The sequence below is a fragment of the Aythya ferina genome (assembly GCF_964211825.1).
Source record: "Aythya ferina genome assembly, chromosome: 2".
In the NCBI taxonomy this organism is placed as follows: Eukaryota; Metazoa; Chordata; class Aves; order Anseriformes; family Anatidae; genus Aythya; species Aythya ferina.
The window spans coordinates 115,641,875-115,867,630 of NC_140297.1; the positions used below are offsets into that span (position 1 = coordinate 115,641,875).

General features: G+C 36.5%; 2 protein-coding genes and 1 long non-coding RNA gene across 8 annotated transcripts in view; 1 reads left to right on the forward strand and 2 right to left on the reverse strand.

The window, feature by feature from the left end:
- Nucleotides 1–4,747: 4,747 nt before the first annotated feature.
- ASXL3 (ASXL transcriptional regulator 3) lies at nt 4,748–135,424 on the reverse strand. Of its 5 annotated transcripts, none has more exons than XM_084510706.1 (12): nt 134,907–135,424; nt 111,452–111,538; nt 79,638–79,745; nt 78,161–78,272; nt 67,709–67,830; nt 54,957–55,074; nt 53,904–54,023; nt 49,621–49,784; nt 24,763–24,859; nt 24,201–24,306; nt 16,519–18,472; nt 4,748–13,845 (listed from the first exon to the last, which is right to left on the reverse strand). In XM_084510706.1, exons 1-12 carry the CDS (start codon nt 134,958–134,960, stop codon nt 10,150–10,152), a joined length of 6,738 nt encoding a protein of 2,245 aa, XP_084366832.1. In that variant the 5' UTR covers nt 134,961–135,424; the 3' UTR covers nt 4,748–10,149. The 5 variants fall into 5 exon arrangements, with proteins under 5 accessions (XP_084366832.1, XP_084366830.1, XP_084366828.1 ...); XM_084510704.1 differs by lacking the exons at nt 79,638–79,745; nt 111,452–111,538; nt 134,907–135,424 and adding exons at nt 62,519–62,896; nt 63,980–64,725; nt 65,636–65,702 and having other exon boundaries at nt 78,161–78,176; XM_084510702.1 differs by lacking the exons at nt 111,452–111,538; nt 134,907–135,424 and having other exon boundaries at nt 79,638–79,756.
- LOC311432360 lies at nt 97,415–101,266 on the reverse strand. Of its 2 annotated transcripts, XR_014690008.1 has the most exons (3): nt 101,213–101,256; nt 101,004–101,096; nt 97,415–100,834 (listed from the first exon to the last, which is right to left on the reverse strand). It is a non-coding gene; the product is annotated as an uncharacterized lncRNA (long non-coding RNA). The 2 variants fall into 2 exon arrangements; XR_014690007.1 differs by having other exon boundaries at nt 97,415–101,096; nt 101,213–101,266.
- A 28,106-nt stretch (nt 135,425–163,530) lies between the features above and the next one.
- The window catches only part of CCDC178 (coiled-coil domain containing 178), a gene marked incomplete at its 5' end in the record, with an annotated part of 178,331 nt that continues 116,105 nt past the window's right edge, over nt 163,531–225,756 (forward strand). The window contains 16 exons of the mRNA XM_084510917.1: nt 163,531–163,648; nt 169,916–170,043; nt 172,050–172,084; nt 173,808–173,890; nt 175,269–175,469; nt 181,641–181,861; nt 183,691–183,833; nt 189,207–189,360; nt 195,646–195,741; nt 195,877–196,013; nt 200,111–200,294; nt 205,293–205,355; nt 209,362–209,523; nt 212,127–212,240; nt 216,147–216,292; nt 218,923–219,082. Of these exons, the coding sequence (XP_084367043.1) occupies nt 163,531–163,648; nt 169,916–170,043; nt 172,050–172,084; nt 173,808–173,890; nt 175,269–175,469; nt 181,641–181,861; nt 183,691–183,833; nt 189,207–189,360; nt 195,646–195,741; nt 195,877–196,013; nt 200,111–200,294; nt 205,293–205,355; nt 209,362–209,523; nt 212,127–212,240; nt 216,147–216,292; nt 218,923–219,082 (2,145 nt within the window). The remainder of the gene's footprint in view (nt 163,649–169,915; nt 170,044–172,049; nt 172,085–173,807; nt 173,891–175,268; nt 175,470–181,640; nt 181,862–183,690; nt 183,834–189,206; nt 189,361–195,645; nt 195,742–195,876; nt 196,014–200,110; nt 200,295–205,292; nt 205,356–209,361; nt 209,524–212,126; nt 212,241–216,146; nt 216,293–218,922; nt 219,083–225,756) is intronic.

Consider the following 225,756-nt stretch of genomic DNA (forward strand, 5'->3'; position numbering starts at 1 on the left):
CAATGGTCCTATTTTTCTGAATTTCCAGCTGATGCCTCCCTGGGATAAGGTTGGTGGATAAGATTGGAATGTGAGATGATCTTGACAAGTTCAAACTATTATTTAAAACCTTAGAACAGTATTGAGCGGTGATAAACAGAATGTTCTTCACAGAAATAATTAGTTTTCAAATGCAGGATGGGGAAGAAGTAGCTAGAAGCAACTTTATTAGGAAGGATGCAGAGGTTACCAGGGCCAACCTGAACCTGAGTCAAACAGGCACGGACAATGAAACACCCTGTTCTGGGACACAAAGCACAATTTTAGCCTATAAAGCATACAAAACACCCCTGCTACTCTGCTCAGCCTCAGCTGCGATAAGGTATTCACTCCTGGGAACTGAATGGCAAAGAGGATTTGAACTAACTGGAGAGACTCTGGAGAAGATCAATGAGAACGATAAGAAGTTGGAAAACATGACCTATAAAGAAAGGCTGAGTATTAGGCTTGTTTAGCTTAAACAATGGAAAACCAAGAGAGACAAATTAACAGCCTAACTATCTAATAGGCAGCTGGAAAGAGGAAAGGAAAAAGTTATTTTCAATGTCTGTGAAGCATAGATAAGACTGAATGGGTTTAAACTGCAGCAAGGAAGATTTGGGTTAAATATTAGGATAAGCTTTCTAATAGTAAGAAAGTGAAGAGCTGAAACAAATTGTCTCAGTGACTTGAGGCCCTTAAGAGTGAATTGAGGACACCACTGTCAGCAACCATTTCAGCTTACTGTAGGACAGAAGGGCATGCTGGCCTACAGATTTCTGACAATATCATTTTTGTGGTTCCGTAATACATGAATAAAATCAGCCTTCTTTTTAAGCACCAGAAATACCCTAATATTTGGTCTTGATTTAAACATTTTTACGGCCTCCTTTGGTAGTTTTTAAATGTGATTAGTTTTTTCATCATGTCACTTCAGCAACAATCATCAGATGCCAGAGAGAACAACCCCTTGTGACTGACACCTCACACATCTCTCTCTCTATTCCTCCAACAGGTTATTTCATTTTCTTCCTAAGTCTCTATAAATCCTTTTTTTATTAAATATTCAAGTACCATTGGCATCAGTGTACATATCATTCTTCTTTACTGTCACATTCATGCTTCGTAAAGATCTTTATATTATTTCTCTGAATATTTAGAAGATGCAAAATGGAGAAGGTTGGTATCTCAAGCTCAGTAATACTTGATAAAGTCCCTTGAATCACATGGCTATTTTCACTGCCCTTTCATTTAATTTTAAAGGAACATAAAAGACAATTATATATTTTCCCCACCCAGTTTAATTGTTCTAGGTAAAAGGACATACTTAACAGGAATATGTGACAGTGAATGTATTTCTAGATTACTTTTTAAACTGTCTTACAAAGGGTAGAACAAAAATCAGACTTGTCCAGCAATGCAAGCAAAGATCTTTGGAAACAGGAAACTAAAGCAAGGCTCTGAAATTCCTAGTTTAGGAAACCAAAACAAAGATTCTTACTTTGAAAAATACTGAGCATACAGTAATGTTTAAATTTTCTAACCAAAAATACTGTAAAATACCATCAAACAGATGTTTTTAAGAACTCAGACATCAAGTTTTATAATGTTATGCTATCAGCTAGATGTGGGTCTGTTTTTCCTTAAATATTTAAATTTCTCTCTCAACTTGGAGCTACAAAAGGTGGTATTAATATTCACAATCCTGCACAGATGTTGAAATTTTAAAACGACTGGCAGGATCCCTTGTTCCAAAAACATAACTAAAGTTCTTTTTTCAATAGTCATATTGACTGCCTCCTTATCCATGCTTATTCTCAGTGACAGACTATCTTGGTTGGCTGTGTTTTCCTGGTACCCTGAGGACATTTATTTGGACTTCCTGAACTGTAAATACTCACTTCTGGATGAAACCCAGGACAAATGGTCTATTCTAGTTGCTATGGACCAGCTGCTGCTCACAATCATTACAAAATCTGAGGCTTGGACTTTTCCTGTCAATAACCTAAAGGAAAGCAAGGAGCATACCTTAGGATTATTACATCTTCACAGCTAATTTTACCTTTATTCTTTTCCCCAAGGGCTCCATACCATGCTGCACAATTCATAAGCAAACAAGTGGAGGGTGAGGTGCTGTACACAAATCTCTCCACCATGCTCTTTGAAAAGGCAGAAGTGTACCCATTAGTTGCAAAGATTCTGCACCATGGATGGTGGGCTCAGCTCACAATGAAGGGTCATGAGAAGTGATTTGCAGAGTGAATCTGAACAGTTGGGAAAGAATAAGAAGCAAATAACTGTTTACAGCAAGACCCAATATTTGCTACATAAAATATGTCTATATTAATATAAATGGGCATTTATTTACTCAACATAGCAAGATTTCCTATTAATTGAAGTCAATTATCCAATATATTCAGCTTATTTTTGGATGTGTTTTTTCTATGTGGGATCCTAAGCTGTCCTCTACCCCAAAGAATGCAGGAGGATGTTCAGAGATATTGGAAGAAAACAGCTTTTTGTTGGAGAGACACAGTGATAAAGACTATGAAGGCTGACCTAAGCTCTAAGAAGAGACCAGGACTAAGGACACAAAACAGAAGGGCTTTAAAAAGGTGACCTGTACACACAAAAAAATAACATTTATCCAAGGTGTCATTAGCTTCTAAAAAGTCCCATCCAGGCATTTTTCCCCTCATGGACATGTGAATCAACTCCAGAAATCATCAGTGCTGGTGAATCAACAGACACCTCCCAGGCTGGGCACATGAACTTTCAATATCTAAAATTAAATGGCTGTCATTTAACTGAGATATAAGAAACGTCTCTCATCGGTGCCCACTATATATTTGGAGAGTACCAGGTGTCTGAAATATTTCAACAAACGTTGCTTTATTTCTATATCTGGCTCAGTTTCCTTAAAAAACAGATATCCTGATAACATACTCTGACACCACAAGCAGGTGCTAGTGGTTACCAATGCCCATGACTCCATCTACCTCCTTTATTGTGTAAAGCAGTCTCCACGGTGGTGGTGCACAAAGGCATTGGTATTTGTTGGTCTGCCAGCTGCGAGCTGTGCGATCTGAAAAGGGCCAGGTCTGATCACCACACACCCTCTGTACACCCAGCAGCGATAATACCTTCCTGTTTAGTTGTGAAGTGCCTCGATACACAGAGCTGCGTTGCTGTCTCTCCTCATCCATGGGTGGCAAAGCAAAGAGCAGAAATAAAAGCCCCGGCTCTGGCCCCAGGAAGAATTATTTACAGTTTACCAATACTTCACTTCCATAGACTGCAGGACTTAGACAGAGATTGCAAAGGTAGGTGCCAAAGTTGCCATGTGCAGGAAAAGCTGATGCGAGCTTCAGGGCATCGCTCCTATTGAGAGCCAAGTTCCAGCACCAGGGTGGGACTGGGAAGGAGGATTTGTTTTCACTGCGACTACAGCTCCACATGCAGGAAAGAAAAACCCAGAAAATCTGTGTATTCATGGCTACTTTCCTACATGCTATACGCTTTTCCTGAAGAAAATTGGAGAATTAGACATTTTTATTTCTTTTTTCTTTTTTCCTTTTTTAATTTTTTTTTTCTTTTTTTTTTTTTTTTTTTCTTTTTCCCTCTAAGACCATATCAGGGAGCTTTCTCCTGATGCCATCTGCTGGTTGAACTGATATGGTCTCTCTGGGCTGACCTAAGGAGAGCACACACCACACACACAGGAAAGAAATCACATGGCTTAATTTGCTATTACTTATAAGGTCCTTAGGAAACAGCACGGAAAAGACAAATACATGTGTTTTAGTATGAAATAAATGTGCAGAAACATTTTACAGATTTTAAAAAGTAAACAGAAGAAACATAAACAAAAGGTAAATATTTAGCTGTAGCAGATCTAAGAAATTGATTTGAATTCAGTTTGCTAAAATGAAAAACTGTAAAAAAAAAAAAATAGATTGAAAAGCTACTAGTTGTCAGATGCAGACTGGTCCCTGATTTTGCACAGCTCCATGCAAATATCTAAGCAGAATTAAATAAGTTAAATAAGAGGAATGACAGTACCAGGTGAAGAGTGTGCCGCATGGGCATCAGATATGAAAAAAAAAAGAAAAAAAAAGGGTGTGGGGGGGGGGTCACCAGATTCTGAACTACAGACGGTGGTACTGTCTTATTTCTGGGTTATATAAATTTTGGCTGCTAATCCCCATGAACAAGACCATCATTTGCTACCACAGTTCAAATATTGATAAGAGGCTGGATAAAAGATGATGTTTAAGAGGTCCTGAGCATTTCTATGCAGGCCTATGAAAAAAAGCTATTTGTTGCCACAGTCCACCATTTTCACCCTAAAACCACTACTACTCAAAGCTCTCTTTGCAGAGTAAAATGTTGAAAACTCTTTTTTAAAAACAAAACAAAACAAAACAAAACAAAACAAAAAACACAAACAAACAAACAAAAAAAACCACACCACACACACACAAAATAACACACCATAACAGCTACTCAATTCCACTTCATTCAGGAAGGCCTTCCAGACTTCAAGGATAAATTACCTGAGATATACAATTTGTACAGGTCACCCTGCATGCATAACTGCACTGTGGGCATTTAATTTGTTCTGTCATGGGGATGAGAGATGACAGAGGTGCACACCTGGATGCAGACTTGTTACATGCATTCTGGAGAGGGTTGAAGATGGAGGCAAAACACTAAGGTACACCAGACATTAACCATCTGAGGCAATATAATTATTTTCATCCACAAACTATTCTACTTACAACAACTTAATACACAACACCTAGTTTATTTTACTAGTATAAGACGATAATACTTGAGTTACATCAGACGTCATTCAGACTATGTCGTACATCATTGTCATTTAAAAATCCTTTACAAAGGACTGCTTTTTCTCTCACATTTCTGTTTCACTGACCTGTACATACAATGGATGTGCACAAGCAGGATCTCCTGCCTAAGGCACTGAACTCAAAATAAATAAACAAATGGCAAATATTATTTTATCTCTTTATTTTTTTTCCAGAATATTTTAATATTGAAGCCCAAGTTGTTATTGTCAAGGGACAGAAAAGGGGAAAAGGAAAGGGAGAAGAGAGAAGTTATGAAGACAAATTATTTTATTTAATTTATGATTTTGTGAATGGTCACTTCTGTAGGCAACAAAATGTTTTCTTAAAAAAAAACAAAACAAAACAAAAACAAAAAACCAGCACCATTAAAGAAAGCATGATCCCTGAATTCTAAACGAAACACTGCCTCAAAACAAAAAAATTGCCAAAATGCTTGTTTCACCCAGTCACATCCAGTCGGGTAACAAAGCGAAGCATAACAGCATTAAACTGTAGCTATCCTGCTGAAATCAACTACACCCCCTTCGGAAGATTCAGAGAACCATTTTCTGAGCTTGTCCTGTGGGAATAATATTTTCTTTGGTAGAGGACTGAAGGAGGGTATTTACTTCACTGAATGTGGATAGAAAAAATACCTATGCACGTTAGGGATCTCCCCCAAAATTCTGTATTTATCATGCATGTTTAGTATGAGTGGATTTCACATTGCTGTTATACTGCAGGAGTAATACTGCCCTATAAAGGCATAGAATGGCTAATGTTGAACAGATGTAAACATTCAGAATACTGACAAAAAAATAAAAATAAAAAAATACATACACACAAAAAACCCTGTACTGAAAATGTGAATTGTGTTAAATTTCCATAAAGCAGAAAAAATATTTTACAGCAGTACAAGAGAATTATGGCAACAAAGTAAAGCACTTTTCTTGTAACATTCATGAACAGTACAAATACAACAAAGTTATTCTATGGACTAAATTATTCTTTAACTATCAAATATAGTACAAAGCGAAATATTATGTGCTATAAAAGAAGCAGCTCCTTAAATTAGACTAAAAAAATGCTTTTGTTGTTGGTGGTGGTTTTACAGTGACAAAGCATGATGACCGAAGACAACAGGATTTCATAGATTCAGAAACATTTAGCTACACAGGTCCATGATAAAGCCACTGAATATTTTGTTGGTCTCCCCCCTCTTGTGTCCTGCAGAGCCCCAGAAGACGACCAGCTGTGCTGCTGCCAGGAGGCTGTAGGAGTCATTCAGTGTTTGGAGCAGGGCCCTTCCTGTGTATCAGCTAAAATGATCCTTTTCGGTGACATTTCTCAGCTTGTCTGGAGTGTTTATCCTGGTACTTCACCACACCTTGGAGAAACTGCTCAACCAGAGGCTACAATAACTATTCTGAAATTGTGCGTGTGTTTATAAGGGGAAGGGGGTGCAGCATAAGGTAATTTTACTTCAGAAATTGCATTATAAAGCACCATATGCACCAGCTGAAAAACTGGGCAAGGAATTGCAGGGCCCTGAAAAACCATCTGCACGTTCTGTAGCTTACCCTGACAACATGCACCACCCTCAAGAAGAAAAGTCTATAGTACAGAGAATATACCTTCTGCTTTATGGCTCAACCTTGATTTTTATCTTTTAAACATTATTTCGTGTACTAGACCTCAGCAGGTAAATAAAATGCAAACAGGGAGCATCCAGTTCACCATCTCTCTTTTTTTTTCTTCTTCTTTTTTTTTTTTTTTTTTCCTTTTTTTCTTTTTTACATTATTTCAAAGGGAATTTCTGCTTGGAAAATTAGTTCAGAACAGGAACACACAAACACACACACTGCAAATGCCCTAATGTTATCTGCATATCTCACAGGTATGCAATTAAAAAAAAAAAAAAAAAGAGGGAGGAAAGAAAAAAAGGAGCGTTTCTCCCTCTCACCCAAAAGTGCTGTTCCAGGGGTAGGAGTGGGGGAACAATTTTGGAGGTTTTTTAAAAAAAAAAAAAAAGTAATTTATACATGCTGCACATCGGGACACATATGTACGCACACATAAACACAGAGTGTTGTGTTCTTAAGCAATTCTTTCACCACTTTTCAGTGCATAAACTGTTAACACCTATTGGTGCGAACTGCATGGTCATTAGAAAACAGAATGATATTGGGCCTGAAGCCTGGACAATTAAAAAAAAAAAAAAAAAAAAAAGGAGTCGTTCAAAATTTACTTTGAAAGGTGACTGTGTTCTTCTTCAAGATCATGGGTCACTTTTCCCCAAGCATTTGTGTGACCTGAGAATCCAGGTAAGATTTTCAGTCCTACTAGGATTTAGTCAGGCTCCTATATCACCGCAGTTGCTTTTAAATATTTCAATAACCTAAAACTATTATCTGTAACAATACTTCATGACTGTAGCTAACTAATTGGTCAAATTTATTCCTGGTGCAACTCCAGTGACTGACGAATGAAATGAGTGGAACTGCATTATGGAAGAGTTTGGTCAGTGGTGTAATATAACATAGCACCATTCAGTCTAATGCCACTTTAAATAACATTTTATCATGACCTCACACATGCAAGTTGCAATCCTGATACAAAAATGACAGTATGACATGAATGAATTACCTACCACATTAGTCACACTCTTATCGTTTGAACAAAGTAATTTTTTTTTTTTCCTGTGGCCGGAATTTATTTCTGTATTATGTCAGTCAATACAAGAAATAGTATGAGATGCAAGTACAAAAAAATACTGACTTATGTGCTGTGGACATGAAAACCTGAGCTAGAAATAAGGATTCCCAGCAGGCTTATATAAACACAGGTTATTAGAAGTCTAAGACTGGTTGCTCTCTTCATTTTAAATAGAAGTATTCTACCTATATCAAGTATAAATACAATGCAATACAATTCCGATACAAAGGCTCCTCAAATACGAATTTGATATGCATTAACTGGCTATACTCATGCTTATTCATGAGTATTTTCCAGTCACTTTTCTTTTTTTTTTTTTTTCTTTTTTTTTTTTCACAGGAGCTGGCATAGCAGTGAATGTTAATTTTCATATGGTTGCTTTTGGGCTTTTTCTTGGCTGGCATATCTTCCTACCAGAAGACCTGAAAGTGCTGAGAAGCCATTTTTTAAAATCACATTTCACATTAAGGAGCACTTTTGTATAGAAAAAATATATTATTGTATCAGCAACAAATTTGTTAGTGTAATTATAAATGGCCTTTGTATCACACAGTGTCAAAAATAATATTGATATGTTGCTAATTACAATAAAAGAGAACATCAAGGTGCACCATAGAGCTTCCTATGACAGGAATGTATGTTGTAGATATTCCAGCTCACTTTTAAGACAATAAATGGCATTTATCATTTTTGTGAAAATGGTCACACAAGAAAATAAATGTGGTTCCTCTATTCAGTAGAACCTCACTAATACCAGTGTCAAGGAGACCAGTTACAGCTGTAAGTAGAGACCAGTAACTACACAAACCAAGATCATGTAAAAAAAAAAAACAAGTATGGTGTAAAATGTGGTATACTGGTTTCCTAAACTCATTAACTTTCTAAATTCATTCACTATAATATTTCGGAATGCCACAGTAAATGCAGTATTACATACTTAAAGCTGAAATCCAAACATTATTACAGCTGATACATTTGCTATTTGAGAATAATGGAAAGAAAACCAGTTTTCTTGAGCAGACTGAAAGATGTTTAGGTTAGTGAGGTTCTACTGTAATGGTAAAAATAACATTTCTCTCTGATGCTCACATTTGGGCAGACCCAACCACAACTTGCACTTGGTAGATGGACAACTTGCACTCCACATTTTGTTTTCTTGAAGTGGGAATAAAAACAAACAACAAGGTATTTTCATCTCCCCAGCAACTGCATGTGCTTTATCCCTTTAAATATTTTCCTTATAGGTGAATAGGGCCCCATTTTTATTTTTATTTTTCTCTGCTGTTACAGTGGCTAACAAATCTGGAATGCAGCTATAGTCCTAAATGTAAATACAGTACTGGATAAATATTGAAAATCACTTTAAAGATGCAGTATCCCTTTAAAAAAAAAAAAAAAAAAAAGCCTTTTTTGCTTCAGATTTCTAAAAGGTAGAGTAAGGGGTCTGAATTCCTTTCAGGAAAAAATAAAATAAAATAATAGTGCTGTAAGTAATTTTAAGAATGACTTTAAATGACAAAACTCTGAGAGATGTTATTTCAACTAACTCATATAACAGGAAAAATGACTGGTAATCTAGTATTCAATCAGTACACAACTAGAATCTTTCCTTATTCATTTATCATAAGAACGCACCAATTTTAGGCCACAGAGAGGCTAAAACATCCAGAATCTATTACGTATGTCTGACCCTATATATATATTTGGGACTGACAAACCAAGTGGACAGATTAGCGAGACAACTATAATTAAAGAATATTTGAGTAGGAAACAGGAAAGAGGTTTCTAAGCCCCAGCAGAGGTTACTTTTTCCAGACTCTACTGAAGGCAATGTGATTCCAGTGCTGGTCCCACTAACCCATCACAGATACAAATCTTTCTCAAGGAATCAATGAGAAGAGATGATAAGCAAGATTTCAGTTCCATAAACCCTGGCAAGACAAGTGAGGAAACTCCTCTAGTGATCCAAATTCCTCCTTTATCGCTACGTGAAGGGACTGTATTTTAGCCCTAATAGTGGAAGTCTGTTGAAGAAAATAATTGTATCAGCATAAAAACTGCAAAGCAACTAGGAAGCTACCATGGCTGATGGCCCACACCTTTCCACCTCGCTGCTCAAGACAGGCGGTCAGTGTTCGGCGTGCTATTCATTCTGCATAGCTACTCCACTGCCTGTAGAGTTATTCTTCCACTGATCTTTAACCAGCAGGTACTATCAACCATCGAAAAGTGGGGAAAAATGTGCTGCACTTTGTGCAAATAAATACAAGCTAGGGATGACATGCATTAATGCCTTTTTGTCTCTTTTTCTTTCTCACAACATGAGAACTCACAGAAGCTTCAGTGACAATGCTGTCAGTTTTTTTAAACTAATCCTAGAGGTTTCCTCTTCTTTCCTGGGAATGGCACTCATGCCACAATAGCTAAATTCTGAAAGCACCATGAGGGGAAAAAAATAAAAATAAAAACCCAATCGACTAATTGCAAACTGTCATTGGCCTACACCGTTCCAATCCCTCCACCTGCTCTCCCAGGCTGACAAGGGATACTGCATCTTTGACAGTCTCTACCGTACAACCAAGCAAGCTACACACAGTTTGGAAGGCCCTATGCAGTCATCATGACAGAAGGCTCCGCAGCCTTTGCACACGATCATGGCTTTCAGCCTGCAGGAGCATTTCAGTTCCAGTTCATCGGCATTGCTACTGTCAGCAAATTTTTGAACCGGCATCTGCGCGCTCTGGTTAGACAGGCCCGCGGCAGCGTTCGAGCCACTTCCTAAAATCCCAATCGATTTCTCAATTGCAGATGCTGCCCTTTTGAAGCTTGTGCTACCGAAGTGTATTGTTGGGTAACTTCCACAGAGCTGCTGCTGCTGCGGCTGCTGCGGCTGCTGCGGCTGCTGCTGTGGGTGCTGCGTCTGTATTTTCTGAGCAGCAAGTTGGGTAAAAGGCTTCTGTGGCTCAGAGAGTAAATAGGAAGAGAAATCTGCATTTTTCAATGCAAATGCTTTTAACTGTTCTTTCACTTCATTCTGATCATAGGAAGCTTGCTTCATGCCCAGTTCGCAGCTGCTGCTTAAACCTTCCTCAAAAGAAATGGGTTCGGATTTTATATTGCTACAGATGCTTGCTGGCTGAGGCCAACTAAGTCTTTTAGTGGTTTCCATAGTAACTGTCGGTTGTTTTTGATCAGAGGGGACGTCTGCATTTGGGTGAGGAGGAGGAGGAGGAGGGGGCAGGGGTGGGGGTGGAGGGAGGGGGTGCACTAACGTTTTACTCTGGAGAGTCTGAGAGGCACTGGCAATGTCATCACCTTCCTTAATTTGAATACTGGGGGAAAACACACTTCCTAGCCTCAGCTGGTGAGCCGCTGTAGAAATATTCACGTCTCCCAAGCCCTTCTGTTCCAGGTGTCTGCTAAAAGCAAACGCATTGCAGCCAGGTGGGCCTTTTGAAGTAGTTTGCAACAAAGCTGCCGTAGGAATTGGGCCTCTTGCAGCCATGGACATTTGGTAAAAATGCTGTCTGTGTGAGGTACTAGCTTCTGCGTGAAAGCTGCCGTTTTTATCAATGTGAAACAAGCTCTGTTGGAAACTGCACGAAGGCAACGGCCTCTTCTGCTGCTTGATCTCTGGGCTGTGAGCGATGCGGCTCTGAATGGCGTGTTTGTTCAGCCACTCTTGTTTAAATGGCTGACCATGCCCTAGCTGGTTCATGCTGGAACTAATTACACAAGGAGCCACTTTAACATCTGTGTCCATTGACACCTTCCCAGGCTCACATTTAATTTGAGCGTGTTCCCCTACAGTCCTGGCCATCCTCTTTTTCGGATGGTTTTCACGCTTTCTGATTTGTAGCGGGGCTATGCTGCCTGCTGCAAATCCTTTACCATCTGGGTTAGGAGAGTTGGAAGGATGCTCACCAATATTTCTCTCGGACACTGCTGTTTTACATACTGAGGTAGTTTGCAAAGGCAAGGGAAGCCTGTTAATTTCTAGTTTGGCTCCTGATCTGGGCTGCGGCAGCACTTTCTCTAAAGGCAGATTGCCTTGCAGTAACTGTGTCACTAAAGGATTGTTGGCCTCCACCGATGAGAGGCGACAGCTTGAGCCCCCAGCACTCGTGACTCTTTTTAGGGTCTCTGTGGTCAGAGACAGGGAGTCTTCCATGGAATCTGCCATGGGGGCCTTGGCGGTCTGCGTCGGCTGTGCACTCGGGGCGATTTCTGCAGGCTGGGCCGCCATTTCAGGGCCTGTGAAGTCCTCCGTGTCCATCCTGAAACACTTGTCAGATTCGGTGGTTTCTGATTTAACAGGAACAGCTAGGCTCGTCAAAAGACTCCTGGATTGCAGTTCTGACATCTGTGTGTAACTGGAAGGTTCGGTTTTGACACTTTTTAAGCAGTTTTGCTCTGCGTATTCCTTATGCTTACTGGTGTTAAGATGGCTGACCACTGGCTGGTCTGTGCTCATTGCCTCTTCATCATGCCAACAAATTCTATTGTTAGTGTTATACTGACTGGCACAGGCAGCATCTGCTTCATTTTTAAATGCCGAAGGACCTCTTAACTGCTCAGCAAAACCTTGGCTGGGAGTAACCACCTCAATTAATTTATCCTGGGGAGCAAGAGGCACTTCTCGAAGACTTGAACAACCTGCCTGCAAGTTCTTGCTGTCTTGCTTTGTAATGGTGATAAAGCTGGAACTGTGCTCAAGGCTTTCATTAGAAACTACTTCGGGCCTGCTTATTACAGACACCTGAGGACAGGTTATACTTTGTAAGGCAGCTTCTGTCCGTACAGGTCTGCTCTGCAGGTCAGTGCTGTTGTCTGCATTTTCAATAGAAGAAGAAAGTGACAGACTGGAATTCAGATTTGTAGTGTGGTCAACAATGACTTTGCAAGGTATAGACCTATTCATGGCAGTTTGCGTATAGCTCACTGGCTGAGATTTACCCGAGAGATCCACGCGGCTTCGTGCTCCGGAGCTTTTGTCTAAGAGATCAGCGTTTAATTTAGTAGCATTATCATAGGAGCTTATTGTCACCATGTTACCAGTAAACATTGAAATGGGTGGCCTTGCAACAGAATCTGCTACTGCAACAGCCTCACTGCAACTTAAAGCTGACCTAGCAGTAGTGTGGATGGAGACAGTGCTTTGCTCGTTACACCCAGTTATGGCTATCTTATCAGAAGAAAATCTGTTGGTAGTCCCCACTGGTGGAATCAGTACAGAACTACCAGGGAGATGATTTGGCAAGTTATTTGCAATAGATGAAGCTGGCACAGTGGCATAATGACTGGAGACTGCATTGTTCGCATTGCTACTTGATATTGGCAACCTTTTGTCATCGATGGAGTTTGATAAGACCGTACTGTCTATGGAAACTGGTACGTTACTGTTATCAATACATTTTGGTCCAACGGCTATGCATGGAGTATCAGCCCCCTGGATGGATTTCAGCATATTTATATTACAAGCTGAAACTGCTGTGTTTGCACTGTCAACAGACATTAAAACAGAGGATTTATCAACAGAACTTGCAAAAGAAAGTTCTTTAATTGCTCCAGACATAGCAGTGCTGCAAACAGACACAGAGACTGAATTTTTATTATAAAGCACTGGCACACTGTTACTTTCAGTAGAGGTAGATGAAATAATTTTCTCACACAACTGTGGCATAGGTATATTCTCATCAGAACTGTGAACGGGTATCTCAGTAGCAGTTTCTGGTAATGTAGCTGTGTTAAGCGACTGCTGCAATAAAGCGGTAGTCTCACGGTGATGAGCAGACTTGTTGCTAGGGGACCTGCAGTTAGGATTAACTATAATGACACCGGTAGAACCTTCAATCTTTGTATCAGTAGAAGCTGGTATCTCTAGAGATGAGGTACTTTCCTTTGAGTTGAACTGTGACTTTGATTCTTTATTAGTCTGGAGTAAATGAGCTCTGGCTTGATGCTTTGCAAATAGCTTGGCCTTTGTTTGCTCCTTGATGTGCGCCAGTGTTCTTGTCTTCCCACCTTCGCATGGGGTCCCCATTGCTCCAGAGACTATGCTTGCAGCTGCTGCCACGGCTGCTGCAGCTGCAGCTTCTCTTTGGGCTCTTGCTTGCTGAGCTCTTGCTTTGATATCCGCAAGAGTTCTAGCCCCAGTGTTTCTTCCACTGCTGACTGATGTACTTGGGGAAACTCGAGGTTCTGGTTTCGAAACAGGTTGGCTCTTGATAATAAAAGGCGGTCCAATTTTTGAAAGCTGAATCTAAAGGAAGAAACAAAACAATAATTCGAATGAGATCATAACTCACTACAGTCACCATCTGTCTCTTAAAAGGGTCAGAGCAATGTAATGAAGGAAGTTACCACTCAGTGCAGCTGGACAGAAAAATGCTAAAAAGTAATGATATTTACACTGCAGTATTTTATCATCTTCCAGAATGAATATCTGACACCTGTATTGGCCTACTCACACTGATCCTTTTGACAGGAAGAAAAATTGAACTGGATGACAACATGATGCTTATCTGACACAATTTGTCAGACCTGTTTTATCTGCAGTGTATCTAACTGAGAAGATCAACAAGCCTGATGCACTGATACTGGGGAAAATGCCCACTACTGAGCATTTGCAGAAAATGTGTGAAAAAGTAATAGTCATGTAGTGCTTTTGCTCCTTGGTCTCCAATGACTAAGCTGTTAGGAACTGCCAGTCTTTCCTTATATATCAGGTGACAAATCTTGCCTTTGGATAGGATGTAGCTGTATCGCCAATGAGCCTGTTTTTCATGTTACACCACAGAGCAGTTTAAAGTAGCGGTATAAGACAAGTGAATCGTCAAGGATACACCGTTCCCTTCCTCACTCCCAGTTTCAAGAGACCTGCTTTAGTATATCCCTGAGATACCTCTTACAATAAGTGTGGGACTTAGTGGTTAGTGCTATCACATCTCTTCTGAAAAGATCTGAGAAGAAAGGTAGGTAGTTTTTGTAGCTACAGTAGTCATAAGGTATGACAGGAAGTGAGAGCCTTACAGCACAATGATTAGGGGGAACTGGGGTTCTTTTTTCGCTTTTAATAACAAAGCATTGGGGGTTATTGGAGAGATAACCCAAAAGCTAAATATTTGTTACATTAAAAAAATAATCACAGAAATGATTGTCCAAAATTATTTTTGGAAATGCCTGACATGTTTCAGTATCCTCATTCGCTGGCTGGAGGCTTAGGGGAGATTTGTTTGATATGACTGTGCAAGACTGACAGTATCTGATTTTCCTTAAAAGACCAGTGAAAATCGATATAAAGATGGTATTGTAACATATAGCCATTTTTATGGCACAGACCAGGGCAGTGTCTCTTCACACGGCCCAACTGGTGGGCTCATGTGGAGGGCTGGAATACTTCACTCTTCCTAGCGGTTAAATTTCTGGCTAATGAATAAACACTAATGCCTAACACTGTGAGGCTTTGTGAAAGCCTCTTCCAAGGAAACTGGAATGAGATTCACTTCATTTTATTCATGCCACTAAGCACCCATCAGAAGGCCAATTCTGAATTTGGTTATCACTTTTTTTTCAGATGTCACATTACATAAGTCATTATTTTTAACTAATGTTTTTCATCATCATATTTCCTCTTCCGCTGTTTAGCAGTTCAATTAAAAATTGTGTTAACGTATTTGCTCACAATTACTTAAAAGCATTCTGCTTGTTGTTTCAGTAGCATTTTTTTCGTTTTCTGCTTTGTATCACCAGAATTGCTAAAAACTTTAAGTGTTTGACTGTTTTTCTTATTATAGTTACAACTTTTTCTCTTCCCTAGTGATCTACTTTCCTTTGTGTTTAGAAAATGGTTAGAATTCATTAGGCTAGATGGAGACTGTCCAAATATGAAAGAATATCACTAAGTTAGAAGAGACAATCTCAATTGCATCACTGATCATAAAAATAAATTAGTTGAAATAAGCTGCTGCAGTAGTGATTAAAACAGTTAGCCTATTTGCCCTCCTGGCCACATTAACAATTTTCAGTGATTGCAGCAGTTAAAAATAAATGCAGAAAAGAACATTTCTGAATAATCAGGAACTAGTATTGCAAAGTCAGTGGCTTAAATTCAGCAAATTGGATCTAAAACTTGGCTGATGTCATCATGTAGAAAATTAAAAGGGTCAAAACACTGAGGCTATATATGACTAAATCTACAGATCTCCCAGTTGTTTTTTTTTTGTTGTTTGTTTGTTTGTTTGTTTTTTAAAAAAAGCTTTTCAACTGGAATATATTTTCTCACACAAAAGAATGATACATATAAACATTTGCTTAGATGCTGTATCTCTTTTATCTTTTGCTTTGCCATCAATAGCTATTTATACATATATCAGATACTTCCTCCTGATGGCCAGGTCTCTGCTTCTAATTAATTCTGGAGTGAAATCTTACAATTCAGCCTATCCCAAGCCCTGGGTTTGCAAAGGGATCTCCAAGTATTCTGACTCTAGGTTCTCTGGATGGATGAAGGTACTTTCCCCACCCCGCCTCCCCCCCCAGGGCTATGGGTATAGTATGGGTATGGTAACATTTGTTATTCATGCTTGCTGAAGAAGTCATCTGTGGGAGAACAAGCAGACAATACAATTGGACAATTAGAAAGAAAGACAAGTAGTACTGTGTAAACAATGGAAGCTCTTGAATTAGATTAAGCCATAGATCTCAGAAAACTTTCCCTCACACAAAAGCTGTTTTATAGCTACAACCTTGGCTGAACAACTACAGGTATTTACATAAGAAGTAATTTGGCACGGTAGGAATAGTAAACTAAAAAGGTCACTACTAAGGCCCCTCACATCTACACAAAAACCCAACATGCATTTTGTCTGCATGCAGTCAGCAGGAAGGAGATAAACTTTTAGTTTCCGAGTCAGCTGTTTTTTCATTACTTTACCTTAAGGGGTGGAACTCGGGGTTCTTCTCTGAGTGGCTGATCTTTCTCAGAAGGACTTGTTGATGAAGCATTACGATTAGGCTGATCATCATCTATTCTAGCTCTCTTCTCTTTGCAGATTCCAAAACCGTGCTGTTCTGCTGTTTTCCTCTTTGGGATCTCTGGGTCTCTGCTTTCATTCCTCACTTCAGGTGATTTTGTGGGTTCTAATGACTTGGAAGAATGTGAACTCTCCAGTCGGCTTTGGCTGCTGCCTGTTAACTTGTGAGATTTACTTCTGCACACTTCAGAGAATGAAGATTTTTCTAGAGATGAGGTATATAGTTTTTCATGTGGCTTTGATGGAAGCAGCTCAATACTTTTGCCCACTGATCCTTCTGGTAAGACAGCTACCTCCGATGGCAAGAGCGTACCTTTCTTGTCACCTCGTTGCTGAATACTGTGATTTTTAATCGTGATCACCTCTGGAGAGGAGTGGTCTGGGATGGAAGCAATGTAGGATTTCTCCATTTCGGAATGTGACTTACATGGTTGATGACTGAGGTTTTTGCTTTGGGGCTCTTCCAATGCTGAAGTATCAGGCATAATTGTTAGTGGACCAACTTTCAAATTTTCAGGTGCACTCTGAAGTTGCTTTGGCTGAACAACAAAATTCTCTTCTTGAACCACCTTAGGAATGGTAGAGCTTTCTTCTTTCAAAGTGGGGAGGGAGTCTTCCAACAGACTTGGTGATTTCCGTTGTTGCAAAATAAGTCTTTCATTGGTTGGGGAATTAGAAACTGGAGATGTTTCTGATGGAAGAGGCAAACTATTTGCAACAGATGTTTCTGAAGTCAGAAGAACAGAAGATACTGAAGACGTTTCAGATGTTAAAGGTAAATCAGACATTGGAGATGTTTCTGATGTTAAAGGTAAATTTGAAGCTGGTGATGCCTCTGACGTTAAAGGTAAATTAGACATCAGAGATGCTTCTGAGGTTACAGGAGAGGTGGACATTGGAGAGATTTCTGACATTAAAGGTGTATGCAAGTTTTCATCAGTGGCCTTTTGCTGAATATCACCTTCAATGTTTTCAGTACTGGACACTTCAGATGAACAAGCTGTTTCAAGAGATGCTGGAGTACAGGGTTCCTCTGAAGTTGATTGAGTGTCTCCTCCAGGAGACGCAATACAAACACATGGTCCTTCTGGACTTCCAGAGGAAAAAGAAGTCTCAGAAATACAAGCATTCTCAGATGATTGTTCCTCGGGGTCACTTTGAAGCTCCATATCCACTGCAATGCCCCCACCAGTGAACAAGGAGCCTTCCAGAGCAGCATTTTGCATTTCTGGAGCAATTAGCTCTTTTGTAGACTCAGAATCCTTCTCTGCTGTATCACTGACAGAGTTTGTGGATGAAGCTGATCGTGCTGGTGATACACAATCCTCCAGCTGATCTATCACAACTGACATGTCCTCCTGAGGGCATTCTGACTTCAACTCCACTTTAATTTCAACATGAGATACAGTATCAGTTACATCATTCATCATGACACAGGACTCAGTGCTATCTGCAAGCTGCACTGCCTCTGTTTCTTCATTTGTGCCAGCTGGACTAACTGACTCCTCAGAAAACTCTTGCTCTGTTTTATGGTTCTCCTCCTGGCATTCACAAATACTTGTCTCAACCTCTTCTGCAATCTCCTCCTGAATAATTGATTCTTCAGGTATCAGTATATCCTCTGAGTCTGCCATTAGATCCTTGACAGGAACCTGTTCCATATTACAAAGAGGTGGACAACACTCTTTCTCTGGCAATGGTGAAATTTTAGTGCCTTTCTGCTCATGGTCTTCAATGGTTGCTTGCTTAGAAGGACCAGGTGTGCCAGAAGATCCACACAAAGAATTGCTTTCATCTTCATCATTGTTCTGCACTGCCGTCAGTTTCATAGATTCCCCTCTTGACATTCCCAATCTAAATAGAAAGACGTAAATTAAAAAGGCTTTTTCATCACAGACATGCTAAAGGAATAGGATCACCTTTGTCATCCACATTTTCCATTTACAAAAAGGACATATTGTCCAGTTTAAAATAGTGGTTTGTTTAAGTGGTGGCTGGCTGATTTATATAGTTGTATATATGGCTTTATATATTTTGGAAAACATACTACCCTACTTACTTTAACAGTGCTAAGAAACTTCAATATTTTAAATAAACAATCTATTCCTCATTATTTAACTATTCAACACTTCAATGAAGCAAAAAAGCAAGTTATACAGATTCACAGCTACTCATGCTTAAATTTTGGCATTTATTTTTTAATATCAGCAATTATGACATCGCTGATATTAATATATCTGCAATGCTAACACTGCCACCATTGCAGAGTATATGGACAATTGTATCTTCTTAAGTCAGTAAAGGTTCTAAAGGAAATTCATTTTTATCATCTACATCTAGGGTCAACACAGTCAGCACTATGGCTTAAATGCTACACTTATGTGAAAAAGCTGCAACTGAAACCAATAAAGCAGAAGAGGCATTTCAGTTTTTTAATTCAATAGTCATTTCATATTTATCATGAAAATCAAAATCACTCTGCTTCAGCCTCATTTTACCAGTCAAGAGTTAGTTATTAAGATCTCAATTGACAGATTGTGTGTTTTCACTCCATTTGTCAGCAAACTAAATACTTCATTTAGGATAAAAACTATTTCTAAATAAACATATCTATGTATTCATTTGTATGTATTCATATTATTCATTTGGTTTCACTATAATCAAAAAGAAGTTTAACATTCTTAAGGAGATAAAAGGAGACATTCACAATCTATACATTCATTTTCAGGGATGAGTGCAAAGAAATGATTCCAATATACCTGCCTTCTGAATACTTTCTTGCATTTGGTCCTGAAAATATTAGTTCCTATACATTTTCATTATTTCAAATAAATAAATAATAATAATAATAAAAAAGCCAATGGCTGAAAAAAAGTGGTTATTTTTAAAAATGTTTGCTGACATCCTCATTTCCCTCTTTGGACATTTCAACAGATCTTCAGCACCTTCAGTAAGATCTTCCAAGCAGACTTTGTGTCTTAGCAATTCCACGATAGCACAAAATACGAAAAAGCTTGGTTGGAGGCCTTAAAAAAAAGTCACTGTCTTAACGATCTTCTAACCTAATCAACAGGAGTTTGATCTCTGTTCTCATTTTGATTAGAAAACAAAGTAATTGAAGAATAATATGGCAATAAGTGAGCACGAAAGATATTTAGAAATTATGGAAGCAGGATAACATGCCAATGTGCAGCCAGAGGGTTCAGAGATCACAAAGGCCTGTGTATATGAAAGTACAGAATTAATATGTAGAAAGATGAAATCTGTGATTGTGCATTTTAAAAATAGATGCATTAGATGTGTTATTCACACTGATAGGTATAAAAAAATAAAAAAATGTGCAGCCTTGAATTGGTACCCAAAAAAAGCACTCTCAGGGTACTTATTAATATTGCCTACTGCTAGTCACTTAATATGCACAAAGTCTACCTATGCCATCGACACGTTGAGGGAGGATCCTCCAGAGAGCAATTCAGAACAGCTCATTTGCATCCCCACCTTGAATGCATTTCTGAAGATGTGTGTCTCTTCTATATAGACTTTAGGTTCTTTATATAGTCTAAGTTTAGACTTTAAGTTTAGATGAGTAAATTAGTAAGTTTAGGTAAGTAAAAGTCAGTTTACCTACATTTAGGTGAGTAAAGTCCTTCCTCTAAAGTTTCATGTGCAAATGAACAAAAGTTATCTCAGGAAAACAAGGGGGAATGCACTGCATTACCGAAAAATTAAACCAGTGGTCTATTTTCTCTAGCTGTCTTACATCATGAGAGATATTGCCTGCTAGTTCTCTTTTTGGAATGAAAAAAAATAAAGGAATGAAGGACAGGATAAAGGTCAATGCAAATGTCACATGGACACTACGCAAATGCACACATTCCAGTAATGTATCAAAAAGGAAGAAATATAAGAAAAAATAAGATAATTCAGGATTAAGGCCAGAAGAATATGAAGAATCTTAATCAGTTTTATGCAGTACTGGAAATAACTACTATCTTAAGAAGACGCTGCAGTGAAGAAGAAAATACTTTCAAGAGAAGAAGGCTCAAGATCAGCATGTTTAAGGCAATCCCAGATTGCCAGATAAACAGCTGATCTGTCTTCCTCCTTAGAGAAACAGACATCCAAAGTTTGCAAAACAGCAAAAAATATGAGAACAGCAGTAAACAGCCATTAGTGAAAGTGCTCATAAGGACATGATTCAACTGATAAAGTAAGGGCAGTCAGTTATTAAATAATAATAATAATAAAAAAAGTAACTCAAACAGCTACTCAAGGATATATGGATGCTGATACTTTAGTGCTGTGGTAAAAAGGACTGGGGAAAATTAAAAGAAAATTAATGAAGGATTAAATCAGCAATAAAATTCAGAGGAGGTCTACCCAAACTTAAACTTTTGATTTAGTGAGCTGGCAGGGCCATCCTGACACATAACTCTCTGAAGGGTGGGAAAAGAAAATGTTGAGACAATAGCATGTAGCCTTTATAATCCTAGAGGCAACAGCTGGAAAAATGTGAACTTCTGGCAACATGCATCAGCTGATCCTGGATAAATGACTGCAGAATGAAGTTTCTGCTTTTTAAAGTAAGCTAAAGAGAGGTAAAATGAACAATGATGAAAAAGCAGAAAGAGAACATAAACAGATGGAAGTAAACTACGACTGACAGTCCTATGATAAACAGCCTGAGCAGAGAGATGAACACACACAAAAAACATAACGCACACAGCCTACACGAAAGAAGCACTCTAACGCCATTGAATGCCATCAACTACAGAGCATGTAAAAATATATAACAAAGAATATATGTCTATTAATGATCATTCTCCAGGTACAAGGTGAAAGTTGAACTTAGTTATGGGATACTTAAAAACAAATGAGCTGAAGTCAGAGTAAGATTCCAGATCAACTGGCAAGTGAGTAAGTTAGACTGCACGAGATCCATTTTGCAGATAGTGCATCTGAGAAATAGCTCAGGAGGCTTTCAAAATCCGCTACTTCCGTTGAATCAACATAACTGAAAGTAGATGAAGCACAATCATATGCATACCAAGTTTAAAAAATGGTGTAAAAAAAATGGTAAGAAAACTTATACAAGGTGGAAACTATAGCAAAAGCTACCAGAGAGACAGTAAATAATTGGAAATATACTTCAGGACAAGCCAACTTGACCCAGAAAGCCAACTGTATGTTGGGCTGCATAAAAAGAAATATGGCCAACAGTTCAAGAGAGATGATTCTCCCTCTCTGCTCTGCTCTCATGAGACCCCACTTCGATCACTGTGTTCAGCTCTGGGGTCCCAGCATAAGAAGGACATGGACCTGTCAGAGCAAGTCCAGAGGGCCACATGGATCATCAAATGGCTGGAGTACCTTTCATATGAAGACAGACTGAAAGAGCTGGCTTTGTTCAGCCTAGAAAAGAGAAGGCCCTGGGGAGACCTTATAGCAGCCTTCCAGTTCCCAAAGGGGGTCTACGGGAAAGCTTTGTCAGGGAGTATAGTGATAGCACAAGGGGTAATGGCTTTAAACTAAAAGAGGGGAGATTTAGATCAGAGGAAATCTTTCTCTCAGAGGGTGATGAGGCCCTGGCACAGGCTGCCCAGAGAAGCTGTGGATGCCCCATCCCTGGAGGTGTTCAAGGCCAGGCTGGATGGGGATTTAGGCAACCTGGTCTGGTGGGAGGTGTCCCTGCAGGGGCTTGGAAGTAGGGGATCTTTAGGGTCCCTTCCGACCCAAAGCATTCTGTGATTATAAGCAGCAAAGAAGTAGAAGCTGCCTATATTTTAGCCAGGAAGAAGAATGCAAGTCAAATGACATAAGCTGGGGAAAAGGCAAGAGGGACCAGATTCAACACTGTAGTCAGAAATGGAAATTATGTGCAATATGACATTTTGCGTAACAATGTTGATGTCAGGAACTTATCATCCCAAATGACATGTATCACTGCAGACTGAGTAATTATCTGCCAACCATTAGTGTCCAGCGATCAGCTAGCATGGCAGGACTGCTGGCTCTGTAAAATTATGAGTATCATTCTCTCTGCATATGACAGTCATTTGTGACTTCACAACAGGCTTCAGCTAGAAGCTAAGCTCTTGCTAAGCTCTTACTAAGCTTCTGCATGTTGTGGAAGGTCCTGACTTTTTTTTTTTTTTTTGAAGGTAACTGACTTTTATCTTGATATGTATAATGAGAAGCCCTTTTGTTCCTTACCTAAAAACCTAATACTAACTTTTTGATACTAAAGGGATCAATGGCTGGACTAAATTGAGGTCTCAAAGCTTTTAAGTAAGAAATGAAGCACTTCATAATAAGAAAGTCTGCAATAGCAAGACCCTAGAATTTCCATTATATTTGACGATAAAGTGATGTAGAAGTAGTATTCACACTGGAAGAAAACACCTAACAAGGATTGGAAAAAAATAAAATATTAAAATGTATCTGTACATTTCCTGCTTTGTTTTCACCACATTTCCCAATGGCCCAAGGCAGTGGATTGTGGGAAGTAGCATTTTTACTGCAGAAACACTTTAGTTAATGCCTTAATCTTTACATGCAGATTTTCCAGTGTCCCAGATTTCATAAGTAAAAAGCATCTAACAACAAAACTAAAACTCATGTGATGATGCTTCCCCTGGCATATTTTTGTCTACTGTGTTATTCATAAATTCCATTCAAAGATACCTGAAAATGAAAAACTAATAAGTTTTAAAGAATTAGTTTATACTTCATAATGATTAATATTAGAGATTATTAGTATTTTTAATAATATTTTTAAAAATGGAGATGCAATTTAAAGTATTGATAGATTAAAAAACAATTTTTAAAAGGAAGAGTTCAGAATTTTAAAAATATGTGAATCTCTTTTTCAAATTTTGATTTTTATAAAGAGAAAATTTAAGGACTAAATTCAGCTTTTGCTGAATGTCATCTATGTGTAAGGATCAATCAAATCACAGTGACTCTTCCCTGTTTTGTACTTGGAGTGACATCATCTAATTCATTTTAGCCTGTTATGGATATTTATTTATTCTTTACATCTCACTTCTAAAGTTAGACTAGTCATATTCATATGACTCTAGCCAGTATTTCTCCTGTTGTGTATTATAATCCCATAAAAAGCCATATCAGTCAAACAAAAAAGAACTATGTGCTAAAAAAAAATAATCCTGATTAGGAAAAAATAAAATAAATATAAACAATCTGCAAAAACATTTCTACTGGTTTTCTGGTCTGTAGAAGCTGCCTTTATATTTTGCAAGAGGGAAGAATTGCCATAATGCCATCTTTTAAAAGATAATTAGAAAAATACTCACATGCTTAGGCCTTGTGTCTTAAGCCTTCCTTGGAATGAATTTTTATGGATGAGTTACGAACCTTTAAAAATGCAATTGTAATGCAAGTGCAGACATGCTGCTATAATTCTACTCACAACTTCTTATATCAGGGAATGACTGCCTTTGATAACCACTTTATTAAGTTTTACAGCATATGACTGTGCTATGTGAAGCAGAGAATTATATTTTCATTTGCTCCTAAAAGAAAATGAAAAAAAAAAGCTTGTATTTGCTTCAATACTTACTTTTCACCATAAAACCTTTCAAAGAATTTTTCTTTCCAAGGTTCCGTTTTCTTTTCCTTTTCAATCTCTTGTCTGATGCGCAACTGCATTTCTGGAGTAAATTCTCCTGAAAAACAAATACTAACATATTGAACAAAAGTTGTCAAGGATTAGTTCAATGGATAATTATAAACTACAGATACACAGATGATGTACAGTGATTTCTTTTACAGTCATCCAACAATCCCCTATAAATATATTTAAAAAACAAAAGTCAGTGTGACATTTACCATATAACATTGCTATCTCAAAGATATTGGTGGGATTTAGTCACATGCATTTATGCTTCCACAGCTGGCAACGATGAAAACATTTTTTTTTCTTTTTAACTGTCAAAATAAACTGTCACAGCAAGTTGTAAAACTGTATACTAAATTCAAAATGGAAGTAGCAATTTTTCTTTTTCTGTATTATTGCTGTATTACACTTTCCATTTTAAAAGTATTTCTCAAATGTAGAAACAGAGGCCTTCTTCATAAAAATAATTAATCTTTGGTAAATCTGAGAACAAGTAAAGAGTTACCTTCTGCCAATCGTTGTTTCCACCCTTGTGCTGCATATGCGAAGAATTCATTATTTAGAGCAGAACTACTGAGGCGCAAAACTCCATCACTTCCCATCTAGAAAACAAGCCGATGGTAGCAGAAGATACTGTCAGAAACAGTGTTAACCAGGATTACATAAAAATGGAGTTCCAATTAAGGGAAATGGGAAGGGATAGAAAGTGGAAATAACAAAGGAAATCACCTCCTATTACTAAAACAAAATTTTCATTATGGTCATTACTGTAAACGCATATGAGTTAATCCAGCATCACTGTGCTCTCTTCAGCAGTAATGTCATCACTATTACTGGTGTCAACTCAGTTTACAACTGATGTGTTTTAATCACAGCTCTCAATCTTGAGCCTAGTATGTCCAGAGCTATGGTGCACAAGCAAAAATCAAGATCGTTATTGTACTTGTGCATCTGCCTGGAATACGGTACAAAACAAATTAATTAAATATAATGAGGGGAGTAACTTTGCTGTATTTCTCAATGGTAAACACACTTAACAGTCATGCTAGCTAATGTGCTGTACTGGCAGAAGAGTGGATGATGAGTAACCTTAACAAAATAACTAGTGTAAATGCAACACTAAAAGCAAAAACAGCCATATGCATAATTTTATAGGCATCAAAAGTGTGAAAGAACATTATAATTATTTTACTTTCTACATCTGTCAACCATTCAATGATACAACACCATTAAAAGTCTAAATTGCAATATTTTCTATAATAGTTTTGAAAAGCAATCCAAGTATTAAGCTTTCTTCTACCATAAAACTTGATGCTAATTTTCAGTTTGGAAGGATATATTTGACTGTTGAAGGAATTCTAATAACTAATTGAAGGAATTTTAATAACTGGAAAAAAAAACAAAACAAAACAAAAAAAAACAAAAACAAGGAAGTGGTGATATCACCTCTAGCATAATAAGCAGACAATAAAAATAAAGTAGTAAATAAAGAATGGAAACAGCAGAAGAGTTAACATCAGTAGAACAGTCACTCTCACTACAGGTCATTCTACGTCTTCTGAAGTTAATAACAAATAAATCCTTGAAAATGCCATTGGTAATTTAGTAGTAAAAAAAAGATACCATATTTCCAGCATATTAACATGTGTTTTAGTTATGTCATATCCCTTAACTCTCAGTACTTGTTTCATACCAGAGGCAGAAAGCAGCAGATGCGTCAGAACATTTAATGATATTTAGCCATGTCTCCCTCACCGAGGTCTACGTTTCACAGATAACATCATCTTTGCTTTCAGAAAGCCTTTGCTAATTTACTCATTTCCTAGGTGACATCCTGTCCCGTAATAATCTCATAGGAGTAAAACAGGAAGATGTGAAGTAGTAAAAAGAGAAACAGATGCATGGCCTCTGAAAAACAGGCAATGCAAAAGGCATTTGATTCCAGCCAGAAACCTGTATGTGCATGGTACCAGGGTCCTTCAGTGGGATACACACCTACAGTATTGCTGCCTGTGATCTCCTGCTAGATGGCATTGTTTTGCCAACAAGTCAGAGGACTTGTATTCATTAGGGTGGATAAATAATGCCTCCATGCTTCTCATGATGTGGGTTGCAGAACACCTTAATTATAGATTGCCTATGACTAAAGAAACTGGAGAAAAAAATGGAAAGAAACAATGAAACATGCAGCAAAAGCAGCAAGAAAATAAAATCCATGAAAGACCAGAAACATGTATTTATTGTATAAAGTAAACTGGTTATTTTTTCTCTGCACAGCTGAACTTTTTTGGGGATATAGTTAAATTCCCAAATTACTATATTAAAGTGAGATTTCAGATACTGCTGTCTCTTGCATCTGAATAAACAAATCAGCAGTTGGTCAAAACCAGAATTTGCTCAACTTCCTAAAAAAGTAAGATGAGAAGTTATAAAGAAAATAATCACAAGTAACTAAATAAACAATTTTTGTTCCCCAAAGAAGGATTCTGAAGCTACCTTCAATTTCAACATAAAAGAAGATGAAATAGTGACACCCGCTCCTGTCAACATAGGTTCTACTACAATCTTCTACTACAAACTAATAAAATCAAATTTCCATCCCAAATTCTGACATTGTTTTGCAGGGAAGAGTAATACAAAAATGAAATTGTTGTCATTTAACCTTGCTTAAATGTAGTCTACCTCATAAATACAAGGTCCTCCTGAAACCCCATTGCTTAGCTGGTGGCAAACAGTGAAGTCACATTATTAGCCAGATCAACAAATCTCATAGGAAAGTAATAATTTACAGAGATGAATTCTCTGTTAAATCAGCAAGATGAAACAACTTATCCTAAACCCATATGATCATTAGACTTCATGGAAAGATGGAATGGACTGCAAGAGGTGGAAAGAGCAGCAATCCACCTGTAGATTGCATTAAATATAATATGAAACTGTAGCCAACTGTGATTGAGCTATTTCACTGGGCTGCATAAATCAAGAGCATTATGAAGACTGCCAAGTTAAATTACCATGTGAATACAGTAAGAACAGTATTAGCTTTGTTGTAACTGTGTTATCATAAGGACTTGAGAAAAGAAAGGTTTGTAGGAAGAGGTACTGCATCTTTTATTATATTGGCTACTGTAGTTGAAAAAGTGCTAAGCTTTTGGTAGCAAAATTTCTTACAAGGTATTAAAAAGGAAATGCAAACCCCAAGCTAAATGAGCTAAATGAGTTAACCTAACAGAGGTTAACTAGACCACATAACAGAAATGGATGGGGCAGAACTGCAGAACAGAAATAAAATGTTAGCACGGTCATAGGTAAAGGGCTACTAGCTTCTATGGACCAGGAAGAGAAACAAGGAGGAAGTACTTGTGGAAGGAAAAAAAAAAAAAGAAACTTAGGGGAAAAAATAAGGGGGGATAAGAGGAAGACAGCAGTGGTTTGCCTAAGAAGAAATACTGGTATAGGTCAACCAGCAGCAATGGAAAAACAGGTCATTTGTGGACCAATTTAGATTAGTTGTTACAGAATCACAGAATTGTAGGGGTTGGAAGGTACCTCAAGAGATCATCGGGTCCAACCCCCCTGCCAAAGCAGGTTTCCTAAAGCAGGTTGCCCAAGTAGGTGTCCAGATAGGCCTTAAATATCTCCAGAGAAGGAGCTCTACAGCTCTAAAGTATTAGGAAAATATATTTCCAAGATCAAAAACATCATGTCAAGGCTGCTTACATTAAAAAAATAAAAACAAACTTAAGGAAAAATGACTGCTGACTACATCATTGTCATTGCCTTGATGAACTGTCAACTGGGAAAAGCTTTACTGAGATTTGTGTTCAGGTAGCCACAGAAATCATGGGAGATTTAAATAGCTGGAACAACCAAAAACTAGACAGGAAATCATATAATGATACAGAAGGTGGAAAGACAATAATAATTAGAGGAGAAGCTTCCAGTGGTCTATTTTAGCACAATATGGAAGAATTCAGACTAAAACACAATGGAGGGATGTTGAAAGCAGGCACCATTTTGTAAACATGGTACACATAATTTAAGTTAAGAGAGAAAAATAAGATTAAAATGGAGAATTCTATTTGAATGTAACAAGACTAAACTTTTAAATCAAATAGGATTTGGAACCCTCTTAAATCACAGAATCACAGAATCAGAATTTTCTAGGTTGGAAGAGACCTCAAGATCATCGAGTCCAACCTCTGACCTAACTCTAACAGTCCCCACTAAACCATTTCCCTAAGCTCTCAGCACATAACTTAGCTAAATTAATGCATAGCAGTCAAAATTTCTTCTTCAAAAATGCAGGAAAATATAGAGTTGGCTGACCTCAGTGACTTCGCTGAACATGCTCAGAAACATGAGATCAAAGAACACCTGTGCTAAGAATGGAACAGGAAGAATGCATTCACTCAGTTAAAGCTCAAAGAGAAAAGGATGACAACAAAAAAAGCTAAAGGAGCTCAATGGCTTAAGAAATGAGGTAAATGAGAGAATTTTTCAAAATGTAATAGGGGAACAAAATAATACTGAGCAGAAAACAGATCCACTACCAAATGAAGGAAAACAAAAGCTAAAACAACTACCAAGAAGTACAATCTTTTAGCTATTTTTGATTCACTTAAAGATTTCTACACAGGAAAAAAAAAAATAGGACAAGTTTGAACAGTCATAAAACTAGTAATTGTACATCTAGTTATTTGAAACAAACAAACAAAAACAACAGGGAACACTTGTCTACCAGAAACAATGATACTAACAAAGATGTTCTACTCTTTTTCTCAACACACTAGTCAGGTGACGTTAGGCTGACATTTTTTTTTCTGCTGTTAAACTTGGAAAGACCAAGTGGTCTTCTTCCTACAATATTAGCTAACATATCCTCTACTGAAATCTTATCTCACACATAAAATACACATTCACCTAATCCAAAAAATTTAAGCGGAAACTGAAATTTTTGAAGCCAAAGGGTGTATTTACTTCTCCATCCTCTGACAACGGAGACAGCATAATTAACCACTACTTCTAAATGAGAATTTGTAGAAACATGCCAATAAAGCAGTTCTTAAATACACTATTAAGTTTTATGGCATTTAAAAAATGCTGTCCAGCAGAGACAGTGTGTTAATGAGCTGGAACAACAAACATTTCTTGAGAAGTTTATGTTGTATTCTATTGAGCTTTAAATTCTGATTGAGCACAGTGATAGAATTATGTCTCAGAATGAATACCTCTAAGCAGAACTCACAGTGGCTTTTAGAAGTTCCTCATTTTTATTTAAAGCTAACAAAAAACACCCAAAACTCAAAAACGTATTTGCTAAAAAAACAACATCTGTTTGCATTACAAAGCATTAAAAAGTCAAATGCTGTTCTCAAAGAACTGGGTAATTTTTCCACCAACAGCTACTTCCATTATATTCCTCCAAGTTCTACTGAAAAATCTCTTGTGACAATAAGGCTAGGGTTAATTTTGCGGTTCTACTTGAAGAAGCATACTTGTTTTAGCGAGGATACAGCAAGCGCTGCATGAGAGTATACGAGTAGGTTACCTTATCTTGGTTAGAACATCAGAACACAAGAAATTAGCAAATCTACTATTTCTGTCTTCCTTACAAATGATTCAAAACTCTCCCTGTCTATTTATAAAAATAGTAACGATCCACTACATCTAGTTGCTACGAAGTATCACATATTTCTTACATGAGAGCTTACATGTGAATACCACATCATTTGATCATACCTCACTACACAAAAGCAAACAAACAAAAGCAATCAGTGAGACAAGTAAAAATTCATCCAAACTAAGTGTTCCGCATCACTTATGTAATTATAAGCTTTTTACAAACTGCTACTAAACCTCTTTTGTGCTTTTATATTTTGTCCTGAGGGATGAACTGTCCTATAATTCACAGAATTTCCCAAAGGTGTTTAAAAGGAATCATGTGCAAAAGACGGAAGTTATGAGAAAATACATTTTGACACCTTTGCATTACAGATTCCAAAATATTAAAAATGAAAAACTTAGCAGCATTTTTATTACACACAGGAAAAAATGTATTTTATTTCTGTATATGGAGACACACCACTGCTATTTTGTATCATGGAACAAAAGCACTTCTCTGGTACTGGGCACCAGCATCAAATTGACCTGTGACAGATGTATATAGTGCAAGTTCCAGACTCTGAAGATGCGACAACCTTAGTGACCGACTTTCTTAACATGTTATGATCTCCCTTGTTTCATCTATAGAATAGAGACACAGACTCAGATAAAGCTAGCCCTATAGCAGAAAATCACATATAAGGCACTCATAGCAGCTCATTTTCTCACAATAAAATTTCAGTTAAGGGCAGGAGGCAGGAATCGAGTTAGCACACCCATTATGCTGAAATCTAACAAAAAACTAAACCAGCCACATTTGGGATGTAATGTTACAGAGACAATCACTTTGGAAAGATGGCTAGATGGATGACATGACAGGTTTGGCTCATTTTACTCTTGACAATCAAAAAGCAAAAGTCCACATGCAGCGGGGAAGACTTGTATCTGTATTTTCCACCAAAGATCTCTAAAACTAACGGGAACTCGTTCCAAGAAAAAGGATTATTTGAATATAAGCACACAGAAATAAACACCTATTTAGATGTTCTTATTCATCAGCCTGAAAGAGCTCCTCAGTCTTCACCAACAGTAAAGGAAGCCTAAAGATGATCAGATTCCTAATCAGGGCTTCTACACTTGCAACCTAAACTAGCCAGCATGAAACAGTGCTCCTCCTACCCCCTCCATCTACATTCAAACACGACATCAGTAGAAATATTTGTGGTGTACCAGATACTTTGTTGCTCCACACAATCACAAAAGAATTAAAAATTTCTACCAAATCTGCTGAAAAGTGATGGGAAGCTTTAGAACAGATTGCAACTACACAGCTCAATATGCACAAACTTCTACCAAATGGACATCCTCTGAATGCAGACTACTGTAAACTGGGTGAGTAATTTGTAACACATTTTGATGACTGATTTTTGTGCTTTTCTTACACATCCATTATATTGGGTAGGCCAAACGTGCACAAATTCATATTTGTTGATCTCACACATTTCCACAACCTCCTACTGGTCATCATGAAGTCTGATGCATGAATTGTCCAGCATGGGTTTTTGTCAGAAAAAAAAAAAAAAAGAAAAAAAGAAAAAAACAACAAAACGAAACAGATTTCACAGTCATTACCATCAAGCTAGGTGGTTCATGTTGTAACTGGAGTGAACTGCCTTCTCTTTTAAAATCTCTACTCTCAAAACAACAGGCTATCTACTAAGATTATTTTAGCCACCCAAGTACAGGTGCACATGACAATTTCTAGCTATCAACTGACCTTAGGCCTGAGCCTATTTCAAGACTTGTGAAGCAGTACGTGGAATGGAAGACAGAAAGTGCACAAATAATTCTGACCCAATGCACAAGCAAGAGCCAGGTGATACTACCAAATACCAGCATACACTGCCAAAACTGCACATTTGTCATCAGTGGCTGTATGCCACTACTGGAAGTGCTTTTGGGATTCTCTGAAGAGGTAAATAGAAAGGGAGAACCATTAATCACAACAAAAACAACATCAAAACTCATACTTTATAGATGATCATTCAATGAAAAAGATCTCACTAGCTCACTGGTACTGCTATTTATACCTACAGTAACAGTACCAAAGGCATGCAAGCCTAGACACTACAGCTTTATACAAATGCAACTTAAAAAGAGACAGATGGAGGGGTCCCTGGCTGGACTTCAGTTTGAGACTAAAACAACTAACGTAAACGTCTAGACATGGCCTACATTTCTTATCTCCCATTAATGTCAGTGGATGTCTAGCCAGTGCACTCAGTGGAGCCTAGAGGACTATTCTGATGACCAGTAAGCTGGCAACTGCTTTCTAGAGAGACAAACAGCTCTCTAGGCTCTGTTTTTCATGCATTGACTACATCTGCATTGTCTTTAAAGGGAGTTTATACACTTAGCACACCTGCACATCCAAATTTAGATGTCTTAATTTGCAGGTTATGCCACCCTCCCCTTGTCAAACAGCTCAGAAATTAGCAAGGAAGCTACAAAGAGGTAACACACTGCAACAAATGAAAACTGTAACAACAAAGGCACTGACCAAATTAATTTCTGTTAATTGCTCATAAAACAACATAAGAGACAAGGTAGTGCATTTCTTAAAGGCCACCTACCTTGTCATTAACTGCTGAAAACTTAAAAAAAAATACACACCATGACACACAGAGCAGAACTAGATATGTGCTCCACAGATACATTTGGATAAAATGTTCCCCATCTAACCAGTCACAAACAAGCTCCTTAGGATTGACCTGACGAAGTATAAACTCACATGGCTGTTGCACAAGGCAAAAAACATTACATTCCTATCCTTCTTGAAACAGCATATTTGCCAAAACAAGCAAAATTTAAGTAGTCAGTCTCAGGCAACATTAATTAGTTTACATGGGTAAATGTTTGGCAAGTCTAAAATTCAGATACCAAAGAACAATGGCACCCAAGCACATAAACAGAGAATAAAAAACTCTCTGTGTACTAATCCCTTCAAACCTTCATAAATCTTTATACACAGAGAATTGTAATGTCAAAATCAGAACCTGTTCTGGCAAAAGACAGGAACCAGTCCCAACAACAGAGAAAGAAAAGCAAGTGGTTGCAGCATCCAAGAGATTTATCACCTCAGAATGGATTCAGAGAGGGAAATGAAGTGGAATGAGGACAACAGAGACCCTCAATAACATCTTGGGATGTATGATGACTGTAAAATCTACCCATTTCACTGATTATTAAATTTGGATGTCCATCTACCTTTGATCTGAGAATGCAGCAAGAAATGACAGTGACTGGATCAGAAGTGCCAAGGAGGCTGTAAGACTCATCATGGAGCCTAGGGATCTGCTGATGTTTTTAACAGCACAGACTGACCATGAAGTTGTGGTTGAATAGTTGTTACAGTCAGACTGGCTTTGGCATCTTTACCTATGACAGGATGCCCAAGAATGTTTAGATATAGGGCAATAGGTAAGCAAAGATGGAGAATAGCCCTCACATAAGAAAGGAACATGCTGTGATGATTAGCTAAATCCTTCAAATCTTACTGCTGTATTTATATATGTGGCCCAATAATATGGGCAAATCATAAGGCAATAGTCAAGCCCCCTGGTAAAGTACACAACTAAATCAACAAAACCACACACGATGATTATTAGGTAATGCATGTCTGCCCAAACCAAGTTTATTTATAAAAGGAGGTATTAAAGAAGGAGCCAATATGATGACAGTGGAAACTTAGCCCAGTTTCTAATGGCTGAACACTAATGCAAGTACTACAAATGGTACGTAGGAGGTCTTGGAAGATGTAGTTGACAACCAATATTTTGATTTACTAGGCAAAATGGAGATATGGTAATTCATATAACTCATAGTAATATTAAAGACTAAAGCTTGTTTGTGAAAAAAAATACTAATGATAGCAGAATAAAAAAAAAAAAAAAAGTGTTTCAATTAAGCATACTTTCATAACAGCAGAATTAGTTGGGTGAATCCCCCAAGGACCCTATGCAAGCAAAAAAAGAAGTTAAAGAAACCTCACAGATCTCTAAATAAACAATACTGGCCATACCAAGTGCAAAGTATCCTACAAAGGATTAATTGGGATTGTACAATGAGACCAGATTGTGTTAGTGAAGACCCCACTGTTGATCTCACATCATGCAGGGAATGGAAATGAGGTCAACTTACTGAGCAAGAATACTACAGTAGAACTTAAAGGGCTAAAATGAGATGTGGTTGGCAATGGACATATCAATCTCTGAAAGAAATAATTTTGTAAGTATATTACGATCAAGAAGATGATGAAAAGAAAAAAAAAGGTCCACTGTGCAATACAGCAGAAAAACAAGAGGGATGCATAGACAAAGCTAATGCTCATAGTGCCTTTTTTGCCTCTATCTTGACCAGAAATATCTGAGGTGTTTAATAGAATAAATGACATCAACAAAAGGCTAAGATCTTACTCTTGAGTAAGCAAGAAGATGAATACTTATACATATTCAAATCAGCTCGGCTTGATGGACCAACCTCCCAAATGCCCAGTTGTGAATCTATTTCAGAACTACTAAAAGACAGATTTCGTGAACACACGGAGCAGCAAAGAGGGTCTGTGACAAATGCAAAAATATACAAATTTATATAATTTTATGTATACAGCATATATGTGTCACCTGTGTGCAAATAGGGGGAGATAAGCACAGCTAGACTTACAGACCATGCCAGCTTCGGGACACCTCTTTGGCCTACGCATAGTCTCTTTTGAGGTGACCTAGGGTATCCAAAGACATTCGTATGGGTTGATCCTTGGTGGACACAACCCAGAAGCTACAGGAGACCTACACCCTTTCGAAGAAGCAGTTGGGTACTAGACTACATACCACTTGTCTCGATTGGTACAAGAAGCCTATGGATACCATGGACAAGTATCTTGCTTGCTCCCTCTGTTTTCATGCTCTGGAGAATTTGTGCAATGATTAAAGCACAAGATATCACACTATAAACAACTGCTTGGAAGTTAACATAACAGCCAACATAGATTTGTCAAGAACAGATCATGTCAAATCAATTAATTTTCTTACTGACAGCATGAAAGGCCTTGTGATAGAAGAGAAAATGCACAAGTTTTATATCTTGATTTTAATAATAGTGTGTCACATGACATTCTCTTAAGCAATCTAGGATTTATAAATTGCAATTAAGTAGCTGCAGAACTAGTCAAAACTTTTATTAGTGAACTATTGTTTATTATTGTTTTGTTATTGTTAATTGTTTATTTATATTATTATTATATATTATTTTTGTTAGAAGTGCTGTGATTTCATAAGATAATAGCTTAGCTTTGCCAGCACACTATTTAAACCTTAGATTGTACTTAGCTCCTCACTATTGTAAGTGGATGTCATAGCATGGAGCATTGCACCTTCTCAGCACTATCTTCTCTCTCTGCTTGTCTTGCACACTCTTGGTATCTGGCCCCATCTTTCTCTAACATAAACCTTTCAAATTGGCCACCACATTCATGCTTTGTGACAGCTAGGAGGAGCCTTACTCAGTCCATAAACAACTCCTTTGCTAGCAGTTGACAGCTGATGCAACATATTAAAAAGCCAGGCAAGATACCTTCTATTCTTTAGTCTGAGTGTGACGTATCTGCAGAACAGACTTCTCATCAAATCTAAAAGCCAGAAATTATAATTTCGATATACATTATAGGTCTACAGAATAGCTGCAGAGAGTAGCATTATAAGGCCATACATTCTGTACATGCCAATATTGTTACCACTACAAATTGGAGAAAGCACAGACAAGGGAAGCAGAACTTACATGTGCTTGTCAGTCTCTAGACTATTTAATTTCTGGCTGACACATTCTTCCAAAACTCTAACAAGGTCTGCTTGCATTTATCTTAGTCTGAATTCTACATAATACAAAACAATGATCCTCTTGCTCAGTATTCTGGCTAATAATCCAGGAACCAATTATGTCAAGTTCTCCACAGCTAAAGCTTTCCCTGTCAAATAATAGTTGGCAACTATAAAACTTAACTCTAACACATTTAAAAATACTTTTAAATAAACCTACATGTATTTCAAGTATGAAAATTGTTAAGGAAGTTTCTCCAATTTCTACAGAATACTGCTGACTGTTCAAGTATGCCATTACCTATCTGAAAGTCATTTTTCCACTTATACAACTACCATTCAATGAGATTGTGATAAATGGAACCAAACTAAAAGGATGCTGTAACAGTTGGCGAGTCTGTAATAGAGAACGAGTGTGAAAGCGCTTGAGTAAGAGAAGGAAAAGCAGCTGTAGTTGTCACAAAAAATCTGTAAGTTCTGTTAAACACTGGCTGCATTTCTGATGACAGGATTTCTGCTATACAGCTCATTGTTAAGTGAAGATACTACATTTTTCAGCAGTCAGTAGTATGGGAATGGTACCATATGGTAACAGTATCAGATAAAATCAGAAGTTTGACTGACCCTTGATAATTGAAAGGAACAGACAATGTAGAGAAAACTTGCAAAAGACTCCATAATGGCCAATCATTAGGAAAGCTGTTAAAGGGAAGATTTCTATTTCAGTTTAGCTTAGGTGGCATATGACTGAAAAAGGGGATTTTTATTTCACATAAACATTTCAGCACATTAGATATAAGTGTGGCTACTATTCATATGTATGCATCAACCATCTTCTATTTATATCTGATATAGTGTGCCAACAATCAATGCTAACTTTAAGTATACAAAAGACTTCCATGAATTAGTTGCCTACTGGATAAAATACAGCACTTGACTATTATTAAATTTGCTTCTCTTCACATTTAATTTAGTTCTGGTAGATTAAAAAAGACTAAATCCAAGAATTTTGTTTTTTAACAAATGTTTATGGTTCATGTAAATTTTGGTGTACGGCCCTTTCTGTAGCTTTTCAACTTGATAGAACTTTGAACTTAATATTCAAGAAAACGACCTAATATTATTTATTTAAGTAAAGGGCATTTTCTTTCTTTCATGCAGCCTCCTTATTGCTGCTTAATAGTTGACCAAACAGATGTTTCTGCTGAGTTGTCCATAATTTTGACCATATCTTCTTTACAAATCTAATTTAGAAACTACCAGTGAAAAAACTCTCATCATTATTTCTAGTACAAAACAGTGTATGTTTTCCTACACTTAAGCCCCACTAACGCCATTAAGCTTCAATGTCCAGCTTTGAATGCTTCACTATGGAATGCCTCAGTATCGGATTACTGACATTTTTGGGTAAACCTTATATTGTAAGAGAAATGGCCGCAAATACACAGAGCTCAAGAGGCCACAGGAAGAAACTGTAGATATGATAGATAACCCATAGTTCCCCCAGATGTGGTAGGAAAGCAGAGTCCAGAGATCCAGAAAAAGGAACTGTATGGGGATAACATCAGTGGCATTACCAGGTCCTAAAAAAACAAACAAACAAACAAAAAAAAACAACCCTGTCTGAGGTGCCCCAACATGAGAGTTGAAGACAGAAAGAACCATCTTAACACAGCACACTTTAAATTGGTTTAGAAGTCAGAGGTCAGGCACAAAATGTAATATACTAACAAATGAAAACAACAACACTAAGAAATTAAAGGGCTAAGCTAGCTCACTAATTAACAACTAATATGCTCTCTTTACTCCTGGTTTTCCATATCCAAACATTGACACACACAGAGAAAATAGATTTCAAATCCTGTTTGTTTTTTTTTGTTTGTTTGTTTGTTTGTTTGTTTGTTTTTTAAAAAAGGAAATAATGCAACAAAGAACCCAGAAGATTATAAAGAAATGAGCCCTAACCAAGATGATTCTCTCAAGAAGAAATCATTTCTCTCAAGAAGAAATCATGACACATTAACCTAAGTAAAATTTTCTGACAGGACTAAGGAAAGAATGACCAGTAGAAAAAAGCTACAGAATCATACATAGGACCTCTAGAGGTCACCTAGTTTTCAGTCATTCCAATTCAAGCAGCTTGCTTAGGGCATTGTCCACATGAAGCTGGAGTATTTCCAAGAAGAGAACTTCCACAGCCCCTCTGGACACCCACTCAGCGTGAAAATATTATTCCTGATAATCAAATCAGATTTTCCCATGTTCCACCTTGCGTCCAGCACCTCTAATGCTATCATTACATGACACCAGGAAGAGTTCTGTCTTCTCTACACTCTACCATTAGCTAGCTGTGGAATGACATAATATCCTCCCACATCATCCTCTTCTGCATGAATGAATCCAGCTCACCTGTGCTCCAGTCCTTCAACCATCCTGGTAGAACTTCACTGGGCTTACTTCAATATGCCAATGTCTTTCTAGATAGAAAGGCTATCAGTAATCACTTCTCTTGATCTGTTGGCTGGGCTCCTGCTCATACAACTCAGGGTTCTGTCAGGCTTCTTTCCTGCCAGGATACACTGTTGGCTTAAGTACAGCTTGCTTGCCAACCAAGACACACAGGTTCCTTTGTCTTTTTATGAAGATGGGTGCAATGTTTCCATTTTCCAGTCACTGGGGACCTTCCTCCATGATGTTTCAAAGATTTAGACAGCAGCCTTGCAAAGACATTAGGAAGCTCTCTCAGCACCCTTGGATTGCAGGCCATTGCTTCTCATATATTTCTATGAGCCAAGTTCTCTCAAGTAATCTTGGCTTGGTCCTTATCTACTGATAGCAGTTCTCCTTGAATGCCTTCACTAAGCTCAGAGGCCAGGGAGACCTCGTTGGTGAAAACAGAGGCAAAGAAGGAATTATTACAGCCTTGTATGTGTCCACAGTCACTACATCACACACCCCATTCAACAGTGGTACCAAATTTTCCTTGTCCAGGCTATTACTACTACTGTTGCAGTAGCTGTTCAAGTTGATTTTGATATCCCTTTCACATTCCAGCTCCACCTGAGCTTTGGCTTTCTTTACACCACTCTTACACGCTAGGGTAGTTTCAAAATTCCTTCTTCAGCCTGTTCTCACTTCCACCTCCACCTGCATTTTTGTGTTGGATCATGGTCATGAGTTCCATTCTTAGCCAAGCTGTTTTCTTGATACATTTATTTGTTTTTATGAGTATTGGTATGAAAACTTCTAATTCTTGGAGAATGCTCACCTGCCAGCTTTCATGAGCTTGTCTGCCCTTCAGAAATGCCTCCCATGGGATCCCACTCACCAGCTTCCTTAACAAGCTGAAGTTTGTTCACCTGAAGGGTCTATACTCTGCTACTGTCCTTATTCACTCACCTCAGGATCCTGAACTCCACAGTCACTATCACTAAGGCTAGCAAGGCCATTTATTAATACACCCCCAACCTATTAAACCCCCAACAAATTATTCCATGCAGATCCATCTATGCATAAATCCCAGCAGCCTACTCCACTAACCACTGTCAAGAAATATCCTGGTACCCTCCAGAAAACTTGTTGTTTGCTTTCTATTTGTACTGGGTCTGGCTGGAATGTGTTGCCCTTCCAGCAACACGAGAGATGTTAATGTCCCCCATAAGTAAGGCCACACCTATAGTACTGTGTCTAGTTCTGGGCTCCTCAGTACAAGAGAGAAGTAGACATTCTGTGATTCTGAGATAAAAAACAAATCTGTGACACAGATTTCCTTTAGTTACTTAAAGAGGAGTCTATTGACTTTCTCACCCTATCAAAGAATGGTTGAGGTTGGAATGGACCACTGGAGGCCACGTGTTCCACTTAGAGCTGCTTGCCCAGGACCATATCCAGATGGCTTCTGAAGGCCTCCAAGGAGGGAGACTCCACAACAACTCTGGCCAACCTTTCCAGTGCTCTGTCACCCTCACAGTCAAGTTTTACCTCACGTTCATAAGAACTTCCCAATGGACTCCCATGTGTCCATTCCTTCTTGTCCTGTTACATCCTCCCATCAGGTATTCATACACACTCATACATCCTCCTGAGCCTTTTCTTCCCTAGGCTGAACAGTCTTAGCTCTCTCAGCATTTCCTTGGAGGATAGAGGCTACAGACCCTTCACTGTCTCAGTTGCCCCTCACTTGAACTCTCCAGCAGCTCCACATCTCTCTTGTACTTGGGAGCCCAGAACTGGATGCCATATACTAGGTGTAGCTTCACCAGTGCTGAGCTAGATCAGATGGTATAACAAACTCCTGTCAAAATGTCAGCTATGCCACTGGCCTCTTCTCTGATCCTGACCCACAAGTTCTCAACCAGACTGTAATCCACCCCACAGTAGAGCTCCATACGCATATTTTGTTCCTTTACATAGAGTGTAAACTAATCCCCTTGTCTTTCCCGCCTCTTTCCTGAAGGGAAGCAAATTTTCATCAATGGTAAAAAGGAAACTGAGACATGTGCAGAGAAAAGGCACAGTATAACATTGGAGATGAACAGAAAAAAAAAATAAAGTAAGGGGGGTGGGGAGTGGAAAATGAATAGTAAAAGAGTTGGTAATTACCAAGTTTAATACAAAATGTTGATTTTAGGTCTGGAGGACACAGATGGTAGGAATGTGAAAGAAGTAATGCAGTTGGAAGCTACAGAACATTTGAAAAAACACTCAGGACTTGCCAAAAACACAGACACAAAAGGATAGCAACTGTTTCTTTGCCTGAAGATAAGGAACATTTAGAGGCTCATCTCAAACACAAGAATGAATACACACATTTACTCACAGAACTATGACATTGAAGAAAAATCTGTCCTTCAATCTCCATGTATTTAAGGCCAACAACAATGGAAGAAATTCTGAGTTTAAAGTAGGGATATGGGAGTATAAGAAAATTGCTTCTGAGAAGATGCAACCTTTCACGACCCTTTTGCTGTTGTGGACACAGAATACTAAAGCTGAGAAGTACAAGAATAATAAGATAGATACATTCAACATAAAGGGTTATGGTAGACAGCAACACATGAATCTGACCTAAGAGCTGCTCCCAGAGCAACGAACTCAGCTAGTCTAACTTCATGTTTTAGGTAGATGACATGGAGAAATACTTGCTTATGCTATACCTCTCAACTCACAGCAATACTAATGTAATGCAACTTGAGCGCTAATGTTCACTCTGTGATTTCTCTTCCATAGGTCTCACATTTTAGCAGCAGAGTGACCCAGAATATGGCTAAATTTTATTTAGTCCTGATGATGAAGTTATCAGTCCTTATACATGTAAGTAAAACTCTGTCATTCCCATCTGACCACCAACATAGCACAGACAGTTTGTCCTTGAATGCAAAATGAAAAGACAGATTCTGAAGACAGATGGTGAAAGTAATTCTAAATATTACTTCAGTCCTTTAAAAAACAACCAGACTAAACTTAGAAGTAAAATATTAAAGACGAAAAAGAAACTATCTACTACCATAGGGATAATTGCTTCAGACAACAAGAGGAGAGGAGAAGAAAAGGAAGAGTCTTTTAAAGAAAGAAACAAAGACCTTTTCCATCTTCACTAAAGCAGGAAATATGCCGAGTAAGACTGAAGAATTGCAAACATATGTTTTCGAAATGAAATGTGACTTGTTAATTTAGACCTCGTCTAAATCAAGAAGACAAGTGGGATAGCTATATTCATTCCAATACACTGTAGTGTCAAGAACGACAATAGAATCCAATCTGGTTGGGCTCAGATGCAAGAAATTAAATGAAGAATTTAAGGAGAATAATGAACCCAGCAAAATGAAAAAGATAAAGCATGTTTTAAAATGAATCAAAAAGCAAGTAAAATGTAAGGAAAATCAGAATAAGCAGCCAAGAGTACCTTCTAACTGCATTCAAATTATGAAAATTTTGACTAAAATTTATTTTTCGATTATATCCATCATATGATTACCAATCCCAAGCATGTCAGAACATGTAACAAACAGCAAGTATTTACAAATGCGCAATACAAATACACAAAACTTATTTCAGAAAGTAGGCTTGGAGAAAGTAAAAAAAAAACTATTAAATTACCCAACAATAATGTTGGAGAAGGCACAGAAAAAGCAATATAAAAGCCAGAGTCTACTCTTCTAGCTTCTGATAAAAATAAAAGATTTATGCCTTTGGTCCAGAGAAACAGGAGGCTAGGGGATGTTATATGTAAACATCTAAAATTAGTATATTACTTTGATATGTCATAAATGAGAATCCTGCATCCTATCCCATTTCTGTAGCCATTAGAAAAATTTGCCTGCCTATGAAAAAAAAAAAAAAAGGCTGTATGTTCTTCTGACAGGAGAGAACAAGCTAAAGGAAATCTGAGTTGACGTAATTTACAGACAAAGAATAGTAATATTCTGAAATAATTGGGAAAAAACCCTCAACCTCTTTTTGCCTTCTTTAAACAAGGCACATATAGTGAATAGAGATGTTGAGTTACAAAGGGAGAGAGGCAGGCAGGGATGGAGGAAGAGACAGAGTTAAAAAGAGAGGGAGGGAGAGGGAGAAAGAAAGGGTAAAAAAAAAAAAAAAAAAAAGAGGGAGAGTGATTGTAGCAGAAGCACAGATGGATCATTTCTACATGCTCATCTTTTCACCGCACCTCCATCCACCACCCTGTTATAAGTCCTCCTCTATCTTCAGACTTGGGATTGCGAGGCATGCTCTGTTCTCCACATAACATCAGTGCAGCCCTACAGTGGCAACACTGGAGGCACTGCAGACCAACTTTATTAGCACTTTGCAAGGAAGGAACAGCTGAAACACTACACCTCGCAGCACTGCAATGCATCCTTAATAGACGTATAATTTGAAGCATGCCAGTCCCTTGTGTCCATATATGTTACCGCTTATGTCCACATTTTAGTTATACCCTCTTTAACACTCATAACACAGCTCGTAGTAAAATGCCTTTTAAAAAATCATTTATGTAAGTACTTCCCTACTGGAAGAGAGTTCAAGGGGAGTTGTTTTATCAATTGTTTTGCCTTTTAAAAGTACTAATAATTCTATCAAATGCAAACAGAACTGTTACGGCACATAAATGTCCTCTTTTTTTCTTCCTTTTTTTTTTCTTTTTTTTTTTTCTATTTTTTTCTTTTTCCTTTTAAGCACTTAAAGCTGTGCACTGTACTTTATAAAATTTGAAGAGAAGGAGAGGGAAACAAAGCTTCATTAGTTTGTATCTGGAAAGCAAACATGAGCCCAGGGCCCCTCACACACCAGTAAGAGTCGTGGAAAGAGATACGGCAGAGACAGCCATGGCTCTTGGATTTAGGCTTCCAGCTGGCACGGCACCATTGCTGTGGCCTAGTAGATGGTTTAAGTTGAGCCTTGCATCAGACAAATACAATTGCAATAGTTCTGCTAACTCCACTGCAATAGTTGTTTGTGAAGGAGAGACATGCTCTAAGTGTGAAAAGAGCTTGTAGCTAAGACTTCAGTAGAAAACACTAGTTCATACTTCTGAAATACAGTGACCAAGCTTACAAAAACAAAACAAAATACGACACAATAAAAAATGTAAAACTCTCTATTTACATATGTAGAAGCATTGATATTGAGGAGGACCTTGGAGGATTACTGCAAACAAGTGAGCAAGCATTCCATTGCTGCCTCCAACAGAGCAGCCAGATTGCAATGCAATTGCAGTGAGCCCCACTGGACTGCACTAGGGAGGCTAGAGGGGTATTTCTGTAGCTAAAGCCAAGAGGGATGTTGAATTAAAATCCTTCAGCCTTCAATTCACGTAAAGTGAAACTGATGTTTGTTGTTAATTCATGACTGTGAAATGTGCTGATGTATCCATACAGCTGTGTTTAGTAAAAAAAAAAAAAAAAAAAAAAAAAAGGTATTAACTCCAGCATAAGGACAGAGGGGCCAGCTGGGGGGAAGTAGGCTCTCTGAAGAGAGTGTGCTCTCTAGCAGAGCTCAGGAATCAGAGCCCCAGGACCTGAAAAGGCAGTTTACATGCTTTGGAATTTCTTCATCCATCCATCCATCCATCCATCCAATAAGATACCTACATTAAAACTACCCTAAAAGCTGTAAAAATAAAGCACATTACAACAATGCTACGCTATCCACATTAACCAATAAAACCAAAGAAAAAAATGTCAGTTAAAAGGAGACATTTGGCAGAAAATGACCTTCAATTACTACGCACATAGGGATGTCAATTTAACAGCTTTTTAATACACTTACATGCAGAAAACATGTTACATTTCACCTTCTTCCTCAAATGTTTTCCTCTGAACTGAGTGCTTTTGTCATATCCGTAAAACTATTTCAGTGTAAAACTCAAACGTACAGGAACATAATAATAAATATTTAAAAGCTACTGAGGTTTCTGCTGATAGAGAACTGAAAAGGACAGCTAAGAGGTTGCAGTATTAGCAGAAAAGTAAAATAAGGTAACCATTGAGCTACTACTAGACTATAATAGCACAGATAGAAATGTAAAAAAAAAAAAACTAGGAGTAAATAATACACACTAATTTCTGCACTGTTTGATTTCCTACAAAGAAAATGCTGGAAAGGTCCAATGGCAAATATCTTAATGCACTGATGAAGTTAAGAAAGTGAACAGGAAGATGGTTACACTGCTACAAGGAAAGAAATATGAAAATAAAGCTCCTCTTCTCTCTTTTAATATACATCTAATATACAGTAAAACATACACTGGACAGCATTTATTTAATTCCTTTGAACTCAATGACTGAAATAAATACCAATTGTCAGAATGGGAGATACCAGGCTTCCCTCCTTGTCTTCTATGAATGTATGACATTTTTTGTATTATTCATTACCCTCTCTTCCCTGCAGAACTCAAACTAATGTGTCTGGGAGTAGGAATATTTTGGGCATAACAAAAACAATGTTACTGTCGCTTAAATGATAGGAACAGGTATTAAGCTAAATTAAACTACATGAAAGCAAAGAGGTTTTGAAATGGAATTCTGTAGACAGCTTCCCCAAATTTACTTCTAACTGTTTTAAATAGAAAAAAGAAAATCACTGGCTGGCATCAACCTGTACGTTTTTTCACTTCAAGGTGAGAGGGAACCTTTCCAAGTTGATATAATCAACCTGAAGTGCCAGCATCAACTTAAATTGAGTGGGTGAAGACAGAAACCTTGAGCTGACCTTGAAATGACAATATGCTATAATGGTATCGTGTAACAACAATACTGGCACTGACCCATGAGACAGTAATTATTTAGAGATTCTCTGATTTAGAAACAAACAAAAAAAAAAAGAGATTAAGGTGAGTTTTGACCCATTTTAGAATCTTTTCATCTGTAAGTCATGCTTTTCTGTTTAGTAAATTGGCTTACTATAAACCTGAAATACAGTCAATTCTACAATATTACATGGCTTAAGTATTTCCCTGAGAATATTTAAGTTTACAGTTCTGCTTTTAAGTAACTACTTCGACTATCTATAAATTGCAGACTGATTCAGAAAAAGAGAATGCTCAGTTTCTTCCATAAAACAAGTAAAGCTCAGACAGTAAAATTTTTGCCAGGGTATCTTCTGTTGCTATAAAATGCTATTCATGAATAGGTTTGGTCAGGTAGAAGGACACTACAAAGTAACATACCGAAAATTCCTGAAATTCCCAACCTATGTGAAAGGGCAGGGCAGGTGCAAACTGTAAGAAGCTCGCAAGAACCCAGTGCTACCAGAAGAGGAAATACAGGAGTTAAAATTTCAAAGATCAGAATTATTTAAGCATTTGTAGACTCTGTGAAGACACATTTTTTTCAGAGCCATCAGAAAGGAAAGAACATTTTGTGTAGCTCTCTAAGGATAAGCAAAATCACTTAAGCTTTCTGCTACTGTTCAGATAGGGCAGTACTTCGTTTCTTGGCAGCTTACTAAATGTACCTACTTGCCTTCCCTTTGCCCATACCCCAGAGTTAAGAGGGGCAATTTGACTCCTCAGTAGCAGCAACATGGGAAGCCGGTGTAGAAAAGATATTGTCACTTGCCATTCCTTTTCAGCAATCTGCCACACAGACATGTTACCATCCTTGGATGATATTCATTGTTCAATTAATAGTTACAGATGCTGATGCAACAGAGCGTCTAGATACAGACAGAAACTTTCTGCTTTGAAGATAAATATTTGCTGAGAGGTGGTCAGGAAGGCTTCTGTTATACCGACATATCAGATTGATGTATTAATATTAGAAGTAGGTATTTCTCTGAAGAAAATTCCATTGTAGCTGCAGAGCATTCTAATTGGAGCTGATCAGAAAAAATTCTTTGCTGGGATTTCTGGTAAGTGAAATCTTTTTGCAGGAACATTGCTTTCCGCATAGATTCTACACCTACATGTTTTGTTACTGACAGCTCAGACATCTATTTCTCATGGGGGGATCCCACACGAGGCTTCTGCATCAGCTGAGCTTTAAGGTTGTTGAGCCCTTCAGACCATTTAGGCTGACAAAGAGCTCAAAATCAGGATGTCCAAACTGGAGACATGAAATTCTCTGTATCCAGTGATGTAAAATTTTGGAGTAGCCCACTAAACAGACAAGTCTGGTCATGGCTGCTTCTGTGAACAACATTCACATATTACTTCCCACCAAACCCAAATGAAAGCAAATGAAATCCTTGATGAAACATTACTACCATGACTGCCAACTTGATCCAATTTATTTTTCAGGCATTTTGAATACAGAGAATAACACACAGGCCTCATTGCTACTGAAATAAAATTTAAATTAATATACAAGCTGAAATCAATTTCTTGTATGAATAACTGATGATGTAATTTATCTTGTCCTATGGGAAAAAAAAAAAGATCCTGCACTTCCACTTTGTCAAAAATCTTGATGGAGCAGGAAAAATAATACTGCCAACATTAGCAGAGTTTTTATTAACTTCTTCCATTCTGAGACATCTTTCCTAAAGCTCTTTACTCCATGTAGCCATAACAGGCTCCCTGACAGCAACTGCAAAACTTGAAAGCCAGAGAAAAAACTGAAAACATTCCCCGTGAAGCTTCTGATTTGGACCTAAACTTTTTTTTGAACATGTTAGGTTAACCAGGGTAGAGAGGAAAGTTATTTATTTATAATTACCACTCATACATACAAAAAAAGAAAGAAAGCCTCAACTCCCTTAACTAATGGTTTCTAAAAATGCTTATTCAAACTGACATATGCGTGACAAGTTTCAGCTCAGTACGATTTAAGGAGGAGGAGTTATACCGCCCAGAAAAATGGTGTTTATGACAGAAATGACAAAGGATCATTCATCATAGGGCTTTTCTATGTGGAGCAGTAATAAAGCCTAAATGAGACTGCACTTCATTAGTAATTTATTTCACAGATCACTATATATATACAAATAGCATAACTCTATTACATTTTTATGGTGCCATTCATTACAGTACTTCACATACTACATCCACATGACAACACAGAAATGTAGCTCTCTCTGGGGAACACAGCAGCACTGACTGCAGGGCAGCACACGGAGAGGAAACACACCACAGCCAGAAGAGCAGAAGTAGCAATGCTCACATGAAGCAAGAAAACAACAACAGAAAACAATGAAACTGAATGCTCAGAGACGGGCGGCTAAAACGAGGAATAGTTTTACAGGATTTTTGCTTGACTGATGCCCCGTTTAATTTAGAGAGCAGAATTAAAAGAGGAAGACCAAAAGTCCCTGGTGTGTCTGGTAAGAACAACTAACATCAGACACCCTCACCAGAACTTCCTGGCTGGAATTTGCTCTTGTCCTCACTTGATCCTTGAGCACCACACTGGTGTTTCCCATTTAACTTACTTCCACAGGAAGGAAAAGTACATCAGTTCAATTGCTTTCATCAGTCCGTATCTAGGATGTTACTCTTTAGGCATAGCAAAGGACACAATCTCAGATATCAAAAAAAGGGATCAAATTCTCTATTACAGCCTTTGCAAAGTGAGAACACTGGGCAGATGATTGCTACTTTACTCCCTGCCAGGTAACAATCCTTCAGCTATCACACTTGGAGGCCATACATTTACATTAATCCACCAGAGGTGAAGGAAGACTTCTGCCTTCCAAATGTACCTTAAAATACAGTATTCTGTACAAACCTACAGAATACTGTGAGAAGAACAGAGATAGAAGGACACCCGCACGTGTCGCATGACAACTCTTTTTTGTGACTAGTTCTCCTGGGAAGTAATACTATCCAATTACATAATGTTGGACCTTTGAAATAACACTTGAAATGTGTGCGTTATGTAAACGTTTTCTGAAATACTAATTAAAAAGAAACGTATTGCCTTTTAGTGGTGACTTGTAATTAAATTAATTCTCTTGATTTTCTTGCCAAAATCTGTGCTGTAAGAAACTGATTAAGAAGGGGAATGGCCTGTCAGTTTTAGAGCCTCTGTGTTTTAATAAATTTTCAAGTAAGAAACTTTATAAATAAGGCCACAGTGCCTGCAATTGAATGTCTGAACACTGTAATTTATGATGCTTGGAGAGAAAACATGAATTTAACTAGAAGATATTCAGTAAAAGGTTTTCTGGGCACAAAGTTAAAATCTGTTTTTTGCAGGGGAAAATGTTTTCTTAAAATTCGTCAGTACTGGTTTTGACCACCATGTGGGAGCTTGAGAATAAATACATTTATATTGTTTCTCCTGAAGTTTTGTTTTTTAATGTTCTCTTACAAATATTCCATTATGAAAGTATGTTATTTTAGTCCATAACATACAGTGTGTAATTGGGTAAGAGGCTGAATAAATGCACATCAATACAATTTTTCATTCTCTTTTTATCATACAATGCTTTCCCTTGTGTTACTGTGGTAGAAGCTACCGAGTAACAGCTTAAGGAATGAATTCATGCCATTTTTCTACTGATTTAAGATCCGTGTTTTAATCACTCTTTTAAGAGACCTGCATCCTCTAGTTAATAAATACAAAGTGAGATACTGACTATCTGCAAAAAAATTCAATGCCCTAATTGGGTAGGTTGCCTAAGAATGTATCTGAAAAAGTACATGAGTAGCACCCACTGAGATCAGTAACCCTGATTACCCCTGGAAGTCAAGCAAATGTGTGACTGAAATTGATGCTGGCTCTCTGCACTATTTTAACTGCTAGACATGTGGCAAAGATTTCTTCTTGCTCTGGGAAGCCTGCAATCTAAATAACAAATGCACAAAGGACTAAACACTGTAGGAATCTACACAAAGTTATACTTTTATTTCAGTGCTTTTACTCCTCAAATGTTTCTCCTTGACATAACTGATTAACAACCAGTATGAGCCAAAAGCAGTGAGCCTAGAACAAGAAGTTCCTTGTAAAAAATATGAACGAATGAACTTAGTGCACTGGAACTGAGCAGACACATATATAGGCATGTGTAGAAGGGTAGGAGGAGAACAAGCCAACAGAACTAACACTGACCTAGGCTTTGCTGGTAGAGTTCCCAGGAAGGTCAAAGATGAAAATATGTAGTAGTCTTGAAGATGAGAAGTTTATTTACAATATTGTAGATTTAAAAGAAAGCTAATTAAGAGATTTGACAAGTTTGGAAGATCTGCTGGCCAGTTTCCATTCTGACAAATCAGGGAATAGCAATTTCCAGAAAGAAGGGAAGCAGAATCTGGTTGATGCTGAGGTAAAGTTTACACTCATTCTACCTCTAACAGTTTTACCTAATAAAGTATTTACCTAATGAAGAAATTTTCTTCTTTCTCTTTTCTAGAACAATTCTTAGTCAATCAAGACAGCCCAAGTAAGCACACTTTAAAATAGTCTTGGTAAGTACATAAAGAAATTTTGCATGCTTCTACTTACCTGCCTGTCTACTTCTGGAAGCAAAAGAAGGAGGTATTGTTGAAAGTGCTGAGGTAAAGAAGCAAAGGTGTGTTTGTTTATTAAAGCCCTCAGGTTGGTGTTCACTAGAATAGATCCTGGTGTTTCTATGTCAATATCCTCAGCTTTGGTCCATTTCAAATGTCCTGGAGTGAATAAACAAGAAATAACTTTAAACATAAATAAAGGATGAGAACAAGAACAATTCCAGTAGTTTAGCTTTAATTGTATAGTATAGCAAGGTCCACAGAAAGAGTACTCTGAGAGAGGTAACAGCCTTTTCTAGGTGTGTAACAACTTCTTTTATATTCCCTGTATTTGTTTCTTGAGCTCTTGGTATGTTCCAGTCAGCATCACAACAGACACATCCTTACTTCCAGCTCAACAGATCAACTCAACTCAGCAGAAGCAGCAAATTTTCTTGTAATGTCATCAACATAATTCTGTGCATCTACTTCCAAGCAAAAGACTGCTTTACAAGACTGATGTCAATCAATCATTACAGAGAGCTGCTCTTGGGCCTATGTTCTGCATCCACAGAGCACTATGGCCTGCCTAACTCATTCCACCTGCTAGAAACTACCTGTGTGAATAAACTGATCACAGAGATGAGAATATTTACAGGGTTAATTTAGTGTTTGAAAACATGCATTTCTTAGAATTTTTGCAAGAACTTGTGATCTAAAATGGTAAACGCAGAGAAGGCAACAGCAAGAATTACCAGAGGTCTACAAAACAGGGTCTGTGAGGAAAAATAAGACTAAGGTTACGCAGAGGGAAGGGGAAAATATATAGAAGTCTGATGTACAGGGGTAAAGATCAGTGTCTTTTTACTGACCACAGCAGATAGCAAAGGTAATGAGCTTAAACTCTTCCACAGTAAGAAACATTACTGGTAAGATATGGGGAAAATAAAGCTTTTAACCACATATGTCAAGAAGACACCAGATTAAATCCATGGGGAGGAATTGCAATTTCCATCAGTGGAAAACTTTTAAGAATTTGTAGAGAAATATCTGCCAGGAGTGACAGGTGTATAGCTGATCTTGCCCTGTGACTGACAAACAATTTAGATGACCACTGGATGTCCTGCCTGGCCTCATTTTGATTTATTTCTATGATAATATTACAAGATACCTTATAAAGTCCTTTGAAAAGCAACTAACTAGTGTTGCTTAGGATATATACATACTGCCATAACCCTTTTTGCCTTCCAGTCTTAACATACTGCAATACTCAACACAGAAATGGAAGAAGTGAGGAGCGCAGGTGGCCAGAACAACTTTGAGACTTCTAACACTTCCTAGGAAACTCCTCCAGGCTTTGGTTTGTTGTTCTTCCAAATATTTCAATGATGCTGCAAAAGGGGTCTTGACTAGGTCATACACAAACTCCTGCAGAATTGCTAAAAAAACAATTGTAGCGAATATTTCACTGCTATCAACACTGATGTTACTCAACTGATATGCTCCCCTTCAGTCACAGCCTCCCACAAACATTCTTGCAATTTCCTTTTACTTATTAGTAAACAACAGTAACTGAATTAGACAAGGATGGCTTTGCATTCAGCATAGGATAACCTTTTCTAACACATATTTTCAACATACTGTATTTCAGTACTGCAAAGACTCCATTACAAACAAATGAATGCCCTGTTAGAAACGACAATTGTGTAGAAGTGCTCATTTTCATGAATGCATCACAGTAAACTGTCCTCACCATCTGTTCCACCCACTAAATATAAATGCAAATAGAACACAATCCCCAAGTGTAACACAAGTAGTATGATGTATCCAAATTTAATGCCTGAACGTATACTCCTTTCTTTAATCAGTACAGAATACACTTCCACATTTTTTAAGTAACTCCAAACTGGAGTAACATTTTCCCCAGCTAATGCTTCATATTCTAAGGAAAACCATGCATATGTAGATGATCCAAACTAAACCAAAATGTATGATTGCAAAGTCAGTAATATCGTACATTGGTAGATATTTTAATGGCATGAAGAGACCAAGAGAGTAATAGAAACTCAGGCTTAATTCTGTGTGCCAGAGTTACACATTTTCTGATTTACTTGACTGGCTACTTATTTACTTACAGGCTACTAAGGCAGCTTACCAACTTGTTGAAGAAATACGTATACTGTTCCTAGCATAACAGGCCAGCAGATCACTGTACATAGCCAGCATTGCCATGCTCAACCAAACCAAACCAACCAACCAAACAAATACCAAAGGAAAGACAAACAAACAAACAAACAACAACAAAAATATACCACCAGAACAAATTCTCTCTCCTGCATCCTTCCTAGTTTTAGGACCTTTACTGTAGGTCTCGAGTTTGTAGTGAGATTTAGGGAAATGTTTGAGAGTAGCATGGAAAGTAGCCACTCTCTGGAATTTGACCATACGTCTCTACCACATAGCTACTTGTAACTATGAGGGAGACAACGTTACGACAGAGCATATGCCAGTGCTTTTCATACTGTTTTTCTACAAAGACAGACATTTTGAATCCTTATGTAGCTGCTACCGTAGTCTGGGGAACCACTGGCCAAATCAGAAACAGAATGTGGAATATGAGAGTATGAGAGAGAAACACAAGCTTACAGATTTGGAAAAGAGATTAATCTCCAATATAGAGAATTACCTATGAAAAGTGTGGGAGGACCATGTTTCTACATCAAAGTATGAAAATCAAAATTGGAAAAGGACAGAAATCACTGAACACCTTAAACTTCACACAATGTCCCCTACTTTCCAAAGATTGTGCCTAAAGACTGGAGAATTTATCCTGAAATCCAAGAAAAAATCTAATGTATTCACTCTGTATTTGGCACCAGGCGCCATTTTGATGAAATATCTGGGGTTGGGGAAGAACGGATACATTAAATTATGTATCTCAGTTTTACATCTAGAGAAAAGTTACAGGAAATAACCTAAAATTGAACATATCTTTGTGCAGCAAAGTTGTAATACTGAAAGAGTATTTTCAGTTTTGAGTAATGCCATTTGATCAACATAGACACTAGGTATCCATCTGAGATCAATAAATATTCTGCAGGAAGATAATATATAAAAGCAAAATACAATTTCATGGGAGGCCGTGATACAATAAGGTTGCATGAAACAGCTCACCAGGAACTGGCAATGGACTATTTAACAAGCAACCTATGATATTTAGGAAGTAAAATATCTTCAAGCTATTTTACAGAATTGTTATATATAAAAATAGAACTAGGTCAGGTCACTAATAAAGAAAAACTATCTTATCACCACAAAAACAGACATTAAATATTTTTTAGGATTATCCAGCTACTATGAAAAGCTTGTTTGCTAATTTCGCCAATATGGCCACATAGCAAAAATATTTCTCTAAATGATTCAGCAGTCTGCTGAATGCAAAGGTCCTTTGTAAAGATAAAGAAACAGTTATGTAATTATTCTACTTTACTTTAGCTGAGACAAGAGTCTTCTTAGTGAATACTACTGTTTCTGTTCCTTAGGGAACATTTCCAATTATGTTTCATGCAGAGCAGAAAAATCTGCCTATCACATGGAGCTATTGAGAATTTTCTCCTTGCATCTCTTCAGATAAAATTCTGCATTAATTACAGATCAACATCCATGGATCTTGCTAAAAACATGGAAAATAAGAACCAGACACTATATCTACCACCTCAAGAGATGTAGCTTCAAAAATAATTAAGGATCCAGCTGAAGAAACAAATCAACCAAAGAATCAGAATCAATCAAAAATGATGTACCAAATCTCTATACGACATGGAATAATGCAAGTGAGGAAAAGAGGGTTAACTTCTAATAGGACGGATATGTAAGAAAAGATGCTATTCTCTTTGGGATTAAGTGTATTTGTTTGGTATTAGACTGCAAGCAAATTTAACAGGAAGAAATAATATTTGCTAACCCACCCCTTGCCATCCACCCAAAAATCATAATGCAGCAATCAGAAGCCAACTGCTAGATGACCTCTCTGTCTGCGGTTGGTTAGGTCTGTCAAATTTAAAAAGCAACTACAGAAAAGCATTCTGGGAAAGAAAAAAAAAAAAAAAAAAAAAAAAAAGCCTATGGATTTTACAGGTAGCCAGAAAGAAAGATACCTTCTTGAGAAAGGGTCAACTTCTAAGTTTGAGAAAGGGACAGATATAAACCAGCAAAATACAACTTTTAAATAGAACACCGAGTTTACAAACATCTCAACATTAAGATAACAAATAAGATATTTATTCTACTCCTACTCACCTAAACCAGATTTTTTTAACCTCTTTAAGTGCTGGCTTGTTTGTTTCCCAGTTGGAGACTTTTGCCCATGTTTCATCTCTTTATCAGAACCATCTGCTTCACCATTTTTAGACTCAGATCCTTAGGAAAAAATAAAACACCCAAAACATGACACTGATGCACTTGCACCACCAGCCCCCCCTCCTCCCCCTTCCCCCTCCGTAAACAAAGCAAAAATAGGATTAAAAAAAATTGACATCTACTTGCTGAAAGGCAACACACCTTTCTGGTCACAATACAATTTCTCATCATCAGAGGAAATGGAAGAAAAAGATCAATAAATCAATTAAGTGCCAAAAACTAAAGTTTACTGAATACTACAGTCAATAAAAATGTTCACTGATCTAATAAAAATAATGTTTTCCTATAATGCACAAGAGATATCTTTAAAAATATTTTAACCCCAAGTTATAGGGCAGTAAAGCAATTTAAAGGTAAAAAAGGATCATTTTTCTGTGAAGCAACACTTACAGAAGAGAGATGCCTGGAAATACAATTGTCAATTTGTGTTAAACACAGACATAGAAATTGCTTAAAATGAAGAAACTTAACAACCAGAACTAAAGGTCAAGGTTATGCTGTGGTGATAAGAACAGCACCAGAACAAGAAAAGCTAAAAAAAGGATCCTAGTATTGCAACACAGAATTGAGAGACAAATTCACATTCATAAAGAAGCTTGCCTTTTTTTCCCCCTCTCCTTTTTATGGCATTGAATACCAGCATGTGGTCCTCCATTAGAGTTCCAGAGCCAAACAAAATGTTACTTTGCATTCCTTCAAAGCTGCTGCTATTATCAATTGCCATTTTACTGTGTGCCTTCAGTTCTTTATTAAAATTAAAGAAAAATCCCTGTCCTTGCATCACAGATTTTATAAGGAAATAAAGATGTTAAACAAAGCCTCCAAGTGGAAACATCATTTTCAGCAGTCCCTAGTTCTGCACGCTACACATCTGACTCAGAGGAAGGCTCTGTGACTAGCACTGATCTTGCAAATAGTCCTTTAGCTATTTACCTGAAGGTGAATCCGACTGCTCATCAGACACCTTTAATGGTGTCAAAACAACACGAGGAACAGTCTTGTTTACCATCATTGAGACTCCATTTCTTCTTTTCTGCTGTTGTCTTAAAGCCTACAAAAATGATAACAAAACATAAAAATGTAACAAAAAACACTGCTTGTAAGTGAATTACATGAGACATTTCTCTACCATTACACTGAATCTCTTAAAATAAGCATAATTTACATAGCTACTGACTTGCCAGACTTCACACTCGTCCCCTTTATGTCATTTTCCTTTAAAACATAAAATCAGGCTTTTGGTTATAAAGAGAAAGAAGATGCACCTTAGATCATTTTCCAATACAGTTTTGACAACAAAGAAGCACATAACTGTTTGCTCTACCTTAACAGCACAACATGATAACCCATGGAATGTGAAACTAAGACTTCCGAGTAAAAAAAACGTAAAATAAATGTTTCAAAACCAGAATAAAAATATATATGTCTGCACATCTCTCGCAGGTGCATCCTCTCCAGTATACTGCTCAGTCAATCAAGTTAACACAGAGTGTCATCAGTATGTACAGCATGTAAGGACTACAGTATTGATGCACTCACTCAGCCGTGAGTAGTGCTGCACAAAATCACTGAACATGGCAGGAATCATTTATTTTTGTGAAGGGAATCAGTCCTAATCTTGGAAACCTTGCAGCACTTGGCTTCTGCCTGCTTGACTTTGGGCATTAACCTTCAGAACACGAACATGATGGTGTTCTGGCAAATCTCGGGAAAAATGATACAAGAATAAATCTCTACAAATGGGAGTGCTTTGTGTTTCATAAATGGATCGACTACAGGGTTGATAATGTAATACCAAATATTTAAAGGTTAGAAATAACAAATACCTGCCAGATTGTTTTACGTGGAAAATGATACCTCATTCAAAAGATCTTAAAATATACAAATACGAATGCTTGTCTATTAATACACTTGCAAGCATTAAAATTCTGGAATTAATCAGAATGGGCTGGGCTTAATACCGATCTCTTCTATCCTCCCATTTTCCTCCAGTCTTACTCTGCACTCTCTTTTTATAACTGCGATTTGTGTTACGATCTTGGGGGGGGAGGGAGGGGATTTATTAAAGTAATACTGTATCAACAAGGAACATATCTGAAACAAATTATTCCTGCAGTTTTATGAGCATGAATGACTTATGACTTAGAAGGTTAAAATCTGTAACTTCAATTAATCTGCAATCTTTCCAAAATGTTCAGCTAAAAAATAATAATAATAATAAAAAAAAAAGATTCCTGAAAAAAGAAATCAATATCACTCTATTCTTCTAAATAACATACTATACAACATAAAATACACCAAACCACATAAAAGCTGTTTCATTGATTAACCCCTTTTATAGTACACTTCTTAAAAGACACATAAGCACTGTGCAATAAAAAGCAAATTACAACACTCGAAATCAAACAAAGAGAAGAAGCTGGTCAGATCTGCACTGAACCAAAGACGCAAGCAGAAAGCAATAAAGAACAGCCTATACTTCAAACACTTCTGAGACAGAAAATTCACACTGGTGTTGGGCAAGGACAGCCAGACTCATGGACACAAAATTCAAAAACATTAAAAATTCTCAAGCAGTAAATTCCCCCCCCCCAGATTCCAAAAACGTACCCCAGTGCACAGTCCTGCCAAGCTAGGTGTCAAACCAGGTGACCCTTGTTCAACAGCAATGCCACTTAGAGCGTAAAAAATAGTCTACTAAAAATTAAGTGAAAAGACAGCCAACTGCTCTGATAACAATATACTGGTATAACCACAGCCCAGTCATTGTATTGTTGCCCCATGGCCTGATTTACATGATGAAGAACAAAGAGAAAATCATCCATCCTCTGTGACATCCTCCCTAGACAAATGAGTAAGTGCCCACACAATGCCCCATGTTTTCCTCCAACCTCCTTCTGGTCTTTCAAGACAACTTCCACCTCTACCAAGGACCACAACCTCATTGCCAGCATCTTAGGGAAGCACCATTTTAATGATTTATACCACCACTGTGACAAAAGTAGATCCCTTGCAAAGCCTCGCAGCCACTTATCCGTGCTTTAGACCCAATTGCCATGAAGGAGGGGGAGCAGGACGTGGCATACCTCCATCGTGACAGGCAGGCCACATTTGTCTGCCCCAGGTGACGCACTCGCTGCCGGACCCAGTGTTTGCCAAGCAAATCTCTCACTTACCTTCTCTCTAGTTGTGGGAAGGCCATGTCTTGGCACTTCCAGGCAGCATGCTGTGCTCGCGTGGCTGTACAGAACCAAACTACCCATCCCACTATGTCTTGGGCAAGCCCCAAGAGCCACAAAGGCAAGAAACATGGTGGAGAGCAGGCAGATGCTGCTACCAGAACCATTCACATTGCGGCACAGCCCATTGCTGCGCTAGGGGCTAAGCACCTCAACATGAGAGACTGACGCACAAACCTTAAATACGATGTTTCCCTTTGATATATATTTGCTTTTTAGGGTTTCCTTTTTCCCCTAACATTCATTATTTTACTGCCTCCTCCATGTCCACAAAGCAGGGCCCATAGTTAAGTTCAGCTCTGTACAGGATGACCCAAGCTGGCAGAATAGGCACATACACATGGACAGACAAAAGTCATGTTGTATAATGGCAAAAAAAGTGAAAACTATGTGAACATGAAAATCTAAGTCAAAGTTTTATCACAAAATGCCAACAAATTATGCTGTGCCTAAAGAACATGATAATAATCATTCCTATGCCTCTCTATCTTTACATTTGTCAAAGGAAAGATATGAGGCAGAAGAGCAGAGTATTAAAGCATCAAGTAAATGATCTAACATTTGACACGTATGGTAAAGAGATGACTGAGATTTTGCCCAGTCATTCTGTTTAGTGGGAGAAATTATGAGAAATTATTCCTAGCTAATCACAACATTTTTTTTTTTGTATCTTTATTTTGGATGTAAAGCTGCAGGGTCCAAATTTGATGCTAGACAAGTCTTTTCATGAAAACAAAACACCAAGAGCAAGCCAGTATATGGAGAAGATGCAGACTGAAGTCTAGTTTCTAGTAAAGCCAAACACCAGAAGGAGTTAAGTATAAACCAAGGACATTGTGTGCAGTCTCTGCTGAGGACGAATATATAACTGCTCTACACTTCGCCTGAGGGATATTAATTTTAGGATACAAGACTACTGTAGGATAAGACAAGAATCTTGTATCCCAAGATTAATTCTACTTAGCTTGGAAGTCAATGGGATTACTCAGAGTGAAACACACACCAAATGCTTTGCTATATTGAGCCTTCAGTGTACCAAACTAATTTAGTGCTTTCCTTGTCTCCACAATCAGATAAATCTCTAGCTTTAGCTCTTCTGGTGAAGGGAATAAACACAAAGTAGATGAGTAAAATTTGTAACTACCACTGAGGAAAATGAGAAATTTTATGACTTATCCCAAAGAAAAATGGTTCCAGATCTCATTGTAGAAACAGAAACAGTAACTAACACAAACTACACCAGCATCTTTTACTGACAGAACATTTTGCAACTCATCTATATTTAGAGATAAATGACCTCTTAGCTGAACTGCCCATGGATCTGCAAGAAAGAGCCAATAACTACCAAATGATAAGGTGTCACTTTTACTATTGAAAGTAAGATAGAAACACATATAGCATGTATGATAGCTTACATAATAATTATTTGTCTTTAATGAGATGAAACTCTGTTTACTTTTCAAATTTATTCAACCACTTCGTGCTAAATGCTTCAGTTAAAAAAAAAAAAATAAAAATAAAAAAAAAGCTGTGAGATGTAAATTCCTAGAACAGATCACTGTTAAAGTAGTCTGTAGAACATTCCTGTCGTCCTATCAGTATGGCACATAAATAAAACAGGAGAAAAGGAAAATGAAAGGTCATGTGGTATACAAGTTAAACATTAAAATCACCGCCAAAATATAGTACTTACATCCAGCTTTTCACAAGCAGATTTGCAAAGGACATCTGTGAATCTCTTGTACATAATGAGTATGGAGAATTCCCAATATTCCCATTCATAAAACAGAACCTGTGACCATCTGTTGAATAACACTGCCACGGTCATTATACAGGGGTTGGCATAATTAATTTGTTTAATAAAATTATTTTATTGCCAAAAACCTATCAATCCACTTTCATTCAAAGAACTCAACATAACATGAAAAAAAAAAAAGTTTTAAGAAAACACAAACTTGAAAGATACATGCCAAAAGAAAAACGTCATGCAATTAACAGAGATATTCTAATTCCAAGATGGTTTTCATAAACAGGTTACAAGAGCAGGTCTCCTCATTTTTGGGAAGTTTATGCCCCCGCTGGAGTGTAGCAGTGTGTTGGAGGGCTCATGAATGCCATTATCTGTTCTTAAGAACAATCGTTTCATATATAGTTGATTTTGACATAGGAAAGACTTTTCCACCCATGTGACAAAATGGTAGACTCTCTTCAATAAAAAATAAATTAAAAAAAAAGTCTTTCCTGAACTAGAAATGAAAGGAAACAATATAGACTGAAAGGTAACTGAAGAGAGGGGAAAAATACACCCCCAAAAGAGCCCCAGAAGCAAAATGTCAGGCATTATGTTTTCATTTTACTGCTGCTTAGGATTTTTTTTTTAAACTTTTTTTTTCCCACATCTTCTCAAATCGTAATGAAAAAACGCAGCATACAGATAAACCATTAATGCAGAAAACTACTTTCATTTGAGCTTAAATGCATGACATGCTGAGAATGTTAAAAATTAAGTTATTAACAACAAAGATATGTAACACTTGGCTGCATTAAGCAACATAGTCCCAGATTTCTATTTGTTCCATAAATGTCAGGTCTACATTCTGAAACTCGTATCGTGAAACATAACCTTTGAAATTTCACACATTATGGATCAGAAACATAAAGCTATGGAAGTCTTGCATTCTGCCATGTAAAAAACACAAGCTATGATACACTGAGAAAAGTCTATTGCACAAAATAAATAACAACTCTACATTATGGTCATGGATCCTGAATTGGCAAGGATGAAACGAATTTATAGTTTATCACTGATTCACTTAACACCACCATAAAATTCACTCTTTGTCCCCTCTTTCACCCTCATTTTGTTAGTAAAATTAAGACAGACTTTAATTCCCACATCTCTCTTAAATTAAAATCTCAGTGGCAACCTGTTTCATGGGTACACAGAGCAGTTAAAATAAAACAGCAAGCACCACAAATCATGAAGAGTAAACACATTGATTCTATAACATTATTATTCTTGCGATGCCACCACTTCTTATAGTAAACATATATTAAAAGCAGTTATAAGCATGCAAATGTATGATTAAAACAATAATAAAGATCTCTCATGGAAGCTACTGCAAAATACAAAGTGTCATTCCTAAAGCACAGAATAGATTAGTATACTTCCAGCCAGACTCATATACCAAACCCAGCCAGACTCATACACCAAACATAACAGCACTGGTGCTAAGTGTACACAACTGATCAGTTGGAGATGAAAAGCAGTGGCAGAATAACTGGAAGTTTGGAGACCTAGGTTTTATTTTCAAATTCTTTTAATCACTTTTAGAATAAGTGTCTATGCTTGTCCAATACAATCCTCCTACCCCGTGACACTTCTTTTTTGGAATAGAAGTAATTTCTTGCCACATATTTGTTCTTTAGGTCCCAATAGTGGTCAGTCTTTACACACAGTTATAGTACACATTAACAACTGAATATTTTTCTGTGTATTAACCAACAGTGAAGTAAAGTGCTTGGCCATCTGTAGTGCAGAGAGAATACGTGCATTTCTGTGCATGTCCCTACACCTGCAAGCCAGTACCATCTTTTATAGGGGTACAACAACACATTCACAGCTACCACTGCTGCAGATCACAATCAACTGCAAAGTGTACTTTTTTTTTTTTTGTTTTGCTTTCCCAACCATAGTACCAAACGAGAAGGACAAAAGTGCACAATGTGTTTAATGCCTGTTCTGACTTGCATGTGAATGGGAATGACGATGGCACATGCATTGACTCAATGACACTTTTTTTCCGAAGAGAAGAGTATGCTTAAAAAATAAACAAAATCATGTATTAAACTAGTAACAACTATCAGCTGAAAGGTGACTTATGGGAAAGCCTGCTTCTTTGCACAACAAACACATATAGCGAAGAAAACAGTTTGCATAAAGCAGTTAAAAAAAAACAAAATAAAAACCGCGACATCCATAGAAAATTTTGAAACAATCATCAATGTTTTCTTTCAGGTCAAATTTACAAATATACTCTTGCAAAAAGTGCAAAATATAGTGAGGGGACTACAAGGCCATCCTACCATTCTCCTGACAAAAACATCCTCTCACACTACCTCTCAATGAGACGGGCACCAATTTACATTGAACCAACGTAAACAGTTAAACTGTAATGTCTTTATGCCAGACATTCCTACTCCAGCCTGCATTCTACATGCCCTATACTCTGAGGACACAGTCTGCTGAGGACCTACCCAAAAGTTCCTATAAAAGCACTGGTACATCACTGCTTGTCAGCATTTTCAGAGGCCTGAAGATTTGTGTGCCATTGCAACTCCTGTCTTTCCCTGAAAAGGCCAACCATTGCACTTCAAAAATTGAGGCCAGGTTCATTTCCTCCTGGGTCTATGTTATGTTATAGAACATTCAAATCAAAAGCTGTTCTTTACATACGGCCCAGCAGAAGATACTCACTTAGAGACTCATTGCCAGTGTACGGAAAAATCATGCAACATCATTAGAAAAGCTTGACTACTGTGCCCAGTACCCAACAAAATGCGAGTCTCATCTACAGTGATGGCAGTTGTCATTAGGACAGTAGTTATGACCAATCCATCTTAAATAGTACCCTAAGTTACTTAAAATAAACGTTATCAGAAAAGTGAACTGCTTATAACTTGAGCACTGCCATCAGCTTGGCTGACTGATACTTGGGACAAGAAACAGCAGCTACATACCAGAACTACGCATGAATTTTCAACATATATTTGGGAAGAAGATTCCACTATGTAGGGGTGGTAAATGTAACCAAAATTAATGTTCACGGGCATATTTTAGGTGAGGGGCTCTGTCCTACAGTGAAGCAGAGTGGGCAACAATGCTTCAACATGGTAGTGATATAAAGTTGCTTTAAAATTCTTAAATATTTCTCAGAGGAATGAATTCTGAAAACCACATTTATTAAAACAGAAAACATGCAGGACAGCTGCAAAAAGCATGCTATGCAAACAACCCCACAGGGAAAACAAGCAGAATGCCCCAGCAACTGGGAGTTAATTACTAAAAAGCGGTACAAAAAGAATACAGGGATCATGTGGATTCCTGCCCCTTCCTTTCCATCACAAGTAAGGGCTGAGGACCATGGAGATGACCAAGAAGAAAGTCCCATAAACACTGTGTTGTGTCTTACCAAAGCACTGTGTTGAGCAGCTGGTACATGCTGCCCATGCATAGGGACCTTTAGAGGGACATACCGTGCAGCCTGCCTTCGGGCAATGCATGTACTCCCTGAAGAGCTCCTGCTGGAACTCTTGCTCTTCCAGCTTCTTTTCCCCATTATGCAGTCTCCCTGCCATAGTTTCTCTGTCCTCTTCCCTAGACTTGTCTTGGCAATCAGAAAATCAGTTTAGTTTATCATCTTCAAAATTCCATTTTCCTGAACGCATTTTGTAAATTCCACTGTCCCTTCCCATGTCTCTCTAGTAGTCAAAAAGCAACATGTTTTTCTTGTTTTCCATTTGTTGACAGGAAAATTTGTCAAGAATCGTCACTTATGTTGCCAGACATCTGATCAAATGCTTCAGCTAGGGAGCCAGAATTCTCCAATTGTGTCCTTGGTAAATCTGTAGTATCTGAAATGAAACATAGGAAAATGGTTAACACAGACACTGAGACAGTGCAACAAACTCTCTACTACCAAGGAATTCAGTACAAGAAATCTCTCTCAGTTCACACTGGAGTTTCAAAGACTTTCAGGAAGACACCCGGTGCTCAAACTCTTTGTGATCAGGTCAAAATCATAATGATCTCCTCTGTCATCTTTATTTCTTCAGGGGAGGAGAAAGGAAAGGAGGGCAGGCAAATATATCAGGCTTGCATCACAACATATGAGCGAGTAGTTCTTCAGTGAGTCAAAGGACAGACACCACAGACAGACTCATACTGGATTACTTTCGAAGGACAGCAAAATGCTTCAGGATAACTTGTATTCAAGGCTGTATTCAAGGAGAGAAGTCCTAACAGAATGAGTGTGGAGGGAGCAAGACTTGTGAGTTTGCTCTTGTTCTTCTCCCAAAGCAAGATAAGCGGTGTGCCTGAGGTGAAGAAAGGAAAGCAAATCCACACCAGCACCAAGGGAGTTCAGGATTCTACCACCAGTGCCAACCTAGGCACTTGGACGCCTGTGTCCTTAAAAAAACAAACAAACAAACAAATGAACAAAAACCTGATAAACTAGTCCTGTGAATTTGGGCAAATCAGGGCTAAATTACACTGTTTGCCATTCTGCTCTGAAATTTAGTTTTCTGTTGCTTCAGAAGGACTGTAAATTTGTTTCTAATGATAATAATTATGGATGTGCTTGAAAATTCAGCCTGAAACGTTATTTGGAGCTTTACAGGTCTCATGTACTGTAATTCAGGAGCAATACATGAGCCAAACTGCAACTTCCCCCATAGCTCTCTTACTGCTTGGGGCCTGACAGCATCCAATGTTAAAAAAAAAAAAAAAAAAAGGAAAAAAAAAGAAAAAGGGCATACAGTTGCCACTTTTGCTGTAAGAACAAATTGTATGGATGGGTGCTTCCTTCTCCATGAAAAACTGCATCTACCCACTTTATGAATAAAATAGTGGCACATATTACGAACCCAGCCACCAAGCATGCAGACAAAGCCCAAAGTTAAGAAAAACAAAACAAAGCAGCAGCAGTAACATACCTTGTGTAGATTCCCTTATTTCCTGAGCTTCTCTCCTCCCAAACCCACTTGGCTGCTGTCTCTGGAGTTCTGTCTCTACAAAGAGATCTGGATGCCCAGCACAGTCTCAGACATGTCCTGGTCTGTATTCAGATTCTGAGTCTGAATGAAGTATCCTTCTCTTCTCCCAACAGAAAATTTATGGGTACCCTTCTTGGTGCTGATTCCAAAGTGCCAAAAGTGAGGCAGGATTTTCTTCCATGTCTGGGAGGTCTAATATCATCCCAGACATCGTTATATCGCATCTTCAAGTTCTTTATCCTCTCTTGGATACTGCCCCAGGAACCAACTGGTACACTGATGGACAAGGTGCTCTTATACTTGGCTATCAGAGTCCAACAGAAACTAACACCACCTCAATGTCCTGGATATTCACACATGCTCAGTGTTACCTACTTGAGGCCAGTTTGCAGGTATGATCGTTTCTTCTGAGAAATGTTCCAAGAACATCTTGATAGATACAGACAAATCTGTACATAGCGAAGACTTCCAAAAAAGTATCACCTCAAGTCAATGGAACAGAAACTGGACCAGAGAGGAGCATGGTAGACACTACGCCATGACTTGATGTCCATACTTGAGTTAGCCTTGTCCAGAGCAAGAATAATTCACACAGTAGTGTGATCATGTACCACTGTTAGCAGATGCAGATGTAGTTCAGTACTTTCCTGGTAAGAGGTCCTGACATGGGTCTGCATGCCAAAACTCTCAAGTGTGAAAATGAGGTAAGTCAGTGTGGAACTGATCAGTACTGATGGGAAATCAGTGCGTGACAGCGTGCCATAAACCCCTCTTTCAATGGTACTAGATAAGCAGCAGCTGGGCACGCATACCCAAGCACTTCCAACAGCAAAAGGGAAACAGAAATCTTTAAAATCTGCCACCAGAAAGACAAGCGTAAAAGGCAGCTCTACACCACAGACTCTTTTGTCTAAGCCCTCATGAGTGGGAACTATTTTGTTGGACTTTACACTCATACTATTCAGGAACAAAACTGAAACTTCCTCAAAAACCAAAAAAGTAACATGAAATACACTCAGTGGTGAAACATTCAATCTTTCTCCCAGAAAAATGACATGATGGAAGGTCGCGAAGCTAGAAAGTTGCCAGACTAGAATAGCAGCCCAAGCTTTCAAGGTGAGGAAATAGGGTCTGAACTGTGAAGCAGACCTTTTGAGAGTCCACTGGAACTGCAAACCTCCCTGGCCCTTACAAAGTACCCTGGCTCCCTGCTACCTGAGAGAAGTCAAGACCAATAGCCCGGGCTCAGAAAATGCCCTGTCATCCAAGCTACTAGAATAAGGTTAAGAAATGCAGTGTTGTGACTAATTTGATTCTTGAGAGCATCCTAAAATGTTACAAGGAAACGTGAGATTGCTCTTTGCAATCTAAACCCAGTAATATCTCTAGAATTCATTAAAAATCACATATGTAAATCCAACATAACACTTGAAAGAGAATGGCATATGACTAGAGTGGCTAATAAGTAGACAGAGAAAATCTGCTAATTCTAGTTCTGATCTTCAAGCAATACTTCACATTATCAGCTTGCCTCTCACTTTAATTTTAATGGACAACAAAACAAAAACACACAAAATCAAGCTAATCAAAACTTACTGTTTTTAAATAAGTTGAGTTGGAAAGTGGTTGAAAGACTACCTTGTCAGTTTTCTTTCTGTGAAGACTGTTAAGTAATAGAAAAAATACAATAGCTAGGGAAGACTGCTTTCTGACATTTATAAAGTATATATTTATATGTTTATACATTATAAACACTTCTTGCTGAGAGTATGTTGATGGCTCATCTTCTGTCACTTTAGCACAGAACTGGTAAGTTAGCAGCAGTTGGAGAAGCACTGAATCCAACTGTATGCAGTTTTTTGTGTATTCAAAAGGTAGTACAGGCACTTCTTTGTACAAATTTTATGTGTTATGTGCATTCATAAAAGCAATAGAAAGATTGCGAAGTGAAAGAAAATCACTGTTGAAGTTTTTTCTCCTCTGCTGCAATATCAAATTAAATCAAATCTGCAGCATGCATATGGCAGTAGCCAACACCTGAAGCTTTAGAGAAAAATTAAAACAAAGGAAAAACCCTCTGGCACTCTGCAATACAATTGTACATTTGTCTAATACTGTACATACAGAAAACACTTTACTGATAGGTGTAATAATCTCATACTCTGAAGTACAAGATCTAATTACCATTAACTTAATTAAAACTGATTTCTTTCTATTGATTACTTAACTTTCCAATTCTGCTCTAACCCTACTGCCTTAGGGAATGTTTTCAAAGATTTCCATCAATGTTATGACTTTTTATATTAATTAAGCTATTTTGATTAGTTTGCCCTTTTAAAAATTATTCTCAGAGCCATATATCTGCTAAGTGACAAATGACAGAGTTTAAACAGCTTACACATGTTCAAACACTCATAGCTTTGCTTTTTTTCCTCCTTTCCCTTCCCCTGCTCCCTCCACACCTCAGAAAGTTTATATATTATAAAAGATCTATACAGAAGTTTCCAAAAAGTTGAGTGCCTTTCTCTGAACTACCCAAACAGCTAGAGAGCTGCTTTGTGCACTGTCCAACCTTCCTGAGCAAGCAGTTGTGAGACCCCAACCTAAGAATCCTCCCCAGTCCTCAAACCCGCCTGTAAAAGATAACCTTATAGGTACGATAAAGGTCTATTAATTTTAGTGGATATACACTTAAACTGCATGAAAAACTAAGCACAAATACTGAAGTGTTTCGAGAAGGAGATGTGGACAGGCTTTGCTCAATTTAAGCCTAAATCAACAACTCTGCAATAAACTACCCCATGAAATACTATACTTCAGTTAAACATAACTAAGAGACCAGTTACCAGAAAAATGAAAGCAACATCATCTCGTTAAACTAACATTTTAGAAAAGTTGTATTTCGTTTTTTTTGCTGTATTTACATGACTAAAACAATTCCTACATATTCACAACTGAGAGGAAATACTGATATATATATTTTTTGAATTATTATTTTTTTAGTTTTTCATTTGCCCTGTTGTAAGCTGAACTAATTTGGCATTGTTGGAAAACAAATTTCACAGTTATGATTTCTGTTAACATCTGACTTTGAACACACAGTTACTTTTGCCAAACTTTACTACATATCTTCCAACCTAAATCATCCAAATCACAGGTTATTCAAGAAACAAAAACAACCTCACTCTTATACACTGTAATGTCAGATACAGTACGCAAACTATTACTAAACAGACCATAAAGAAAAACTAAAGAGCAAGTATACCCAGCTTCTTACCTATCTGCAGAACTTCTTTCAAAATGTTTGCTTTATTTTAAGTCTCACATAAAATTTCCAGTGTTAAGTGCTTACACACAAAAACCTGGGATGTGATTAATACAAACAATTCTGCTTAATTGCAAAGCACTTAAAACAAACAAACAAAAACAAACAAACAAACAAACAAAAACACATCAAAACCACAGTAAATGGCAGGACTGCACCATTGTTTTTTTTAAAAAAAAGGGGGGGGGGAAGAAAAAAAGAAGAAAAACCCAGCAATACATCACTAAACAAAGCCCTAAAAATCCCATTAGAAATGTCCTGAAATTCTGCTGAAATCATGTTCATATCAGACTGACACCCATGCTAGAGGAAAGCCAACTGATGACTAGGCAGTAGGTGCTTACCTGCTTAAGTGCTTTCTTTGTGTGCTGCTGGAAGGAAGATACTAGCTTGCTTTGCACTGGTGCATTTGTAAGGCTCGAATCACGATTGGAAGACATTTCTTCAGATGTCTGCTTTGGGCAAACTATATAAAAGAAAAAAAAAAAATACTGTTATGGGGTTTATCTTCTATGCATCTTGGAGAGCCCTAAGAAAAGCAGGGGGGGGAGGGAGAAGCAAGTGCCCGGAAAACAAAAAAGTTCACTTCACTAAATTCAACTAATCTTGAGGTCCAAATGAGCTGGGAATCCAGCTATATTTTAAATACATGAATTGCTTCACAAATATTTGTACCTCACCAGCCCCTTTCTGTGCAGCTCCGGAGACTGCAGATTTTGCCTGTCAGGTCCTGAAACGTAACTGAGGAAGCTGAATAACAGTTTTCACACAGAAGCCAGGCAAAAATTATCTTCTTCACCAAGTCATTTCTAACAGATTACTATGTGTCTAAACATGTATTTATACAGAAGACACTGATGACCCTGTATGCTGGATTTATGAGTATGCAACTGCATTCCAGATCGTAATGGCGTCATAGGAGCCAGACTAATCTATTTTGTAAGTACTTTTTGGTAAAAGTAAGAACACACACTTGCCTGTTTAACAGATAGACTGGAATATCCTGCAAAGAGGAACTCTGGTCTCTCAGGTAATACACACTGCTATTTGTCAGCCTTTTTAATAATACATGTTTTAATGAATAAATACTACTGCACTTGTTTTAATCAGCCTCTTGAATACATATTGTCTTAGACACAGAAAAAGTCTCCTGGTTAAAAACATGATTTTTTTTTTATTATTATTTTTTATTTTTTTAAATCCAGCTTTATTAAACAGATATGAATGCTGTGAAAATGCCTGGAGCATCCTGTTAATCTTGGTAGTCAACAAGCTTGGCCAAAAGGGCTGTGAAAACCTTTCCACTTCTAATGCCTGGCGTTACTATCACTCTTATCTGTGTCTTAAGGCAGCCCAGCTAAAACAGACTGAGCACAGATCCAGAAATGGAGCAGCTTTCTTCTTCCCTCCTCCTCTGACTGGGTTCAAGTCTGGGTTCCCGTGCGCTGCCCCAAGCCGGTTTGCATGCTGACACGCTTGCTTTAGAAAGTCCCCAAACTGCTTATGCTTTCCTCGAGATCTGCCATACGTGGTGAACCTATGACAGCAGTTTGAGGACACGCAGAGGTTGCACAGACATGGGCCTGAAAGAATTTTAGCCCAATATTTCTGTTCGCGTGTGGTTTCCTCCTCCCATCCTTCAATGGGGCAAGCAGATAAGTGAAGTAGCATTCCAACTCCCGTGCCTCTAGCAGTGCTTCATAAAATAAATATTTTAATGGCTTTTTCTTTGGGTTTGTAAGAAAAGAGTTAGAATTGAGACAATTTATCTATCAATAAGTAATTGCCAGTGTAAGATGCATGGGATATTAAACATTTCTTTCCACACTGAAAGAAAAAAATAATTAATACTTATTTGACAAGCAGAATATATTCTGTTTTATGGTTTTGGCATTATGTCAAGATAATTTTCACATTAGATTAAAAAATTTCATTAGCAGATAAGACAAATCCAATTTTGTCACAAGACTTCTAACTGATACTTTTCACTTTTTTCCCATGTACTCAAAGCATTTATCAAGAATACACAAAGATGCAATACAAAACAGATCCTAAGCTTACAGTGTCACCTGGTTAGATCAATGTTTTCCACATGATAAGCAATGCTTACTATCAAAAAAGGCAACTCAGAGGAGCAGTAAATTGTCAGCAGAAAACAAACAATAGCTATTTTATATAATCTAAATCACTATAATAGCTCCTGAGATACAGAACACCTACACCAAAATAAAAACCTGACATTTCAAATTACTCAACTTATGTTTTGATTCTTATTTTCAAGATTTATATATATATATATATATATATATTACTGTTTTCTGGCAAAGACTAAGAGTCAAAGAACTGAATTAAAAATAGAAATAATGTAAGCATACAAATCCCAAAGTTAAGGAGAACAGAATTGAACAAATTTAAAAATGGCAGAAGAAGGAAAACTATTACGTATATAAGTCCCCCTTCTAAGTGAGGATACAACATGAATTATAGTGAAGAATGTATTTCTGTTCTCCAGGATGACTAGAACTCCTAGTTCGTTTTTGACTAAGTGGGAAATTCTGGTTCTCATGACTTTGATTCAGGACATTATCCAACAGTATTTCCTATTTATTTTAGTGATAAAGTTCATCACAGAGAGGTTTGGCACCACTAACTGATGATGCTCAACACTACAGCTGTTAATGTCAAACTCGTGATACAGCATGGGAATAAATATAAACATGGCTCTAAATTAATTTTAGGCTTTAATTCATTTTTATTCTAAGAATAAACCCTTTAATTTGAATTAAAATGAAATCGTGACAAGGTCTGTTAGAGGCAATACTCTTGATTTCTATCATTACCTTAATTTCGCATAAAAACTAGTATCAATGTATTGTTTCCTCTTGCTTCTGTTTCCTTAAAACTTTGACAGTGAAAATAAACCAAGGAACAGGGCTTGTTCTACTTGGTGAAGCAACTGGAACTAAAACCTGCTGAAATAATAAACCAGCTTTCCATATCTGTGATCAGTTCTGCAGGTACCTCAATGTATGATGGTTCAGTTTAGTGCAAACCAAAACTACGTCCTTCAGATTTCTGAAAATAATTGGAGAACAAAGTATTTCTGTTTCCTGTCAACTATAGTTAAAGAAATAGATGTATGAGGCTAAAATCCACTGCTTAAATTTTTTTAATGGCATTGTGATTAGAGAAACTCAACTTCATTTATTAACAATAAATATTTCCTTCCTAAGATATATTTAGTACATTAAAAATAGTTTCCTTCACATATCCTGTAGCTTAAAATATTAAGAAGTTATTCTAAATATTGTTTTCCATGATCATTTAAATTTCTATTTCCATTTAAAAGCAGCTTGATACAAATCATGGGTAAAAACCTAACCATCCAGTTAATAAGACATGTCATTGCCTATTTTCCAAAAATAGAAGATATAAACACTAAAAATCTAAATACATTATGTTAATTTATATAATTGCTTAGTAGTTTATACAGTATATTCTCTTGATTAGTAAAAAAAAAATAATAATACCAAAGAAAATCAATATATTAATTGTTTACAAAATAATATAAATTAAAATTTTCTTTAGGAAATTAAATACAAATATGAGATTATCAATAAATTTATTCTTTAAAGCAAGTTGTGCTGCTTAGTGATTTAAATCAATCTATGCCAAAATCTCAGTATACTACAAAGGCTGCGACCACAGAAAATTGTATTTATTTGTTCATTCAAATGGATAAGGTCCAACTGCTTTTCTCTGCATGAGTCAGAAGTGAAAAAAGGGAAAAACGTGATAGAAAAATATGTCAGTGTTTGAAGTAAAAATTGATGGTCCTAGTGAAAAAAAAAAAAAACAAAGACTTAAGACTGCAGCTATGAAAACCAAAGAACACAGTAAAAGAAAAACAATTTCATGAAGAGTCAGTGGTCTTTGTACATATGTACAACTTTGGAAAGCTGGAACTACTTTGTCCATAAGCACTGAAGATGCATGAATATTATCAGATCCATGTTACCTTGAAAAACTCTATCAGAAAAGAATGTTAAAAATAAACTAGATGTTGGGGAGGAAGAAAAGATCCTTGAAAGAATGCAACAGACTAAGCAAAAATATTTGGGTAGCAAATAAAGAGGATTCACCATTATTGCTACAGCAGAAAAAGGGAACGAGAGCAGTTTTAAGCCTACAGGAGGCATTTCGCTTTAATGGAGAATAATTAAGCTCCATTCAGCTTCTTCAAGGGCCAGGACTGAGTGAAGAAATAAAGCAACTATTAAGCCATAAACTGTTAGGTTACGAGCTGGAAGAGCAGCTGGGTCTCTGAAGATAAGACCTCCTTAGTGAGTGTTCAGGGAGTGTTAACATGAATGATAGAATTAGAATTACTTAACGAAAAGAGGATGTTAAAAATGTTTTTGACAACCTCCAGTTAAAATAACCTCCTCTCTTCCATTTTTCCAAGACCAGTTTTGGTAATTACTGTGACAGGCTATGATTTGAAAAAATCAGCAATGTTACCTTTTAATTTCAAATTTCATAAGGTATCTCAGTATTTTTATGTTACTACAACATCCCTACCCCCAATAAATATGATACGTACTTAAACCATATTAGAAGATACATTTCTTCAAAGAAACAGTCTTTTGTAATAATACAACTTAAAATTATTCTGTCTCAATGTCACAGAAAGTTATTAGGAATAATTATAAACAGATTTATGTAACTGGGTGGACAGAAAAGTTCCTGGAGTGCTTTATGGGGCTTATTTTCCCCAAATAAATAGCACAATTAATTCTGATTTCAGACAGACCATACTGATTTAAAATCAAACCAGTAAAATCAACACCAGTTCACTTCCTTCTTTGTTACAGAAACCACAGCAGATGAGAAGGATTGTTTACTAATGGCCACATTACAAAATTCAAATTAATATTGCTACCATATGCTAAAGACTATAATCTACCTCAAGCATAAAATGTATATACACACTCTAGAGATACAAAACTTCACAGAGAACCCCCTTACACACAAAAACTCTCTCTGAAATATCCATAAAATTCAATATTTTCTTTGGGTGACACAGATCTATACTTGCATTGACATAAATGGTCACGCTTTGCCAACACAGACGTATCAAGTAATTCACCTCCATCACTCTTTGATCTCTACAGCTCAACTTGCAAAATCTGAACAATTCAGAATGCGACTCTTGCCATCAGCTTTTGAAAATGAAAACCAGTTTGGGAGTTGGTTAATTGCACAAGTTCACCAATGCAAGCAAAACCAGATGCATATATCAAGGGCCCTACTGTGACTGTAAGATTCTTTTCAAAAAGTAATACTTGCACTGTGAAATGATGAGTAACATTCAATCATGTTTTGGAAATAGACATCAAATACCCTGTCAGGATGGTAGCTTGCACTGAATCACATAATAATCTGAGGAGAATTTTGTGCCCAGACATTTAATAAATCTTTGAAAACTGTGAAGCCTCGTCCCAAAGGAAGTCAACATTTTCCACTAAAAATGTAGTCTGTCATCACTAAGTCACCAGTTTCTAAGGCCTCATAACTGCTAATGTACAGAAAACAAAACAAAACAAAACAAACAAACAAACAAACAAAAAAAGCAAAAAAACAGGAAAAGTCTCTTTCTGATGTGTCATCCCAACCTCAGTATGTTTGGGCTGCTATTCCTTTGCCACTCTACTGCTTAGAGAGAGCCTACCTAGCATCCAGATATTGCCACGTACAACAGACATGCTCAGTGGAAGCAGCGGCATCGTTCTCAAGAAACAATTTGCTAAGGATGACAGGTTTCCCTCAACTGCCAGAAATTCTGTTCTCAGAAAGAACCTGAATACATAAACGTGGACTCAGCTTTCAAACAATGGTGAATGCTCATTCCTCCCAATAGGATTTATCCTAGCAGCTTTCTAGTCCAAAAAGCATAAGGCATCCAAGATCACAGCAGCTACAAAGACAAAATTTCAGGATTCAGCAAGAATCTGATCCTCTATCATCCATTTACTACCTCTAAGAAAACTGCCTGAGAGATTAATTCTGCCAGTTCATTTTTATATTGAAGAACTTCCAGTTTTCGGAAGTGCTGCAAACCACGGCGTCTCAAGAGGAAATTATATTGCTCAGCTCTGGGCAAACTTCAGGCCCTCTGTTTGGGTTGGGCCTGGGGAGGGAAGGCATGCTACCGCAGGGATTGCTACCTCCTCCACAGTTAGATCATTGTGCATTCCACTGGCTTGCATGAAGACAACTTTTAATCAACTGCTCTCCGTGGCTGATGGATTACCCCTGGCTTCGGAAACCCTGGGGACCAGTGCTTTTTTGAGAACAGAACATCCTATTGATGGGCAAGAGGATATTATAGTCATCATTTTCCCAGGCAACAGTAATTGGGATTTTAATTCTTTTACTGACTGTGCCTTTACTTGCTGCCCTGGGTTTGAGTGAAATGGAATTTACAAAAAGATACGAGAGACTATTAGAGACCTTCTGTAGAAATCCCATTCCAAACAAAATCAACGGTAACATAAAGCGTTCATTTCACATGTGCCTTGGGAGAAGGTGGGGAAAGAGATTTCTCCGCAGCATCTGCAAAATCCTGAGGTGTGGCCTTTCTGGTTATCAGTTTAACAGTACTGATGTGGACTAAGAGCTTTTGCCACGTCATGCATTTATAACTGTGAGAAGTTTGTATTTTATTATGCTAATAGAATTGTTCAGTAGCTTGCATTATACTGTGACTGCTGTTTGAATGTCAGCTGGTACTTTTTAGTCAGAAAGCTGAAGACTGTCATCTAAAAGCCCACGAAAGGACAGGGGCAATTGCTGAAGTTCATGATAGGGTCTCATCCTCAGTTTCCAGCTAATTAACTTTAAAGAGGCACTTTTAGACCCTTACTAAACAACTCCTCTTGGCATCTGATCGTTCTGTTGGAACTGGGGCTTCTGGACTCTATCACACTGGAAACAAGAGCAAATTAAAAATGCAATCAGACAGTTAAGAATACAACATGAAAACAATATCTATTGTTTTATGTATCATACATATTAAGGCTGAAAGGAATTGCTGTATCTATTGACCTTTTCTAAAACATCAGTCAGAGCATTTCATAAAGCATTTCTTATACTGGAACTTTTTTTTTTTTTATGCCACAGAATACTTTTCTGTAATCCCAGTTTTAGTATGCATAGTTAAACTGATAGGCATCTGGTTAGGTTTGTTCTGCTACACCAAATATTTTCTATAGAAATAACTTTTTAAAAATATTTACAAAACGATCAAGTCATCTCCTCATCTCTGATAAACTAACTAGACTGGCTTTCTTAAATTTCCCAGAGAAATGGAGGTATTTGTTCACTCAGGAGTTCTAATATCTCTTTACTAAATCCTTTCCTATTTTCCCTAATTCTTTCTTACAGCTATATTGAATGCAGTACACCACTAATCATTTAACTACTGCTATACCCAAAGGAAAAATTGCACCTATACACTTTAATCAGTATTACCAGAATTATAGTCCAAAAACTGCATTGGACTAATTAGCAAAAGCATCTCATTTATGTTGAATTAATTTTCTACTGTGAAATCTGAAATGCTTTTCAGATTTACTGATTTTATTGGAAAAATATCTCCATTTCACAAACATAACCTTTTTAATTTACTTTAAATTCTAATAAAATTCATGTTGCTCTAATCATTTACAAGGCTATTAGAAGGCATCTCAACATTTTTATTTATTATCAATAAATTTAATCAGGAAGGATTTTACACTTTTCAAAAAGTAATGACAAATACCTTGAATGAAAAAGGATCAAATCACGTCCTCAAGAGAACAGCAAAAATACCTATTTTGGATGGTGATTCCTACTCCTCTGCAGATCTACTAACTTGCAATTTTCAATCCGCTTAGAATTGGCTGCATTTCTTGGTCACGGTGCTGTTTTTAAGCCAAGCATTACACACTGCAAACGTACACTTACAGAATTCTAAATATATATCAATAGATGCCTTTATCAACTAAACTTTCAGTCTGACGAAAAGCTATTATCAAACATGTTTAACAAAGCTAAGTCCCGTATCAGCTGGCTGATACAAGATATGCTGTCTTCAATTCCTTATTGATTACACCCAGCCTTGGTCTTTCTAAATACAATATAGACTCACTATTACCATCCCAGTTACTCTTTTTTTTTTTTTTTTTTAATTTACAAACTTCATAACACTAGAAAAATGAAAAAAGTCATGTTTTCAAAAATTTAAAAATATCACAATTTGTTAAAGAGGAAAATATGAGGGAAAGTTCTCAGCTTTAAATACAATCTAGGTGTAAATTACTGCTCTACCACAAATATTTAAAAATGTTTAATTTTAGCAGCTGCTCTTTTATGCCACCCTAAGTGCTAGAATGATTTTTATCACTGTAAACTGTGAAAATAGTATTCAGCCTCCTCCCAGTCCAAACCCAACAATTTTCTACTTCTGGCATTGTGGCACTGTTATTTACATCCTACCATCCTAAATAATTGCCAGGGTTTTGCCACTATTTTTGTTTGTTTTTAGGTAGCAACATAAACTTTACTGCTTTCCTGTCTATGACTTGAAATGCGACTATTTACACTGCTTTTCATTGCTAGATTCTTCCGGTGACTTAGGGAAGTGTCCATCAACTGAATATCAGACAGGAATTGTTGAAGAACTACAAATATGTATGTTCACTTTATACATGTACATGCAGTACAGACTACATAAGAATAAAAACACAGCGCTTGCAGTATTTAACTTTTAAACATAAAATATCACAAAGAAGATGTAAAGCCGTTTAATAATTTATGACTTTTGTTTTTCAATCAAGCTTCATAGCTTCACCAGCAGATTCCAAACAACCTAGGAACACAGAACCACAACACATCCTGAGTTGGAAGGGACCCACAAGGACCATTGAGTCCAACTCCCAACTCCACACCGGACCACCCCAAAATCAGACCACGTGTCTGAGAGCATTGTCCAAATGCTTCTTGAACTCCAGCAAGCTTGGCGCCGTGACCACTGCCCTGGGCAGCCTGTCCCAGTGCCCAACCACCCTCTGGGTGCAGACCCTTTCCCTAACCCCCAGCCTGACCCTCCCCTGTCCCAGCTCCATGCCATCCCCTCGGGTCCTGTCGCTGTCCCCAGAGAGCAGAGCTCAGCGCCTGCCCCTCCGCTCCCCTCGTGAGGGAGCTGCAGGCTGCCATGAGGCCTCCCCTCAGCCTGCTCTGCTCTGGGATGAACAAACCGAGGGACTTCAACCTGTTTTAGGCAATCCCATCACTCCTATCACAGAATATTTTGTAATTTTTCAATGCTGTAATGAGCAATACTTAAACAACAGTATCAGTCCTGTACAGCTCTAGCATAGAAGCCAAGTGAGTCACCAAAGATCAGAAAAGGCAATCTGTAGTAGAAAAAAAGGCATGAATCTTTTCATGTCCTAGTTACAAACAGGACACCCTCTCACCATACACAAAGTGACCCAGAACAGTCAGCTGCAGGCAAGCAGTGGGACAGGTTCTGAGCAGGTGGGCAGAACTGATGAAGGGAAGATTTATTTCAGAGATCCTCAAAAGTTTATTTTTTTTAATAAAACATTCTCTTTACAAACACTACATGAGTGTACCTCTAATAAGAACAATATTAATTTCTATTACTTGCAAGTTATGTTAGGTGACTGAGTAACTGTTTTTTGTTTATGAGCAATTATACCTTTCAGAAATAAAAATACTGATTTTCTAAAACTGTTTGAAGCCATTTTAAGTGCTTGCAATGTTTCAGTTTGTTGTTATTTGACAAAAGAAAAGAAAAGAAAAGAAAAGAAAAGAAAAGAAAAGAAAAGAAAAGAAAAGAAAAGAAAAGAAAAGAAAAGAAAAGAAAAGAAAAGAAAAGAAAAGAAAAGAAAAGAAAAGAAAAGAAAAGAAAAGAAAAGAAAAGAAAAGAAAAGAAAAGAAAAGAAAAGAAAAGAAAAGAAAAAAGAAAAGAAAAAAGAAAAGAAAAAAGAAAAGAAAAGAAAAGAAAAGAAAAGAAAAGAAAAGAAAAGAAAAGAAAAGAAAAGAAAAGAAAAGAAAAGAAAAGAAAAGAAAAGAAAAGAAAAGAAAAGAAAAGAAAAGAAAAGAAAAGAAAAGAAAAGAGAAGAAAAGAAAAGAAAAGAAAAGAAAAGAAAAGAAAAGAAAAACGAAAAGAAAGGAAAAGAAAAAGAAGGAAAAGAAAAAGAAGGAAAAGAAAAAGAAGAAGAAAGAAAATGCACAGGATCCAATACTTCAATATGTCTTTATGCCAAACCAACATGGCATCCAGGAGAACCTCTGCCTGAAATAAGTAAAAACCTCATCTTTATCCTGTGCCCAGAACACTACTGAGGGACCCCACAGGTCCATGCCTAAATGAGTGGGGTATATCAGTATCTGGCCACTGCAAGTTTGAAGCCTGGTAATGCAAATTACTCATTAGCTGTAAGGCCTAGAACAATGATAAACCATGAAATTATCTACTCAGCATACACCTAACAGCACTACTCATTGTCTTTTACAAAACAAAACATTGTCTTTTACAAATAAAAATAAAGGCACTTGGTGTTCCTGATTTAATTATAAAGGCAAAAGAGAGAAGCTACTAAAAAATAATTCTACTGCGCACAAAACATTACTCTTTAGAAATCACACCGTGAATCACACCTATGTAAACAGTACTTTATCTTTTCCCCAAATACGTCCTCTAACACTGAAATTAAAACACCTACCACCATTTTCTTCTCCATTATTATTGTTTGTCTCAGCCATTTCAGTGCCATCTAACTCAGATTCACATCCTAAATCCAATGTTCCATCAGTAGGGCATGTTGATTCTTCTTTCTATGGTTAAAATGAAAAAGAAAACTAAAATTAACAAGAAAAAATTATACATTATTCCTGCTGCATCTCCAGAAATAGATTGCTGCAGTATATTCGTATGCTTACATTTCAAAACACAGAATAAAATGAAATATGCTTGTGAGTTATTTCAGAAAAAGACATAAAAAGCGACCTTCATGAAACAACTTTCAAAGCAAAACCAAAAAAGCTACTCTGTGAAGTCATAACATTTTTATTTAAAAACTGTCAAATAAAATGCAAGTTTTTCCACTTTTTATTTTTTATTTTTTTTATCTTTTTAACAGAAACAGACTTGTTTGGCTGTTAAAAATCCTAGTCTTCCAGTTGAGTGTCCAGAATGCTGCAGCAAAACACAAATCCTTTAATGTTTCTTTTTAGCTTGTGCCTGTTTCCTGAATTCAAATAGCTAAAGCAACCTGGAGCTCACAAGCATGGGAGTGACTGTGAATACCTGGATTTGTGCCAAGAATATCTCCACATTTAAAGCAAAACAACAGCATTTGTTTTAGTAAATTAGGAAATGGAGCTTCTGAAATCTATTAATTCAATTTTGCATAAAGAATTTTTAGTTATCAGGAACAAGCAAATCTGTACGATTTTATGTTTTTAAAACCTTTATACATATTTTTTCTGCCATAAATTACAAAACATCCTTTCCCTCACCCCTCTAGCCCCAAATTTCAATTAACTACATTTAGACTGCCAAACATATAATCTCACTCTCTTGTTTCTCACCTCCACTTCACATTCCTGCACCGATTGTGAAACCACTCTAAATTTGATCATGTACAATAAAAGAAAAAAATCCATCCATAGAAATCATGAGAAACACACCAAAAAAAAAAAAAAAAAGACAAATAAAGAGGAACAGAGAAAGCATAAAGACAAAATTCCACCACTATAATTAAATTCCCTGTCAAAAGTAATGACACAACCTGTACATTTAAAGCTGATTTATATTAGACTTGCAAACAATTTTCCACTATGTAAAAATAAAACATTAATCTGATTACTTAACAAGAAAGTCTGTGATTCTCTTGAGCTCACTGCTCATAAAACAAAGGCCTTTCTCTGAACAACTCTGAAAAATCAGCATTTTAGCTAAGCTACATGTTTTTTATACCATATGCTAAATTCAAGAACATGTATATGCTTTCTAGGATAAAACATTCAATGTTTACTTTCATTATAAATCCTTTTAAAAGACATCTGAAAGCAGTTAGAAGGACTATCAGGTCATTTCCTCTCCAAAGGATCTAATCTGTTTACCTTTCTATCTATTGAGACATTCATAAAACGGATTAATAGCACTATGTACTTTCTATACACAAAATTTAAACTTACTTTGAGAGCATAGAGTCCCGACTTCCCAGGGATTTTGAAGAATGTTCCATCACCTACACGAGTGTTAGTATGAAGCATTGCATTCAGGCAAGCTAATGGAGAGGTTCCACTGAAAAATAAAATTGTGCAAAAATAAAGCAGTCCAAGATTGAGTGCCTCTTGTAAAACTATTCCCTCAGTCTATTTTTTTTTTTTTTAAACTCATGCTTGCCTGGCTTTTTTTTTTTTTTTTTTTTTTTTTTTAATTCTCTCAACCCTGAAAACATCTACATTACAATAACAGGCCAGTTTCAAACTTAATCATATGCATCTGTCCCCTAGGCTCGAGGCAAAAAGTCTGTGAATTATAATTATGCTTTTCTTCATACAGCAACCAGCTCCACATTTGAAGAGAACCAAAGTCCAAATATTTATGTGAAATTACTTCGTAAATAACACCATGAAGCCTCATTTTTAAAATGTTACAGACAACGTGGCTGCTGCACATGAATGATCAAAACAGTACCAAGTTCAAGGGCAGCTGCATCCTATAGGATGAAAGGCAACAAAAGAATAATAAAGAGCCCAGGAAGAACACATTAAAATTAAAAGTGATATATAGTTAAGCCTTCTCCTGGCTTAACATGGTCAACATGGATTACTATATATAAATATAAGTACATTTATACCTTATGTAAAGAACTATCTTTCCAAATTATAATTGTTTTAAAGATTAAGAAATCAACCTACTCAAGATAGTAATTAAATGCAATACCGTTGTGAAATTACCGTGCATGTTAAGAGACTATTTAAAAAGGAACACAACATGTTAAAAAAAAAAGAAAAAAAGAGTACTTGTACACAAACCTCCCTATAATAAATATGTTTTAATACAGCAGAAAAATAATGCAAATGTTTCTACCCTAGATAAACCTATACACTATTTATACACTATTGTGAAAAGCTGATCTCAGAAACCTGAGGATGTAAGTATTCATAAATTGTTTTACTTCATTTTATTTTTAAAATTAAATTTCTGTACAAGATTTAGAGAGGTACTATAACATCTCTGTCCCCATTTACTGACTACTGTACATGGCGTACTCAGGGACTGAATCGGAAACTGTGCTTCTTCCCTGGGGTCGTCAGCCGGCACACGCGCTTATCTTTAGCCACGTAAATATATTCCACTTGGTTAAGTGGAACAATGCCTGCGCATTAAATTAAGTGTGCTGCTGAGTATTTCAGGTTTAATTATATACTCAACTATAAAGCAGGATCAGGCCTTCAAAAGTCCATTAAAAACTACTGCTCTTTATTATGCAGTATTTTAAGAAAGCATCCAGTCCTTGTCGCAAATTGCACGACTGATCTTTTTTTAAAAATAAAACTGGACTGAAATTGTCATCTTTCATATGATGATGGTGCTTTCTGTTGAATTCCATGGCTCTGTAACAACAAAATTCTTCCTTACTATAAATATATTCATTTAATGGTAAGACAGATAATGTGGTAATTGCTCTTCCAGTAAAAATTGAACAATGATAAAGTGTCCTCAGGACTGGAAGTCCTGTCCAATATAATGTATTTACTGTTGGTCACATTACTACATCCAAAAAGTACAGGTAAAAATGCTGCTAAAAAAGCATCAGATATTTAATATATATATTTTAAGGATTTTAAAATGTCCACATGTCCAAACGTGACCATGCAACATGCAAATTTATCCATTTTGTTTTTTTTCTAAAAAAGAAGAAAAGAAACTAATCCCACATCTGTTTTAGATATAATACTGTAACATAATATAAAACTAAGTATTGCAGAAATATAATGATATTGCTAGCAGTAGCAAAGAAGATATTAACAGACTTCATTTTAGTTAAGTTTAACAATTACTTTAAAAAGTTTTGGAATAAGTAGTATACATCTCTTTACACATTTTCCTTATTGTATTAATGTTTGACAAGCAAAGACACAAGGCGTTTAATAGAGCAGTTCTAGTTGCATAATTTCTTCCATATGGTAGCATACATAACATGAAGCAATTTAGACCCTCACAGTCTTGGATCTTTTTAGTGAAACATTATCACAGATTAAGATTTCTCTGCAAGATAGAAAGAACTTGCTGACTCTGCAGTGGAAGACAAACTCAATACATCAACAAGAAACAAAACTGGGTATGCTTGCATGCAGTGATCTGCTTCATTCTCTTATCCCTCTATAGAAATTCTGGACCCCTCAGTTACTTTTAGGTATCATTAAGCAATTAAAATGATACATGATGAATGAACCCAAACTAGAGGATTTGGCAATATCTCATGACCACTACTGTGTTCACAGCAGATATCTTAATCTTCGAAGTCTAGCCAACTGGCAAGTGGACAATAGAAACTACTCTGACTTACAAAGAAATCCGTATCAGCTACTGAGCCAAGAGGTACTTTAACTACTGTTATGCTTGTTTCATAAAGATATGTGCAATTCCTATGTAATTTGGCTGTAACCAAATTACTTAACCAAATTACTGTAACCAAAGGGCTGTGTCCACCCTTCTTGAAAAGTGGACTTGCATATGTCTATAATGGTTTACAAAACAAAACACAAATCCTAAAGTTGCAAATGAAGTAGTAATCCGGATATTGTGGGGTAGGATTTATTTTGAGCTTGCAGCTCAAACTGAAATCCCGTGGTGTCACTGCTATTTTGACCCATATTAACCAGTCACTTGCCTATTTTTCTGTCAGTACAGGCAACTTTAAAATTCCCAGATATTACCCACAAGGGATGCTGGAAATGCCTGAAGTATACTGTATCACAACACAGGGAACTGCGGTTAGAAAACCTAGCAATCAGAGGTCCCATGGTGCAGGCTGATGTCTGAATCATAGGGTAGTTTCTAAAGGATCCATACTACTTATTGCATGCTTTCTAAATTCTCCTCAGCCTAAGGCCATATTCACTCTTCTCAGAACTGCTGGCATATATTAATACAGCAGCCAAGCACAGCCAAATACAAGGCTCTAAGTATCTTTGAATGTGAAAGGTTATACAATTTGACCTAAGTTCTTGAAGCACTCCACATCAGTTCAACTTTGATTCCATAAAATCAAATTGCTTACAATAACTTTTAACTTTGCAACTCAATATCTGTGAATTTTCACAGCCACAACATATTCAAAACCAATATGCTGAGTTTTGTTGCCACAGTCTACATATGAGGAATATGTTTAACATTTACAGTCTTCAGATGCAGAACTTCCATACTATTTATCATCTCTCAGGTGAGATCGCTTTAAACCACTGTGATATTCTTAAAGTCATATGTAGTCACCTTTTGCAGCAGAATGTCTTTAAGATTGACTGTTTTCTGCTGGTAAGTTATTTTATATATACATGCTTTTTTTTTTTTTTTTCCTGCTGGTATGTTATTTTATATATACATACCTACCTACATAAAAGCAGTATACTTATGTCTGCATGCTTTCAAAAAGATTTTTAAAAAGTTACTTACTTTCTGCAAAGTTGATATGGAGTCACAACAACCAGCGACATAGGAAAGAGAAAAAATGACTGATTAGCCTTCCAATATAAAAGTTCTTAATAAAATTTGATCATTTAAAAGACATCACACATTTCAAGTTTCAGATACGCTCTTCCCCAATGTCACTGTAAGTTGGCAGTAATCAAGCATCCTTCCAAATATCACAAAATTCCTGCACATTATAAAAGCAAGCTTTTCACCCCAACTCCTCCAGCCAAAACTATCTCCAATATTTTGTGATTCTGGGCTCCCTCTACTGGTCACGAAGCCGGTGATACCTAAATCCTAACACCAGCCTAGACAGCTTCTATACACAAAGCTGTGCAAACACATTTCAGGCAAGTACAAATTTCTGTTACTTTCTCTGCTGATACCTTCCCCCCAAAACCAACAAAACTCTGTGAAACAGAAGTATAAATACTATTTATTTTTATATTTAAAACTTCTCAAACACACAGTTTTATCAGAAAAAAAAAAGAAAAAAGAAAAAGAAAAAGAAAAAGAAAAAGAAAAAGAAAAAGAAAAAGAAAAAGAAAAAGAAAAAGAAAAAGAAAAAGAAAAAGAAAAAGAAAAAGAAAAAGAAAAAGAAAAAGAAAAAGAAAAAGAAAAAGAAAAACTTCTGTAGTTATACTTTTAATTCTAATGGTCTTCACTAGACTGCTTGCCAAGAGAAAAAGGATGATGTTGGCAAACAAGATGTTTTAAATATGGAAAATAAAATGCCTAAAGCCAACCTGTCCAGACAATATAGTATGGCAGACAGTGAAAGTGCCCTGCCGCTTGGCAGCAGGCAGCATTTCAGCCCTTCAGCCCCCGTGCCTGCAGTGCAGCCCCTTCCCAGAGCTTCCCAGGGTTCCCGCTGTGCTCCTAAATAGGACGATGAGTGCTGTAAGAGGAGCACTTAGCTGTCATAAATGTGATTATTATTTGTTTGAAATCATCTGCTCATCTCATACAGATCCATAAATAGTCACAAGGCAGCAACAACATTTTCTGCACTGTTGGAAACAAAGTGAAGGGTCCATAACTAATTTCTAGACCTGATATGAAGTCACATAGAGAAAATAGGCTTATTGTGTATGTGAGTTAAACCAGTTTGGGGGGAATTGCAAGCCCTCTGGAAGAAAGAGCGTAAATTTAGAGGTATCTTGATGAACAGGAGACAGAAATTAAAATCAACATGAAAGTCAGTCAACAAAATAGTAAGTCCTATGCAACAGAATATGAAATCAAATACTGAAAATACATATTTTCATGGCAAGTCAAAGGGACAGACACAAAAGCACAGTGAAATGGGTCAGAAAGTAATGAAAGCACCACCGACTGTATTAACAGAATGGGTCAACTCAATTGCCATCAACTTGATTCTGGGCCCGTTTACACAGAAATGTAGACAATAAGTAGAAACGCTAAAAAAGAACGAGTGTGATAACAAGTAAGAAAATACGGCTTATAGGGAAAAGCTGTAGAAAACCCATTTGCATGGTCTAGAAGAGTAAAAGAAGGCCTAATGGTAATTTTTCAGAAGAATTTAAAATGCTGTTGGAAGTCAGCAGAGACAAACATTCTTCACATTCTTAACTGGGGGAAGAAAAAGAAAGTTCACAGATTGTCTAAAAGTGTGAAAGTAGCTGTTATTGTTTTAATCAACACTATAACAGGACAAGGAAGTTTGTAAAATGACCTTCATCAGAGGATTAAATAAACACCTCTCCTGGCTGGTTCACATACTGGAACCTGTCCCAGTGATAACATTCATATTGAATCACCTCTTGAGAATATGTCCAGCACTGCATCCTAGGACGTCTTTATTAAATAAAATTTTAAGCCTGAGACTAACTGCATGCCCAGACCAATGAGTGGCTGCTGACCACTCCTGAGCTGCTCTCCCCCACAGCCGTGCTTGACTGAGCAATGACACAGCAGCCCTTGGCACTGGGGCTCTTCCAGCCCAGAAGAAAGAACCACGAGAGGTCTAGTGAACAGGAGACTGAAAAAAATAAAGACATTGTACTGTATGTAAGTGGTACAGCCACAGGATTATTCCCCTGGCTCACAGAGAAGTAGAGAGCATGAAGTGAGTGGCTGAAAATGATGCTGATCGGCACAAAGTTTCCTGTCAACCATCTACAAACTTTTCAGCAGCAAAAGCTTCAAGTTTGCATACATGTAAATAAATCAAATCACAGGATGCTGAAGTCTTGCCCTCATTCCACTATCTTCCCTGGTTATTTTGTAGATCTCTACACAGGAAGACTGAAAGTAGTATATTCCCTTTCTCAACCAATGTAAAATATAGACTGTGTTCCAGGTGTAATTGCATTCAGACTCATTGTCCTTCTTTCAACGGACAGCAAAATCATGGACTAAGCATGTTAACCCAAACTAAACCAATTTAAAGTATCAAACAGAAAACTTGATTTGAAAAATTAATTGAAATCTTGCTTTGTATTTTTTTTCCGTTCATTTTCCTTTGAGAGGTTAATTCTTTCATTGCTCAAAATTATTAAAATACCTCAATCAACAAATAGACATTTAATGTAATATTACTCTTTGATAATCAGGAGACTATATATACATTCAGCAATTATCTAACTTACCTTACAGAAACTAATCTAAATTATTGTATTTTCTTATGTTAAAATAGCAATAACATCTAATTTACTAAAAGCTTAAAAACGTACTTATTTGTGGTAAGCTGTTTTGGGAAAGAAACTGTCATTTGATTGGCTTTTAAATACTGAATGAAAATACACTACATATATGTTGGATAGAAAAAGGAAAAAAAAAAAAAGAGAGTTTTCAAAATATTACATATCCAACAATTTATTAAACAATACAAATATTATCATTTACTATGTAAGTAGTAGGTAGCTAGGGAACCATCTATTAGTTTTATGTGAAGACTAGTGAAACTGCAGAGCTGGCAGATCTCAGCTTCTCACGCAAACTTTTTATTCATAATTTGGAACAAGAAAAAAGCATTTTTCTTTTTGAAGTTCCGATTGGATTCTGAATTTTAAAAGGACTACTAATTTGCACTACAGAAAATTCTCTTGATACCTGCAGTAGGTATGACTGTCAAAACGAGTTATGTTCTAAAGTCTTAACCACTTAAATAATAAATATAGTCATAATAAATAAAATCTTAACCCTTAAACAGTTCGTTCATATGGTTTCATAGGAACTGAAGTACATATGAGTAGGATATATGTATATTTGAACTTTATATTTATACCATTTGAATAATAGTTACATGTAAATTTTAATCTCCCAATTGGGTACTTCCATATATTCTAAAAGAAAGTTTTGAAAAATCTTAAAAGAAATTGGTATTCATTTTTAAGCTTATTTTTTGATCTATTTTATCCATGTTACCCAAAATTAACATCAAATTTGTTCTCATTTGGGCAGTACCCTAAAGGAAATGTTTGCATCTCTGGTCCTATTCATGCTTCACACTTGGCACTTAACTTTCAGCCTCAAAATATTACAAATATAGCTACTATTTTTGAACTGAGTAAATAGCCAGAAAGCTTACAGCTATCAAGCAACAAAACAGACTGAGACAGCTGATTTGACCACAAAGTCTCATAGACTGCAAACAAATCCCAGAAGGTGATGGGGAAAGAGCCCATATATATAAATATATATATATTGCTGACATCACTTCATACCCAACCCTTACACAGATTTCTTGGTTTTCTAGACCAGATGAAGACAGAGGCAAGAGTATTATTAGTATGATGGGAAAAACACAGACCAGTACAGACATGCTAAAACATAACACATTCTTCACAGATACCCCGTGTCTGCCTCTAGCTAGCGGAGCATACCTCTCAGCTTTCACTGAAGTTAACCCAAGTAGTGACTCACAAATATCTAAAGCAGAAGAACCAGCGATGAACTCGAACCTTGTCCGTTGTAGCTTGTGAGGGAGTTACAAGCAGCTGGAATCATGGTTGACTGAAGTATCTGATATATCACCAAGAAAACAAATCTTTTCATTGTCCTTCAAATGTGAAATAACCTGCAGCAATACTGGAGAGAAATTCAGCGTCGATACTAAGTTCAAGCCAAGTATCACGCAAGGATATTTTTTGCATTCCTTAGCAGGATAATAGAAAAAGCTGCTTGAAATCTCATTAACAAACTCACCTAGTCTGGTTTTACTTTTTGAGCTCAGCAAAACCTGGAATCAGGCAAGGAGCCAGAACTGGAGCTGCTTCCACAGAACTAGCAGGTGTCCTCTGTCTGTTATCAAACCGTCTCTGAAGTGTAAAACAACTCTGTCTTTCCTGGGAGGAGTGGCAAGCAGCCACCCAAAGAGACAAAATATTATTTAAGTCTTCTGTGAAAGGATATATGTAATAAACAAAAACTGGAGATTAAGCCACTACCCTTAAGACCTGTTCCTACCACTTCTAGGAGCCTCCCACGTGAACCAATTTCCCTCCCTGCCTTTTGTATGTCTACTTAGAGCCATTGTGGGCAGTGACTACATGACACAAGCACACACAACACAGCACAAACCTAATGAAGCTCTAGCCATGTGTCATCCTATAAAAATCACGGTGGACAGACTAGTGGATGAAACTGCTGGAAAACAAGACCAAAAGACAGGGGATTCTGGTAAGAAAATGATGCTTTGTTTCTCTGTTTAGGAGTTTGGCAGATTGGTTGCCTTCACCCACAGACAGTAACAAGTGACCAACTGACCACACAATCCAAGATACTTAGGTTCCTGTGTAAAGCAAAGCTCTTATACATGACTACCCACACATTATTCTTCTACGACTCTGTAGCTAAGAGTTTGGATTACTCTTACAAATAGTGGCCTAGCTTTAGTTGTTTTTCTTTTTCTTTTATCACCTCTTAGTTGTATTGTGGCACTATAGTATATCTGATTTTTCTTTCTTTTCCTGAGGTAAAGACTACTGAAAACACATCAAATCTGCCCTCTGCTCTGTAAAACAGACTTTGATAGACATTTCAATCAAGTTCAGCATTTCTACCCCTACCTTTAGAGAACACTCCATGGTCTGAGGCCACGACATATGTGCTTTCTGGTACTCTACCACACTGATAATGAGTCTTTCTAATGTCTAGAGTAAAATGTGCTGTAGCTCCTTGTAGTGGCAGTCTGGAAAAACTTCTGATGGTATCAAACCTGAGGACAACACCCATAGCAATATTCCAGAAAAAATAAAATAAAAACTGTTCTGTGGTGAAACCAGAGCTTTGTCAGAACTCATCTAAAACAATGAAATGAAAAGCCCCAGGAACTAAAGTTCATCACAAATCTCAGTGCTCCTTGCATCAGCTAGGCTTCTTGCTTTTTAATAAATTGGTTTCTCCTACATAAAAGCCTTTATATATAGAAGTTCCAGAACCTGTCTAAAATTTAGAGTGTACAGGAACACAATTTTACACGGCATGTAAAAAGAAAGAGCTATTGCCATAGTTTTCTGAAAATATATTTTCTCAAAAAACAAACAAACTGCAAAACAAACAAAAAACCATAGAAAATACCTTTGGAGACATAGATTTCCTCAAGGTTTATATAATACATATATATTAAAACAAGATGAGAAGAAAAAATTAAAAGCACACAAACATATCCTACCAACACCAACTTAGAAACTGCAAACAGAAGGATACCTGAAATTTTCCTGAAATTTAGATATTCCTAGCTATTATTTTTGCTGATTACCCTTGCCCCTTTGTCAGCCATTCCTCTGAGTAGGTTTCCCTAAATATATCTCCCTTTTTTAATGTTCTAAAAAGTATGCTTGTAACACCATGACACCTCTTTAAATGATATTCACATGTGGCAACAAGCATTCCTCAACCACAAAGGAAATGAGACAACAAGTTTTACAGAGAATGTTTACACTTCTCTGTGTTCTGAAACACCTGGGAAAACCTCGGGTTTCTCTGCCTTGAGAAGAAAAATCTCAAAGAAAGTATACACAGTAAAGGCATTTCTGTACTTTGAATCATTCCCGTTTTGTTAGATGTACTACAGACAACACAAGAATAAAGCAATGCTAACCAAAGAGGGAAAGGAAAAAAAAAAAAAAAAAAAAAGGATTTAAATGTGTTTTTAAAAGACACAGGCAAAGATTAGAAGAATATCCTTTGAAATCATCCTAAAAGAAAATGTTTCAGAAAGAAAGTTATACCAAAAGAACAAGAAATCCACATGTATCAGAGATGGTCACAACAGCTAAAGTGTTCTCCAGACTGAGAACACCCTCCTCATTCAATTTAACTTGAAAGAAACTTTTTGATTTCTTTGTGTAGCAAATTCATATGCTGGTCAAATAATATAGTTCTCTCTGGCAGCTACTTCCTACACAAGAATAAGTTTTTTCTTTTCTCTTTTAATAAAACATTTCCTTTTAATAGTTTTAACTGATTTCATTAAAAAGCAGTAGTACATTTTTAATTTTCTACTCTAATACCTATGATCAGCACGAAGGACAAAATTATAAAGAAAGGAAAATATGAATTCCTGCCACATGAAAGGCACTCTGGAGTAGAGGTTAAAACACGGCTTTCTTAAAGAAACCATGGTTTTGATATATACGATGTCTTATTTTAGTATCAGATTTCACAAGCCCTTGTGGGTTTTAAATACATATGTTTAGAAAAATGAAGTAATGACTGTGCTACAATCAGAAATGTACTAAGCCCAAGAAAAACATTGCCACAAAATGTGCAATATATAAAATGAAAAATAAAAAAATAAAAAAAAAAAAAAAAAAAAGAAAGGAAAAACACTCTTCCAAATATTCTTGGCTTCATGTTGGGTGAAGCTTACTCTGAAAAAAAATAATAATAAAAAATAAAATGGTGGAAAGTGACTATGCTGAACAAGAAATAGTAATCACCAAATGCCTCTAAAATTTAATCATCCTACACAAGGGACCTCTATGAATTTATCCCAAGTTTTCTTGTTTAATTTGGCTTTTTAACTGGCCAGTCGCCACAATGACAACTTTCTTTTGGAGTATCTTGTGTGTGTTATTGAGATATAACTGGTTAGTCAAAGGCAAAATAAAATATATACACACACAGAGAGCTATTTTTAACAACATTAAGCTCCACCAAGGTTCACACTCTCATATCACTGTAGATATTTTATAGTGGAAGGAACTTCCAGAAGTCATCTAGTCCAACCTCCTGCTCAAAGCACAGCCACTTGGATCAGGGCCTTGTCCAGACAAGTTTTGTGCAGTCTCCAAGAATGAAGACTTCTCAACCTCTTTGGACAACCCCTTCCCGTGCTTAACTGCTCTCACTGGGAAAATATTTTCCTTAGTATCAAATCAGAATTTTCCATGTTCCAACGTGTGTCTGTTGTCTCTCATGCTGTCACTCTGCAACCTCCAAGGGAAGCCTGGCTCTGTTTTCTCTACACCCTCCCATTAGTTAGCTGCAAACTGCCATGAGATCCCCTTGAGCCTTCTCTTCTCTCGTGTGAACAAGCTCAGCTCTCTCAGCCTCTCCTCACACTTCACATGCTCTAGCTCCAACCATCTTGGTGGACTTGGCTGGACTCATTCCAGTATGTCAATGTCTTTCTTCTACTAGCAGGCCCAAAACTGGACATATCACTCCAGATGTGGTCTCACAAGTGCCAAGCAGAGGGGAAGGATCAGTTTTTCCAACCTGCTGGCTATGCACACTCGTTCTGACATGGCCCAGTGCGAACTTGGCCCTCTTTGCTGCAAGGCCACGCTGCTGGCTGACATCCATCTCCTTAACCACCAGATTCCCAGGTCATTTTCTGCCAAGCTGCTTCCTAGCGAGTTAGCTCCCAACCTGCACTGAACTGTGGGGAGCAGAACTGGACATTACTCCCGAGTGTGGCCTGACAAGCACTGAGTGTGATGATTACATCTCTAGCTCTGCTAGTAACGTCTCTGCAAATGCAGTGCAGGATCTGATTTACCTTTGTTGCTCCAGCAGCACGGTACTGACTTATGTTCAGGTTATTGTCCACCATGACCCAGGTTCCTTTCAGCAAGGCTGAAGGGCCTTGTTGATCCCAGCCTGTACTGAGCTTTTTGGTTACATTGTCCTAGGGCAGGAGAACCTGCCACATGAGGCAAGACTGAAAAGAGCATCTTTTCATGCCGTAGAAGAGAAGGCTCAGTGGGCCTCACCATACTTTTCTAGTTCTTAAAGAACAACTACAAAGAGGCTCTCTCTTCTCAAGAAGCCACATGGAGAGGACAAGAGGAAGTGGGTACAAGTGGCAGAGGTTTTGTCTTGGTATCAGGAAGAAATATTTTATAGAGAGAACAATCAATCACTGAAACACCTTCCTCAGGGACATGGTAGAGTCTTCATCACTGGCAGTTTTCAACATGACTGAACAGAATGCTAGATAATCACATCTAGCAGGTTCCCTTTTCCACAAAAGGTTGGACCTTTTGGTCCAAAGGATCATCAGTCCTTTGAGGTCCCTTCTAATCCCTGTTCTATGATTCTGTGCTGCTGCATGGGTTACTGTCTCCCAGACGAAGGATTTTGCTCTTTGTTGAATTTCTTGAGGTTCCTCTTTGCACATTTCTCCGTTGTCTCAGTCCCTCTGAACAGCAGTCCAGTCTTCCAGTGCACCAGACACTGCCCACTTGAGGATCATATCCAAACGTGCTGAATGTGCACTCTATGAGAGACTCTAGGTCTTTCATAGCGACATTCAACAATAAGTTTCAGTACCAATGCCTGAGCAACACCACTTAGTAAGTGGTCACCAAGTGGACGTTGCACCTTTGATTAATACACTCTGGGCATTACAGACCTGGCAAATTTCCATCCAACTTATTGTCGTTTTCCATCCACCTAAGTCTCTATCTCAACAATTTGACAGTGAGTATACTATGGGAGACTATGTCAAAGGCTTTGCTAAAGTCATGATGAGGCTGGTCAGTCATGATATGTTTTCGCTCACTCTTAGCAGCTTTCTGCCACATTTGTTTAACTTGACGAAAGGCAACTGAGACTGTCAGCAAAGATGCCACACAGATCCATCCCATGGATCCTGTCCCTGTTTAGTAGTCCTTACTCCTCAAAGAAGGTACCGCAGCCTATAACACCAGCCATGCAGTTACATGTTGACTTAAGGGATGTATCCTTGCGACCTCCACCTTTTCCTCTCCCCAACAGGACTGAGAACACTCCCTGGGCATTTGTGCCATGTACCCTGCAGTCATGATACACTCAGGTTCACCGCAGTAATATCATGGTGGCAACATGGATGAACAACAGATGAAGTTTGAGGGCTGGACAAGCTTCAGATGTATCCGTCTGCAACATCTGCTATTTGTATAAACATGTAAACATCCAGATACAGCAAGTATAGCACGTTGGCAGATGGGTGCCTCTGTCTCTGACAGGATAGGGTCTCCAATAACTATCATCCTCTTTCTCCTATTCATGTACATGTTTGGTGAAGCCTCAGCTGGGTCTCATGTCTCCACTGACAAACTTGTTCACCTCTTTCCAGGGCACTTATGCCTGTCTTTCTCTGCAGGCAGAGCATCTTCCTTCTATTGCCAGAAGTCACTCCTCGCTGCAGCCCAAGGCCCAGCGTTCTCGTTGGGTCATGGCCTCTGATGTGTCAGGAATAGTTGATGGTGACCACGTCCTATGGCACATCATTACCATCAAAGTCCAAAGTTAAGTCACACATTGTCCTGAGCTGATTTTCTGTGCCTCATTGTGCTGTTCTTGCACTAACTGCTGTGACAACTGCTAGGTCTGTCTTAGCAGCCTGTTTCCTGGGCTCTGGGAGCTGTACTCTCTGTACCAGTTCTACAGATGTTCCTCAAGCACTCAGGTTCTTGATACTGCTCCATCGAGCTAGCTGAAGACAAAATGCATAGGTAGTCCATAATCAAAAGGTAGCCAACAGAAGCTGTCTGTAAGAGCTGACGGAGGCAAACACCTCCTGGCTCTGACCTGCAGCAGCAACCCACCAGAAGTCCCCAGAAGCAGCAGCTCCCAGACGTTTACTGAAGCTTCCTGAAGAAGAAGCCTGGAAACTGCTGCATCTGCTAAGTCTCTCGTTAGCTGTCTCTGCTGCAGATCTGAAACAAAGTGGCAACTTGTACTGCAGAACAACAGCAGGACTTCAGAGCTGCTTCACCACCCACAGAGCAAGCCCATGAAGCATCTGAGAGCAGCTTCATTAACTTTGTTGCATAGTGAAAAAGGGGAAAGGAATCAGAAAACTTGCCAGAAAACCATTGTGGGCCAGGTCTAGTTCAGAAGGTTGAGCGGGACACCTACTTCAGCATGCTACAACAAGAAAAGAAACCCTGATGCAGCCACAGCTCCTAGCCGCTCTCCTCCACTGACCGATTAGAAGAGTCTCCTGCCTTTCCTAGCAGCCACAGCAGGGGGTTTTGTTACTGCAGTTGTGTCGGCAACAAGACACCACACTAGAGTTAAACCAGTGATAGTTCATCTGCGTACCTGTGTGGAATAGTTTTCATTTTCAGCAACAAGCACTGCATGATACTGGGCTCATGTCACTTCAGCCAGCTCTGCCACTCGAAGCAGCAGCCTCACTTCCCTCTAAGGCAGACCTCATGTTCCTGCCTCCATGCCTTCTCTCCCACCCCTTTTTCCCTTTAAACCTTGATTATCTCCCCAAACAGCCATGTGCATGTTTGTGCCAGCACCCAAGGAGGTGTGCAGCCCAGAACAGGAAGAGCAGCTTGGAGAGAGCAGCATCATTCTTTCAGCTGCAATATTGGTTTACAGTAACTGGAGAAGGATGGCCTCAGCCTGACACAACTGGTTCCCATTTCGGACTCCTCGGAGCAAGTCCTGTATTTCACCCTCTGTCAGCAAGACAACATGCTCCCTCCTTCAATCCTGAATTTATGTGCCAGCTGCAGCTGAGCTGAGCAACCCTTGGATTGCCATGTCTGGCCCATGAAGGCACAGAGGAGGGAAGAGGTGGAGGTACCAAGGCAGGATGACCAAGGAGCCCCAATACACACATTCCTCTGCTCAAGCCTGAGGTTGTATCCCTGCTCTTGCATGATTTCACTGCAGTTTTCCAGTGGCTGCCATTAAAACCAACTGCAAGCAAGTTTATAAAATTAGAATAGGTGCTCACGTACAGACATCTCCCACCTACACCTCAGGAAAAGAAAGAAAACACAAGAAACAAAACAAAACATGCTGTTAAGTGGTATTAGAAAGCAAGTTTAAAAGATAGGCATATTTCAGAGAAAGGGGTTAAGCTGCAGCAATACCTATCCGTTCCAATGAAATAACAACCCACCAGCGCTGCTGAGCAAAGTTCACTAACTACTCTACAGTTTTAAAAGACTGCTTATATTTTATTAGAATTATGCTTTTTTTTTTTTTTTCAGTTCAGAAATCTTTAAATCTTGTAGAAGTTACTCAATGTTGAGCAACTAGACTGTAACACAAGATTATTTTATTAAAAAAAATATCTCTCCCTGACAGGATAGCATTAAAACAAATTGCTATGCAGAACTTAAAAGTGATTTATTTTCTTTACTTTCAGTGGCAAGAATCTTATTAAGCTTGGATTATCCTAATTAAATAGTTTTATTAACTTTGGCCAGTCTTTAAAATTGACATGTGCCAACATGCCAGCCTGTTGGAGCTTGTTATATTACGCCAGTTTAGCCACACCATCCATCTGGCTAAGTAACCAATTTTCTAAATCATTAAGAAAGTTTTTAGCTATGACAATTCCTATGGAAGGTTTTACGTGGAAAGATTATTATCTATTCATTCAACAGCAATGCTGAAACCACCAAGGCTGAATTATTTTAATATAAGGATTTAACTGTTTTTACTTGCTAGGAAGCGATTTCCAGGGTCTTGCTTACCACAAGCTAGTACTGAATACAAGTTCTTCCAGTCAGTTCAAGTTTTTGATTTTGCTTCTAACACTATTAAGCTATAAATCCCTCAGCCACAGTGGAGTTTCTTGGATTTCTTTCCTTCTAATTATTTTCTTTTTTCTCCTTCCTTTTCCTTCTTTCTTCTTCCTCATTTATTTATTCCTTTTTTTCCTCACTCTTTTCTGCTTTCTCCTTTTCTCTTTCCTTTCTCCCATTTTCTCTCCCTTCCCTCCCTCTCCCCTTCCTCTAGCTCCCTTCTTTCTTGTTCTCTCTTTTCTTCCCTTCATTCCCCCCCCCTTTTTTTTTTAACTCTATTCCTTCTCTGTATATTCTCTTCTTTCTCCTTTCCTCTCTTTCTGTTCTTTTCTCTTGTCCTTTATCCTTTTATCCCTTTCATCTTTTTTCCCCCTCCTCCTTTCCTTTTCTTTCTTCGTTTCTTCTCTTTTCTCTTCCTCCCCCTCGCTCTCCTCTTGTGATCAGTTAGCCAAGTGCCCACCCAGCCACCCACCTAATACTCCTCCTCAACAGAAAACAGGGAGAAAATAGGATGAAAAGGGTCAAGACAAAGACAGGGAGATTGTTTACCAGTTACCACGAGATGCAAAACAGACTCGACTTGGAGAAAATTAATTTATTGCAAATTAAAATAGATTTGGGTAGTGAGAAACAAAGATAAACAAACAAAAAACCCACCAACAAAACCAAAATGCTTCCTCCCAGCCACTTTTCCAGGTTCAAATTTCCTCCTTCAATTGCAGTTCCCCTACCTCACCCCATACTGAGTGGTGCATGGGGATGGGGGATTATGGTCAGCCCGTAACAGTTCCTCTCTGCAGCTCTTTCTTCATCACGCTGTTTGCCCGCTCCAGCGTGCTTCCTCTCCATGGGCTGCCGTCCTTCAGGAGGAATCTGCTCCACTGGGGGCTCTCCATGGGCTACACTTCCTGCCAAGAACTTGCTCCGGTGTGGGCTCTCTGCAGGCCACAGCTCCTTCAGGAAATACCCCCATGCTACTGTTTCACATGCTCTGCTTTCCCCCCCTTCCTCTCTGTGTAGCTTTTTTGCCCTTTCTTAAATATGTTATCATATTGATGCCCTGTCACAGGGCAGCCCCAGCCTCTCCTCACAAAGGCCGCCCCTGCAGCAAACCCTTACCATGTAACACCTCTTCTTTCTTTTCTTTCCCTTTCATCTTTGTTGTTCCTCTCTCTCTCCTTCCTCTTCCCCTCCCCCTTTTCTTTCATCTTCTCTTATCTATTCTCCTTTTCCCTTCCCTTCCTTTCTCTCCTATTTCCTCACTCTTTTTTTCCTCTCTCACCTTCCTCTATCCCCCCACCCTATAATACACTGTATTTGTAAAAACTATACTTTTAAATCAGAACCATAGTAATAAATCTTTTTACGAAATAACAATAAATGAGAAACTAAATTAATAAAACTCTGTTCATGTCTACTCAAAACAAAGAAAGGGTAACACTTCATATTCCTTCTCACTAACAAAACTTCAAGGAAATCTCCACAGTTTCTTTCTGTTTCCTTTATTTACAATTAGGGCATGACTTCTAAGAGAGACAGAATTTTGAAACTAAGCATCAAATTATGGGATAATTATGCAGAGGTGTTGTATTTACTTTGAGCATCCAAAACATTGCTTTCAACCCAAAAGAAAAAGGAAGCTAGAAGTTATAAAAACAACTTACTTCTACGTCTTAAGTTCATACTCAATTGACCAAAAAACTACTTAAAACAATTTTATAAAATCTATTATGTCGCATAGAAGAACAAATAAAAAGAAACGTTCATTCCCTTTCAGAAGATTTTCCTCAATGTTCTTGTACTTAAAGAGTAATTCAGCATGTGAGTATGTTTTACTCAACCACCAGAGGCAGGAAAAAAAAAAAAAAAATCAAACAAACACTGATATAAAGAATGCAGACAGGGAGTAATCATAAAGATTTCATCCAAAAGCAAATTATTGTTTTCTAGTAATATTTATTGCTACAAAAATATTTCTGTAAGCAAGAAAATACTATCATACTTTACATCAAAATAAATGCCACTACTATAATTTTGCTGCCTAATAAGTGTCAGGTATGTCTTTAAAATATTTTTGTTAAGAGCTTGTATCTGTATTCAAAGCCTGGAAATAAATATAGAACTGGCAATCACAGGAATTTCTGTATCTTTAAAAAAAATATAGCAATGCAAGATTTATTTTATCGGTTCAAATTAAAATATTTTGGTGGATATAAAAAGTTTAAGTTATATATTTGTTGTGCATAACAGAGTTTAACTTGGCAAAACAGCATAGCAAAAGGTTGGTTCTTTCCCTCAAAGCACCAAGCACATACTTTTATTTTTGTTTTAACTTAATCCAGCTGTTGTTGCAACTCATGCTATTAGTAGATCTCCTTATTCTTTTTTGACTTAAAACAGTTCATTAAGACTGGAACTGACAGACAAATTTCTATTTATCGTATAACTAAAAATTAATCTTATTTTAAAATGTCACAGAAAACACTTTAAAATTATAAAAATAAAATTATAAAAATTCCATCAAATAATTTGTGGAAGTGAAGCATTAGTAACTAAAACAAATACATAAAAGTTTTAGATTAGCCATACTCAATAGGCACACTGCATTCCATCTGAAAGAAAGCTTGATTCTGCTGAAGTCATTAATAAACTCCCTTTAAAAGTAGGGGCTGAGATACACATACAAAGAAAGAGTCAGAAAAATGTAATATAACGTGGCATCACAATCAAATTTCAGTCTTAATGAGAAATCGTTGTCTTCTATCAGTCATTCTGATCACGGTCTCTAAATATTTTTTAATAAATAATTTAAAGCCTAATATAATATTAAAGCAATTGACAGCATCAATCGTGTCATCAGTTCAAACTCCTGCCTTTTTAGAGTTTGTACTCAGAGATTGCTTTTATTCATACTTCTTCAATAATGAATTTAATTTGTACACCCAATAGCTGTAAGTTCTAAGACTTTATTGGCTACGCTCCGTTTCACTCACTACGGTGTCAGAAGCATAGAAAAAATCTTCCAGCCACAGCCTATCAGAAGATTTATTTTCCCCTGTGTTGTATGAAGAGGCTACCATAAATGAGAGAGGATCACTACTAGTAATGTTTTACTTCCAAAAGGCAAGTTGGTGGCTTAAGGTGGCTTTTGCAAAATCTTTGCTCTGAAAATGTTGTATGTATGTGTTAGCCACCTATATAATTTTCCATTCTCAACTAAAAGCAGAGAAAGTTTGAAGGTTTGAAAGGTTGGGAGTGCTAGTTTTGGGTGAAGGGGAGCAGACAGGTAAGAGTGTGTGTATGTGTGTGTGTGTATCTATGCTGAAAGCCAGCAGTCTTTTTAAATCTTCCCCTTTGTCATGTATTTTTGAAGATTTCTTCTCAAGATGTTTCTTGCTGTCCTTTACTGGCTGTTTTTTTTTTTTTTTTTGTGATTCTGGAGGCCAGATACCTTTCTTGACACAAATGATTCCATATCTGATTTGGCCACCTGAAGTATTTAACAATTTATAAAACAAAACTCCCAGGTACATTGGTAACATGAGAAAAAAGAAAAGAAACAATATCAAGTAACAAGGGCCTTTTGCAAGAGAGAGTAATAACTGTTAACATCCCTCACCTGTTTTATTTGTGAATGAAATATAAAAGCAGGCAATTGAAACTCTTTTAGAAAAAAAGCTACAGAATCTTGATAGCAGATATTTTAAGCAATCTTATTGGAACATGTAAAAGGTACAGAAAAAGATAAACATATAAAGAGATAAACATGTAAAAGATACAGAAGTAGTTATGGATGCTTTACGATGCTAAATAGGATGACTATTGATAGCTATTTTTGCCCTCCTCCCCCCTTTTTTGTAGTAAATGTGTGTCATCAAAAGGGCTACTATCAACCATTTATTTTTTCTCATATTAAAAATATAAAAAATAAAATAATATTATAAAATATAAGAAAGCAATAAGAAAAAAATAAAAGAAATGGGGGAAAATACCTTTGTCCTCTCTTAGCTACTGAGAGCTAACAGCAAAACAGTTGTTAGGAATGTTTTGAGCTCTTTCCCATACAGTCTTTGCTACTGGAATAACTGAGCAGAAGATATATTTGAATAAAGTTCTGTGATTTACAATTTTATATGTATGTATAAATAAATGTGAATATATATCTGTAGGTGTATTTACACACTCAAGCACATAAACAGTTTTATACATACAGCATTTAAGTTCTTCTGTTTATACTTTGATTTGATATATATACATGTATGTTTTGCTTCTTAGATCTCTGTTGATACTGTAAATATTTGCCAGCCACACAACTGCTGGTTTTAGCAAGCAGCTACAATAAAGCAGCCTGTCTCACTGACAAATTATATGAATTACAAGCAGAATATGGGGGAGTTCCACACTCCTGAAAGAAAATCAGATATTTCTTAAAACATACTTTTCCTGCAGATTATACTAAGTAAATAAGCAAAAGAAGTTTGGGCACTTTTCATAATAATTCTGTTTTGAAATGAAAACCGTGTGCATCATATAATTCTACATTAATTAAGAGAACTATCTATGAGACTCAAAATAAAATAAAATGGAATTGCTGGAAAAGAAATCCACATCTGTAACAAATTTTCTGACTATTTATACCTGATCTTTGCTATAGTCCCTGGACATTGGAATTCTGAGGTTTGTTTTGGTCTTCACTCTACAAAAACATACTTCAAAATCTTAAATAAAATATGCCAATGCATGACTAAGAGAACTAGTAAATTTTCAGTTCTTACAATATGAAGAAAAAAAATAAGAGAAAATAATTATGTTCAGATATTTTTCCCTTCAGTTAAGAAATGGTTTAATTACAGGTAGACCAAACCACATACCCAAAACTTTTCAGAAACATAAAGACATCCATAGCAAACTGATCCAGAAAATAAATTACTACTAGAAAATGATGCTTTCATAGAAAGCCTGACAATGTTTTCTTCTTTCACATTCAAGTAAAATGCATTTAATTCAGTCTGCCAGAAATGGCTATGCTTCTGCTCTATGAAAAATATGCTAATGATGAAAATAAGTACTTGACAATTTACTGAATACTGAGCGGAAAATCTGTAATGAATTGCCTATGTTGTAGTATTCAGTTTAGGCTCTTTTTTTTTTTTTTTTTTTTTTCCCAGTTGCTGTGGAATACTAGAAATAGCATAAAAACAGATTATACCATTTTGTGGGATGTTGAGCATGTCCCTTAGGACAGAGTGCTTAGAAATAAAGACAATAAAAGTCAGCCGTGGAATAAATGAAATTCAAAGCAATAATAAACAATAGGTTTAAATACTAACTCTTCAATTCAAAAGAGAAATGCAGAAACCAAAACAGAAATGCAGAAGAAATTCAACCCCAACAAATAAATCTAAATCAGCAACTAGTAAATTGAAACCTAGAATAATTCATCTTACACCTGCAAAAGAGAACAGCTACTTAGGTTACTTGGATGTGGCAAGAAAAGCTCGTAAATCCATTAAGCCAGGCATGTGTTCAAGTTACCAGCCAGATTTGAATGTTCACTGTAGGCTTCAAGTCTTCAACAGATCAAATTCTTTTCTTAAGAATATTTTAAGAGACAGTTCATTCAAAAGATGACTCCTTCTAGCTAGGCTCCATATTATTCTCTGTTTTAAAGTTTCATATATATATGGCTGCCACTATCAGGCTTTTGTGTTGAGTCACTTTTGCCCAAATAGTTCCTAAAGGAAATACAGCAGATTATTCTTGCCTTTTCTAAGCACAAGAGAGCTGAACAAGCTTGCTAGCTGGTTAGTAACTCTTACTGCATTTTGCCTCTAACTAGCACAGACTGATATTAAGCTCTCTCGCAGGTCTTCTGTCTTTTACTCAAAAATGTTAGTTTATTACCTGTATGACAGATCTTCATTTCTGAGCCAGGATGGAAAAAGAACACATTCTGTCAAATCTCACCTTCACAACGATCTTTGAGAAAGCTTGGCTCTGCACAACAGTAGATGCATATTACTGGGAGCTCTGCTATGTCCTGGTTCCTCTTAAACCAAAAGATGCTGGCAACACAGGCCAATAGAGGTATTAAAACCAAAGAAAGTATCTACCTTCCACATAGTCATGGTTCCGTTTATACAGTCACAGGACAACTTTTAGAAAAAGGAACAGAAAAACACCATGTAGACTGTGGGAGATCTCATCTCTTCAGTACTTGAAAAAAAAAAAAAAAAAAAGAAATCAGGCTTAATAAAGCACTACATTACAGGAAACACACTATACTCAAACAGGAAAAACAAGAACCAAAGAACGAACAAACAAACAAAAACCTTGCACTGCTGAGGATGGATTACTGATCTATTTTCTTACTCATAGCTTCTGTATGTATCTGATAATTTTGAATGTGTTTATATCTCTTGGATATCCCTATTTAGTTTCCCTTTCCGAAAAAGAAAAGGAAAATTCAATGCAGAACTACTACCTGAAAAAGAGAAACATTAAAGAAAAATAGATAGTATACTTACACATTGCTAAAAGAAAAGTTGCACTTTCTAGGAAAAATGTGTGAAGCCAGTCTTGACACAATATATAATTTAGGATAATTTTATACATATGGCAAGACCAATTTATAATGCAGGAAGTTCCTCTTTTCATCAGCCTGAACTAGATTATCACTTTTCAGTTTCTTTCAACAGCAGTCTACACTAAGATGCATGAAATAGGAGAAAGAAAGCACAAGTTAAATTCTTACATTAAACATCAAAATATGCTGAGAAGGGAATTATTACAACAGTGCAAAAAGCCAGCGATGAACTTGTTGGGGAATTTACACACTTTAGTTTTCATAGCTGATGCCATTTACTTCAAAATAAAATGTCCACTAATAGGAAGTTTGTTTTTTATTGTATAAAAAAAATAGATCTTACAAGATCATCAACCTCTGTATTGCTATCCATTCTTTGTTACTGTTAAGCTGTTGGATTTACTCTTTTATTAAAAAGGAGTACCTTTAATATGGCTTTAATATATTACATGGATCTTAATTTCAGCAAATTAGAGTGTGATAAAGGAGAGTTGGGCATGCATTCAAAAGATAAAATATTTTTGCCATACAGACTGTTAAAAATTGAAACATGTTTATCACATCACAAAATTTAACCACCACCATTTTTTCTGTTACAGTAAAACAGATTAACTTTAAGATGTCAATGCTTCCACTGAATTATTAAACTTTAATGATCTTATGAGTCACTCTCCCTTACCAGTAAAGTGTCAAACAAATAAAAGAGCATTACATTAGTATAGTGCTCTTTGAAAAAGTACAGGTTAGGTTTGGGAGGAAGGTGCAGAAACCTAAGTAACTGCACAAGTAAAATGGAAATATTTTTAATAGTACTGGGGAGGCAGGTGTCTAACACAGATTGCGTTCGTATTTTCCCAAGCTTTGCAGACATTCTGAAGAGAGCTGCTAATAGATTTAAAACAAACAATTTTATTGCAGATCTTAAAAATAATAATAAAATAATAATAAAAAAAATAAAGAAGCAGTATTTCCCATCATTTCCATAAAAGGTGGAAACATTATGATAGATGTTTTAATGCCCAGACACATAGAACTATTGTACCAGTGCTCAGTAAATCAAAAAAACCGAAGTGTTGAACACTATATGCGTTAAAAAAAAAAAAGGAGAGAATCAACTGAGCATACAGGCACCGGCCTCAGCACTATGACAAATGAGGGACAAAGTACAAAAGGGGAAGCCATATGAACTTTTCTAAGCTGTTAAATAATATAGTGAAGATACCAGGCATGATAAGAATGATGGGACTGGGTTTTTATTTTCCTATAACTTCTCCTGGAACCAAACTAAAGAATAACACTAAGTTGGTCCTGAGCCAGAATATGAAGTAGATACTAAAATCTGAGATGTCGACATTGTAGTCCTTTAATAATTTCAGCCACACAGAAGGGTAGAATGAATGGAGTTTGAGTCCTCATACATGAGAAGGGATGACAGCAGATTGGGGTAATAGGAGACCATGGGATTGGTGACCTAGTTTGAGAAAGAGGGAGGGGAGGATTCATGTAGCAGCAACTCTTGGTACAAGAGACTGCACATTGATGCAAAGAGATGTTGCACCAAGATGCCAATTTAGTAGACAGGATATTGGGAGTGGAGGAGCAAAGGACCGGGATATATTCTTAGCTTTGCATTCACTTTGAAAGAAATTACTTAGCTTCTCTCTCCTCCCTCTTCTTACATATGCTCAATTAATATTCATAACAGTAAGAACAGTATCCTCCAAAGCATTCTGAGTAATACTCAAAAGATTCTTGTTATTTATACTGTGCCAATTATCATCTGAAGTATTTCCAAAATTAAATCCACACCTTAATAAAACTAACAAAGGCATCTGCATTTGACGTAAGTATGATGTTTAGCCTGCCTGTAACATCTGGGGCGCACATTACTACATGCACCATGTAAAAAACAAACTAACAAAATAACAAACAAAACAACAATGAATCAAGTAATCTTATCAAACATGCTGAACGCAGACTGATTTTACTGGACTGTTTTATTGAACAGACTCCATTGTCCTATGAAAGGAAGAGGAGCAACATTGAAACAAAAAACAGCCGCAAATCATTTCTAAAAATTGAAACATGGAGCAAAAATGAAGCTAATGGTGCTCAAACAAAAAAAATGCATTCAGCATAGTTAAGGATCTTATATTGAAATTTATAAGTATACACAATGGAAGAAAGATGATCACTAATAAATAAAAATGCTATCATCTGTGCAATTAGCTGATGGAATATACTTGAGATTTTGTAATTTTATATCTGTTTCATTAGCACAGAACGACAGTTTTCCAAAACAGTGCAAAGACAAGATTACCATTGTACAGACATAAGCAAGTTACCTTCATACTCACTGTAGGGTAATCATAATGCAGCAACAGGGAATTGGGAATTACCAGACCTACCCACAGGGCTACTTTTAAGCTTCAGTTACTACTGCAGTTATTTCAGGCCTACATCACTATCAAAAACTGAACTTGTTATCACGGATGGTATGACTATGGAAGTTACAGTCCCAGCTTTGGAACGCAGTATGGAGGAAACCCACCAGTTTTTACCAGGTTAAACTGTACTGTGGCATAAACCATGCTGGAAGCACCTAGGCAAGAAGGAGCAAGCCTGAGATTTTCAGCCGGTGTACTGTAGCTATCAAATTGGGTGTTTTTTTGTTACACCATGAAGAAAAGTGTTTCAAAGAGGTATCTGAAGTGAACTTAGGTAGAAAGACAGGTAGTATTGAAAGATTGTTTCTTTCACTGCTCTGCAGCCAAAAGCCATATCTGTAGTTACATAAGGGTCAACCCTTTAATGCTAGGCAAAAAGAATGTGAACAGCTGTCCCTCTCTTTTCCCATCAAGGCTTCCTTTCAGCCCATTGCAGGGAATAACTACCTTCAAGACAAAACAACATATTCCTTCAGCTGGAAAAGCTCCCAAATAAATTCTATCAGACATACACAACCACAGAGGCCTTTCAACTGTCTGTGCTCTTCCTTTAACAATCAGAGCCTTGAGACAAAAGCTGTGGTTCTTTCAGTGAAATTTTAAGAGCCTTTGGTTATTAAAGGGCACTTTATTTTATTTTATTTTTTTTAAGTGGAAGATAAAACCTGTAACTTTTGAATAATTACAGATCACAGTGACATCTTGGAATTATTTCACAAAGAAAGGAAAGAAAAAAATCTGTCTACGTGCATAGACAATAAAACAAGGAACTCAAGATAAACAACAGAAGAGAGCTGTCAGCTCATTTAGCCTATTTACAGAAACAGCAGCATTCAGAAAGGGTTTTATTTCTAAGTCAATAGCTCTAAGGATGAAGTATTCAAAGGCTTGAAGAGACACTGTCAAAGAGATCAAAGGATTCAAAGGTAAGGGTAAATTTTTCAGGAGTATGATCTCACTTCAGAGATAAAGACAAACCCTGTACAGATCATGTGTTTTATTCCATTGATGACTGTTCAACAACTCAATCTGGTTTTAATTCTAGCTAACCCACTATTTTAATATTTCTGAACAAAGACTGTAAACCTACTAAGAGTATCTTAAGATTTATTAGGGTCATACTTTGCTGCTTTCCTGGGCTCAGAAGACTTAATATGTTATGATATAATTCATGATAGATATTATCAACAATGTGAAAGAGAAACAGCACTATTGCCAGTGGCAAGCATCTCTTCTTAGTCTTCTGAAAGACTACTGTCACAATAATAAATCAATAAGTAGTTTAATCTTCCATAGGAAAATACAAAATATGCAGAGAAAAAAGGAGGAGAAGTTAGGACTGATGCCGTGATTTTCATAGTTGAAATAAAGATCAAACAAACACCAAGAAAAAGAAGTTTAAGATCCTACTACAAAATGGAAAATGGACCTGGAAGAGAGCATTTTTTAACCTCTTCTGGGACTGCAGCACTAAAGGACATGGCTTAGCGATGGGATTCGGTAGGTCAGGTTGATGGTTGGACTTGATGATCTTGAAGGCGTTTTCCAACCTAGATAATTCTATGAAAATTCCTTGACAAGACAGAGGTCAGTTGCTCCAGCTGAACAGCAAAAATGTTATGAAAAAGATCCCATACCAGGGTTCGTAATCTTGAGTTTAATGGAGGAAGAAAGTAAATAGCTAGCATAGCTGTGGGCTAAAGTTGCACTCCAAAAATTAAACATTTCTTCTCCCATTTTGAAAGTTTATTGGCTTTTAACTTGTACTGAAAAATCTTTGGCTTTAATCTTTTCCAGACATGAAGGCAGACAACGAGTCAATTTCCCAGCCTTACCAAGCAAGGGGAAAAGAAACTACAGAAAAGCCAACACATAATCTATGGCTATTAGCATCATACATCTATCAGAATTTGGCTTGATATTTTCCTCTGGGACTCAAGCAATATGTATGGCTCCAGTACTTCAAACTGATCTAAAAACATTCATAGAACAATATGAATCAAGGGATACACTATTTCATTCCCCTCATTCAAAGCATGATCAACCAAACCTACATAGCTTCTGACAGATTAGTTACTTGTGTAACTAAATTGTTCTTAGAGAGATGTACATGTCACGTCTTTCTCACAGCTTATGACAGAACTCAATTATAGCCATTAGAAAAAAATCTTCTTTAAGTCTAATCTCAGTCTTTCCTCACTACAATTTAAAGGCCTTATTTCTTGACCTGTCCATATCAGATGGACAGGGTAATTTATTCCCTTACTTTTTCCCCCATCTTTTACGTATCCAAGGATTCGTTATGTCAAAACCCAATCTTATCTTCCTTAATCCAAACACCTAATTCATACAAACTTCTGTCCTATTTTTATCTGCCTGACAATTTTAAACTGTATTCTGTCAGTCCTATCCTCCTTGAAGTGTACTACCCCAAACTGAAGAGAATAGAGAGATTATTTCCTGTGGTCCTATAGACAATTTCAAGAGGGGAGAAAAAACAAGAATAGTATTAGGATCTTTCTTTTTTACCAAGAAACCAGGAGAATTTGAGAGAAGGAAACATTTTTTTTTTTTTCCTGTGAGAATCAGCAGGTTTTTTTAAAGCACATGGCCTACTTAAATACTGCCATTATGACTGTGCAGGCATCCCTTGGGGGGAAGAAAAAAAAAGTCATGGGCAAAAAGAAACATCTGGCAACTTATGATTCTTCAATTTTAGGAAAATAAGGAAAAACACAGAATGAAGAAAATAGGCTTCAGGTAATTAAACTTCAGGCAACTCAGAGAACTGACAGGCAAAGTCTCCAGAGAAATCCCTCACCCAGCAGGCACAAACACATTTCTGTAAGTGCACCAAGAGACAGGAGACTGGCTTGCTCTTCAGTGAAGGGGGTGGCACCAAGCACTCACCCCCAAAACAGAAGAGTGCTACTACGTTTTCTTTGCTGGTACACAATTAGGAAAATATCTATGACACCTAGTAAAAGCAATATCAAGCACAGAAAAAAAAATGATTTGATAATTAAATAAGTTAGATATTCTTATATCAGCTAAGTCTATTTGAATTTACTCTCAGGTGTTTAGAGCTGACTGGATCAGTTTCAAAATTATTAAAGATATTTTTGAAAACTTGTAAGAGCACAGCAGCAATTCCAAAAGACTGGAAGACACGTAGGGACTAGATTTTAAAAAGATGGAAAAAGGAAGAGGCAGAGAATTAGACAGTAATTTAATTCCAATTCCCCTGAAATATGGAATAAAAATTTTGAAGGATTTATCAGATAAGAAATCGTGTAATACATAGATCTGTCAAAAATCAGTTACTTCAGATCTATGAAAAATAACCTTTCTGAAACAGTACCAGACCCTGTAGATAAAGAAGGAGAGTAGGTATCATATACCACAGCTTCAGTAAGTTTCTGGACCTTGTTTCTCACGCATCCTTCATAAGAAAAGGAGAGAAATATAATGCTGCAAAAGGAAACAACTTCCAATACACAGGCAAAGATAAACTTGGAAGGGATGCATTCATGTTGAAAGACAAAACTACTTAATAAAGCAACCTTAATAGATTTGAGAAACCACATGCAGAAAAGCTGAATATAATTCATAAAGACACGGGGAATTCTAAACCTTGAAAGGAATCAGTAACACCACACATACAAGATGGAGAATTACAAGGAAGGTTGCAGCACAGTGGAAGATGGAAGAGGAGCACAGAGGTTAGAGTTGCCCATACTCAGACCAGCAGTCTATATCACAATAGCAAAACAGCTAAAATCTCATGCTAGGGTGCATAAACAGCAGGCTGCAAGTCCAAAGAAACCTACAGTGGGACATGGAATTGTTCTCAAAAGAACAGGGACAGTGGAGGCTGGGAAGGGAAATCCAGAGTGCTGTGCACAGAAGTTAGCTGCTGTTTATCTCTGTAAAGAGATTTCAGTGTCCAGGACTGTTGGCTTGGCACTGCTCACTAACGCCACAGGCATGAATGTAAAATTAATGCTTCTCACCTGTCTCCACCTCACCCCAAAAACACCATGTATTTTCTACATCCCCGAAAGGTTTGCCTTAAAAGTTTTTAATACTTCTAGGTAGCAAAAGAACTACTTGCCTGCTGGCCATTTGGCAACCAACCATCATAGCAGGAAAGGTATTAAAAAAACAAAATTGAACCATACATCCCTCGAGATATATGGATCTGGGTAGGTATATAACCTCTCACAGTATGTTAGTAGCTTTTTATTTTAATTTCTAACTTGTATCTGCTTTGGAATTTTCCTCCTATTGTATTTGATTATTTCAGTAATAAAATATAAATGTGGAACTTGATGTCTTTATTGCAAACAAACAAAAGAAAAGGCTGAAGAGTCTGACAGTGTCTTTTAAAGATTACATGTAACAGCTACAATGAAATTGCTGAAAATCAGACATTATTCATTCAGATTTACTACCACAGCAAAAAGCTTTAGATTAATTATTGCTGCAATATATTTGAAAAATGACTAAGCCAATTAATCTCGTTCATCTATAAATGGAACAGCAGAGACAAGAATTTTTAAAGAACTTCATTTAGGATTGCCAAGGTTCTACTGACAATGATAATCAGTATAAAGGAATTAGTAAAGTATATTAATGTAGTAACATACTGCTGGCACAACTCCAGACTTGAAAAATACACAAATCATTACAGAATAAAATGTGCTAGTGACATTTGTGTGCTTATGACCAGGTGATTACATATAATAAAACATACACCCCTCACTCATCTTAGGTGGCTGCAGCACAGACCAAGAAAGATCATCTTTGGTAATGGCAAAGGGACCATGCTGGTAGAAAGGTACTAAAAGAAACTGCAGAGCTTGATGAAGTAAATGGGTGCATTAAGATTATGTGGCAATGGTTTGGTAGCAGAGTAGGGCTGCAGGGGTAGCCTCTGTGAGCAGAGCCCAGCAGCTGCCCCATGTTAGATCAGAGCCAGCTCCAGACGGCTCCAAAAGGGACCCGCTGCTGCACAGAGCCAAGCCACTGATCAAGGCTTGGTGGGCTCTGGGAGAGCAGATGTAAGAAAGGGGAAAACAAACAAACAAACAAACAAAAACCACTGCTATACAACAGCAGCTGGGAGAGTGAGGAGTGAAAACCAGCCCTTTGGCCCCCAAGGTCAGTGCAGCAGGAGGGCAGGAGGTGCATACCTTATCAGATCTTAAGAGTTACGCACTCAGATGACTTTGCAAGTTTGTGCCTAACCAGTATTAAAACGTGGCAGAAACACAACTTTTAAATAAAATCAGAAATTAAATGAGAAACCAAACACCTCCAAAATCAATAAACATCTTTGATTTATTATTATAATATTTTTTTACAATTGCAGCATCTAGAATTTCTAGACTAATCAATTCAGAATGACCTACCTTACAGCTTTATACAATTTTTCACGTAAGAAATAAAGAACGTTGAATGTTACCCTTTTTCACTTATCCAGACACTCATCGCCACATATGGGATCCTGCAACCAACTATACATTCACACATACCTGCACATACCATGAATAAACATCAGGCCAGAATGAATCTCAGTTTCCTTCCTGTTTGCCTGAAATCCTCAGTTTCTTAGTAACTGAAGTAATGAAAGAGAAGATCTGGTTTTGAACCTCATTAAAGGAAATTTTATCCTATTATTTATTCTGCAGCAATTAAAAAGGGTTTCTGCATTTTCTACATTTAAATCAAATAAAAATGCTGCCCTCACTACCTCCCATAGGTTTTACGCACACAATTTTATTTACATACTTTTTAGGGAAACAAGAATTTTTAAAATTACAAAGAAATGCTATTATCAGGCATGTAAGCTTCTCCCATGTGGTTGCCTCATATCACAAGATGTAAGAAGAAAGCAATCTATGCACTGCTGTGAGAAACAGTATCTTAATGAAAACAGATTTTCAAATGTGGTTGTTTGGTGTGTTTCTTTTTCTTTTTCTTTATGCAAATCCTTGCAGCATAACACACGTTTGGTCATTCGTTTTCAAAAGTTTTCATTCCCTTGTTTCTTTGGCCCTGCCAAATACACTTCAAGCAATTCCTTGGCAGGAACTAAAGCATTTCATATCTGTAAATGTGGCAAATTCAGCTTCATCTTGCACTCCATCTCTTTTGCACTCTTACCAAAATACAGATATTATAACCATGTTATATGGGTACCAACAAAGCAGTGCATGGCCACACACTGCAAATGATCACGCAGAGCATTTCTGTTCCTTAGGAACAACAGTGAACTCAGTAAAAATATATCCCGCAGTTACTTCTGGCTCAACAGAGTACATTCAGAAGTAATGGAAATAATGCGTTACTACTGCTCTACTCAGGCTTTTTGTTCCCCTTTTCTAGATTTTAGGTACCAAATAAAGGAATATAATTAAAAATAAAAACAAATATTTCCCTTTGAGACAGCAACACATATTAGAATTACTTATTATAATAGAAAATTTTTATTTTATAATTTGGAGAAGAGGAAACTGCATCTTGTAGGAGTCAACCACCAAGCAAACAGTTTTTCCTTATTTTATTTCCTGCCCAAATTTCCATCTGAGGGTCACTGGAAGACCTACCAAGCAGAAACTGGATGGAGCACGCTCATCTGAGTAAACCATACTTATCTGATCTCAAAATACTGGAGTCAACAAAAGACAACTATGATTTTCATGGGCTCTGGATAACCCACCAAACCTCTAACAGCTTCATGATTATAGCTGAAATCTGCATCCAATGTATACTGCTATTCAGCAACTCAGGATCCAGGCGCTGCAACCACGCAGACTAGCTCTCAGTGCTCAACCACTGCTCTCCATCCATTCCCGACCCTTTATCAGCTCAACCCCCACTGCTGCAGGCAACACCAGCATGTCATAACAGCAACTTAAGTGCCAGACCACAAACTTAAGTGAGAGAAAGAGTGCTTCCAACTCCACCTCACACATTCTTCACACACATGATGGTATAGGCAACACAGCCACCAAGCCTGGGGCTTTCAGCAAAAATGAGAAGCAGCTCTGAGCTTTCTGACTAGATCCCACTCTCTTTGTAAAGAAAGGCTACTGGACTGGAGCTAACCAACAGAGGCCTTTTGGAAGGTACACAGGTATGCCAGTCACTTTCCATCTTAAAAGCCTAGAACTAATGAACAAACAAAACCCATCAGCTGTATTTCCCACTGTGGCACCAGAAATTAATTCAGCCATTAACCAGCACACTGTGTTCTGTGAACCACTCCTCGATGGTTTTCAAAAAGACAGTCAAAATACAGAATATATGACCACTGACCTTGTTTCTTTTAACCCTTCTTTCTGAATGACTTCCAGTATTTGTTTTGCGGTCATTGGTGAGTTGGGGTACTTTTCCAATGCCTGAAAAGAAATAATAAATGGGTAAGTGTCAAGACATAGCTGTCCCATGAATCTGAAAGGTTGTGTCTTCATGCAGTCTTTATATAGTCATTTGTGAAAGGCAGGGAATGGCAGTGTTGAGACTGGAATCCTTTGGCTGTTGGAAGGCCAGATACAAATCAGGAAACTGCAGCAACAGTAAGGTTTACTTGCTGTATCTACTGTGCTGCCTGGGAAAAATTCTCAGCAGGTTCCAGATAAAGAGTTGAAATACACAACTAATTTTATGACACAGCAACAGAATTCCTTTCAAGCAGAAAGGAAAAAAAAAAAAAAAAAAAAAAAAAGCAAGAGACAGCTAATTGTGGTCTTCCTCCCACCCTCCTTTTCAAAATTATAGATAAATAGAACTATCTGAGGTCATTTGAATATTCGACACTTAGGTTTTACTGTGACCTCAGGAACAAAGCAAAAGCTAAGAGTTTCCATTCATAGAGTAGGAGTTTCTATGAAAATTGACACAGGTAGGTTTCAATTTTCAAATGTTCTTTGTTTCTAGAAACCATGAAAAATGAAGTAGTCAGAACAGTCACAGCACACGAGATGCTACATGACAGCGTGCAATATATTTTTCCAGTTCAGCTCAGTTTTCCACTCCTTTGCCTTTTCCAATCGAGCCCAAAGTAACCCATTCTTCTTTCCAGATACAACCATCTTGAACAGAATTTTCTGGTTTTCCACTTCCTTTTAGTCCCAATCAGTTTTGAGCTGTTAAACAAACAGCTGCTCTTGTTCATTTAAAGTGCCAGACTGACAGCCCTGAAAAAAATGAAACCTTTCACTCGGCAGTAAAAGGTGCAGCACAGGCAAGAGCAATGCAAGCTTCCCAGAGCATCTTGCCAACATCATCTGAGCCAGACCTTGCATTTCTACCATGAGTAAACAAGAAATCAGTTTGGTCTCCGTACTCATCTAATCCTGAGCTTCTCTCTAGTATTTACCAAACAGTGGCAATTGTGAAAGTAGCTACTACTATGTGGATATGTGCCCACTAGGAACTAGAGACACCACCAAATCATGTCATGCCAGTCACCAAACTGTAAAAGATGCTAACCAGGGCTGTAATTCAAACAGCTCACAAAGCCAAAGCCTCCCTGCTCACTACCAATTGACCAGCTCAACCTTCTCTTGCCATTTTATAATTCTGACTTGCTACCTGTTCTCCCCTTTCTCATCGAAAATGGTTTACCAAATCCTTTGGCTGTTTTGCTGCAGGTGAGCTTCTTATCCTTTATCTTTCAGTTCCACAAAAGGAAAATGCAGAAGTGAGGGCTGCGCTAGAAAGGTCTGGGAGCTGAACTGAGCTTATCTCATGTACATCGATAGGCAAGATTCAAAAGGGACCTGTCAGGAAAGGAAAACCGAAAGGTGATTTGAAAGGAGAAAGAAGAGTGGATAGGAGAGCATGACAAGGAGTAAGGACAGAAGGAACTGCACAGAGCTGGGAAAAGGGCCACTGCACAGCAACGCATGAGAAGTGATACGAGGCATTAATGACAGAACCACATAACACATTGGGAAAATGACAATGAATTTAAGGACTAAGACTCTAGGATGAGAAGAAGTTGATGTGTGGGAAGATACAGAAATGGAAAGTTTAACCTTTGAAAAGACAACGAAGAATAGGGACGAGGTCAAATGAGAATACACCGAAATGGAGGGAAAAGAAGGAAACGGAACAGAACTGGGAACATTCCAGAGGGCAAACTGGAAAGGACAGAAGAGGAAACTACACTGTACTGGACACGGCTATGAAGGAAACTGTGTGCACTTGAAAGTGGGGTTACTCACTGTGGAGGATTCCCTGTTTCTCTTCCTGAGTACAGGCCCCTCAGCACACCTGGGCAGCTCCTCCCTGCAAGTGAGAAAATTTGGGTAGCCCTGTCCCCTTCTCTGTGACATCACATCCTACTCTGCAGAGTCAGAAAACGTGCCAGGTATTACCACGTGGATTTGACAATAATGGGAAGGAAACAATAACACTACATAAACATCAGAAGTCCCCTTGTTCTGGACAATGGGAGAAGGGAGAGCAGTTTGTGCTGAGGAAGCTGCACTGAACTGGTTGTGGAAACAATGGCCAGACATACAGGATACGGAAGATCATCTTCACCAAACAACAATGAAACCAACAAGCAGGATGCATAGCACCACTACAGAAAGCTTAATCAAACCCACAAGGCAGATTTCAAATACCACAGTATGAAGTGAACACATTCAGGGTATAATGACAAACTGAAACACAGAGTATGTTAGACAGGCTGAATGTGCTGGAGCAAACAATTGCTCATTGTGTGGATTTATTTTACTGCTGGACATGTAGCGTGGGCTGCAGTTCATATACTCTATGAATTTAATTCTGTTCATCTAACCCTTTAAACAGAGGACTGTTATTTAAAGAACTGTTCATACCCAAACTGAAAAGCATAAATTCTCCAATTCAGACACTACTTAATTTGAAAACCATCTTACTGTGCACTTGATTAAGTTTTCTTTATCGTAATGAAGATTAATCTAGCGGAGAACCTTAGCAAGGATACCTTCTTCTGCCCTTCCTACCATCCTGTGCCCTCCCCCAACAACTTTAGCCTAACCATTTATCAGAGGGAAAAAATAAAAATAATTACTTGGAAAAACATTTTAATGACAATGCCATTATTTTCTTCCCCCAGTTATGGAAAATAGCATCTGAGTATTATTTAAGAGCCTGTGAGCTAATGAATACACTGAACTGATAATTGCACAAGCGACTTTTGCCTCTGTATCTCACCATTAGCATTGCTAAAAGCCCACAAGCCTTTCTGCATTTCTAGACTTTTAAAAATATTAGAAATTCAAATTGAATTACTAACTGTCCCTTAAGGCAAATAAAATACTAAAATGCAGTAGCATACTTAAGTCATAGACTCCTTGGTCAGACAAAGTAATCACATCCTTTATCTGTTTTGAATATCTTTCTCCTTCCTCCCACTCCATCCACCAACACTCATGTCATGTACGGGTAGTGACTAATAAAGCTGGAATTAAAATATGCCAAAGTACTGTCATGAAGACCACGATTGTTTCGATGTGTTTTGTTGCAAAGGACAATGGCAGAAGAATGGTTTGCACTGACTGCAACCTCTATCACAGAGGATCAAATATGCTCTATTTATTCCTGCCATTCAACCACAGCCTCAAAAAGGGACAGCCACTACATAACTAGGACAAACGATTTGATATCCATCAGGACAATCTGGAAGGGAACTGCAGCAGTCATTGCACTGAACACATTCTTGGTGTTCATTCAAACACTGGTTAATAGCTCAAAGAAAGGCAACTGACCAAGCACAAACAGTGGAAATCAAAACTCGCAGCAATGGTTGCAGCCAGACAAACTGTTAGAGGTCTGTTTCACCTACATATATCAACCCACAACTTAAGCAATATTTAAGCATAATAGCTGCACAAATGCAACAAACAGGGACATTCCCAGTTCCGTTTCAAAAGTCTCGTCAGTTACATATAACAAGAAGAAATCCCAATTCCTTTTCTCAGCAGGGTATCTATCTTGTATACATTTACACTGCTCAAAAAACATCAGGTGCTACGCCAGGGAAAAAAGCATTTTCCGGTGAGCTGTAACAGGAGAACTCTGGAGCAGAGTCAAAACTCTCAGCTCTGCATAAGAGGGAAATCCTGAGTGCTCAGCTCACCTACGAAATCAGAACAGAACCTCTAGATAGTGGACGGAATTATTAATCTGTACATAGAGCTGCAGGAAGCTGATCTGCTCAACCACTTGCACTTCGGCCACTAGAGGGAACACAAAGAGAGGAACAGCATGAAGAAAGGCAAACTAGAAAGTAAGCTTTATGGCCCCCCATAAAGGCTGCCCTGCAAAACTGGGAAGCTTTGCCAGAGAAGCAGCCACCAGTCCTGCAGCTAAGAGTTATCATGTTAGCAGAAAACAATTCTTCTCAAGGTGAACCAAGTGTGGATAGAAACAGCGCCATGGTTCAAAAGCGGCAAGCAGATCAGTCCAGTGGTCTTGGTGCTGCTGGTCCAGCCACGGTACAGTAAGGTTAAACTGAGCTGAGCCTTCTTTTTTTTTTTTTTTTTTTTTTTTTTTTTTTTTCTAAGCTCCCTGCAAGGATCTGAAGGTCAGATAGCTGACAAAAACCAGGATCATTTTATCCCATCTGCTTGGTCAAACTGTAGGCTGAGCCACAGCTCACAAAGCGGAGCAGTTCTCTGTAGAACGTTTTTAAATAATTCAGCAGGAGAAAAAGGAACAGTACGGCTATTGCCAGCGCTCCCACTCAGCAGCTAAAATACAAGTCTGGCTGAACTGCACAACAGGCAGACATTCTCTACTGCCCAAAGAGAGCAGGGTGAACAGAAGAACAGAAAAATATCTTTCCTTCTCCTAAGCAGTAAATATATGATCTTTCCTAGCCACCCATTACTAAGTTAATTGAAAGATGGAGTCCCAAGCAGGGTACAAGAACAGCGTCCTGGAATAAATCCAGCATTGTCTTTTCCAGCTGCTTGTGTGAGGTTAACAGGAGGACTGACTTCTATTGTGGGAAATGCCCCACTCAAATCTTTTGTATTCATTTTTGATTAACGGCTTCAGTCATTGGGGAATTATCGGCAGCCTGGTAAAAGTTCAAAGCCCTTTGTGTGAAGAAAGATGGGTAAATGGTTAGGAGAGGAGAGGGTTGGGTAGGGTAGGATACAGAGTGGGGGAAGAAAGGAATTGGATAGACATGGGTGAGAAAGAAAACAGCAAGGCTGAGCAGAGGGAGGGTACGTAATATTGAACAGCAAAGAAGGAAGAAAGTAACAAGGGAAGATGCACTACAAGCTATTTGAAGAGAAGTTCTCAAATAGAGGTTCGTGGAGATGGTGATTAAGAGAAAGGTAAAGACTAATTTCCAAGTACTAAAACATTAAAAGAATGAGATGGGAGTAATAACTCTTCTGGTAGGCCTTTTGTCTGTAAGCTAGTGGAGCTACTATAAGGAAGTTATAAAATTTGAGTGGAGGTAGATGTATTTCATCAACGATGTCTTTCACGATATGCTCTATATTATGAATTTGCCTTTGTAATTCATGCATCATTACAGATAAGAAAGAAGAGCAAAATCAAGCAAGGAAAGTAGCAAAGCTGTAATAAGAACAAGAAAGCAACATGCGAAGATGCCTAAACTTGCTGAAATACATGAAATGTCTGATCCTCATTTAGGGGATCTGTCGGTACAGATCCATGAACACTTCAATGACTGTAACAGGATGAACCCAGAGTAAGCAGAATTCTTTCAAATAGATGTGGAAGGTCAGGATCAAAGACACACATCCCAGCGAGCAGCATGTCAAACTTTCTACCCTGGTACGGGTACCACTATTAGCAGAATTACTATGAATATGAGAGTGACACTCATCTTTTGACGTATGCAATACCTGTAACCTCCTTATCTCCCACCTTTCCACATCCCTACTAAAACACCTTTCTTCCCCTCCCTTTACCACAATACATTCCTGCAGTACATTCCTACGTCCTCTACACCGTGATGCATTAACACATCCATACAGAGGCTGTTCATTGCTGTGGGTTCCCCAAAACCAACCACAGGCACCCATGCATTGCCTAGGTAGCCAAAACGTGTGTGTGCCAAGTAGCTAGCTAGCAGCATGCTAGCTCCGAGTTGCTGACAGGACAAACTGCATTGTGAACCTCCCATGGCTCGTAGAAGATATTCTCTGCCTATTTAGTTTACAAAATGAGTGTAGAAGTTTCAATCTCTGTATCAGTGCAGTCAGCTGAAAAACACGGGCCAAAGCTGTATACAGTTAGGAATCATTATTCCAGGGAAGAGACCAGGAGCAAAAAACAGCTCTGCCACCCAACAAAATTACTCCAATCTCCACTAGCTCTACGGGATCAAACAGGCCACGATCCTGAAATGCCTCTAATTCCAGCAGGGATCAAAATTCCCCTTTGGCTCTTACCCCTGTACAAAACGAAGAGAGGCCATGTTTAGGTGACTGGGACTAACGGAGCAGAATGGATGCGAGCGCCCTGCCAGCTGCCTTTGTGCTACTGATAAGAGAGGGAAGGACCACCACCAGTGTGGTGTGTCCAGCACTACTCAGGGAACAAGGCAGAAATACTAAGAACCACTGAACCCCAACCATATTCACTTCATATATGCTGTTTTCTCTATTGAAAGCTGATATAGATTTTTTTTTTTTTCTGGCACTGGTTATGCAGCAGTGTTTTTTCCAATGTTGCAGCATAGTAAAATCAAAAGAAACATGAAGAGTAAAACTCCCATAAAAATCAATAGAGAGAATGAGTATGTGCTTGTTTTAAAAGCTTTCGTCGCTTAACTTCCTCAGGCAAATGTAATGTGTAAGGGTTACTTTTAATGTGAGAAATAAAATTCCTACTGGCTACTCTCTGAACATACCAGATGTAACAAGAGGCGACAGTTATGCCGGTTTTGTTGCCATTGCTTTATTACCAGAGCTTATCTTGTTTGACAGTGTCCTAAAGATACAGAGCTAAGATTTCCAGAAGGTGGAAAAAAAAAAAAAAGAAAAAAAAAAAAAGAAAACCAAATCTAGAATCTTAGCAGAATGAAATATTTTAACTGTGTACTCTAGCTAAATATTCTTACATACCACTTTTGGCAATTTTAAAGTATTTTTTCCAGGTAAAAATCACCTACTAAATGGATAAGACAAGTGGCATTCTGCAACTGACATTGACTCCATTGATGCACCATGTATACACTTAACCAACCCAGAAGCACTCCTCTTCATGTTTGAAAATATGGCTAATGACAACATATAAATAACACTGTTAAAATTATGCTTCCATTTTAATTCTGTAAGAAAGGTGGCATGAGACTACCTCACAAAACCTGCAGCACATTTTGATGCTTAGGTGAAAAGCCAGTAGAAGTGCCAGTTGATCCTCTTAACCTCACAGGGCACATCCATAAACTTCACAACTCACTTGTTTGCTCTGTTCCTCACTCACAGGATGATACACAGCATTGCTCCCTTTGGATTAATAAGTAAGAAGAGAGCAGAAAATTACTAAGAATCTGTCTTAGCAATTTTATTCCAGAAAAAAAAAGACCAGAATGTGTCCAACACATAGACAACCTGGAAAGAAATTTCTGAGATGAGTGAAGCAAATGATAAAGCAAAAAACAAACAAACAAAAACAACAACAACAACAACAACAAAAAAAAACACTCTTGCAATTACAGAATTACAGCCACAACAAAAAACCCACTTTCAGTTTCCTGAGCCCACCTGTACTGGAAGCAAAATGGAACACAAAAACTTCCATGAAAGAAAAAATGATGAAAGCTCTGCTGGGTCTTTTTTGCTTTGTTTTTAATTGGAGTTATTTGTTCTTGTCAGAACTCGCAATTCAAACCAGTAGAGTCTTATCAGTCCTTGTGCATTATGTACTTTTTTCCCCCAAAGTTGCACAATGATTTCGCATGAGTTTTCATTAGTCTGCATCATGACATCATTGCGTGCGGAATTCAGTTCACTGGCACAATGCAGATCCACTGCTTATATTGCTCTGAGAGCAGATAGGGTAAGTCGCATTTTTGAACTAAAGAAATACAGCTTTCTTAGAGAACGTGTAAAGAGAGAATTCTTTTGTTAGCTGTCAGTGGGATTTTGCTATCTCTGTTAAATATATAATGGTTAGTGTCATAACAAAGATCAGCCATCATGTTATGGCATTTATCTTCATGAGTGAAGAGAGGAAGGGCTACTGTGATTTATTCCATCTCTCCTCATGAGACGATTAATGTCATAAGAGATCAGCCTTCAGTACTGACTTGTACACAGAATAAAACATAGGGCTGGAGTGGGATGCTAGGCAGTTTTAATTGCCACAAGTTTGGAAGCCCACATTACTTACAGATGGCACAGTTGACAATTACTCATCTAAGATTTTCAAAAATAGAAGAATATTTTGTGGTTCACTAACTCATATCCATTTTATGTTGCTTACTTGTTCAGCCCTCCTTACCAGTCCTTCTACAAAATCCCTTTCCCCATCTCATCACCCAGGTCCACCCACAGTTGTCCTGTTAAACACAGCATTCACTGCAGAATTGAAGTGCATATTGGCAGTCTACGGTGATATTTGTAGCATCTGTTTAAAGCCTTGAAAAATATACTATTTAACAACTATTACTGAGAAACATTTGTCACAATACAGACAGATTACAAAGAACATGTGATGGCTCCGTATCTGAGTTTGTATGTATATGTAAATATATATAAATAAAACTTTGGATAGAAGGAACACCTTTCCTCAAGTTTTGAGAAAAGTTACACAATCTCTTCTTCCCAAAGGTCTTGTAAAACAATCTGACCATTCCCAATTTACATTAATAATCTTTCAAAACCCTATCACTTCAGAAAAAGCATACACATATTACACTGTTTACATACTCCCAACTCCTTCTCGTAGAAAAAAAAAAGAAAGCCTCAGATTATATTGTGGTGTTGAAAAACATGATAAGCAAGAGCTCTGTTAAAGAGGAAATAATTATTTTTCCCCCCATATGGAGCGAAAATTAGTATCTGGATTTTCTCAAATTCTCCTTTTCTGGATATTGATAAATCATGCCACACTGAGTAAAATTTAATTCTTGATTTTTTTTTCCCTTTTAAAAACAGCGAATCTTTACCATTGGTTTGCATCAACTATAATAAGTTATTAAAGAGCTCTCACCACAAAGCATTATCCTTATCTGCGTTTATCAAGTATTGACTCAAACACTTTTATCAGGCTGTTAACTATGTCCACATATAATGTAATCAGCACCTGAGGCCAGCCACACCAGTGAGAGCAGCCAGGTAACAGCGTAACATCAGGGCAAGAGAGAAGTATTATGAAAGCTAAGGACGTTTTTTTTTTTCTTGATAGGAGGAGAGGTGGACAGGAGAGAAAGATCAATGGGACCTTATCGGTACAGCTGTCTTCCAACTGGATGCTGATTTCCCTTAGAGATTTGAACCAACAGAAGCAATTGTTTGGCATAGGTAAGCCGATTCAATCGTGTCTGCAGCCTATAAAGAAGAAAGATTAACTTTCTTCAGAACTGGACTTGGTAAGGAGACAAAATGCTGACTGTTAAACCAACTGTTTGCAATCAAATCTCAACCCAAAACAGAGAACGTGTCATCCTCCATGAGGGAAAATCCTGAAAATGTTCAGGATAATCTGTAGTTGTGGAGGCTGCCAACTCCTGACCCTTTTGGAAGGCGTTATTCCATGCTGCAAGGCCAGACTCCCAAAAGTCTATCTGGTGTATCACTGGCCAGGTTGCAGCGGGAAATGACCATCACACAGCTGCTAATGCCAAGCTCTGGAATCACAACAAAGTAATTGGTCAACAGAGATGAAGGGTTTGCTAAAGGAATGTAAATACAGAGACTTCTTATAAAACTAGGCTTCCTGTTCAAGGCAAATCTCTATCTTTAAGGGTCATTAACTTTACAGCATATTTCTTACCTAAGACACTTCACTATACACTCAACAGATTAAACTGTTAACTGTCGAGAGAATACCCAAGAAAAGCCATGCAAGGGCAAAACACGGCTGTTAGATAGTATATTCAGTCATTAATTTTATTTTTTTTCTATGAGCACCGATATAAATATATGTGAGTTTTCCCAAAGTTGCATCTCCTCTGGAAATGCAGAAGTAATAAATTGTCTGCTCCTAGGAAATGTTACTGGCAAATAACTTCAATGTCCATGGGGCTTAGACACAATGTCTTAGATGTAATGTTTTAAAAGATGATAATAATACATGTTTTTTGCTCCATCTTCTATTTCCTCTCTAAAATAGCAAGCAACAAAAAAGTGAAAATTGTTTCATGTGAAGTTACACTGACTCAGCTTGGGCTTCCAGTGTAACTACTGAATGCACACCGTGCCTTTGAACCAATGTGAGGCAGTAACGAGGTTCGACTCAAATCCTGGAACGCAATCTTCTTTAACTATGCCAGACAATCTCATCCAAAGACATAAAATTATACACAGAAGATTTAGGCACTATGTTCTCTGAGGTTAAAGAGAAAATAAGCCATGGTGTCCAGAATCACAATAAGAAAACTAGAACAGTCTCATCGTCAAGCATTGTGTCGGACAGACTTTAGGAGATTTTAGGAGATACGTATGTTTTGCTGCTCTAGAAATAACCTTGGCAAGATCATTTGAAACTAATTCTGAAAATTCTGGTAGGAGATCTTATTACCAAACAGATGAGAGAAAATTTCAGAAGATGAATTGGCCTTTTCCATTATTTCAGAGAGATTACTTATAATTTCAACAATACCATTTTGGCTGAGATAGCCCCCATATTGGAAATTGTTCTAAACAGAATGCAACATAATAAAAACACAGCATTTCATTTCCAAAACAAAGATTTTGTCTTTTACAGAAAAGACATTTTTTGGTGGTGGTGGTGGTGGTGTATTGTTCCCCCCCACACACACACCACTTTTTTTCCCCCCCTCTCCATTTCCACCCTTAAACTACCAAAGTTTGAGAAGAATCCAATCTCGAAAGATGAAGATTTGTTACCTAATTAAGAGAAATGGTGAGAGAATAAATAAACAAATGAAATGCAATTTCATCCTAGAATTCAGAATTATTCTTTTCTGTTTCTTTCACTTTCAGTCATAGATTGTCTCATCCATTACATTCACTATACTATTTCTCACTGGTAGAAAAATATCTCCTCTTCTTCACCATTTCCCAATGCAGCACTACCATCCTTCCCGCAGGATTACATCAGAATTACTCAGGCACGCTCTCTTTTTACCACATGACATGCCAGCAGACACAAACCCAGTTTCATTCTCTTCTACTAATCCCAGAAAACATATGCAAGTACTAAAAGTAACAAGCATCGTAACTATTATGTATGCTTGTAACATTAAAAAAAACCAAACACATTATTTTCAGAACATTAATTGTCAGAATGCCCTCCCCAGATCCTTTCCCTCCCCCACCACACCCATGTTTTTCTCTAAAATTAACTCCAACATTTAACAACACTTTAACTAACACATGAAACTTCTTCCCATAGCAGCTCCAAGAATGCTGATAACAGCAAACAGGTGCAGTGCTTTTTTATTATTATTTAAAAAAAATAAATAAATAAAAAAATAAAAAACTTTCAGTCTCTTTGCAGCTCTTCGAGAAGCATTTCCCAACCACCATGCATATATACCAGCCTCCGTGATCCAGGCAGCTTCTTTTACAGTTCTGGCTCAGAATGAGAATAGGAGCATTATTGTACTTTATTTTAACATTACTTTAAACTGTTTGAAACATTCTCCTACAGCTCAGACACAATATATTAAGTTTGCATATGGAAATTACAGTACGAAACCAAGTCTGTCCTCATTAAGGAAAGTCACACAGCTAGAGACTTTTTATTTTACTTTTTTAATTAATGGAATCGTTAAAGGTTTCAGCAATTATAGAAAGATAAGAATGTTTTGAGGATGTGTCAAACAATCTATCTCCAAGCAAGGCAGATAACCCCACAAATGAACGGAGACAGAATTGTTCTCTATTGGAACAGATCACTTCTTTCATTAGAAACTAATCTACAAAAAAAAAGTCTAATGTGTCCCTGAAGAAAATCCTACTTAAAGCCATCTAATTTGAAAGATCAAGATCTCTTAGATTTTTGGTTTGCCAGTTTTTCAAACAAGTTAAAAGACAGCAAGACAACACTCTTCTGGTCCACCTTCTAAAGCTACACAAAATAATCCTGGTCAACTGCCTTGATTCCATTCCTTCAGAATCTTAAACGTTTCCTAGTTTCTTCATCTTCTACTGCTGTAGGTTTCAAGCCCGTGGTTCGCAGACCAGTTGGAAGATTACCCTTCTGGAGTCCATGAGGCAATACAGCTCAAATGATTGCTCAGACACTGATTATCTTTAGCGTCTTTCAACATGCCCCCTCCTCTTATTGCTTATGTCTTGCACTGGATCCTGCACCCTTCATTCATTTCTCCCACACTTATTCTCTCTTTCACTGTACACCTCCCCAGGCAGCCCTAGGTGAGTTCTGCAGCCTCCTCCTCAAGTGTTGCTGCTTCTGCGGACCTGGAGGCTAAATTAACAACCCACAATGAACGTCAGACACTTAGTGCAAAGGACTGCTCATTGCACAGGCACAGAGAAGTTCCTGTGGAGGTACTTTGTAAATGCAAGAGTCATCAGTGATGGATGAGTAATGGACATATACAGCATGCAGTAACTTGCAGTCAGACTGATAAAAATCTCCAAATTTACCTTGGGAAGTCATAGCACTCCAGCTCTTAAGTACTTCTGCTACTCTAAAAAAGAGCATGTTTTAAGATCACAGCCTCTCAGAGGGGCTCACTGAGTCCTTGGAACACTGTGTCACAAAGAGCACAAAAGATCCCTCTTCATAGGATAACCACAGTGCTCAAGCAAGCTGAGAGCAGTAATTCCATTTTCTTTCAGCATCTACTCTTTGAGTGCTGATCCCATGCTCTGTAAACCATAACATTCACCAACAGACTTTTTTACTAAGGAAAAGGAGCACGACTCCACAGCAAAGACATAGGCTCGGTTATCACTGACAAGTTTCACTCAAATGGGTAACTCTCATTTCAAAAGTGACAGGGGAAATTGGCAGTGAGTCAACTGATCCCTGAGCACTGACTGACTGGAGGAAACAGTATTTTAGTGCAAAAAATTTAGTTTGCAAGATGAAAAAACAAACAACTGGACCAACTCAGGAGCTGAGAGCAGTGTCCATTTCTTGCTGGTGCTATCTGTTTCCCCAAAGGATGCTGGGGCTCATTACGAGCAGACTGAATGTCCCAGGCATGCAGACTTGTGTCTTTGATTCTCCCAGCCAGTCTCACAGAGCTGTAACCCAATACTTAACATCGCATATAAGATTTGGGCTGCTAAGTCAGGAATTCGAGGGACCACATCAAAACAGGAATCCTTACTCTATCCTCTCATCAAATATTACTTACAGGGATACCTGGCAAAAATCACTTCAGCTATTGCTCAGAAGGCTACTGTTTGACTACCACCCACATTCAAAGCCCCCAGCTGCACACATAGACTGGGTACAGTGAAGTAAACCAATGTTTTAAAAGATCAGTAGCCTTATAAACAACAAATTATTCTGTATACTGCAGCTTCCCCTTTCTTTCCTATGATCTGGCCCAACAGACCCAAGCACTTGCTGAATTGTCCAGCCATGCCACTGGTGTGTGCTTAACAGACAGCAAATGTTTAATAATGCAATGCAACTTGACAGCACAGCGTCCTGGAAGCAGGACAAAAGAAAGACAAACAACCTGTTTGACAGGCATTGCCAATGTAGCAGAATTGGCTACACAGACTTTTTTTTTCCCTCTTGGAAAAAAAAAGAAAAAAAAAGTTTAAAACAGAGAGCTCGGTACAAGATCAATCCACGCAAATACCAGGTAGTCCCTTGTACCTTCAGGCCACTACACCCTGCCACTGGTCACCTTGAAACCAGTGACAAAAAGGTATTAACATATCTCCAGAAACTTATTTGAAAATGTCTTCAACAGTGATTATGTCTTCAACAGAGCTTATTCCACAGCTACACAATGAGTCCTACAAAGTTGTCATACTTACATTTTAAAACAGAAGATGAGTGCTTGCAAAAATCTCCATTATGAATGAAATAGCTTATGAAACAGACTAGAATGCACTACTGACTGCTGCTGCTAAGTATGAACCTGCTGCAGCATTGCTACATCAAAACTGCTGAAAACATCCAGAGGCTTTAAGTACTAAAAACCCTCAAAAAAGACAGATGAAGTGACTGAGCACCATTAAATAAATGCAGAATTCTCAATCTGAACAATAAAACCAGTGCTTGCTGTCTAGTCACTGTCAGGAAAATAAAAAAATAAAAAATAAAAAAAAGAGGTAAAGATACATTTGAACTCTAAATGACCTCCATTGGGTCTCTTCAGGATCACTTTTTTCTCCTAGTTCTCCCATTTTTAAGTAGGACATGAAATTCCACAAAAAGAGCAGATGCTGGCAGAGTCCAGAGAAGTCCTAGCTCAAAAAATGGGTGAAGAAAGTTACCAATTGATTTCGTTGATTTCACAAACCTAAAGCTAATTTTGGGCATCTGATTTAGTTTTAAGTCTGACCAGACAATGTGACCTTGAGGCCCTCTCCAAACTCACTTTCTTTGATTATCAGTTCTATGATTATCAAACTAATAGTTTAATTATGATGAACACCGAACTCCACAGAGCTTCTGTTTGGTCTTACCTGCCTAGAATTTCGAAACAAGAGAAAAGCCCAATGAAATGAAAGAAGCTGATGTGATCAAAGAACACCATAATTTTGAGATAGCTGCTAGAATCTCGGTCCAAAAGAAAGACAGCCGGCTATGGCCAGTGACTATTTACTCCCATTTACTTTGCTAGGTAGTACTGGCAGACGTGGTGACATGCATTACCACGCAGTACTGTATTCCTGGTACAGCAGTGCCAACAGACACCCCAGCAGCTGGTAGATAACTGGGAATTTTGAGACATAAAAAGAATCAACATTTATCCAGGAATAGACATCAATAGATCTACTGAAGCAACTGGGTGTGGAATTTATCCAGTTACAACTGATGGGACTAAAAGAAAAATAATAGAAACAAAGTTATCACTTACTGAAGGACAATGTTACGTGCTTAGGGAATACAATGATTGTGGTAGAGCCTATCATAAAAAAGGTTTGAATCATAAACGCGAGAACAAATCCCATGGGACTTGAAGATTGCCTATGACTTACTAGATTCTGTAGACATTTCAAAAGGAAACTCACCAACCACTATAGGACTTAGGTGTGTTCTCCAGGAAAGGAAGACAAACTTTGACCCTCACATGGTTGTTGTGTACTTTGGTTAGGCCTCTTTTCCCTCTCTAGGCATCAGGTTATACAAGGAGCTGATCAGGATGACTGCTTTACCAAATTCATGGCTGTATCTATATTTGTCCAAGATCTCAAGAAACAAAGAAAATACCTTCAACAGTAAGTTCACCGAATCACTCACTAGCCCTAGACACGTCTGTCAAGGAACACTTCTGAAGTTGTAGATAGCAACATTATCAAAACATGCAAGTTAAGCCATCCTCTACAGAACGGGATTTTCACCCACAGGATAAGGTCCAGCAGGATGGGGCTCTGGGCAACCTGGTCTAATGAAAGATGTCCCTTCCTATGGCAGGGAAGTTGGAACCAGGTGATCTTTAGAGGTCCCTTCTTACCCAAACCATTCTGTGACTCTGTGATAATGATCTCTACGTAAAGCCTCTACAAACAGTGAGGAGATACTCATCACCACCGACTCAGCTAGATCAATCCATGCATGTAAGAGGGCCATTTTTAAAACACAGTATAGAATTTCTGCCTTTTAAATAAATCATTTTCTGCTGCTCTACATCATGAACAATCAATTGGAAAATGTTCTGAAATACCTTCTACAGAGAGCTATAGCCCAGTCCTCTCAATGACTCAGTGAATGTCCCTGGTGCTTTGAGAGCACTGACTGAACTGTGCTTGTTGATGACGGCAAAAGTTGTCGGACAGAAACTACGTTTAGTTGAACTACACAGAACAGGTCTGCCTCAGAGAGCTGAGGTGCAGGGTGCCACATCAGATTCAGAACCTGCAGGTTAACAGCCAGACCCCATATATTAAAAACCTTACCTAAAAGTTCCAACGATACTGAGGGAAGCTACATGTGAGGCACCACAGAGACTTCATCCTGCTGAACTCAAGCTGTTAAAGCGAGCTGAAACTCTTACCATTCACAGGATGTAAACAGAAAACACAGGACTGTCCCCGCTTCCTGTTCCAATGCCACAAACCAGAACTTGCTCAGGCCAGCCAGTGGTACTGCCCTAGATCCCTCCTACACTAACTGCAGTCCCCAACCCCTTTCAGTGCACTTACACTGAAGGCAACCTAGGGAGAAGGCATGCACTGCCAGATGGCTTACTATCTATCTCCTGATACTCTTGGTGTCTGTGTTAAAGTACGATAGCACTAAGTGGATATAACTGGAGACTGGGTGGCTTAAGGTATGGTACTTGGAGACACAGGTCATTCCTCTAAAGCTTAGCTTAGCTGCAGGTAAGAAGGGAGGCACCTCTCCACTATGTTTACATTCTCAGTTTGTACATCTCCTCCCAAGGAAGTCCAACAAGAGGGAACTACCTCGCAGGACTTCACAAGGAAGGAGCTGCCTGAGAGGACTGACCATCAATGGTTTGGGTTTCTTTGTGTAGGGTGACTGCCACTCAAAGTTGGTAAAAATTCAATGGGTCACCTATGGCCAATCTGTTGTCACTGAGCACCATGGTGATTTGCTACCTGAACTAACAGGATGAGCAAGTGGGCTGAACAAGGCTATGCTGCTTAGAGCAGGCTCTGCTCCAGGTTGTTCCTCTGACTTTGCAGGGGAAACTGACCATTCCAGAATGACAACTAAGGTGGTTGATTCAATCTGCAAGTCTGTAAATTCCTCAAAGGAGGCTTTGGTCAGTTTCAACTGGAACCCATGGAAACACAATGAAATATTTTGTGCTAATCACACCTCCTTCCAGGTCCCGATAAAACACATATTGGAAACAGAGGCTGTTATTTAGTTACTGCTAGTTACAAAGCATGCCAAGATTATCATCAGATAACCAGGAAAATAGAAATCGTTTTGAAACTTGCAACATTTCAAAAACACCTTCGGCTCCAAAGCCAACAGCTAAAGTTTAGCAAATGACTCTCCAAGTGACTATAACCCCTAGTCAGAGTATAAAGAACAAAGCAAACACCATGGCAGGATGCAGAATGAATTTGGCTTTTCGCCTTGAGGAGAGCGTGCTACTTGATCCAGGCTAGGTTGCTGCAGTGACACAATTTGATCCAGGGAAGTGGTAAATTGGACTGGCAGATCCCAAGCACCCTAGCTGTAAATAGTAGATACGGCCTCAGGTGTGGTTACTGGAAACCATTTCATTGTGATTCGAAAAGTTTCAGGTGAAACTGATCAAAGCATGCAGCATCACAGGAAAATATTGGTTCTTCTCTACAAAGAAATATAAGCCAGGAATCATTCACTGTATCAGTAAGCATTAAATCGTACCTTCAGGCACTGATAACACTATCTCATTGTTGAACAATGCTCATATTTAGATTTCTGTAAGAGTTTTCTCCTATTTTACCCTGATTTGTAGACATATTGTAACTTTTCTTGGAACAAGTTCCATTCTCAGTTTGGGTTACTGCTTCCCAAAAGGTCTGTGATGCCAAGCATGAAAGGGCCATCTCAAGAGTTAGAATCTCTGTTCCTCTCAATCTGCCCTAGAAGAATGCAAAGGATGAGCTGAAACAGGAAATTTATGTTTTTTTGACCAACTTTTTAAGTAAAAATAAAATAAAATAAAACGTACTAATTCCTGTAGTATTTTATACTAACCAAATGAAAAACGCAACCACAGAAGGTAAAAAAAGAAATGCAGGTTCAACCTTGTCTAACAAGTGCAAAAATTATTTTGAATAAAACAAATTGGAGGAAACCCTAGAGCAAACCAAAATAATACATAGTTCTTCAAAGCAGCATTGATTGTGGATCAAAGGGAAAGGCCATCAAAACTTCCCAAGCCACAATGTTTCTGCATGTCTGAAAAAGAATTAACTGAGAACAAATGTGGAAATAATAGTAGGTCTGTGCTAACCCAACAACAAAGAAATCCTTAATACTGAAAAACAAAGTCATGTCAAATCGCCTATTTTCAGAGATACATGAAGCTCCTTTCGCAATGCTTTAAAATTTATTTATAGTAACAAGAGTGAAGACTTCCGATAAAAGCCAAAGGCATTATTATCATCAATAGTCTAACTGCACAGAAGTTACTCTTCTATTTTTTTTGTTTGTTTGTTTCATTTGTGGTCTTCAAATATGAAGATGTAATGCAAAAATAGTTCCATACCACTGTATCTATTTCAACTACACTATCTTAGCAGAGCAGATGAAGCAACAATCAGCTTTTGGACAGCCAGCCCCAATAAACGGTAACATGCAAGCTAACAATTCCGGTGGGCTTTTGTTGCTTTTTCATGTTTTCTTTTTTTTTTTTTTTCCTTCAACATCTGTTTCCTTAATTAATTAGCATAATTGTCTTAAAGTTTACAGGAGCAACAGAACAACTTGTAATTAAGAGCTGGATCCTGTCAGGAGACTAGCGCAAGAAATACAAGAATTAAGGAATGAATATTAGTCACCCAACATTCACACATCAGAATCATGAGTGCTCTATGGCACCATAAAACACACACAGCCATCAGTAACATAAGAAAACCTTTCTCTTCTCTAAATTTAGTTTTGAAAGAGAGCAAAAATACTGGAGAGGAGATGGGGCAGCCAACACATGAGTAACACAACAAATGCTGCTTTTCTCATCCTCGCTACTCTTCTCATTTTCTTCTGCTTTATTGTCAACTAGGGGTAGTAACTTAACTCAAGTGTGTTTCAAAACACCACTTACAGGAAAGAGAAGAGGGCAATAATAAAGACGAGCTATCCATTAAAAAAAAAAAAAAAAAAAAAAAAAACTTTTAAAATGTTATCATAAAATGTTACTATCACCTTTCACAGACATTCTGTGCTTTATGCATATGCTGAGCACTGCATTCATGAGGTGAGCAGCCCGAACTCATTTTGTTCAGGCTTTTTCTGCCCTCTAGATCACAAAAACCAAAGGGTTTTGCCTGGCAGTCAAAATCAATGATACAAGTTGAATCGCTGCTGCCTGTTTAAGACTGCTAGCAGTTTCTATGTGGCACAGTATACTTGGACATATTTTCTTCTCAGTAATTTTCATTTTGATATTTCTTACGCAGTATCTTATGGCATGAAATTGAGGCAGAATTCAATATTTCAGGACTTTGAGAATCACTTGAGAGTCCTAGTGAGCCTAAGAACAGCTGAAACTCACCATATACAAGTTTTTTTTTCAAGTGAATGGGATCGTTATAAATTGAACTTCTTAAGTGCTTAGCCTTTCTGTTCAGTTTTTGCAAGAGCCACATATGACCAGAAAACAACAGCTTCATCACATTGGGATCAACAAGAAGACAGAGGAGAAACTTCCTCCTTCCTTTAAAAATTTTCTTTTGTTCTTGTTAAGTGTTGTATCTTACTCTATCTGACACAAAAAGCAAAACACTGGCATGGAGATAATGTCCAGGTTGTGCACAAACATTGCTGTAGTCTTCTGAAAGTACCTGAGAGCTGACATACCAGGTCTAGAAAGGTTTGCCCTTTGGCAGGTTGCAAAGACAGGTTGCAATTTTGTCCATAAAAATGTGTGTTGTACAAAATGGGTTCTGTAACATGAACTGTTAGAGGTATGCCACCATTCCACTGATCCTGCACATGCGTTCATTTCTCAGGAATGCTTGTAAGCTGGGTTATGCCTTGCCCTGAGATAAGCAGACTTGCGCGAGGAAAAAAAGCAGCATGTCGCACACAGAAAGATTCAACTCTCTGCAGGAGACTTCTTCCACGAAACGCAAGTCCCAGTACAGGACATTCCAACAACTCCTGTTTTACCGCCTATGTCACAAACATGGTATGTACAGCAAGAGCTGAATATAATGGGAGTCCTTTCCTGCTTCGGTTCTAAAAATTGAGGGAGTATCTTGAAAAAACACTGCATTGCAGGAACTTGAGTTTTCAAAGACCTTTTTAATCAAATACAAGAAATGGAAATGCAACACTGCCTGTCAGTGTGGAGCCGCGCCACTTAGGCTTACACATTACAACGTATTTTAAGACTGTCATGTAATATATTTTTCTAAAGCACTTCTCTTTCTTTCATTGTGAACGTGGGAAATGGAGAGCTGTGTAATGATTTCAGGCTTGAGTCCAGTTTTTGTACTCCTTTTTATCCATGACAACTATTACATGGTGCATTATGAGTTTCAATATAGATTGAATAGAGACATGACCATATCCATTTCTTTCATAATTACTGTGAGAGAAATAGTAAGAGAGTGAATGAGGCAAAAGTGTAGCCACAGAAGGAAGATGATTTTATGACTAAGAAACAGGACTACTACCGAGACACTGTTGGTACTATAACTGCCTCTCCCACAGATTTCCTGTACAGCTTTGAGTAAGGTACTTAATCTTTCCGTGCCTCAACTCTGCATGGGTAAAGCAGAGGTCAAAATACTTAACTTCATAGGCATGTTGTAGGTATAGAAACATTTGTGTTTGGGAAGCTACTGGGTGTTGCTAATAATAGCTACATATGTGACTGAAACATAGGAGAAAAATGTATCTTAGCACAGACTTTGAGAGGTCTACAGAAAATAAAGTACAGCACCTCACAGCAAACAAAGAAAATTAAAAAATAAGCAGGTCTAGTGAGCAGGCTAGAACTACTCAGAAAACTAGCATACAAGTACATCATTCAAAGTCCACATTGTAACAGATGCACATGCACAACAGAGTGAAAAAGCAACATTACCTATCTTCTTTTATACCTTTTGAGCAGTTCACTTTGAAAGCCCAATACTGATGTAACGTAAGGGCTTTTGTGGAAAATTTAACACAAAAATTTCCATATGTTTGCTGTGTGAATTAATTCAACCTCTTGTTTCTAAAAATAATTCAGTACTATACAATTTTACAGCATATTGATCTAGGTAACTCATGAGTCGTTTTTCATGAGTGCGTATCAATCACTTCATTGTTTACTTGTCGTTGGAAAGAAATTGATTTAATCAAACCTTGCAGTAATACATTATTGATGCATCCCAAGAAAACGAAGTCATAATGAACCATCAGGGTCCTAACATAAAACACTGTAAGGAGTGGCAATTTCGGCTTCGATCTTTCACTGTGATTTGCAAACATATGCCACTATGTTAATAAAGCTCTGTTCAAGACTGGCTGCTCTGCACCGTACTATGCGTCATTCACATAACAGACTTGGGACAAGTTCTCTGTAACACAGCAGACCCCAGGGAGACTAGACAAAACCACACTGTGGACCTTGTGCATCTCCACCACTTATACACAGCGATGTATCATTTTTACTGGATTTTTGCAAATCATGACCCTTCTGGGGGGAGCACTAGGTGGTATGACATCACGAAAATGAGAGACTTCGCCTTTCTCCTCGGCACTGGCTCAGCCTTTGTTCTCCAGGGGCTCTTAAACTTTCCACATATTGGACCACATGGGAATAGTAATTTTAATAAATACACATTAAAATTCTTTTATGTACATTCGTCAAACAAAAGACAGCTTACAGTGGCATCTGCTGCAGTCACTTGGAAGAGGGAAGCTAGGAAAGCAGTTGATGGATTTTATAGACTTTTGAATACATTCTGATAGTTTAAAGCTTTAAGAAACAAGCACTGTAGTAACACGCCCTGCCACCGTTATTTTGTCAAAGATGAGTGTTTTACTGCAGATAAACTTTTGTTACAATTACGAGAAATGGGAGAAGACAGTGGTGACGCTGTATCAGAACATCTTCACTAAAGCTGAGTTATTAGAAAATTCTGTAGGACATACAACGAACCGTATCAGAATCTAGCACTGCCCAAGCGTATGAGAATACCTAGGTACAGCTTACAGAGACATCTATAGGTAGTGCCTGTCTAATACCTCATAATTATTTACATGAGAGAGCAAGGCTGAACTTCTACGTAGGAATTCACATACAGCAAGGTGAGAAACATTTTTACAAGAAATGTCTAGTTGTGAAGTACAACAGTAATAAGATATCAAAACACATTACCAGGAACAGATGCACCATTATCACAGACACTTTACTTAAGCAATTAAGTCCGTATCCGAGACAGATAACATATAAAGTTCATGTGGATACAAAAAGCAAAAAAGCAATATAGCCAGTAGCATAAATCCCTAGCTTTCTGATCTTTCCGTGCACCCAGTTGAAGCTGAGCCAGACGCAAGTTTGCAGGAGACACACACAGAAACGTGCACAACCACACATGCTGTACTGTGCATAGACTATTTGTTGTAAAATTCCTAGAACGGAGCGAACTCACACACACTCTGAAACCGAAAAACAACATAAACAATGTGGGCTATTACACTGAGCAAACAATAATACGGAATCATGAAAACAGATACAGTAGGGAAAAGGAGACTGTTTCCTAATGAAGTGGGAATAGACTAGGTCTCCAGAGCCACAGAGCCTTCAGAGAAGCGGGTCTGATTGCCCTGAATATTTCCCTGCTCAGCCGGGAAAGTAGAGAGGGTGAAGAGAAATCCCAGTAAGAGTTCTCTCTAACGTCCTTGCCCCTCACCCCAGTCCTCCTGTCCGCGCTAACGGGACGAAAAGGCAATTCCCGGATATTTCACTTTTCTCTGCGCTTTAACGGAGGGGTTTTCTTGGGATATCTGATGCGTGAACTCACCAAGACAGAAACAATCCCTGGATATTTACCCACACACACGCGTGCGCGCGGCAAGAGGAGAAAAGAGCAGGCATTTCCTCACACACACACACCGGAGACGGGCCGCAGCTCTTTCTCCTCTCGGGCCGGGGACGGGAGGAGGCCAGCGGGCTGCCCGCGCCTCACGCGTGTCCGCGGCATGGGCGTCGCGGGCGGCGGCAGCCCCTCGACACCACGGCCCCACACGTGCAGTGCCTCCACCTCACGCTTCGTGCGGGGCTGCCCGGCCTCACACGTAACCCCACGCCCTCACACGTGCCCTCACACACCCAGATGTGCCCTCACACGTAACCCCACGCCCTCACACACCCACACGTGCCCTCACACCTAACTCCATGCCCTCACACACACCCACATGCCCTTACACACCCACATATGCCCTCACACACCCGACCTCACACTCACAGACACTCCCTCACACACGCGCGCGCTCCCCGTCCCGCCCTTGCACGCTCCCTCACACTCACGGACTCGCTCCCCGGCCCTCCTTGGCACACTCCCCTCACACACACACACTCCCCCTCACACACACACACACATACACTCACACACTCCTCCTCCCTCCCCCCTTTACACACTCGCGCCCTCTCGCGCTCCCTCTCCCCGACGGCCCCAACGGCCGGCAACAAAGCGGCGGGCAGCGCGCGGGGCGGGACGCGCACACGGGCACACGCAGGCTCACACTCACACTCACACACTCACACACTCACGTTCACACTCACACACACAACGCTGCCGCGGCACCTACCAGGCGGGCAGCCTCGGCCCAGGTGCGGTCCTTCTTCTTCCTCTTGTCTTTCATGTTTGCATCTCATTGAGGTGGTTCTGAGGGGAGGGGAGGGAGGGGGAGGGCGGGCCGGGGAGGGGTGTGTGTGTGAGTGTGAGTGTGTGTGTGTGTGTGTGTGTGTGTGAGTGTGTGCGTGTGCCGGGGGGGCCCGCAGGGGTTCCGCACGGACAATGATACGGTGACACCGAGCGCCGGAGCCCCCGGGGCGGTAGGGGCGGGGGCGGAGGAGGCGGGGGCGGAGGAGGGAGGGAGGGAGGGAGGGAGGGGGGGGGGGAGGTTGAGGAGAGGAGGGGAGGGAGGGAAGGGTGTGGGGGGGGGGAGCCGGGCGGGTTCGGCTCCGTTCGGCTCCGCTCGGGCGCGCTCGGCCCCGCTCGGCCCCGCCGGGCTCCCCGTGGCGGCGCTCAGCTGACAGCCCGCGGGGCGCCCCGCCACGCTCACAACAATGCGCTGTGACGTCACGGCGGGCAACGGCGCCCGCACCAAACATCCCCCCCCCTCCTCACTCCCCCTCCCCTCCATACACACACCCCCCCCCCCCTCCCCTCCCGCTCCCGAGCAGCGCGCCCGCCGCCAAGCCTCGCGAGAGCCCATGCCGAGGACTACAACTCCCGTGGTGCCCCGCGGCGGGCGGGGCGGGGCGGGGCGGGGCGGGGCGGCTCCCTGGGGACAGCAGGGGTCGGGGCGGCGCCCCCGGGTCCTACCGCCCGCCCGCGGTGCCCCCCGTCCCGCGGGCAGCCCCCTCCCCGGCACGAGGACCCCTCCCGCTGGCTCCTACCTGCCTGCCCGCGGCTGGAGGTGTCCCGCGGGAAGCGGGGCGGAGGCGCCGCGTCCCCCTGCGGACAAAGGCGGCCGCGGGGCTCGGTCCATGGGGCGGCCGGGGGACGCGTGTGTGTGTGTGCCCTCCGCCGGGCGGTGTGGGGCGGAGGTGCCCGCCGAGGGGGGAGGCTGCGGATTCAATCAGTGCCCCTTCCTGAGCCACAGGATGTGGCGGGGGGGGGCTTTCTCCACGATCTCTCCTCCCCTCCCCCGAATAGTGAAGTATTTTTGGAATACTACCGATTATTTATTTATTTATTTATTTATTTTTTCAGGCTGAAACGAGTTGAGAATGATTCGGGCTTTGTCCAGTGCCTCCTTCGTCCCTCCCCAGCCGTGTGCCCTCTTGGTTTCCGTAGCGTTAAAACTCGCACAGCTCACTGGAGAAATAAAAATAATAATAATAATAATTAAAAATATCAGTCCCAACTAGCACAATGTTCACAGAATCACAGAATTTCTAGGTTGGAAGAGACCTCAAGATCATCAAGTCCAACCTCTGACCTAACACTAACAGTCCCCACTAAACCATATCCCTAAGCTCTACATCTAAACATCTTTTTAAGGCTGTTTTATTTAGAAAAGGACAGGGGACAGCCCTAGGGGAAGCCAAAGCGGCTCCCTGATGGCACTCCCTCCAGGAACACTCAGGTGGTGTGCAGGGTTCCAGCTGTTGACACATCCCCCTCATCCCCCTCATCTTTATATTGGAAATGGTACGTGGAAGGTAATTCCTCGCTGTGACGCCTCTCCAGATTTCATATTTCATTTTCACACTCAAAACCATTAACAAAACAAACTCTATTAAAGCACTTTCTTCTGAATTTTGGGTTGACGCCACACTGTGTTGACTCCACAATTGACCAGGGTATTTGATATTGCCTCAGAAGTGTTCTTGGGAAAAATGGTGTTGGAACTGGGAATTTTCAGGTTCAACGGAGCTAGGTAATGTGTAACAGCTATTAAAATCATCCAGTTGTAGAAACAGCTACATATTCCTTAACTTTGATATTTACTGAATATTTCATGTCACCTTAGAAACAGCTAGAAAGGAAATGCTCGCTATTAGGATAACTTCATTGTCTATGCTTTGTTTCATTGACTTTGCTTTCTACCTTTTATGTCTCTGTCCTACTTTTCTTCTTCCTTTTATATTTCCTTCCCTTCAGTAACTTCCTACTCCTTTATGATGACAAAAAGGAATCATTCACATCTCACCCCCATTCTAAAGACTAAATCTTTAGTTATTAACAACTTCCTTACAGCTGCCTTTGAAATGCCCTGATTGTTTTCAGCATTGAAACTGCATTAAAACTAAAAAATGCATAAGGAAGTTTATCAGTCTTTCTCATCGTAAGAGGCTGTTTTCAGACTAAAATAAATGTTTGCATTAGATTTCTGTCCGTTCACAATTAGATGACAACCTGGTTGCTTTTCAAGTTGCGTCACATCCCTAACATGAACTGAATTTCCATTACTCTGTTGAGCTGGAGAGCTTTGGTCCTGACACATTGGTGTTGGACAGAGGAGGACACTCCTTAGGTAAAGAGAAATTCAGGGATCCTCTATTTTTTATATTTTTTTTTAATTTATGTGTTTGTGTGTTTAGTGGTGGTGGTTTGATTGGTTTGTACTATTTCCTGTTGCAGTCAGGATCACACTTTCATCTGGTATTTCTGCAGACATGTGGAATAGTCTTTACGGTATTGCATCCTTTATACTTTACATTCAGCTACTGAAGAAATTGGACCAGTTTTTGTACTGCAATTGAATTCATCTGCTTAATTCCTACAAAGTTTGGGTGCTCTTAAGTTCCTTCTGTTGTTCAAATACAAATAATTGAAAATCATATACTATGTGTCCCTGACCTTGCTGGAGAAAGAAAGCCATTTATGCTGTTTACTGTATCAGAGCAGAGAGCTGGTGTGCATTCTGCATGCTTTCTCTCATGATAAAAAATAAAATGAATTCATGCTGCTGCAATGTCTGCAATAAATGTAGCTGAATCCTGTAAACACTGCCAGCGTACCTAGAAACCAAGGGAATCAACAGCATGGTACACGGCTGCTTTAAGGGAGTTGAAAATCACATGTAAGTCTTGAAGCACAGGGGAAAAGGGTCAAATTTAGCTTATGGAAGAAAGCATTTCCTATTGATTATAGACAGCATTTACTGCATGAATTGGACCTGACACTACAGTAGATTGTAACCACTGCTACTCTAACTGAATTGACAATAGCAAAATTGAGAATGAGAAGTGGTGAACTATATTCAAACTGCAACTGCTGGAGCTACAGCTAAAAGCTCAGCATGTGTAACACACATCTCAGAGCCATGATCTCGGGGAAGTGTGTCCATGTATGTGCGTGTGTGTGAGATGCACACACAAATGCAACTCTATGCAAATACTGCAGAAAGACGTTATATTAAAATCCATCATGAAATTATAGCTAAGCAATATTTATGTGAAGTTACAGTGCTAGATGTTACTGTGTTGAGTGTGTGGATAGAAGCAGTTATTTATTATGGATGCATTTGTGTCCAGTTACCTTTTCTTCTCTCAGAATAATGTCCACAGGCTACTACAATAATGTTGGACACCAGCTTCTGAGTTTCAGTGCTCAGTGAATGCATTTCCCTGTAATGCTATAGAAGCTCGACACTTGACATATCTAGTGAAGCTACCTGAAGAACAACATTGTTCTTCTTGTTCCCTGCATAGAAAAATGACTTTTGATACATATCGCTGAATTCTTTATTGTGTACAGTAATATTCTTGCCAAGCAGAAATCTGTAAACTGCAGTAAATACGCAAATACATATTGGGTACAGTGCTTCAGTACAATCAAACATTGCTGCAATACAAATTCCAGTTTCAGTTGTTACAAAAGAAATAGTATCAACTATTACATGGAAATACCAGATGTGCAGAAGGGTTTATTCACAGCATGAAAATTCAATCTAATGTGCCACTATTACAATGGAAATTATATTCTCTACAATTGAATGAGAGATGCTGAGTCACAAGATAATTAAAAAAATAGCCTGGAATGATACTAATGAAGACACTGCATTTTCTGAATTAATTTCAGCACAGTGGTAACAAAAAGCAAACCGGAGTATTTAGTTTTGTGTGGACTCAAGGAAGCCAAAAAAAGAGTCATTGTGATTGACAGTTATCTATTTACAGATACTGACACAGTATTTACAGAGTATGTTTTCTACTCTTGATTTAAAGCATGCGTATTACCAAGCATTCAGAATGCATGAGTTTCACAGCATTTACTTAATGCACTTTTCTCTTTTATTCATATGCCGTACAGAATTGAATCAACATCCAGAGCTTTTCAAATATGTTCGTAATTCTTAATAACAAGCTTGGAATCTAGTATTATCTGGATAATGTTGCTGTATTTGGAAAGACTCCTGAAGCTCATGAAAGAAAGAAGAAAAAAAAACAAACCCTACAGGCTGTACTTCAACATGTCAATACAGGAGGGCTGAGGTTGAATTTTGCTAAATACTAAATTGGGTGCACAGAGTAGTCTTTTCTTGGGCACACCATCTCTCCATTGGGACTGAAAGAGGTCACAGAACACATAGGAGGGCTCACCTTTCTCTGGGGAAAAACAAAAAGAAAAAAAAGAAAAAAAAAAAAAAAAAAGAATTACAACCATATTTTTCAGGTCTAAAATCAAGATATACATTGTCTATTACTAACGACACAACGGTTGTAGAACCATTGTTGGTTGGAGAACTCCTCCTACTAAGAACGGTAAATTGTAAAACCTACAATTTAACTGGGACAAATTTTGTCAGAGCTAATTTTCTGCCAGTGAAAGCTTTGACTATATTCAGCCAGTAGTTAGACTGCTCACTTCAGTGTTCACCACAATTGTCATTACTTTTGTCTCAGGCCAGAAACAGCCAACTGCTATGAGGGGAGGGCAATCTCTTTTATCTCATAGCCCCCAAGAGTTCAGATAAAGGCTTAGGTTCGTTTCTGTGGCATTGGAGCTGATCTAATAAACCCAACTGTTGCTAACTGGAGGTTGGCTTTACCATCCCAGTAGGTGCCTGGTGGTACCCCAGTGTGGACAGCCCATCAAGCTGTCACCTTCAAATTGAACTGCCTTCCAAGTAGCACATCCCTGGGACACACTGGCCAACACTTTTTCACACTGTGAATATGAGATCGCTTTTACCCAGATGCATGGAAACAACTTCTATGAGAAGTCCGTTGTATGTGAACCAGGAACAATTTACAAGGTATCATAACAGTGATAGAAAGAAAACATTTATTTGTGCATCCACTACAAAAAGGAAGAGAACTTGCCTCTGAGGCATCACACTCAAAGTGCGTACAGATCACACCTCCCTGGCAGTTCTGCTAATGACAGAAAGACTCAGAGGAGCAGGAACCGTCTGCAGATGGCTAGCAAGATTGCTTTCATTTTTATATAGCCAAATCAAAAACACAGCAGATGATAGTTTATCTCATCTGCTCTTTTTCAGATGCTTATCTAGTTGATTATATAGAAGTTGTTGCATGGATTATAAATATGACTGCTGCAATTACAGGAGAAGAATTTAAAGCTGTTATCTTGAAGTGTATGATTTAACAGAAATTACATATCTTCCTGTCTAGGAGGTGATCCAGGAATCCTGAATGCATGGATGCTATTCTAATACCATGTTTTAGCCTACGGAATGAACTTCATGCACAGGACAGATAGGTAATAAAATGTCACATCAAGTTATTTGGAATTTTAAGGAATTATAAAGGTGTACCAGAAAAATTACAAGCAAAACTTATACATCATGCTCATGACAAGTCTCAGGGGATTGTCAGAACAAATCAAAAATGACAGGACAAATATTCATGGCCAGAATGATACGAAGGACTGCAGTGTCCTTAAAATTACTCACCAAAATGAAAGCAAGTGACTCATGCACTACCATACCATTACAACCTACTCTTTACTTTTTTTTTTCTCCTTGAACAAATAACATCAGAGTCCATTTGGGCAGTTACTCTGGCTATCTAGCAATCTGTCTGTGATAGACAACATCGTAAAGTGACCAAACACAGCATTTATATTGTGTGACATATGCTGCTATAATCACTTTCTTTTCTGTTTTCAGCCAAGAACAAAAGCTGTAAGAATTAGTACCATTTAGCTTCTTACAATGTGGAATTTTTCCAACAAGGAATATATAAAAGACTGACATTGAGTTACCTTAAAGCCAATGAAGAACTAGAACATTCAGTAAAAATTTGGAAGTCTTCATAGCTAACCTGGAAGGAAAAGCTTGGGATACCTTCTCAAAGAACTAATTACAAATTTAGAAGTAACATACTGTGTAATCACAGAAATTGCTTCCTAAACTAATGCCTGGAGAGCTACACATACTGAGTTAAACGTTGCTAGGTTGAAGATCCTAAACCCAACATAATAGCACAATCAGAGACAAAACAAGGAGTCCAACAGAAAGAAAAGTCGTAAAGTTTTCATTGTTGTACTATGGATCTGCAAGTCAGATTTGTCTTTGTAAGTGCAAAACCCTGGCAACCTATGAAAAGGGGAGTCAGTTTATGTCGTCTCAAGATGGCTGGGAGAAAAAGACTACATCTATAAGCTATCTTTTGGATAAGTACATACCTGCTTGTACCTGCTTGCCAAGGGCAACATAGAAATACTTTGAATTGTTTCCTTGTAAATGGTTTTTACCTTCTCTACATAACAAAGCAAATGACACCAGATAGTCTGGTCAGTCTTCTGCTAGTTGCAAATGAGTATCTGCACGCATCAGAAATTTTCAGATAACAATGAATAGCACAAATATAAAATGTTAGTTTATTAATGACATTAATTACTCAAAAAGGAGAAAAATATGGTAATGCAGTTTTGGTGATAAACAGCAGAGTGCATTTGTCAAATGCACCAATGTGAAAAAAAAAAAAAAAAAAGAAAAAAAAGTCTGGGGACATCTCTGTGTTTAGTCCAGATTCTTGCTGAATATATGGTGGGGTGGTTTTCTTCCCTTGTTGCTCCTTTATGGAAACACTTTGACTCTACCACATAATATATGATACATGTACTTTGACACAGGACAATATGCAGTTCTGATTTGGGTGTGTTATCATAGAATCATTAAGGTTGAAAAAGACCTCCAAGATCATCTAGTCCAATCATCCCCCCACCACCCATATCACCCATGTCCCCAAGCACAATGTCCAACCTTTCCTTAAACATCCCCAAGGATGGTGGTTTCACCACTTCCCTGAGCAATCTGTTCCAATGTCTGACTAATCTTTCTGAGAAGAAATGTCTCCAAATTTTCAACCTAAACCTCTCCTGGTGCAACTTGAGGCTATTCCTTCTAGTCCTGTTACTAGTCACCTGTGAGAAGAGACTGACCCCCAGCTCCCCACACCTTCCTTTCAGGTAGTTGTAGAAAGCAATTATATAGAGTATGCAGAGAATATATAATATTTTGCTATTTTAGCTGTACTGAGTGCAGGAACAGTGAACATTTTTTCTTTTGAATTTAGCAGATTATTCTACATTGATTGCAAGATCCCCTACTCAGGCAAATACTTGCAGAATTAGTGCTCTTTTACATAATCACTTCTATTAGCTATTTAAGTCTAAAAAAATTAAAAGCCAAGTGAAAGCTGAATAAAATAGTCCTTAAAATGACAACTTTTTATTAACAGTAAATCTATGTGTTGTTACTTGGGGCAGGGACTGATCTTTGGCAGTATGTTTGCAGTGCAGCTACCACATCAAACTGCGGGCTGTAGGCATCCCAACAATAACAACATGTACATTTAAGATAAAATTACACACATTTGTCTTATGTATATTGGACTTTAAAAACTGTTACAAATAATATGTTACAAAATTATATCACACGAGAAACCAGGAGCCTTAATTAAAAACAGGCTAGTCAGAACAATGAGGTTAAAAATCTTAATGTCAGAGTATTTGGTGTTGGATTTCTTCAGTCTTCCTTCTGTTTTGGGTTGTTTTGTTGCTGTTGCTGTTGTTTTGTTTTTGTTTTGCCTTTGTCCTCATCTACACTCTGATCTATCTCTCAGATAAACTTCTGCCCACACAAGGATATCCTAAATTCTATTACAGTGAGCCATCCATTTTCTACAGTCCAGCCCTCCCATGACAGATCACTTATACTCAGACCTTTAAGAAAATTAATATTTTAGATCACCTTTTACCTTCAGTAAGAATTTCCCATTATAGGTAAGAATTAAATCTTTCATTAATATTCTGTATATACAGTTCACAGTGCTTATTACAGGCTGCAAAAACAAATTAAAACATATTGTAATATTTAACATGGGACATGTCACAGTGCAGCTGGCATGTCCAACAATATTTCCAATGATATTTCAAAGTTTAAAGCAAGCTGAAGTATAAAACCCTTACTATTCCTAGACCTAAACATTCTTCAACTTAAAATGTGTTCATGAAGTTCATGAGACTAATCATGTTCAGGAAATGCTTAAACCATTAGTAGAACTAGGCTTCCAGCATGGCACAAGGTGGTACAGACATTGGAAAACATTTGGCTGGATTGCCAAGGGCACGTGGAGAAGATGCATGCCTGTGATGTCTGGATCTGCTTTTTCTTTATAAGCCATTAAAAAATGGAAAGAGAGTGTAGCACTTTTCTAGCATGCCTTGTAGATCTTGTAGTGAGATATGGGGATAATTAATAGAGATTTATTTTTGATTTTTTCAATCTCCATATATTTTTTAAAGCAGCCTTTAAAAAATGTAAATTTATAAAGTTAATCCTGGCTTAAGAAAGTTATTTTTAGATAAACATTTAAGAATTGGACACACCTTCGGATGATTTTATATGTTCCTCTAGAAGAATAGCCATATATGGATGTTCACTGTCAGAACTGCAACTTACCTACATAACTGCATTGGGTTTTATATGGCCATTGTGAAGTTTATGGATTGGAAACACCTCCACTAAATTATGACAATTTAGTGAAAGGCTAATTTGGAAAATTTAAGGATTTGCATGGCAGATGACTCCTCTTCTTAGAGCCTGAGGTTAGGGCAGGGACAGGAAGTAAAGGTTACAAGGCAGATTATAAGTGTGCAATTTGTAATAAAGGTTTGTGGACCGTGAGCTTTTTAGATCACTACATATAGATGGTTTTTAGGTTATATTCAACAATTATGAGGGGGGAATCCTGTCAGGAAGTTATTTTGGGAAATGAAAGAATCTAAAACACATTATTAACAGGAGAATATCACTTCTGATCAACTGCTTTTATAGCTGACCAGTTTGGTTCACTCAATTTCCATTTAAGTTATCTATATATTATCTATATATTAACATAGTTTTCTGCATTCATTCTGCTAGAATTTATGACATGGGAAAGAAAAATGTTATGCACAAATACTGAAAATGGTTGCAAAAAATAATATGCTGCATGCACAACATGCCTTTATCAAGGCTAACCATCTATGTACATATGGGAAAAGTAAAGGGAAATGAGACTTCTTACACAAAAAGGAGCAAATGCCTTTCTCGATTTGATTTAAAATATCTAAACTGGCTATTTATCAAAAATAAGGTAACTGGTACAAGGAGGGCATTATAAGCATTTTTTTTTCCTGAGCCTTAGACAATGTTCCATGTTAATAAGCACTAAGGAAAAAAAAAAAAAAAAAGTCATTTATACCAAACCATACATAAGGATATTTCAGATAGATAAATCTGTTACAGATCAGCAGCAAAAGGCACCCTGTAAAACTTCCTTAAACAAAACACTGCATATGCTGCCTAAAGTCTTAGACAGAAGTTTGCCATTGAACAAGGGACCGGCTCACAACCTATACATCATTTACATGGCATGCAGCAAAGCAGTATACGTTAGCTATTGTGCAATAGAATATGCTATAACAAAAATACAAAGATGTGCTTTTAATCTACCACCTGATGGAGATTACTGCTCTTGTGCGGATGATCCAGCACTCCCTGAGCAGTCCAAGCATATACACTGCAGCTGCATCCAGTCCCAGGTGCGTGCAGCCTGTGATTAAAAGTGTCCTTGTTATTTCAAAGAAAAACTGTTCATTTAAAGTTTTCCAAATGAGGAGCAGTCTAAGGTTACTAACAAGTATGCGATGCCGTCCCTTTAATTAAATAACTCTTTTTAAGACAAGTTCTGTAAACATTTGCATGGAGGATTCATTTTATGCATTCATGAGGTGATCACGAGAAAAATTTCTCATGCTTGCAGGCCAAAAAAGGCCAAGATGCCTGAATTAGACTCACGGAGAAAAATACATTTATCCAAGGACACAACCCCCAAAGCTGTTTAAGATTTTCCCTGTCTGGAAATGCTCGAAGTCCCTGGGAGCCTGCCCATTCTGCCGCCAGTTCCGTGTGTGCTTGCTACTACACAGCTTCTGTGCACACCTTCCTTGAGTGTTCTTGCAGGGTGCCTAAAACTACCTTAAGGATAATAAGCAGAGTACAATGGGACCCCAGGTTGTGTTCAGGATTTATATCTACATTAATACAGTGAAAGAAAATGGTCTACCTGTAATTGAATCCTTTAACAAATGCCTAGTACTCCATCTCTGCTTCTGAAAAAATAGGAAGGCATTGTTTTATTTACTTATGATGTAGTTATATTTTGAAAAGAGTCAGTAAGCTAGCTAGAATACACAGCTTTTCTTTGATTAGATCAAGTTTCACTTAAAATTACTCTAGCTTTACTCTTGTGGTTACCCATATGTTATTAAAGCATTTTTTCTTTTGGCATTTCCTTTGTGGGGAAGAGATTGGAACAAGAGTTTCAAGTTCCAGAGTAAATGGAGGATGGTTATTCTGGTCTAAACAAGAAAAACTGTGGTTGCTGTAGTCAGGATTGCAAACCAGCTTTGGTTTAAAAAATAAATAAATAAATAAAAATCACGTCAGATCCCACTAGGCACAGAAGGATAGCATTCATATTGAGATGCTGCACCATCACAGAAATCCAATGCTCAGATCCTGGCTCTGAGCCCTCTTTGAACCCCTGGCAGTCTTATATATATATATATATATATATTTTTTTTTTTTTTTCCACTAGCACAGTTCTCCAGACTACAGATATTAATATTTCATTTCTTCCTCCGTTTGTCTTCCTTGCTTATTCAAATTGAAAGCTTGTCAGAACAGGGACTGAAAATCTCTTGGTATGTATACATCATGAAATAAAGTGGAAACCTGATCTAGGTTTGGTCTCTCAGGCTATCACATGAAATAATTTATATATATATTTGTATATATATTAAAATAAATGGCAATTGTACGATATTTGAAAAATACAATTTTCCCAGTGTAAAATTATTACCTCATGCTTTTTTTTTTTTTTTTTTCCCCATACAGACATTTGGAGAAAACTGAATGTTGAAATGGGAATGGTCCACTGTGACACTGACTGAGGGGGAAAAATTGTCCTCTGGTGAATGAGTACAGCTTTCTGGATATTTTGCACAACTAGAAAATCACAAAGATGTGAACAAACAATAATATTATCACAAGGCAAAACTGACTGAATTTGGCAATTCTATACAAAGGGATTTTCAGCACAGATGCAAACATCAGAATAAATTACTGTCCTAATGGCAATATATCCTTTCTACTTAGAATTGTTTTGATTTTTAAATGAGAAATATGAGAAATATAAATTGCATGTCTTCTTTTTCTTTTTTTTTTTTCTTTTTCTTTTTCTTTTTGAATAATTCCATTTTCTGAGGAGTTCAAGGATCTGAAAACAGTGAGGCAAATCATCATGATTCTGTTCAATTTCACAGGCCCCCTTAACTCAGACCTCCCCTACTGTTACAATTTTGTGACTGAAAGCCACAAAACCGACACTGTTAAATATAGTCAAAAGGCATAAATTTAGATGACATTGGTCTTCAGTTTTAACCAAAGACAGTTATCCTTCAGAAAGGTATTATTGGCTAAAATATGAACTAGAGAAATTCAGACATAGATTTAGACCTACTTTCACTACTAGAAACTTTGAAGCTAACATGGGTTGCCTAACTTATATAGCCCTGTACTTCAGCTTGCCATTACTAAGACCTCACAAGTCTAGAGGTAATGAATAGGTCTACATTACTTTTCTGTGATTCCAGTGAGACATATACAACACTTCATGCTGCTTATTTTGTCCCCAAGTAAATATATATCATTTTCCAATACAAAGGATTTATTTTTCACCATCAGTGAGAGGGAAAAGGTAAAAAGACACTTCCCAGACTAAATATTTTTTTGTGATCAAAAAAGGGGAGGATAAAAATACAGATAAAATGTGATCTGGTGACTCTTAAGGCATTCTTCTTTTTTTTTTTTTTTTTTCTGTTTGTTTTGTTGTTGTTGTTGTTTTCAACATGTTATTCTTCTAAAATCCATGTTCTCAGTATTCTTTGAACACTGACACTAATGTTCTATATTCTACATTTATGGATTTCAGCTTTTGGAGTATTATTCCTTCTGGAATTTATAGGTTTCAACCTTTTATCCTAAACGCCCGATTTCAATAGCTTTCCAGCTTTCTATAATCCACGTGGTATATTTTTTCCATATTTTAACAGTCTCAGTGTGTTCTATAATTGGTTGGTTAAAAATGCAAAAAGTTTGAGATTCTGAACAGTTTGCATTTCATGCACCTATGATATTTATACTTCAAACAGTTCCCTGACATTTTATTTGGAAACTGATACATTCTTCTTCCAAATAAATAATTCAGATAACGTATTACATTTTTGTAACTCAGGAATGAAAGTCAATACTATTCATAGTGCTGTTGACATGTCGTCTAGTAATTTATGGAATAATTATGACCATATTTGGGATATGCCTATTCCTTACATTTCTGATCTGTCCTCCTCCAATACATCTTGACAACGTTGTAATTCATGTGTACTGTACAGAGTGAATATATTTGAAGACAGACAATTCAATCCAGACAAATACATTAAAAATATAACACAGTTGTTTGGAGTTGATATTCTCCATGATAATTTAACAGCAGACATTTTGTTAGCAATGAAGGAATTCTGCAATTCTACCCTTTATTCCTAATCCATGAGACCATGAATGCTCATTTTTACTGAATTGTTATCTAAATCTGCTTAAGCTTCCAAATAATTCAATTGATATATATATGAAATACTTTATTTTAGAAAATGAGTGGGGGTGGTAGGTAGCATTGTACATACTTGAAAATAATTACTCAACATCTTAATCCAATTTTATACAAACATCTGGCCTTATTTATAATTTTATCAGTTTAATTTTATCAGTTAAAAGAACTACACAAATAAGTGAATGTATTTCCTCCTTAGTATTTTTAATAATTCTCCTTAAGACTGTGTTTTACGTGTGTTTTCATCTTAAAAACAACAACAAAAACAAAAACAACACCACTACCACCACCACCACCAAAAAAAAAAAAAAAAACTTTTAACTGATATTAACACAAAATAAAGAATGGGGAATTTGACTGAAAAGAAGAAAATCATTGGGAATTTTGCCATTGACTTCATGAGGTCAGGATTTTTCAACCCCCCCTATATTACCTGAGAGTGCTGATTTTATGCATCTTGTTGAAATTCATGTTTCCATAGTACATGGCTATTATTCTATGATGCATAGAATTTGCTAGTGTAGCACTATTAACAGGTAAAAAGCACAACTAATGCTTTTCAACATATGTAACACGTGTCAACACATGTAACGTATCTTATAAACCTACACACATATTGTGATTCATTGTCATATAAAAACAGTTCCATCAGAAGTGACATGGCTATTCACTTTGTGAAAATAGTTCACTTAAAAATTTTATCTAGAAATTAACATATTTGTCATGTTCTCTGAAATAACTGAAAATATAATTGAAATATCATGACTGGGTTTACTGAGAGTAATAACTACCAGACTCCCTTTTGTTTAAATTTGCATTTTTCTTTAGGAGACCATTGATAATTTATTTAAAATAATTCCTTGAGAAAATTAAGTATTAATTATGAAATTACTATTTCATAATGGCACCATAGAAAAATGCAAATCAGGAAAAGATTGGCATGCTTAATTGTTTTTCTGTAGTACTCATTTTCTTTCATCATAAATGAACACGGGAATAATTTCATTAACAAAAAATATTTCAATAATATGAGAGCATTTAAAAACCTTGACTATTGATAAAATATATCTTGCCACAGTTACCTGATTATGCCCACGATTAAGAGAATAATCAGTCTCTGGCTGTTGATCAAAAATTAAGCCCAGAGAAAATATACATAAAACAATCAGATTGTAATTAGATATTTGGTAAGCAGAAGTGTTAGCAAATCTGGAGTGGCAGAATGGGGAATTTTGACTAATTTCATTGTAAATATTTAACGTAATATTTATGTTGTAGGAATTATTTATATTTATTTTTATCTCTGGTCAGATTTTGTTTCTTTAAGAAAGCCATAGAAGAAAATATCTGATCTGGAAGGATGGTCATTATTTAAATGTAACAGAACATAGAAAGTACAGAAATATCTCTGCGCTCCATGCATCGAATATATAAATATATAAACTTCCTGTACCAGTGAATATTTTAGATTACTTCCATATATATAACCATTCTAAAAATTACCAACGACAGTGTTATTATGGGAACACTTGCCTATTTTAGAAACGGACTGCAGAGCAAATGTTATTAATAAATTGTGAGCCCCCAAATGAAGATGTGATAGGTACTGTGTTTCTTTGCTGAATACTCTCATAACCAATAGAACATTATTCTGTGTAGGTTTTGGTTTTGCAGATTGTGAAGTCATTACAGAAGAGCTCTTCAGAGAAATGAAAAGTTAAATTTGAAATGGAATATTTTTATTTTCTGAAAATACCATTTTGGTGTTGAAGCAAAAGAGGTCTACATCATCAACAGGAAACTATTGCCTTTATTAAAGGAAAAGGTTTCAATTTGATACAATACATTTTTTAAATACCATTTAGAGGAAATACAAACAGTGCATTTGTAGATTCTGATTTAGAATGACATTCCCTTCCCCCATTTGCATTCTATTTGAGACAAAAAATAACAGTAGCTGAATCTACTTTCTTATTGTATTTCAGATAATTCTTTCATCAGCCAAGCACCTCTTCCCAAGACTCTGCTGTGCTCCCTGTAGATTGAATCCCTCTGAGATATAACTTACACTCCAACAAAGTAGGTAAAAAAACAAATGATAAAATAGTGAACTTAATTTGATTAAAATACCAAGTATAGCACTACAGAGCTTCTGGGAAATATTTCCACTGTCAAGGTCTAAGCAATGTTGGCACTTTCTGAAAATTCCAAGTAGTGTATCAGTTAGTTCTATTTTACTCAATTTATAACATCTTTTATTTAATCTCTTTCTGCTGCAGTATTTTTAAAATCAAAGGTCCTGGGAGGATCTTGCTATAGAGCCTTTTTATCCAGAAAAGGAATTCTGTTTGATATATGGGGATATTAGAAAATACAACAGTGTTATATCCAAATGTATGTGCAAACTACTAACTGCATTTTTAATTACTGGAAAGAAATGAAATGTCTCTTTTAAATGTAATAAGCTATTTCTTGACAAGTCCACATGGCTTCATTTTCTACTTTAAAATAAACATCTGCAGTTACTTAGGAATGTATTTAAGCAAGTATTAAAAGCAATGATAGAAAGGTAGTAGTTTACATGCTGGCACAGACCAATATGATTAGGGAATCCATTTTCTCCTTTCTCTTTCGCTTTTTTATTACATATACTCCTAGGCAATTTAGATAGCACGTAAAATCATTCATGAGCATAACAGACAAAATAAATCAAAGAAAATTCTGCTGCTATTTCTCTACAACGTAATGAAAACCTTAGAATGCTTTCTCAAAATCTGTTACATATATATTATTTAGTCTTGGGCTCTCACCAGATACCATACCATGAAAATATACTGCAAATAGAAAGACATAATTTTTTTGTTCAGTAATATCCATGATGATAATGATGCAAAATAAGAATGTCACTTTCTTCAACTAAAACAAACGTTATCAAACAATATGCATTTTCAACTTATATGAAATGTTAACTAGATTAAAAATTCATTAGGTCCATAACAGAGATCTCTGAAATTCAGAAGAAAAAAAAAAAACAAACATCTCTTTAGTGGATTTCTTCAGACTTGTCCAATGAGGACTACTTTAATAAGAGTTCAAACAATAAAGTATAATTAAGGGCTTAAGAGTATTGCTGCTGTGAGTACATGGGCTGTTGTAAGTATACAAGATTTAACCCTTTACGTTATATAAGAAGCATACTGATAGTTAGAAAACACACTTGCATTCTCACAAGGCAACAAAATATAAGCTGTTTAATCTGCTTTCTTTTTGAAAGCCAATCAAAACTATGCAATTTTAAGACCTTAGACCTTCCGTGACAAAAGTTTTGAATGACAGTTCAAACAGGGAAGATATGGTTTGAGGTATATTAATTGCAGTCTGAAAATAATTTAAAAAAAGCAAACACAAAAATAATGTTATGAGAATAATTATTCTTTTTATTCATCTTCAATTATTTAGTTGAAGTTTCATTTAAGCTATATACAAAATAGTCAAAAATATTGCTTTCCATACATGACATATAAGATAACATTACTGGCAAGACTTTGGTTTTAGGCAGCTTCCAAGTTGCTAAACACTTCTGGTTGCCAGCAGTACACGTTGGAAGAGATTTGCATTGGCTCTTTTTCTCATGTTCATCAGAAATTCCACAAAATAAATAAATAAATAAATAATAACAATAAAAAATAAAAAGCATCTCAAGTTGACACCACTGCTTTCTGCTGCTGTTAGTACTATATTGTGTATAAAATTAGCTTCCATCTAAGATACAGTCAGCAACCTCTTCTGGTTCAGTTTCATCTCATAGAAGTTCTCATGTAAGAAAGGGATCTCAGGAGAAAAAAAAAAATTAACTGCTGTTATGATAAACAGGAAATTATATGGTGAATATCAAAGAGGGTACAAAATATGCCCTTTGTCAAAATATTTTAAATTATTTTCATGAGAAATAATTTGAGGTAATATTATTTTTGAAATTGTCAGATTTTTCATCTTGAAATTTTTGAGATAATATTTTTTGTTAAAAAATAGGATTTTAAGCATTTTTACAGGAAATGACAATGGAACACATATAAAAATATTTCTCCAAACTGAAAAATCAAAACAATTAAAAAAATTGCTTTTCTGTTTTGGTGTATAAAAAATAACGAATGAAACATTGAATGAATGAATAATTTGATTATATATTCTTTCATTGAATGAATGAAAGAATAATTTAGGTTGGAGGGGATCTCTGGAGGTCACCTTATCCAACCCACTGGTCAAAGCAGGGCCAACTTCAAAGGTACACCAGGTTATACAGCCATATCTAGCTGAGTTTTGGACATTCCGTAGAATCATATGATGATTTGGGCTGGAAACCCAAGATGACCTTAAAGATCATCTAAGCCCAACCCCTCTGCCATGGGCAGGTAAACCTCCCACTAGACCAGGTTACCCAAAGCTCCATCCAACCTGGCCATTATTTGCATTGATAGAAATATTCATAGATATATGCTAAAGAAATGAATATTAAGAATGTCTTCTTTGAGGGAAATAAAAACATTAATTAGAACCAAAATCTTCACACAACTAATTCACGTGAAAAAAGCTGAAGTGGGTGGCACCAGCATTTGAAGACCAGTTAGGGAGAGTGTCTAATAAATAAGATACAGTAATGGTTGGCAAAGCCTGTAGATGGTAAAGCAGGTTGAGTATCACAGTGCACAACCAGGTATTGTTTTTCAGTTGTGAAACAAATAGGAAAGAATATGGATAATTTTCTGTATTAACTTGAACAAAGTCTCTTAGGTTAAAAAATGTTTGTGTTTTCTTTTGTTTGTTTGTTTGTCTGTCTATTTCTCTGTGTGGAGCTGTTTTTGAATGTGGGAGTGTACATTGATTAATTCACAAACTAGTAGCCTGTGGAAGGTTTTTCTATGCCTTCAGTGGTCTTTGGATGCCATTGTGCATAAAGATTCGTGATGCTATATTGCTGCAAAGTGAGAATTTTAAAAAGGGAAGTAATGACAATGAGTCAATGAAACAGCAACTGAAATCGGCTTTGCTAATGGGTAATTTCTAGTTAGGAGTGCTGACAATCATACTTTAATGTGCGTATTTCTGGATTATGTAGAAACACAGATCCATATTTTAGTATTTCTCATACACAGATGTATTTTTGGGGAAGAAACAAAGATCCAAGCCCTCAGCTGGTTTAAATCAATGTTTTGTTTTTGCTTATTTTGTTAAAATTGATTTTTATGTCATTTCTAGGTCTTAGATTCAGCATTTTCTAATCCATAACTTACCTTTAAACGAATATAAAGTCAACCATAGTTTTACAAACAGTATTATTTCCCTGCCATGTAGTGATGCATTTCCATATCTATTATTAATGCCTTGGTTGCTACTGTCTCTTTTAAATTACTGTGTGCATTAAGCCTCTAGCATGTGTTTGTGTGCATTATCTTCACATGCCTCATCTTGTTCTTGTGCTCCGATTTGAGTGGGGAACTCTTCTATTTAAATTCAAGACAGCAGCTTCTGAGTTATTAACAACTCTGTCACAAGAATTTGCATCTGCTGTCCCATCATGGTGGGAAGACAATGTCTGTCTCACTACACCATGTATTTTGATACTAGATATGATCTTTATCACTTGTTCAACACAAACTAACTAGGCTCAAGTGTGTAACTCTATTCCTTTACTGACAGTTTCTGTCAGACTTACAGGAATCAACAGCAACTGGCTAGATAGAAAGAGGTACCCTACAAAATTACTGTCATAGCTAGCTAATTCAACAGAGATGTCCCTTGTCTACATAGAGACACTAACCCTATAAAATGTTTTTGTTCACCACAGAACCTGTGTTTCAGCACAAAAAATAATAATTTTGCGAGAGCCATGATAACTTTCATGTGCAAGGGTATTAATTTAGGCAATTAAGACACCATTTCTAAGCATAATATTTGACTTTTCAGCATTGTCATAACTGCAGCTTGTTCTAGAGCATTGCATGAATAATTGAATATTTGCTTTCACAGACAAAGAGAAAAATATGTGTGGTGGGAATGAGACATAAAGAACCAAACTCTGGCTTTTCACACTAAAAATAAAGGAAGTTTTATGCTAAGTTAAACATCCTGCTTGTTCTGTAACAATATTTTTTATTTCCAGGCACTTAAAGAAAAGAAAAGCATATAGATACCCACATATACAAAACTGTTTCACTTCACTAAGCCAGTACTGGAGCAGCCAACCCAGATGCAAGACTGCCATATCTAGTGTTTTCTTCTACCTTGAGGAGCTCAAGCTCTCATTTTTAATCCCATGAGGATGCCTCAAAGAAACTGTGCCTCAGCAAATGTTACTCAAATATTTCATAATTTCACACAGAATCACAGAATGGTTGAGGTTGGAAGGAACTTCTGGAGGTCATCTGGTCCAATCCCCCTGCTCAAGCAGGGCCACGTAGAGAATATTTGAGACCATAATATGAACCATGGAAAATCTGAAAATTGCTGGAAAATGCTCTTCCTCCAATTTTCATATTAAGATTTTCTCCATTGCTACTATGTAATGATCTGAAGTGTCTTGTTCTGATTACATTTGACTAGTATTTTTCCCTTATTAATGTAAATTAAATAATTACAGCACACCATTCTAAAAATGACAAATACATTTGGTAGAACAACCTATAAGATTGCAATAAAAATTCTGCATAAAAATCTCTCTTTAGTGTTCTTCCACAATTTTATATAAAACACTGTTTCTGCTAAGTGCTCATTTTAATGATATGACTTGTTGCAATGCAATTGCCACAACCAGGGATTGGACAGTATAGTATATCCTGCAGTACACTTTGTTTTCTCCCACCCTACTTATTACATGATGAGCTATTAGAGTGTTATAAGGAGAGCGTAAACATCCCTCCAACACACTAGGAGTTCTTCAAAGTTGTAGAATGGCCAACAGGTAATGCTAAATACAATTAATTTTGCACTGCTTGATTTGTTGAAAACAGACAATATGAAATGAATCTGGGACACATTCCTTTTTCCCCACTTAAGACAATACTGTATTAATAAAATTTTGCACAAAGGCTGAAAATGTAAAACCACTTTAAAAGGCAACCTTAGGGTCTGGTTTTGTTCTGAAAATGTACTTAATGAAAACAGCCCACTGCTAAACAAGTACATTCTCTCCTCATATCCGCTAAAACATTTGTAATGCATATAATGAGTAATTGGGATGGAGGTTCAGCTTTATGCATCCCTATTAGCATGGCAGGGTGAGTTGGACTGTCTTGCTGTTTGCACATTGCCAAAATTAGTGTTAAGTTACAGACAGTTCAATTTTCCATATATGTAATTAAGGACAAAACTTGGACAGATAATAAAATTTATTAGTGATTAAGTATGAATAAGGAGGAAAAATAAAAAATAATAACAAAAAAGAAGGGAACTGAAGATTCTATGTTACCAACATTTTGGTTGAAAGCAGTTTCAGCCAGTCACATGAATCAGACTGGGCAAATCCTTTCCATTCATTCAGATGTAACACAGAAAGATAGCACAGAAGGGATTTTGTTCGGGGCAAACTCAGGTCATGAGGTTTTGAGACTGGGTGATTTTAGGTACCCCATTCTGGATGAAAGCATTGTGTTAAGTTCTTAGCTACCAGTTAGGTGCAAAAAAACTGTTGCAGATACTGGGTAGGTGCCTCTTCTGACATGGCCTAACATCTCCCCAATATTTGTTATTTCATCTTCTTCATTGCTGCAGAAAATACTTTAATTCTGTGTTTGTTTTTGTATTTTTTATTTTCATACATGTAAAATATTCTCAATTACATTGCAGAAAAGATGATTAAAGAAATAGACCCTGAATTTCAGTATTGCAACTCAGCATTCAGTGCTAAGACCAAGGCTTCTAACAAGGTTCAGTATGCCTTGCTGCAGTGTGTGCAGGCTGGAATAAATGGCAGAATTGGTCCCATGTTTTCAAATTTTCCTAGTAACTAAGAGTTCCTAGTTTCCTAGTTTTTCAAGTAACACACACAATGCAGACCATCTCCTTTCCTTTGCAGACTGATCTGGCATATGTTTTACTAACAATAACAAAATAAAAAATAGCAGTTGTAGACAGTGGAACAAGCCTATATGAGAGTGAAATGATCCTTATTTTAGAGTAAGGTGCCTTTTCCAATATTCTTTATTGTATCATTTCACATTCTGTGGACTATAAAATAAATATGTGAAAAATTCTCAAAGCAGTGATGGGTAGTACATGTTCAGGATTTTTCTTGTTCTGTTAAGACCCTGATCAATCTTTTATAAGGGTGAAACATTACAAGAGAGGTGCAAAGAGATGTTCACAGGAGATACTTACTGGTTGTCACACCAACGAGTAGTTAGTGATCTATATGTTTTGTTTTGTTTTGGTTTGGTTTGTTTGTTTGTTTGTTTGTTTGTTTTCCATGTTATATACACCTATAATTCCATAATTGTAAAACTTAAAAATGTTCCTTGAGATACCCATATGTGAGTAAACATTATGTGCTTAGTCCTGTTTCTTTTGAACACTGATCCTACTTTTCACAGCATACAGCTGCAAGAATAATCTTCATGCTATTCTAAAAGAAAAAAAAAACTTTCTGTTAAATTAATATTAATATATTAATATTAATGTGTATATTAATTAACTGTTGTATACACAACAGTGTATATTAATACACTGTTGAAGCTTTATTCCCAAGTATGAATAAATTATAGACCTAACTACAAAGACACTCAACTTTTGGGTAAATCTAGTTTTTACTAACACTGTCTACATTTTCCAAATGTATTAGATAGCCGGCAGCTATCTAAATTATCATTATTTTTAATTTCTGCAAGAAATTCTACAACTAAGGATGACCACAGAAGTCTTACAATAGTAATCAAAAGATAGACATGTTCTTTGTCTCAAAATAGCTACAAAAATCAGTAACTACTCTGCAAGATCAAACACAGTAACAGTGAAACTTGTATATTTGTGAAGCTCCCTTCATTGCTTCCAGAGTTGTTTCCTTTTTCCTTGCAAAAGCCTAGAAGAAGGCAGAAATTGTGTGTTGCCAAATGAGTAGTGATAAATCATAATATGAGAAATGTGCAACAGTCTGGGGTCTGAAGTCCTGGATTTTGCCTGAAAAAGTAAAAATGCACTCTTTCTCCTTTATGTATCTCCACTCTTCAGCCTTGGTAAAAATAATCATCTCAAGGTTAAAATTATGATTTCAAAACCTGCAGATAATCTAGGAACATAGTATTTCTTCTCCTGATAATTGTTGTCCCATAGTTTTCTTCAGTAATGAAGAGTATTTTTTTGTTCTTTGTAAAAAGGGTAGTTATTTTGAGATATCTATCTCAATGCAGTACTATTAGAGAGATAAGAGTACTTTTGAATTCCAGCATGCCAACATTATTAATCCATCTCATTGCATGAATCAGACAATTACATAATGGCTGAGGCTGGAAGGGATGCCTGCAGGTCGTCTGGTCCAACCCCCTGCTCAGGCAGGGCCACCCAGAGCAGGGTGCCCAGGCCCGTGTCCAGGCAGCTTCTGGAGATCTCCAAGGTGATCTTCAGCCTCACTGGGCAACCTGTGCCATTGCTCCATCACCCACACATAAAGCAGTGCTGCCTGGTGTTCAGAGGGAGCCTCCTGTGTGCCAGTTTGTGCCCATGGCCTCTTGTCCTGGCACTGGGCACCACTGAACAGAGCCTGTCTCTGTCCTCTTTACTCCATCCCTTCAGGTATTTACAGACATTTATGAGATCCCCCTTGAGCCTCCTCTCCTCCAGGCTGAGCAGTCTCTCAGCCTCCCCTCATAGGAGAGGTGTTCCTTTTTCATCTCTGTGGCCCTTTGCTGGACCCTCCCCAGTATGTCCAGGTCTTTCTTGTACTGGGAGGCCCAGAACTTGACCCAGCACAGCAGGTGTGGCCTCACCAGCACTGGGCTTAGGGGAAGAATCACTTCTCTCGACCTGCTGGCAACACTCCTCCCAGCACAGACCAGGATGCCATTAGTCTTCTTTATGGGGCACTTTGTTTTTCACCTGGTCCACTTTTGCTAAGGTAAAAAGCATTTACATCTTCCCTTCTCTAAAATTATACTGAGGAAGTAAGGTGAGGTAAGGCAAACACTTCACCCCCCACTGCCCTTTCTTTTTCTCTTCAAAAACAAAGGTGTTGAACATACTAAAATGCACAGAAAGCACAAGGAAGTGATGAGGACACACAGAGAAATGGATTTTTTGGTTGTGTCCTCAATTTTTCCAACTTTTTTGTTTGTTTGTTTGTTTTGATATGGTACAAGGTGTTAAAATAGAAAACAGTGGTTATTTTAGGAGAAAATAAAAGCCTGTATCAGTTCCAAGGCACCCTTTTCCTACTCCCCCATCTTAATTTTGTGCTCCTACTCTAAAATGAGGGAGAAGTACAGAAGGCTGAGAATATACTTCTCATGAGGGAAACCCAGATTTAATTAAGTCTTATAGGAGCCCTAGTCTCTAGTCAAATTTGAGTGAAATAGCTTCTCACATCATTATACCACTGTGCAAGAATTTGCAGGGGTCGATTTTAATGACCGGGACTGACAGACAGCAGCCGTGGGGGGACTGCTCGAGACCAGGCTGGCGAATGGGTAATTGACACGGGGATGAATTACACGGGTGAGGATCATCTTTATTCTCCCAGGCAGCGGTTCCCGAGGATTTCTGGATGGGAGCAGGCTGGGGGGCACCCCAGCGGGGGGTCCTGCTAAGCCAGCCTAGAGCTGAGGCCTAGAACTGAGGCTCCCCGCCGCCACTCCGTTACCGAGGAACCGGCCCCAACAGACACCACGGCCGGGGCGGCGGCAGGCGGCCGCTTCCTTCCCTCATGCCTGCCCGGAGCCGTGAGTATCCTTTTTTAATTCCAGACCATGCCCTCTTGTCCTATCATTAGCTACCCAAGTAAAGAGTCCCTCTCCATACTTTCTGTAAGACCCCTTTAAGTATTGAATGGCCACAATGAGGTCTCCCCAGAGTCTTCTCCAGGCTGAACACCCCAAGCTCTCTCAGCCTTTCGCCATAGGAGAGGTGCTCCAACCCTCTGAGCATCTTCATGCTCCTCCTCCGGACCCACTCTAACAGACCCACATCCTTCTTGTGCTGGGGGCCCCAGACCTGCATGCAGCACTCCAAGTGGGGCCTCACAAGGACAGAGCAGAGAATGGAGTCTCATTGTTTCACTCCTTAGTAACACAGGAATAGACTTTGAAAAAAAATAATAGTTGAAGTAGATTTTGAAAAAAATATTTCGAAAACCTTACAGAAAGTAGGGGTGGCTGTTACTACAATGATGCTAACTGGTCTCTAATTTCTGTTGGTCTTGCTATTTCTTTGGGAAATAGTTAATGAGGAATGGGGGATTTTGTGACAGGTTTAGTGGACTTGCCTTAGCTCACAATGTTGTGAAATTTTGGTCCCACTCCAGTGGTGGGAGCCTAAGTGAATATATTGAAGAAATATATATCAGAAATATTATAAAGTACTGTAGTCTTGGCTGTTGTGCTTCAGCACAATATACCCCAAGCAGCAATTGTTTCTTGTAAGCTTTTCCATATTGGTCATATTGAGATGTATTTTGGAAGTTGAGAAGCTGGTCATGATCCCAAATGAAAAGCCAGAATCTATTTGTTTCGGGTATAGGTCTAATCTTGTTCTTTCATGTTGTTTTGCTTGGAAAATTGAATACATTTGCTAACACAATGAAATGCATTTTGAATATGCTTCCAGGAATTTAGAGATCTGCTAAGGTTTGAAGGTGTTTGGTCTGCAGTCCTTTAAGATTGCTCCTTATGGAGGTGCAACCTGGTTATCTTGTTAGTGAGATAGTACCAGTATTAAATAAAGAAATCATTTGATTACAAAACTGATACATGTGTTTCGTAAGCTTTCCTCCCTACTGAGGGGCTTTAACTAATTTATTTATTTTTTTAATATTCTCATCTTTTCTCACATATTGCCTATGTGAGATAATAGACATTGGATTTTTATGCTGGTACAGTATCTGACTCTAAGATCTATGTTTATGATGTAGATGTGATGGTCTGCATTTTACCTAGCTGTTTTGTAAGGAGCTTTTGGGTGGAGTTCAGTAAAAAGAGGGCATGGTAGCAGTAATGACAACTAGACAACTGTCTCATGTTTCATAACTTACATAAAGGACAAGTAGGTCAGAAACTGTCAAGATGGAAGCCAGAATTAGGGAACATTTCTCCTATTGAGGGGTGATGTGAGATTGTTTATTTCAATTTGGACATGAAATTGAAAACTTTTCTATTCCTCTTTTGGTACTTGTTGCAGTTTTGGATGAAATTACCATTTGGAAGATTGTTATCCACACTAATTTCCAAAGTTAATACTGCAATAGCTGCCCACAGATACTTTGTATCATGTCTTCAGATCCCATAGAAATTATAGTGAAATCAATCTAAATGACAATGAAATTATTCCTAATATTTTCAAGATGCCTACTGAAGCACTACACTTGATGTTAAAAGAGAGACTGGAGTAAGAATAGAAATTGAATGGTTAAAATGTTCGTTATTTGTAAAATGATGAAAATCTCATAATAGAGAGAAGCTTGCCATTCCAGCTTTCTGTGGGATTCCTGATTTTGCATACTGTTTTGATCTTTATAGTAGTTGCAGCAGGAAGCTATTGAGATTAGGCAGTATGTAGGAAAAAAAAAAAAAATTATCTGCTTTTGAATTCTGTATCTCAAAGCTGGATATTAGACAATTTGCAGAGTAATTATAGTTTTCTGCATCCTTTTCCTTCACAGTATAAGCAAGAAACAACTTAATAATGAATACTGAGAAAATTTGGATCACTCAGACTCTTCTTATTTAACCTCCAAGGACTTGGCTATACCCAAAACCTATGCGGAGAACTTTAGTGAGGTATATATAGTGCATACTGTAATTTTCCTAGTACTGTGCTAGTTATGTACTTGAAAAAGGGCTTTGTACTGGCATAGTTCATTACTCCTATGAAGGAGAATAAAAGCAAGGATTATGCTAGTCTGTGCATGTTAATAAGAAATAAATCTCTCTGCCTAGCAAAAAGTGGGTGTTTACATGAAATTGCACATTTACATTACATGATCTGTGTATATTGTGTTAACTTTTATGTACTTGAGAACAATTCTGTGAGTGACAGAATGAATAAATCTAGCCCCAACCCCCCTCTCCTGCATTCTTGTTGTTCAAATATGTAATAAAGCCTCATTAAATGTTGCTTTTTTTTGTTTGTTTTGTTTTATTATTTGTATTCTTCATTATACTGGGTGATTTTAGCTTTGTCTGAAAATTAAGTTGAATTACTGAACAAAAACTGCTCGAAGCTAATAGTCACATTTCCTAAATTAAAAGATTTATGGTTCAGGATATCTCACTCTTGGAAGGTACACAGTAAGGAAGCATTGGCTTGAACAAGCAGCACTTCCAGTCAGCTTGGGGGTATTGATGATTTCTTAACTATCATCAAACTTTTATTTTTTTTACACAAAACTTTGACTTGGAGTTGTCAACTTCTAAGGGTGTATTTCAGGACAAGTACAAGAAATGTGGCTGCATTGCATTGCATAGGTTAGTCTTTAATGTTGAATGATTATAAAAAGATAGTCTGAAAATGTATAATTAAAATCTCTCTCTTAATTTTCTTTCTTAACAAGGTTTTCTATTACTTTTCCATTTTATTTATTTTTTTTTTTTAACAAGAGAACATCAAGAATTAATTAGCTGCTAACATCTCAGCAGTGCCACAAAATGCGTCTTGCACCAACTGAACAAAAGAATGTGTTTATAGTTACTCAGCTCTTGAATTGGAGTTTGGCAAGATCTTCTCTTCAAACTAGAAAACACACAGATGCAATTTCATATTATTTAGTAGTGTGTTGTGTTCCTTTTTTAAAATTTTAAATAGACTGTATGAACCTGCCAAATTTTCAACTCATTTTGTTTCTTTAATCTTTGTGACTAAACTATTTATATAATATACATAGTGGCTAAAATTACTACTTAACCAGGAGCTCCTCTGAAACATGAAATGATAAAGTGCATACAACCTAATGGGAAATCAAATAAAGATGGATCACTGTTTTAGAATGTTTATTTCTCCCCATTTATTTGTTTATTTATTTATTATTTGAAACAGCATGGTATTGTCATATGAGGCACAAGCCATGTCTAACTCATGTCCCTGAGGAAGAATGGAGGCACTCTGAGTAATAGGGACAGCAAGGGCTTGCCACATGATTCTTGCACAATGTGGACACAGTTCCTTCCTGGGAAGAGCTGCAAGTACTGGAGGACAGGATGATCTACAGTTTGAAATGATCTGGAGAAGTCAGAGAATAGGGTGTAAATAAATAAGAACAAATACTACAAAGTAGTATGCTAAGTAGAAATTAAGCGTACGAAGAGAAGAAAATGCTAAGTAAGGTAGTGAAAGATCCTTAACTTACAGTGCTAAACATGAAAAACAGCGTCATACTGTAGTGACTGAATCAAGGGTTGTATCAGGATACAAAACCAAAAGCATTGTGTAATGCATCCATTCTTCTCAGCACTGATGAGGTATCAGCTGGAAGGCTGTGTCCTCTTTAGGATGTGTCCGGGAAGACCTGGACCAGCTGCAGAGAATGTGGGAGAAGATAGTGGAAAAACAATAATAATCTTGGGGGCATGGAGAATTGGAAGAATTTGGTCTGTTTAATGTAGAGAAAGGAAGAGAGAGCAGCTCTCAAATATTTAAGAAATTGTTTACAAGATGAAGGTAATCCATTATTTTCTATGTTCATAGAGGTATGACAGATTACATTACACATTAGGAGAGCTGACTAACAGTTTGCCATGATGGCTGAGTTTGGTTTAAGTTTGCCTGCGTATTTGGTAGAAACTATCTCTAAAAGATTTTAAAGTGGGTTTGACAAGCATTTGTCAGAAATGGTTTGGATTCAGTTGAAACTGCTGTGGATCTTTGAGGGAATGTTGCACAAAATTCCAGGGGAAACCAGGCTTTATTATTGAGTCTAATGGTTATGGGAACTGCTGGCTTTTCTGAGCTGTAAAATGTTTTTTGTGGCTTTTTTTCTGTTCTTTGCAACATCAGAGAGCCCATTAGGTATTAAATAGTAACCATTTCTAAATACTAAAATGATCTTTCATTCATCTCTTATCCTTTTTTTTTTTTTTTTTTTTTTTTTTTGAGAACCTATTATATCCTTCCAAATTTGACTGGATCAGTTCCATCAGTCCCTTGACCCACTAATCTTTTAATGATCTTTTAAGATACCAGGGAGGTCTGAGGAGGCAAAGTAGACCAAAACTATATTGTTCATAGTTCAGGCTAGGAGCATGACAGCACATGCTAAAGAAATTCTTGGACTTTTTCTTTGGGTCCCTTTGTTGCAGCACTGATAACTACAGATTCTTGTGCAGGGTTTAACAGATTGAGAAAATGCTTTAAGTCACCAAGAATTAAAGTTTTTGACTAGAGATGATGTCTATGTTTGTTTTTAAGCAAGATCTATTTGCCTGTTTATCTGTTCGGTATTGCCAAACTCTTTCTGAAATTCCAGTGTTTGAAATGAAATGTATTCACGGCAATGAACTTGGTAAGTATAAGGCAGCTCTGAAACAGCCAGTGCAGAAGTTACTGAGCAAACAAAGCTAGGAATCGGAAAGAACAGAAGAGTTCTAGTGTTGAAATAAAAACATACAATTGTCCTGCTCATCTGACTGGCAAGGTTGTGGTGGTTTGATTTTTTTTTTTTTGTTTGTTTGTTTTTAGATGCTTATGATTCATTCATTCTGAGAGCTGATAAGGAAGTAAAGAGGAGTTTGTAGCTAATTCACCAGCTGGTTGAATTGAGTTAACTTGTTCCTGCTGAATGCATGTTTTTTAATATTGTTGAGACAATTAGTCTGTTGTAAGACTAAGTGTCAGCATGCCTGGAGCACTTTTTCCTTTTCTACTATTTCCTGAAACTAAAGAAACAAGCAAATTCATCCTTATTCAACGTGAACCTCATTGCAAGTGAAAAGAAATAAAATAAGTTTGTCACAGGCTGTTTCTTTTTGTTGCTTGTTTGTTTGTTTTTTTTTTCTTCTGAAATTTCTCTAGCCATTTCTGGATGTTTGACTATTTATGTATTATTATAAAATAGTATTTTGAATCTAATAGCAACAACAGAACTGGCTTAATTATAAGTAAGTAAAAAGATAAGCAGTACTTAATGGTTTGATAAAATGCAAGATCTGTAAATATTTGATCAATTTTTTTTTTTTGTTGCTCCTTCATTACTCTATTTTTAAAAAAAATGAAATTCAAAAATGTCTACATATCTAATGCTCAGAATAGGAGATGTGATTTGTATGAACATATGAGGCAATTATGCCAAAACTAAATTTCTTCAGTTCTGTGGTTACTATGGTAACCAATATTCACTGTATTTCATTTAGATGTATACAACAGAAGAAAATGCTAGGTTTAAGGTTTAATAATCTTTTCAAAAATATTGTGCTATAGTACGTGATATTTTAATTATGGATATGGGGATGGATCAAATAACTAACACGCTTAGTAACATGAACGTGGGTAGTAATCATCTTTAAAACATATTTGGATGATTTTTCTGGTAATGGAATTTCGGATGCTTATTTCTAACAATTGAATTGAATTAGTTTTTTGCTTGAGCAGAGAGATTGTTCCTACAACTGTCAGGTCTCTTTGACCTTCCAGGAATAAGGAAGAGATTAATAATTCTGTTGTTTCATTTCTGGCCTTAGAATGTGTGAGGAGGAACATTGAAATAACAAATTAGGTAGTGCCTTTAGTCAAAGGTAGTTGCATTTTGTGAGAATCCATGTCACAGAATGTGAGAAGCTCTTAAGGCATTTATTTTCTCAATGCTGCTTGATAGGAGAGTAATTCCTCTTTTCTGATTCATGTCACAGAGGTGGAACTCGAGAATATATAATGACAAAGTGCATCATTCAAGACTGTGGCACAAAGCACATGGATTTAATACCCTTACCTCTTAGAGATTTCCAGTTGTTTTTCAACTTGTTTAATTGTCTGGTTTTTATTTTAGAGTTCATATTTACACTAAGGCCTTTTATTCCAAAAGAATAGGAATTAAGTTCACTTCCATTGCAGACTATATAGTTGCAGTGAACCCTAAGAATAGTGGAATACTGGACAAAAATTCAAAATGATTTTGATACAGAACTATCAAAAGTATTTGGATATTTTTGGATAGTGGTAAGATCTCAGATACAGAATATATAGTTGTGGACACCAGTAGAAGTTTGTGAGAGTACTTTATTGATTTTATGTCCCTTCTTAAAGCATGTAGTGGCTAGTATGAGGGACACTTTCTTTTACAGAGATCTTGTTTCTGTGAATGAAATAATTCTGATTTTTGTTATTCCTTTTGTTAGTATTGTTGTATATGTTAGTATTGTTAGTATAGTTTATATTAGACTGCCTACAAGATTGTGCATGACGTCTTGTTTTCAAGAGTGAGACTTTGGTATCACTATAAAACATTTTAATGTTGCAAACTGCTATTTAAACAACACTGTGTACTATTTTGAAATACCACACTAAATGTAGCTTGAGGGAATAATCCTAGGGATATTAATCATTTTTTGCATATTCTGAAGTAAACCTGGGCTACATTTCAGTGATTAAAATGATTCACTGCATCGCTTGAGGACAAGCAGAAATTGTGCAAGAGGTCCTAGCACCCTAACACCAAATGATAAAATGCTGTATTTGCAGAAAGCAAGCACTTGGAGGTCAGGAAATGATAGGATAAAATGAAGATTGTTCACGGAGTGTTAGCTCCTTTAAACTATGTATTAGTTCATAATTTTTATTTATGCTAACTGCATTTGGGGGAAGGAGAAAAAATTCCGAGACCAATGGCATGGCCACAATGAAACAGGAATCAGCAAAAACACTTCTAACAAATTTCTCCTGTAATTTGGCCATACCTGTTAGTCTTATGAGATAGATAATTTCAATTTGCACATAGTTTGCTTAATGATGAATGAGAGTTTTGGTGAAGAGGTAAGTATCGGAGTTGATGAGAGAAAGGTTCATATGGAATAGGCTATTTATGGAGTATTTATGAATGTCCCCAGACTCTTCCTGGGGAATGGTTTTATGATGAGAAATAGTAGTAGTAATTTATGTTACATGGACAGTAATTTTAACGTGTGGAGTCTAATCTCTTTCATAGAAAAACATTTGTTAATAGTTTTACTTTTAACAGAGTTGTTAGTTCCTCATCTTTCTATTTGAGATGTTGTCATTAAACATTTGTTTTTAGCAGATGACCAATTATTTCTATTAAAGTACCTAGAAAATAATTTAAGAGTTGTATTTTTAATTTAGCTTTAGTCATATTTAATAATATATCTGATATATATTTTTAATAAGTTTATATACATACCTGACGAAACATTCACAATGCTTGTTTTTCTTACTCCTTTATGAAGTAGCATACAATGGCTTTTGAAAGGTATGCTCTAGCAGTGTGGCTTAACATAGTGGTTATCTTTGGCAGAGTGAGAAAGTCAGTTTGAATGCTGTAAAATTATTTGTGCAGAATAACACTTCCTAGAAGTTGGAGATACATATTACAGAATTAAAGTGCTAACTCACTAGATTTGGCTTACTGGTCTAGGTAGGATAGTATCAAAGAAATTTGTTCATCTGTATATTTATAACTACAGCTATGAACATAAATAGTATTTATATACATGTATATCAAAGCTAAGATTTTCAAAAGATAGAGTGAACTAAGTGCTGACTATTTTTTTTTTCCAAGCCTCAGACAGGTACAAGACTTTTGTCATCAAGTCTGGATTTGTCCAATATAGTTTGAGCAGGTTGTCATGCACAGTGAAATGAGTTTTTTGTGTTCTGTATAATGTGAATGATTCTGCATCAGGCAAATGATGTTCACACCTTGTTCCTAACAAGGTGTATATCAGATTGTATAGTAGGTATCTCTAACTTGTATATCAGATAATAGTCTGTTTTGTACCTCCTTCCTGATGCATTGCTGGATTTATAAGAAATGATGAACTGGAACTGTTTCTTAAGCTTTTTTTTTTTTTTTTTTTTTTTTTTTTTTCCTGGATTTCATACTTTTGTATATATGGTTTTTCTTCTCTTTTCTTCTTGCTCTAAAGCTATTCTGCCTGTAGATACTTATTTTCATTGACTTTCTGAGAGTTTAAGAATCTTTTGTATTCCTTGTTGGAGCTAGTGTGGCCCATCAGGTCTGACTGTTAGGATAAGCCAGTAGGAGGCTAAGGTATTGCTTTGCTGAGTCCAAGAAGCTGACATCCTATCACACGTTGAGTTAAAAGTTCTTGCTTGCCAAGTTGGCATATTTCTTTAAGTAACGTTGAGACCCACCAATAATTGATTCAGGCAATAATTGTTTCAGGAAATGGAAAAAGCTACCGTTTTGTATGCAAGAGAGATTGTTTTGTTCTGTGTTATCTATCCGTTGAGTGGGCAGTGGTTCAGTTGACAGGTTTATGGACTTCCACTGACAGTTTTGTAATGAAAATTCATCTCATAGGTTATCCACTCTACACATCTGTCCAGTTAGGGCTAATTTCTACTGTTGTGGGATTCAAAAAAAATCATGTAATTTAAAATGCTGGGCCACATAGGTTGAAATCTGCCTGTCTTGTTTTTATTTATTTATTTATTTATTTTATTACAATTTCATTACTTATGTAGGTTCCACTGGGCAATTTGTAATGCCAACTGGTTAATTGCTGTCTCTCTCTTAGTAGAAAAAGAGAAAGCAGATTTACTAACCTTTAAAAATACTACAGATATATGTCAGTGATAGGATGAATTTTGTGCTGATGAAAATAAATGTTTAAAAGGTGTATTTATCTATATATGTATTATTATTTTTCTAATTATTAGGCTGCAAAGCACTACCAGCAATAATGTTTGAAACACAGATGATTTCCTATTCTAAGGACAGTGGTGAGGCACCCCACGGTATGTCAGATGTCTTCTATAACAGTTTTCAAGTAATTTAAAGAAGGGCTTAGATTTAAGACATAATTAATTATTTTATATTTTGTATTTTAATAGTGTGCAATGCTAGTTCTCTTTCTAGGCTATCTGTCATGCTGCTCAAAATCCTTCATAACAATTATGCATTTGTATGTTCTGAGTGTCAGCCATTGATGTCACTCGTTCATACTTCAGTTTTTCTGTCTGGAAAAAGCAAAATTAGCTGTATTTCACATCATATAGATTTATTTTTTTTAGATTGTAAGAAAATGGTGAATGGTTCCACTTTCTTACTGAGTTGTATTTCTAATTTGTTTTTACAAATGGTTTAGAAGACTCGTAAAAATGTTTGCATTTACCAAGGAAAACCAAAGAAGTAAGAGAAAAAATCTCTTTTTATTATGTTGTTTTTAAGTTCCAGATTTTGTTTAAATTAAGTTATTGTTAGTTACATTAATGATGTATGAAAATAAATAATTTTTACAACAATATTAATGTTCATTTAGTAAAACGTGAAAACAATAGCAGTAGAAACAACTAAGTGAAACTGAAGTAATATTGATCTGGAAACATGAACTTGTATGTTGTGGATCAGAGTGTAAGAACGATCCAAAGTCTTTATATGCTTTGTTAGGACAGTAGGCATCCTGTGAAGGCTCTAGAAACAAGCAGAGTGAGATCCTGTGAGGTTGTTTTCAATACTAGTTTTAGTGGGCTCCTTTTCAAATAAAATTTTTCAAACCATCTTTTCCATTCCAGTAAAGCTCTTTACATAAAGGAGTAAGGTTAGAAGGATGTTATGTAACCTACAGACAAGATGCAGATCAAGATACTAAGAGTTTATTCTTAAAAAGTAAATAAATAAATAAATAAATAAACACAACCACCCACAAACTGTATATGAAGGTTGTCTGTAAATCTATCTACTTTACTGTGTAATCCCTATTATTAATAATGCTATTTTTGGTTAATCTCCAAGGCCCTTATAGCATTTTGTCCCCCTGAACATAATTAGGTTAATGTTCCATCTTTGTAGGACAGCTGCTTATATTTTTTTCATAGATTAGCTGCTAGCTTTCAGTGTCTTGTTCTGATTCCTGACACCTTTCATTAATGATCTCTGCAGTCAGATTACCATTCTGTGTATTAATTAGTTAACATTAATAGTGTGACACAGTATAATTTAATTATGTCATTATAAGGCTAGCAGAGTTTAAGAAAATGTAGTTGTTAAATCTGCATGTTTTCATAAGATACCATATAGCTTTAATTTCCCAACATGAGAACTACTGTTTTGGAAGTTCATCCCTTCAAAAAGTTGAAGCAAACACTGGCTGGAAGTAGCAGTCTAAGCTTGCCTCTTCAAACCTTTTTTTTTTTTTTTTTTTTTTTTTTTTAGTATCTGACAGCTTTGCCTTTTTGGTTTCTGGTATTTTTTCTGGTTGGACAAAATCTTCACTGAGGACTAGCCTAAAATTATCAAATTCAATTAATTTGGGATTAATTACATAAAATTAATTATAACAAACCGTATTCTGACCTTCATCCATTTTTCTCATCTTTTTGAAATTATTCCTTCATATTCTTCATTCATTTTTGAGTCTTCCTCTCCTCATTTTTGAGATTGTGTTGAAAAGGAACAATGTTTTTTGCATAAAGTGTGCAGCATAGCAATAGATGCAGCTGTTACATTTTCCTAGTCAATGTCAAGACCAAGGTTTATCGAATCCCAAAGTAAAGGAAAAAAATTATGTATCAGAAAATCTGATATCTGCCTGCATGTAACGTTTATCAACCTTCTGTATTTTCTTTCTTTCTCCAGGTAAGAACGAGTGGACCACCATAAGGCAACGTAGCTGTGCTTTTGTAAACACTCCATTACCATGTATTAATAAAGCTATTTATCACATTCAAGAGTTGGAAGTAAAGCTGTATAAATGCTTTCAACAGGTACATTTATGGTTGAAAATGTCCAAGTGCTTTTTTGTGTAACAAGTATTTTTAAAGTAAGATTACTATGGTGATTTCTATTTAAAAATGTTACTTCAGCTGGTATGTGTGGTCCAAAACAGTGCCCAGCATGTTTTTATTACTAGTTATGATGTGTTATCTGCTTAATGGTTTAGGCAAATCAAACTGTCTCACAGCATCTTAATATAATATATCATATATATATTAGTAAATTCATATATGACAATTCGGATGCACACAGAATCGTTGTTTCGATGATGTAGATAGTCTGCAAAATATTTCTTGATACTAGTCTTGACTAGATACTCAGACTGATCTCTGTGCCATCAAGTGACATTTTCTGTCACTTATAGTAAGCAATGTTCTTTCCTAAAAAGTACTTAAAAATTCCTTGATTAAATATTCTTTAATCTTATGTTCCGTGAACAGAGCTGTGAATTTGAAAATACTATGTTTCTGTTTCTAGCAATATATGATGTTTTCATAGCCTATACAGATTTTGTGTGACTAGAAACAAGAATAAGGGGGAACTACAAATGGGTAGGTAGATGAATAAAAGTGCAATATATTCTGTTTTAAAGTATAGTAAAATCTTCCCATTAACTTCTTTGAGAACATGATTAGTATTATTTAAATAATTCACTTTACTGGAGGAGTGTTTTCCAAATGTTAATAAATTCTGTATATATCTACACTGCAGTAAGAAGATCTGATTGCTACTTTTGCAGACAAGTTATATTTAAATAATTTAGCTCGAGTATCGACCATAGTGCCATCATAGCAGCACATCAGGAAGACTATCTTACATTAATCTTCCAAAAACATTGTTAAACATGCTTCAGGGAGATTTCTGCAACTGCAGCATAGGTAGTAGAGGAATCCAAGGTGTATGAACTACAGTAATATCTCAATTTACAGCATAGACTTAGGTAGAAAATTTTATATTGTCTCATTCACCTGTATTTAAAATGATGTGAGAACAGTGAAATGATTGTAGTATTATAATTTTGTCATTAATATACATGAATTAGATGGATAAACACTAGATATTCGTTCATATTAATATATATGCAGTCTTGTGCATGTTTTACACATCTCTTCTAACTTTGTGAGCATACTTAATACACAGAGCTTAAAAATAGTTTAAGGCCTTTAGACAGTGACATCGTTACAACTATGACTTAAGATGAAAAAAAGACAGGGTGGCTTCAGTATCTCTATTTCAGGAATGCTTCTAAAATTCAAAATTGGGAACATTTACAGGAATTAATATACTGCTACAAATATAGAGAGCCTTTGACTTTACTAGGATAAATATGAATTTATTTACATCTCTGATAGTAAATTAAATATCACCACTAATGTGTCCAGTTGAAATGGAAAACCTCATGTCCTTATTGTTAAATTCGTACCCTGCAAAACAGGATAAACTGTGTGCACACTGCTTTGGGGACTGGTTTCTCACTCTTTCCAGTTCCTGAACTGTGCTTGGAAACTGGGAATGATTTGCAAATATGGTAATTGTAGCAATAAGATTTTGTAACAATCTAATGATGTAGGTGATAAAATTGCTGGGCTCAAACAGCCTAGTAGTTTTTTACTGTTCTAAACATAACCCTAATGAGGAAAAAGTATACAAAGTTCAGACAGACACTCTCCAATATTTTTGAGATTAAAAACAAAGTATGGAGGTTACAAGAGCAGCAATGGTATTAACAATATAAAATGAGTTTTAAAAAATTACATTACAAAATTAAGTAATACATGACTGTTATCTGCAAATATTTTATTACCAGCCTTTTGAGATCACAGTTTTTAAAAATTCAAAAACTTTGTATTTATTTTAAGATGGTAAGAAACATACATCTGTATGTACACTGATTATATCTTCTTATGATAAAAAATGCGGTGGCCTTTTTATTAGGAAAGAGGAAATGTATGTATTATCTGAGATGTATGATGGAGTTTTTATTTTACTTTTGCAGTATGACCATGTGTTTAAGGAAGAAAAAATGCCACGGTAAGAATTGTATACAAATCATACAAAGAAACACACAGAATCATACAAAATTATGTATTTGTTTTAATAATTAAAACAGGTAATTAAATGATGAGAAGTTAGTCTGACTATAAAGTCTGCTTTGTGAACTATAGACTTTACTAAGTTCTTCTGTTGCATAAAACTTATCTAAAGTATTCTTAGTACCTGCAGGAGCTGGTTATTTCAGGAGCCCTAAAGTATTTATGGAATATTTCTTATATCGCTCCTATTCAGTGTTTAATTTTCAAAGTGATCTCATGTCTCAGGACCCACCTAAATGATGAATTTCTGTTGGTAAGAGTTGTTCAGTTTTTGGTACTTCTGTAATTGTGCCTAATCCTAGGTACTTAAATACAGCTCATTGCCGTTATTTTAAGCTCTCATTGCTTCAAGTTAGAAGATACCCAAAATAAAGCTGACTGTGTGACTTTAAATTGTATTATTCATGATGCAGGCTACTTTATAATGTAGTTCTCATAACAAAGGTTAAAAAGAAGAGTTTGAAGAGGAGAAAGTGTCTCATGCACACAGCTTGTTGTCCTGACTGTTTTGCTCAATGAACACTCCATTTCTCTGTATATTTCCACTCTGTCAGATATGCCTACTGAGTTACCTTGTGGTCAGTCTACTTAACCTGTTCATTGAACTCCTGCTTCTGCATCTGATTTGAAATCTCTTCTATCACCTAGTAGAAGTTTTCCTATCAAATATCTTTTTGTTGTTGTTGTTCTCTTCCCAGTACTTTACATGCATTTTCTGTTGATCTAGGGAGGCTTTAGTTCTATTTTTGACATCAGATTTTATTTTATTTTTTTTTCTTCATAGAAACCCCAAATTTCAGTGGAGTGCTTTCAACTCTGCACTTTCACTTTATGCATGTATGCGCAATGTACCATGAAAACAGATTTCATTTTTGTCTTAGGTGCATGTGACAGACCTGTATGTGCTCTTTAACCTGCACACGTGGGCATAAATGGGTGGTGGTTATCTTTCATTCTCTTTCTTCTAAACTCCAGCAGGCTAATGAGCCTCGTGAGGTCACATGAGAGCTGTGGTTCGCTTGTGTTCTAATTTGTCTGTTTCAGTTATTTCTTTCCCTCTGTCACTTGTGGGTTAAACTTGTCCTGATCTCATTTTAACAATGCCCTCCTCTTTTCTGCTTTTGAGTCTCCCAGGATTTCAAAAGCTTGTCTGTTGGAAACTGATGAAGAACTTTGTATCTCTAAAAAATCTTTAATACTTTTCATTGTGACCCTTCAGTGATGACTTACCTTAAACTGATAAAAGTGAAACTACATCTAACTTGCAGTGTAAAATATATCTGTGTCTCATAGTGACCCTCAATGCTTCTGCTGTTTAGAAGAGTTTGGAAAGTATATATTGCTCCACCAAGTTCAGGGCTTGGAAAGAGTAACAACTTTTCCAGAACAGTTTCTCACAACAGTTTCAGATGTTAAAGAAATCTCTTTCTTGTATTTCTGTAAAGAAATGTGAGAAAAGAGTTTATATGGGAATTGTACAATTAAGAATTCTTCTGTATGACTTGCAGTGTTTTTTTAGCAATTATTCCGTTCACCTAAACCAATGTTTAAATATATAAGACTGAAAAGATACACTTTTGACTTAGTGAAAATAATATTTATGTAACAGTGTTAATTTAAATTCAGTCTACAATTTTAGTGACAGTGGGTTTTATCCACAGGATAACAAAACAGGTCAGTGCTGATTCTAATGAAGATATCTGTTTGTCATTCGATTTTCAAGAAGCTAATGTATCTTGTGAAGGTAAAATGTTTTATAGTACTCAGTCTGAGTGGTTATAGTTACTTACCCTCATTTAATATATGCTTTGCATTTAATAATAGTTGTTAATTACTTGGTATATCTTATGTAAGTGGTGAGTGTGTCCTTTGAAATCTGTCTGTGTATTCTCTGTCAAGCTGAAAGACATATATTTAAAATGTTATATTAAGTACTATTAAATCATCCTATTTGCAAGACAGTAATTTACATTTCTGTATTTAGATTCATACTGCATTTTAACACATGTAGGAGTTGAACCAGTAAAACTAGTTACACTGGTTGCTGGAAAATCTAGATTTTTTTTTCCATTTAATTTCAGTAAAACAAATATCTGCACCAATGTTGCAGGGTTTTCATAATATACTCCTGAGACAGAGTTCTATTTTTTACAATTTGCTTCTTTATTCAGATTATACTTTTTAAAATTATTTTAAGTATTAGAGAGATTATGTGCACTTTTTAAGCCACACTACATTTTAATTACTGCTAGCCTGAGGCAATCCTGTCTGCAGTAAATTGTGTGATAACATTTTTGTTGATGCCAGCAAAGCCAAAAGTTCTTTCCAGTGAAAGTAGCTTAAGTAGTTATCTTTTTTTTTTTTTTTTTTTTTTTTTTCAATGCTCACAGTTTTAATCAAAATAATTTGGGAAATTAATGATTATTGACTGTGGGATCTAAATGTAAAGGTCTTGAATTCTGTAGCTTCTTTAGATCAGGATAATGGAAGACGGCCTCAAAAAATCTTGTATGGAAACAAATAACTCAGGCATTCTTGATAGCCACATTTCACAAAATAAGATGTTGATGACCCAACATTTGTTTGTTGTTTGCTTTTGAGATATTACACTGAATATGGTTAGAAATCTGAAGACTTTGATACTTCCTGGGGAAAATAAAATAAAATAAAATAAAATAAAATAAAATAAAATAAAATAAAATAAAATAAAATAAAATAAAGCAAAACAGGTATTCTTTAAAAATTGAGATAATTAGGAACTTGATTACTGACCCAAGCAACATGGCAAAAATGAAAATTTGGTACCATCTTTATTAATGTATTTTTGTTGTACTTTGCATTTGACTTAAGCTGGAGGAAAATGCTACTGAACTTGCAAGTTTTATTTGCAACTAATTGTGCTTGCCTTGACGCTAGCTTTCTATTGAGAATGAAGCTGGAATTGAATATATTTTTAAGCTTTCATAAGAAGTAATTATAATGTATTTTTTAAAAGCAATGTAACTAATCGTGCTTACCATGATACATGTGGATAGGCCAACTTTGTGTTGAGAATGAAGCTGGAATTAAAAGCATATGACTAAGCTTTCATTAAGAAAATAATTTTTAATGTATTTTTAAAGACAGCAAGACATTAACCTTGAAGCGCAAAACAGAGGCTTTGCTACTGGAAGTTACTGAGCTAATTAAGCGACTGGAGGCCGATCGTGAGGAGGCAGAAAAAGCTTTGGAGAGAGAGAGACAGAGAAGGAAAAAGCTTGGCATGGAAATAGATCGTATGTCACTCTGGAGGCTGCAGCAGCTCCCTGCAGCTGTGCAAAAAGGTATCAGTATTGAAACTAAGAATATTTGTTACCAAGTACGTTACCAAGAATAAGAATTATGACTATAGTTGTGTTTAGTGTAATAGAACTACAATATTTATACTTCTGAATTTGGTATGCTTGAATATGTATCCATGGGAAAAAAGAAAGAAACAAACCAAAAAAAAAAACAAAACAAAAAAAAAAAAAAAAAAAAAAAAACAAGACAACAACAACACATAATGTACATTAACAGAATAGTTAACATTGTTTGAGAAATAGCTTAAGAATAAACAAGACACTGAAGATTATGAGAGATACTTAGCTTGTGGCAGGGAATGAGAAGTTTAAGCAGAATTACAAAATCATGCAATGTGTTAAACTGTATATTAAACCATAAATTAAAAAGATAGGTTTGGTTTTTTTTTTAAAAATAAAATGTGATAAATTTGCATAACATATTTACATGAATGGTTTGATGTAACCATCAATAGGTCTCCTTGAAATCTCAGACTCTATGGACATTCTAAGGTATTCTGTGATTAACTGACATCTACACTATAGAATTAAAAAAGAAAAGGAAAAAAAAAAAAGCAGTTACTTTGCAGCTGTTGTTGTCTTCTGACTTACAAGGCATACTGGGAAACAGGTAGCATTTGAACCTAGACTTATAGCCTGTTGCTTGGGAGAAAACGTATATCTAGAGGAAAATTATAAACATGCATTAGCATTATCAGTGCTGTATCATGTCAAAAGCCATTCATATTCATTGACAGTCGTAGATGCTATGATTGGGGGTGGATTACTCTTTCCAAATTCTCACTTAACTATTACAGCTTTTGTGTGTATGTGTTCTTAATACTGAAAAATGATGACAGCAGTCTTAAAATCACTTCTTTTTAGTTGTGATCACTTGCTTTTTTTTAAGGTTACTATCTCTTTGCTCTTGAGACTTATTCCCTGATCTTTCTTTCTGAGTACTGTGATCTGTTCTCTATTCTTTGACCATGTTTATTACTGTTTTTTCTTGAAAAGGTATGTATGGTTCTGCAATAACATTTTTTTTTCTTTTTTTTATCAATGTTAATGTTAGTCTTTAGTGCAAATATGATCAAGGTACTTTAAAGAATCTCACACAGCTATTTATCAAATCACATTAGGTGTTTGTAGGAAAAAGGAAAATAATTTTGAGAGCTCTTACTGGCATTACAGTTCAGTTTCTGAATAATTTAAACTTTTTACCAATAATGAGGCACTTGCTGTACTAGACCATTGTTAGGAACTACCTATGCTTGTTCCAACTAGGAACTACCAAAGAACTACTTAGGAACTACCAAGGCTTGTTCTTCTCTTGTATGCCTTGTGAAACAGATATTCTGCCCAGTTTAAGATGTTAAGAGACTCAAATACCTTCCATCCCAGTGTTTAAAGAAACAAAACATGGCAACAAACAGCGTGTAAGTCACAGTGCAGTCTACCAGAGCCCTGATTTTTTTATCAAAGTCCAAGTTTTAATGAATCTTTTTGAGAGTGAGTATTAAGGAGAGCTTCAAATGACAGCTAGCTCCTGGCCTCTGAGACTGTAAAGAAACTTAACTGCACAATACTCCAGAATAGCCAAGCAAAAGAAGAAAAGAAAAAAAAAGTTTTGAAACAAAGCTTCTGTGAAAAATTGTTACTTGTCTGCCTTCTGTAGTTGACACTTTGGAGTTTCAGACCTGTATGGACACAAGCAACAGCCTCAGGTGCATGTCAGTCTTAATGGCTTAAAGAAAATGAACACTAGAGGACATGTTTAATGATTTCATATTCATGTTGTCAAACTGAAGGAGTTTGCTGGAGAAGAATGGAAGCTCTGAAGAAGCTTACAGAAGTCAGTTTAATGCAGGATCCAACATAATTAATTTTCTACTTCATTTAGAGGAGTCTTTTTCTAACAGAGATGTTGATGATAGGGCAGTCAACAGATGTAAAAAAAAAAAAAAAAAAAAAAAAAGAAAAAAAGATGACTGGCTGTCTTGGAGAACACATTCCATAGTGGTGGATTACTTTTCCTTTTAGAATTTGTTTTCCTGCGCTGAATTTAGAAAGTCCGTTAATTATGATGAAAAAACTGCTCAAGTGGTTGTTCTGGTAATACCATTTGTCTGTATATTTCAAGCTATTCAGTGCCAAGAGAGAATGGCAAATATTGGTGAGCAAAATTTTTGATGTAGTATACCTGAGTAGTGTCATATTAGGTTAACCACCAAATTCCACCAAATTCTTTATTTTTTCTTGGGAAGAAGGGTATGTATGTCATCATGGTAGTGAACCCATGGTTATGGACTCTAAAATCTCTAAACTTTTTTTCCTTTGTATTCCTCTTAGCCTTATTGGTTTGAGTTGCTTGGCTTTGTTTTGCAATGTCGTTATTGAATAAAATAGGCTGTTTACTTATAAGGAAGTCTTAATTATTCTTGTCTAATATTAGTAAAAATTCACAAAAAAAAATAAAAAAATGAAGGGAATGATATGTGTTTCATTAGTAAAAAGTAAAGTTTCACAATAGTGGAAATGGCAGGTGTGTGCCAAAGTACACCAAGAGATCATGTGGACAGGATGGTCCTCCCCTTTAATGCCCAAGGATAAGAATGCACAATATCTGTAAAATCAGTAAATCAAAATTGTGGCTGGAAACCCACATACCTATTTGACCATTTTGACTATTTATTTTAACACACACCCCCTTTTTTTTCTAAATAGTTCATATTTCTAACTTTCTATTCATATCTATATATTTACATATATAGATATATATGTATAGTTTATATTCCTATAGCCAGGGAATAAGCAAGAACAACATCAAACCATCAAACTTCTCAGCTTTTTCTACAATATATCACCATAATATTTCAAGATACCATGTTTGTTTATTATCGGTGAGTAGTGGGTATCTTGGAGGCTGCCAAATCTGCCTTGGAAGTATAGTATCTTTATTTCTGATTTTAGGGTCCTGTTCTTAGTTCCTTTACATTCGCAACACATCACATTATGTGAAGGTACTGCACAATTCTCTTAAGTCTTCCAGTTGATAGCTATAAATCTCCCAATTCCTTTTTACAGAAATGCCTCAGGTTATCCTGTAGGTGCTGTGGGGGTAGTTTATTATTTTTATATCCAGATGTCTAACAAAATATACCACAGCAGCAAACAATAGTAAGGACCTTAAAAATAGGAAATGAGACTTTAAACTTTCTATGTTAATGCCTATTTTTTGGCTGGCAAATTATCTTTTATTTTCATAATGAAAACTGTTGAGTTCTGACAAAATCTAGGTTCTTGGCGTTAGAGATGCAGTGGTCAATGTGTCTTCACTCAACTGATTTTCATGTGATTTGTAACCATTTTAGCTCTATAGAGCTTCATCTTATCCTTTCAGTCTACAGTGCTTTTCTTACACTGAGAACAGTAGAGCAATATTTATAACTATTCCAAGAAAAAGGCCTCAGAGAATGTAAGTCCAGTCTTCCCAGTTGTGTTTTTGACTACTTTTTACTGTCTTGTTTAAGTAAGTCGTAGAAGAGGAAAATACAGGCTCTGAACCATCATGGTATTCCATTACATCTGTTTGTTACTGTGCTGCTGCACTAAAATTAGAGGTGGTGGGACACCTGTTAATATTCCCAGACACTAATTTGAAAAGCATAGCAGTGGTTTCTCTACAATCTTCCCATCATTTTCAGAATGGTATCAGGTGCCACAAGAGATATGAAGATGGAGAGGAAAAGAAGTGGCATAATTTGTAATACTAGGTTCCTGGATGTGAAATCATAGTCAGTACTAAGGCACATACTCTGGTGCACATCCTCCTAAGATTTTGACAAATACCTCCCTCACAATCCAGGGTATGGTTATAGAGCAAGAGTCTTTCATAACTGTGTTTATTGATGGATAAACACTGCATGAAAATGAGTGCATAATGAATGCAAGCCAGTACTTGTTTAGTCCCAAACATATACTTTTTTTTTTTTTTTTTTTTTTTTCCCTAGAAAGACAAAACGTGAAATTGGACAGATAGATCCCTGAAAATATGTGAGAATAATTTTTTGTTTTATATTTATTTTCTTATTTATTTATTTATTTTAGCCAATAACTAACTCTAATTGGAAACAAGAAACATGTTAAGGTTTTACCAGTTTGCAGAGATTTTTTTTTTTTCTTTTTCTTTTTTAATCAGTTGCCTCTAAAGGGCGATTTATAACATCCTGAAAACAAAAGAAGAGATTGAATAAAGAACCAGAATTAAAATTCATTCATGGGGAGGTTAGAAACTGCTTGCAGGAGAAAATCCTGTGGCAATCGAAAGGTCAAAATTATAGAAGCAAAAAAAGCTTCAAGAAGATAAGGTCAATGATAGAGCTTCATTCTCTAGCACAGTATTTCAGGATTTGAACTGCAGAGATGTTACAAGTCAATTGCAGTGATGCAAAAAGCAGTATATATATATATACATATATATGTATATGTGTGTGATACTCTACAGATCTATTACTCTTACTTTGCTGTTTAACATTATCTGTAAATATAAAAAAAAAATCAAAAGTTTGGAATAGTAGAATATACTGAACACATTGTGTTCATTATGATAATATATATGTTCATTATGTTCATATATATAATGATACACCATATCTATTAAAACAAACAAAAAAGCACAAAACAGCATGAAGTTTGTGAAGATTAACCAACTCTCCCCCTTGATTTATGAGTAGACTATGGTAGTACGATGTTTTGTCCTTGGAGTAAATTTGTCATTTTCAGGATTCTAATATTTCACACTATTATCTATAAGACAAAAATTATGTTAAAACAGCATTGACGATAAAGGGAAAAGACCCTCAGGGATGTTATAATTATCCCTAATCTAAGTATTACAAACCCAGGAGATTCTTAATTAAGAGTTTGCATGACCCATTCAGAGTAGGCACAGAATCCTGTTATTTCTTCAGACTTCCTTTGATTTCCATTATTGCTAGCTCCTGCTGCCTTTTTGTACTGTAACACATTCAACTAATTGCAGTGACATAACCCATCTTCAGAACTGACCTTCTCTGAAATATAACAAAAATCCAGTGTAATACACATTTTATTCATCTTACTGTCAGGCATCACTTTGTATGACACAGAAAAAACACTTATTCATACAAAGTCCCTTTAACTTTTAGTGGCAATGAAATAATAAATTTCTAAATTTGTGATTTATGTCTTGTTAACACAGCAAATTTTATCCAATGTTAAGGGATTACACTGGATATTCCACAGCTACTTCTCAGAGCTTGCAAGCTGTTTTTCTCAGTGAAATGTATGCTCTCTCTCAGATTTGGAGCTGTTTACTCCTTCTGAGATATTTTCTGAATATATATATTTTTTCTTATCTGAATATCTTACTTTATTTTCCTTAGATTCATGCCAATACTTTTTCTCTGTGTAGAACATGAACTGCTGCAGGACTGTTATGACACAGTCTGTAATAAGCCTTTTTTTCTGAGCAAGATAAAATATATGCTGTCATTCAGCAACCAAGGATCTAGTTACAAATTTTCTTGTAAGGACCCTTAGGAAATTTATGCCGGAGTAGGAAAAGTAAATGCAATGAAGTGAATTAAGACTGACACAATTCTGTGTGGCAACATGAACATGATCTATCTGATGGCTTCAAATGTGTATCTTTAGTCTAGCTTTTCTGAAGCCACCTTAATTCAGGAAGTGTCCCTGAACTGAAAACAGTTGGCATATTAAGGTTATCTAGGATATATACTCGTCCTGTTCTTCTGCATCAATGTATGTCCATTGTTGGTGACAGAGAAGTTCTGTACAGCTGTTTTTGTGTGGTAATATCTCCCTCAGGATATAAGTTGATGCCAGGTGTTTTAGTTTCCTTCATAAACACAAAAACACCTCTCACTTTGACAATTTGCTTGAATGATGTAGTTAAATTATTAAGTATGAGTTTCTAAACAGTTCTACTGTTAACGCAGTATTTGGTGATGTCTTTTGTAAGCGATGTCCTCTGTTGGCCTTTAAAGTATTTTACAGCAAAATTTTGCAAGTCTTGTACTTGTTGTTATAACAACATATTTCCTAATCTCACTAAGTATTCATGGTTTCCCTCAGATACACATTTTGTTATGCTAATTATCTTTTTAACAGAATATGAAATGTGTGCTCAAGACACCTTGGAGCTACGATGGCATTTTGATTGTAAAAGCTGTCAGCTGCGACAGGTAGAAACCCAAATACTTAAGATAGAAACAGTCAACAGAAAGATTCAGGAGGATATAGACTTCATGAAGAAACACAGCCCTCTGCTGGAAGAAAAGCTAAATCTGGAAGGTGAAGCTGTGAAGGATGTATTACTAGCTTATGAAAAGGTGAATACAAATCATGCAAAGACATTTCTATTAGGACCTTTCCACTAGATAAGTGTATATCCTTTTAGAGAACAGCAGTATTTTGGCATTACTAGTCTGTTGTAAATTTTGTACACAAAGGCTGAGAATTGTGTGCCTGTACATACAGGCCATTACATACAGGTACTCAGTGCAAACAGAATCCAGGGAGGATAATGCTGTTGGCCTTTAAATGCTTCACAAGCATACGTGTAATGTAATTCTAACTTTGTAAGTTGATTCCATGTGGATTTTTTTTGAAAGAAAGATAAATGTCATATATCTGATGTCTGCATAAATTCTTTTCAGGTTTCTCACAGTCAGAGGTTAATTTTTTTTTTTTTTTCCAGAATGTATAGGTGTTAGAAGTTGTAAAACAAACTAAAATTTAATTCTTTTCAAGTGCTGTTGTCTTTTTTTTTTTTTTTCCCTAATTTATTTATTGGCAGTATTTATTGATAACAATATTGATAACCATATCTTATTTGTTGACAATAAATGCCAAATTAACTTAATTTCAGACTGAATAATCAAAGTTTAGCAATGTTGTAGGTAGTTTAAAATTGGTGTCTGAAAATGAGAGATACTGTGTTAACTCAAGTTTAGATTTTAATACTAATTACTTTTGATATATGTTTAATTGTTGCTTTATTTGCAAACCTAGAGATGAATCTATTTCAAGATTCTATATTTACATTAAAAATGTATTATGCTTGTGGGTGATTCTTAATAAAAATTCGTGATCTAAATTATTATTTCTTTAATTCACATTTTGAGGAGTCAAAAAGCATGTAAATATGCTTCTAAAATTAAAAAGAGTTAATTGCATATTACATCATATAAATAATATGATAATTGTTATAAAGTCCTTCTGATTCATTTCCTTTTTCTTTGTTAAATATCAGCAGGACATGATCATGAGACAGTGTGAGAATTACAGCTTGAAAATTCCTTATTTCTATATTTTGGAAAAAAAAATCTGTACACCAAAACTTACACATCATTCTGACATTTAAAATGGCTGGTAGTTCTGATATATTGATATATTTTCAAAATACTAGCTGATATATACTGATACATTTTCAAAATACTAATTGCTATTGCTTAATACTAAATATTAATACTAAATACTAATACAAAATACTAATTGCTTAATACTGAATTTTCACTGCAATTTAAAAAAAAAATTTACTTTTGAAGCTCTAGTTTTTAAAATCCAGATAACTAGTTTGAGCAGGTAAGTGCTAGATTGTAATAAAGATTTTATATCATGTCATTTTTTGACATTTGTAATATTTTCAAAAGCCGAGACAATAGGCTTGTGCATAGCTCAAAGTTGATAGGAGCACTGCTGTTTATACTAGTGAAAAAGTTGTTCATTGTCTGCATTGTCTCAAGCCCCTCTTTTACACAGGTGACTGCAGGGCTTGTACATCCTCTAGGATATACTTAACTAATGATTCTGGCAGTGAAACTTCTATAGCTTCTTTCAGCTTTCTTTCTTTCTTTCTGCTCCAGAGGTCACTATCTTCCCATGGAAGTAGCCACCTTTTCACAATAACTTGTAAATTTTGCTACAGAGCGAAAGGCCTCTTGATAACACTTCTTGATGTCATGAAGTTTTACAATACACATTCTGTTGTCTTTGCAGACCATGCAAAATTCATTGTTATGGCATCACAAAATACTGCTTCAAATTCAAACTTCAGTTTTAAGATTGCAAAGAATCAGACAAATCTAGATTTTTTTAAATATTATATAGGATTTTTATATAACATCTTTCGGAAAACTTACTTAATTTTGTTGCTTAGGCATCAAAAATATATAGCGATGTTCATTCTGAGCTCATGGAAATCCAAAAGACAATGAAGAGAATTGATGAAGAAGGGAAAAAGAAGATAAAATCTTTGTATGAGAAAATTAAATATTCTGGGATGCTACTAAGTCAATACAAGTAAGAGCTATTCAAATAGTCAAATCGTGTTACATGCTTGTGTTAGTTTTTAGTAGTAACAATGAAACTATAGAGAGTTTGCATGTAGAAAACATTTTAAATTTTTATTTTTGTAAAATTAAAGTTAATAGAATCAAACATAAAATATGTGTTTGCTTTGTCTTAGTTTATATTAGCAAAATAGGGAAGGGATGGTGTCCACAAATATACACAAATGTAAGGTTCCATGAAGCTCCTGAAGTATATATTTTTGCCTTATTTTAATTAATTATGAATTTTTATTCCCTTTCACAGGATTTTTTTGCTATAATTCTTATTGACTACACAAATTACTTGCATTGAACAGCATCGCTTACTGAAGTGTCATAGTACCATAGCTAATTTTGAATTTGCATGTTAAATAAAACAATTCTAGACAAGAAGTACTTTTTACCTTATCAAAATACATTATCTTTTTTTTTTTTTTTTTTTTTTTTTTTTAATCCCACAAACAAACAACGTTAATATAATTTAATTGGTTTGCAAGGTAGCTTCTGTAAAATGACGTATGTTGCAGTCTCTTCACTCTCACCTCTGGTCAGATTACTAACCCCTGATTTATCAAGTAGAACTATAGGGACACCCGCTGCTGGTTGCTGGTTGGTTCTTTTAATCACTTAAGAGTCAGGACCAAGAATATGGTCCATTCTAACATTTCAGCAATTTAATTTCAAAAAATAATTGGTGTTCAGGAACTTGAAATGCCTCTGTCGGGCCTGTAAAAGGAGTACTTATTGCCTGCCTTAGAATTTTGCAAGTCTTTAAGCCTGCACCTGAAACACCAACTTTTGCAAAACAGAGCAGTCTCACAGTGTATTTTGGGGAAGAGATCAACCTCAGGAAGTCATTAAGTTGCCTAATATGACTGGTGTTTTTGATGTCTGCTATTCAGGGAAATCTGAGCTTGGCAGTCAGCTGGAACAGAGGCCTTACTGACACATTCTGAGAAAGAAAGGTTATTTAGATGCAATCATTCTGTTTCTTTTAGAGATATACCGTATCACTGTGTATCTCCCGGTCATTTTCCTGAACTACATCAGAATCAAAGAAAGATCATAGCTCTTCCTGTCATATGTTTATACTTCAATATAGGAGCAGAAGGAATCCCAAGTCACATGTATTTCCCAGAATGACATTGCTACTCAAGAAATTCCAATTGTAACACTCACAAAGTGTTTGTGTACTTGTAATGAGATATAAACTGTGTGAAATCAGTAAGGTCTAGTCAGAGTAGGATAAAAATGTATTTTTCTTTAAGATTAATAGTTTAGCTATTCAATGCTAGAATAAGTCTCTTTGTCTCACTTGCTTCTTTTGTCAGCGTTTTTTTTTTTCTTTTCTTTTCTTTTTTGATTCTGACCTTTACTATGAATTTCTCACAGTAAAGCTCTTACTTTACTTGAGTTCAGGATAATTTTGACACTACATTCTTTTCACCTTTATATTATTATTTTATGCTAATAAAATGTTATTTCTGATCAGAATAAAGGGATTCACATATTTTTATGTTTAATTAACTAAAGCTTAATGTTTTTCATTCCAAAGTCTAGTTTTTGCAATCTAGAATCAATCTAGATTGCAATCTAGTGTATTGCAATCTAGAATTGCAAGAATAATAGAAAATCTGGAAAGAATATATGAAAATTAAAATCATATTCAGAAATATAGCTAAATCCCAATTATTTTAATATACAAATCCTGAGACAAGATTTCTGTAATATCAATACCCGTCAAAACTGGCGTAACTTCTGGAAATCATCATGTGATTCTCCAGTTAAAAATCACTACGTGTGTACAAAGGAAGAAGTGTGTGAAGGGTAGGAGTCAATACTTATTTTTGATGGGTATGAGGCTGTGAATGCAAGCTTTGCAATGTCTTCACAGTATTTGGAATTTAATTTTAGCTTAAATATAGAGAGATGTTCTGATCACATGCTTATTAGCTTCTCCGTGGGTTCCAGTTGAGAGAAATCTGGCAGCATTGGCCCTCATTCTGCAACTGGTAAAGTTCATTGCAACCTCATATTGATTATGGGAAAAGTCAGATCCTGGGTAAGAGGTATTACTAAAAATATAGTGTGATTTATTACTATGTATTCAGATTCACTGCAAATCTTTTTAGTGTTTCACTTGCCTATTTAATGTTCTGTCAATGTTCTTGTCTAAGTTACCAGCTGCTGGCAAGAATTGTTAGCAGTGGTTATAGGGATCCACTGCCGAACATGATTTTATTATACAATATCAGAGCAAACAATGCTACAAATATTTGACTTCACTTTCCATCATATATTTTTATATATATATATACATGTATGTATATATATATATATCCTCCATTACTTTGGATTTTTGTTTTGTTCCTTCTTCCTATCTCTTTTCTAAAGAAACTTTCTCTATTTTCAGTGTGATTTCAGACCTCTCCAGGGTGTCTTCTGAGTCTTTCATTTCTGTGATATGCTTTTCAGAAATGGGTTAAAAGCTAATGCAAACAGTATTCCAAATGAAGCCATACCAATGACTTTAACAGGGATGTCTTGCTTTCATTTTTTATTCTAATGTTTTCATCCCATTTCCTAATCTAATCCCTTAGCTTCTTTATATTTGTTAAATGTTGAGGAGAGCTTCAGAGTGTTTATGGAAATGTGTGCATGTCTTTCTTAATTTGAAATAATTAATTTAGAATTTTGAGGTGTAACGATTGTTCAGCCTCTCCAGTCTTATACTTCTTTTGAGTACAGACACTAAATGCTACATGCTGTTGTTCTCCCCAGTTTAGTTTATCTTGATTTTTTTTCTTAAGCTTCATAGCTCTTTTGGCCCTGCCTATCCTAAATCATGTTACATGCAGACTTTTACTTTCACTACACCTTACCCTTTCAGATCATTAGTAAATATACCAAAGCAGCAGATGTGGGATGTTGAGATACCATGTTATTGACCTATTCTTTTAATGAAAATCGATCATTTAATTTTACTTCTGCATTTTTTTCATCAGTATTAGAATTCTGTAGCTTGTGTTAGAACTACTTTAATCTTTAATAGACTTTTATGCAGGACTTTGTTCAGTTCTCTTTGGAATTCTCTCACTGCATCACAGCTGCTGGCTTATTTAGTAGTTTTAGGACAGTGTGGGCAGTTTTCAAGTTTTGTTTTGGTACTCTTCGTGGAAATCAAGACTTTGAGTTTGTTTCATGTTAATGGAAAGAAATTGTGGTGTTAGTCTAGATCATCGATCATCAGGTAGTTACTGGTGAATTGTCACTTTTCAGTTTTCTTGTCACAAGCCTTTGTTCTGAGGAGCATTAACATTGCTTTACAGAAAAAAAAAAATCTCTGTCCATTTGAAACAATCATAATGAAGTGAAATCCCTATGGTAATGGCAATAGGTAACTAATACCTCAACTTCATCATGTTGTTAGAAATACACCATGTATGTTTTCTGTTTCACCTAGTTAAGGGATTTTGTATTTGTAAAACATGGCAATGATGAAGACTGTTGTGCATCTTACAACCTGTCCTGTTTGTGATAGCAGTGATTTTAGGAATATCAGCATTCACAAGAAAAAGTCAAGAATATTTTTTTCTACCCTTCACTGAGGAAATTAATTTTTTGTCTACTGTATTTTTTCCCATCCATTTGCTAGACTTGTAATTAAAACCAGAAAGCCAGAATTAATTAAAGAATGGCTTACATTCCAGAAGAAGCAGACCCTTCAGTTGCTGCCTAAGGAGGATTAGAATAGTATAGGTGTGAGAAAGACAAACTTCTGATGGCGTAGTCTTGAAAGACTGCTCTTCAGTTGGTGCCTTTTTCTTTATGTTCAATACCATAAGTGAGAGAATGAAGAATGATGAAACTTGAAATACTGAGGCTGGGATACATCACACAGCACAGTCTGTTATTTTTGCACATATTCACTGTGGCTGATAATAGTGTATTTTTCCATGGGATTGTACTCAGAAAAGTTGTGGCTGATAGGCAGTATGAGAAGAAAATTACAGTCTATGTCTGTTAAATGTCTGTTATCAGAATAATTCCAAGTGTCATTTATATGTCTATCATGACTGGTGGGACCTGAGAGAGTAGATGTGTTTGAATTGTTGGTTTCGTGCTCATGATATATATTTTCTGTGACCTTTGGAATGTGATTTTGCAGAGTAAGTCTTTATCACTGGATAGATACCTTGGAAGCAAATAAAGGAAGTGTCTATCAAGTAATCTTGTAGGAATGGCTCTTGAATTACTGACTGAAGTCTTTTTGTCATACTGTTTTATTTATTTATTTATTTATTTTTACTATGTTTAGGTATGCAACACTTGTTCAAGGTTTTTTGTGGGGTTGTAATGCAGTAGATGTTTGTAAAATACAGCTACTGTTGGCCTTAGTTCTGCTGTGGTGGATTTATTTTGCCATTTAAGGTGTGCTTGCTTTAATCATGTTATTGGCTGAGTTAGTTCTCTGGGGAGCATGGGAGAGACTCTTTTCTACCTGCTGAAACAAAAATAGTGGAAAAACATCAGCAATCATTGTAAAATTTTAACCTGACATCCCTCTATTTCTTTTGCCTTTCACCAAATCCATTCTCTTACACAGCTGTAGCAAAAGACCTGCGCACAGCCTATAAAGAGGCCTAACAGTGTCTCCTGGGAGTGTTGTCCTGACTATTGTTGTAGTTACTACTACCTCTTTCTATAATTATGAGTACCTTTCCTTGTGATAAATGCAGTGTGTGCTGAGAAATCTGCTATTCAGAGCTAAATTAAGGTCTTTATCCCCTCCTTTGACCTTGTTTACGGTATGCAAGTTCCTTTTTGCATGAAGAACTGGCATTTTACTTGCATGGTGGCACCAAAGATACTGGTTACAATACTTGTTACAGAAAAAAAAATTCTTCAAAAATGACAATTGTCCACAAAATGACAGTGAAGTAATATGATTAAGTGAAAATAACTCTAAATTATATTTAGTCTCTAGTAGAAAAAGAAATTGACTCCCATTTTGTTTAATAAATATGTTGAGGTATGATGGAAAGTCTTTTGCTCAACTACACTGATACCTGTTTAGAGGTAATTAGAAGTTTCAGTGTTGGCAAACGGTTTCAAGTACAAGTGAACTGGTAGCCTGATTAGTTTTGATTTCTGACTGAAATTGTGTGAACCTGCCAGGGTAGATATTTTGAAATTCTCTCATGCATACCTGTTCAAGAAACGTAGTAGAGAATCAAAATAAATCTTTACTAATTCAGATCTGCTTTACATTTTCCTTTATAGAGAGGGACTACCTTGGAAAATTTCCAAATAGATGGATTCACTTTCTGTGTATTTCTATTAGGAATGAGTTAAAGCATTCTGAATTTATTTGGACCGAATACTGTATGAAGTTAAAAGAAACAGAGGAGAAGATTATAAAGGATGAAAAACACCTTGAGGAGTTAGTGAAGCAAAAAGCAGAAATCCAGGAAGATGCAAAATGTTGGAACAGCAAAGTGAGTCTTGAATATTTATAAACAAGCAAGTAAATGAGTATCTTTTATTGAAAAGTACATGAATGCCTGAATATTTTTGTGTGTTTAAGAGTTACGGTCCTCTGTAAAAGTAAATATACAAGTATTGATTTAAAAATAAAAAGTGGTAGAATTGTATAAAACTCTCTTATTAATTCTTGTGTTTTGTTATCAGTTTTCAGCATTTTTTTAAGAAAAATGTAGTCATCTTATGTTGCTTTGAGTGACCTGTGTATTTTTAGTTGTTGTATGCATATCTGCCTAATATTGCTTATCTTCTTAAGTCATCTGGAAGTGTGTATTTAGCAGTACAACACGATTGTCCTATTGAATTAGTAGATTTTTTGTCCTGAGTTGGCATATCATACCTTTTTCTACATCATGCAGAGTGATAGTTTCTTTTACTTAAAATTCCTGTTTTATCTTATATTTGTTGGGCATCCCTTTTTTAGTCTTGTATTGCTGTACACAGCAGTTTGAAACATGAACTGGAGATCCTTATGATGCTTGACTAGGAGTTTTCAATTAATTTACAGCTCCATGTGTGGGACCATTAGAGAAAAGGACGAATCAGGCCCAAAGCAATGCTCAGGTGCCTAAAACAGGATTTATATGCACACAACAGAACTTGTCATTTTTTATACCTATGTGTACACGTACATACATGTATATGTATAAATAAAATAACAGTAAAATAACAACAACTCTAAAAATAAATATTTGGAGTGTCCCTCACTGGAGACATTCAAACACTGTTTGGCCATGGTCCTGGGCATCCTGCTCTAGGTGGCCCATCTTGGGCTGAGATGTTCGACTAAATGACCTCCAGAGGTCTCTTCCTACCTCAAACATCCTGTGATTCTGTGAAATTCATTCTCTTGTGCCTGCCCAATACTAATATAATTTGTGCATCTAGATTGTGAGGTCCAGAATCTAAGTGGAGTGTTTCCTGCATTCCCCAAGAGACTGAAACTGCTTAGCATGACCAAAAAAGGTAGAGATATACAGGCATATTAGACAGCCTTTGCTAGATATGTTCTTTCCTTTTTTTCCAACACTCAACTGTGTATTACAGTTTACTTACTGTTACTGGCACTAGCAATTGCTACTGATATGTAGAAAAATGCTTTTCTCAAATTGAACCAGTACTTATTAGTAAACCTTTCCCCTCCACCCTGGATTTCTTTTCCATCTCTTTTTTTTTTTTTTTTTTTTTTTTTTTTTTTCCTGGTCTGATACATTTCTGTGGATACCAATTGGGTATTAAAACCGAAACAAGGGAGAAGGTAAAACGTGCAACAGGGATAAGGTGGAGCATGGAACTGTTCCTTTTGGTGACCACTTCTGGTTTGATTAGTTTATGCTGAAGATGAGAATTAGGCTTAGCATACAGTTGAGCTGTTATTGTCAGTTTCATTCAAAAATATGGCTAAACCTTTACAAGCTAGTAAACCTTTAAAAGTAATTGAGGATTTTCAGAAGGCTCAAAGTCATTCTTCTGATCATCAGGGAAATATTTGTGGGAGAATGGAATTATTTTGGGAGTAATGAGAAAATATTGTGATTATTTTTAGCAAATTAAGTGGTGTTTGATTTGGATCTAAATTGCAATGTGCTAACTGTCACATACATCATTATTTTATTATCAAGAAACAAGTCTGAAGACATAATTAATGATGTTATATTTTCTGTCTTTTTTCCCTTGTCTTGATTAATGCTTTTTTTTTTTTTATATTATTATTATTATTTATTTGACATGATCTAATAGGAGTGGTTTATTGCTTAGTAAATGTTACAACTTTTAGCAGTATAAGGATAAATCTGAGTATTATTTTTTTCCATATTGCTGAGGTTTGTGATAAGACAGGCATCTGTATGCATCAAAACCACCTTTCTCTATCTGTATGGGCATAGCTCTTCAAAGATGAGAAACAAGCCTCCTCATAAAATTAATCTCACATTTACCTACATCTCCATTATTCTTTCACTTTCATTGGTGTCCAGCAATTCAACAACATTTTTTTTTTTAACTAATGGAAGAGGATTTGGAATCTGAAACTTGGTGGAGACTTAAGATGCATTCATTTGGTAGCCTGCCATCGAAATATTTTTCCAAGCACTGAGGGGAATCAATGCCCTCCTAATACAGTAATGCAGCAAAATTAATGCTCTTCCGTTTCCACTAGCAGCAGAAAGAGATTGGGCATTGAATAATATAGTAGAAATGGTTGAGGCAGAAAACAGCCCATTAACAAATTAGTTATATAAATATAGTATCTTCATACCCACTTCCTTATAATGCTCTGTATAACAAAAAACAAACAAACAAACAGAAAGTTATGAGGTAGGTGTATATAGAAAATTAGACTTAGGAAATTTTGGATGCTGATTTATTTGCAAACCTACTTTTAATGATCTGTACAGGGATTTTCTAGAAATGTTTTCAAAAAAGAAAGGTTTATCCTGAGATACTTCTTGAGAAACAAAGGAAGTGATACATGTAGAAAAGTATCAGATACTAAGTATTACTTGGTTGTAGTTAGTATCTATGTGGCTCATATCTTTGTTGCACCTGTGCAAAGGCATAATTTGATGGTAAAAAGCTTAAGAAGTCTTAAGACTTCATCTGAAGGTGTTACTCAATCTACAACAAATTATTTGGAGTAAAGGACCAAGGGATTTGTATCTGAGTCCCCTTCGAGTTGGTCTTCTGCCCTTAAAAATTCTGAAGGACATTGTAAATCCCTCATAAGCAGGATACAGATGCTATTAACAGTTAAAAGAAGCACTTTGTTCTAATTTGCTTTGGTAATATTTGGTCTACTACTTTTTTTTTTTTTTTTTTCCTTGCTACATCAGGTACAAATAGTAGATTATTCCCTTTGTTGCTATGACCATATTGCATATGCCTGAAGATTTGTAATGTCTCTGCTCTGCCATCCCTACTCTAGACAAAATAAATTTGTTCAGTCTGATCTTACATCTCAAAGACTTTGTTGCCTTATTCTAAGTCATTATATACACTATATCTTATTGTGAAGAACTGCAAAGTAGCTGTAATTCAACAGCTTTTTTTGGACCTGCTTGAAAAGTGTGAAAAAGAGATAAACTATTGCCTATATGAAGAGCAAAGATTTAATGACTTTAATAGTCAAGTTACATATACAGTTATTCCAGATCTTTACTTCTGTTTCCAAGAATGTTAACACTGTCTGGTCTTCTTACAAAGATTAAAAAAAAAAAAAAAAAAAAAAAAAAAAAAAAAAAAAAGTGTAAATTAAGTTTTCAAGTTCTTTGCTATGTGGAGCAGTAAATCTACATCAAAATAGTTGAAAGTAAACAACTATCAAGGAGAGGTTTTAGTTAGAATTTCCTATCTTTTTATCTGGAGTATGATGAAAAATGGAGAAGGAATTAAGAAAAACTGATTCTGTAATAATACTTCATAATATAGTTTAAAAGAGGACAGATATAATAGAACCATTAAGGTTGGAAAAGACTTCTAAGATCATCATCTAGTTCAGCCATCCACATGCCACCAATATTGCCCGCTAAACCATGTCCCTAAGTACCTCATCTACCTTCTCCTTAAACACCTCCAGGGATGCTGGTGACTCCACCACTTCCCTGGGCAACCTGTTCCAATGCCTAACTGCTCTTTCTGAGAAGAAATGTCTCCTAATTTCCAACCTAAACCTCCCCTGGTGCAACTTAAGGCCATTCCCTGTAGTCTTATCACTAGTTACCTGTGAGAAGAGGCTGACCCCCAGCTTCCCACACCTTCCTTTCAGGTAGTTCCAGAGAGCAATGAGGTCTCCCCTGAGCCTCCTCCGGACTAAACAACCCTGGTTACCTCAGCCACTCCTCACAAGACTTGTTCTCTTAGACCCTTTACTAGCTTCATAGCTAGTAAACACGCTCGAGGGCCTCGATGTCTTTCTTGTACTGAGCAGCCCAAAACTGAACATTGTACTCGAGGTGCGGCCTCACCAGAGCAGAGTAAAGGTCCTGCTAGCTGCACTATTCCTGATACAAGCCAGGATGCTGTTGGCCTTCTTGGCCACCTGGGCACACTGCTGGCTCATGTTCAGGTGAGCATCAATCAGCAGCCCCAGATCCTTTTCCTCTGCACAGCTTTTGAGCCACCCTCCCCCAAGCCTGTAGCATTGCATGGGGTTGTTGTGACTAAAGTGCAGGACCTGTCACTTAGCCATGTTGAACCTCATCCCATTGGCCTCTGCCCATCAATCCATCCCGTCCAGGTCCCTCTGCAGAGCCTTCCTACCCTCTGGCAGATTGACACTTCCCCCCAGCTTGGTGTCATCTGCAAACTCACTGAGGGTGCACTCAGTTCCCTTGTCCAAATCATCAGTAAAGACATTAAAGAGGGTGGGCCCCAACACCACTAATCACCAGCTGGATTTAACTCCATAACTGGATTTAACACCATATTTCACACATAGTGATAGAAAACTAAGAGGCAGTTATGTGATGAAAAAGAGATGTAACAACTGAACAGTATTCATAATGCTCAAATGCACAGTGAGCTTTCCATATAGTGGTTTTATAAGTCTGTGTTTGTTGTCTGAATTGACAACATATACCTTTATACCTTAGATCTCCTTTGGAAAGCCACATAGCACATAAAAGATCAAGCAACTGTTCTGTGTTATGCTCCGGAGACTGCAGTTAAGCATGTTACTCTCATGGTCATCCTTCACAGATTTCCCTAGTCGGGTCTTTCTAGATTTCTGCTTTTAATTTGTGAGAAGCTTACAGACTTGCCTTTGTTTTTGCAAACTGCCTAACCTGCTTAAATGACAGACAAATGGAAAATGAATAAATTTAGGAGATGGAGGTCATTATAAGTTTTTGTTTGTTTGTTTGTTTGTTTTGTTTATGTTTTTATTATGCTGTGTATTAAAAATACTGCTTTATTTTGGAAAGTACTAAAAGTGTTGTGTTAGAAGGGATTTCAAGAGACTATCCTGAAAATAGTCACACCATATACCTTGCACAGTGTGGTAATATTTATTGTCATTCTTGTCAAAATATTTGCTCTAAAAACATACGAAAAGGGGAAAAACATTTCTAAATCGTTCTATGTACTAGCAATTTAAAAATTGGGAAATTTTGCTCATAATCTGTTTCTTTTTCCCCTATAAATGTAACCAGTTTCTCTTTTTGTTCCCCCAGTGCCTTGAAATATAGTTGATTTCTGTATATTTTTTAGAATATTTTACATATTGAAAGACACTTTTTTTTTATCTGCTTTTTCTAGATTGCTAAATGTGCTTCTTTTCAGTCTTTCGAAATATACCATGTTTTCTAATCCCTAACCATTTTTCTTTCTCTGTGGACTTTCACAGTATATTTATATCTTAAATTATGGAGCCCTGAAATATACGTACTACTTCAGTTGAGGACTTTCTACACCTCAGGCTTTAATAAAGTAGTTTTTATTGATTTCCATAAATATTAAATAGATTTTTTTGACCTAGAAAATTATATGATTATTTTGTATTTAATAATGAACATTTGCAACTGTCTCTCTTGTAAAACTGGTCTTTCTACCATTATTTTCTGTTCTGAATTTTTCTGTCACATACTTCCTGAGTGTAGCATTTTGTATTTGTTTGGATTTAATTTCATCCTGTTGATTATATACCAGCTTCTAGTTTATCATATGCCAGTTAGACCCATATCTCTATAGAGATTGTATAGGTAGGCTCTGTCAGGATAGCTCTGTTATTTCAGTCTCTGCAGAGGAACGAGAGGGGAAGAAAGCACAGTTCATTAAGCTCAGTGTGAGCAGGTATGCCTTTACCTACTTAAATCCACTTTAAATGTTTTCCTTATCCTGTAGATGCTTGCTTCCCTAACATCCTCATTTTGCTTTAGTTCCATTGGTTGGTCCATCATTGAATCTCTGTATTAATCTCTGTGTTAATTTGATAGATATTTCAGGATATTAAGGAAAATCTTGAAGCTGAGAGGAATTAAAGGTATTTTGTTCAATTGCACACCATATGTCATGTATGAATTTGCAGGCTGTGAGTGTGTTCTTACTGATACCGTGAAGTCCAAAGATTCTGCTTGGATACATAACAATTGGAATATGCGTATAAAAGAGCATGAAATACCTCCAGTTACTCTTTAATAGCCTTCCTTTTAAATTTTAATGTAAGATATATTGTTCAAATTTTACAAAGAAATGTAGGAGATGTTTGTATTATTAATTACTTAATTGTTTAAAATATATTCTAGGTACAAGACATGAATAACAGAATAGCTGCCCAAACTGATGAGAGCATAAAAATATCAGATACATCTTCTGAAATGGTTAAAGCTATGGAAGAATTAGTAAGTTCTTTATTTTTTTTTTATGTAACTGAAACAAAAATGTTTGCATTTTTGTTTGCATACTTTCATTTTCTGTGTTGGCTTGACTTATTTTGACTAATGTTAAAGGTGTCTTAATGTTTTAATGATCCTTAGAAATCCACCAGAGAAAGTGAACTACAGAATATAAAGCAAAAGCTTCTCAAAATTGATGAAGCACTGGATGCTTTGAAATATGAAAATGAAGGACTTGAGGGAGAAAATGAAGAGCTTTTGCAAGAATTCAGAGATAGGTAATACTAACAATATAAACATTAACATAGGAAACAAGCATTATTTTTTCACTGAAAACATGCCTATAAAACAGAACCTTGCTTTTATTTTAAGTCTGTCTATAATTAATATTTCAGTAATTTCAAGTCTCTTCAGGCAGAAATTTATCATTGAGATTTTTTGACCTTGACTTGAAAGAAAAAAAGCTAAAATTCTGCCAAAGAGTATGTACATAGTTTGACAATTAAAATGAAACAAGGAAGATTCTGAATTCTCTTTGTTAGAAAAAAACTCAGTCTTAAAAACATTTTGGCAAAGCTTGTATGGATTTTATTTTTATTTATGATCTTTATAAAATAGAATCCGAAATACTACATTTCTCTACTTTCTTCGAGTTCTTGTTAGACATTATGCACATATTTTTTTAGCTCTTCAGTTTATTGATTCCAAATATCTGTACTTTAAACTATATTGTGCTTAATATTCTCAGTGCATTAATAACATAACAGAAAATAAAACCAATTTTCAGTTCCTTCTTCATCTGGACATCAGGTGTATGCTGTTTTTAGGTATTTGACACATTGCTATATATCCTCCCGATCTTGTGATCTTTTGGATCAGCAAAGTCAACTGAAAAGAAAAAATATTGAAAATAATTGTATTCTCACAAGTTTTTTAAAAATCAATAACTGAGTTCAATAGACATACTGTCAGCATGAAAACATTCCTTACTAGACCCCAGCAATTCTATACAAGAGATGTAGGAAAGAGGGGAGGGAGGGTATAAACACAAAGATGAAAAAGAGAAGGAGGTATGTTCCTGCCCCTACTAATGCTCCCAAGTTGGAGCTCACACCTTACACAATCAAGCAAAACAGCCATAGGTCTCAAATGGGTATGAAACCAAGCTTCAGTAGAGTTCTGATATTCACAGAACTACTACTAAGAACATTTTAGAATTAAAAGTTGGTTATTTACCTTTACAAATTTGTTAGTTTCAACTGCATTTAATCTTTTTTTAAGCATTATCTTTTTCATATATAATTAGTATTGTTGTGAGTGTGTCATGATTATTGTGTCCTTCCACACGTTCAGGAATTCAAAAAATGCATGCTAAAGTTTGGATCACAGACCCAGACAGTCAATATAACAAGTACCTAGTAATGAAGCTCTCCAGGAACTCAGTCTCTTTATTTTTTCAATGGATGAGCTGAAGACATTCTGAAGGGGAAATACCTTTCTAGACAGCTATTTAGTTTAGTCCTAGAAACCAATGAGAGGAAGCTTATTCAATTTTAAATATTTTTTACAGAAAAGTGTTAATTCACTAGGAAAAAAAAAAAACACAACAGTTTTAAAATATATCTTGCTTTAGTGGAAGAACAGGATTCTTAGTCAGCCTAACACAATCCCTGATCTCTGTATATTGCTTTCCTATGATTAGTTAACTCTTAAAAGGATTTTCTGAGATACTTTATTATAGAACCCTTGCCTATTCTCAATCCTACTTTCATGACCAGTAACCTCACATGAGAAGTATTAATTCCTAGAGAAAAAGGAGTTGCTAATCCATACTAAAATTTCAGATAAATTACATTCCCCTTATTCTACTGAATACAAGCAAAACAGAAAGGAATAATGTTGTTAGTATGGATTTTTGTCTGGGTAATACAGAAATTGAAAATCTTTTATCTTTTTGGAGTTCTTGGCTAAATAAGGTGTGTTTTAACTAAAGGCTATAAATAACTATAGTTCTCTTGGTTGTTTTGCCATTAAGTATCATGGAGGAAATAAGATGTTTATTCTCAGAAACCTTTAAATTCTCTCATTTTCTATTAATCTCTTGCATTATATTGGAAATATTTTGCATATCAGATCATTAGTGTGATGGTCTGAGCATTTTGTAGCCTCCCACAAACATTCTCAATATAATTGTGCTTTGTTTTTCACATTCCTTTCTGAGTATATTGTGATTTCTGTATGTTCTTTTGCATTAGGGTAGAATTGCTCCATTTTATGAAATTGCTATAGAATTCCTGAAGAAATTAGGGAAGGTGTTAAGGTTAGTAAGGATCTTGTTTCATAGAGAAGATTAAACTTGTTGCTCATGAACTTGATGGGGACACCCTTTAAGCCATTTCTGATGTGTTCACTAATAGCTTTACCTAGGTCCTTGGGAAGGTGATGGAGCAGCTAATACTGGAAACCACTTTCCAGGCACATTTCACAAAGACAGGAACATCACAGAATCATAGAATCATTTAGGTTCAAAAAAATCTTCAAGAACAACAAGTTCAAACATCAACCAGACCTACCATGTCCACCATGTCCTATCATTAAACCCTTAATGCTATGTCTACATGTCTCTTATATACCTCCAGAGCATCAGGAGTAGTCAGGCTATATTCACCAAAGGGAAGTCATGTTTGATGAACATGATAAACTATGATGAAATTACCAACCTGGTAGATGAGTGGAGAGCTATGGTTATAGTCTTCTTAGACGTCAGTAAGGCTCTTGGCACTGCCTCCCATAATACCCCCATATAAAAGCTGTTGATGTAAGGGCTGGGTGGACAGACTGTGAGGTGAACTGAAAACTGGTCAAATAGCCAGGCACAGAGGATGGTGATCAGTAGCATGAAGTCTAGCTGGATGCCAGTAATGAGCAGTGTAGCTCAGGGGTCAGTACTGGGTCCAGTCCTGCTTAACATCTTCGTTAGTGAGCTGGATGATGGGGCAGAGTTTACTGTCAGCAAGACTCCAGATGATACAAAACTGAGAGAAGTAGCAGACACACCAGAGGGTTGTGCTGCTATCTAAAGGGATGTAGATAGTCTGCAGAAATGGTCTGACAGGAACATCATGAAGTTCAAGGGGAAGCTGATAATTCTGCACATTGGGAGGAACAACCCCAGGCACCAGAACATGCTGGGGGTCACCCATGAACCAACATGAACCAACAATGTCTCCTATCTTCTTTGTCATTCTCATAATTTCTTTGTGTTGCTTCTTTGTGCATTCCAGTATTCAATATTCAACCTTTATGTTTTCAATAAGGAAAAGAAAGAGGGGGGGGGGTGATATGTGCTTGCCTTACCTCACTTTAACTGTTCTGTATAATCTTAGAGAAGGGAACATCTAAGTAGTTTTTATCTTAGTCAAACTAAGGTGGAAGCCAGTATGCCCAAGCCATGAAGAAGGCTAATGGCATCCTGAGCTGCATTAGGAGTGTTGCCAGCTGGTTGAGGGAGGTCATCAATCCCCAAAGCTCAGTGCTGGTGAGGCCACACCTGGTGTGCTCAGTCTAGTTCTGGGCCCCCCAGTACAAGAAAGACCTGGACATACTGGGGAGAGACCAATGTACGGCCACAAAGATGAGGAAGGCACTGGAGAACCTCTCCTATGAGGAAGGTCTGAGAGCTGGAGCTGTTCAGCCTGAAGAAGAGAAGGTCCGTGGTGGATCTTTTTAAGGTATATAAATAAGCGATGGGAAGGTGCAAAGAACATGTAAAGAGTAAAGAGCATGTAAAGAGCATGTAAAGGTGCAAAGAACTCTTTTCAGGGGTGACCAGTGCCTGGACATGAGGCCATGCGCAAAAATGAAAACACAGGAGGTTCCCTCTGAATATACGGAAACACTTTTTGACTGTGTGGGTAACTGAGTACTGGCACAGGTGGCCCAGAGAGGCTGTGGAATCTCCCTCCTTGGAGATCTTCAAAAGCCACCTGGACATAGGCCTGGGCACCCTGCTTTGGGTGGCTCTGCCTGAGCAGGGGGTCAGAGCGGGTGACCTCCAGAGGTCACTTCCAACCTTAAGCATTCTGTGATTCTGTGATGAAGGTTAACAATATGGATATGTAGGAAAATAATAAAAAATAGGTACTTATAATCCTTTGATATGAATGAGCAATCAGGGCTTACAGTCATGAATAGAGAAGGCTTAAAGTTTTGAGGAAGAGCTTCATGTATTCAACATCAAATAAAAGGGTCTAAAATACTGCTTTTGGTTTTGATTTTCAAATATTTTTGTTTTACAGTTTGATACTGGGTTTTCCATTTAGTTACTGTATTTTATAAAAGGTTATGTACAATAATGTCTGTGTTATTTTAACAGTTCAAGAAAAAAGAAGTTGTATCAGTCACAAGTCCAAACTATCTGCAAAAACATACAGAAGACTGAAGAACAAATAGAAAGGCTAAATGAAGAGCTATGTAAAAATGAACTGTCTTATAATGAAAGAAAAGCAAAGTATGAGGAAATCCAAACAGAAATAACTGCAGAAAAAATCTCTTACAAGGTTGTGATTTTTATTATTATGATTATTTTTTAATTTAAATTCATTTTTAGATTGGAAGACTAGGAAAAAAAGATCTTTGTAACAGAGAAGTATTGGGCAAGCAACCTAATATTAAGCAAATAATAATGTAAAATTTGTGTTTTAACATGTACTTTAAAACACTTGAAAATGTGGAAAATAATAGCCTCTGAAAAAGAAAATAAATTGGTTACTAAGTGGTCATGGGTAATGACAGGCTAAAAATTAAAGTTGACAAATTTTAAAGACTACTAAGATTTTGTTATTCATAGGTGGTTCAACATGGATAGTAACAAATAACCATATTGTTCTTTTGTAACTACATGATTACAAGGATTTGCAAGTCAATATATTTTACTTGTTAGTAAATGTAAATTATATTTGTAAATTATATTATATTATAATATAATTTTATGTAAATTATTATATTATATATTATATTATATATTATATTATATATTTATGTAAAATAATATAATATAATATAATATTATGTAAATTATATTATATTATATAAATTATCATTGCAAATGAAATTATTTAATTATCACTTGGATGTCATTAGTTATCTAGAACTGAAATTGACATTCATCCTCATGAAATTCATCCACAAGTCTTGACATGATTGTGAAGGCTTACGAGACTGAGAAGTATTTTTCTGTCTTTTCACTTTGCACAATTTTTAATAGATAACACTGTACATATCTATACAGTGTTATTGCAAGGTGTAAAATTCAACATTCAGAAATACAGAAAAGAAATAATCAGGGGAATTTTCAGGAGTCTTTATGCCAGCGTGTTTCGTATATTCCTCATTAGTGTTCTACTGTATGTATAGCATAGATTGCCTGGAAGAAAAGACTTTAACAGTTTTATTCTCTGTAATAATTTTAAGATTTCCTGACTTAATCAGTAAAATTAAGAACATCATACTATTTTCCAGTTTATAGTATGAATTGGCATACTAGGCACTCCACATTTTTCCTGCATTCCTTTTCACCTAAGTTCTTGGACATCTAAGTACCAGACTCTGCTTCTAAAAATAAACGAGGAACTGTTGGATGTGATTTAAAACCGAACCAGTTGAAGGACTTATGGAGCCAAAGCAAAAAAATGTAAAACATAGGCTAGAGAACCTTGGAGCTGTTAAGGCCTTGCACTGTGCCAAGTTCTCTTCTCTTGGATTCAATTTATATTGTAGGCGATACCTGAATTTGCACCATGTAGTTTTGGCCTATAAATCATCTTTTTGGTATATTATGCTGTTCTGTGGACATGCGTTTTAATGCTAAATTTGCGCTGTTTTGTTTGTGTATAAATTTGATGAGCACCATTTTCTTTACATTCTCAGTGTTGTGTGCTGAAAGTTTTACACAATTAGATGTTCAACAGCACAAGCAGGAGAGTCTATTATACTCCTAATTTGATTTTTTTAATGGTTATTTAGGAAATGATTAAAAATTAGTCTGAGAAATAAGAGTTTTAGAAGAATTTCAGGCAAAGACCCTGTTTATTTGCTGTCCTATGTCTTTTTTTTGTCTTAATTTATCTTTTTAATGTAGCTGCTATATTCAGTTATATTTTGAATTTATAAAATCTGTAACATTTTGTGATAAAGTCAAATGTTGTGTGACGATTTTTTTTTCTTTATTTTCTGCTTTGGATGCCTTATCCATGTAAGGCCCCAGTTCTTATTTTCAAAGTCATTCATTCTATATTTACTTTCCACTTGTCACACATTACTTTTATTATATTCTTGCTCTTTTTCAGGCTGAAAACTCCTGATCCGTTAATTGTTTCATGAATGAAAACTGCCCCATATCTGTCATCATTCTGTTTGCTTAGTACTGTTTCCAGTCCTATTACTGTGGGGGAAGAAAGCAGGACTGGAACTTGCATAGAATACTCAATAAGTAGACACACGGTGGCATAAAGATGATCTCTTTTTTTGTCATCTTTCCCTTTCTTAGTAGTTCTTAACGTTACATTTATTCTTTTAAATGCAGTGGAGAATTTTATTCACAGTGTCATGGAACTGTCTGTTTTACCTTCATGATGTTGTTCCTGTTTGATTACTAGCCACATCAAAATCCAGTCTTGTATAAAAAAAATACATTTAAAAAAGTGTCCTAATGTATAAATCTACATTTACATTAATTGAATTTTGTCTACTGTTAGCGAAACCCAGATGGTTTTACTAAGTCATTCTGCAAAATACCCTATTTTCCATATTGTCTCTGAATAAATTGAAAACCACAGGATCCAGCATGGATACTTGCAGGACCCAATTGTAGCTCTGATGCTATGAAAACTGGTGATTTATTTCTACCTTTGAAGGTCTTCTACCTTTGAATGCATTATATATTCATGTTAGGACTGATCTCTTATGAAGTCATTTATATAATACTTTATGAAATACCAGCTAAGAGTCCAGGTAGACTGTATCACCAGACTCTCTTTTCCACATACTTGTTACATCCTTCAGAAAATTGATGACTTTGCAGCACTGCTTTCCAGTCATAAAAAATATATATATATATATATTTTTTCATAATAATACATGCTATCAGTTTGCCAAACAGGGCTTTTAATGTTTTATTTGCTTTGGGATTTAGTGTTTTGTTTTGTTTTGTTTTTGTTTGTTTGTTTGTTTGTTTGTTTTTTTCTATCATATTTTGAATGCTTCATGTTCAAATATGTATGTCAGTGCTTTTGATTATCTGTTGGTTTTATATTGTCTCTAGAAGCCTTCCTACTCAGATGTGTTTGGAAAAAGACTTGTTACTAGTTCTAATGTTCTTTGTAGATTTTCTAAAAACTCTTACTTGTGTGGCATTATTTTTAGATTTAAATTGGCAAAGTTCAGGATCTTTTATGTTTTCCTTCTTTTAGACATAATTTCAAATTTTGGAGCATACAGTCAGGCTGCTAATAGCTTCTCTTCTGTGTGATGGTGTTGATTTTATTTTTGATATTTCCAGACTGTTTGTGAAAACTTGACATGAATGTGCTTTTGGTCTCCAATATTATATTAATTAAGATATATAAGTAATCTCTGCCTGACGTGCAAATAGTTTACTGCTTCTTGTAATGCTTTTAATAAACTCTTCAGAAAAAAAAAAAATATATATATATATATATTTTAAATTGACTACAGCATTACTTTTTGGATTTTGTTGTTCCTTAATGTCCCTTCTCAAGTCATAAATAATGTTGGAATCCTGGACAAGTAGTCAGTAAGAAATGTATCTCAATGCTTTACACTTATGGTAAGGGAATTTCATTTTGTATGTGTTATCATGACTTCTACATTAAACCATTGCTAATGGTCCCATCTCCAGTGATAAGATAGCTTTCCAGCACCACTCAAGTACCCTTGTTGTTGAATACCTCCATTACTAACAGTTGCAAAATGATCATTCTGTTATCAGCTTTAATGTTCCTATAGTTAGCCTCAGCTACTCTAACTTAGCAAAAGCACTGTGGTTATAATAATTTAACAGCATATGAAGATACACACAGGGAAGGTGGCCAGAAGTTGCTAGTTTAGTGAGAATAGAGTGCACAGAAGCTAAGATACCTCTCTGTCTAAGAAACAGTTGAACAGAGATGAATTTTGAATACGGCCATATAAACAAAGGTGCAATTTATATTTATATTTATATAATTTGACTGCCTGGTCTCTGCTGTTATTTTGTTATAACAATCAACCCTTGGTGTGTCTGATAAAAGTGTCTGTCTGTAACCACCAGTTAATCTGTTTCTGTGGGCTACTGAACAGACTGAAGAACTTATTCACACAATTACCAAGTGTTATTGTTAGCCATTTAAAATAATGCTGCATTTTGGAGCTAGATTCCACCTAGTAGACTAAGTAGATTTGGATTCAGAGAATCTATATGCATATGTGAGGGGAAATGTAGGGCCATGGTACAGGTTGTTGCTCAGAGTTTTCCGTGGAGCAAATGTATGAACTGTCATCTGGAGAAAAAAAGCTCATTGATTAGAGGATTTCCTTGCAATGTGCTTTCCACATGAACACTGATCTCCATGTCTTCTATTCCCTTGAAGATTCTAATAATCTTTGGGATTTGGGGTTTGAGGATAAATGGGGTTGTTTGTCACCTGCTTCTGTATTTTGCTATGTATGTGGCATCTGGGAAATGCTTATGACTTGCTTATGCAAGAACCTTCCTCTCCAAGTGTAGATGGCATATGCACTCCTGTAATGCAGACATGGATGTGAATAAATCTTCAAGAAGTACTTTTCAAAAATAGTAGTGATTGAGTCTGTTTTTTACTTCACTATTGGCCATGTTGCACCTAGTTTTGCTTAAGTAATCAGTTTTGCAGTCCCTTAATTCACTTAACAGCCCTAATTAGGATTTGACTTAGATTGTAATCAGGTATAGTTATGATTGTCTGCTAATCTGACACATTAAACTAGAGGTTTTTGATGTACAACCTATAATAATTTTCTATATAACTGTAATCCTAGAAGTGGTATGAGTAGGATGCTCATATAAGAAAGGCCTAAAATGTTCCAATTTTTAGTAGAAATTAAAAAAAAAAAAAAAAATGTTCCATCATATAAAATACAGAAGGTACTGAGATATTTTTAAATTTTAGCATTTAATATTCAATAGCCAATTAGGTAAGCCAACTCATTCAGCTCTTCATGCATTTAATTATCTTAAGGTGCCAAAATTAAATTAAATTATTTTTATATTTATTCAAATTAAGAAAATATTGTTGCTTTTCATGTAGTATAATCTATATTTATTTACCTATTGTGCCTGAGTTGGTGTTGTAATTTCCTTTTTTGTATATTTTTGTGATACTTGAGAGAAAATTTAAAATCTGTAAATCTGTGGTCATCCTTACTGTGATGTTAGTGTTAATTTTTTTTTGTTGTCCATTAATTTGTTTTCTTATGTGTTGCTTACGGCTTTTTTTTTTTTTTTTTTTTTTTTTTTCAAGAATTCGGAATGGAATCTTAAAAAGGAAATTCAGGATGAAAAAGAAGTTTGGAAATTGATTCAGGTAAACATGACAGTAACTGGCTTATTTAAATCTAAATTCTTCTGCATTCTTTTTAATTCCAATCACAAATTAGCTTAGAGTAACTTCTGACCAATTCACATAGAAAGCTAATAGGTTTTGCTAAGTAGTAATGTTTGCTGTTTTTTATTTTCAGCTAGGAAAATTTTAATACTTATGAAAACATGGAATATTTTAATTGTAACCTACTTATTCACAATAATTTCCAATTTGCTAGGAAAGAAAACAAACAAACAAACAAACAAACAGAAAACCCTTCCAGTAATATATATATATATATATATATATGCAGTGACACTGTAATTTGAATTTGTAAATTTTGCTTACTTCAGTTTCTGTAGAAAGTGCAATCAGACTTACTATACCTTATATTGACACATGCATATATAAAATAGGCTGCCTTAACACCATTTTATATTCTTCTGGTGTGAACTGCTGAATTTGCACAAGACATGCTTGTATTACTTTTTTTTTTTTTTTTTGTAGTCAAATATAGAATAATAGATTGGCTTGAATTAGCCGGGACCTTAAAGATCATTTAGTTCCAACCCCCCTGCCATAGTCTCCCACCAGACCAGGTTGCCCAAAGCCCCATCCAGCCTGGCCTTGAACACCTATAGGGATGGGGTGTCCACAGCTTCTCTGGGCAGTCTGTGCCAGTGCCTCACCAATCCCATAGTAAAGAATTAATTTTTCTCTGGAAGAGTAATGCTCTTCAGTAATCCTCAGGCAAGTGTTGATACTTCTTCAGCTTTTCTGATTGAAATCCCAATAATGGCATCACCAAAAAGGATATTCCATCTATTTCCATCCTTTGGCAAATTGATTCCTTCAGATGTCTCCTATGAGAGCACACATAATGGTCATACTAAATGTGTTGTAGTATCTATAAAGTATTATAACCTTGAGCAAGACACTGAGTGGAAGCTTCAAGACTATTTTCTGAAGAAATCCTAATTTTCTGCATTTAGTGTCACCAGCAAGAGACAGGAGGACTTAAGGTGGGGTTATCAGAACCAAGCTCTAGCTTCTGTGAGATCTCTGGTAGTCTGAGAAACTTTCCTGAGCTTATTACATAATCCCCTATTATGCAAGAAGATGAAAATCAATGTTTTTTTTCAAAGTTGCAATCCAGTAACACAGAGACTTCCATGATACAGACAAAAATTAGCAAAATGCCAACTGGCTGTTGGTAAAGTCCTTGCCATTGTTGCTTCCTGCTGACAAGAGAACAGAAAGCAGTATATTAACCATTTACAGTTGGGCATCTTCTATAAGGAGATGGGATACAGCGATAATGATCTTGCCAAGCTTGAACCACCCTACACAAGCTGAATCAAATCCCTTGTAAGCAGTACAAGAATTGCCTTCTTCTTAGTTAAACTTGGTAGCAGCTAAGGAGCAAAATTAATCAATTTCTTCTTATCCAAGACCACTTTGATACTGGAAAAGATCTCTTGTGATGCATATTTAGCACAGCAGTAGACAAAATATCCAGACAGCCCTTTCATAATTGGTAAATGAATGCCATTGAGATTCACCTCTTCCTTCCTAAGAAGGAGACTTGTAATACTTCTGTGAAAAATACGTCTAGTATTAATATGCACACCCTCACTATTGTGAGATGCAAGATTGTTTGATTCCATTGATCCTTGCTGCTCATCCTGAAATGAATATTCACATGCTGTGAGTGTTCTGATGTTGGATTCTGATCCATGTATGTAGATCCTAATCTAAAGAACATAGCCAGAACTGTTTGGAGGCATTGCAGTCCTTTATTGCAAGTCCTCTTAACTCAGAATCCCTTTTTGCCTTCTTTTGTGGTTGTCTCAGACAGGAGGGATGTAATTTGAGAGGTCTTGAATGCTTTTCTTCTTTAGAAATGAACCTTGAATTTACTGTGATGACTATAACTCCTTCTGAGAGTTTTATTCCCATTTAATTTTTTTGAGAGGTTTGATCCTTTTTTATTTGCTTGTGGATGTTTACAGTCACCATCTTTCTTCTGTTACAAAGCCTGTTCTTTACCATTTTGTGACTTCAATCTTGCAAGAGCTCAACAGCAGAATCTAGTATCTATATCTCACACTTCTAGAAAGACAGTCTCTAAGAGAGATTTTGCAGTTCCTCTTCATTCCTGACATTAGCAGGAAGTGCTGAATGCTCCTCTTCTAAGCCATGTATTGAACAAGGTCTCTGCCATATGTACTTGTCTTTGATGCATGACTTCCTTTTGATTCAGTCTTTGCTTAAGAGAAGGCTGAAGGGAATGCTTCTGGGTCTAACTGATGCAGCATGACAGATTTGATTTGGTGTTTCCAAACATCTTCCTTACTTTTTTTTGAATCATTGCTGATAATTTTGATTATTTGTTGGAACAAAAAGTCTTCTTCTTCTCTCTCAGTCTTGCAAAGACCACTCAGTGGCAATTCTAGCCCACTTCCCTTCTACAGATGGGAACAGAACACTTCCCTAATGGGAAATAAATTTGCTTCTCAGATCTGCTTTTGTCATTGTAGTCCATATGTTTTCAGAATAAAGACGTTGATCTTTGTAAGTATCTTATAATTCTTTTAAGGAGATTTTTAAGTTCTTTTTTTCTACTAAAACAATTTTTTCTATTTTTTTTTCCAAAGCTTAATTTTTCTGGGTTAGATGAACTTTATATCCTTTATCCCAAGCATGTTTTCTTACTAATAAAACAAAATTATGATGTGAAAGGCTGTTGAAGAAGCAAAAGCTATCATTAACTAGTGACTCTACAAGTGCACAGCAGTTTAGACGAGGGTCTGTTCTAAGATAACTAGAAGGAATCCCCTAATGCCATCTGAGTGTAAAACACCAGAGCTCCAGAAATGCTAATGGTTTTCTGGAAAGCTTGTCCATTCCATCTACCGACCATGTTGTCATCTGGAACTTTATCCATAACTTCATCTAATATTGTGCCATTCTATAGGAATTCAGAATTTTTCCTGCATTTACTACTTGAAATACTCCCAGTAAGGATAAATATGTAGACTATGATTTAAAACTTCAAAAAGATTAAGTCATATGTATGGCCATTCCCAGACTTCTTTTCAATTATCTTCCTGGCATCTTTCATTCTGGTTCTACAGAGGAAAGGAAATCAAAATGGTACCAGTTTCATTCCGCTTGTATGTTATATATTCTATATATATATGTATAGAATACATATATAACATATTATAAGTTCACTCAGTGCTAGACAGGTAAATAATTATTTGAGTTCAAGTGATGGTGAATTGGGTGTATTAGAAATTGAAAATGTATGTAATGCCTGCCTGCACTTCCTGAAGAACATGTCTTGTATATAACATTTCTCTTTCTTTATTTATTTCTTTGGCAGGGAGAAGGTTCAGGTGGATGTAGCCTGGTTGTTGTATTTTGTATTTTCCAACATTGAAGGGCATTCATTTATCTATCTATCTATTTATTTATTTATTTATTTATTTATTTATTTTCCACTCTTCGTTGTCTTCATTCTCTCTCTCTCTCTCTCTCTTTTTTTTTTTTTTTTTTTTTTTGTTAATTTAAGAACATGCCTATGGTGATAAAATTTACCCTTGGAAAAGATTTTTGCTCTTGGCGTTAGTATTTGGAATTTTAATCCATCTTTTATGGAATTCTATTCTACTGTTTGCTTAAGTATTACTGTAAATTCATTGTCTGCTTCAGTGTAATATTTGCATTTCATAGTATTCCTTGCTGGTTCGTTTTCTGTGTTTGTTTGACAGTAGTGCTGGTTATTCAGCCTATTCATATGCTGACATAAAGGCCAACTTTTCCTTAATTCTGAAGACATTTCTAATCACCTTATGATATATTTGTTAACTTATTTTTGTATATGCATTTTTTTTGGTCTATTTATAGTATTCACTTGATGTTCTTTCAGATTCAGATTTTTCGTGTTTAACTTCTGCTTCTGATTTCATACTGAAAGCAAATCTATATATATTTTAATAAACAGGCCAGGATTAAAACAATATATGATGAGCTAGAGGAAGAGCGAAAAGAGAAACTGAGGAAAAGAGACGAAGATATGAAGACGATAGGAGAGAGGGAGAGAGAAGTAGCTGATCTAGAAACAAAGTACAAAAGAAGTAAAAATTTATTTAAAGAAAACCATGAGGTAAAAGTGGTAAATTCTGGATCATTTTGTAGTGTAATTTAATTTGTGCTATTATTTATTGAATATAAATATATAAATAAGAAGAAACTGATGCTTACAGGTACCCATAAAGATCATTTAGTTCCAACTCCCCTGCCATGGGCAGGGATTCCACCCACCAGACCAGGTTGCCCAAAGCCCTGTCCAGTCTGGCCTTAAACACTTCCAGGGATGGAGCATCCACAGCTTCTCTGGGTGGCCTGTGCCAGTGCCTTGCCACCCTCTGAGTGAAGAATTTACTCCTTATACCTCATCTAAATGTACCTTCTTTTCATTTAAAAATAATACCCCTATCACAACACTCTGATTAAAAAATCCCTCCACATCTTTCCTCTAGGCTCTCTCTAGGTACTGGAAGGCCTCAATAAGGTCACCCTAAAGCCTTCTCTTCTCCAGGCTGAACAACCTCATCTCTCCCAGTCTCTTTTTGTAGAAGTGCTCCAGTTCTCTGGTCATCGTTGTGGCCCTCCTCTGGACTTGTACTAATTCTTGCATATCCTTTTTGTAGTGTGGGCCTCAGAGCTGAAAGCAGCACTCCAGGTGGTGTCTCACAAGAACAGAGTACAGGGTCAGAGTCACCTCCCTCAACCTGCTGGTCATGACTCTTTTGGTGCAGCCCAGAATATGGTTGGCTTTCTGGGCTGCAGCATATATTGCCAGCTCATATTCAGATTTTTGTTCACCAGTACCCCCAACTCCTTCTCTGCAGGGTGATTCTCAGTCCACTCATTGCCCAGCCTGTATTAATGTCTGGTATTGTCCTGACTCAGTTGCAGGACCTTGAACTCGGCCTTGCTGAACTTCGTTAGATTAGAGACCCACCTCCCATCAAGACTGTCCTGCTCCCTCTGGGTGGCATCCCTTTCAAAGGGGGCAAAGGAAATAAGTGGTTTTTCTTTGTACCTGAACCTGAAAATGCAATAATCAGTGTAAAAAAATTTATTTCTTAAGTATCTGAAAGAGGAGGGCATTACTGTCATAAAAGCAAAAGCAAAATACCTTCGTTTTTGTTTCAAAATCAACACTAAACAAAACTAGCTATTGATGGTTTTTGTCCAGAAGAGAAGTTGGAGTTTTCTGTAATCCATATACATCTTCCATATCATTCTCACAATCAAGCAAGGTCAACATCTTTTGAACCTATTTAGTTTAGATACAGGGTTTTTTATTTGGGGTAAAAGCCCAGACAGAAGAGTTTCTGCTGCCTCATCTATAAGAAACTGTAGCAGCATCACTCTGTAGGTTTATGATTGAGTTATCTGACTACTGGTAAATAGCTTGTTACTGGAGATCTTCTTCTCCAGTTTTTATTGTTATTCTATTTGCAGGGTTCTTGATATAGTCTGCAGGTAGCAATACTTCAATGCTTTTGTAGACGCAATGAAGAATGTTGAATAGTTTTATTTGAGATAATGAATTATGTGATAGTTTATTTTTGATTCAGGTTTAATAAGTCAAATTGAAAAATAATAATAAAATAAAATAAAATAAAATAAAGGTTCCTCTAATAGTTAATAGTATTTTCAAAACAACGCATTAATGGCAGTGACTAATATTGTTAGCCCTTCCCCAACTAAACCTGAGTAGAAACAATGTGACAAAGATCACATCATTAGTTTCTTGGAAACCTAGAGAGGTGTGGTATAAGTTATATATCATCGTCTATAGCTATGTATTTGCTTCTGTGTTAAAAGCCCGGAAACAGAATTTGCACAAGCAGATTTGTATATGAATGATGTGTGAAAGATACTGGTAATTTCAAGAAAGAACTTTCTTATTGATTAAAGGTTCCAAGTGTTTCAGAATGGAAATACTAATACTGATATTAATGTTTATTATTATAGAAGAAATTGAATTTAAAGGTTTTAAAAATGTATCTATTATATGATTTATATAAGTATATTTCATAATGTAAAATTGTCCTTATTACATGTATTAATAATAATTTCTATCATTTAATATTTGGTGCTCATACTAATGATGCAAATGAAATTAATACAATAGACAAGAACTTCTGTTTTGTTTGAGGTACTAATTAATAACAGAATGGATTAATGAAAAATATAAAAGTGAAATATTCCAATCATTTATTTTCCTTCTTTTTCCTCTTCCCATTAGCTGTCTTTAGCTGTATTTTTCATGAGCTAGTGATAATAAGTAGTAAACATTTCTTTTGTCCTTTATACAACTTCCATGGAAGCTATTCAAAATATTTGTTTTGGTTACAGAACTTTATATGTAGCTTCCTAACAAAAGGAATGTAAAGACGCATGGGAAGAAGAGTAAGCAGTGACATTTTGCTGTATATTTAATATTTATAAACACTGATAAATATTGCAAAGCTGCATTTTAGTTGTGGATTTTTCATTCAAAGTGTACAGTAAATAAACATACAAATAAGCATACTGGTTGACGGAAAAATAGTTTTTTAGGGGTAAACAAAAATAAGCTTAAGTATGGTGACTATTAAAGTATTTAACAACTAATGTATTATCTGAATTCTCTGGAATGAAAGACAATAACTTTTGAATACTAACACATCTCATTGTGAATGTTCTCTCCAGAAGCTTTCCTATTTAGAACAGAGACTACAAGAGCTAGATAAACAACAGGAGCAAACAGAACAACAACTGGAGAAAGAAAGAACTATTCTGCTGAAACAATTAAAAGATATACAGGTGAATCATAAAGCTTTTATGGCTTTTTTGACATACATTTAATCTCAAAGGTTAGACTGTCATTTCTACACAATTGTTTTGGACCTATATACATACATATAGTGTACATACAGCTTTCAGTTTCTTGCTTGTACTAACCTATGAGGTCCATAGCCTTGAGACAGGGTAAAGTACAAAGCAGAATTGATATTGGGGTCATTGAAAAGTCCTTTGCTTTCTTCATTTGCTGCACTGGCTCAGATTGCTTTAGGGGCTTTGGAAACACAATGAAGAAAATCAATAAAGGACGAAAAGGATTCTAGTGTAATAGAAAGTGCCTGCTGATTGCATGTTTGCTCAGCAGATGGCATCTTTTTGTAAATGATGGCTTGTATCTCCTGTATCAGATACTAAGCTGTATAATCCACTGAAGGGAATTACTGAAATTCATTACTGAACACTATGCTGTATATAAATATGGATATAAGAATTACAAGAAACAAGCATTTTGTTTCTAAGAGTCTGTTCATTTTTATTACACTTGCATTTGTATATTGTATAAACTTAAGTTAGATATTATAGTCTCAAAGATGAGTCATATAGATTCAAAAAAAAAAAAAAAAGCTTTCATGTTGTTCAGAATAGCTTTCATGAATCCAATAATTTCTACTGAAAAAACTCTGAGACTTCCTATTTATGATAATCTTAAATTAGGGATTGAGGAATTAATTGATTCAATAGGTTTCTAAATTTGGCAGGGAAGACAGAATTTATACATCCATTTCTGTTAAAGACTGTGCTCTAGCTAACTGCAGGTTAACCAACATATCTCAGATTATGTGGAAATGACTCATGAGTCAGCATACCAATATTCATTAATTCTACATTGTTGTTAAGTACAGTTCTTTTCTATACTTTTAAAAATTAATTTTAAAACTGCCTTTCCTAGTAACTGTAAATAACTGTCTCCATTAGTTGCTTTAGCAATATCTAAGTTAGTGTTCTGTGTAGGTGGAATAAAATAATGCACAAAGCCTATTTTGTGAGATCTCTAGAGTACTGAACGAGTAACAATACTTGGATACCTTAAATACTATATTTTTAGAACCTGATGAAGTTCCTTGATTGTAGCAATTGAAGTTTCATAAAAGGAGGGCTTTATAAAAGCGTCTGTCATATTTTTAAGAATAAATTACATTTCTAACTGTGCTGGGGCATGCTATATTATTCTGTAATGTTATATTGTTTTTAAGGAAATTATTTAAAGATATATTCAGAGATTTTAATACTCAGGAATATGACATTGTCATGTTTAAAGCTTGTTCAGTGCTTGGCTTAAATGATTTTATGGAAGAAATGGCAATGATTCCACCGTATTCATAGTACAGGAGCAATATAGAGCCTGCAACTTCCAACTGATCAAGCAATTCACCCAGTCCTTCATAGTTTATCTATCTTAGGACAAGATAAATCACACACTGGAGGCTACTGCATCTTACCATGGAATTTGAAGTGATTTAGTTTGTTCTGCTGACATTTAAATGTCTAAAAGCTGGATATCATGATAAGAGCATATGAATTCTACCTCATAATACACTGGTAGTCTAGTTCAGCAACTGAGAAGAATGATGAATGGTGTTCAATTGATAACATCCCAGTGTCAAAAGACTCAGTCAACTTATGCAGGATGCTGGACTGTTATCCACTACAGAAAACCCTATAGGGTGTATATTCAGTCCATCAATATTTAGATTACAGAATGTAGCATAACTCATTTTTATTTGTTTGTTCTAAAATCTGATTGCAAGTTCTCTGTCTTCTGTAATAAGTAACAGAATGTACTGAGTCAATGGCTATTATTACCTATGCTTGGAAGGTTTTCCAGTTCTTATCTGCTTTATCTGCTAAAAAATCCTGAAATGAGTACAGGATGTCAAAGTAACAAAACTTGTTTTCACTGGCAGTTTTGTTCTAACACAGACTTTTTTTTTTTTTTTAAATGAAACAGAATAATTAAAAACAAAAACAAAACGACTCATCATGACTTCTTTCTTTATATCTGACCCTCATACCTCAATCATTTTGGATTTCATAATTTGATTAAGTTTAAGGCCCAAACAAGTAATCTGCTCTGACATTCTATATATCACAGGCTACCACATTTCTTCACCCCTGATGCTGAGACTAAAACTAATATGATTTTTCTCAGAGGTTTGAGACTCTCTATGGGCGGTTCAGTTGCACAGGGATTTGCATTAATTACCATATCTTCATTTTCCTTCTAATGATTCTATGTTTCTGCAGAAAACCTGAAATTTCTACCTAATCCTATACAGATGCATATTACACTTCAGAAAGTTCAGAGGCCTTAAAAATTTCATGTGCATGTGGTACCTCACACACTTCCATGCTTGTGCTCACATCTGTTACAAAAGCTTTGGTTACTGGCTTTTTTCAGCTACCTTTTAGGTATATTTTTATGAAGCACTTCATTTATAGGGAAAAAGATAATTAGACTATGCACCAGGCTACTGATTCAGAAAAATGGTGTGGTATCTAAAGAAAAAAAAATTAAAATACTGACCTTGATTTAAATACCGACGTGCACTCTTTGTCTACTAAGTTGTGATTTCTTAAAATTCTGTATTTATATGTGTGTATATGTAAATTATCTCTATATATGTGTATGTGTCCTTATACATAATCAAAAGGTATTTTCCTCCCTCTTACTTTAACTCATTTACATAGCGGCATACATCACATTAGTATGTGTTTCAAAATCTAATGCAGTAAGACCACTTGAGAAGTATCACCCAAATAGTAGACTTCCACCTGTTTAATACCATAGTACCACTACAGTGCTTGGTATTTGCCTTTTTAATTCGGAAGAAACTGCATCTTTGTTTACCAGATACTGTTGCTATTGGAAGTAGTGTTTGCTTCTGTCATGAATCTTTCCTTTGTTTTTTTTTTATTTTATTTTTATTTTTTGGTCCTGTAACTATCAGTCACTTTTGGAATGAAAAAAAAAAAATAATTACAATTTAATATCCTTTCTGCAGAATAGGGAGTTTAGTGATTTTTTAATGTAATGTTTTTCAGCAGCTTAATGTCAACATCTCTCTAAGAAGTTGTGTACTTGTATAAGAGGAAAGTAGGCAGGAGTTCAGCAGTCTAGCAGTCTTGTCCTCTGTGCTTCAGTCCTCTTCTGTATGGAGTACAGGGAAACTACATTATGAAAAAAAAAAAAATGGTATCCAAAAGAACAAAATTCTCTATTTAAGCAACTAAATGAGTAATGCCAGTTTTCAGAGATAATGAGTAAACTGCATTCTGCCTCAAGTCAGTAGCATCTAAAAATACAATTTTTCCTGAAAGTTCATTTTTTTAGGTATCTGCCTAAAACACTTGTATTGTGTAAGCAATACAAAGCAATAAAAATGGCCAGTTAAGACATTGACTCTGCATATGCTGAAATAAATAGGTCCAAACTTGGTCATATATGAAAATTTCTCCTTTTCACTGTCATTAACATTTTTGCTGTGCAAGCTAGTGTTTATTTGAAAAAGTTTTATGAATCAGAGCATAAACTAAAGACAATATGTATTTTATCAAGAAGGTGGCCTACAGACTTCCATTCATACATATACAACATAGGCAACTGCAAAAACAGAAGTGTCATGATAATATTTATGGATTTTTAGATGTGTGACAAATTGGAAGGCTACAACTGGATGTGCAAAATCATGCCCTAACAGACATGCAATTATTCCAGTTGCACTAAGTGTTTCAGCTCCCCCTCTAGAAGTAGTTCTGCTTCTTCGAGTATACAATTTCATGAACTGTTGTCCATAATCATACGCTTAAACTGCAGTATTGGGAAGTCTAGCCCTGCTAGTTTACATGCTACATATTTTTTAATTCCAGGAAAAAAAATCATTTGTTTCCAGTAAAATTGCTGAAAACTCTCACACTGTGGAAAATTTAAAAAATGAACTTAAAGAACTTGCTGTGTTATGGAACATGAAGCAAATGCAGGTGGAAAACACAGAAAAATCTTTTGTCGATTTACGGTAAGACCTCCCTCTTACATGAACTTGTACAGGTAGTTTATTACTTTTAATAATTTTACTTATTACAATTAATACAGGTAGTTTTATTATTTTACAGTATTATTTCTAGGAAATATAATTCACTTTTCCTCAATAATTTGAAAGTATTTTTGTGGGATTACTGCTTCAAGGTATTTGTAGAAGTTATTCATGATACATTATCTGCCTACCAAATTGAATTTTGCATATCAGAATTACTTCAGGAAATCTAATAATATTCATGGTCAGTTGCATCCTTAATTAATGGAGAATTCCTTGCATCCTGTGTTTTCTCTAGTTTGAGAAGTGTGGACCTATGCTTATTGTGACTGATGAGTACTGAAAATAGTCTCAGAGGTCTCCATCCAACTGATAATGTAGACTACCTTCTAGGCCACTCAAGCCTTGGAGGGCCATGTATGTTGATTGCACAGCAGGCTTACTCTTTAAGGAGAAAGGTGAACCTGCTAAGCAATGGCAAAGAGAAAATAGCTTGGACTGTTGAGTTGTGCAAGATTGCTAAATAATAAAAAGCAATCCTGCTGTCATGATAATACAGCTCCTTCTCTGTCATCTCGCTCACTTAATGTATTGTTAGTGTTGAAAGATCTTTGAGAGATCATTGCATTAAATTCTTGGCTGGGGAAAAAAAAAAGGTGTTTTTATAAGTACATTTTTATAGCTGTATATGTGGGACTGGATATGTTCTTTTGCAACTCTTGATTCAAACAGAATGATTTGGAGGCACTCAGTGTGCAGTGGAACTTACTAAACTTACTTCAAGAATTGAAGGCATCCTTCCACAATTGGAGATATCTTCATATTTTCCTCATCTCTTCAGCCATTAGTTAGTAGTTTCATATCAATGAAATGCTGTATTTAGACTCACAGAAAAAAAAGTGATAAAGTCAATAAAAAGTGATAATGAGAGGTTATTCCAAAGGTTATTGCAAAATTTGGACTAACCTGCTAAACAAGGGAAAATTGTGTTGCAGGTATCCCACCTAGAAAGTGCTTTATACCAATGGCTTTGGAAAAAATTGTTTATGTACTCTTGGAAGAGATAAATATATGTCTTCATATATGAAGTTAAGAATGAACACGAAATACATTCACACATTTTTTTTTTTATTTTTATTTTTTTTTTATTTTTAAATCTCAGCAAAGTGTGGTGCTAATTTAAGGATGATGGACAAATCTTGTGAACTTGAGATCTGTGTTAGAAGCATGCTTATATTGGAACCCCTACCATTGATATGCATCAGTTCAAATACCATGTGAACCCAGTGAGAAGAAAATAAGGGTGGGAAGCAGGTTAAGGGGATGTGCTGGAGATTAGGAAGAGTGGAAGGGTGTTTCAGAGAAAAGAAACTCCAGGTAGTTTCTGCTGGATCACTTACTCAGCCTCTCTTTAGAGAGATTTTTGTAGACACTGATTTAGAAGAGGCTTGAGATGCTCTAATTTTCTGCAAAGAGGTTTGTTTTGCTGCAAAAAGTCTCAGAAGAGACTGTGAGGAGGATATTGTGACCTCCAGAATTTAGAACTAAATCCAAAACCCCTAAATACCTCTGTTGTTTCAATCATGAGGTAATTGTTAAGGATAACATATTACTGATCCCAGCTGTTCCTAGCTTGACAGCATAAATGGCTCCTGAGAAGTAAACATAAGTTTTATGTAATAGATCTCTCTCTCTTTTTTTTTTTTTTTTTTTTTTCCCAGACTGTTAGATTTGTTTTAAAATTAGAAAATGTTTTATTTTAGTATTAAAATAATTCTAAAGTAACACAGCCAAGCCTGAATATTGGAAAAATTAGGCTTAAACTTGTCTATTGAGATTTTTCTTCTGTGTGCACATGTGCACATTGTGATACAGTCTTTATTATGCAGCCAAGAGTTAAAAAGGCTCTAGTTTAGGTTATGTTGCAGAAAAATAATTAAACATACTTTTTGTTTGTTTGTTTTCTTTTAAATACTCTCCTTTCTAAAAGCATCAGAAGAATAAATCCAGGGAGAACAGAAATTTAGTAATTATGGGAAACCTGTAAAAAATGCTTAATTTTACTTATTTAATTCCTACAGATTAAAGAAACAATACTAGATAAGGACAGAAACATAAAAGAAATATACAGATGTTATGAAGCTCCCGTTTCCAGTCCTAACAAGTAATAAAATAGTGGTTACCCAATATGTCACTGGTCATGAGCTCATTCTGGATCTCAGAATATCATTTTTCCAGAAGATATGGGAGTGAACCAGTCCATTCTTCAGAAAGTTATTTTTAGAAATGCAAGCTGTTCTTGAAAATTGTGAGACTTATGTATCGCAATAAACTCATTGGATAAGGAGACCCACTGTTAAGTAGAGTGTCTTTAAGTGGTATTTACAGTCATGATAAGCTCCATCTTGCAGCTGTTTTTTTTTTTTTTTCTCCTCTGTTTTTTGTTTGTTTGCTTTTTTTTTTTATTATTATTTTTTACAGGGTAACATTATTTGTGAGAAGACCACCTATTTTATCTATTATAAAATTAAACATTAAGCATATAAATAAAGACTAAAATAGTGTAGCATAATCTTAATTACTTCACTGAATTTATTTTTTTTCTTTCAAAGGAAAAATTTAAGTGATGTGATGTATAAACAGCAAAATGTGCAGATATTATTTAATCATCTACAAGATGAGCTAGCGGAATATGAAAAAAGGTTCAAGCGTGAAGAAAAAACATATGAACAGTTGCTACAGACTAGAAAGAAAGATCTGAAGGATTCCGAAGTGAGTATTATCAGAGCTGGCTTTCTTTATGTGACAACTGAAACAACTATTTGGTTAGTTTTGGCTCTTTTTATATGTAAAAAGATACCAGTTTTATCAAAAGTTTGAAAATATTTCCAGTGAAATGAATTACTATTTTTCCATAGTAGACTTTTGTATTTCTGTGAATAAATAAATTATTTTAGGAAAATTATATAAAATGGTTCATTTACTTACATTTAATTTTTCATTAATGTTTAGCATTATTGTATGCTTTCTCTCCCCTATTTTTTCCCTTTGATTTGTAGTTACCTCTGTGAAGGAAAAGGATAAAAAAAAGTCATTGCTTCTGCTGACTTGAAAATCCTTTCCTTTTCACCAAGTGCTCAATAACAAATAAAATCTCAGATAACTTTGACTAAGATCACCATCAATAAGTTCCCATTCCTTTTTAATCACTTCCTTGTAAGAATATTGCTCAGTGCACGCAATTATCTTGATAGTGTAGCAGCCCAACTTTGGTCTTTTGGATAAAGCTGTTTCTGAACTGTCAGAAGTTACTACATAATAGGGCTCTTATCTAGATCTTAAATGCTGCAGTTGGTACTAGGAAGATGGGAGCCACACCTTATGTAGATAATAATGAGGAATCAGAGCCATTTGAAAAAAAAATATAAAATACAGAGGAGTAAAAACCATCTGAGAAATCAGATGCAATACAGTTCTTCACATTGTTTTCTGCGTTGGTTTCATATTTACTCTTTTCCTAAGAAAATGGAAAAATGCCTAGTTCTTTGTATGTAGTTTTCTTCATTTTTACATGAAAATAGAAATAAAAAGCTTTGTTTTCACTGAAGACATTCCAAGGTTAATATTTTTGCAATTGTAGCTGTTTGAATAATAATTTAAATATTCACTTTTCATCTTGTATTCTTTACTTTTATGCTCACTTTGTACTTTTCTCAGTTGATTTAGAATAGATTAGGTAAATTAAGCTGCTCAATTACATTCTCTTTACTATTCACTTTTACTTCCTATGTCTAGTGTACTAACAGAGCTACGGTGCAATGCTGAAATTACAAAACCTCTGGGGAACTGAGAATATATTTTAGAGAATTATGTAAACATATCTACATTCTTGACTCTGAGTTATTGTCAATGGTGCTAGATGATGCAAAGTGTTCTACAGTGATACCAAATCTACCAAGTTCTTTGGTATTTCAAAATACCAAGTTCTTTCATGCTAGTAGTGAGAACTTTTAGACTGATTTTTATTTTGTCTTAGCACTGCATCACATAATGTTCTGTTGCAAATGTATTTTGCTTTATCTCTCAAAATCTGTACTCAGGGTTTGAAACAAAAGGGAAATAGCAGTAATGAGAACTTGTATTTTTTTTTTTTTTTTAATAGAGATTGCTACTTTGTTACTTTTCACTGTGATATCGGTCCTGTCAGAATACCATAACTGTCTCCTGTCTTGTGCTAAATTAATTCTAAGGTCAAAATTACCTGCTGGTATGTCAACTTGCTCATCTTCACCCTGTAAGGTTTTTTGGAGAGGTAGATTTTTATCTCCTTCGCTACAACACCAAGATTTGTTTTTCCTAATGTTTTCTGTTTCATCCTGTCTTCTCTTTACTCCCACTTTCCCTTGATGCTGAGTTGTGGGTATTATATGAAGAGCACTTAGCAGTATTTCTTTATTAAAGTAATGTTGGGGTAATGAGATTATGCCAAGATTTTGGTGGTTAAATGTAAGTAGTAATATTTTGATGCATACTTGAAAGCCTGTTTTTGTTTTTTACTGGAATGCATTGCTGGTCTCTGTGATGACATCTCTCCATTTAGGCATGCAGCCGAAATGGAGGCACACACTGTTACCCTTTGACAATTTACTCTGTTATTACCTCATCATTTTAATGTCATTCTTTATTATTTTTATATGAAATGCAGATAAAAGCATTTGTTCACAACTTCTATAAAACCCAACCCCACTAATCCATTTAAAAATGTTTGGAAGTATTAAGAAATTTTAAAAGTATAATTCCTATATACATAGGTATATATATATTATATATCATATAATATTATAAAAATATTGTTAAAATATTATATATAATATTTTATATATATATACCTATACTATAGATACTATACATAGTTATACATACATACTATATAGTTATACTATACATACTATACATAGGTATACATATATTACATTAGAAATCTCTTTCTCATGAAATTAAACTGGAAGCAATAACACCAGCAAAGCCTTCAGTACCTTATGGACAATCAAAAAATTTCAGCAGGGACTTCAGTGTTTATTACCCAATAGAAATGAGCAGAAGGCCTAGTACCAGTGGGTGGAGAAGTGTGATAAGACATTGGAACTAGCATTTATAGGTAATTCAGTAAAAATCCAAGTAAATTCAGGCAGCTTCTTCAAGGAGGCTATCCATGATCCGTAAAATTTGGACCATTTCTTTAGAAGGATGGCTAATGTGGCTACGTTGAAATTTTCACTTGGACAGCTTTCAGAATTTTTTGCGGACGGTAAAAATCAAATAATCTAAGCTGCTAGATAAAGTCTATTACTTAGACTATTTTAAAGACATATTTTCTTATTTAATGGGTTGAATGAAAAAACACTTCAATTCTGTTTTTTGGATAAAACTATTTCTATATAAGTTCCAACTTCAGATAATGTGGTACAATGATTATGAGGCTTTCTTATCTAGAGTCTGGAGATGAAAACTGGTTTGCTGAAGTAGTAAAGGAGCATATGTTCTAGTTCAGTTTTCACAGGCTTTGTGTCTCTAGGTCTGAATATAGGTGAGGCCATTCAATCCCCTGCTTGTAGATAATGTAGTTAGACAAGACAGTGCTTATTTCTAAGGTCAGATATGGATAGCTGAAAAAGCAATCCTCATAAGATTAGCCCACATGAGGAAAATACAAACAAACAAACTACACCAAAAAAGCAATACCCCAATTTCTGGAATACGGTATATAGAAGGCAGGTTCAAGAGCTTCTGATGTAGGGCATCTAGAAACACTAGTCAGATATAGTACTGAATGAGAATCACCTGTCCTGATAGGACAAAAAATATAATACTTTGCTCCAAGTGTCATGAAGTGCAAAAACTGAAAGGAGATGTTTTCTAAATAGGCTATGGATATACACGGTAACATCATATGTTTTCAAAGGCAAGGTGAAAACAAAACCCCAAGCAACTCAACATGAACTGTATCATTTAATCTGGGAGAATCACTGTTAGATGTTTTGTCTGATTCAGGAAAAGAAAACAAACTTTTGACTCTGATAATTGAATGGATTGGTAGTTCCTTCAATTTACGGAGAAATACAGATGTTTATGTCAATACAAAATGTTAGAGGTACACAGCTGACCATACTGTTTCAAGCTTAGAATTATCAATCATCTTCATTATCTTGCTTATAAGATGGACAGGTATGAGCCCTCACACCTTATGCAGACAAGAATGGTGCAGTAAGGAATGGAAAGACTAGTAAGACTGAAAAATCCAGTCTGAGATCTATGCAAAGGTCCAATTAAGTGTCTTATTTTTGCTGACTTTTAGATTTTGTGAAGGTAAATAAAAGCCAGTAAGCGAGAACAAGAGGAAAGAAAAACTTGCCAAGAAGAAGGGTTTCAATGGCTTAAAAAAAAAAAGGTATAGACATCTTTCTTTGAGCAAGAGGCCTCTTTCCTCTGGAGACTAGATGGTACTGTTATATCCATAAAAACAATCTCTTATGAAGAGACAAACTGGACACAAACTAGGTGAGAAATTTGATGAGAAATCTAGCAACCCTTGTTGCCATCACTGTGAAGGAAAATGGAGTTGAAGAATGGTTTTGCTAAGGGAGAAGCTGCATCAGAAACTAGTGGCCCTAGCACAGATCCTGACAGAGAAAGAATTTTTTTTGAGATTCCTGTGGAGCACTGAGGGATGGAAGTAGTCTTTTCATGACCAGGATTTAAATAGGATGAAAATCTGAAGAATCTGTGTGCCTGGTTCTTGTAGGAATACACATTGTGTGGTTTGGCTGGAGAGCTGAGTCACTGCTTTTGCAGATCTCCTTGACTTTGTCTTATCACAGGAGAGAGTGCTGCCAAAAGATAGGACTGTGACACATGAATGTAACAAATGTCACAGCTAAATGCAAGGTGTGACTTTTGTTTTACTGATGTGCATGCTACTAAATGTGGTGAAATTTACATGTATAATGATGAAGTCATACCTTACAGGCATATTTTATCACTTTGCTATTTGTAACTACTCTCATAGCGTCTCATTACCTTATGTTCTACAGAGAGAGTACGGTCCCCAAACTATCACATTGCCATTTGGTTCAGTGCTGATATGTGTGGTATTAAATGCACAGATAAGAATTCTTTGACATAACAATTCATAATGAGTATTGGATCACGTTCAGAATGATTATGTTGTGCCTTGTTTTCTTAACCTGAAAACAAGCCTGCTTGTTCTTATTTTCTGCTGCTAATGTGATTATTGTACTTGCAGTTGAAGTAACTGTAAAAATGATTACTGTGGTTTTTGAAGATTGAGCAAGACATTTTGAATGACCGAAACTCATTTGAAATGTGAAAATTTGACCTAATTAGTATTTGCTATTGTATACACGATGAAAGGCAGGTGTATAAATCTTGAAATTCATACATCTACCTATACAGACTTATACTTTTGATAAATGCATTCAATTTTGTTATCCAAAGCATTAACAGAAATACTGATACTTTTAAGTTCTGTTGGCTTTGAAATATTAGCAGTATCATAACGTCCTCATTCTATTAATTAACATTAGTTTTCTGCAAAAATACCCCTACCACCTAATAACATTTCTAGATTTTCTGTGAATTTTTTAACTGATGGATGATACTGGATATAAGAAGATGATGGTAAACAGAAATTTCTAGCACTGTACTTTAACATTGTACCAGCTTCAGAAATGTTTCATCATAAACTAAAAGTGAATTTCTCAGATATATAAAAGGGAACTTTGAAATTCCTTTACTTGAATGACAATATTTTTTCCTTTGTCACAATGCAGAAAGCTTAAAAGTAGGGGAATATGTGCTTTTTTTTTTTTTTTTTTTTCTTCAAATTTTATAGATATTAAAATAAGTTTTTAATCAGTTATTATTTAAAAAAATGTTTAGTCTGCAAATGTTTGATCAGAATGTTTGACCCTAACTTTAATGCTTTTCATTTTAAAACAAATTACCATGTTCCTGTGAACATTTTTTAATAGAAAAGCATCTTCCATCTGAGAAATAATATATAAGAAAATCCTTGACTGGTTCTATCACCTAGTCATGATATGTTAGATAACATGATATAGTCATGTTACTTCATCATTTATTGATAGTATTACTAATGAAATAATCTACAAAATATCATATTTCTGTTTTCATATTGTTATCATAATACCTTCTGAAATATGCCAATATACTGTTGGAAGTTGAATTAAGAAATAGAGAAAAACAAAGTTAGATCCAAAGGGCTGTTTATCATCATTGTATTAGATAAAATCCACTGGGTGTCTTTTATCATTTACTTTTCATTTATTTAGGTCATCTTTTCTTCTACTCATTGTTTTCAGTCTTGCTGCACTAATACCTTCAAATCAGTTTCCATCTCTTATTTTCAAAAATACTGTTAATCAATATTAATGTTACTGAAGAGCTTTGTTGCAGCGTATCCATGTAAATGTAAGAGTTATATTTGAAGATATGAAGATATGACAAAAGAGTGGTGTTTTTTTTTGTTGTTGTTTTTTTGTTTTTAATACCTAGAGAGCCATTGCTCCCTTTAGGCTATTCTATGTGTGTGAGGGATAAGGACAATAAGTAGTCTGGCTATAAAATTGTCTTTAATTAGTTGACTGAGTGGCTTCCAACAGTGTGCTACACTGGTATGTAGGACTCCCATGTTACAAGATAGACTTTTGAATCTTACTCCATGCTCCTGGGTAGGCTTAGCATATCAACTTACATACTGTCCTGTGGGAAGTGCTGTCAGTATTACCCAAATAACCATCCCACTGATTTTATTTGCTCACAGGGAAGTCATGTACTTCCCTTCTGAGGAATATACATAGCCAGAGGTTGGGTGCCATGATAGTAATGACATTCTCAGTGAAAATCAAAGGGATATAAAAATGTAAGGTTAACAGAATTTTTAAAGGATAGTTTTCTGCTTCTTCATTCAAAAATAAGTCATATACATAATAATTACAAGCAAATTAGCCCTCTCTGTACTTTAAGACATTGTCAATGGGAACAATTATAGCACTCTAAAAGTTATTTAGAAAATTAAAACAATTATTGGTTAATCTTTCTACGGGCACAAAGGGTTTTTCAAAGATTATAATCCAGTTTTGATTATGATTTCTTCACTCATAGTACTTCAGAAGTATTTTGATCTTTGCCAAGGGTGCTGTTCTAATTTGGAAAAAAAAAAAAAAATCCTTTTTGCATTTTCAATTATGAATGTTGGAATAAAAAATGTTTTTCACCATTTGTTTCATGTAACCTAAATTCTAGAACAAGCCTGAAACATGCATATTAAAAAAAAAATAACACCTGAAAATGAAACTGAATGGAATAGTAAGAGGATGTGCGTAGGCTTGGAAGATGAGGAATTC

Bases quoted from the DNA above. Each gene is read 5' to 3' on its own strand.
- ASXL3 (XM_084510706.1), bottom strand. From the start codon at position 134,960: ATGAAAGACAAGAGGAAGAAGAAGGACCGCACCTGGGCCGAGGCTGCC. The intron at 24,860-49,620 runs GTAAGTAGAAGC...CTTGTTTTCTAG, and splicing joins TTCCAGAAGTAGACAGGCAG to ATGGGAAGTGATGGAGTTTT. The intron at 18,473-24,200 runs GTAAGTATTGAA...CTTTCTATTTAG, and splicing joins GAAAGGTTTTATGGTGAAAA to ATTGGGAATGTCAAGAGGGG.